Source organism: Dreissena polymorpha, chromosome 6, assembly GCF_020536995.1.
Source record: "Dreissena polymorpha isolate Duluth1 chromosome 6, UMN_Dpol_1.0, whole genome shotgun sequence".
Classification (NCBI taxonomy): Eukaryota; Metazoa; Mollusca; class Bivalvia; order Myida; family Dreissenidae; genus Dreissena; species Dreissena polymorpha.
The window spans coordinates 76,162,547-76,446,107 of record NC_068360.1 but is presented as its reverse complement, the minus strand read 5'-3'; the positions used below and the strand labels follow the sequence as shown (position 1 = coordinate 76,446,107).

At 35.4% G+C, this 283,561-nt stretch overlaps 5 protein-coding genes and 8 long non-coding RNA genes across 22 annotated transcripts; 6 read left to right on the top strand and 7 right to left on the bottom strand.

Annotated features, from left to right (window-relative positions):
* Nucleotides 1–15,192: 15,192 nt before the first annotated feature.
* On the top strand, nucleotides 15,193–71,287 carry LOC127833344 (uncharacterized). 5 transcript variants are annotated; one of them, XM_052358533.1, is made up of 6 exons: nucleotides 15,193–15,328; nucleotides 20,255–20,438; nucleotides 22,677–24,219; nucleotides 25,158–25,188; nucleotides 25,841–25,900; nucleotides 26,154–27,908. In XM_052358533.1, the coding sequence occupies exons 3-6, from the start codon at nucleotides 23,722–23,724 to the stop codon at nucleotides 26,585–26,587; spliced, it is 1,023 nt and encodes a 340-aa protein (XP_052214493.1). In that variant the 5' UTR covers nucleotides 15,193–15,328; nucleotides 20,255–20,438; nucleotides 22,677–23,721; the 3' UTR covers nucleotides 26,588–27,908. The 5 variants fall into 5 exon arrangements, with proteins under 5 accessions (XP_052214493.1, XP_052214494.1, XP_052214492.1 ...); XM_052358534.1 differs by having other exon boundaries at nucleotides 25,841–25,926; XM_052358532.1 differs by lacking the exons at nucleotides 20,255–20,438; nucleotides 22,677–24,219; nucleotides 25,158–25,188; nucleotides 25,841–25,900; nucleotides 26,154–27,908 and adding exons at nucleotides 64,362–65,905; nucleotides 66,907–66,937; nucleotides 68,147–68,206; nucleotides 68,492–71,287 and having other exon boundaries at nucleotides 15,278–15,328.
* LOC127833348 (uncharacterized) lies at nucleotides 38,347–41,635 on the top strand. Its single transcript, XR_008027376.1, has 2 exons — nucleotides 38,347–38,872; nucleotides 40,594–41,635. It is a non-coding gene; the product is annotated as an uncharacterized LOC127833348 (long non-coding RNA).
* LOC127833346 (uncharacterized) lies at nucleotides 42,785–49,066 on the bottom strand. Its single transcript, XR_008027374.1, has 4 exons — nucleotides 48,417–49,066; nucleotides 47,741–47,852; nucleotides 44,995–45,075; nucleotides 42,785–43,436 (listed from the first exon to the last, which is right to left on the bottom strand). It is a non-coding gene; the product is annotated as an uncharacterized LOC127833346 (long non-coding RNA).
* LOC127833347 (uncharacterized) lies at nucleotides 49,241–55,504 on the top strand. Its single transcript, XR_008027375.1, has 4 exons — nucleotides 49,241–49,881; nucleotides 50,459–50,568; nucleotides 53,223–53,303; nucleotides 54,853–55,504. It is a non-coding gene; the product is annotated as an uncharacterized LOC127833347 (long non-coding RNA).
* An 11,327-nt stretch (nucleotides 71,288–82,614) lies between the features above and the next one.
* LOC127835429 (uncharacterized) lies at nucleotides 82,615–87,632 on the bottom strand. The gene is made up of 2 exons (XR_008028519.1): nucleotides 87,594–87,632; nucleotides 82,615–86,852 (listed from the first exon to the last, which is right to left on the bottom strand). It is a non-coding gene; the product is annotated as an uncharacterized LOC127835429 (long non-coding RNA).
* A 5,309-nt stretch (nucleotides 87,633–92,941) lies between these two features.
* LOC127835302 (60S ribosomal protein L35a-like) lies at nucleotides 92,942–102,390 on the top strand. The gene is made up of 5 exons (XM_052361658.1): nucleotides 92,942–93,014; nucleotides 95,188–95,243; nucleotides 97,919–98,071; nucleotides 100,744–100,891; nucleotides 102,317–102,390. Exons 2-5 carry the CDS (start codon nucleotides 95,194–95,196, stop codon nucleotides 102,338–102,340), a joined length of 375 nt encoding a protein of 124 aa, XP_052217618.1. The 5' UTR covers nucleotides 92,942–93,014; nucleotides 95,188–95,193; the 3' UTR covers nucleotides 102,341–102,390.
* Nucleotides 102,391–105,017: 2,627 nt separating this feature from the next.
* LOC127833606 (TSC22 domain family protein 3-like) lies at nucleotides 105,018–229,713 on the bottom strand. 5 transcript variants are annotated; one of them, XM_052358964.1, is made up of 4 exons: nucleotides 212,511–212,639; nucleotides 198,532–199,361; nucleotides 121,821–121,866; nucleotides 105,018–108,040 (listed from the first exon to the last, which is right to left on the bottom strand). In XM_052358964.1, the coding sequence occupies exons 2-4, from the start codon at nucleotides 198,978–198,980 to the stop codon at nucleotides 107,858–107,860; spliced, it is 678 nt and encodes a 225-aa protein (XP_052214924.1). In that variant the 5' UTR covers nucleotides 198,981–199,361; nucleotides 212,511–212,639; the 3' UTR covers nucleotides 105,018–107,857. The 5 variants fall into 5 exon arrangements, 4 of the variants coding, with proteins under 4 accessions (XP_052214924.1, XP_052214923.1, XP_052214922.1 ...); XM_052358963.1 differs by having other exon boundaries at nucleotides 212,419–212,613; XR_008027502.1 differs by lacking the exons at nucleotides 198,532–199,361; nucleotides 212,511–212,639 and adding exons at nucleotides 183,716–184,442; nucleotides 228,107–229,713 and having other exon boundaries at nucleotides 107,941–108,040.
* On the bottom strand, nucleotides 128,861–130,055 carry LOC127833620 (uncharacterized). The gene is made up of 2 exons (XR_008027504.1): nucleotides 129,477–130,055; nucleotides 128,861–129,331 (listed from the first exon to the last, which is right to left on the bottom strand). It is a non-coding gene; the product is annotated as an uncharacterized LOC127833620 (long non-coding RNA).
* LOC127833624 (uncharacterized) lies at nucleotides 141,367–143,744 on the bottom strand. Its single transcript, XR_008027508.1, has 3 exons — nucleotides 143,471–143,744; nucleotides 143,273–143,311; nucleotides 141,367–142,381 (listed from the first exon to the last, which is right to left on the bottom strand). It is a non-coding gene; the product is annotated as an uncharacterized LOC127833624 (long non-coding RNA).
* LOC127833621 (uncharacterized) lies at nucleotides 156,993–157,622 on the bottom strand. Its single transcript, XR_008027505.1, has 2 exons — nucleotides 157,442–157,622; nucleotides 156,993–157,279 (listed from the first exon to the last, which is right to left on the bottom strand). It is a non-coding gene; the product is annotated as an uncharacterized LOC127833621 (long non-coding RNA).
* On the top strand, nucleotides 169,771–171,352 carry LOC127833626 (uncharacterized). The gene is made up of 3 exons (XR_008027509.1): nucleotides 169,771–169,991; nucleotides 170,151–170,189; nucleotides 171,081–171,352. It is a non-coding gene; the product is annotated as an uncharacterized LOC127833626 (long non-coding RNA).
* Nucleotides 229,714–229,877: 164 nt separating the features above from the next.
* LOC127833616 (uncharacterized) lies at nucleotides 229,878–243,980 on the top strand. 2 transcript variants are annotated; one of them, XM_052358977.1, is made up of 3 exons: nucleotides 229,878–230,001; nucleotides 240,883–241,071; nucleotides 242,848–243,980. In XM_052358977.1, the coding sequence occupies exons 2-3, from the start codon at nucleotides 240,890–240,892 to the stop codon at nucleotides 243,392–243,394; spliced, it is 729 nt and encodes a 242-aa protein (XP_052214937.1). In that variant the 5' UTR covers nucleotides 229,878–230,001; nucleotides 240,883–240,889; the 3' UTR covers nucleotides 243,395–243,980. The 2 variants fall into 2 exon arrangements, with proteins under 2 accessions (XP_052214937.1, XP_052214936.1); XM_052358976.1 differs by having other exon boundaries at nucleotides 229,899–230,048.
* A 2,588-nt stretch (nucleotides 243,981–246,568) lies between these two features.
* Nucleotides 246,569–276,754, bottom strand: LOC127833610 (kidney mitochondrial carrier protein 1-like). The gene is made up of 10 exons (XM_052358971.1): nucleotides 276,507–276,754; nucleotides 271,248–271,369; nucleotides 266,004–266,151; nucleotides 264,297–264,391; nucleotides 257,733–257,818; nucleotides 255,999–256,097; nucleotides 255,385–255,509; nucleotides 253,884–253,944; nucleotides 252,894–252,995; nucleotides 246,569–252,327 (listed from the first exon to the last, which is right to left on the bottom strand). Exons 2-10 carry the CDS (start codon nucleotides 271,315–271,317, stop codon nucleotides 252,208–252,210), a joined length of 906 nt encoding a protein of 301 aa, XP_052214931.1. The 5' UTR covers nucleotides 271,318–271,369; nucleotides 276,507–276,754; the 3' UTR covers nucleotides 246,569–252,207.
* Nucleotides 276,755–283,561: the final 6,807 nt, after the last annotated feature.

Here is a 283,561-nt window from a genome sequence, read left to right as displayed (position 1 = left end):
ATTCAAATTACTTTGATGTTCCACACCTCCTCGAGGTTCTTTATAAACATCAGTATAAACTTTATATGAGACAAGATTGTGAATAATCATTTCGGACTTAATAAAACGTTTGACATAATTTAACAGTATAAATATGCTTGATGGTTATTTTGCGATTTACTCTATCGTGCCTTTATGTAGGTTCTTATGAAGAAGTACTGTAATTGTTAAAGGCGTATTTAAATGGGGTTTATCGCTGGATGCATGTAACTGAACGCATAAGGGTGCAACTAAAATAAACCTTGATAATTACAGATTAAAATAATTGTAAAGATAAATGGTTTAAAGCATCTGGCTAACCGTATTGCACGGATTAGTTTAGATCTACTGAAAATGCGCATCAAAAGAATGCAGAGAATGCAAACTAGTGTTTGATATTCAAATGCGCATTAATGTTCTTTTTCATTCAAAAACAGCAACAAATCATTACTTAGTTGCAAGTTAGCACGCTACAACTCGTTTCGGTAACCAAATTCAAACGTTTATTTTAAGATTTTCGGAAAACGGTACTCTCATATATATTGAGTTTATTACGCGTGTATTTAGCGCGGGAAATAATATGCTAATGGATTCGTTTCACGGGCTTTACCGTAACATGATACTGCTTGTAGTATAAAAAGTCACGGAGTTGTAGGTAAGTTACAATGGAAACACACACTCAAACCATTTTAACCTTTCATGCGGATGTCATCGGGTTGCTTTGAGCGTCACAACCGCAAGTGTTAAAGTATAATTACTTAAGTACCGGTATCTCGAATTAGATGATTTACTTTCCCTTGATCTTTAAAGTTATCAAATGTATTATAATACACGATAATTAGAGGTAAGGCAACGCGCTTGTTACAGGAAAACATAAGATAATTAAGTAAATCGGATTGAGATTAATCGTAGTTAATCGGCCTTAAATACCGGTTTCAATTTCTAAAGTGTCGAAAATCCTATCATGAGATTGTTAACCCGGGCTTTTTAATCGCGATTTTTCAGAACGAGCAAGTTTTTGTTATTGACTCAAAATTCACGATCACGTGGGCTAACGTTGTTGAGCCGGTCTTTGGAAAACCGTGGTTTATCCATGTGCGTTTAGTATCGTTCCAGATGAGCCTGTGCAGTATGAAGTCGTATTTGAAATGGACAGCAGATCGTGGCAACGATAATTGCTAAATCGTGTTCAGAATGCGAATGAGCGAAAAGCAGCGCATCATATCTTACTGACTCGAATCGCATCATTGTATTAAAGCGTATTTAGTATAAGGTTCAACCGAATATAGAATAAGATCATAAAATGTGCAGATGTTTATTACCTTTGAATACCCTATCGTCACTTATACTTATGCTTGATTAGGCCCAGCTGGAACTACAAAACCAAATACTTAATAAGATGATTGGCCATGAAACTACATCTTTGGCCACAATTCCTCAACCTCTGGACTAACAATGACAGTTATCAGTTACTGGGAAAAAAATGTTTGCTCTAAGCACTATTTAACCACTAAGAAAAATTAAGCTAGTGCAAGAACAGTGTGATGAGGTTAACCGACCGTTACGAAATGTCTGAAATACACTGGAAAGTTAGAAAAGTTTAAGTAGGTTATCCAACCAACGTGAAATGACTGAAATACAATGGAAAGTTGGAACAGTTCAAGTAGGTTATCCAACCGACGTGAAATGACTAAAACTTTATGAAAAGTTTGAAAAGTGTAAGTAGGTGAACCAACCGACGTGAAATGACTGAAACTCTATAGAAAGTTGGAAAAGTGTAAGTAGGTTAACGGACTGACCTTATATGACTAAAATACTGTGTGAGTTAGAAGAGTGCGAAAAGGATAACCGACCGACGTGAATTGACTGATATACTGTTGAAAAAAAATATGTAAACAAACAAACAAAATTATGTTTAACAAGTGTGCACATCCACTTTTCAAACACACCGACATATTGTATATATTTTTTATCGTTTACCGATTTATTTACAAAAAGTCGCGGGTTAATTGGCCGATCAAGTAGTTTATCTAATCACATAACTTATATGGTGATCAGTTATAAAATAATTTCCATTACCATTCGCCTCGTATCTTTTATTGAACCAGTAACCTCACCATACGGGTCAATGCTGTATGGTAGAGCCATGATCGGAACCAGTTACCTCACAATACGGGCCAACGGTATATGATAGACCCATATTCGGAACCAGTTACCCCACCGTACGGATTAATGGTATATGATATAGCCATGTTCGGAACCAGTAACCTCACCGTATCGCTTAATAGGCTAATCAGTGACGATACTTTCCACATGTAATGAATTGTTGCTGATGATTAGTTTTTTTCAGAAAATTTCGCTTCTAAATCATCATCATGATTTGTTCCATCTGGGACAATAAAATTGTAAATATCTCATTCTCAATTGTGATGCCTTGACACATAATCGTTTTGCGCTATATATTTTAACTGACGATATTGACACAGAATAATGATGAGCACTTTTGTACTGCAAGCTGCATATACTTCAAAATGAAAGTAGGGTGTTTTCCACTGACCTAAGTTCTGATAAATGGCAGACGTTTATTATCGAGCAAGCATTATAATCACTATACACTCTCTGTACTTTCGCAAGTTTTGGCTTTAAGCCACAATAACAAATAATAAGATTACATTAAACAAAATTAACTGTCACCGATTAGAAAATAAGTATAAATGAGCCGCCTCGTTCTGAGATAACATGGCATACAAAATTATACGTGCGTAAAGTGTCGTCCCAGATAAGAATGTGTAATTAACATAGGCTAATCTGGAACGACACTTTCCGCCTAAATGTTTGCTCAGAAAACACTTCGTTTAAATGAAAAAGTATAAAGAGCTGAAAGTGTCCTCCCTGGTTAGTCTGTGCGTACTTCACAGGCTTATCTGGAACGACACTTTACACACATGCATTAAGCCCCGTTTTCCCAGAGCGAGGCTCATATATAATCGTTTATCTTTCAAAACCACTCGAACTTAGTATGTGAGATCAAATACGCGTATCTTTGTAGAACATGATGAGTACTTTAACACCAGAGCTAAGCACCGTCCGCTTTTGACGGAAAAAGTATGGCCACCTTCATTGCGTTACTAGCCATTACAGACTGCACATTACTGCTAACGCCAACAATGTTTTTACTCGATGTTTTTGACTGTCGACAGAATTCGGATCTGCATTGATGGTTTGGCTTTAAAATGTTTAATGTAAAACGTTTTGAGTTTGCCCTTATCTACTGTGTGTACATTTTTGCAAGTTTTGAGTTCCCAGTATTAATTTCATTAAACTTGTATATTTAAATAGTGTATACGTTATTAACCACTGTCTATGAACCCGAAAGGGGGTCATAAATTAGGCGCTTTCTCCGTCTAACTCACATCTAATTTAAGGTTTTGTCGACTTGTCAGCGTTGACAAATGAATTACACCGATAATTGTGTTTTCCGTCCGTCCTTCCTTCCGTATGTTCCGTGGATTGTTTCTGCGCGTAAATGTTTTAAACATTTATTATCAAACGTTATTAAACCTTATATGTCCATATTGTCAGATTGATTCGTTCCCATGCTTTTATTTCAGTTTCGATTTATTTCCCTTAACAATGAAATTGATAAATTACCGAAAACGGGTGATAAAGTTATCAAATGTATGTCAAAATATATAAAGAATTCCCCTTGTTATACCAATTTACTACCTGGCTAAACTGTATCCAATATATCTGCATGTTAAAGCGCACTGTAGATAAAACCTTTCGAGTGAAAATACGCAGTTTATTTCATAACGTACGGCTGAACTGTTTTGTGCAAATTTTCATATGGGTATGTTTTTGGGCTTCCAGAGTCGATGCATGTATATTTAGCCACTTAAAATCTTTGTTTTTCCATCATTGTCACTTTTTACATGTTCGTTTATATAACCAAACTTACAATGCAAAATACCGTTGATATTATATGACCTCGATTCGCAAACTACAGATGTGTGTGTAATACTTGCGAACGTTCGTGCTGAAATAAATTAAAGTGCTGTTTCCTTGTGAACGTTGATGTTGGAATGGTTTAACGTTTACATGGGCTAACATAATTGCATGAATTTGCTAAAAGTAAACTTTTTAACCTAACAGATGACAGTATTTTTAGCAGTTTTTGTCTATGCATTTTAAGCTCTTATGCTTTAATAGCAAATGAAGACACACTTTTGCAAGTAGTTAGACACGCTGGAGTGTTACCAGTGACTTCTGTCTGTGTCGATTGAAAATTCAGCAATAGTGATGTTAAGGATATGTGTTAAAAGTAATAAGTAAAAAGTTTGTTACAAGGAATACTTATAAATTATGTAAGAGTTACACGTTTATATTAAACTGTCAAAGTTCTACATCAGTACTTAAACTCAATTCACCCTCATCTCAGATGATTAAAGTGAAATAACCGCGCAAAACGTCCTTACCTAAACGGACTGGTGGAAACGTGTATCGTTTAATATAGAGAATATCCTTGTATTAGTAAAACTGAAACTGTCATTGACTCTGTTCAAACCATGAAATTGCTTTCAAAACAACATGAAATAAGATCGAAGTTAAAAGCAATTCATTTTTGTGAAACAAATATTTCTTAAAAACTTTTTTGTAAATAATTTTGAATTTTGGCGTGTAGAATATAAGCACCTATTGAGTTACAACCAGCTCTTATAATTTAAACATGAATCATATTAATAAAAAATAAATACCAGTAGTAACAAAATATGCTGATTTGAATTTGTTGTAAGAACTAATTTATATGCGATAAATATGCTTGACTTTCGAGGCTAATAGTTTTTCTACTTTAATTAACAACTAATTAGTTATTATTTAATGTTCAATTCTTTTTCTTCCATTTAGGAGACATATTGCTAGAATTATAAACTATTTTATATTTGATGCTCAATACACCGACTAGTTTTGAAACGTATGACTTGAATAATGAGGACGTCAGCCCGAGATGGTTAAAGCCACGCATAGGAACGACATAGTTTTTAAAAAACCGATTTCTATGATGCAAACATTATTTTCGATTGTATAAACAATGAGAACTATATTTCATCATCCTATGCTCAGTTCGGTGCCTTTTCTTCGCTTAGTTCACGAGGATTTATATTATGTTATGTTCTTTGTCTATATGAAGATCCCCATGTACATTTATGTAATAAACAACATTAATGAAGTATGAAAAGCTTTTATCGCGCGAAGAATTCTGCGTACTTATAACGCGAATTGAAAAGTGGTGCGAATCCAATAATGTGTACACCGAGTTGTCAATAAATAAACAAGAGGGCCTGAAAGGCCCAAAGTCGCTCACCTGAGATAACAAGATATTATCAGGACAAATCTTCTGACCAAGTTTCACGAAGATCGGAAAATAAATGTGGCCTCTAGAGTGTTAACAAGGTTTTACTATAGCCATATAAGGAAAAATGCCCCGCCCCCTGGCAGCCATGTTTTTCAACCAACCGGCATCATTTTTGAACTCATCCAAGATATTATCGGGATGAATCTTCTGACCAAGTTTCGTGAAGATCGGACAGTAAATGTGGCCTCTAGATGGTTAACAAGATTTTACTAAAGCCATATGAGGAAAAATGACCCGCCCCTTGGAAGCCATTTTTTTCAAGCAAACATAATTATTTTCGAACTCATCCAAGATATCATTGAGACCAATCTTCTGACCAAATTTCATGAAGATTGGACAATAAATGTGGCCTCTAGAGTGTTAACAAGGTTTTACAATAGCCATATATAGCATATAAGGAAAAATGCCCTGCCCCTGGTGGCCATGTTTTTATAGCAACCAAAACCATTTTCAAACTCATCCAAGATATCATTGGGACAAATTTTCTGACCAAGTTTCATGATGACCGGAAAATAAATGTGACCTCTAGAGTGTTAACAAGGTTTTACTATAGCCATATAAGGAAAATAGCCCCGCCCCAGTGGTGGCCATGTTTTTCAACCAACCGGCATCATTTTTCAACTCGTCCAAGATATTATTGGGATGAATCTTCTGACCAAGTTATATGAAGATCAGACAATAAATGTGGCCTCTAGAGTGTTAACAAGATTTTACTCTAGCCATATATAGCCATATAAGGAAAAATGCCCCGCCCCTTAGCAGCCATGTTTTTCAAGCAAACGTAACCATTTTCGAACTCATCCAAGATATCATTGAAACCAATCTTCTGACCAAATTTCAGGAAGATTGGACAATAAATTTGGACTCTAAAGAGTGAACAAGGCAAATGTTGACGTCGCACAACGCACGACGGACAACGGACAACGGACGACAGACGACGGACAAAAGGCGATCACAAAAGCTCACCATGAGCAAGTTGTGCTCAGGTGAGCTGAAAAGAAGTTCCTAGCATTGTAAGAAGATCGTCATTCGCACTAAAATAAACATAAATCTTCAACATCCATAATACAAAACGGTATATAATATCAGTACACTATTTCAGACGAAAATTTGGATAAATGATAGCTTGTTATTTAACAGACAGCTGTAACTGTAGTTGTGTGAACACAACAAATAATTTATTTATAGATGACCCGAACTAAATATTCTTCGATTAGACGCACTGTTGTTTTTTTTAAACCTGTGGCATTCCATTTTTCTGGACTCGCGGAACCTTAATGACTTTTGCATGTGCAAAATCGAAGCAAAAGCACATAATTCATTTGCCATGCACTGTCCTGGGTTATCTTTACATTTTGTTTGACAAAAGACATTCGCATGTTGTTTGTAAACATGACCCAAATCATGCAAGGCGCGTGTTATAAACTGAACTCCTTTGTCTTAAGGGGGTTTATCGGCAGTATTTCCCGCGATGTATAGAAATACAGTTGAACTGTCATAGTCCTTCTTTCTTAAATAGGAGTTAATCAACTACCAACAGAGCTTTGTCTTTTTGCCCACACCAAACACTAATATAATCGTTATGTTTGAACGTTTATTTCAATTGTGTACGATGATCCGTCCATCACCTTACGCTATTTATCCAACTATTGGTTCCTTGCCTCAGAGTTACTCAATACCTGAAACCGAGAACCGTATTTATCTTCTGATCGACTTGGAGCTGGACTCGAACTTGGCGATAAACACTTCCCGATGTTCAACGATTTCGACGTTATAACGCAAACAAAAGGACAAATCATCGCTTGATTGCTATTGTGCTCTAATTATAATTTTCATGTTTTGGAGAAAAACGCATGTAAAGGTTTAACCTTTATTTTCTCACTTATTTATGCACGTATGTGGACAAAAATATACCGGAGTGTTTATCAGCAAACGGGGAATATGAATAAAATTAAATATTAACTTTAGTAATTTATATGTTAATGATATTTGCAATTTTATGTATTGAGATAGAGCATTCTGGTAAAAAAAAATCTTTAATGTTGCACTGCTCTATCGGGACATAGAGCATTTTATTGGTTACGGATCTGGACATTTATTCATTGAACGGCATGGAGATGGATCATTACAGTTCTGAAATGAAAATCAGTCACGTGGTGTAAATTCTGGCAATTGATTGGCAAATCTGAGCGTGAATTCTACTTTGCTCTAAGTCCCGGGGATGGTGCAGTACAGCATTCACCCGATTACGTCATATTAAAGATCTCGTTGTCACGAACACAGCGATATAAAAAAAAATCATTGATGAAAAAATGGAGATAGAGCACTATATAGCAATTAAGCGACGAAATCTGTGGTGTAAGTTGATAAACTCGTATTTGTCTATTGTACTAATGCGGATTATGTTCGGTAGCTGGGACATTTCGATGGTTATACTCTTGTAAAAATCGGCAATGAAAGTGATATTATGGGCATTTGTCACTCTTGAATTGAGCTGAAAAGAATTAACAGGTCAAAATAATTTGTTAAATTATGGTTACTGACCAATTATCTGCAACTCATCTTGCTTCCAGCTGTTTATAAAAAATGAATATAATATTCGATACTTTACTTGACTGGCGAGTCCTCTTAGCCGAAATGATCCGTAAAACAAAATTGTGTCTCTGTGTCGTATGAACGAATCTGCACTAAAACTAAATTTAGGTTCACATCGTACATGCATGATCAGTTGTCAAAAGAAAGTTTCAAATTTATTCTTTTTCTTTTTCCGGGATATTGTTTAGTTTGTTGATGCTGCATTAACAAATATAAGTGTATATGAAGTGAAAACACCAAAAATAAACAATTGTTGCGATAGACACATATTAACTGTTAGATGCCCATAATATCACTTGAACGTTCGGTTAGACGAGAGCCGACCTAGCATTTATACGAGTTCGAAAAATGTTTTATTGTAGTTTATGTTGGAAAGTAGCCGTTCGTGGTCATTTTTTCGTCACGAGGCAACCTTTCCCAACCAAATGGTACATAGTTTACAAAAATCGACCGCAATTGAGGCACTTAATGGCTTAAAAATCTTAATGTAGGTGAGTTTCCTGTTTCAATAGATGCCTTCCTTGTTCATATCAGAATTTTTTTAGATCAAACTTATGAAAAATGTTGTTTTATGACATATTCGTGTTAAGTGACTTGGCCACGCGCCAAACACCTGTGGCTGCTACTAATGACAATTTGTACCCTAACACCGGTTGACTCGAAAATGCGTTGTAAAATGTTGGATTGTGATTCGTCAACTTATATTCTGTACAATTGTATAGTGTACACTTGTTAGATGCTGACTTGTAGCAGATTACTAAAACCGATCGTACAATTTAGAAAATATTCAACATGCTTATGTAGTTTTTTCATCAACTTACTTTCAGATGGATCTATTATCTTTTATTTATTATTATCACTACAATCTTAGGTATATGAAGATGTAGACTTTATATATGCACTTTCTTCATTTTCAGATCTGTAGTATAAGAAGTTACATGTTTGTTTTTAAACATTTAAACATTTTGTAGAATCGGAACATACAACATTTTACACTGTACAATTGTACAAAACAGATATTAAAATGTTGCATTTTAAAAACTCTCTGTTAAAGAAATGAGCTGAGTATTCAACACGTGCAACTTTTCTGGTGATGAATAATATTGGCGGTCTTTCCCTTCCATAGCCATAGAGCCTACATAGTAAAATGTGGAATGAACCATATGACCACATGATTTAAATTACCGGTAATAAGTTGTCACTAAAAATATGCACGTGCGCCAGACTTAAACTTGCTGTCGTAATCAAAGCGCGTGTAAGTAAACATAGATGTGCGGTCGAAATATAGAAGAACTTGCAATATTAGGTCGCTTATAAACAGTGTTTTGATTAAAGATAAAAAAAAGTTTCAAAACAATGGACAAGATAACATTATTTATCCTGTCGCATGCCTTTAAATCAGCCCGATAACCAGGTAACCTAATATCCCAAAAGATATTAGGTAAGATGACCACGTGACCTCGAATATCCGTCATTGTCTCTCCGCGCATGCGCACGCCTGTACTATTTTCTATTAATAGAATACACTTGTTTTCAATTTAAAAAAACAACAAAATACATGTAAAGCACTGTTTGTTTAAACATTATTATTTCAACAGCATAATTTTTAAACATTATTATTTCAACAGCATAATTTCGTCTTTGTGTATTGAATTAATAACGATTGACTCGATTTCTGTGTTGTTTAACAAGATGGAAGCTAGCCTAAGCGTTTTGCATGACGTGACGTAACAATGCTTTTGTTCGCGCGTGTTTTTTCCCATATTAAATATTTAAACACAAAATACTCGACGACTAGACATTTAACAAACATTTCAACGAATGTGACAGGATAAATAGAATAATAGGTTGGTGACGTGGATGGAGAATGGTTATCTAGCTCGTCGGAGGATCTTATCCCCTATAACTTCCTCCGACCTCTATGTTTAACATGGATGTTTTAGATTGTGAACAGGTTATCGGACTCAACGCGTAGAAATCTTCGATATCTATTGTGATAATTGATCGGCCTTATTTATATCGAAGAAAAGCATTCAGTGACAACTATTAAGAGTTTAAAACGACTGAAAAGCGTGGCTTTAAATTAAAAAAATAACTTATTAATAAATTATTATATGAAGTTTAAAAAGAATTAAAAAATTCTCAGATTTTTAGATCCAGAAAAAGGAATCTCAGTCGTAACTGACATAAACTTAATTATCATTATAAACAAATAAACGCAGACGTGCACACACACACACACACACACACACACACACACACACACACACACACACACACACACACACACACACACACACACACACACACACACACACACACACACACACACACACACACACACACACACACACACACACACACACACACACACACACACACACACACACACACACACACACACACACACACACACACACACACACTGCACGAACGAACGAAGACTTATTGATTGCAATTGCATGGATATACATGTCTCGCTACGGATATTTACCAAGAACACATTGTGTCATTACAAGTGTGATCCTTATTCAGGGAATAAGATTTTTTAGGGTAATCATGTTATTCAGGTTATAGAATGTGTCATCAAAATACGGTTTACTCAATCGTTTATGATAAACATTATCTGTATGTCAAGTTATGACAGCAACGAAAGATAGAGACATCAATTGGTTAAAAGTGCATGGTAGAAATCGTCCTGTATAATTTCTAAATAACAGCAGTAAACTGTGCATTCTCTTTAATTCTTATCGGTTACGAACTTTTAAAATGTAAAATAGTTCGCAATTGTATAACCTGATTAATTCAAAGATATGTCCGCACAAAACAGAATTAAAAACACTACCCTACATCTTTTAAAAAAAGGTTTGTAATATTCTTTAGAAACTCTTAATTTCAAACAAGAAAACTGTTAAAGTTCAAAAAGCTTAAACTTCGTTCGTTTATTTAATTAATAAAATGTATGCTGTCGTTTTTTCAATGAATCAAATATAACTGTATATTTGCACTTGTTCAGAGCGCGCATCACCTTTAATTGTTACAGTAATATACATCTCGTTTGTTTGAGACCGGTATGTCGTGTCACGTGCACTCGTTTCGAGTGCGGTTTATAAACCAAATACGCATCGAGACACGTTCTTTAATATCTGAGTCTGTTTTTTTAAACCGCGACTCAACAAATACAGATCAGGGTCGGATAGAATTGTTCTGAAGAGTATTTGCATCTTCATTAGATATGTTTTCCTTACGCGCCCAGGCATTTTTCTTTTTTGTAACGCATGCGCAGAGGCGTAGCGAGGGGGGGGGGGCAAGGGGACACTTTGCCCTGGGCGCAAACATAAGGGGGCCGAAGAAGACTCATTGTATTCGTGTTCGCCTTAGAATTTGTAGTGTCAGCCACCAGTTTACTACGATGAAGTGAACGGGTGACCAGACTATAAAGATTCTGACCTGACCAGCGGTCTCGTTCTGGAACTACGACAGCGAGACATCGATGATCACTCTTACTTGGATGGGTATAAGGATTGCTTAAACTGGAATATGCATATGAGAGAGGCTTATCGGCAGTGTCATATTAGCGTATAATTAAGACGCCATAAAGACAGTTAGCATGCTGGCATATCTCCTACTGTATAGGGCCATATCCAATTACCAGATGCTCTTATAAAGCAGACATTTTCTTGAAAATTGCGTTTCTCCAGATCTCAGTATATTTTACATGAAATGTGCAGATTTTGAAACCATATAAATTGTTTTAGAACAATTTAATATCCAATTTATATTAATAAATGATGTTACACGGATGTACACTGAAAACATTGTCACAATGATCATTCAGTAGTTATATACAGTTGTTAGGTAAAGTATGTAATTTTGCCACAGTGTACTTCTAGTAAGTTGTACTTTTTTAACAAAACAATAAATAGATACTACAAATATTTAACATATTATGTTAAAAGTGTTGATTACTTGTATTTAGTTCATCAGAAGTGAAAAAGATTAAATATAATTTCAGTTTAAACAAGAAATGTCTTTTTAAAAAGATATATGGCGTATATTGTGGTTGAAGTTTGTGAAAGGTAAAGAGTTCAATAAATGAAATCAAGGATAGCGAATTACTTTTTCTGTGCAGTTCTTAGCTGCATCACACGCAGTACGGTATGTTGCGCGGAGTTTTCGCGGCTTATTTTACATTTTTACATATTGCTGGTCATAAACCTATAGATAAAAAACAGAAAACGAAAAGAAGAATGGAAGTGAAATTAAAACATATGAGTCAACCGGCCACACGCGAAGCATCCGTACATATGTTAAATATTTATACGCGCGTTCTTCGAACAAACCTGTTTTAGCGGTTTGTTGGGCATTGCTATGTGATTCGATTATTAACAGTATCGAGAATCATCGCGCTCATGCTTTACAAATACATGAGTCAATGTGGTGGAATAATTATTGTTAAATTAATTAAAAATAATATTGATCATGGTATTGATTGTTGAAAACACATAAAGAATGTATCATTGACATACCATAATTATATCGCTGGATATCTTCATTTAACATCTTTCTGGTCTAAAGAAAATTCCAGTTCACCTAGTTCACGGATAGCATCTATATTATATAGCAATTATTTTACTGGCCGCGAACTCAGGTCACATAAGCGTCTTCGAAGGCGCAGCGATGACCTGTAATATAAACTCTGACATTCACTCACACTAACCGCGAATTGACCCTGATACCTCGCGGGTTGAAATTCCATGCATTAAAGTGAGGCCACGCTTCCACTGCTCTTAATACTTTTACATGTTAACATGTTTACAGGAATATGGAAATCAGTACTAAATATGAGAACATATCCTTTAAGTACAAACGCAGTTGCCTTTGAAAATAAAAGGTGCACGAACAAACGGTATTGATGTCAAGATTGAGTGTAAAACTGTTCTACCTATAAAGCCTTTTCACTAGAGATAAAATTGGTTCGTGCTGAACACGCAGTAAAACAGTGTTACAAAGACGCGGACATGTTTCCAATGTTCTGACGGTATGCTCAAATCAGCCTAAGGGATAAATGAAGTGTATTCATTCTGAACTAGCCGCGGGAAATTTTATTTGAATTTTATTGGACGGTTACAAAGGTCAGGTAAGGTGAAAAGCTGGCGTATACAGCTATGCCGAAAAAATGTATAATTAGTTGTTAGAGGAACTGAATTTAGAAAGCAGCTTTTGAAAATCGTTGAAAATGGACATATTTTGCAGAGTGACATGTTATTTGCAAAATGCCATAAAGCATATTTTAAGATTAATTGCCAATTTAAAAACATATTTTCTGTAGGTCAAGCTTTCAATATATCCATTTAAGTGATCGCCTATTTTCCGTCGTGCGACGTTCGTCGTCATCATTTGCCTTGTTTGGTGATAGTGGTATTATTTCATAATGCAAATCGACTTATGTGGTCTTATTTTTCAATGAAACCGAATACTGCACTCCAATGTTTCACAGGGAGAAGGGGCGCACAATTTATACATTGTCCCCGGGCGCCGAATAATGTCGCTACGCCTCTGCGAATGCGCCAGTGGGTTCTAAGGTTCTTAAATCGTATTATTATGTGGAGATTTTGGATGAATGATCATTTATCGTTTAAGAAAATTGTCATTTCTTCAAAGACAAGACCAGCTTGTGTTATCAAAATAATTATCCTGATGATTTTCTTGACGTTTCATATTGTTATATACATTTTAGCCGCGCTATGTGAAAAGTGGGTTAATTGCATGTGCGTAAAGTGTTCGCACAGACTAATCAGGGACGACACTCTACGTCTAAACTTTTTGCTAAGAAAGGACGTTCTGTAAATAAACAATATCACAAAAACGTTACTGATTTTTCGCTAAGGAGATACTTAGTTTAAATCAAAAGTTATATAAAAAGTGTCGTCCCTGATTAGTCTGCCCGTACTGCACATGCTAATCTGGGACGACACTTTACGCACATGCATTAAGCCCCGTTGTCCCAGAGCGAGGCTCATACATAACCGATTACCCTTCAATAACACTTTCACTTAGCAGGTGAAATCAAATACCCGAATCTTTGAATAACATGCGTTATTTGTCAGAGTAACGTCATGTGCTTGTATAGGAAAACGTACTACGGTAGTTTAATTTAGAATCTGTGGATTATTATAAATCTAATAATAGTGCTGAGTCGACAAATAATAGTTGTGAAATAAATCCTCTTTGAAAAACAGCATAAAATACGTGTTAATTATTTGCGTTTCTATTTACGTTTCTATTTATTTACTCTCAACAAAGTCAGATGTTAAATTGTAAAAAATACCCTTTAAAAATTTTGTTTAGAAACAACAACTATCTCCAGGAAAAAATACGGAATTTCCGACCGAAGCGCCTCTTATATACAAAATCGGATAATGCCCTAAGAAGTAAAAAATAAACGGGCGACTGTAGCTGCAAATATGACCTACAACCAATGGCATTCGTCGAATTTGCACCAGAAGCGATAGAAGTAATCTCAGAATGGGCGATCTAATTGTGGTTCATGTTGTTTCAGAACACCTCAGCTTAACACAGTCCACTTTTGACGAAAAAATATTGTCACCTTTCATTGCGTTACCAGCCATTACAGACCGCACATCACTGCTAGCGGCAACATTTTTTTTGTTTAATGTAAAACTGTTTGGGTTTGTCCTTATCTACAGTGTTTACAGTTTTGCAAGTTTTGAGTTCGCAGTATTAATTTCATTAAACTAATATATTTAAACAGTTTATACATTACAAACCACTTTCTATGAACCCGACAGGAGGGGTCATAAATTGGGCGGTGTGTGAGTCTAAGTGACAGGTTATTTAAGGTTTTGTCGATTTGTCAGCGTCGACAAATGAATTGCACCGATAATTATGTCTTCCGTCCGTCCTTCCATCTGTATGTTCCTTGGATTGTTTCTGCGCGTAATTTCAAACATTTATCATCAAATGTTATACAACCTTTTATGTCCATATTCTCAGGTCGATCCGTTCGCATGCATTTATTGCATTTTCAATTTCCCTGAACAATGAAATAGATAAGTTTCCGAAAACGGTAGATGAAGTTATCACAAGCATATCAAAATATACAAAGTATTCCCCTTCTGATACCAATTTACTACCCGGCAAAACTTTATCCAAAATATCTTAAAGCACATTGTCAATAAAACCGTTCGAGTTTAAAATACGAAGTTTATATCATTACATACGGCACAAGTATTATGTGCACATTTTCATATGGATATATTTTTGGCTTCCGGAATCGATGTTTGTATATTTAGCCTCTTGAAATCTTTGTTCTCCCATCGTTTCATTTTACATGTGCGTTTTTATAAGCAATCTGACAATGTAAAATACCGGTGATATTATGCGACCTTTGCAAACTACAGAACAGAACAGAACTTTATTTGTTTTCACAGGTTACAAAACAATGACATTTTGTAATAACATGTGAGCATATGTATAAGATAATTACACAGATATCATACAAACAGTATTATATACGATAAATCATAGTAGATCAATTGGGAAAGTGGTTGTCATGTGAAAATTCTCTAGTAGAGGGTCAGTAACATAATGGTTATTTAAACAATATATTGTCTACAAACAAAAGAAAATTTGGGTTTCGAACCCGTAGGTGTTGGATAATTAATAGTTAAGTACGTATGTGAATTCGTTCTAATTACAAAATAATGTATAGTGATCACCAACAACCACATTTGTTATAATAGTACTTCTACAAAAGTAACACCAACAACAACATTAAATAGTTAACAGTTAGTGGTGGAATATTTATGTGGATACACTCCATATTAAAGAGTAGGATTAATGATTTACAACAACAGCGTTAGTTATAATAATACTTCTAATAATAGTAACAACAACAACAACGATGCTAATAATGATAGTAATACTGATAATGATGATACTAGTAATCATGATGATGATCGAGATGACGACAATGGTGATGACCATGATGATTATGATAGTGGTGATTATAAAGCTATGAAGAGCAAATATTACGATTTCACTTAACATAAGACAGGGAACATAGTTCTACCATTTTTTTTATTATTATTATTTATTTATTTTTAATTATTTTTTTTACGTGACATTTCCTTTATTTAATACATACAAGAACATGCATTCGAGTAGTGAGTTTTAATTTTTGCAATATCCATTTTTTAATGTGATTTTATGGTTGAACGTAGTTAGGTCTTCCTAGTATAAATAGAGTACTCTCCCGTCTAATAAAATGAGGGAGGGTAATCGTCGGGGAACTATTAAGCGATTAAATAGTTCGGTTAGACGTTTATCAGGAATTTCAGTTCATAAAATGTAAACGGTAATAAGCGTACAACCCTCTATGGTGCCCCTGCGTTGTGTGGATTGTCGATAGAAGCGATAACTGGCAAACAGTTGGAATGGTTTAACTATTAAATCGGCTAATAATTGCATTAAATTACAAAAAGTAAACTTTCGTACCTAACCGATCACAGTATTTTGGAGCAGTGTTTGACTATTCATGTTGAACTCTTATGCTTTAATAGTAAACGAATACACACTTTTGAAAGTAGTGAGACACGCTGGAGTGTTACCATTGATTTCTTTCTCTATCGATTAAAAATTCAGAGACATTTATGTAAAGGATTTTTGTTAAAAGTAATAAGTAAAAAGCTTGTTCAAAGGAATAATTATAAATTATGTACGATTTACACGTTTGTATTAATCTTTAAAAGTTCTACTTCAGTATATATAATTCATTTCGATTTGAGTGCTTAGAGATTCGATATCTATTAAACTTAATTCACCCTCATCTTTGATGATTTAAGTGCAATAACCATGATTGTGTCAATTTCGTCGCAAAACGTTTCGTCCTTATCGGAACTACTCGGAAAACTGCATTTCTTCAATTTGTTTAAGAGGTAAACCCACAGCGATCAATCAGAATATTTTGTATACGGTTTCAAGGCCGCATCCGTTGCGTGTATATTATTGGTGTATGCAATTCTATACTAAAATGCCAGATGGGGGTAGGTTTCTCATACTGACTTTCACAAATTCACATACATAGTGTTCACAAGCGGACTTGTTGAAATGTGTTTCGTTGAACAGAGAGGGTATCCTTGTAATAGTAAAACTGAAACTGTCATTTACTCTGTTCAAACCATGAAATAGCGTTCAAAACAGGACGAAATAAGATCGAAGTTAAAAGCAATTTATTTCCAAAATACTTATTTGTAAATAATTTAGAATTTTGGCGTGTAGAATATAAACACATATTGGTTTACAACTATCTCTTATAATTTAGACTAGAATCATATTAATAAAAAATAAATACCAGTAGTAACAAAATATGCTGATTTGAATTTGTTGTAAGAACTAATTTCTATGCGATAAATATGCTTGACTTTCGAGACTTATAGTTTTTCTACTTTAATTAACAAAGAAACTTTTTTCTTCCATTTAGGAGAAATATTGCTAGAATCATAAACTATTTTTATATTTGATGCTCAATACTTAATACCGACTAGTTTTGATTCGTAAGACTTGAATCACGAGGACTTAAGCCCGAGATGTTTAAAGCCACGCATCTGGCTTCCATTCTATACAAAAATGAGAACTATATTTCACCATCCTATGCTCAGTTTGGTGACTTCTCTCCGTTTAGTTCACGACAATTTAAAACGCTTTCTTTGTCTAAATGAAAATTTCCATGTTAATTAATGTAATAAACAACATTTATGAAGTATGAATACCTTTTACTGCGCGGAGAACTCTGCGTTCTTATAACGTCAATTGCATAGTGGTGCAAATGCAAAGAGTCCTTTTTGTGCACACCGCTATGTCAAAAAAATAAGAAAGTAGTTCCTAGCATTGGAAGAATGATCGTTAATCGCACTAAAATAAACATAAATCTTTAACATACAAACCACAAAACGGTACACTATTTTAGAAGAACAAATACGAAATAATAGCTTGTTATTTAACAGACAGCTAAAACTAATGATTAAAACGCGCAAGCCGTGAACATTAAACAACTATTCATTTATAGAACACCCGACCTAAATATTCTACGAATAGACGCACTGTTGTTTTCACAACTTGTGGCACTCCATTATTCAAGTCCCGCTCAATCTTAATGACTTTTTCATGTGCAAAATCGCAGCATAAACACTGTAAGCGTTTGCCATGCAGTGTGCTGGTTCATCTGGTTTATCTTTACCTTCGGTTTGATACAAGACATTCGCAATCTGTTTGTAAACATGACCCAAATCATGCAATGCGTTTCTGATAAACTGAACTCTCCTTAAAGGGGCTAACGACAGTATTTCACGCGATGTATAGAAATGTAGTTCACATTGCATAGATCGCATAAATCGGTACAATAGTACATCAATTCACTGTGACTGGATATGCAAAAAACACAACCATTTTCGATCACCGAAACAACTTTAAATATTGATTTAATAATACATATTGTGATTTAAACGCTAATAAAATCAATGCATATTGTTATGTTTTAAGCTTTATTTGGCACGCTGACTTCGAATGTTACATCAACAGAGTTATTGTAATAGCACGGGCTACTCTGTGACAAATATGCCTTAAACCCCGATTTCTCAGAGCGGGGCTCATATATATAACACCGTATGTTCAATGTGGCGGGAATGTGTTGGTGTCATAGAGAGCAAAATATGGACCTTTATTACAAGACTGCATAATTGAATTACCGATTATTAGAAGTTACTCAAAATATGCACTTTTGTAAGACATTTTTTGTCGTAATCAAAGCGCGTGTTAATAAACATAAAATGCGGTTTGAAAACTGTGCATTTTTAGGTAATTAATCAAACAGTGTTCTGAACTAAGATAAAAAACAGGTCACAAAACAATAGACAAAATAACATTATGTACAACATGGATGTTCTAGAGTGTGAACAGGTTATCGGACGCGTAGAAATCTTCGCTATCTATTGTGATAATTGATCGGCCTGATTTATTTCTAAGAAAAGCAGTCAGTGACAACTATCACGAGTATAAAACACCTGACGACCGTGTCTTTAAGTTGAAATAAAATTAATTAATATATAATTATTAGACGTTCAACACGAAGAATAATTTTTTTCACAAATCATAGAGTTTAAGATCCACGAAAAGGAATTTCAGTCGTAATAATTATTATAATACAAAGTCGCAGACGTACGCACACACACAACAAACGCATGATCGAATATTTATTAATTAAAATTGCATATATATGCATTTCTCGCTACTGATCAATACCAAGCACACATTGTGTCATTACAATTGTATTCGTTGTTCAGGTAATCAGATTATTCAGGTAATAGTCTGTGTTATCAAAATACGGTTTACTCAATCGTTTATGCTCATCAATTGGGTTATGACAACAAAGAACGATACAGACATTGATAGCGCACATATATTGGTTAAAAGTGCATGGTAGAGATTGTCCTGTATAATTTCTAAATGACAACAGCAAACTGTGCATTCACTTTCATTTTTGTCGGTTACGAACTTTTTAAATGTTAAATATTTCGAAATTGTATAACCTGATTAACAATAATATTTCTGCATAAAAAAAATAAAAAACACTACCATCTTAAGAAAAAGTATTCGTAATATTCTTTAGTAAACTCTTTATTTTTAACCAGTAAACTTTTTAAAGTTCAAAAAGCTGAAATTTCGTTCGTTTATTTGAGTTATAAAATGTAAACTGCCGTGAATCAAATGTATACACTACTGTGAATTTGGTACTTGTCTGTAACAGCAAATCTATTTCGTTTAGCTTTGTCTTATTACGTAAACGAGTGCGGTTTATAAACCACATACGCATCGAGACACGTTCTTTAATATCTGGGTCTGTCTTTTGAAACCGCGACTCAACACATACAGATCAGACTCGAATAGCATATGTTCTGAAGAGTATTTGCATAATTCTTCTGCATTTAATGTTTCTCTATGCTCGCAGGCTGATTTTCTTGTTTTTTACGAATGTTCCAGTGGCTCCCATGGTCCTTAATGTGTATTAATATGTGGTGATTGTGTATGCATTGTACGAAATTGGTTACTTGATTGATCAGCGATTGTAAACAAAATTATTCTCCTGGTGATGTTCCTGACTTTTAATTGCTTTTATATATTCTTTCATTTCATTAGTTCCTTTTGCAGGTTTCAAGTGCATCACATTTGTAATTGGTTCACATATTCATACGTATTTCGCATCCGTGGTCTACTCGAAGCACACAGGCTTCCAAACCTCAAAGTTCACAGCTCAAATGTTCGAGACTTCTCTACAACATGACCTAACAATCTGTAATCGCATGAGACCTGAAACCGACGTGCATTGTAGAAGGTAAAGGAAACATGTACTTGAACAATTTTTTGTTGCCCTTATTTTTATTAAAAAAATAGCCACAGATTTTGGTCCTTATGTATATTATTTTATTATATATATATATATAATTTTGTTTCAAGTACCTGTGGTTCACGCCATGCACTTGCGAATATAGTGTCGCCGCTTATTAAGGTCGTTTCCTATATATCGTAAAAAATCTCACGATCTTTCTCGCGTGTTTCAATCAACAAGTATGATTTAACGATCGCCATTTTCGGAATCCTTTAAATTAAATTGTTAAAGCTTAACGACCGAGATTGTTTATAATCGAACTAAACCTTGTTATATACCGATCAAGTTACCATTTCCTGATGGACTAAATATTCATATTGATATATTTAGTATGTACACAGACTACACTAACAAAATATGTAGTGATAAATATTTGCTACAATATGTAGTGATAAATATTTGCTACAACGTTGAATTTCCAATGTTAAAAGACAATTTTCAGTTTTCGATGCGTTTTTGTTTTGTACAAGATCTTTGAATTTTCTTAATCATATCGACCATCTACATGTATAAACAGAAAGTCGAATGCTAAACAATCAATAACAACAACAACAATAACAAAAGTTATTTGAATATAAAATTATTCTGAATATTATGCACCCGTTTTATTAAATCTTCGATTTTCGTTTATCGTTTTTATAGATATTGGAACATTTGGCTATCCGGAAATTTAGTATGTTAAATCATACTCTTAACCTGTTTCATAAGATAGAAGGTAAATCCGACGTATTTCATCCTCTTTGAACCAACCACATTGAAAAAACCGAGGTTCGATTAACGATATTCACCCTTTTCTTTTTCTTTATGAAACCGGATGCAAATCTTACTGTTAATCTCGTTAAGGACCAAAGTTTCCCATGTAGAACCTACTGTTTAAACAAGGTCATAGAATAAACTCGGATCATATCGGATATATGGATACTTAAAGATGTGAATTTGATTTCTGATTGTCTTGTGAATAGATAATACCACATGTAAGTCTCTGGAAACATTCTATATTGGATATCAATTTTTTTTTAAGTAGTATGTAATATATAATGTTCATGTATTTATTAAATTCCACCATAACAACTTAAATGCAACTATAAAAATATCGTACTGATGTAAACGATAAAATTCACACGATATTCATTTTCAAAAAGCGAAACTGATTTTGAAAATAAAGCATATTTAATCATGTCAACGCAATATACCATGATGTTTATATTATTGAAGTGGTACATACTGCAGCAGTATTGGAAGGCTCACTATTCATTTTGATATGTGTCATTTCAAGTTCGTTTCTGTTGATTCTTATATTCTTTATATTTCTATAGTGACCAATGTCATTCAAGAAGGGATAAACAACACCGAGTCAAATGTGACAATTAAACATAAGATATACTTTTCTTTACCTCATGATGTTTACAAAGCATTATTTAATAATCACCACGCATACATCTTAGGCGTCATATTTACAGAAAATAAAATATGTAAAACACTTGAAAGCTGAGATTTAGGCTACTTTAGGTTATCGTAACTGCACTTCGCTTTCAGAAAATGTCTCAAAAGTATCATTTTAAGTCCACGCAATTCACGAGTGAAAAACAAACAAACATACAGGTTATTTAACCACTTAGATACGGATTTTCACGCAATTGGACTCCCATAGAAAGTTATATTTAATTAAAGACCTTTCTTTATAGATTCAAGTTTTAAGGCTTCATATCCAAACCTTGTAACTCGCAGGCTGTTCTGGTTTTATGCTGTTTGCACATAGCCATTTTTACTTTGCTTCCAAGTGGGAAAGGGTTAAGAAAACATTAAGGACACACATATAAATAATGTTACCAGAAATAGTGATGCATCGGTGTATCACGTGTTAAGTAGAAATGGCATTCAATAACTCTGAAAATTATTCTGAAAATGAGATAACCATTTCTTTGAATCTGTCAACTCAACTAATGGCTTTTGAAATGTTTATAACTTTCCTTTTCAAATTATCAAAACGACACGCACTATCACATAGATTTGAGTACTATATCCAGATAAAAATCCGCTTACCATTCTTAAATGAAATATATTGAGATATGAACAAAAAGAACTACCAACACGTTTTTACAACTAGTAATTATATAAAGGCAGCTATAAATGTTTTCAAAATCAATTTTAAAACGTATTTATTTTGTTTAAATTATTTTTCAGATTGGTGTGAGGTTTGATAATATATCGTTAAACACTTACGGTGAACGAATAAAACAGGTTGTTCAGAAAGTGTTCAACAACGGCTTCAATTCGCCTTAATACGCTTGAGTTTTGTCAATACACTCTCTGATTTGTTTGCAATATGAGCTTTATGACGCTTTCTTGAACAAATTCCCATATCTATATAAGTTGACTGAAAACATTTATTACAACTTGTGTCCACCAACTGCAAGGATCGTCACTCCAAGCACGACGCTTAATAATTTATATGTTGGGGTAATACAAGCAAAGGCTTTCAACGCGATCAAACGACCTCGATTTGAAAGCGATGTATCCGAGGCGTCAGGCATGTCGACACAAACACAGCAGACATTCATGTCCGGATCGTCATTTGATAACAACACTGTTTTCAATCTGAGACAAAACAGTGATAACTCCGACACTAACATCACAGCGAAAAATAATTCGGTCATACCAGAAATACCGAGTAATTTTAATTTTAACGTTCGTAAAAGAGAAAGAATTACTGTTACAAAAAGAGGATCCGCTCAAAGAGTATCGTTTAGTATTGACGACGGTGATTTAGACAATGAAGAGATGAACGGGCTTTGCGGACCATGTGGCAACGGTGGTAGAATATATCAATATCAGCACACAAGACCGTTTTCCAGACCGAGGCGTTTCTCTGAGAACAATGAGAATACAATTAATTATACCGGCTACAATTCACCAATGCACCACAGTGTAAGTATGCCATACACACAACATACGATCGACTGCGAGTGTTCATCGTGCTATGAAAGGAAACATAACATTGGTAGAGATCTTCTGCCCAACAATGGTGCAGCACCAACGTACCGAAAGTCACCCAGCGTACGATCATTACCAGATATCCAAACCGGAATTCCCCTTCTATATCCAGTTGAAAACCACAGGCAAATGTCGGAAACTCCGTTGGACTGATTCGTTACTGTGAATGAGACGGGTGGTGAGAAATACATACATCAAGTGTTGAAAATTCCAAGTCAGTACAACCCAAAGAGTCATGATTTTAGAGAACTGGAGACTATATACAGCGGCCAAACGCCGTCCACGACACGAAAATAGACAGTTGCCTCAAAGACCAGGCATTGATCAGACTGTCCAAATCTACAGTGACCCAAGTAATGAAATGGTGAAAAGTAAAAGTTGTCAACCTCTCATAGACTCGCAAGTCTCAAGCAAGCACTCATCTGAATCCAGCAGGTCTGACAAATGCTTTATCTGTAACAAGGTCGCAGTCCTCATTATCCTCAACGTTGTCTTGATCTTAGATAACCTGTCCGCTGTGCCTGTCTACTTAAGTGTTGGAGGTCAAATCGTATCGGAACAGGGGCCAACGGCTATGCTAGTCCAACAACAGCCACCACAAATTAACAAAACTTGCGTCAGCTGCAGCGTCCTTAACGAGTTTTCTGATCACGGGAAGCTTGGAATGGAAAAGGGAACAGACGACCTGTGTTGTCTGAAGGCTGATACCAGTTTGGTGGAATTCATCATCAAGGTAAGTTTCTTTAAAATGGCAGATATATGGATGACTCGGCTCCTGCAGGTACAAAATTGAGAAAAGCGTTTGTACAATCGATTATATATATGAGTATGTGTAATATACACATTATTATTTTATGTGTTCACACGTTATCGGCCAGCGCTTCCAGAAGTAGACGTCTGGGTGTAAATTACGACCCAAAACGGCAACAGTACGTCCATTTTACAAAAAGCGGATTGCTTATTCAACGATAATCAGCTTGTATGATGTTTTCTAATTCACAGCACGAACAAACGTCAAACTAAATCTGTTTATTTACTGTGTTTATTCCGCTCACGAGCTACTGTATGCAACGAAATTGTAAGCAAGTGGCCAATTTTGATTTTTGTTTAAATAATCTTTTTTAAAGATGTCAATGTTCTCTGAGCTACAACGTTTTTTGTTTTTTTAATCAATACGCAGACGCTTTTCATGATGCTAATAATTTGACATACGTGTTAGGAATTATTTTCGCGCGCTTTTATTGAGACAAGGGATCAACATTTGAGCACTATTTATAAGTAGCTTACATCCGTTGGAGCCTCGTTAAGATTAAAATTCGCAAGCGTTTAATGTTACTCTTATATTTTCATTTTGCTAATCTTTACTCAAATTGATCACTCAACTTTCTATTTAAACAGGACGACGATGATAATATTTTTAAATACGCCTATGTGTAACTTGACTTTGGAAATATTTTAATCGTATGTACACATAAAATATGCTAGTGTACAATGTCAAATAACTCTTATCATCATGCAAGTATGTTCTTATCGATACACTATTTTGCTTTTAAACGAACATTTTCAAAAGTGCATGACTTTTCTTTGAAAGCTTTCCCTACAAGTTTGCAAAACAATAAATAATCAAATTAATTTCGTGTTTAATGGACACATATTATTGGTATGTTTTAGATGAGAGTGGCCTCGCCAACTTATACTGAAGGTATAAACCCATGTATTGTATTAGTAAGCTGCTCACCCAACTACGTTGAAAGTCATAAGGCCATTAATTAGTTTTAGTATCAATATTTGCAACAAAACAATTCAGTTCTTGACTATTCTGAGGAACGAAACTATTAGAGGTGTAGAATTTTCGAAGGCTAGATGCGATGCTTGGTCAAACGCATACTTTTTTAAACTTTATTTTAAACAGAGAACATTAGTTAAATTAGTTATATTTGGTTATGTTTAAAATGCATATGCATGCGTTGTTTTGCCTTTTTTTCAAAAAATATTTTGTAAGACTGTTTATAATCGTCTGTCCAGGATACGTGTTGTTGGTGGATTATCGTTTCATACACTTCATCGTATGTTTTCAATTAATGGACTACCTCTTGCAAAAACTTAATAAGACATGCTTTCCAAAAAGAAATTTTGGTTAGACGTTGAAACAATAAAATGTAATGCGTAAGTCAAACTATCAAAGTGAGTACTTCAAGTGTTCATTTAGCATAGCTTGTGTTAACTGGCAGTCTTGATTGGCAAATAATACATTTTTTCTTATTCAAAACTTAAATATACTTACATGAGAGAAATAAATCGGCAAAAATGTTGTTGTGTATGTATGAACAACATAACACTCGTTTTCTTTGTAGCTGAAGATGAGGAGATATATCACGCTCGTCCAATTCTTCAACTCGAGTCAATGGGCTTAGGTATAAACGTGCTCCTTTATGAACACGTATGAACACATTTTAAGCTATTAAACTTGATTTAATTTTTGTTCAAATATCATTTCTGAAAATTTTGCTTAAAAAGATGTTTTGAATGTTCTTTAAAATAATGAACATTTTCATGTAAATGCTTAAGATTTGTTTTCATTTTATCAAGGATGATTTCGAAATCTCGTTCGTACCAGTTAGAAACATTGTCAGAAAGTTTCTTAATACGGTACATTTCTCTATCAAGGTGGAGACAATAACAACAGGACAATAACCTGGAGTCATAACCATGGTCTCATTCGAAGCGGCTTGGCGTTAAAAGACAACCACAAAATTGAGTTTAAAACGACTGGATTCTATTTTATTTCAACGGAACTCGCTTACAAGCCCTATAGTACAGGGATTCTTCAGGTTGGGTTCACTGTCTTTGGCAATCAAAATAAAGATAACTCTAAAGACATATCATTGCGTTCCAAGAGCGAGACGCTGAGGAACCAACTGAATGATAGCAGATACGTCAGCGAGTGCAACTTCGTGGACTTTTTCACGACCGGGAGCCACCTTTATGTCAAACTTCATAACGTGGAAGGACTTCAAAAAGAGGAATCAACAAATACAGATTTATCAAGATCTCATGCTGCTTCCATTTTAAACTTCCAAACGCGAAGATGGCGTAATTAATGTTTTTGCTTATATTCCTTGAACCACATGCCTGTTGTGCCTTGAGTGAGGTGGTGCTACCGGAAATAAAGACAATGTTTTGTTGAAAATGGTCTTACAACATATTGACTGAATTAATATAGCGGAATTCAACACATGGGTAACGCTTCGTAAAACGTGTGTCTCAAACAGATTGAAGATGTATTTCCGAACGATAGTCGACACAAGACTCTGTGTCATTTAGTCGACAAAGAATATGTGCCATATTAGTCGACACAAGACTCTGATCCATTTTAGTCATTACACGACTCTGTGCCATCTATATGATGGGTACGGGTAAACACTTGATCGCCCTTGAACTTTGTGTTAAACATTGGATCGCAAATACGGAACACGTGTGAAAAAATGAAACTAGTAAGTGTTAAAGTGTTTGCAGATTTTATCAGGTGGCCCATGGGTTTCGTTCGACTTTCCGGTCAACATTGAGATTAAGTTGTTCTTATAAAATGGAAGCTTTACTATATACCGTATGTACTTGGCAATGTATTAACTCGTTAAGTGAAAAATATATATATATACTTGATAGTACACTGAATAAGCAGGGTTCTCGCTGGAATAAATATTTTGGGGGTTTTTGTTAAAAATAGTCCCTTCTGAAACGTACAATGCAAGATGTGTTTAAAGGACTCGACGAATGTACACCGATTAGACTTGTAAATTTCGAAAGCATCTAGAAGAAGATGTATCGATGAATAATTACATACCAATATCTACATGAATACATACTAGTCATATGTGTACTTATATCTGGTATATTTCAAAGTTTCAGTTGAAAGGATGGTTTAGTTATGTTGATGTAATGTTGATGTTATGTTGATGTAATGTTGATGTAATGTTGATGTAATGTTGATGCAATGTTGATGTAATGTTTATGAAAGCAATTAATTTTTCATTTTGCTTATGCAAACTGCGATGAGCCAACGTTACGAAATGTTCGTAATAATTTTCTTGCTTACAGTTACTAAAAACGAACGAATAATTTGTACTAATCAATTTATTCATATTTTGTTTTTGTTCTATTTGCTCAAACGTACATGCAAACGTTAACAACTTGAGCGCTTAAACACTCACCATGAGTCCGTTGCAATGTGTGTAAACGTTCCGATCTCGTAAAGAAGTGTCAACTACATGTATGCGATAAATGTGTTTTGTTAGTCAAAAATCAAGTCAAGAAGTCAAGAAGTTAGTGTCGTAAATGGGCTGTTTAAACCTTGTTGAAACACACCTGATAGTCATCATAACTAATATAATAAATTATTTTTTATCTTTACGCAACAATGATGTAGACATTCTTTTTCAACTTTTTTGGTATATATATATATATATATATATATATATATATATATATATATATATATATATATATATATATATATATTGGTATGTATAGCTTAGCGGACCTGTTCAATATACCGTGATAACTGCAGGATGCATGAAATGATGTTCATTTGATTCACGAATGTCACTAGACAGATCTGCACCATATAGACTGGTTATGAAACAAAGGCTCTTAATAAATAGTTTCTTAATGTTTGGCAATTCAATGAACAATACACTACATTAATTGCTAACTCATGTACAATAACATAAAAGTTGTTGCAGCGTATGTTAAAGCCCATCTCTGCCCATATTCCTTTTTTACAAGATATACAATGATACGTTGAATATCAACGACAAGCATAATAGGTTTTGTGGTCGCTCAGCGGTCAGGAGGACCCAGATTGGACCCGACTCATGGCGGGGTTGATGCATTTTCGTTATCATCTTCTTAAGCATATAGTACGGTCTCTATCAAATAAAAAAGACTCGAGGCTGTATCAAGGAATATAGGGCTTTTGAAGCAATCGTGCTAGCATATTGTGAACCTACAACAACACGATTGATTTCATTACATTATTGTATTAATAGTGTCGTTTAGACATACATTCAATAACTAGTTTGTTAATCGAACATCGTGACTCTTGTTGAAATCTTTTCAGTTTGTTTTATTTTGCTATGTTATGTTATTTTTTATTTTCTAATAATTAAGCAAGGTGATTTGGTTGTTTGTTTTTTAGATGATCTCATGTATTGTATCAGGCGGTGTATTTTTGGTGACAATTTTGTATTATCGTGCTTAACAAAGAATAATGATCCCGTTTGTAAATCGCAGATATGTTTATTATTTACACTTATACACTAACATAAATATGTTTTGTTAATCTTTCGAAGTTTTTAATTTTTTGATCAACCTGTACTGTTTTGGCCATGAACACATGCGAAGAAATACTAGACGTTGGAACATATATTTTGCGAAAATATAGCACATTTGTATGAAATGAGTCAAAATTACCTTTAAATTTACAAATACAATTTTACTTTATTCTTTCAATATATATCTATTCACACATATTACTGGTTAAAACATACTCATAAATATGAATTTATTAGTAAGCCTTATGATCAGAAGAAATACCCCCCCCCCCCCTTGAAATAAGATACATTTCATGCCAAAGTTTGCAGTTGTAATACAAGATATCAACTTCAATCAATGTTCCCTGACGTTTATTACGTAGTTTTGCTACTTTTGCTATATTGAACATTGAAAACAGAACCATTTTATTAATACGAACGCTATACACACTATTTTTTATGGAGGGCATATAGCGATCGCACTGTCCGTCTGTCCGTCCGTCTGTCTGTCCGTCTGTCCGTCACACTTTGCGTTTAGGTTTCGAAAAATGCTCATAACTATTATGTCGTCTCAGATGTAACATTCATATTTGGTATGCATTTGTATATAGACAAGGCCTCTCTATACGCACACACATTTTGACTCCTTTGACCTTGGGTGTGCACTCTTTCTTTTTTTTATTTCCCCCAGTCAATATTTGGGAACATATTGTCTTTGCCCTGTCAGTTTGTTGGTTTGTTAATGTGTTGGTTTGTTGGTTTGTTGTTTTGCGTCAAACTTTAACATTGGCAATAACTTTTGCAATATTGAAGATAGCAACTTGATATTTGGCATGCATGTGTATCTCATGAAGTTGCACATTTTGAGTTTGAAAGGTCACTGTCAAGGTCATCCTTCAAGGTCAATAGTCAAATATATGGGGGAGAACATAGTGTTCCACAAACACATCTTGTTAGATACTACTACTTTACTTAAGTTGAAATTTTAATGTGTATTATTTTGCTGGTTTAATTTTATTTGCAAAAGATAACTGTTTATTCGTCTATAGCAAATGTTAAATATAATTTGCTAAGCTAGAATTGGTGCTTGTTAAAAGATATGTATGTTACATAAAACAAAAATAAGTATTGAAGAGTGTTTGTATTTACTTTGGACTCAAGATTGACCTAAATTGAAGACCTTGAAAGATTATATAAAATTTCTATATTTATACTTCTCAAATTGTATACAGCCTTTACCTTCAACCGAAACAAATATTAAAAACACATTGCTGTTCTACCATATCCACAGTGAAAACTAAATATTAAACACGATTATGAATCATATCAGAGTAACTTAACACCGTTCGTTAGACATAATTTTACAGTATAAATATGCTTGCCGGTTTAATGTTTTGCGATTTACTTTGTCATGTCTTTTGCGTGGGTCATTTATGGCAGTCGAGGGGGTATTCTCCTTCCTGGAAAGAAGCACTGTCAAGACTCCACAACTGGCTCGAGTCCAAGCAGGGACCTTAAATATCAAAAACCTTGACTTCATACATATATGTGCATTTGTTTCGTTGATTTTTTACCTACACAGGATTTTTGTCGTTGGTATTGCTGTTGAAAGTAGAGACACTGTACAAGCGAAATTCTACTAAATGTTTACGAATATTTGAGCCGTGCTCTGTGAAAAGGGGTTAGCCTGTCCGGAATGCATACGCTAATCTGGGACGACACTTTCCGCCTTAACTTGATTTATGCTAAGAATGGACTTTCTTGAAACAAAAAATATCATAAAAACGGAAAGTGTCGCCCCTGATTAGCCTTAACTGGGACGACACTTTACGCACATGCATTAAACCCCTTTTTCACAGAGTGCGGCTCATTTAGGTTTTAACGTTTTTTAAATGCAAATCCGTGTTATTTACATCTTGCGATTCTTAAGCGAAGATAAATTAAGATCTACAGAAAATGTGCATGCCGCACAAGCTGCAGAATGCATAACGTTCTCGTGATTGATGTTTAAATACAAGCTGCAGAATGCATAACGTTCTAGTGATTGATGTTTAAATACAAACTGCAGAATGCATAACGTTCTCGTGATTGATGTTTAAATACAAGCTGCAGAATGCATAACGTTCTCGTGATTGATGTTTAAATACGCACAAGCTGCAGAATGCATAGCGTTCTCGTGATTGATGTTGAAATACGCAATAATAGGTTTCTATGTCAGATATGAACTAACCAACGCATTACTTTTTGCAATTGTTGCACGCTTCACCTCGTTTCGGCATTCCGGAGCCAGCCAGAATTATTATATTTAGATTTTTTGAAAATGGTACACTCATATGCACTAAGGTTACTCCGTGTGTATTTCGCGCGGGAAATAGTATGTTAATGCATACGTTTCACGGGCTTTACCGTTACATGATACTGCTTGTAGTATAAAAAGATATGGAGGTGTTCATACAGTACAATGTCAACAAAATAAGAAACTGTTTTATTAAACGGATGTGTCATCGGGTCGTTTTGATTTTCACGACCGACAGTGTCAAATTAAAATAACTACAGTAGCTCGAAATAGAAGATGTACTTATCACATGATCTTAAGTAATAATATCATGCCATTGAAAGCATGAGCACAAACACCAGCACAGATGTAAGACAATACACGTGTTACAGGCAAACATTGTTTAATTAAGTTATCTGATTTCGATTGATCGTAGATTTATAGTAGTAGAATAATGTCAAGATGGACAAATCTTCTTGTAACGATTTCTGTATCGTGAGTTTTATATGATTAAAGGGAGATTATACGATTTTGTCAAATATTTATGAATTTATATAAAATGTGTGAAAAACCGGGTGGGAGGATTGATATGGTGAGACGACGCCCTGCGACCAGGATATTAGCCGAGCTCTGTAAAAAAGGGTTGAATGCATGTGCGTTAATTGTCGTCCCAGATTAGACTGTGCAGTGGGCACAGGCTAATCAGGAACGACACTTTCCGCCTAAACTTGATTTTTACTAAGAAGAGACTTTCGTGAAACGAAAAATATCATACAAGCGTAAAGTGTCGTCGTCCATGATAAGCCTGTACGGACTGTACATGTTTATCTGGGACGACACTTTACGTACATGCATTCAACCCCTTTTTCATTGAGCACAGCCCATTATGTATATCTATTTGTAATTGTACTAAAATTATAAACACCGATTTATTGAAGTTCATGGAGTTTATAATAATTGTGTACTTTGCAACAAAGTAAAGAAAAAATAGATTGTAATTTTCGTTAAATTCAGATTATATATTTTCAAGCAAACCATATACTAAAGAACAAGTATACTAACAATATCAATGAATGTGTGAATATGAAGGTGATATAATTTGTGTTGATGTTATTGTGGTTTTATGCCCACTTTGTCGAAAGTACGAAACTTTCATAATCGATAAATCATATAGGTTTTTATTCATTTTCTTCTAAAAAGAACGTCTGGACTTTAAGTAAGTTTTATTTACCGGGAGGACAAAAGGGCATGGCGCATTACATTCAAAAAGGGCATTTTAACGCGCAGTTTAGGCAAAAAAGGACAAAGCCTTCCGTAAATACCTGGTATTGGGAGAAATAGTTAATCGCATCAGAGGCAGTTGAGACGAAAATATACAAATTTAAACAAGCACATATAATGGTAATTGATGTATTTTAAGTTAAATAATAAACACCTCGATGAAAATCTGAAGTATGTGCAACTTTCAGTCTGATACCATGTCAGTGAAGATCGATCTGATAAATTGCACTGTCGTGATCGTGTACTTTGTTAACCCAGTGTCCTCGATTATTGCCTGTTTTGGCGATGCAGATAATTTTCGCGCACTATTAGATGTCACGATGACTTTGCAAAGTTTCATATCTGTTTATATCTGAACTGATTTTTTAATAACTATTTATCATAGTTCATATAGTAAATTGAAATTAATATGCAACCCCGCAAAGAGAAAAAAGACTGGATATTTAATCAAGAACATTTATATTTAAAGATTTACACTAAGCACCATTCTGCAAGCCGTATAGCACGAACATTTAAGCCTCGTTCTGGGAAAACTGGGCTAAATGCATGCCTAGATTATCATCTCATATTAGCCTGTGATATCCGCGCAGGCTAATAAGTGACGATAATTTCCGCTTTTATAGAATTGTTGCGATTGATTATTTGTCAGAAAATTAACCCATTTATTTCTAGTGGACTCTCACAGCCTTCTAAATTGGTTCACTTTATTTTCAAAATTAGGGATGTCTAGTATATTTATTTCTATATTTAGAATATTTCTTACAGAAATTTTCCTTTAAGCAAACAGCGCAGACCTAGATGAGACGCCGCATCATGCGACGTCTCATCTGGGTCTACGCTGTTTTGCAAAACCTTTTTGTAGACGCTAGGCATAAATGGGTTAAGCTTCTAAATCATCATCATAGTTGGTTTCATGAGAGACCAAACCATTGTAAATAACTAAGACTCAACTGTAATGCCTTGACACAGAATAGTGCTGTGCGCTTTTGAAACTGCGAGCTGCATATACTTCTGAATGAAATTAGGGTGTTTTCCAATGACCTTAGTTCTGATAAATGCAAGACGTTGGTTATCTTGCAAGCATTAAAACTATTATACAATATCCGTACTTTCGCAAGTTTTGGCATGAAACCACAATAACTAATAATAAGATTACTTTGACTAAACTTAACTAAGTCACTGATTAAAAAATAAGTCTTAATACGCCTCGTTCTGAGATAACTTGGCATACAACATTATATATGTGTACAGTTTCGTCCCTGGCATACAACATTATATATGTGTACAGTGTCGTCCCAGATAAGCCTGTGCAGTTTACTCAGACAAATCTCGGACGACACTTACCGATCTCGGACAACACTTACCGCCTAAAATGATTTTTCACTAAGAAGACAATTCGTTTAAATGACAAATTATATAGAGCTGAAAGTGTCGTCACTTTATACACATGCATTAAGCCCAGTTTTCCCTGAGCGAAGCGCATACATAACTGTTTACCCTTTAAAAACACTCGAACTTTGTAGGTGAGATCAAATACCCGTATCTTTGAAGAACATGCGTTATTTGTCAGAATAACGCCAAGTGATTGTATAGGAAAACGTATTACGGTATTTCAATTTAGAATCTGCTATCAAAATGGGGAAATAATATGTTATTATACGTCATAGAATGATGATTTAATGCAGAAAGTATTCGATTCCTGTTATTCTTTTTACGTCATGCGTTTTAATTGAAGCTTCAAAACAAATTACATAATTATTTTAACCCGCATTGTTAATTATACCGTAAGCTATCAATCATAAATACAATATTTGGCAAGAGACATATCAGTTGTAAACCATTTTGCTACCAACCGTTTATTTAAGTACTACATTTACATCCATGATGTCATGCGAAAAAAATGTAATCAAAACTAATAAACATAAAATACATGTTATCCAATCAAAACGTTGTAAATAATATGTTTGAATCAGATTGGTGGTCATAAATTTAAGCGACCATGACCCTGTTTGCGCTTACGACTGATTACAATTGACTGTTAGTAAACAAACAGGGCACGCCACACTTTGATCTTAATCTTTTTTCCCGATCATTAACCTTCATTATGTAACGGATAGTTAAAGCATTTATCACGTGGGTTACCATAAATCTAAGTATAGTGCTGAGTCGACAAAATAATAATTGTGAAATAAATACCCTTTTGAAAAACATCATAAAATACGTGTTAATTGTTTTTGTTCTGTATTTTATCACGTCATATTGACACTTTTGAAAAATTACCCTTTTTAAAAACAATTTAAAAAAATTTGAAAACTACAACTTTCTCCAGTCATACGGAATTTCCGCCACAAGCGTCTCTTCTTTACAAAATCGGACTATGTCCAAGGAAGCAGAAATAAACGGGCGGCTGTAGCTGCAAATGTGACCACCAACCAATGACATTCGTCTAATTAGCACCAAAAGCGATAGAAGTAAAATCAGAATTGGCGATACAATTCGGGTTCACGTTGTTTTTACAACACCTAAGCCGGACACCGTCCGCTTTTGACAAAATGTGTGGCCACCTCCCTTTCGTTACCAGCCATTACAGACTGCACATCACTGCTAACGCCAACAATAGTTTTACTCGATGTTTTTGACTGTCGACAGCATTCGGATTTGCATTGATGGTTTGGCTTTAAAATGTAAAACTGGTTGAGTTTGCCCTTATCTACAGTGTTTACAGATTTGCAAGTTTTGAGTTCGCAGTATTAATTTAATTAAACTTATATATTTAAACAGTTTATACGTTATAAACTACTTTCTATGAAACCGAAAGGGGGGTCATAAATTAGGCGCTTTGTCCGCATAACTCTCTTCTAATTTAAGGTTTTGTCAATTTGTCAGCGTTAACAAACGAATTACACCGATAATTGTGTCTTCCGTCCGTCCTTCCTTCCGTATGTTCCGTGGATTGTTTCTGCGCGTAATTTAAACATGTATCATCAAATGTTATTACACCTTACATGCCCATATTGTCAGGTCGATTCGTTCGCATGCTTTTATTTCATTTTCAATTTCCCTGAACAATGAAATTGATAAGTTTCCGAAAACGGTATATACAGTTATCACATGTATGTCAAAATATGTAAAGAATTCCCCTTCTGATACCAATTTACTACCCGGCTAAACTTTATCCAAAATATCTGCATGTTAAAGCGCACTGTAGATAAAATCTTTCGAGTTAAAATACGCCGTTGTATCATAACGTACGACTTAACTGTTGTGTGCAAATTTTCATTAGGATATATTTGTTTGGCTTCCGGAATCGATGTATGTATATTTAGCCACTTGCAATCTTTGTTTTCCCATCATTTTCACTGTTTACATTTGCGTTTCTATTAGTAAACTTGCAATGTAAAATATCGGTGATATACGATCTCAATTTGCAAACTAGAGTTTTTTGTGCAATAGTTGCGAACGCTAGTGTAGAAATAAAAGTAAGGTGGTGTTATCTTTTAAACATTAATGTTGGAATGGTTTAACTTTAAATTGTTTTTTTTTTCCCATTGCATTTTCTTACAAAAAACACAAACTTTCTAACCTTAACGATCACAGTATTGTGAGCAGTGTTTTGCTACGCATGTATTAAGTTAATGCTTTAAAAGTAAATGAATGTGCTCATAGTTTAACCCATTCATGCCCAGTGGACTCTCCCATCCTTCAAAATTGGATCAATTTATTTCCAAAATTAGGGATGTCTGGTATATTTATTTCTATATTTAGAATATTTCTTACAGAATTTCGTTTAAGCAAACAGTGTAGACCCTGATGAGACGCCGCATTATGCGGCGTCTCATCTGGGTCTACGCTGTTTGCAATGTCCTTTTTTCAGGACGCTAGGCATAAATGGGTTAACAAGCTTGATAGTTGAACATTGATTTCTTTCTTTGTCGATTGAAAACTCAACGATGGTATTTTAAGGATTTATGTTTAATGTAATGAGTAAAAAGCCTGTTTAAATGAATAAATATAAATAAAGATCGCTCAAAAAATTGCGATTGCTATTATTATGCTATTATGATTAACACATGTGTATTACACCGTCAAATTTCTACTACAGTACTTGAATTTCATTTTGATTTGAGTGCTTAACGAACCGATAACTATTATCACAATTCATCCTCATCTTGTATGATTAAAGTGCAATATCCATTATTGTGTCAATTTCGGCGCAAAATGTTTCGTTTTTATAGGAAATACTCTGAAGACGCCGCATTTCTTCAAACGGTTAAGAAATCAAACGACCGCAATAAATCAGAATATTTTGTCTACGGTTTCAAGGCCGCAGCCGTTGTGTGTATATTACTAGTTCGTGTAATTCTATACAAAAATGTCACGTGGGGTTTGCTTTCTCATACACACTTTTACAAACAGATTGTGCGCAAGCGGATTTTTTTTAGGGTGTTTCATTTAACAGAGAGAATGTCCTTGTAGTTGTAAAAATGAACCTGTCATTGACTCAAAATTAATAAATTGTGTTAGAAACATCATAAAATAAGATCGAACTTAAAGGCAGTGCATTTTATGTGAAATAATTATTTTTAAAATATTATATAGCTCTAATTGTAAATTATTTTTAGTATGACGTGTAGAATTCGTGTAGATTTTAAACAACTTTTGCATAACAACTAGTTTTAGTAATTTAAATTAAAATCACAGTGAGATAGATAATAAAAATAAATGAAGATTCGAATTTGAAGTCGCAACTAATTGTGCAATTTCTTTGCGAAAAACATGCTTGACTTTTTGAGACTATAAGTTGTTATACGTTGATTAACAACGCGATTTTGTTTTTTCTTTTACATAAAGCTTGGAGTACGATCCTAGAATAATAAACTAATTTTATATTTGATGCTCAATACTTAATACTGACTAGTTTTGATGCGTTTGACTTCAATCATTAGGACATAAGCCCGAGATGTTTGAAGCCACCCATCGGGGCGACAGAGCTTTTTTTATTGACCGATTTCTATGATGGAAACATTATTTCCGATTGTATAAAAAATGATAACTATATTTCACAATCATGTGCTCAGTTCGGTGACTTCTCTCTGCTTAGTTCACGAGAATGTATGTAATGTTATGGTCATTGCCTATATGAAGATCTCCATGTAAATTTTTGTAGTAAAGAACATTAACGAATTATGAAAACGTTTATTTCGCTGAGAATTCTGGGTACTTACAACGTGAATAACAAAGTTCTGCGAATCCAAAGATCCATTTATGTGTATACCGCGATGTCAAAAAATTAGAAAGAAGTTCCTAGCATTGTTAAAACGATCGTTATTCTCACTAAAATTAACATAAATCTTAAACATACATAGCACAAAACGGTATATAATGTCGTAACACTATTTCAGACGAACATTTGTAATAATCAAAAGCTTGTTATGTAACGGACAACTATAGCTTATAATTAATGCGACACGCGGTGAACATTAGAAACTATTAGAGCCTCGCTCTGTGAAAACTTGTTTAATGCATGTGCGTTAAATGTCGTCCAAGATTATACTGTGAAGTCCGAACAGGCTCATCCGGGACGTCACTTTCTGCTTTTATGATATTTTTCGTTCAAAGAAAGTCTCTTCTTAGCAAAAATCTAGTTTATGCGGCAAGTGTCGTCCCTGATTAGCCTGTGCGGACTGCATAGGCTAATCTCGGACGACAATTTACGCACATGCATTAAACCCCCTTTTCACAAAAACGGCTCATGTATTTATAGAAGACCTGACCTAAATATTCTCCGAATAGGCGCACTGTTTTTTTCACAACGTGTGGCATCTCATGTTTCAAGACCCGCTCAACATGAATGAGTTTTGCATGTGCAAAATCACCACAAAAGCACTGATTTCTATGGAAAGCCAAAGGGGACCCCCGCTAAAATACATATACTTATATAGTAAATATCGGGATTTCCATTTTCCGCGGAACTTTCACTTTCCGTGAAAAACCAAGGCCAGCATAGCCATAAAATACTGCATACAAATCGAAATCTAAAAAGCGCGGAACTTTCATATATTTTCCGTCGGAACAATTATCTTTCAACCCTGTAGAGAATGCGGGCTCAAATAATCGCGCGGAACCTTAATATTATCTACTCTGTACAAATAGTAGTGTATAAAATCGCGCGGACCTAATCCACAAAGCGCGGAACACAAATATCTTCCGCGAAAATTAAGCATTGAATTACTGTACAAATCTCGGGTTGCTATGTAAATTGCGGGTTGCTAATGTAAAATCGCGCGGAAGATTCATTACTCCGCGCGATTTTCAATAGCATTGAATTACTGCACGAAATTCGGGTTGCTATGTGGTTACGCGATAAAATTTGATTGGTTCCGACACCTAGAAAGAACCAATCAAAACTCGCGTCTTATCCAGCATTCATGCAGTCATCATGATGACGGTTGTTTCACATTAACACAAAACCTTTTAAGGGCGAAAGAGTGATCAATTTTGATGACATTAGCGATGAGGTTAGTATTTAACATACATGAATTATGAATTTTAATGCAATTAAAACAGCTCAAAAGTATCGAGTGTTGTTTTCACGGTTTGTCTATATGCAAACGTCTTTGTTAAAACATAAACACCCGCAAAACACGTCGTAATCATATGTCGTCAAATAATGAAATATAGTGTTTGTGTGTAAGAAACATCTTCCCTTAAGCTCAGTTAGAAGAGAGCCAAGTTATTGTTATGGCAGTCGTATGCTCTAGTACAGCACCGTATACATCTTCAATTAAAAAGAAAAAGAACAAGGCTTTACAGGCAATTCATCCCAAAGGCAACTCGTACCTTGGTCAACTCGTACCCATTTTTAGCTCGGCGTTTTCGGAGAAAACCCGAGGTTTTGTCATAGCCAGCTCGTCGTCCGCCGTAGGCGTCGTGCTAAAACCTTAGCATTGGCTCTAAAATCAAAGTGCTCCACCTACAACTTTGAAATTTCATATGTAGATGCACCTTGATGATTTCTACACGCCACACCCATTTTTGGGTCACAAGGTCAAAGTCACTGTGACCTCTAATATAAAACTTTAACATAGGCTCTAAAATCAAAGTGCTTCCACCTACAACTTTGAAACTTCATATGTAGATGCACCTTGATGAGTTCTACATGCCACACCCATTTTTGGGTCATTAGGTCAAAGGCCAAGGTCACTGTGACCTCTACTATAAAACTTTAACATTGGCTCTAAAATAAAGTGCTTCCACCTACAACTTTGAAACTTCCTATGTAGATGCATGTTAATTTGTTCTACACGCCACACCCATTTTGGGGTCACTAGGTCAAGGTCATTGTGACCTCTAAAAAAAAAATCTTACAAGCACCTGTAGCAGAGCGTGGCACCCGTTATGCGGTGCTCTTGTTGTCAACTCGTACCTCATTCAAACTATTCAACTTGTTTCATTTGTCTTATTTTGTCACAATTGTAAAATTCTTGAAAGACCACAAGTGTCAATTTTCATCAACACTTTCGCTGCTTATACATATCTGCAAAAGACAACTTGCGTGAGCAATGCTTAGATAATTTAAGTGGAAACATCAAGAGGAAAATAAAAATTGTCTCTATGAGTTTGACTTATAAGCTAACCATCCTACACCTATTTCTGTATATCGGGCACGGGTTTAGTTTGGGTAGGTACAAGTTGACTAAAAAACAGGTACGAGTTGACCACAGTGGGTAGGTGTTTACCACGGAACAATTTGACCGGCATGCAGAACAAGATTATTGATTATTATATTTAACTGTCACACAAATCTGAAAGATAACACAATGTATTACAAACACAATGACTGTAAAGACATTCTAAACTCTTACAGTTAACATATAACAGGTGTACACATCTGATATACTGACCAAATTAAATAACTCAAGATTCACACCAGATACGACACAGTTTCAAAACTCGACATTTTGTCTGCATGCCACGCCAATTTAGTCCAAAAAATTTGATTTAACCAGTGAATTCTGAGCTATATATCTTAAAGCAGAATGCACATTATGTCTAAAAAGTGTTTTTCGGCTGTTTTTCGGCTAATTTCTGGTATGAACTATCTTCACACAAAGCATCTGGTAAATCTTCAGATAGCAATAGCAGAATGCTAATAATGAGTATAATGTTCTGTATTGTGGAAGAAATACATGTAGTAAAATAATATGATAGTATGAAACATGGTTTTTGTATTTTATAGCTGTAGCAGTGTTCCCAACTTGAACATCATCTTCTGTGTACATATCTGATATCTGAGGCAGAGCCAGCTTGCCCATCTGACCTCTGTTGTGGACAACCGAGTAAGAGCCAGCTTGCATGTCATCTGTTGTGGACATCCGTGTTAGAGCCAGCTTGCACTTCCTCTATTGTGGACATCAGTGTTAGTGCTAGCTTGCATGTCATCTGTTGTGAACATCCGTGTAAGAGCCAGCTTGCACGTCATCTCTTTTGGACATCAGTGTTAGAGCCAGCTTACACATCCTCTGTTGTGGACATCCGTGTAAGTGCTAGCTTGCACGTAATCTGTTGTGGACATCTGTGTTAGAGCCAGCTTGCACGTCATATGTTTAGGACATCAGTCAGAGATAGCTTGCATGTTATTTACTTGTGGACATTAGTCAGAGCCAGCAAGGACAATCTTTGTTGTGGATATCTGTCTTAGAGCTTGCACGTCATCGGTTGTTCACATCCTTGTAATAACCAGCTTGCACATCAACTGATGTGGAAATCTGAGTCAGAGCCAGCTTGCACATCATCCGTTGTGGACATCTCTTTATGATTCTACTCTTTGCTTAGATTGACACTGTGACTTTAGTGTAATATGTTACAACCTTAAGCTATTCCTATTGTTGAATAAAAATATTGTGTCATTAAAATATATTTTGTTGGATAATTTGTATGTTGAGTTGTATTGTTTGGTCATTGCAAAATATCAAGTTATTTTAAGACAAGAAAAAGCTCATCTTTCATCATGTATTTATATTAAAATTCTTGAATGTTAGTGAAGGTACAGTTCATATAATTAAAAGCAATTGTAATATGATTGCTTGTGTTTTATTGCACAGTGAATACCATCTTGTCTTTATGCTGACATATAGAACGGAAAAATAGTAAACTGTCGTTTTTATATGCAATGGGATTGTATATGAAGACTTGTATGTTCAGATGAAAAAATTGCCATAATTTTTCTCTTTATATGTTATTCCTGCTAAATGGTTGATGCAATAAAGTTAAGTCTTTAATGACTTGTGTTTCTTGTAATATTATTTGTAAGCAAATTTGGCTGTAGTATTAGATGCATGCTGAACAAGATACTGTAGATCAACATTATATTGTTTGAGTATGAATAGATAATTCAAGGTGCACAGCCATTAATTTTGCCCTCCACCATCTCCGATTTTGGTTAGACAGTTGCAAGTTACTTGCATTAGTATGAAGTCTTAAAATAACTTAAGTATAATTGCTGTTGTGTTATTATTAACCTTTTCCTGCTCTGAGGAAATTTTAAATTTTCTACATGCAAACATCATAAAACCAGAACAGCCTGCAAGTAACTCACAATCTGTTCAGGTTTTATGCTGTTTGCTGCTCATCAGTATCCATGGGTTGGAAACAAAGCCTTTAAAACTTTAATATAGTAAGAAAGGTCTTAAATTAAATTTATTCTCGAATGTGTCTTAGTGCGTTTTTGAGTGGTACAGGGTTAAATGTCTCATTTTGTTTTTGATTATCTTTGGTTTATTGAACATATATGAGCCTTGCTCTGTGAAAAAGGGGTTTAATGCATGTGCGTTTAGTATCCTCCCTGATTAGCCTGTGCGGTCTGCCCATGCTAATCTGGAGTGCACATGCATTAAACCCCTTTTTCACAGAGCGAGGCTAATATGTATTAGACAGTGCATTCAAATAATACAATTTAAATCTGAATCTTTTATTTAGTTGCAATACTTAAAAGCTTACTATGTTTGCAGTTTAAGTGAAAACACAAACTTTTAATCAAAGAAGCATATAATGTGTATTACTCATTTAATCAACTTCCACTTTATTCCTTACACGTGTTCGACTCTGTGACATTACGTTCTGTCAAAGCTTTTTATTGCAAATTCATTAAACATAAATTGGTAACCTTGGGTATCCAAAAGGAATCCAAATTTTACTAGCCATAGACTTTCCAAAATGCAATTGTTTCTGAGAAGTATTTTTCTCTAGAAGGTGGCAAAACTCCTAAGCAATTCCTTTTTGGGCTAATGGTAGGGCTTATGCGTGTAACATCCATTGACAAATTATTAAATATACATTGAATGGTCATTGTTCACAAAACAGATCATAATATAACATGATGCAGCATTTTGTACTATATCAAATTAAATGTTGCTGAAAACAGTAGAATATTCAAATTATGGACATTTTATTCTGTTAATAATGCTATCTTTCTAACATTACAAATCAATAAAGCATGCTTAACAATAGCAGAACTCTTTTGACTTTTAATTATCTTTTCCAGTCTTTAAATCTTTACAAAATTCATTGTCCCACTAACACCATCCTATAAAACAGGTTATGGCTTCCAATTGTTAATCAACTATAAAGCATGAACAAAGGCACAAATATCGCAGTATCTTTTGCAAATGATACAAATGTCTATGGCCTCGATACGGAACAAAAAGCACGATTTCTTGTCAGGCGGTAAGCTGAATCCTCGAGAACATTCGAAAAATGTCCATTTAATGCGCCACTGGGCCGTTCCTATTTAAATGGGCATCATGCACAGAACTTGGCCATCCAGGTCATATGTCCAAACATTTCAAGTTACTGTCACAGACTGCTTGAAGAACTAAACTGCTGATAAACAAGGACCTATGCTCAGATGTTGAAGCAGGACATGCACTGTGGGTTCCATCAACAGTCCAATCATTCTACATCATTCATGAAATCCATAGGCAATGATCTTCAGCTCATGACGAGATTCTGGAAATCTGATGTACTGCTCCATCATTGCTGACAAGACTCTACATGTTGAAATGACTGTGTAATGTTGAGTCCCTGAAATACAAAAGTAAAATTCATGCTAGAGTTTAGCCATATTAATTATGCTTGATTGCATTGAAAGCTTTATGCTTATTAAGACATTCTAGAGTCCGTTTTCTGGGAGTAATCAGTACTTTGTATATATGAAGATAAAGAGACCGCTAATAAACAGGGTTGAACCCAAAATGTTCCCATCACTAGGTGAACACCATATCCACTACGCCAGCCTGACAAAGTAAATGAAGTGAAGCTTCCAAGTTATGTCTCATTTGATTGTTAACAAGAGCACCGCTCTGCGGGTTCAGACCTCTCATCTATTTTTTTTAAAGTTGAAGGGACCTATCTCAATACTTCAATCACAAAGGAGGGAGTGGGGGGTGGAGAAGGGTGTATAGTGTGGTGGTGTGGTCATTTATTACACTATCTTCCAAAAATGAAAAAATGATAAAAATAAATATTTGTGTTTTTTAGCCATGTTTAAAAAAAATGGGCAGGGGGTATAGTGTGAGGGTGTGGTCATTTATTAGATGATCTTTCAAAATGAAAAAAAAAGTACTTTTTTCTTTTTTTTGGGGGGGGCGTGGGGGATGGTTTGGGTGGAGTCTATTGTGGTATGTCAGATAAAGAGTTGCTTTGTAACGCTTGTAAAGAAGTTATGGAAATTTTAGCAAAATTTAATAATTTCACCTTGAGAGTCATGGTAATTCAAAGGTCAAGGTAAAATTCAACTTGCCAGCTACAGTAACTTATGATAGCATGACAGTATTTGAAGTTTGAAAGCAATAGCCTTGATACTTGAGAAGTAAAGTAGATCAAAACACAAAATTTAACCATATATTCAAAGTTACTAAGTAAGAAAAGGACCATAATTCTGTCAAAATGACAACCAGAGTTATTCAACTTGTCCTGTACTGTCCCCTTATGATAATTTGCGAGTGTTCCCAGTATGAAAGCAATATCTATGATACTTTAGGAGTAAAGTGGACCAAAACACAAAACTTAACCAAATTTTCAATTTTCTAAGAATAAAAAGGGCACATAATACTTTCAAAATGCCAGTCAGAGTTACATAACTTTGTCTGCACAGTCCCTTTATGATAGTAAGTGTTGCAAGTATGAAAGCAATAGCTTTGATACTGTAGGAATAAAGTGGACCTAAACACAAAACTTAACAAAATTTTCAATTTTCTAAGTATAAGAAGGGCACATAATTCTGTCAAAATGCACGCCAGAGTTATCTAACTTTGCCTGCCCAGTCCCCTCATGGTAGTAAGTAAATAAGTTTTATACTTGATACTTTATGAGAAAAGTGGACCTAAACACAAAACTTAACCGGACGCCGACACCGACGCAGACGCCGACGCCAAGATGATGACAATGTCTCTTTTTTTTTCAAAAAAAAAAGATGAGCTTATAAATAAAATGTAACATATTGCAAACTTGATTACACGATTTTTCATAAATACTCTTTCAGCTTTTTATTTATATATGAAGGCTAGGGTCACTTTCTGCGAGCCTTACAAAAAAACTAACTATATTTGCAATTGTCAAGACTCCTTCACATACAATTTACCTTTGCTTATTCCAATATCCTTTTGCCAACCAACATTGTGCGGTCACGTACCATACATGGTTCCACAGTTGTACAGAATTCCTACAAAATAAATGAAGTATACATTTACAATTCAAATTTCTTTTCAAAGAATGTGTAGGTAACTAAATTCCCTATACATTACTTTAATGTCATAAAATAAATTTCAAACAAGGGCTGTTTGTAAAACATGCATGCCCCCCATATTGATTGTCAATTGTTGTGGCAGCCATTGTGTGAATACGTTTTTTGGCACTGTGACCTTGACCTTTGACCTAGTGACCTGAAAGTCAATAGGGGTCATATGCGAGTCATTATCTATGTACCTATGAAGTTTCATGATCCTAGGCATAAGTTCTTGAGTTATCATCCGGAAACCATTTTACTATTTTGGGTCACCGTGACCTTGACCTTCGACTTAGTGACCTCAAAATCAATAGGGGTCATCTGCGAGTCATGATCAATGTACCTATGAAGTTTCATGATCCTAGGCATAAGCGTTCTTGAGTTATCATCGGGAAACCATTTTACTATTTAGGGTCACCGTGACCTTGACCTAGTGACCTGAAAATCAATAGGGGTCATCTTCGAGTCATGATCAATGTACCTATGAAGTTTCATGATCCTAGGCAAAATCGTTCTTGGGTTATCATCCGGAAACCATCTGGTGGACAGACATATGGACATTCGGACCGACATGTGCAAAACAATAAACCTGCTCTTCTTCGGAGGGGGGCATAAATATTTAACAGATATTTAACAAAAATTAACTTGATTCATCAAATTAATCAGTATCGAATAATAGACCAGTTTCACAATATGAACACCGATACTATTTTTAGATATCAATAATTTCACCTGACGCGTTGAATTGCAGAACAAGGCTGAACGTGGAACTGCATTTTCTTTTGCTATGCAAATTGCGTTGAATATCAAGATTATAATGCGCACTTGACACTGGTTACAATTAAGTCAAACATATGAATACAGACAACCATCACATGTCATGCTGTGTTAAGTAAAAAAATTGATAAGTAATTCAAATATAAAAATTATAACACCTAAATAATGATTCAAGGACATAAGTTATGTACTATTAGTGTATATTAATGAATTATATTTAATCTTTATATATAACAATAGACGTGTTCATCAGAAACACAATGCCCACTACTGCGCCGCTTTTAATTATACATATATTTTTTTAACCTTTGACCTTGAAGGACGACCTTGACCTTGAACTTCCACCACTCAAAATGTGCAGCTTCATGAGATACACATGCATGCCAAATATCAAGTTGCTATCTTCAATGTTGCAAAAGTAATGGCCAACGTTAATTTTTTTTCGGACCGATGGACAGACTGACATCCTGACTGACTGACGGACAGTTCAACTGCTATATGCCACCCTTCCAGGGGCATACAATTTCCAGTTACCCATAAGCATCAGAGTAAATGTGGTCTGAAGACTAAACATCGATTATTGCACAAATCGAAGTCATAAATTAGCAGTATACAATACTAAGTATTGTAAGACTACAATTTTCAAAGGTAGGATGTGAACAATTTCATGAATTATAGAACGTGTAAGAGTTGAATCAAGCATCAGACAAAGTCCTATCAAATAGAAGAAAATGACACAAATGTTTAGCATTACATTTTTGAAATATTAAAAATATATAGGTATAAAGCACTTTATAATTATGATAAAACTGGCTAATATGTATACAGTATTTAGTTTCTGACAATCTTTTTGGACAGATGACTTTCAATGTTGACAATATCTTTTATGTTCAGTTAAAGCAACAATTGAGTATTTGGCGTTTAATTATTCCAAGAAACGGCTACGCAATGCTACAACCATGAGACGCCATGGTCACATGGAGGTGTCATTAATTGTGTTAAATGACCAGATGACCAGATATCTACAACATGTGGTTTATGACATCACGTTGTTATTTAGTATTTGTCTGCACAGTTTCTGATCATAAAGAGGTTATGGGTTTGTGCTGAATACAGGGGAATTTAAACGCAAGATCTATCAATAAATAAAATAATTGATTAATCGCCCAAATAATGCGCAAACAAAGAGTGTCAGATAATCCAATAAGTTTAAGACTGTTAATTTACACACACTAAGAATTGAAAGCCATACTTGGAGTGTCAGAGTTTGTGCAAAAAAAAAGAATACAAACAAGAATACAAACAAGTACTTTAATCAAGCAAATGTATTTCATATATTGGCACTTAAAATGGAAAGTATATATTAAGTAATTAATGGCTATTTCTGACGAAGTCAACTTGTGTTGGCAATATCATTAAGTAGATCTAGCTGAATGATCAAAAGCAGAGCGATATTGCGATGCACTATTAGAAATCTCTACACGTTCAGCCTCATTCTGGAATTCTGCAATCATTTGACTACCTGCTATATTGGCTTATTGTGAAAAGGGTCTATTCACTTATAAATACTTTAAAGAAGTAGATTTTCCATCACTCTACAGCTGTTGGGCTTTCTAAAAGGAAGTTTGGGAGTAAAATAAATCTACTCCAAGTTTTTATCACAAAAAACTTCCAACAAGTGGAGAATTAGCCGCATTTAGTGGATGATTTAGAAACATGATTAATTTAAATTAGATCTACATGTAATAGCTATTGAAAAGTTAAGTTATCCAGTTATTCTTGCTGCAATGTGGATAAGAATAATACAAACCAATAGCTGACAAACCTGATATCAGTGATATGTTGACCTTTGAAGTCTAAATTGAGACCTGAAATCTGTCTGTATAGAGAGGCACAATTTGTTTGGCATATCTTCAACCATTACTGGCAACACACACCTACAAAATTTATATATAAATTATATTAAAACATAAATTTATTTATTAATTTATGACGAAATGTTTAAATCTAGGTCAGCTATAACGAAACTAAAAACGGATTAAAAACAATACCTTATTTTAATTAATAGGTTGAAAACAAAAATAAATGTATTAATATATTGACGTTCAACTGAACGAATACAAGACATAGTACATTACATTAAAATAAGTTATTATTTCAGTCGCATTCGGAGAAAACTGGGCTTAGTGCATGTGCGTAAAGTGTAATCCCAGATTAGCGTAAGCCTGTGCAGTCCGCACAGGCTAATCAGGGACGACACTTTCCGCATAAACTTCATTTTTGGTAAGGAGGGACTTCCTTGAAATTAAAAATACCATAAAAGCGGAAAGTGTAATCCCTGATTAGCATGTGCGGACTGCACAGGCTAATCTGCGATGACACTTTACGCACATGCATTAAGCCCAGTTTTCTCAGAACGCGGCTCATTTAATTAACAATTGTCAACATTATGCATATTATCGGATAGTTTTACACAATATTAAAAAAGTACAAATACAAACCTGGTAATACATGTAAATGATCGTATGCAATACAGTTATTGATCCCAATCTGATCTATTTCCGAATTATCTGCGAATCCATCGAGTAGAAACAATAACCATGCAATTCGCTCCGCCATCTTGAAACGTTATACTTACTGAACGCACTGATTGTGTTGCATTTGTTACAAAGTATCTGATTGGTTATTTCTAAGTATCGGATCCAATCAAATTTTTCGGGTAACTAGGGATTCTAACACCTAACAACCCGAGATTTGTACAGTAATTCAATGCTTAATTTTCGCGGACGATATTTGTGTTCCGCGCTTTTTGGATCTGGTATTTACTGGATTTTCTCTCTTTAATAGACTTCTTAAAATAGCATTCTACAATCTCCGCGCGATTTTAAACACTACTATTTGTACAGAGTAGATAAATAACGTTCCGCGCGATTAATTGAGCCCGCTTTTTCTACAGGGTTGAAAAATAATTGCTCCGACGGAAAATATATGAAAGTTCCGCGCTTTTTAGATTTCGATTTGTATGTAGTGTATTATGGCCATGCTGGCATTGGTTTTTCGCGGAAAGTGAAAGTTCCGCGAAAAATGACAATCCCGATATTTACTATATAAGTATATGTATTTTAGCGGGGGTCCCCTTTGGCTTTCCATAGATTTCGTTTGCCGTGCACTGTGCTGGGTTATCTTTACGTTTGATTTGACATAAGACACTCGCATGTTGTTTGTAAATATGACCCAAATTATGTAAGGCGCGTTTGATAAACTTAACTCCTTTGTATTGAAGAAGCTTATCGTCAGTATTTCCCGAGATGTACAGTATGGAAAGCCAAAGGGGACCCCCGCTAAAATACATATACTTATATAGTAAATATCGGGATTGACATTTTTCGCGGAACTTTCACTTTCCGCGAAAAACCAATGCCAGCATGGCCATAAAACACTACATACAAATCGAAATCTAAAAAGCGCGGAACTTTCATATATTTTCCGTCGGAGCAATTATTTTTCAACCCTGTAGAAAAAGCGGGCTCAATTAATCGCGCGGAACGTTATTTATCTACTCTGTACAAATAGTAGTGTTTAAAATCGCGCGGAGATTGTAGAATGCTATTTTAAGAAGTCTATTAAAGAGAGAAAATCCAGTAAATACCAGATCCAAAAAGCGCGGAACACAAATATCGTCCGCGAAAATTAAGCATTGAATTACTGTACAAATCTCGGGTTGTTAGGTGTTAGAATCCCTAGTTACCCGAAAAATTTGATTGGATCCGATACTTAGAAATAACCAATCAGATACTTTGTAACAAATGCAACACAATCAGTGCGTTCAGTAAGTATAACGTTTCAAGATGGCGGAGCGAATTGCATGGTTATTGTTTCTACTCGATGGATTCGCAGATAATTCGGAAATAGATCAGATTGGGATCAATAACTGTATTGCATACGATCATTTACATGTATAACCAGGTTTGTATTTGTACTTTTTTAATATTGTGTAAAACTATCCGATAATATGCATAATGTTGACAATTGTTAATTAAATGAGCCGCGTTCTGAGAAAACTGGGCTTAATGCATGTGCGTAAATTGTCATCGCAGATTAGCCTGTGCAGTCCGCACATGCTAATCAGGGATTACACTTTCCGCTTTTATGGTATTTTTAATTTCAAGGAAGTCCCTCCTTACCGAAAATGAAGTTTATGCGGAAAGTGTCGTCCCTGATTAGCCTGTGCGGACTGCACAGGCTTACGCTAATCTGGGATGACACTTTACGCACATGCACTAAGCCCAGTTTTCTCCGAATGCGACTGAAATAATAACTTAATGTAATGTAATGTACTTGTGTCTTGTATTCGTTATGTTGAACGTCAATATATTAATACATTTATTTTTGTTTTCAACCTTTTAATTAAAATAAGGTATTGTTTTTAATCCGTTTTTAGTTTCGTTATAGCTGACCTAGATTTAAACATTTCGTCATAAATTAATAAATAAAATTATTAATAAATTTATGTTTTAATATAATTTATATATAAATTTTGTAGGTGTGTGTTGCCAGTAATGGTTGAAGATATGCCAAACAAATTGTGCCTCTCTACAGACAGATTTCAGGTCTCAATTTCGACTTCAAAGGTCAACATATCACTGATATCAGGTTTGTCAGCTATTGGTTTGTATTATTCTTATCCACATTGCAGCAAGAATAACTGGATAACTTAACTTTTCAATAGCTATTACATGTAGATCTAATTTAAATTAATCATGTTTCTAAATCATCCACTAAATGCGGCTAATTCTCCACTTGTTGGAAGTTTTTTGTGATAAAAACTTGGAGTAGATTTATTTTACTCCCAAACTTCCTTTAAGAAAGCCCAACAGCTGTAGAGTGATGGAAAATCTACTTCTTTAAAGTATTTATAAGTAATAGACCCTTTTCACAATAAGCCAATATAGCAGGTAGTCAAATGATTGCAGAATTCCAGAATGAGGCTGAACGTGTAGAGATTTCTAATAGTGCATCGCAATATCGCTCTGCTTTTGATCATTCAGCTAGATCTACTTAATGATATTGCCAACACAAGTTGACTTCGTCAGAAATAGCCATTAATTACTTAATATATACTTTCCATTTTAAGTGCCAATATATGAAATACATTTTCTTGATTAAAGTACTTGTTTGTATTCTGTTTGTATTCTTTTTTTTTGCACAAACTCTGACACTCCAAGTATGGCTTTCAATTCTTAGTGTGTGTAAATTGACAGTCTTAAACTTATTGGATTATCTGACACTCTTTGTTTTCGCATTATTTGGGCGATTAATCAATTATTTTATTTATTGATAGATCTTGCGTTTAAATTCCCCTGTATTCAGCACAAACCCATAACCTCTTTATGATCAGATACTGTGCAGACAAATACTAAATAACAACGTGATGTCATAAACCACATTTTGTAGATATCTGGTCATTTAACACAATTAATGACACCTCCATGTGACCATGGCGTCTCATGGTTGTAGCATTTCGTAGCCGTTTCTTGGAATAATTTAACGCCAAATACTCAATTGTTGCTTTTACTGAACATAAAAGATATTGTCAACATTGAAAGTCATCTGTCCAAAAAGATTGTCAGAAACTAAATACTGTATACATATTAGCCAGTTTTATCATAATTATAAAGTGCTTTATACCTATATATTTTAATATTTCAAAAATTTAATGCTAAACATTTGTGTCATTTTCTTCTATTTGATAGGACTTTGTCTGATGCTTGATTCAACTCTTACACGTTCTATAATTCATGAAATTGTACACATCCTACCTTTGAAAATTGTAGTCTTACAATACTTAGTATTGTATACTGCTAATTTATGACTTCGATTTGTGCAATAATCGATGTTTAGTCTTCAGACCACATTTACTCTGATGCTTATGGGTAACTGGAAATTGTATGCCCCTGGAAGGGTGGCATATAGCAGTTGAACTGTCCGTCAGTCAGTCAGGATGTCAGTCTGTCCGTCTGTCTGGAAAAAAAATAACGTTGGCCATTACTTTTGCAACATTGAAGATAGCAACTTGATATTTGGCATGCATGTGTATCTCATGAAGCTGCACATTTTGAGTGGTGGAAGTTCAAGGTCAAGGTCGTCCTTCAAGGTCAAAGGTTAAAAAAATATATGTATAATTAAAAGCGGCGCAGTAGTGGGCATTGTGTTTCTGATGAACACATCTATTGTTATATATAAAGATTAAATATAATTCATTAATATACACTAATAGTACATAACTTATGTCCTTGAATCATTATTTAGGTGTTATAACTTTTATATTTGAATTACTTATCAATTTTTTTACTTAACACAGCATGACATGTGATGGTTGTCTGTATTCATATGTTTGACTTAATTGTAACCAGTGTCAAGTGCGCATTATAATCTTGATATTCAACGCAATTTGCATAGCAAAAGAAAATGCAGTTCCACGTTCAGCCTTGTTCTGCAATTCAACGCGTCAGGTGATATGATTGATATCTAAAAATAGTATCGGTGTTCATATTGTGAAACTGGTCTATTATTCGATACTGATTAATTTGATGAATCAAGTTAATTTTTGTTAAATATCTGTTAAATATTTATGCCCCCCTCCGAAGAAGAGCAGGTTTATTGTTTTGCACATGTCGGTCCGAATGTCCATATGTCTGTCCACCAGATGGTTTCCGGATGATAACCCAAGAACGATTTTGCCTAGGATCATGAAACTTCATAGGTACATTGATCATGACTCGAAGATGACCCCTATTGATTTTCAGGTCACTAGGTCAAGGTCACAGTGACCCTAAATAGTAAAATGGTTTCCCGATGATAACTCAAAAACGCTTATGCCTAGGATCATGAAACTTCATAGGTACATTGATCATGACTCGCAGATGACCCCTATTGATTTTGAGGTCACTAAGTCGAAGGTCAAGGTCACGGTGACCCAAAATAGTAAAATGGTTTCCGGATGATAACTCAAGAACTTATGCCTAGGATCATGAAACTTCATAGGTACATAGATAATGACTCGCAGATGACCCCTATTGACTTTCAGGTCACTAGGTCAAAGGTCAAGGTCACAGTGCCAAAAAACGTATTCACACAATGGCTGCCACAACAATTGACAATCCATATGGGGGGCATGCATGTTTTACAAACAGCCCTTGTTTGAAATTTATTTTATGACATTAAAGTAATGTATAGGGAATTTAGTTACCTACACATTCTTTGAAAAGAAATTTGAATTGTAAATGTATACTTCATTTATTTTGTAGGAATTCTGTACAACTGTGGAACCATGTATGGTATGTGACCGCACAATGTTGGTTGGCAAAAGGATATTGGAATAAGCAAAGGTAAATTGTATGTGAAGGAGTCTTGACAATTGCAAATATAGTTAGTTTTTTTGTAAGGCTCGCAGAAAGTGACCCTAGCCTTCATATATAAATAAAAAGCTGAAAGAGTATTTATGAAAAATCGTGTAATCAAGTTTGCAATATGTTACATTTTATTTATAAGCTCATCTTTTTTTTTTGAAAAAAAAAGAGATATTGTCATCATCTTGGCGTCGGCATCTGCGTCGGTTTCGGCGTCCGGTTAAGTTTTGTGTTTAGGTCCACTTTTCTCATAAAGTATCAAGTATAAAACTTATTTACTTACTACCATGAGGGGACTGGGCAGGCAAAGTTAGATAACTCTGGCGTGCATTTTGACAGAATTATGTGCCCTTCTTATACTTAGAAAATTGAAAATTTGGTTAAGTTTTGTGTTTAGGTCCACTTTATTCCTACAGTATCAAAGCTATTGCTTTCATACTTGCAACACTTTCTATCATAAAGGGACTGTGCAGACAAAGTTATGTAACTCTGACTGGCATTTTGAAAGTATTATGCGCCCTTTTTATTCTTAGAAAATTGAAAATTTTGTTAAGTTTTGTGTTTTGGTCCACTTTACTCCTAAAGTATCATAGATATTGCTTTCATACTGGGAACACTCGCAAATTATCATAAGGGGACAGTACAGGACAAGTTGAATAACTCTGGTTGTCATTTTGACAGAATTATGGTCCTTTTCTTACTTAGTAACTTTGAATATATGGTTAAATTTTGTGTTTTGATCTACTTTACTTCTCAAGTATCAAGGCTATTGCTTTCAAACTTCAAATACTGTCATGCTATCATAAGTTACTGTAGCTGGCAAGTTGAATTTTACCTTGACCTTTGAATGACCATGACTCTCAAGGTGAAATTATTAAATTTTGCTAAAATTTCCATAACTTCTTTACAAGCGTTACAAAGCAACTCTCATCTGACATACCACAATAGACTCCACCCAAACCATCCCCCACGCCCCCCCCAAGAAAAGAAAAAAGTACTTTTTTTTTCATTTTGAAAGATCATCTAATAAATGACCACACCCTCACACTATACCCCCTGCCCATTTTTTTTAAACATGGCTAAAAAACACAAATATTTATTTTTATCATTTTTTCATTTTTGGAAGATAGTGTAATAAATGACCACACTATACACCCTTCTCCACCCCACCTCTCCCTCCTTTGTGATTGAAGTATTGAGATAGGTCCCTTCAACTTTAAAAAAAATAGATGAGAGGTCTGAACCTGCAGGGCGGTGCTCTTGTTAACAATCAAATGAGACATAACTTAGAAGCTTCACTTCATTTACTTTGTCAGGCTGGCGTAGTGGATATGGTGTTCACCTAGTGATGGGAACATTTTGGGTTCAACCCTGTTTATTAGCGGTCTCTTTATCTTCATATATACAAAGTACTGATTACTCCCAGAAAACGGACTCTAGAATGTCTTAATAAGCATAAAGCTTTCAATGCAATCAAGCATAATTAATATGGCTAAACTCTAGCATGAATTTTACTTTTGTATTTCAGGGACTCAACATTACACAGTCATTTCAACATGTAGAGTCTTGTCAGCAATGATGGAGCAGTACTTCAGATTTCCAGAATCTCGTCATGAGCTGAAGATCATTGCCTATGGATTTCATGAATGATGTAGAATGATTGGACTGTTGATGGAACCCACAGTGCATGTCCTGCTTCAACATCTGAGCATAGGTCCTTGTTTATCAGCAGTTTAGTTCTTCAAGCAGTCTGTGACAGTAACTTGAAATGTTTGGACATATGACCTGGATGGCCAAGTTCTGTGCATGATGCCCATTTAAATAGGAACGGCCCAGTGGCGCATTAAATGGACATTTTTCGAATGTTCTCGAGGATTCAGCTTATCGCCTGACAAGAAATCTTGCTTTTTGTTCAGTATCGAGGCCATGGACATTTGTATCATTTGCAAAAGATACTGCGATATTTGTGCCTTTGTTCATGCTTTATAGTTGATTAACAATTGGAAGCCATAACCTGTTTTATAGGATGGTGTTAGTGGGACAATGAATTTTGTAAAGATTTAAAGACTGGAAAAGATAATTAAAAGTCAAAAGAGTTCTGCTATTGTTAAGCATGCTTTATTGATTTGTAATGTTAGAAAGATAGCATTATTAACAGAATAAAATGTCCATAATTTGAATATTCTACTGTTTTCAGCAACATTTAATTTGATATAGTACAAAATGCTGCATCATGTTATATCATGATCTGTTTTGTGAACAATGACCTTTCAATGTATATTTAATAATTTGTCAATGGGTGTTACACGCATAAGCCCTACCATTAGCCCAAAAAGGAATTGCTTAGGAGTTTTGCCACCTTCTAGAGAAAAATACTTCTCAGAAACAATTGCATTTTGGAAAGTCTATGGCTAGTAAAATTTGGATTCCTTTTGGATACCCAAGGTTACCAATTTATGTTTAATAAATTTGCAATAAAAAGCTTTGACAGAACATAATGTCACAGAGTCGAACACGTGTATGGAATAAAGTGGAAGTTGATTAAATGAGTAATACACATTATATGCTTCTTTGATTAAAAGTTTGTGTTTTCACTAAAACTGCAAACATAGTAAGCTTTAAAGTATTGCAACTAAATAAAAGATTCAAATTTAAATTGTATTATTTGAATGCACTGTCTAATACATATGAGCCTCGCTCTGTGAAAAAGGGGTTTAATGCATGTGCACTCCAGATTAGCCTGGGCAGACCGCACAGGCTAATCAGGGAGGATACTAAACGCACATGCATTAAACCCCTTTTTCACAGAGCAAGGCTCATATATGTTCAATAAACCAAAGATAATCAAAAACAAAATGAGACATTTAACCCTGTACCACTCAAAACGCACTAAGACACATTCGAGAATAAATTTAATTTAAGACCTTTCTTACTATATTAAAGTTTTAAAGGCTTTGTTTCCAACCCATGGATACTGATGAGCAGCAAACAGCATAAAACCTGAACAGATTGTGAGTTACTTGCAGGCTGTTCTGGTTTTATGATGTTTGCATGTAGAAAATTTAAAATTTCCTCAGAGCAGGAAAAGGTTAATAATAACACAACAGCAATTATACTTAAGTTATTTTAAGACTTCATACTAATGCAAGTAACTTGCAACTGTCTAACCAAAATCGGAGATGGTGGAGGGCAAAATTAATGGCTGTGCACCTTGAATTATCTATTCATACTCAAACAATATAATGTTGATCTACAGTATCTTGTACAGCATGCATCTAATACTACAGCCAAATTTGCTTACAAATAATATTACAAGAAACACAAGTCATTAAAGACTTAACTTTATTGCATCAACCATTTAGCAGGAATAAAATATAAAGAGAAAAATTATGGCAATTTTTTCATCTGAACATGCAAGTCTTCATATACAATCCCATTGCATATAAAAACGACAGTTTACTATTTTTCCGTTCTATATGTCAGCATAAAGACAAGATGGTATTCACTGTGCAATAAAACACAAGCAATCATATTAAAATTGCTTTTAATTATATGAACTGTACCTTCACTAACATTCAAGAATTTTAATATAAATACATGATGAAAGATGAGCTTTTTCTTGTCTTCAAATAACTTGATACTTTGCAATGACCAAACAATAACAATTCAACATACAAATTATCCAACAAAATATATTTTAATGACACAATATTTTTATTCAACAATAGGAATAGCTTAAGGTTGTAACATATTACACTCAAGTCACAGTGTCAATCTAAGCAAAGAGTAGAATCATAAAGAGATTTCCACAACGGATAATGTGCAATCTGGCTCTGACACAGATTTCCACATCAGTTGATGTGCAAGCTGGTTATTACAAGGATGTGAACAACCGATGACGTGCAAGCTCTAAGACAGATATCCCCAAACAGAGATTGTCCTTGCTGGCTCTGACTAATGTCCACAAGTATATAACATGCAAGCTATCTCTGACTGATGTCCTAAACCATATGACGTGCAAGCTGGCTCTAACACAGATGTCCACAACAGATTACGTGCAAGCTAGCACTAACACGGATGTCCACAACAGAGGATGTGTAAGCTGGCTCTAACACTGATGTCCAAAAGAGATGACGTGCAAGCTGGCTCTTACACGGATGTTCACAACAGATGACATGCAAGCTAGCACTAACACGGATGTCCACAATAGAGGAAGTGCAAGCTGGCTCTAACACGGATGTCCACAACAGATGACATGCCAAGCTGGCTCTTACTCGGTTTGTCCACACAGAGGTCAGATGGGCAAGCTGGCTCTGCCTCAGATATGTACACAGAAGATGATGTTCAAGTTGGGAACACTGCTACAGCTATAAAATACAAAAACCATGTTTCATACTATCATATTATTTTACTACATGTATTTCTTCCACAATACAGAACATTATACTCATTATTAGCATTCTGCTATTGCTATCTGAAGGTTTACCAGATGCTATGTGTATGAAGATAGTTCATACCAGAAATTAGCCGAAAAAACCACTTTTTAGACATAATGTGCATTCTGCTTTAAGATATAATAGCTCAGAATTCACTGGTAAATCAAATTTTTTTGGACAAATTGGCGTGGCATTGCAGACAAAATGTCGAGTTTTGAAACTGTGTCGTATCTGGTTTGAATCTTGAGTTATTTAATTTGGTCAGTATATCAGATGTGTACACCTGTTATATGTTAACTGTAAGAGTTTAGAAGGTCTTGACAGTCATTGTGTTTGTAATACATTGTGTTATCTTTCAGATTTGTGTGACAGTTAAATATAATAATCAATTAATCTTGTTCTGCTGCCGGTCAAATTGTTCGTGGTAAACACCTACCCACATTGTGGTCAACTCGTACCTGTTTTTTTAGGTCAACTTGTACCTACCCAAACTAAACCCGTTACCCGATATACAGAAAAAGGGGTAGGATGGTTAGCTGATAAGTCAAAACTCATAGAGACATTTTTATTTTCCTCTTGATGGTGTCCACTTAAATTATCTAGCATTGCTCACGCAAGTTGTCTGTTGCAGATATGTATAAGCAGCGAAAGTGTTGATGAAATTGACACTTGCGGTTGATGTCTTTCAAGAATTTACAATTGTGACAAAATAAGACAAATGAAACAAGTTGAATAGTTTGAATGAGGTAGGAGTTGACAACAAGAGCACCGCATAAACGGGTGCCACGCTCTGCTACAGGTGCTTGTTCAGATTTTTTTTTAGAGGTCCACAATGACCTTGACCTAGTGACCCCAGATGGGTGTGGCGTGTAGAACACAAATTAACATGCATCTACATATGAATTTCAAAAGTTGTAGGTGGAAGCACTTTATTTTAGAGCCAATGTTAAAGTTGTATAGTAGAGGTCACATGACCTTGGCCTTTGACCTAATGACCCAAAAATGGGTGTGGCATGTAGAACTCATCAAGGTGCATCTACATATGAAGTTTCAAAGTTGTAGGTGGAAGCACTTTGATTTTAGAGCCTATGTTAAAGTTTTATATTAGAGGTCACAGTGACTTTGACCTAGTGACCCAAAAATGGGTGTGGCGTGTAGAATTCATCAAGGTGCATCTACATATGAATTTCAAAGTTGTAGGTGGAGCACTTTGATTTTAGAGCCAATGCTAAGGTTTTAGCACGAGATACGGCGGACGACGAGCTGGCTATGACAAACCTCGGGTTTTCTCCGAAAACGCCGAGCTAAAAATGGGTACGAGTTGACCAAGGTACGAGTTGCCTTTCATGAATTGCCTGTAAGCCTTGTTCTTTTTCTTTTTAATTGAAGATGTATACGGTGCTGCTACTAGAGCAACACTGTTATAACAATAATATACTCTCTTATAACTAGCTTAAGGGAAGATGTTTCTTACACACAAACACTATATCATTATGACGACATATGATTATGACGTGTTTTGCGCACGTTTATGTTTTAACAGAGACGAATTGCATATAGACAAACCGTAAAACAACACTCGATACTTTTGAGCTGTTTTAATTGCATTAAAATTCATAATTCAATGTATGTTAAATACTAACCTCATCGCTAATCTTTGAAAAAATATTCGCAATATTTTTGGTAAACTCTTATTTGAACCAGCAAACTTTTTAAGTTAAAAAAAAACTAAAATTTCGTTCGTTTATTTGATTGATAAAATGTATGCTGTCGTTTTTTCCAATGAATCAAATGTAACTGTATATTGGTACTTCTTCAGAGCGCAAATTACTTTGTTACAGAAGTAACCATAATCACGTTTAACCGCCGGTATGTCATATCACGTGCACGCGTGTCGATTGCGGTTTATAAACCACATACGCATCGAGACACGTTTTTAATATCTGGGTCTGTTATTTTAAACCGCGACTCAACACATACAGATCAGGGTCGGATAGAATATGTTCTGAAGAGCATTTGCATCTTTAGTGAATATGTCTTCCTTATGCGCCCAAGCATTTTTCTTGTTTCTTACGAATGTGACAGTGGCTCCAATGGTCATTAACCCATTCATGCCTAGCGTCCTGAAAAAAGGACATTGCAAACAGCGTAAACCCAGATGAGACGCCGCATGATGCGGCGTCTCATCTGGGTCTACGCTGTTTGCTTAAAGGAATTTCTGTAAGAATTGTTCTAAATATAGAAAAATATATACTAGACATCCCTAATTTTGGAAATAAATTGATCCAACTTAGAAGGATGGGAGAGTCCACTGGGCATAAATGAGTTAATTCGTATTATTCAGTGGAGGCTTTGTATGCATGGTCGTCTATCGTTTAAGAAATCGGTCATTTATTTAAATAAAAGACCAGCTAGTGTTAACAAAATAATTATCCTGATGATGTTCCTGACGTTTCATTATTTGTATATACATCTGAGCCATGCTATGTGAAACGGGGGTTTAATGCATATGCGTACAGTGTCGTCCCAAATTAGCCTATGCAGTCTGCACATGCATATCAGGGACGATACTTTCCGCCTAAACTGGATTTTTGCTAAGAAGAGATTTTCTTTAAACAGAAACTATCGTAAAATCAAAAAGTGTTGTCCCAGAATAGCCTGTGTGGACTGCACAGGCTAATGTGGGACGACACTTTACGCACATGCATTAACCCCCCTTTTCACAGACCACGGCTTATTTATATTCTTTAATTTGCATTAGTACCCCTTGCAGTGTTCAAGTGCGTTGCATTAAAAATGGGCTCCCGTATTCATATGTCTTTCGTATCCTCGGTCTAATCGTCGAAGCACACAAAGTTCCAAAACCTCAAAGTTCACAGTTCAAATGTTCGAGCCTCATCTACAGCATGATCTAGTCAATTTGTAATTGCATGAGACCTAAAACCGATGTGCATTGTAGAAGTTACACGCCATGCCATTGCGAACATCCTATATCGAAAAAAATCTCACGAACATCCCCACATGTTTCAATGTACAAGTATTTATATTAATATAGTTATTGTGTACACAGGCTGCAATAACCAAATTTCTATTAATACATCTTTGCTATGGCTGAATTTCCTATGTTAAAAGACAATATTCATTTTTCGATTCGTTTTTGTTCTGTACAAGAACATTGACTTTTTTTAATCATATCGAACATCTATGAACAGAAAGTCAAATGCTATACAATCAACAACAACAAAAAAAGTATTGCAGAATTTATTCTAAATATTATGCACCCGTTTTATTACATCTTTGCATTTTTGTTTATCGTTTATATAAATATTGGACCATTTGGCTGTCCGGAAATTTAGTATGTAAAATCATACTCCATTTCCGGTTTCATAAGATAGAGGGTAAATCCGACGGATTTAATCCTCTTTGAACCAACCTCATATTGAAAAGACCGAGGTTCGAGAAACGATATTCACCCATTTATTTTTCTTAATGAAACAGGATGTTAAAAGCTTACTGTTCATTTTGTTAAGTATCAAAGTTGTCCAAGTAGGTCCAACTGTTTAAACGAGCTCAACGAATGAACCAATCATATCGGATGAATACGTACGCACAGATGTGTATTTGATGTTTATTTTACTGTGAATAGATAATATCACACGTAAGTCTCTGAAAACATTCTATATTCGCTATCAACTTTTTTTGAGTGTTAAGTAATAATATAATGTTCATGTATTTATTATACAATGACTGCTTAAATGTTACTATGGGAATATCGTTATGTTTTAAATGATAACATTTGCATGACACTCGAATTTTTCAAAAAGCGAAACTGATTTTGTAAAATAAAGCCTATTTTATCATGTTTACGCAATATACCATGATACATACTGCAACAGTATTGGTAGCCTCGATATTCATTTTGATATGTGTAATTTTAAGTTCGTTTCTGTTGATTCTTAGCTTATTTATAATCTTAAGTGACCCATGTCATTCAAGAAGGGATCAACAACACCGAGTCAAATGTGACAATGAAACATGAGATATAATTTTCTTTACCTCATGTTATTTACTAATCATTATTTAATAACCGCAACGCATACATCTTAGGTGTCATCTTTACAGAAAATAAAAATGTAAAACACGTCAAAGCTGTGAGTAAGGCATACTTTAGATTATCGTTACTGCACTTCGCTTTCAGAAAATAAAAATGTCTCACCAGTGTAAGGAATGTCCTTCTCGCACGCTTGCTACACGTATATGACCAGCAGTATTTTCGCAATCTTTTTTCAATAGTTAAAGCTTAAAAAATAAGATAACTGTATCATTTCAAGTCCGTGTTAACCCTTTCAGTGCGGGAACCGAATTTTGATGGCCTTTGCAAACAGTTTGGATCCAGATGAGACGCCACAGAACGTGGCGTCTCATCAGGATCCAAACTGTTTGCTATTCTGATGATATTATTTGAAAAAAAATCGAAGAAAATGATAATTTTAGAAATTAAGCAGACGACATTTTAGCAGACGACAAATTTCCCAGCATGCAAAGGGTTAAGGTTCATGGGGGGGATAAAATTCATTAAAAATTCGCTTTGGTTTTTCTTCATTCAATGTGGTACAATATGGTCAAACTATATATCATTTTAAAGCTAAAGACGGATAGAATAACATAAACACATTTTTGACATTCAATATTTGTGTGCTTTATTCATATTTTGGTTTAAAACCAATACATTTTTACACTAATTTACAAAATCTCAATCTAAAGTTAGGAAGGATATGCACTACCTTAAGTTGAATAAATACAAAGCTATATACATATACAAGGTCAAATTAGCAACATTTCACAGAAAATTATTGTCATAAAACAACAAATGAGTTTTTATTCAACTGCCTATTTTGGATAAATTTCCTAAACAAAGTTCTAAAAATAACTAAAACGTAACTACTTTTTAAAAATCCAGGTATGGTGGATAGTAAGGTCACAATTCTTCTTCAAAGGCTTAACAATTTTGTTATTTACCTCTCAACCAAATTGCAAATTTAAACCATCTAAAATTGAAATAGATTGCAGACGACATATAAAATTGTAAAGAATTATAAAGAAATTGGCAAACCGATTGATTTTATATTTCGATTACTTCTACCCATTTTGAAAGCGTGGCCATCGCTGTGCTCCGTAGGAAAACGTGCAAAACAAATCGGTCGAAACCACGTGCAGTAGTGAGAAAACCGGGTATGTGTATACACATACCTGAGAAAACACAAACATATTTTGACAGTTGGTTCGCAACTAGTAAAACAACTATTAACATTAATCAGCAAGAGATCGCACTCAATAACAGAAATGACCACGTAGAGATATCATCACTTACCCTATTTCAAATATTTTTCAGCTGAAAATTGTCACCCACACGTCTTTTTTAGTTTATTTGTATTGGTTTTTCTGGAGCCGAAGTGCATCTCACAGAATATCCATCTAACTTCCGTTGTTTTCATTTTCGTTATTAAAAACTTTGTTTAAAAGAATTATTTCTCCTTTAGATTGTTAAAGCGATGTGTTATTATATATTATCAATAGAATAGTATACCGTGATGAATTTAACGGAGTTACGTATCGATCTTTCTGTCAGTCTGTAAGCGCACTATTTTATGCGCAATAATATAAGTATGGTGATTCGACAACAATTGTAAACATTGGTGAAATGCTTCTTACATAGTTATTCTTTTGAGTGTTTATGAGGTCTGATCGTGCAGTTTGCAAACATCAACGGAAAGATTACAATCCAATGCATTTGTCATCGTCAACCGTTTGGAATGTCAATTAGGCGATGAGTTAGTTTTTAGCATGTTTCTTTCTATGTTATGAATTTACAAATGGCTGCCCCCATGGTGATGAAATGACATGTGTTCGAGTTTTGATATTTCTAGATATGTAAACTTTTTTACTATTTAAGCGTAACTTGCCCTCGTCAATGTCGATATTATTCACTAGTTATATAATTTTCCGCCGAAATACGTGGAATAAACATGATTCAGATTTTTGAAAATAATGTATATTTTAGTGTTAAAATCGCTTTGTATTTTGATTGATTTTGTGGATGGTATGATACGTTGATGTACAAAATTGGTAGCAGTTTGAAGGAAAAACATCCTTTAAAGCATATATGTATACATTTTCAATGTGGCACTCTTCCTTTAGTCAAATTTGAGTTCAATGCTTGGGGTCCCACATTTTTCAAAATGAAGCCTCTACATGAACCTTAAGTAGAAATGGCATTGAAGAACTGTGCACATTATTCTCCAGATAACCCTCTATTGGAATCTGTCAACCAACTTCAGAGTCTTTTGTATAGTTTGGATCATGCAATGTTTATTTCTGTCCTTTTAAATTATCAAATTGAAAGCACTATCACATAGATTGGTGCACTAAATCCGGATTCATATTTGCTTAAAATGTTCAAATAAAATATTCTAAGATATGAACAAATATAAACAAAAACAACCAACATCCTCTTAAAACTAGCAATTGCATAAAGGCAACGATTAAAGTATTCAAAATCGATATTTTGAAAAGTAGTTATTAAGTTTTTATTATTTTTCAGGTTTGTGTTAAGTTGGATATAATGCCGTAGACACTTGTGGTGATCGAATAAAACAGCTTGTTCTGAAATTGTTTCTAAAACAACGGCTTGAAATCGCCTCAATCAGTCAGAGTTTTGTCAATACACTCTCCGATTTGTCTGAAATATGCGCTAATGACACTTTCTTGATTAAATTCCCCTATCTTTATAAGTTGACCGAAACCCTTTATTACAACGTGTGTCGACCAACTACAAGAACCGTTCCTCAAAGAAGCACGACGTTAAATAATTTATATGTTGGAGTAATAAAAGCAATGGCTTTCAAGTTCAACGCAACGAAACGACATCGAGTTGAAAGCGATGTATCTGCGGCGTCAGGCCTGTCGACACAAACACAGCTGATAGACCTGTCCGGATCGTCACTTGATAACAATAGCGTTTTTGATCTGAGACGTCACAGTGATAACTCTGACAATAACATATCCGCGAAAAATAATTCGGAAATACCGGAAATACCAAGTAATTTTAAATTTGACGATCGTAAACGAGAGATAATGACTGCAACAAAAAGAGGATCCGCTCAAAGAGTGTCGTTTAGTATTGATGACGGGGATATAGACAATGAAGAGATGAACGGGCCTTGCGAAGGACAATGTTGCAACGGTGGTAGAATATATAAATATCAGCACACAAGACCGATGTCCAGACCGAGGCGTTTCTCTGAGAACAATGCGAATACAATTAATTATACCGGCTACAATACACCAATGCACCACAGTGTGAGCATGCCGTGCGAGTGTGCATCTTGCTATGAAAGGAAACATAACATTGTTAGAGATCTTCTGCCCAACAATGGTGCAGAACCAACGTACCGAAAGTCCCACAGCGTGCGATCGTTACCAGATATCCAAAACGGAATCCCCCTAAAATATCCTGTATCAAACCACAGGCAAATGTCCGAAACTCCGTTGGACTGTTTCGTTACTTTGAATGAGACGGGTGGTGAGAAATACATACATAAAGTATTTAAAAATCCAAGTCAGTATAACCCAAAGAGTAAAAATTTTAGAGAAATGGAAACTATCTACAGCGGCGACACTCCGTCTTCAACTTTAGAAAATAGACAGTTGCCTCAAAGGCCAGGTGTTGATCAGTTTGCCCAAAGCTACAGTGACCCAAGTAACGAAATGGTGAAAAGTAAAAGTTCCCAACCACTCATGGAATCACCAGTCTCAAGCAAGCACTCATCTGAATCCAGCAGATCTGATAAATGCTTTATCTGTAACAAGATCGCAGTCCTCGTTATCCTCAACTTTGTCTTGATCTTAGTGATCGTGTCCGCTGTGCCTGTCTACTTAAGTGTTATGGTGAAAGGTCAAACCGTATCGGAACAAGTACCAGCGGCTGTGCCAGTCCAACAACAGCCACACCAAATGAACACAACTTGCGTCAGCTGCAGCGTCCTGGACAAGTTGGATGATCTCAGGAAGCTTGGAATGGAAAAACTAACAGACGACCTGTGTTGTCTGAAGAATGATACCAACCTAGTTGACTTCATAATTAAGGTAAGTTTCGTTAAATTGGCAGATATATGGATGACTCGGCATCTGTAGGTACAGATTTGAGAGAAGCGTGTGTACAATGCAGCTATGTATATTAGTATGGGTAGCATACACAATATTATTTCATGTGTTAATACGTTATTTGCCAGCGCTTATAACAGGGTGTAAATTACTACCGCAAACGGCAATAGTAAGTCCATTTAACTAAAGGTGGATTGTTTTTTCTCAGATAATTCGCATGTACGTTGTTTTCAAATGCACGTCACGAACAAACGTAAAGGTAAATCTGTTCGTTTACTGTGTTAAATTCGCCTATGACCTACTGTATGCCACGAAATTCTTAGCAAGTGCCACTGGGGCACATGTTGCTTTTTGTTAAAATTAACTACGAAACTTATAACCGAATTAAAAGATGTAAATTTTCTCTAAGCTACAACGTTTTGTTTTTAAAATCAATACACATATGCTTTTCACGCCGATGATTTGACATACGTGTGTAGAATAATTTTCGCGCGCTTTTAACGAGACAAAGGATCTACAAAGGATATGAGAACTATTTATAAGTAGCTTGGTTAGAGTCTCGTTAACATTAAAATTCGGAAGCGTGTTTCGGATTACACATTTTATTTTACTCTTATATATTCATTCTGCTCATCTTTACTCAAATGGATCACTCAACTTTCTATTTAAACAGGACGACGATTATGCTACTTTTAAATACGTCTATGTGTTACTTGACTTTGTTAATATTTTAATCGTATGTACACCTAAAATATGCTCGTGTACAATGTCAAAGTCGACATAAAATTTATCATAATGTCATTATGTTCTTATCGTTGCACGATGCTTTTTTTTTTTTCTTTCAAACGAATGTTTTCAAAATTGCGTGACTTTATATTTTTGTATTTAAGCAATGCTTTGAAAGCTTTGTCTACAAGTTTGCAAAAAAATAAATAATCAAATTTATGTCGTGTGTAATGGACACATATTTTGGTCTGTTTTAGATGAGAGTGGCCCCGCCAACTTATGTTAAAGGTATAAACGAATGTATTGTATTAGTAAGCTGCTAGCCCAACTACTTTGAAAGTCATAATGCCATTAATTTGTCTAATTTTTAAGAATACATATTTTCAACTGAAAATCATAGCAAACCAACAATTCAGTGTGTGACTATTCTAAGGAACGAAATTATATGAGGAGTAAAACTTTCGAAGGCTAGAAGCAATGCTTGGTAAAGAACATGCTTTCTTAAACTTCTTTATTTTAAATTAGAGAACATGAATTAAATTAGTTATATTTGGTTGTGTTTGATATACATGTACATGCGTTGTTTTGACTTTTTTTTTCAAAAATCATTTTGTGAGACAGTTTTTAATCGTCTGTCCATGCTACATGTTGTCGATGGAACATCGTATCATACACTTCATCGTATGTTTTCAATTAATGGTCTACTTCTTGTAACAACTTCATCAGACAGGCTTTTCAAAAACAAACTTTGGTTAGACGTTTAAACAATAAATGCTTCAGTTGAACTAAATGAGTACGATAATTTTCCTTAAAGTGAAATTATGGGCATTTTTTACTGTTGAATTGAGCTGAAAATAATTAACAGGTCAAAAGAGTTAGTTAAACTGTGGTAACTGACCAATTATCTGCAACTCATCTTGCTACCAGTTGTTTATAAAACATATATATTATATTCGATATTTTACATGACTGTCCCAGTCCTCTAAGCCAAGCGGAACTGTCTTTTTATTAGGATCGGAGTTAGTGTTCGTGTGTCGTATGAATAGATATCGTTGCAGGAAATTAAAAAGATCCGTAAAACAAAATTGTGTCTTTATGTCGTATGAACGAATCTGCACAAAAACTAAATTTAGATTAACATCGTACATGTATGATATACATGCTGGCGAATTCGACTGTTGATATTCAAATGCATTCTTTTTCTCTTTCCGGGATATCGTTTTAGTATGTTGATGCTGCATTAACAAATATACGTGTATATGAAGTGAAAACACCAAAAATAAACAAATGTTGCGATAGACACCTATAAATATAGCATATACTGTTAGATACGTCTAATGTCATTTTAAGCTTAGCTTATGTTAATTGGCAATCTTGATTGGCGAATAATACATTTAATCTTATATTAAACTTAAATATACTTACATGCGTAAAATAAATCAGCAAAAATGTTGTTGTGTATGTATGAACAACATAACACTCGTTTTTTCTTCGTAGCTGAAGATGACGAGATATATCACGGTCGTCCAATTCTTCAACTCGAGTCAATGGGCTTAGGTAAAAACGTGCTCCTTTATGAACACCTTCTTTAAGATATTTAACTGGGTTTAATTTTTGTTCAAATATCATTGCCGAACACGAGTGTTTTATACCTGTATATGGATTTTTAGTTCCTAAATATAAATATCTAATCTGACTTAAAACGATGTTTTGAGTGTTTTGCTTTAATGTAAATACCAAACATTTGTCTTCATAAGCTCAAGCATGATTTCGAAATCTTGCTCGTATTAGAAAGAAACGTTGTCAGAATTTTTCTTAATACGATACATTTTATCTATCCAGATAACAGGAAAATAACCTGGAATCCTCGTGGTCTCACGCGAAGCGGCTTGGCGTTGAAAGACAACCATAAAATCGAGTTTAAAGCAACTGGATACTATTTTATTTCAACGGAACTCGCTTTTAAGCCCAATAGTAAAGGGATTCTTCAGATAGGCTTTACTGCCTATGACAACAAAGATAAACCGTTGCGTTCGAAAAGCGAGACGCTGAGGAATCAACCCGATGATAACAGATACGTCAGCGAATGCAGCTTCGTTGACTTTTTCTTTTCCGGGAGCCACCTTTATGTAGAACTTGATAACGTGGACGGGCTGCTGAAAGAGGACGGACAAATATTGGTTTTCTTTCTGGGAAACTGATCTCATTTAATTCTGGGAATCGTTTCTAACTATGTTGCACATCTATGAAGTCCAATACTCCATTTTAGTCGTTACACGGCTCTGTGCCATTTGAGCAGAGGCTGCACCACTCATGATTCATATGATGTGTTCGGGTAAACCATTGCGTGACCTTGAACTTGCGTTAAACATTGGATCGCAAATACGGAACACGTGTGAGAAAATGTAACTAGTTTTAGTGTCTGAAGGTTTTAAAACGTGGTCCATAGGTTTCGTTCGACTTAGCGGTCAAGATAGAGTTTATTTTTTTTTATAAAATAGAAGCTTTACTATATACCGTGTGCACTATGATATGTATTAACTTGTTTCGTGAAATATATATATATACTTGATACTACACTGAATAAGCAGGGTTCTCGCTGGATTTAATATTTTGGGGATTTTGTTAAAAAGTAGTCCCTTCTGACATGTACATTGCCAGATGTGTTTAAAGGGCTCGACGAAGTACGCAGATGAGACTTGTAAATTTCGAAAGCATATAGAAGAAGATATATCGATGGAAAATGTTCTTCCAATATCTACATGCATACATATTAATCATATCTGTTCTTATGTTTGGTATATTTCAGTATTTCCGTTGAAAGGATGGTTTAATTACGTTGTTGTAATGCATGAGGAAAACATATTATTTTTTCATTTTGCTTATGCAAACTGCGATTGGCCAACGTCGCAAAATGTCCGTTATAATTTTCTTGCTCACAGTTGCTCAATACGAACGAATAATTTTTACTAATCAATGTATTCATATCTTGTTTTTGTTCTTTTTGCTCAAATGTACATGCAAACGGTAATAACTTTAGCGTTGAAACACTCATCATGAGTCCGTTGCAATGTGTGTAAACGTTCCGATCTCGTAAAGAAGTGTCAAATACATGTATACGATATTTGCTATTAATATGATATATGCTTAAATGTGTTTTGTTTGTCAGAAATTGATTCAAGAAATAAGGGTCGTAAATGGGCTGTTTGGACCTAGTTTAAACACATCTGATATTCATCAGTACTAATATGATAAATTTCTGTATGTCTTTTAAACACAATTGTTGAAGACATTATTTTTTTAAGTCAAAATGGTTGCTTTTACTGAACATTTAAACATTGGCTGCGTGTAGCTACGCTTTACGTATCATGTATGCAGATATTTGTAGCTTTGTGGACCTTTTAGATTTACGTGAACAAGTGCAGGCTGCACAAAATAATGGTCATTTGATTCATGAAAGTCATTAAACAAACCTGCACCATACAGACTGGTATGATACAAAAGCTTATAATAGTTTCTAAATGTTTGACAATCATTTGAACAATACTCTGCATTAAAGGGGCCTTTTCACGTTTTGGTAAATTGACAAATTTAAAAGAAATGTTTCAGATTCGCATATTTTCGTTTTAGTTATGACATTTGTGAGGAAACAGTAATACCTAACATTTATCATGCTCTAAAATAGCCATAATATGCATCTTTTGACGATTTAAAAAGCTGAAAATGATAAAGCGTTGCAACGTAAACGATTGAATAATTTGGAAAGTTCTGTTGTTGTCGTTATATTTTGTGAAGCTACGAGGATTGCTGATTATAAAGTAAAAAAAATCCATCTTTCATTTTTATGAGCCCGGATGGCTGAGTGGCTCAAGTGGTAGACATTTACTCCAAGCCTCCGGGGGTCAGTGGTTCGAGCCCTGTTGAGGGTTACTGTTTTTTTCCTTTTTTAAATTTTATTCTTGATTTTTTACTGCAGCTTTTTAGATCAAATGTTTACATTTATCAATATAAAGCATTTAATGACAAACTTCAAAACATGCCTGTGAAAATGCCCCTTTAATTTCTGCAATATTTCATCGAACATTCGTTGTCATTCAATGTTATCGATTCATGTACAATAATTACACACATGTTGTAGTAGAGTAGTAGAGTATGTTTTAGCCTATCTCTGCTCATATTCCTTTTTGATAAGATATACAATGAAACGTTGAATAACAACGAATTGCATTATGGGTTTTGTGGTCGCCTAGCAATCACGAGGTCCCAGCTTGGACCCCACTCTGGGCGGGGTTGAGGCATTTTCGTGATCATCCAATAAAACATATATTACTGTTTATATCCAATAAAAAAGACCCGATGCTGTCTCAATGAATCTAGGGCGTTTGAAGCAATCGTGCTAGCATCATGTGAGCCTAAAACATCATGCTTGATTCCTTTACATTATTGTTTTAAAAGTGTCGTTAAGACATACATTCAATAACTAGTTTGTTCATCGAACATCGTGAATCTTGTTGAAATCTTTTCTGTTTGCGTTATTTTTTGCTGTGGTATGTTATTTTTGATTTCCTAATAATTAAACAATGCAATTTGGTTGTATATTTCGCTGACCTCGTCTTTTGTATAAAAAATTGCAATTTTCGGGACAGTTTTGTTTTATCTTGCTATACGAAGTATTATGATCGCGTTTGTAACTCGCAGATATGTTTATTATTTACACGTATTTACTAACAAAAATATTTGTTGTAAATCTTTCGAAGTTTTTAATTTTTGATCTTCTGCTTCTTGGCGTTCGCGCAATCCGTCGTAATGCGTGAATGATGCGCAACTTGTGTTGCTCTAAGTGTGTGCTTTATGTATCTCGCTTACAGCCTCACACCTGGATACCAGCGTATGCTGGGAAAAGGGGAGCATATTCAGTCTCCCTCTTCCAGGCATAGCCTCTCATGCATCAAGACCGCTGTGGCCCAGAAATGGGATCCTCCGCGAGGTGTTGGATGGTAACTGGGCACATTGCGGCCCGAGGCTAAACCACAAGGTCTCGGAGGAAACTAGGCCCCTAGATACTAGACTTGCATAACCCCCCGGCGCGGGTACATGCTCTGCAGTTTTGTAAACCTAGTTCCCAGCTATGGGTCAAATAGCTCCACTGCCTTGTGGATGCCTTGGGAGAGGAAAAGGCTAAGGGATGATACCCCGACAGAAAACCGCTGCTGCCTTGCAGTCCGTCGTTGGATCGACAAAGGCTAAAGGAGGGGTAACCTGACAAAAACCTAGAGAGCTAAATCAGAGATGCTGGGCCAAATGGCACTCTCTTAACAAACCACAGCATCATGTAATTTCCGCAATAACTACCCAATCTTAATTTTTGATCAACCTGTACTGTTTTGCCACGAACACATGCAAAGAAATACTACACGTTGGAACATATATTTTCCAAAAAAATAACACATGTGTATGAAATGAGTCAAAATTACCATTACAAATACAAATACACATTAACTTTATTCTTTAAATATATATCTAATCACACATAAAACTGGTTAAAATATACTCATACATATAACTTTATAAGTAAGCAAAATAATCAAAAGAAATACCACACTTATATGAAACATTTCGTGTCAACTTTGGTAGTTGTATTACGTTATATCAACTTATTAATGTTCCCTAACGTTTATTACGTAGTTTTGCTACTTTTGCTATACGGAACAATAAAAACAGAACCTTCTACATGTAATTAATACAAATGCTAGACACTCTATGTTATTTTTTTATAATATGTGCAAATATTAAAACAATACTTAAACCTATTGCTAACGCATATACATTTTAATGCAGTTAATTAGCTTCTATTATGTGGGTGTGTAGTCTTTCTTTTTTACCTGGATCGTGATTTTAATGTGTATATTTTTGCTCGTTTTATTTTATTTGCAAAACATAACTGTTTGTTTATCCATCTGTAACAAATTTTAATTACAATTTGCTAAGCTATCATTGCTTTTAAAAAGACGTATAAATTACATTTATTAATAAGAAATAAGTATTAAATAGTGTGTGTATTTGGACTCAAGATGGACTTAAATTGAAGACCTTGAAAGGTTATATTTAATTTCTATATTGATATTCTCAAATTGTATACAGCCTTTACCTTTAACCGAAAAAAAAATTACTTTGCTGTTCTTCCATATCCACAGTGAAAACTTAATCTTAAACACGATTATGAATCATATCAGAGTAACTTAACACCGTTCGCTTGACATAATTTTTCAGTAATAATATGCTTAACGGTTTAATGCTTTGCGATTTACTTTGTCATGTCTTTTGCGTGAGTCATTTTTTGTAGTCAAGGGGGTATTCTCCCTCCTGGGTAGAAGCACTGTCAAGGCTCCACATCTGGCTCGAGTCCAAGCAGGGACCTTGATTATCAAACACCGTGACTTAATACATTTAAGTGCATTTGTTTCGTTGTTTGCCTACAAATGATATGTGTCGCAAGAGTTGCTGTTAAAAGTAAAATTCTCCAAAATTTTCACGAATACGTGAGCCGTGCTCTTTGAAAAGGGTGTTTAATGCATGTGCGTAAAGTGTCGTCCCAGCTTAGCCTGTGCAGTCAAATCTGGGACGACACTTTTCGCCTTAACTTGATTTTTGCTAAGAAGAGACTTTCCTGAAACAAAAAAATATATATCATAAAAGTGGAAAGTGTCGTCCGTGATTTACCTGTGCGGACTGCACAGACTAATCTGGGACGACACTATACACACATTCATTAAGTCCCGTTTTCACTGAGCGCGGTCTCATTTAAGTTGTAACCTTTTTTTATTTAATGCAAATCCGTGTTATTTTCTACATGATTAAAATATTAAATATGGTTCATAGTAAAACTTGTTACATTAAAAGATGAAAACGTTCATCAAACAACCTAACACTACTATAAGTGTATGTCATTATCGCGCCGTGTTCAACGGCGGCATAGGTATAATAGAACTGTGCTCGGAACCAGGCATTTCTCTGCGCGGCATATGCTCCTGCTTGTGCAACTTGAGACATGAATATGATAGAACTGTTCTCGGAACCAGGCATTTCTCTGCGCGGCGTATGCTCCTGCTTGTGCAACTGGAGGCATGGATCTCATAGAACTGTGCTCGGAACCAGTCATTTCTCTGATCGGAGTATGCTCCTGCTTGTGCAACTGGAGGCATGGAGCTCATAGAACTGTTCTCGGAACCAAGCATTTCTCTGCGCGGAGTATGCTCCTGCTTGTGCAACTGGAGTTTTATAGGTTATAATATGTCATACGAGTGAAGTACACCATACATAAACAACCAATCCGCTTTTGGGCATCGGTGAAAATTATAGATTGCTCGATGAAGCTGAGTTTTCATGCTGGTAAATCCGACTGTATAACGAGTTATCATTTTTAACCAAAGTTCGAATAAGTTTGTGTTGTTTTAGTACATGTTTTCTGGTTATTATTCTTAAATCATTGGGGAAACCTAACAGTCAGTCTACTATGCACAATGAATAACATATTTAAATAATAAAACAAATACTTCAACAAGTCCCTTTAATACAAAACAAAACCTGATTAAAGTTTATCGCTAAAGTACATTTAATTGCATGCTTAGATGTGTAACTTAAATCAACCTACTTAATCGAAGATTAAAACAAACTTATAAATTAAATTGTTTCAAGAATCTGGCGATTCTTAAGCGAAGATAAATTAAGATCTACAGAAATGTGCATGACGCACAAGATGCAGAATGCATAACGTTCTAGTGATTGATGTTTGAATACGCAATAATAAGTATCTGTGTCAGATATGAACTAACCAACGCATTACTTTTTGCAATTGTTGCACGCTTCACCTCGTTTCGGCAACCCGGAGCCAGCCAGAATTATTATATTTAAGATTTTTTGAAAATGGTACACTCATATGCACTAAGGTTACTCCGTGTGTATTTCGCGCGGGAATAGTATGTTAATGCATATGATACGTTTCAAGGGCTTTACCGTAATACTATACTGCCTGTAGTATAAACTGTCATGCAGTTGTAGATATAGTACACTGTCAACAAAAAAGAAGCTGTTTTATTAAACGGATTTGTCATCGAGTTGATTTAATAGTTCCGACCTTCGGTGTCAAATTAGATAAATAAAGTAGCTCGAATTAGAAGATGTACTTTCACATGATCTAAAGTAATCATATCATGTCATTGACACCTTGAGCACAATACAGTAAGATGTAAGGCAATACACTTGTTTCAGGCAAACATTATTTAACTAAGTTATTCGGATTTCGATTGAGCGCAGATTTATAGTAGTAAAATAATGTCGAGATGAAGTCTTTTTATAACTATTTCTGTATCGTGGGTTTAATATGATTAACATCCTGGTAGATACACCTGTATACACTTAGCATGGTTTATCTATGGTTATCAGCCGGGCTTCTTAAACTATTTCCTAAGGGAAGATAGTCAACCTTGTGGCGTTCAGACTCATCGCACGGGTTATTTCACCATACAGCTTTGCTAGCTTTTTTAATCTTGCTAAAACCAACTTCTGTAATTTACCAGAAACAAGGTCAATGATAACCACCTTGATGAACAAGGTCAATGATAACCACATTGATGAACAAGGTCAATGATAACCACCGTGATAAACAAGGTCAATGATAACCACCTTGATGAACAAGGTCAATGATAACCACCGTGATAAACAAGGTCAATGATAACCACCTTGATAAACAAGGTCAATGATAACCACCTTGATAAACAAGGTCAATGATAACCACCTTGATAAACAAGGTCAATGATAACCACCTTGATGAACAAGGTCAATGATAACCACCTTAATGAACAGGGTCAATGATAACCACCTTGATGCGTATCAGAACTTTCACAACCGTACAGATGCATTCAAAGTCTTAAATAAAAACTGTCGATATCTTATCTCAAGCGATCTATTTTGTAAGTACAGGGAATAGTAGTGACATTCAACTGGTGTTATGTCGAAATGTCGTATTGTCATATCGAACAAATGTTGGAGAAAGTTACTTTTGGCAAACAGCGTAGACCCAGATGAGACGCCGCATGATGCGGCGTCTCATCAGGGTCTGCGCTGTTTGCTTATTTGCACAAGTATTTGAGCCGTACTCTGTGAAAAGGGTGTTAAATGCATGTGCGTTAAGTGTCGTCCCAGATTAGCCTGTGCAGTTCGCACAGGCTAATCAGGGACGAAATTTTCCGCCTAAACTTGATGTTTGATAAGAAGAGACTTTCTTGAAACGAAAGATATAAAAGCGGAAAGTGTCGTCCCTGATTAGCTTGTGTGAACTGCACAGGCTAATCTTGTACGATATTTTATGCACATGCATTGAACTCCCTTTTCGCAGAGCATGGCCCATTTATGTTTTACCCCTACACCAACCGGCCGATTATAGGGAAGACACAGTTAATCCCAACATGCTCCATATGATTAAGCGGCACACTTTCCTTTTTTACCATATTTTTTTCTCAAAATGTACTAGTCTTACATAAATAAATCAAAACTCTGATAGCAAGATAGGTTGTTTACAAGAACAAGTACTGATAAATAAAACATTTGTGTTTTTGCTTTTGTTGTTGTTTGTTACTGCTTTAAATACATATGATGACTTTATTAACTTGCTTTACGTGAACCATACTGATACAGATGCTGAAAGTAATTTATCGATATATGTTCAACAACTCTCTGCCATAATTTATTTAGTTCAATTAATTTTACAAGTAAGTTTAAAAGTCGTGCACTATGTATAACCGGACAACGAAACACAGATTCTTTGCCTGACAGGTATGTTGTGGGCGAATGGTAGTAGCTCACCCACGGGGAGGGATGGTCACTCTTTCAGATTATCAATTCAGTTTTTCTTTTGACGGCCTCGACGGCGACGTTCCTCTAGCGTAACGTGGAGCACAATTTTGCACAGAGAGTTGTGCCTTGCGACATGTCCAAGCCAAGCCAGCTTTTGTCGTTTGACGGTCGCCAGGAGGGTTGTTGTTGGCCAACTTGTGCTGGTTTCATGTCCCGGACGTACTCGTTTGTCATGTCCACACATAGTTGTCATACCTTGCTCCATATACAATCTCTGCCATCACAAGAAAATCCTACCAGATTGTGTAGGATTTTTGTTGCTGTTGTTGTTTAAGTTTTATATTATGAAAAGTAGTATTACTCATAGTTATAAGTAAATTTATTATTGTCTATTCTCAAAATACTATTAAATTCTCCTCATCTTTATCAACCATATCACCATCATCCTTTCAACATCATTATTGTTATCATACAAATAATAACCCAAAGACAAATAGGAGTGAGTGCTTGTATTTGACAGGACTTTCGACATATAAATGCAAAAAAAAACAATTCTTCTGACGCGTTTGTTTTCCATGTGCAGCGTAATCGACCTCAATGGCACCGCTCAGTTGATGAGTCTCGAGACGACTGTAAACGGTGTAACATCCTTGTTCAGATGTGAAAATAACTGAAACGATACTATTTAAATGATGTAGGACATGTCATGATGAATACTTAAGTGAAGAAAAAGTGCAAATGTATTCATAGTAATTCGACGGCAAGTATATACCTAAATCAAGAGTTACGGTTTGAATAAACGGATCCCTGCCGATGCCCAAAGTGTACACAGGACGCCCCTTACGCCCATCAATCACGTTAAGTTGCTTAAATATTATAAATTTTGAAATTTGCAACATTAATTTGTTCAAAGAAGCTGCTATTATCAGCAAGATTCATCCACCACCACCAATCAAGAGAAGTGTACATGACTTAACGTACACCCCATACAATAATCGGTAGTAATAAACGATTCATGTAAAACCGCGAGCGGGATACGCAACCCAACTGCTCATTTTTCTTTTCTTTCTTTTTTCTTTTAATGGCAGGGGGATGTACGAGGACCCATGGCTCAAGACCTGTGTCAAGGTGCCTTCATCACCTCCCGAAACCTCTAATTTTAGAGAAATCTACAAATAAGCAGCTATTATTATACTGTAAACATAAAGTATTCTTTAGCAAAAAAAAGGAATTAAAACATCAATTTCATTTCGCAAATTAACATAACAAACAAACATCAAAAGCATCCCGTACACACCACGGACATCAACAAGAAACAAACAAATAACTAAAACCATAAAATCCATAAAATAATACTTAAAAAGAATGTTGATAAATCATAAGTATTCCGAGTATATATATATATATATATATATATATATATATATATATATATATATATATATATATATATATATATATATGCATATAACGAATTTTTTTAACAGCTTTACTAAACCGATGTAATCATCTAACCACTCACACCAAAACGAAAACAAATAAGTTATCGTAAAAATAAGAATACATTTGAAAATTAAACGTTCATAACGTAAGAACACAAACAATGATAACACTGACATTTAAACATACCAAGATCACAATAAATATGCAGGAAGTACTATCTCCAGGAAGTGAGAGTCTCAAATATGAAACACATAACTTAAAAATTCGCATTAAAAACACAATATGAAGTAAAAGATGAAACAAAATAATAAAGAAAATTTAAATGTAAATCGGTAACGGAATCTGTTCGTGTTTAGATCCCATCTCACATGGACTAAAAACCGAACTGAAAATAAACTTAATATCCACTTTATTATTGCAAAATTATAAACGTAAAAATAATGTAACCAATTATTTAGACATACATATGTCCATTATTGGCGGGAGGGCGGGGTTATCACCCCTTCGCTTTCCTTTTCCATTACTTTTGCCTGTCAAATACACCCTCGAATGGAGACTCAATAGATTCGCAAATCATATATACCTCAAAACGAAAAACTCGTGCGCTTTCGCGCTAAAACGTGCACGCATTATTCGCGCTAAACCATTACCATAACCTCTCTTGTAAATAGCATGTATACAACCATACTATACCGTATTTATCAAACCGTGTATAATTTCATTCATTTTCTTTTATATTTTGAAAATAGTTTATAAGTTTAGGTTCATAAGAAAACATAAAATACCTAAATTAAAAAAATAACGATAATACTATTGTACCACGTGGTTTGGCTATCATCACGTGGTTGGTTATGAAGGCATGGATTTGATTAGTATATAAATATATGCTTTACTAAAAATATCTATAAAGGTTATACCCCTGTAATAGCAATGGTTATTTACGGGTCCTTTCTCATGTAACGGTATCATTACAGAGAACGCCCATTTTTTTTGGGGGGGGAGTAACCTGTGCTAAAAATCGTATACAAAATAATATTAACAAAAGGTAGAATAATGTCCATAATGTATATGAAATGTTTAGCTAGTGCGACACCAGAGTATTCTTTAGAAGGGTTTAAGAATTGTTAAAACCCGTTTGCAATAAACCCGCTTTGCAATAAATTTATTGCAAAACGGGTTGGAGCGTCTTATTTCAATTGGATATTTTTATAACAACCAGTTTTCCAATAACCCCGTTTTGCAATAATTTTATTGCAAAACGGGTTGAGTGTGTTATTGCAATCTGTAATTTTTATAACAACCCGTTTTGGAATAAACCTGATTGGAAATAAACGCATCACACATGCATTTATTGATTCACATTGATTGGAAACTATGAAAACAAAGTCCAAACTATGTCGTTTTATGGATCTTCTTTTCCTAAATAAGACATAAGTGTAAGTAGAGACAAAAAACGACATCGAAAGTGATCGAATTCATGATAAATCAGATAAAACAATTCGAAATGTGTATGGAAAATGATTTAAACCATGTTCGTACTGAAGCGAAGAAAATCCAGAAATGCAATAACTTTATTGCAATACGGGTTGCGGTATCCTATTGCAATTTGATATTTTTATAACAACCCACCTTGAAATAATTTTATTGCAATCGGGTTTGAGTGTCTTATGGCAATTTGATTTTTTCTATAAACCCATTTTGCAATAAAATCATTACACCCGTATAAATTAATTCAAAGGGATTGGAAATATTAACGTGAAGTTTCTTATGTCGCATACAATAATATAATAATTATAAAAAACATATAATAAACTGTGAGTTTTTAATAAAAAATAATATGCATGGAAGGTGATGAAATTACGTTATTAAATACGATCATCATCACAATATACAAATTGTTTCACAATTATTTAAAAGCTATAAAGGCGGTTTCAAATGTCGTCTACAAGATAAATCAAAACATAATATTTTTATAAAGTGATTATTACCAATATGGGTAACATAACCTTAGCACTTAATTGATTGAAATCTCTTTCGATACACATTCTGTGTTGTTTTATCGTATTCAATCTCGTAATTTCGTCATCTTCCATGCCCTTTAAATTGTAGTCGTAACTCATAATTTTGTCTATTTTGTTTATGAAATATAACATGATATTTAATACCGAAACATAATATTGAACTGGTAATTACGCTTTATTTTTTACTTCCATTTTAAAGACGGATTGCCAGATTTGCTGTTGTCCTATCGTCCGTCCATCGGATGTGTTCGTGCCGAGTTCCTTTAAACAGTATTACTGCTAGATTGATGAATCTTTACAAACCTTGTAACCAGCATGTACATATGTGCAACGGTATTTTGGTTTAGATGTTTTTGCCGTACCCGCATCTAGGGCAATTTATAGTAATTAAAAAAAAGCTTTTGAATTTTTTGTCGCGCGTAACTCAAAATATATTGTTGCTAGAGTAATAAGGCATTCCAAATATAATAACCTGAATTGATCGCACACATTTCCATATTTTTTTATTCTTATGTGTTTATTGTTTTCGGTTATAATAGAGTTTTTATGCATACGTAAAATTATAGCTTCTTGTGGACGCATGTTCAATATATATTTGTAAATGCAAATCCAATAAGTCTTTACAGAAGTTTGTCATATAATTGACTACTCTATACTGACGATATCGGGATCAATGCAGGTGACAATTTCGTGGAAATGTTTTGTTATAGGCTCATAAAAGCTTTAAACAAACAGACATTATATTTGTGTCACTAATCTTTCTGATACCTAGGTCTTCCGTGTACCCTAAACAACGTCATAAATAATCAGTCAAGAGTTCTAAAGCGTTTGCTTTACGAGTTTCGCGGTTTTACTTTCGGTCCGATAAGAGGCATTTCTACGACAAAAATAAAACCTAAAACACTAACCTACGTCTATTACAAATTCCCCTGATCGAATATCTCAACATTGGGTTCTAAAAGCACACCCATGAAACCACTCAGATACAGAAACTAAGACGGTACACTGATTTTTCCGTTGTTCGATAATTCAAGAGAAATGAGTACTATTGACACATAAGTAACATTAAGCAATAATTACATACGCCCGCTAAAGCTATAACGTATTTAACTACATGTAAATTACTTTTATTGAATCAGATTGCTAGTATGTTTACCCATTTTAACAATATCGGTATTATATTTATATAACAATTAATCAAAAGCATAATTTATCATAATGCCTTTTGACTTTCATTTTGAAAAAAAAACGACATTTGCATGTCACGTTAACGAAAAATGCTATTTCCTACATAGGTCACGGATCATGGACATATGAACCTTGTTCTGGGAATACATGGCATAATGCATGTGCGTAAACTGTCGTTCCCTGAATAGCCTGTGCAATCCGCACAGGCTAATCAGGGACGACACTTTCCGCTTTTGACTTTTTTCGTTTAAATGAAGTCTCTTCTTAGCAAAAATCCAATTTAGGAAGAAAGTGTCGTCCCTGATGAGCCTGTGCGGACTGCACAGGCTAATCTGGGACGACACTGTAGCACATGCCTTAAGCCAAGTGTTCTTAGGACGAGGCTCAATTATGTTTGACTTTCAATTTTAAGAGGATCTTCAATTAAGGTATAGAAGGAGGGGAAGCCAATACCCTATTAATTATATTACATACTATTGCCGTGCAAAGCTTTTGAAATATATAACTTTTGGTAATAATACGGCGGTCATATTTTCTGCGCATTGACATGCGCATTTTTATATTTAGGGCATGCAAACATATAACAAATGTTCACTGTATGTTCAAAACCGTTGCATATTTTCAGAATACAGTGTTTTCACAATGCGTAAGCGGTTGTAACTATTGAATGAACATATCATCGACACTCACTTGTCAATTATTTTTTATATCGTCTTGCCCAGAATGTAGTTTTCCTGGAGAATCTAAATAACTATAGTTCTGTCTCTTTAAACGAACCGCTCTATGAATAGCCACAGGTGGTTAGCGTGTGGCTATGGTATTAATTAGTAAAAACATTATTTTGAATAAAAATAATCAAATTATTACGAAAAATTAACTTCTCTGGAAAAAATCACCACCAAATATATATATATTTGTAACAAGGTATGTGTATAACAAGGTATTTAACTCTAAATGACCCCAACATAGGATGCATCGCTTTGAACAGCCATAACTTCATCAAATGTGCAGAGATTTCCATGAACTCGGTCTTATTTAACGCTGAAATGAATTTCCATTCTGGAAATGTAAATATCTTGTAATATTTTTACAAATGCTTTGTCGCATTTTAAGAAATAACACGATACACGGCTCGCGTGACCTACTCGTTATCGTTCTGACCCGATTCAAGTATGAAATCTTCTGGGAGAAAAGATACACCTTCGCGTCGGACCAATGAAATCACCCGTGTGTTTAAAATGTCGGCCAGTTGAAATGTATGTAAACAAATGTTTTAAAAGGCACTGGACAATTAGTTTTGATGCACAATGTAACGGCAAGAACGGTTAGATTTTTTGTCATACCTTTTATTTAATTATGGTAACGAGGTCCGTGAACTTTGCAGGGAAAATGACCTTTACTCCGTGAAAATGTCAGACGGATTCTGTAAAGCTTTGGACGATAGTGAAGAAGTAATGGTAGTGTGTTTGATCATCTTTATTGGGTTCGGCACATAAATGTTATGGAAAACTTCATTTTGCTAGATGGAGTGGGACTTACTTAAAAGGATACATTACTACCTGACACACATAAATGTTTCGCTCGCAGGCGTTACATAATAGTTCTCTTAAATAGTGATTCAACATAACAATTGCATATTCAAATGAATAGGTTTTGTTGAGTAACATAAAAAATATGTAGTCAATGTGTAAAATCAAACTTTGAAAAATCCTTTTAATGCGAAATATATCAGAAAAGAGTGAACACGAATTGTGTCAATTTTACATTTATACCCACTTGATACGAAACTAAAATTTTTATAATTTAGTTTGATAGTATATTAACATAACCTCCTTTGGGTCCAAATACTCTTGGGGACAACCTATTAACAGAGTATACGCTGTTATTGATAACGCACGGAATACCGTTAGTGCCATCGTGGTTACACATTCAAATCCAGAGGGCGAGAATGCGATAACGCGATAGTACGATGGCGACGATGCGACAATACGATGAAAATAGTGCGACAAAACGCTATAGAAAATCGAAATACACATGTATGAATTAAATTGCTACCGCGTAGATTCTTAAAAATTGTTGTTTTCACAACTTACTCGACATAAAAATTCAATTACTCCCAAATTTGCTTTTAACTGTTCATAAGTAACTACAGTTTAAAGGTGTTTAAAGGATGATGCCCGACATTGTCTTTAATGTACTGTATTAATTACCGTTTTATATTACGTAAATGGTAAAACTGTAATTATTTGTTAAACAATCTGCTGTAAACGCTGACTTTATTGACCGACGTCAAACAAAAAAATAATAGTCGCCGGATAACCCCGCCCTCATAAGCATTCTCAGAACCGCTTGGACGGCAAAAATTACAGTTTGATGGCCAGAAAGTAACCTGAGAACATCACTACAACTAACACCACCACCATCAGCACCTTCTCCTACAATACCACCACCACCGTCAACAATACGACCATAGTCCATAACCATCATCACCACCATCAACAAACTCACTATCACTACCACCATCACCACCACCATCACCACCATAATCTCCATCAACACCATTATCACAACCAACACCACCATCACCACCTCCACGACTTCAATCACAATCACTACCACCACCCAACCATCGGCAATAGAATCAACACCACCATCACCACCACCATTCCAAACACCACCATTATCATCGCCATCGCCATCACCACTAAAATCACAAGCACTACCAGCACCACCACCAACACTATCACAATTTTCACCACCATCACCACCAACCCAACTTCCGTAACCATCATCACCATCACCACCACTACCATCACCACCACCACCATAATCACCAATACCACCACTTCAATGACCATCACCAGTGTATCCCCACCACAGCCACCTTCAACACCATCATCACAACAAGCTCCATCACCACCACCATCACCTCCACAACCACAATCACCAACACCACCCTCACTTTCATCACCATTTCCACCACCATCACCACAAATACCACCATCACAGCCATTTCCATCACCATCACCGCCAACAACGCCATCACCATCACAATTACAACCAACACCTCCATAACAACCATCATTTCCATTATCACCACCGCCGTCATCGCCCATACCACCACCATCATCACCTCCATTCCAATCACCATCACCACCATCACAACCACCATCACCCTAAAACCTCTCATCACCACCTATATCTCCATCAACACCACCATCAACACCAAAATCACTTTCATCACCATCATTACCGCCATCATCACCATCACCACCATCACAACCATCACCACCACTACCACAATTACCACAATCAACACCACCATCGCCATTTCCACAACCAACATCGCCATCATCATCATCTTGCAAATAATTATTTTCCTTGTTAATTTAACAAAATGTATTTTCTTATAAATTGTAAATATACATGGACAAATAAGGCATGTGTGTTTGTATTTAACGGGGTTCTTACACATAAATATAAACATCTTATTCAGTCGCTACAATTTCTTTAATATGCAATGATGTTCAGCCTCCACGGATCGGCTAAATTGAGGAATCTTCATGGCATCCGTAAACGTTGCGCCATACTTCTTCAGCAGTGGAACCGCATCGTGTAAGAGTCCCATCGGACACGAACTGGAAACTGACCTTAAAATAAATTAAACGCTACGTTATTGAAAATCATCAATTAGCGATTTTTTCTCCTTCTCCATATCTTTCCACCACTGAATACACACATTGAAAAGCAGATCAATGTATTTACCTCATATAAATGCAAAAACTAGGAACGCGTGCATTTTACGCGCAAAACCATAACTGTATTCTCTCTACTTAATACATGGTCAATACCAACAATATATTTCCCACTCCCACAGGAAGTGTCAGGATGAACGAAGTTTAAATATTGAAAGTAAATATATTTTCTCGTAAATATAAAACGAGATATATTATATAATCAATCACTTAAGATAAATGCCAACTAAAAGATCATTTGAAAACATGATACTGCATTTGCTGATAATATGCCCATTTAGGGATATAATATATACATATCACAGCTTTATATCGAATCCACTCACCTGAAAAAAGGGTAGGATTTAAAGTTCTCTCAACATTATTTGTTGTCTTTACGTGTTAACATTATTTACATGTTTCTGGCGATGACAATATTACGTCAAGTGTACAGCTAAACAAAACCATACATGAGTAACCAATAAAAGAAGAAAACAAATCAAATAAACACGTATTCGTATATATTGAAAAAAAAAGGATACGTCCATTTGCAACAAAAGATCAGTGTTAACGTTAAACTGCTGCAATAAAAAAAGAGATACAATGACGCAAGACCTTACTGACTGCCTTTAGTAAACAGTGTTGTTGTTGGAAAACAGAACGAAAAAGCTATCGATTAGACTTGATTTTCAGAGCTAAGGCGTGTTAACACTGTAAAAGCTGACTCGGACTCGCTTTCGCACCATCGACCCACGTCAGTGTGTTTACGCTTGCGGGCAAAAAAAGTGTGTCCCTCGCTGTAAACTGAGGAGCCTTGCCCGAGTTTGAGCGTCAACGATGTTAAAACGTCCTAGCTCTATAAAATCAAGTCGAATGGACAGTGTTGTCTTTCTGAAAACCAACGGCTGTAATGCTTACCAAAGGAAGTCTACAACAATCGCACATCACAATTATCTCTTTAAGCATACATGTCTAACGTCATCCTTGACCTTTACAAAATGATATCACTTATCTTTGTATTAACAGCAATGGCAGAGATGACGGTCCATACTTCAGTCTGGTATAGGTGAACTTCAGCGGTTGGCCATGGTGTATCGTGGCCCATGTAAAGTTCCTGCCAGTATCCTAATGCACGGACAGCTGTTGAACAAACACATGTTAGAGATACCAAACGAAGTATATTGGATACAGGCGAAGAACACGTCGCCAATATTGTTTTTTCTAAATGTATTGATTAAAGTTTATAACTTAAGTGTTCCAAATGACCATGTGCTATATTTTTTCCAAATTAGTAGCAGATAAATAACATAAACACGTATTACCATATATAGGTAAATTTGAATACGTCAATTTGCATCAAAAGATCAGAGTTTACGTTATACTGCTGCACTGAAAATAAAGAGATAATATGATGCAAACCCTTACTAACTGCCTTTGGTAAACAGTATTGCTGTTGGAAAACAGGACGAATACGCTATCGATTAGACTTGATTTTCAGAGCTCGATTAGACTTGATTTTCAGAGCTAAGGCGTTTTAATACTGTTTTCGCTGACTCGGACTCGCTTTCGCACCATCGACCCACGTCAGTATGTTTACGCTTGCGGGCAAAAAAGTGTGTCCCTCGCTGTAAACTGAGGAGCCTTGCCCAAGTTTGAGCGCCAACAATGTTAAAATGTCCTAGCTCTATAAATCAAGTCGAATGGGCAGTGTTGTCTGTCTGCATACCAACAGCAGTAATGCTTACGAAAGAAAGTCAACGACAATCTCGCATCACAATTACCTCTTTAAGCATACCTGTCTAACGTAATCTTTGACCTTTACAAATGATATCACTTATCTTTGTATTCACAGCAATGGCAGGGGTGACGATCCACACTTCAGAATGGTATATGTAACCTTCAGCGGTTGGCCATGGTGTATCGGAGCCCATTTAGAGTTCCTGCCCTTATCCAATGCACAGACAGCTGTTGAACAAAAATATGTTAGAGATACCACCCATGACGTATATTGGATACAGGCAAAGATTTTTTCCCCAATATTGTTTTGTCCAAATCTATTGATTAAAGTTTATAAGTGTTCCAACTGACAATGCGCTATATCTATTTCAAACTAGTTGCAGGGCGAAAACCTCCCGTTTACGATAACTGACAGTGTTGAAAGTTCAAAACGATCCGTTTAGGTACACATACACATTGAAGTGCACATGTGAATTGCTTAACCCATTTATGCCCAGTGGACTCTCCCATCCTTCTAAATTGGATCAATTTCTTTCCAAAAGTAGGGATGTCAAGTGTATTTATTTCTATATTTAGAATATTTCATAAAGAAATTCATTTAAGCAAACAGCGCAGACCCAGATGAGACGCCGCACTATGTGGCGTCTCATCTGGGTCTACGCTGTTTGCAATGTCCTTTTTTCATGACGGGCATGAATGGGTTAATACCTTTCTTTTTATGGGGAATACAAAACACATATAAATTTGCATTAAGGTCATGCTTCTTTTCATTAATATCGTCATGTTTTTAATACTTCAAGCGGAAAATTAGTCACCTTAAACTATTTTATTTCAACTAGTTTTACATCTTCATTATGTTTTATTTTCAATTAAATAAAACACATTTTAAAAACACATCGAAATTACAAGCACCGTCTCAATTGCAAAGCACACACCGATACAGCATGCGTAACACAACTTCATATTTACCTTATTATGTGAACTACACATCCATCCAATTCAATATCCCGACAACAAATGGTCTAAACAATCAAGTTTCACACCTTACCATATCACCTGATTACATCTCAGAAAGGTGCAACACGCCATTAAAACAACTCAACAGATGAAGTGATGGTACATATTTAACCCTTTAACACTTAGGAAAGTATTTTGACGCATCTGTAGTCCCATATAAATTTAAATTAAATTAAAGACCTTTCTTACTTAATAAAGCAGCAATCAGAATAAAACCTGAACAAACTGCGAGTTACTCACATTCCTCTTTCAGTGAATATTAACCCATTTATGCCCAGTGGACTCTCCCATCCTTCTAAATTGGATCAATTTATTCCAAAATTAGGGGTGTCAAGTATATTAATTTCTATATTTAGAATATTTCATAAAGAAATTCATTTAAGCAAACAGCGTAGACCCAGATGAGACGCCGCATCATGCGGCATCTCATCTGGGTTTACGCTGTTTGCAATGTCCTTTTTTCAGGACGCTAGGCATGAATGGGTTTATATTATAATTATAAGTAGTAGTAGTAGTAGTAGTAGTAGAAGTAGTAGTAGTAGTGACATCACAATCATGACCAAGCGATAACTTAATAACAAAATAACAATCACCAAGTTGTTTCGGAAAAACAATGGAAGGGGGGCTTATACAAAGTACAAACGATGTTACACTCTGCCTGGCGGTTGTTTTATTATGTACACGCAAAATATCGGATATCAAACCAAAATCTTAATCGCTGAAATACATTTTGTACTAGTAAGTATTGACGCTGAGTAATGCTACAAGACATGTACATGTGTCACCTGTTTTTTTAATAAATCATATGTGATAAAATCTGTGTTGTTCAAAACATGGTATGTAGTAGAACTTAAATGAGCCGTGCTCTGTGAAAAGGTGTTTTATGCATGTGCGTAAAGTGTCGTTCCAGATTAGCCTTTGCAGTCCGCACAGGCTAATCTGGGACGACACTTTCCGCCTTAACTTGATGTTGCTAAGAAGAGAATATTTTCTATAAACGAAAATCATCATAAAAGCGCAAAGTGTCGTCCCATATTAGCCTGTGCAATCCGCACATGCATTAAACCCCCTTTTCACAGAGAGCGTCTCAAATAAAAGGCAACCGGTAGTCGGTGTCGAATATTTCCCTTTCCGTCATGTGTTGTTTACTGAAGCCCGGCATTTGAAAGCAAACGACATAATTAGTTTGACACGATTATACCTAATCCGACCTTGAGCTTTAAATGGAAAAAGATAATTGTCAGGCGATAGTGTTAATTTTGTATACAATGTGTGGCCTAGTAATTACGCTTAAGCGAAATACTAAATTTCAATCGTTATTAGCAGTGACTTCATGCGAATATTATCATTAGCACGATTAAGTTAAAAAATGTGTTATCTTATCAAAACGCTAAAAAAACTATGTTTTAAAAACTGCTGTATATAAATAGATGGTGAAGGACCGCAAAAAGCAGATGTAACCCTTTCACACTCAGAATCAAAGTGAAAATGGCTATGTGAAAACAGCATAAAACCAAAACAGCCTGCGAGTAACTCGCAGTCAGTTTAGGTGTAATGCTGTTTTCTATTCATCAGTATCAAAGGGTTAAAAATGAAGCCTTTAAAACTTGAATTTATTAATAAAGGTATTTAATAAGATTTAACATTCTATGGGACTACAAGTGTGTCAAAATATGTATCCATGTTGTAAAAGGGTTAACCCATTTATGCCTAGTGTTTTTTTCAAAAAGGCCTTGGCAAACAGCGTAGACCCAGAGGAGACGCCGCATGATGAGGCGTCTCATCAGGGTCTGCGCTGATTGCTTTGAGGAATTTCTGTAAGAAATATTCTAAATATATAAATAAATGAACTAGACATCCCTAATTTTGAAGATAAATTGATCCAATTTAGAAGGATGGGAGAGTCCACCAGGCAAGAGACCATGACCCAGTTGTGTGCTCGTGACCAGACTACAATTGTCCAATTGGTAAGCAAACAAAACAAGGCATTCTTTGATCTTAATCTGTCATTACAATTTACAAAGCTATAATTTGTAACTTACAGTTGTAGTAACTATTATTTTGATTATCGTTACTAGAATTATAGCGCTGAGTTGAACGGAATACCTTTCGTAAATAAATCCCCGGGGTAGTACCAATGGTTCTGCTTGCTATTTTTGTTAATTTATGGCTGAGAATAATTGTTTTTCTAAATTGTTTTGATAATGGGTAACTTTTCACAAATTCCCATGTTACGTGATTGACAGTTTATAAATAAACAAAAATAACACGCACTATCTTGTGTTCTGCCGTGGGGAGTTATTTCCGAATAACATTTTGTCGACTTAGCTTTATGTTCTGTGTGCCTATTAATTAACTCCCAATGAAGTAAGTTGGGAAATTGTGAAAAGTTACCCTGTTTTCAAAACAATTTAATTACAACAGTAACAAATAATGAATTGTCGCTGGACGGCGGCTTTTTACTTAGCATTTCGCACGGTGCCAGTTCGGGGGCAGTCAAAATCGGGCGCGGGCAGCTGAAATTTCAACCTTAAATTATTAACACGGCAACCGTTAAAGGCAATGATTTTTTTGTGAAGTGTTATTCGCAAACTCGTCGTGTGGCCGCAGTTTGTTTTAAGCGCTTGTCTTGCGATGATTATTCCTCAAAACCCTATTCAGATTTTAACGGCGATCATATGGGCATGTGCGTTGTTAAAAGCCCGGAAGGAGATGCGTGTTCAGGCAACGTGTTTTGTCGGGTTGTAACCGGTCGACTTGCATAAAAATAGATCCATAAATGATTTTCACTTTCAAAATGCACAATCCAGAGTTGCGACTGCGCAATGCACACAAGTCATCGCATGAGCGCCCTCCGGTGATTGGTCGATAGTCGTCCGATGCTTGTTTCCGATATCAGTCCGCACAAACCATCTGTTGAGCGCTTGAGACTCGGAACAAAATTTAGATAGATTGTGCGTCGTCTGTCAGATTCAAAATCTATCAATTGAATGCATGCATTTACAAACAACATTCTGTAAACAAGCCCCTTAAAAAATTCATAATCATAATTAAATAACCGGAATAAACCATCTACGGTAACACTGGATAACAGTTGATTTATACGACATTACGTTATGTTATACGGGGATACTTTCAACGAGTAAGCAATTTTTGTCCATCCGATGAGCTTTTTGTTTTGAAATTTAGAATATTTGATTTTGTTTATTTCAGATCAAAAAAAGGCCTCACCAGTCTAAAAACATCAATGACGAATGCACAGGCTGCAGCAATATCCAAAAGTGAAGCAGCTGTAGTGTCGGTCATGACGAATGTGTACTTTGCTGCACAACATACTCTCGTATCATCGCTAGTTCCAGACCTGAACAGATTGTGTGTCTTGCAGGTAAAAAATAAATCTTCGAAACGAATTTGATTTAATTGTATTTTTTTTTTAAGTTTGCAAAAATTATTGAGCAAAATATATTTTGTTATCATTAATCATATTTTCAGGTTGCAAATCTGTATTGATATATTTTCAGGGTGCAACCCAGCTCAATGACCTTCGAGTTGACAGCCACACGTCATATGAACACAGCTCCAGTGTATTGGAATTTCAAACTGTATGGCAGACGTTCTGAGGAGTGATCTTCGCCAGAAGATACAGACATCATGCACGTACAGTGTTATGATTGATGAGGGTACAGACATTTTATTGAAGCAAAAATTTATTGACCTATGTAAGACTTTTGGAAACTGATGAGTTTGGAATGGCTTTGTCACATACTTACTTTTTAGGTGTGGCTGAACTTCAAAGGGCAATGCAGAAAGCATTTATGAGAATATAGTTAATTTGCTTGGAAGAAAGGGAATTGACATTTAAAATTTATGTGGGGTGAGCACTGACGGGGCTTCCGTAATGGTTGGGCGAAATTCTGGGGTAGTCACCCGTCTGAAGCGTGCAGTACCAGGTGTGCTGGCAACACACTGCATAGCACATCGGTTGGCATTGAGTTGTGCTGGGGCAGCCGATACCATTCCATATTTGGTGAAATACCAAGAGATTCTGAATTATGTTTATAAATTCTTTCAAATTCTCCAAAAAACATGTCCACTCTTTCGCAAATTCAGATGGTATTAAATGGGGGAACAAAGAAGTTTAAAGAAATGTTTTTATTGGGGGTCGCCATTTTTTTGTTCATTTTCGTTCATATAAGATGTTATATCAAGCAAGCAAATCATATATATATACATGTATTTCTTATTATAAGCTTTAGTAGCCTTCCATTCTAGTACCCCCCCCCCCAAAAAAAAATAATAAATAAAATAATAATCCCTACCTACCGACCCTGTTTTTTTTTCAAGCATACCGGAAACGGACCTTTTTGGGGGCCACTCCAACGATCTATACTGTAAACTTGTGTTTAAAATCGCTCAAAAATTGTATGGTGGGATGTTCATGTCATGTACAACTTGTTTACAGTTTGGAAAAATAACAAAAAATCTAAAGAAATTGCCATAGAGTCAGAAAGAATTCAAGAATTCAAATAAGGAAATCAATATTCCTGTTTAAGATTAAACCAATTGTGTTCATTTACTGATGATCCTCAGTTGAAATCGGCAAATTAATAAAACGTTTTTTAACGCTTTCCATAGAATTTTAAAAATCCTGTATTATCGACATAGCGTTTCAACTAACATTACCATTCCTGCGATGTATATTGGTTTCGCGCTTTTGTTCCGGCTTCGAATCACAGGGCTGGCACAATTTTTTTTTTATATTTTCCCTTGCTTTTATTATTCTTCAAAACAGTTACAAATATTACAATTTTGCTAGTAGATCATCCATTGAATAAAATACATAAAAAATACGAAAATCCGTGAACAAGTCATTTATGACAACCACAGGCGTTGGGCATCAGCTCTCTCTGATACATTTATATATATATATATATATATATACATATATATATATATATATATATATATATATATATATATATATATATATATATATATATATATATATATATATATATATATATATATATATATATATATATATATATATATATATATATATGGACCGTGCTCTGTGAAAATGGGGGTTTAATGCATGTGCGAAAAGTGTCGTCCCTGATAAGCCTGTGCAGTCCGCAGAGGCTAATCGGGGACGACACTTTCCGCCTAAACATGAATTTTGCTAAGAAGAGACTTTCTTGAAACAAAAATAACATAAAAGCGGAAAGTGTCGCCCCTGATACAAATAAGTAGCTGGTGAAAAACTACGATCTATGCGTGATAAATAGACTAATAGTGGCATGTAACCAGCCGTTATCGTTGGGTTAAATACATGTCTTGATACTTCCTTTTCCGGTTACATATTGAAAATAGGTTGGTATCTGCAAAGCCCAACAACAAATCCATCGTAATTTTACCATCTGTTTCTAAATACTTAGCGACAAATTCAATAAACAAATCAAACATACCTTGGTTTTAAGTCGCTAGCAAAATTTTGCACCATCATTGATTGATAAGGCCAAATTCACGACGGTTGTTAGTGACAGTTCTTAAAGTGAAAGTTTGTGAAATGCATTTTAATAAATAACGATCACACTGAATTATAGTTTTTAAATCTACGCGTAGAAATAGAAACAAAGTATTATTCTTTGCCAAAAAAGCATTTGTTTACCTTTGTATTCAGTTTTTATTGCCTTCCCTTAAATTTGTGTCAAAAATTGTGTTATTTGCAAATTCACTGAACAGCTTTCTAAAATATAATACGAATGATTGTCAAAATAACGTAGAAACGAACATACAGGTTGTGAAAATCATGTAGAACAATTGTCCCTGTTGTCAATATAATGTAACTGTATGATTGAATGAATGTCCTGTTTGTTAAATCAACTTAGCAATAAACATGTCAAAATTATCATAGGAACAATTGTTTTGCCCAATTCGGAAAAGTACCGGTACCAATTGGGTAAAAAACTCCAAACCCATTCATTTTGTAAAATCTTCAGATTGGGAATTTAGTGGTTTTTTTATATTGCACAACAGTGTTCTCCGGAAGCACCAGCAGCGGGCAATTTCACCTCAGACCTCTTTCTTTCAAACTAGATGCCGGCTACTTTCCCCATAAATATAAATTGAAATAGTGCAAATATACCCGTCTAATTGCTTAGTCCCTGGCTTCTTTGAAAATATAACTGGCTACTCAATTTTTTCTTGAGAACACTGCACAAATCAATGAGAATATTCATTTACATGACTTTTAACTTGAAAGTTCAATTAGTGTTTTTTTTAAACCTAAATTAACCTGATCAAGTGTAGAAAATAGAACAATATTGCATTATTAAATTATCTGTTGCCTAGTTTTTTTTTAAACCAGTGAAATATATTTAACCAGGTTTTCCGAAGGAAAAAACTGGTTATTAGATTGGCGAATGCGGGCGGGCTGGCTGGCGGGCGGGCGGAACAAGCTTGTCCGGGCCATAACTATGTCGTTCATTGTCAGATTTTAAAATCATTTGGCACATTTGTTCACCATCATTGGACGGTGTGTCGCGCAAAATAATTACGTCGATATCTCCAAGGTCAAGGTCACACTTTGAGTTCAAAGGTCAAAAATGACCATAAATGAGCTTGTCCTGGCCATAACTATGTCATTCATTGTGACATTTTAAAATCATTTGGCACATTTGTTCACCATCATGGGACGGTGTGTTGCACGAAAGAATCACGTCAATATCTCCAATGTCAAGGTCGCCACGACTAAAAATAGATTTTTTTAAAAAACAAACTTACAAAGGGGGTTAATTTTGTTTGTTCATTTCAAAAGTTCAGTTTGAGTTTTCTCCCTTTATCAGATTTTTTTTCACAATGAAAACCTGGTTTTGTGACAATTTTGTCCCTTGTTAATTGATTATTTAAGACTCCTTACTTTCCCCAAAATCCGGCGTTTCGCAAGATTTTTTCCCCTCAAAAAAAGTCCAGGCCCTTTCCCCAAAATCAGATTAAAAAACCCTGCTTTTACTTCTTATGTTAAAGAATTATTGAGTTGGAACCAATATCCGTAATTATGTTGTCTAATGCCTCGAATACTCATTCTTTTAAAGTAACTTCAATTGAATTTTTTTTTATAGATCTTGATCAGTATTATAAAAGAAGCCCTCATAAAATGACATTAAAAAAGTTTTGTTTGCATTTTCTGCAGATTTGACAAATATTTTTCGCAAAGGCAATATATAAAAATGTAAATTTATCAAAGATTTTGTTTTTGCTATTCTTAATACATTGATTCTAACATTTTTAATTGAAGATCTGAGAACCCTGTCTCTTCTATTAAGTCTTGCATTTTAACAGGATCATAAGAAGTACAAATAATTATAAAATACTGCTCGCTTCAATCATAAAAACTGAATCAGGACTTCTGTGTCACCCTTATGTTTACGGACGTTTGATAATAAAGATTTTTGTTCTTTTTTGCTAATATCATGAAAATCTATTAAAAAAAATATACTTCACTAAATGTCTACTAATGTAATTTTTATTCCTCTGCTTGCAGGCTACCATGGCAGAGACCAAGGCACCTACTCCCAATCCACCCAAAAAGTCTGGCAGGTTTGTAGTGGTGAACAGGAATTGCTTTAAGCAAGCCTTGAATTCTTTTCCAGAACCACTCGCCCTACGAGCCAGTAGCCTTCACAATCCCCTCGCCCTTCACTTTAATCTTCTCGCCCTGAATTTGAAAAAAATGCAAGCTCTCTATTAAAAATAATTAATTGTTCTGTTTATTTATAATGAAATATAAGAAGTATTATAATTAACCAGCTATGTATTTTATTATTTTATTGATGTTAACTTTAAAATGAAATTTTATTATTCAGGGAATGACCAATATATTTAACTGTCTTTTTCACTATTAATCGATTAGCTAAGAGCACTGACATTTAAGAAACGAGCACAGCTGGTTTCCAGAATTATTTTTACTGTGCCCCGTGACGTAATTTACATTGTCAAAACGAACGTGCAGTTCCTTTGTGTACTAAACCTTTTTTTGTTTGATCGAAAAATAGTTAGCAATTTGTATCAATGAGACAAGTTCTGGAACTGAAATAATATTTCTCAACCGGAAAAACAGCACTCGCCCGGTTGGTAAAGTATTTAACAAACTTCACTCGCCCGACCGTCAACTACACTTGCAAATTCGAGTGGTCAAGTGGATTTTTCTAGGCCTGGCTATAAGTCCAAAGAGTATAAGTGATTAAATGAGCCTTTCTCTTCTAATGTATGTGCATGAAGTGTCATCCCGGCTAATAGGGGACAACACTTTCCGCCTAAACTGAATTTTTGCAAAGGAGCGACTTTTTGTAAACGAAAAATACCATCAGCAGTACTTCCATAATAGTGTTTTATACAGGAAGGAAAAGGGGTGTGGTGCAAAATTTCAAAAAAGGGAACTTTAGCGCGCGACATCCAAAAAAAGGGCACAAATATATCTGTATAGTGACTTAATAACAAGCTTTGTTACACACAAACATTGTATGTATAGTTTTGAGATTTATTGTTGAATAATTAAACCAACAAAATCCAGAATGTATATTTTATTATGTTTTTTATATTTTCATGAAGTAACAAAAAACAAGATTAAACACCATAAGATATTTATCTTATACAAACTATAGCTTTTCAAAGAAGTCTTAGAATACTGTTAAATGAGTTACCCACTTAAACAATTATTTATATTTAAAATGTTACACACATTGCACAAACAAGTCCTTTATATGCATCTTAAATGGAGATTCACAAACACTAACACTTTGTTGAATAGTCAGAAAGTTCTTCCTGTTTTGTTTTTGCGCTTTAAATTATAGTAATTGATAAATGTCCCATAAGCAATGTTTAATATGATTAATATCATTTTTATACGCAATAACATGTGGGATTGAGGTACCCACCCGGAGTCAGAAAGCGCGTAAGACTTCACCGAATTCCCAATTATAAAGCGCTATTTCGTGTCAAAGGCACGGGTAGGGGGAATGTTTCGGTAATAATTTTGTTAATAACACGGGTAAATACCGGTGAAGTGTTAATTTATTGCTAATACCATCATTACACGTAATAACGTGTTCGATTTCGGTAAGCGCGCAAGGGTTTGAGAGCGTGTTTAATGTACCGATTTACCCGTTATAAATAGCTGATGTTCTCTTTAATCGTATATTTTTTGCATTTGTAGAATAACTAAATGGCATCAACCCCTTTACAAGTGTAATATGGTGTTAAACAAGTCCATAAAATCATCCGGAATATCGCGTAAATCTGTATGCAGTCTATAGGCAAAGAAGCCATTTTGGTGTTAGCTTGTCTAGGTTTTCTTCCCGCTGAGCCACGTGATTAAGTGGGCGGAGCGATCACTGATAAGGCGTCATGTCAATTCATCAACACACATCTACTGTGAGCCTGCGCCAATTGTATTGGATAGGAGGCGGAGCGTTATTTTAATCGACAGCTTTAATATGTCTCTGGTTGCTATTTTCGGCGTATGGCCAATTTTCTGGAAGCACAGTGGATGTCATGGGGTTTTGTAATTGGCGTATGGAAACAATTATCGGGCGTAATATACGGCCTTACGCCGCTTAGTGCAAGCCATGTGAATTAATTTTTATTAACTTAAAACTGTTTTGCATTAAATTGGAATCAAATCAATATTTTACAGATACAACTGATTTTTTTTTTTTAATTTAATTACGCGTAAAAATAAATGTTTTGATATAACTGAATTATGCATGAAATGCACAATTTCCACGTGAATAACATCGAGGTTTTCATCAAGTCTCCTAAGTAACTGTGCACGATTGTATCCGGACCGAATTAGTGTTACAAAGCCACTGAAATTATCGATTGATATTGACACATGGTTATTCACGCATGACGAATTCACAACCGCGCGAATCTTCGCTGATAATAGTCGTCTTAGAAGCTTGGTTAAGAGGCAATTAAGATGTTATGAAGAAGGTCGCACACGGCGGAAAACAGGGCGGCGGCCTTTGAAAAGGGCAACGTGGCGCTGATTTGCTTTGAAAGGGGCAGCGAGACGCTTCAAAAAAGCGGCGTGGCGCTGCGCCACGCTAAAACGGCCTGGATAAAACACTACATAAAATGATGTACCGGCAGCACAAACTCGTTGTGATTAACAATTTAGGAAGCATTTTGTGAGTATTGTATCTTGTAGAAATACTTTCGAATAACTGCGTTCCTTTATGCATGTGTACCACAGACTACTGCTTCTGTTCCAGACTCTACTGCAAGGCTGTGATGACTGGGTACAAGCGCGGTCTACGTAACCAGCACGATCACACTGCACTGCTCCGCATTGATGGGGTCACTGACAAAGACGAGACAGAATTCTACCTTGGCAAGCGATGTGCATACGTCTACAAGGGCAAAAAGTAAGTTGGGCATTTTAAGCTCACCTGAGCAGGAAACACTTTTGTGTATAGATGCCCTTTGGCGTACTGTGTTGTCAACAATTTGCTTTAGACCACATAACCTTAATCACTGGGCAGATTTTATTCAAATTTCACCCTTATAATCTGTGTGTGAACCTCTTTCAACATTGTTTAAAGCCATTGTGTTGCATATTTTGATAATCAAAACAAAAAATATTGTAAGTGGAAATTTAAGAAATCTCATTTAAAACCACAAGTGTGAAAGGTTGAATATTTGTACCACATTATGTTTTTATTATGTTTTTTACAAATCGCCCCCAAGGTGCAAAAAGGTACCATGTGACATTGAAATTAGAAGGCACATTGTACCTTTTTGCACCAATGGGGTGAAATATTGTTCAAGTCATGCCCCTTGGGTCAAAGCTGGCCACACCCCATGGGTCACATAATTAATTTTATTAATAATCCTCTTTTGAAACCACAGGGATCAGGGGTTAAATATTTTCTGTGTAAACTTGTCCAGCGGTCTTCTACAAAGTTGTTCAAATCATTCCACAGAAATCAAAACTGGTCGTGCCCCAGGGTTCAAACGATTTCAAAGCTTTTTTTTGCCCAATTTTATAGCCGAAATTCAGCTTTATTCCCAATCGCAAAAAGTATACTTTCTTCCCAAAATTTGCTAAAAAATCCCAATCGGGAAAAAACCCGACATTGGCAGTTTCAGTTTTAAACAAAGCGTAGTCCGATCTGGTCTTGTATGGGTTTTAGACTATACCTTGATTTGGATAACATCGGCATTATTTGTGTGCACAATATTGTCCGTGTTGTTCAGGGGCTTATTATATTTGCGATGAAATTCAAGCGTTTTGTGATTGGGCTGCATGAAAAACAAATATGTTGAGCAATTCGAAATATGTAACGTGAAAAAGATTCCTTAGCAAAACTCTCGCGTCAAAACGAAAACTGTTGATTTTGTTAAGCAAGCGTCATTAAATAAACAAACATGGTCAAGAAGTACAAGTCTTCCCATTGAAACTATTTCCATTGTTGATGTTAGTAATTTAATAACAAGTGACTCTTTTGCATCGTCATTGTTGATTTTTGAAAATAAAAATGCTGACTGATATTCAACATGTTGAAAGCAGTAGATCTTCAGAAGAAGATGAAGCGCCTCCTAATACAATGGTGACTGATGTGACTGATGACTTTGTGTGAGCTTATTATGTGAAAAACTGTTGATCATGGTGGTGTTAGTGATTAAAGATGCTAAACACTTTCGTGTAGTTTTAAATCCCAATTCATTTCCCAGATTTCTTGAAAATGCCGATAAAATTCACAATTTCAAAGCCATGGGATATCTTCCCAAAAAGCTGAAAAAAAGCCCTGGATTTATATAAACTTTAAAATCCTCTTTGAAACTGCAAGAATGCGGAGTTTTACATTTGGTGTGTAACATGAATTAGTGGACTTAGTTCAAATCATGCCTCTGGGGTAAAAACTGGCCTAATCTAATGGGTTGCATGATTTATACATACCAGAAATTTTTACCATCTGTATAAAATACCAGTAAAAGATGCTAAATTCCTAATCGGCGTCAGAAAATAATAATGAAACAAAGGAAAGTTGCAGCCATTTCATTCCAAAGTTGAACCCTTGGAGAATGAACATATCAAATCAATTGGTTGTGTGTAACCTCGCGCTTGATAGGTTTTAGTTTTATCACACAGCTTATGCAATACAGCCGTTTCTGTTTCAGGTGTATTTTTCCAACACTTTTTTTAAACCTGATAATTCTTTGTACTGAAATTAGTCATAATATTAAATGAACATGAAATATTAAACATGGTCATCAGTCACATGGATGCGTTCCATTGACAGAGTTTGGCTTAAAGTGATATGGGCATTTTCACTGTTGAATTGAGCTGAAAAGAATTAACAGGTCAAAAGAATCAGTTAAAATGTGGTAAATGACCAATTATCAACAACGCATCTTGCTACCAGTTGTTTATAAAAAATATATATTATTTTCGATATTTTACATGACTCGCCCAGTCCTATAAGCCAAAGTGATCCGTAAAACAAAATTATGTCTTTGTGTCATATGAAAGAATCTTCATGAAAACTACATTTATACTCACATCGTACATCGAATCATTTCTGTCGTCAGTTGTCAAAACGAAAGTACGGTTGCTATTCAACTGGATTATTTGTCTCTTTCCGGGATATTGTTTTAGTATGTTGATGCTGCATTAACAAATATAAGTGTATATGAAGTGAAAACACCAAAAATAAACAACGGTTGCGATAGACACCTATAAACTGTTAGATGCCCATAATATCACTTTTAATAGCAAAAAATGCTGAAATGTCTTTCAATTCTATTGAAGTTGACCTACTATTGTCAGTCCACAAAACAGAAAGGTTTATTATGAACTTGTCCTGCAGGATGGAACTTAAACTTGTGCAGGCTGCTGCAGTTGATGATTGCCAATCGGTGAAACCAAGCCCAGCAAAGTTATTGAATGTGTTTGTTCTGTATTAAATTTTGTTCTTTATACCACCTTAAGAACAAAATGTTTATTATGTCGTGCCTGTAAACAATTATTTTAACTGAATTATGCAATACAGTACCAAGTCATTAATAAGACCACAACCCTACCTGTGTGTTACAGCAAGACTGCCTGCCCGGGCCACAAGGAAGCAAGTCGTATCCGAGTGATCTGGGGCCGGATCACACGTTCCCATGGTAACAGCGGCGCTGTCCGAGCAAAGTTCAACACGAACCTTCCAGCCACTGCCATTGGCAAGAGAATCCGTGTGGTAAGCCGCTGAGGCAGTTTAGTTTCCCTTCTATACCCCTGCATTAAAGAGGCATTTGGCAGTCTCTCCTATCAGTCCGTCACTTATTCTTCATGCAATTATGTATTTTTGTTGATTTTGTGGAGCAAACAAACTACCTCCACACTTACAGTCTGTTTTCAACCCCTGCAGTCACTGAATGGGTAAATTTCAATGCCAGATGTGGTATTGTAACATAGATTTAACGAAATACAAAATGCTCGTGTTTTTTTGTGGCACAATATATACCAGTTTTCAAAAGTTAATAAAAGCATTTTTATGTCTCTGAATGGAATGATCAGGGGTATATTGTTTTTGGCCTGTTTGTCATTGTATAAGTGTGTGTCCCAAAACTTTAACCAAAACTTTAACCTAAGTCATTACTTTTGCAATATTGAAGATAGCAATTTGATATTTGGCATGCATGTGTATCTCATGGAGCTGCACATTTTGAGTGGTGAAAGGTCAAGGTCATCCATCAAGGTCAAAAGTAAAAAAATACAATCCAAGGGAAGTTATAAGCTTTAAAAGGGAGATAATTTCTTAACCTGCCAAATGATATATTGAAATTTTATTTCAAAGCGGCGCAATAGGGGGCATTGTATTTCTAACAAACACATCTCTTAATGTTGATTATGTGGAGCAACTTCTTCCACACTATCTGTCTGTTTTCTACCCCTGCATTATATTGCAGTCACTCTGCATAACGAAAAAGTGACGGACTCTTATGTTTGACGCAGCAAACATAAACTACTTCTACACTTCCCTAGCAATTTAATTGAAACTAAAATATGGCATCTCCATAGAGTGTAGGTGTGCATGACACAATTCTCAGTGATCCACACAGTCTCGAGTTATTTGTCAGTAGTGTAAACCTATTTATTTTAGCTCGATTGCATTTAAAGTACTTACATCTTATTTGAAACGCTCTTAGTCCATTTCCTGGGCCAAGAACCACTGCTTGGTATCTTTTGGGGAGATTGTTAGAACGCTCCCACAGTGGGGATCGTACCCGTGACCTTCTGGTAGCTAGGTGACACCATATCCATTACACCACGGCGACACTATTTGCCCTTGAATATTGCTGACAAAGTGGTGCAACGGTGTGAGTTGTGTGTATGATAAAAGCTTTTTTAACACTTTCCCACTCGGAAGCAAAGTGAAAATGGCCATGTGCATACAGCATAAAACCAGAACAGCCTGAGAGTAACTTGCAGTCTGTTCAGGTTTTATGCTGTTTGCACATAGCCATTTTCACTTTACTTCTTTACTTCTAAGAGGTATTTTTATTGAGTCTGAGTCAATTCTTTATTCTTTAGTCGTAGAATAAGTTGTTGAATATTGGCCCTGTATCATAGTGAGACGTAACTCACTTCACACGTTTCATGCCCTATTCCTTTTTTTCAGATGCTGTACCCATCAAGAGTATAGGATGATTTGCTATGTACAAACAAGAAAAAATAAAAAGAAAAATACCACAAGTTTAGTGTTTCCTGTTTTTATGGTTTCATTATTATAATCCACTGTAGTGAGAAAGTGCAGTATTGGTTTAGTCTGGTGAACTGCATTTTATGCCATGTACAGTAAGTCTAGATTTGTAATGCCCCATTAAGTACACGGTCTTCAGAGTTTAGTGTAATTAAATATGAGGTTTTCAATTTGGTTTGGCTGTGGTCATAAAAATTAAGTGTGAAGAGTTGATACATTGCTTGGTGACAGACGTATTAATATTTTTTTATGTACAATAACAAGGCACAAAGTTTGTTATTTAGTAAAAATGGATGGCATTTAAAAAAATATCAATCGTATATAGAACAAGAGTTCAGCGTTCGGAGACATGCATCCCAAATAGGGCTTTGAACTAGTGACCCCAATTTCAATAGAGGTCATCTACTGTCCAAGGGCAATGCACAGGTGAAGTATCAAGCCAATTGGTCGATTCAGAGACGAGTTATTGATCAGAAACAATTTTCACACTTATTGTGACAGTGATCTTGACCTTTGACCCCAATTTCATAAGGGATCATCTACTGTCCAAGGCCAATGCATATGAGAAGTATCAATCCAATCGGAAGATTCATTGACGATTTATTGATCTAACAAGATTTTCCTACTTATTGTGACCTTTGACCTAGTGACCCCAATTTCAATCATACCAAACTGTCAATTTGTTGACAAGTTATTGATCAGTAAAGATTTCCACACTTATTGTGACAGTGACCTATGACCTAGAGACCCCAATTTCAATATGGGTCATCTACTGTCCAAGGCCAATGCACATGTGAAGTATAGTCAGTCAATTCTTGATGTGTTATTAATTAGACATGATTTCACCACTTATTGTGACATTTACATTTACCAAGCGACCCAAATTTCAACGGGGGGTAATCTACTGTCCAACGCCAATGCAATTGTTAAGTATCAAGCCAATCAGTCAATTCTTTGACAAGTTATTGATTAGAAACAAACTGGTTTACAGAAAGACCAACAGACAGACCTACCAACATCCAGCAAAACAATATACCCGCTCTTCTTATTAGGGGGTGGGCATAAAAACATACATTGTGTGCACCCATGTGCATGAAAAACCGATGATCGTCGGAGTATGTATTGGAATTATCATATATACATACTTGTGGTTATTTAACAAATTACAATGTTAATCAATAACTGAATACCATTATGGTCTTTAATATTATTGCTTGTTAAACAACAGCACTTTGTCTATTCAATGTTGTTTTTATCATGGTTGGTATGCTTGAGCCATCATTGATTTAGTTAGGCCTTCAGAAAAAATAAGTTGTCTCCCTTTAATCAGAAAAAATCCTACTCTTTATTTGCATATTTATGTTTTTCAGAATGAACCCAGTGTCTCTTTAAACTTACGATGTGTATTTTGGAAGTCTAAAATACAGTGTTTACAAAAATGCTATAGGAACATTTTAATAACTTTACACTTCATGATATTTTGTTTTTCAAAGAGTCTTTACTTAGCAAGAATCCAGTTTAGGCGGAAAGTGCTTTCCCTGATTAGCCTGTGCGGACTGGACAGGCTAATCTGGGATAAAATTGACACACATGCATCAAACCCCCTTTTCACAGAGCACAGCCCATATATATCATTGCAGATTGGAGTTAAAATATATGCAATTGGATGACAACACACTTGAAATAAAATTTGGTAACAATTTTGCATATATATTAATTCAATTGACTTATTTGAAAAAAATATGATAATTTCATGGGTTGATTGTTGCAATATATTTATTTATGACTTCTTTTTAGTTGCATTTTAAGACTTAAATTTAAATGAACCAATAGTTTCGATTTTTCTAATTTCCTGGTTTGTCCTTGCGAGGAAAACTTTTTGGACACACCCTGTTTCAGATTTAACTGGCCTAAGTTGAAGTTGCTCAAATTGTATTTGTTATTTAAAAAAAAATTCAATGTCATGCAAAAAATGTTTAATACAAAAACAAATGGCCATTGGTAACCATTTGCAGAAACTGACCATACTTCGAGGCGCCAAAAAAGGGATCGTAATGTGTTATCAACAGCTCTGCCCTCAATTTCTTTAACCCTTTTCCACTTAAGAGGCAAAGTGAAAATGGCTACTTGCAAGTCGCATAAACCAGAACATCATGTATTTTTACGCATTTGTTGTCCCTAAGAAAGTTAAATTTAATTAAATTCTTCCTAAATTAAAGTTTTAAAGGCATACTTTCCAACCCTTAGATACTTACTTAGATGAGCAGCAAACAGCATAAAACCTGAACAGCCTGCAAGTTACTTGCAGGCTGTTCTGGTTGTATGCTGTTTGCACATAGTCATTTTTACTTTGCTTGTGTGTGGGAAAGGGTTAAGAAATAGGGGCCAGGTTTCTGTATCACACTGGTTTCATGCTGGTAGGACAAGTTTTGTGTGCGCATCATGAACAGTTCAGTGTGTATATTCCAAGAAATATTGGCAGTATCTGTGAACCTATGGTGCAAAACATTAGATACGATTTCCAAAGACAAAATTATAACCAAATTTCAAGTATAATCGTTTTTAGTTATTCCTGTTGTTGCTAGAACGAGAATGCACACAAAATAAACAAGACAATATATTAATTTGCTTTTTTTATTGCCTTTCTTAATTTCAACAATTAACAATTTGTAGTATTGTTCATATATGACTATATATTGGTATACAATAAATACTTGGCATAGTATATTTCCACTTGATGAGACACAGATCAGAAAGAAAGGAATAGACCAGACAAGAATACAGAAATTCTTATAATACAATATCTGCCACCACATCTTTGGATATGCACTACACTCCATTTTGAAGTTGGTCAATATTCTAGATTGTAATATGGTAAGTTGTCCTCTTTGTAATATGGTTAATAGTCCAGTTTGTAAATGGTCAATTGTCCAGTTTGTAATTTGGTCAATTGTCCAGATGGTAAAATTGTGAATTATCCAGATGGTAAAATGGTCAATTGTCAAGATGGTAAAATGGTCAATTGTCCAGATGGTAAACAGGTCAATTATCCAGATGGTAAATTTGTCAATTGTCCAGATGGTAAAATGGTCAATTGTTCCGATGGTAAAATGGTCAATTGTCAAGTTTGTACGATGGTGATTTACAGTTTGTAATATTCAACTTTCCTGTACTTAATATCATTAATTGTTCATTTTCGGAAACAGTAAGTCAATCTAAACATATATATATAATGGGAAAGTGATAATGGGACAGTACTTTGTTCAGAAGCATCACTATTTGGACATTGGTTATAAAAAAAACATTCAAATTTCACAATCATACTAACTTTTAAAATGAACAATGATTTTAAGTCTGCAAAAAATTGTATTAACATGAATCAAATAAATGAAGCCCAAAATAAAAACAACACTATGTACAGATATATTACAGACCATTTCATTCTTTCTAAACTTTGTACATTCAGACTGTTCATTTCATAATACTGGCGACATACTGACCAAAACTTAGGTCGTGACCACAAATTTTATAATCCAATAACATGTTGAAACTATGTACACAAATGATCGCGTCAGAAAAAAGCTTTGACAATAAAGCCACAGGTATGCCGAAATTTTACAGGTTATGTAATAAGTAGTAGTAAAGTAGAGTGGCATAATGTTATATTTGAAAGATTTTTTTAATTAAAGTGTTAGGACAAAAATGGCAATATTTGTTTACCTTGAAAAATGTGAATGATGTTTAAGGTACAAATATACACTAAATTGGAGGAATACAATTTTAAAGTTCTTTCAACAGTTTATAGCATATATAAACATTCAAACGATACTAGCACATCACCCAACAAATACAGAATTAGGTAGACAATTTTCAGTTAGAATGTTTTACATTACGTCAATGATATCACAATAAATTTCATCACAAAAGTTCCAAATTCAATGGCATGAGCTTTCAAAGCAATATTTCTAACATTCAAAATCAATGAACATTGAAATATGAACAATCTAGCTCAACTGTACTGTCAAAATCCTTAACTGTACTATCAAAATCCTTTGCTAATGCACTAACAAAGTCGCAACTCAAAGATTGAGTCTTAATATATCTAGTACTAGTACTATACAGCCAGTTCTGCAAGAATGACTCTGGATTTATTCAACAGAAATCAGCAAACAAAATACAACTGGCGATTACATTAAGTAAGAAAAAAAAAAATCTAAATTTAATAAATTGTAATCTAAAATTTCCTTGTTAAGCAACTTTATTTGTTATAATAATATCTTTACTTTTTAATTAAGTAAGGGTTATGTCACTGCATCATCCTGTTCACGACTTATTTATCCATGTTCTCTTATACAAATTGTAACAATTTCAACCACTGGAACGGAACTCAACTTTTTGTAACAAATTGCAAAATTGCATTCACATCACATTATATATACAATGAATTAAATATGTTCATTGTATTAAAATATTAATTTACGATGTCAATAAAATGCCCGATGAAAAAGAACTCCTAGGATAAGTGCATACAATTAAATGCGATTAATAATGATATCATGATGTAAAATGCACTTGCTACAAGTCAACAATACATTTTAAAGAAAACAATAATACAACCTATAGCATTTTGTATTATGCTACATCCCTTCATATATTTGGATGAAATGAATCAATGATGGACCATTATGTTTCCTAAGCGTCCTTTATAGCAGTTACCAAGTTCATAATAGTTTCATTTCAGTTTGAATTAGTTTCTGAATTGCTTACTTCCCAGTTATCTTATAAACACAAGCATGTTAAGATAATTCTTGAAATATAAATTTTAACAGGTCTGCATTAACAATATGCATATGAAACTCTTTCAATGTTATTTGAACTAAATGCAATTGAAGGGAATATTTTCTGAGTTCCAACGCCCCGTGTCTTGCTCTTTCTTCTTCTGTTTCATGCTTTTTAAGGATCAGTTTGTCCAACAGATCATTCACGAGCTGTTTTGGTGCAATGTCCCTCTCATTTCAAGAAAGACAACTCTGTCAAAATGCCCCAAGAGTGACACCAGACTGTTCTGATAGTTGTCTCCCCTACTATTCAATATCCTTTCTCATTTTTCCTCCTCTCAATCGCCATCATTTTTACCCACAGCCGACTCGCAACGACACTTTCCATGGGGTCACGTCACATCCTCATTCGATTAACCTTCCATTAATCGATTAACCTTCCATTCATTGATTTACCTTCCATTAATTGATTAACCTTCCATTTATCAATCAACCTTCCATAAATAGAATCAACCTTCCATTCATCGATCGATCAACATGCCATGTCAATAACAGCTTCAGCCTCCGTACATGGACCGGCCTGCGCATCATTGTTTTTAAGACGTTTTTCTCAGGGATAATAAAAACAATGACTGAAAATGGATAAGATTAAACTGATTATTTCACTTGTATGATCATCCCCTCATGATGATGATGACGGCGGTGGTTGCGCGAGCTTCGCGAGGGTTTCTGGACTGGCAGCCGCGCGCAGAATACCGTTCTCATGCTCGAGCTGGTTGTTGCGCTCGATGAGTTCCGCTATCTGTTCCTTTAGTACTTCAACCTCCTCCCTCACTGCAAACATCAGGTGGGACTTCACGAGGTCCTGGAAAAGAGAAACAATGGGGGAAATTAGTTAGGTTTTACAATATTTATGTAAACTAGATTGCATCTAAATCCTAAGGCCTATTAAAACACTCTTGAGTCTGTTTCCTGGATTAAACCATAACTTGGTGTCTTTGGGAGAGATCTAATGGACTAAACACGGGAGAATTGATAATCATGGCAACACATTGATAGGAGAAAGTGCATGGATGGGGTGCCTATAGACAGGCCAATAGAAACAAGGAGGTATTGATTACCATGGCAACACGTGAATATGATATTGATGATGACCAATCCCTTGAATCCTGGTTAGAACAGGTTTAACCAGGATTTTATTGTATTCATACTTTTCAATTTAACACTGTATTGATACCTCACTATTATCTCAATATCAGCTCAAATAAAAGCTTTTCAATCTCAGCACATACAATTTGCTTTAATGCCTCAAACACCTTAACCCTTACTTGCTATTGAAGGCCCAAACTCAATTTGGTAATGAAACAACATGATGTGCAATTTACCTGAATGAATGCAGACATTTCTGGCATAGTAACATGAAGTCAATAGCTGACATCATTCTGCTGTCATGTACATTAAATGCTATTTCAATACAAGGTTGTACACTTTGAAATGTTCCGACCAATAATACTTGATCCAGTCTTCACTGGTTTTCAGCCAAAACAAAACAATTCTTTTGGAATCTTAAAATTCATTGCCCCTACATGTAAATAAAATGCTGTCAGTATAAGGTTGTATCATTTGTAATGTTCAGACCCATAATGGTACTTCATCCAGTTGATTCCAGTTTACACCAGTTTATACTGGTCTATACAGATTTTCAGTCACAAGAAGGCGATTCTTTTGGATGCTTCATAATTCATAGCCTTTGGTGAGATTCTATACAAATTGCTTGCAAGCATGAACAACAAGTGTATAAGAGTTATTATGATCACACTAAAAATATTGCATCAGCAAGTTGCTGAGGCCACCAAGTCTATCATATCAGCCCATACATGACTCATTGGTTATACCAAGAACGCCATGGAGTGGGTGGTAAACAGCACACAATCAAGTGTTGAATACTTTTGCTTTCACTTTCCATTTCTTTAGATGTGAGTCATTCATTTTACAATTCTTGAAAGAGGTTGAAAAGCTAAATTTACGTTACACAGGCATTATTTTCCGTAAAATTAGCAAACCAATAATTGACTTACAAAAAAGTTTTGGTTTCTTTTTTAGTCCTTTTGCTTTTTTGTTTGTTAAATTGTTCAATTCATGACAAAATGATAATGTCCGAATTTTAACATATGACAAAAATTCCTTTTACAATGTCTCTTAGTGGAAAACCAGTTAAGACTGAAAGTGTTGTCCCTTATTAGCCTGTGAAAACTGCACAGGCTAATCAGAGAGGACGCTATTCACAAGCATTAAGACTAGTTTTCCCAGACCTACCGATCAAGTTCAATGGGTGTGATTTAAGAACCACCTTAGGGATGTCAACATTCCTTACCTAAGATCAAGCAATGACAATAAATATTTGACATAATTTGTAAAATTATTTTCAATCAAAATCTCATGAAATCGGCTGATTGAAGAAGTCACACACCTGACTACATACCAGATATCTATCTTCCATCAGTTTCTTTTCCAGTCGGTCCATTAACAACTGGTCCCAACCAGTCCCACGGAACGACTCAAACGAAACGCAAGCCATTTTGTTCATTATCTCTGACTTTATTTCACGCTTTAATTAGTTCAACTAAGATTTTTTGCTTCTCAAAAGCACTTTAAACTGTACTTCACAGTAATAATGTTTTGAGTCAGCAATCCAGAACTGTTAACTAATAGTATTATTTTTTATTTATTTGCTGTCCTTTTCCTTTCAGTTACAATACAGAATTAAGCTTTTATAATGTGCTCACTTAACAATGTCCACAAAACAATAATACACAGTCACTGTTGACAACTTATTCACAATTCAAACTTCAGCACAACAATTTCCTTTCAGTGTAAGAACCTCTCTTAACCACTGACAGTACAACACTGAACTTAAGTTTCCTCATGCAGCCTTTTATAGCCAGATATATTTGGTTCAATCCGGACACACTACACTCTCTCATGCTACAATCCACTACTACAACCAATGCTCATTGGACCAATAACATTTCAATACAGTTTGTTTACAACGCCTTGCCCGGGCTGTGCTCTCGATAAACAGACACACAGCAGTAGACCTGCTTTAAAACATGGGCTAATATTTCTTAAAGCTGTTGCTATCATAGGTGAGTGTCCTATTATTAGAACAGCTATAGGTACAGGCTAGATTTGTCACTGTTTACATGCTGATCTCTTTAAGAGTTCATTAGACAGCTGATCGTCAGCTGATAAGAAGGCAAGTTGACAGTTGTGGTCAACAAGGGTGAAAAGGTCAAACATTGAAAAGGACATTCTTGTTCTTCTAACTCACGTGTCTCAATTCATGACAGCTTAAAGTAACAAAGCTGAAATAAGAATATTTTAGTTTCTGCTTTTAGTTCACTTGTTTACAAAAGAATGTAACTAATAACCACCAGGGGAAATTAAACTTTGTTTTTCAGTCTTTAAACTACCCTTTAACACGATGGATGGTGTGAGGAAACAAAGAAGCATGCAGAATAAGGTGCAAATACTTAGAAGTCTGATCTAAATTATAAAACATAATTATGTATGTATTGCAAGAGTGGACACTGGACACTAGTGCAAAGTTTAACTTGGCCTCCATACTGCCACCCTCTGGCAATTACAACCTAACTTCAGCTGTTTGTAACTAAGAATTAATGGTTTGTTGATGTTGGGCGTAGTTTTATCATTATCCAATCGTTTTTCTTGGTATTCAGTTTTACTTAATATAGTGCTGCAACAATATACCGGTATATCGGTATATATCGCAATACGCAATCCGCATATTGTATTGCGATACGATTTTCATCAAACCGGTACAAAAATTTTACAAAAATTTATTCACATTTCGTCCAGACAAGCCATCCGAAATTATGATAACAAGGTAAACAAAACAAAGCAGTGTAAATATTTTTTTTTTGTAAAAATAGCATTCTGAAAAGTATATTATACGGAGTAGCGGTGTTACATCGGAGCATTCGTTCGATGCTTATGAACATATTATCGTTGAATTAATTGCGCACAGCTGTAAATGTTTCGTTCGATTCTGAATTGAGCATTATTAAATTTGTAATCCAAATTTCGGAAATACGCTTCAAAATGTTAATGCTAATGCGACAATAAAAAATTATAGCGTCAAATAAAAAGCGCTTTATCCTTTGTCTCAATAAAAAGCACGCGAAAATTATACAGACATGTAGGACGTCGCATGGAAAGTGTGGGTGTATTTTGTGTTGTATAAAAATGGGAACATCATGTCAGGTGAATTACGTGTGTTCAGTGGAAAAAAACGCCCGGGTTGGATATTATTTCATCACATCTTTAAATAGTAACAAATGCCAAAACGTATTTGATACTTAAGAAAAGTTGCGAATGTTTGTGTTTCTTGTTATTCTTGAGCACATTTACCGGTATATAGTCATATTTACCAAAATTTGCTTTAAAACTGGAATATACGGGATTATCGGGTAATTGGCAAGTTATAATTTTGGTACAAGTTAGCAATATATTGCGATATATTGCAATACGGGTTTTTGAACTGACAATATATTGCAATACGGTTTTTGGCGTATTGTTGCAGCACTAACTTAATAGCCTTACATCAGGCCATGTATTGTTTGAACATAGTTAATTGGAATTTGATGAGTAATTACTGTGGTGTTCAATCAAATGCAAGCAATGCCCCTGGTAGGTGTTTGTGGTTAACCACAACATGGAGTGTTTGATTGCAATCAGCTGATATTGAATAAATCCTCAGGCATTCTTAGATTAGAAAGTCCAATGTTTAAAATATTTACTCTTGAAAACACCCACCCACGCAATTGCATCTTGTGTGATCGTAAACGCATATCATGAAACGTTGGTTTTAAATTATCATCATGAAAGTGTTAAATGTTTGAACTTTCGAATAAAGTGTACAACTCTTTTGGGGTCTTCAAATTTCGTTGATGCATTTATAGTTAAATTGATAAATATGTTATTATGACTTGCTTCTAATATAATAGTTTTATAGGCTTATACTATATTTGACCTTTAATTAATAATAAATTATAATAATATGTTGTTTTCAAGTTAGTTAGGTAACAGTGTAAGAGAATTGGCATGTGTCACAAGCACTAGTTTTGATCTTTTTTGTTTGTTTGAAAGTGACTGTGATGTGTGTTATATTGAAAAAAGTGAAATCTCACAACATAAATGACATGCATTTTTTAAGGTCTGTTTGTTCACACTTTGTATGATTAGTGTGTTGAGTATACCTCATTTAAATTAATTAAATCAATAATAAGTCTATTTTTCACAGTTTGTATGATAAGTGTGTTTTTATACCTCTCTTAAATCAATCATTAGTCTGTTTGTTCACAGTTTGTGTGATAGATTTGTTTAGTATACCTCTCTTAGATTATTTATATCAATAATACATGTGTTTATTGACAGTTTGTAGGATAAGTGTCAAAAGATCAATCTGTTATTATAATACAAGCCATATGTGTTGATTATGCCTATCTTAGATTATTGAGTTTGTTGTTTATAGCTTTGTATGGCAACATGGACAGAGTTTCTGACCCGTAGATTGTGACTGCCCAAGTCTGAGGAGAGCTGATCAAGCAACACATTCCAGAGTGAATCAGCCAGTGTACAAATTCTTGCAAATTCAAACAGATTGAGATTTTTTTTCAGCATTGATGAACCCTTACATTTGCATAATTGCAGCATTAATTATCCCCACGCTTTTCAGAGAAAAAGTGGGTACATTGTGGTTATCTGCATGGCCTCATTACCAAGCTTTGGGCATCACCCACATACGCCACACCCACCCAAAATTTCCTTTTACTATAACTTCTTTATTTCTACACCGATTCACTTCTAATTGATACTGAATTTTCTTATGACAATACGGTCAATCTCAACTATGCATGGCCCCATTACCAACCCTGGGGCGGCCCTGTGTCTAACATGCGACTGGGGACACACGACTCGGTCTTTGCCGCGCCATTTCTAGTTTAAATTGTTCCTAAAGCCCTACCCCTACCCTTATTTGTCTGCATGTTAAGTGTTGCATGTTCATAAAATTTAACAGAATTAACTAGCAGAATAGAAGGGTGTAATTGGATTGGTGTCTCAGCCTTACAACTATACATCTAAACTGTAGGGTAGGGTATAGATCAGGGTAATCTTCACCTTCACAATAGCCATTTCCAGTATGCAATTATAGTAACAGGTGTTTATTAGTCCTACTTAATACATAACTGAATTTCTACAAAGGCAGAATTACTTTTGCTTCTCCTTTAATGCACTTTTAATACCATGTCACCTATCCAGTTTGCCACATCTTAATTTAAGGACACTTAGAACCTAAATCTTTGAGACCATGTTTTTGAACCTAAATCTTGAACCCCCTGTTTTTGGACATGCACAAACATCATGGATGTGAACTTTGATTAATGGATACCCAAACAGAGAACAAACATTATAATTGAATAATTGACCCCTGAGAACTCAACAGTAGGTGATGTACACGTGACCCAATCCAAGAGGTATTCTCAGGCCAAGATTTGTTACGGTAAAGAGTTTGAGATAGGGGCCTGAGCAAAGAGACTGGTAAACATTCAGTCCAGGGTCAACATTCAGTCAACTGAGGTAAGAGTTACAAAGTCCTGAGGGTAAACAACCCCATTAGTCAGTTAGTAAGAGTTGCCAGGTAAGCAAAAACAGTGAAGATAATGGCCACAGGGAGACAAATACCATAGTGAGACATGAAAGGCAGTGGTTGTGACATAATCACAGGGCAATGACTCCAATGTGGCCTTCAGAGTTAACCAATTACCACTTAGGTATTTTGCCGAATTTGTAGTCCCTTAGAAAGTTACATTTAATTATATAGAGGATATTTGTTGGATTCGGTGGATTATCGATTTTAATTTGCGAGTGATCATAGAAAATACTATTTTCACGAGTGGCGCAGCCACGAGTGAAAAAATACATTTTCTATGATCACGAGTGAATTAAAATCGATATTCCACCGAATCCAACAATTTTTTTATTTATTTTATGCTCTTTTTCACTGTTTATATACATTGTTTAATAAGAGTTTAACTAAAGAATTTTGCTGGGATAATGACGTCATTTCTTCAAAACAATGACGTCATTTCACAGTAAACAGTGAAAATTATCGATAATTTTCACTGATAATTTTCATTGTTTGAAACGGTGAAATTATCAGTTTTAATTCACTGATATTTCTCTATAAACCACCGGAAAGCATAAAATTAATACCTTTCTTACTACTTTACTACGTTTTAAAGGCTTCATTTGCAACCCTTAGTTACTGATGAGCAGCAAACATTATACAAGAGTACTTCGTGACAGGTGAGCTAAAAACCTGAACAGACTGCGAGTTACTCGTAAAAGCTGTTCTGGTTTTATGCTGTTTGCACATAGCCATTTTCAGTTGCCTCTGAGTGGGAAAGGGTAGATAGTCAAGATGTGAAAGGTTGTGGCTGTGACATAATCAGAGGTCAATGACTTCAATGTCATGGCCTTCAGAGTTAACTTATCAGTGCGGGAACCGAATTTTGAAGGCCTTTGCAAACAGTTTGGATCCAGATGAGACGCCACAAAACGTCTCATCAGGATCCAAACTGTTTGCTATTCTGATAGTATTATTTGAAAAAAAATGAAGAAAATGCTAATTTTAGAAATTCAGCAGACGACATTTTAGCAAACAACAAATTTCCCAGCATGCAAAGGGTTAAGTGTCGTCCCGATTAGCCTGTGCAGACTTCACATGCATTATAGCCCAGTTTTCCCAACATGTGACACAATTTATCTTGTTGCAAGACATGCATTTGCTCTCAAACAAAACAAAACAATTAATTGTTTAAAACAAGAATTTTAATCAGACTGTATTTTTAGTTTTGCGAGTAAGTGTGATTAAATTACATGGGAAAATATTTTTTTAGCTCTTATCATTAAACAAATTGAAACAAGATACTTTTTTGGTAAAGTTAACTTTTCTAGCAGCAATTGTCTTTCATAAAGTTCATCATGTACAATGATAAAACATTAATGTATTACATAGCAGCCATTTTCCAATATACTGATCTTATATAGCTAACAAAAGTATGGCAGTTCAATGAACTCAATATTTTATAAAAACATCATTATATAGCTAACAAAAGTATGGCAGTTCAATGAACTCAATATTTTATAAAAACATCAATGATACTTTTTTTACATGGCTACTGTGCCCTACTTCAAACCAGTTTCAACCTGATATTTACAATTGATCAACCATGAGCCACAAAATGCATGCTTTCTTGATTGTAAAAGGACTATAACATCCATACTAAAATACTACGTACATTACATCATAAACAATGCATCAAGACCTGACTTGGGGATTATCTGCAACAACACGATTTGGACGATCCATCGATTGAGAGCAAAAGGTGCTATGAACCATATCTGTACACATGAATATATCCCTTTGCATCATTGAATGGAAAAATTGCATTATTGATTCCATTGTTCCCACCATCTCCAACTTTGGAAGCAGGATTTTACCGGAATACGCTGGCTGTAAACCACGCCCAAGTTAAGTCACAAAAGTAAAACGGATGTGCTAATATATTTACAAGAGATTATTCCCTTGACAAAAACATTTCACAAACATCAAAAGGCATTAAGCATTTAAGTTTATTTCCAACATGCACAGTAAGGCATGCAATTGGGATTAATTTTCTCCCTTATTTGTTACTGACATCGACATAGTTGAGTTTGAACTGTTTTAATTGATTTTATTTTTTTCAAAGAGAATTAGAAACAAATCATTCAATGGTTTATCAAGTCAGCAGTGATGCTTAACCCTTTCCCACTCAGAAGCAAAGTGAAAATGGCTATGTGCAAACAGCATAAAACCAGAACAGCCTGCGAGTAACTCCTGCTCATCAGTATCAAAGGGTAGGAAATAAAGCCTTTAAAACAATGAATTTAGCAAATGTCTTCATTAAACCTGATTTATGCCTAGTGGACTCTCCCATCCTTCTAAATTGGATCAATTTATTTCCAAAATTAGGGATGTCTAGTATATTTATTCCTATATTTAGAATATTTCTCACATAGATTCCTTTACGAAAACAACGCAGACCCTTATGAGACACCGCATCAAGACCTTTTTTCTAGATGCTTGGCATAAATCGGTTAAATTTAACTTTCTAAGGGACTCAAAATACCAAAATACGTATCTAAGTGGTTACAAAAAGGGTTAAAAAGGAATTCATTGCATTAATGACCCCTGGATTATGTTACACATATTTCTCTATGTGTTAAATGTAAGAATGAAGGCAGATCCTTATAAGAAATAGTTGTGTCTAAAAACATTCAGGAACCTGCAAAATCAATAGAGACTTTACTGACAATTAATTTTTTCCAACAAGATTATGTTTAAAGGCAATCAGCAGTTCAACACCAGGAAAATCAACCAACCATGTCAACCAATTAATGTTCAGCATGCAGACTATTTGACAGCATTTGACCTTTAGACCCAAAGAGACAAGCTAAGACACACCTTTTCTGAATATAGTTTGGACGTCATTAATTTGAGGTGAAAGACCTAATTAAGACAGGTGTGCAGAAGTGTAATTATGCTGTAATAAATGTCATCAGCGTTATAAACATATATCAATAACTACCTAGGAATATGGGGAAAATTAACGCTTTGCATGCTGGTAAATTTGTCATCTGCTAAAATGTCGTCTGCTGAATTTCTAAAATTAGCCATTTCTTCGATTTTTTTCAAAGAATACTATCAGAATAGCAAACAGTTTGGATCCTGATGAGACGCCACGTTTTGTGGCGTCTCATCTGGATCCAAACTGTTTGCAAAGGCCTTCAAAATTTGGTTCCAGCGCTTAAAGGGTTAACTTGTTGTTTATCTGTATATGAGCCTCAGTCTGGGAAAACAGGGCTTAATGCATGTGCATAATGTGTCATCCCAGATGAGCCTGTGAAGTCCGTACAGGCTATTCTAAGACAACACCGCTTTGCAGACTGGATTTTGGTTTAGAAGAGACTTCTTTTAAAAAAAATTTTCCATAAAAGCAAAATGTGTTGTACCTGATTAGCCAGTGCAGACTGCACAGGGAAATATTGGAAATCACTTTACTGAGGGTGCAGAATCAACTGGGTTTTCAGGAATTTACACACAGCTGGGCAGAATGTAAACACACTGTAAAGAACTTTAGTTTTGAAAATATCTCCAGTTGTTGAAACACATTGGAAAATTTCTAATAATTAATAGACAGTTTTTCTTGCAGTTTGTGCTGATTATCTTAAGGTATTAGAATCAATCCTTGTATACGTCTGAAATCGGTGACAAAATTTGACGTTGCATGAAGCATAACCGTGCAGTAGACATGGACTTTTTAAACAAAAACACAGGCTTATTAAATAAAGTCATTATGATGAATTTCAAATAAAGCAGCATAAAAATCAGTTTTTTTATGCACTAGTTGAGATTCTTAAGAAAAATTGTTTTAAAAAGTTATTTGAAAACATTAGAGATGTGTTTGTCAGTAACACAATGCCCCCTACTGCGCTGCTTTGAAGCCATATCTTTGACCTTGAAGGATGACCTTGACCTTTCACCACTCAAAATGTGCAGGTCCATAAGATACACGTGCATGCTAAATATCAAGTTGCTATCTTCAATATTGCAAAAGTTATGGGCAATGTTAAAGTTTTCGGACGGACGAATGGACTGACTGACGGACAGACTGACTGACGGACAGACTGACTGACAAACAGACAGACGGACGGAATGACGGACAATTCATAGACTATATCCCAACCTTCGGGGGCATAAAAAAGTTATGGCGAATGTTAAAGTTTTCGGACAGACAGACGCCATATATTTGACCTTGAAGGATGACCTTGACCTTCATCTTTTACCCCTCAAAATGTTCAGCTCCATGAGATACACATGCATGCCAAATATCAAGTTGCTAATTCTTAAATATTGAAAAAGTTATGGCCAATGTTAAAGTTTTCGGATGGACGGACAGACACCATATATTTGACATTTGACCTTGACCTTCACCTTTCACCACTCAAACTGTGCAGCTCCATGAGATTCACATGCATGCCAAATATCAAAATGCTATGTTCAATATTGAAAAAGTTATGGCCATTAAAGTTTTGGGACGTAGGGACGGACAGACAGACGGACTGACTGACTGACTGACAGACAGTTCAACTGCTATATGCCACCCTACCAGGGGACATAAAAAGCACCACCGGTGTGTTTACATCCATTAACGTTTAATTGGGAACGCCACAAAGTCACGTAATCCTGCACCCTGTTTACGCACATGCATTAAAACATGTTTCCACAAGTGGGGCAGATATGCAGAATTATTGCTTACAAACCAACATCAATCAAATTGTTTGTAACTTGTTTACTTGATCACACTTGAGAGATCTAACCACACACCCCCACCCCCACCTTTAAAACCCTCTTGAATTGTCTGACCCCAATTTCTGAACCATAACAAACTGAAATTATAAAATGTTTGCCTATTTATGGTCATATTCATGCACATCTAAAATTAAATGAATAGCGTTCTATGAAATGAACTGAACCACAACAGACGCCATATAAAATCCAACACATGACTCATTAAACTGCTGTCTTGAAAATTCAAATTATTCATTGTTTGAAATGAGGAAGTAGGAAATATAAATCACTTTAAAGCAATATTTTGCAGTCAAGTTGCCTCAATAAGACATATCACCACACAATTGGTCCTTAGTAACAAAGCGACCAACACTTTTCAAGAAGTTTAATTCCTGGAACCAATCTAGAGTCAGGCTTCAAAAGCAATTTAAAGTAACACATTTATGCTAAAATTTTGAATGTAGTATATAATGATCCACGCTCTTACAAAACTGGGCTTTATGCTTGCCATAAGACTTAAATTTTGTTTATAACAGACTTCCTTGAACAAAAAAATCCAAAAAAGTTTAATGTTTCGTCACTCAAAAATTAGCCTGTGTGGACTGAACAGGCTATTCTGAGACAATATTTGACACACATGCATCAGGCCAGGTTTTGCCAAATAATAGGTCATACTTATTATTTGCAATTGCCTCATACATAGGCAGTCCCCACAGGCTAATCAGGGATGACACTTTCTGCCTAAACTGCATTTGTACAAAGAAGAGACCTTCTTTAATAAACAAGAATATCCGTGAAACTGATGGATGCTCCCCGATGATGCGCTTTGTCAATCTATGTGTTAATAACCACCTAAAACAATCTATTATTAGCCTCAGTGACCTTGACCCCAGTGACTTAACCTCATAAAAAGGTAGAGGTTTATGCAAGGTACCTCACATGCCAAATATGAAAGAGATCGGTAAAGAATTGAAGGTGCTATGAGAAACTGTAACAAAAGTGTGACGGAAGGAACTACAAACTGGCAACTATATGCTCCACCAAAAATATTTCGGGGAGCATAAAAATATCATAAAAGCGGAAAGCTTCGTCCCTGATTAGCCTGTGCTGACCCCCTTTTCACAGAGCATGGCCCATTTGTTTGTATTGACCTTTTGTTCAAATGTATCTTTATCGAAGAATAACCCTTCTTAAAAAGTCACAAGGAACCCTACCAGTGTAATAGTCTTGTTTTCCATCTTCAATAGTTTGTATAAGTAGTAGCAAAAGGTCAAGCACCACCATAAATTCAATTTCAACAAAAGTATGAGGTAATATTATAAAACTCATCAGCAGTTACGAAAGGAAACAAATTTACAATAACATCATAATAGTGAAGTACTTAATCCAGGTGTTTGTTCTTAAGTGTTAAGTGGTTGTGGAGGTCAAATAGGTAGTTGAACTTCTGAACCTTTGATACCGTTAATAAATATCACGTTTCTGTCCACCATCTTACTTACTAGCTGTAATTAATAATCTTAAAAATTTCAGACTCAGCATTTTATATTTATTTTGGGTTTAACCCTTTGCATGCTGGGGAATTTGTCATCTGCTTAAATGTTGTCTGCTGAATTTCTAAAATTAGCATTTTCTTCGATTTTTTTCAAAGAACACTATCAGAATAGCAAACAGTTTGGATCCTGATGAGACACCACGTTCTGTGGCGTGTCATCTGGATCCAAACTGTTTGCAAAGGCCTTCAAAATTTGGTTCCAGCACTGAAAGAGTTAATTCAGGGCTAAGTGACACTTGTCTAGCCTCTATTAGCTGTAAACCTGTTTTAATCTCCCCACCCCCATATTATTTGTATCACTGGTTTCAAGGCAATGACCCTCAGCTTATATTATTGTGTGTAATATAGAGTTTCATGTAACCTCATGCATTATACTGAGCATCCTTGCAGGATGTTACTCGCAGGCTGTTCTGGTTTTATGCTATTTGCAAATAGCCATTTTCGTTGCTTCTGAGAGGGAAATGGTTTAACTCTTTCAGTGCTGGAACCAAATTTTGAAGGCCTTTGCAAACAGTTTGGATCCAGATGAGATGCCACAGAACGTGGCGTCTCATCAGAATCCAAACTGTTTGCTATTCTGATAGTATTGTTTGATTTTTTTTGAAGAAAATGTTTATTTTAGAAATTCAGCAGATGACATTTTAGCAGACAACAAATTTCCCAGCATGCAAAGGGTTTAATACATGTGCGTTAAGTATCAACCCAGATTAGCAGTCCCCACAGGCTAATAACCTATGACATTTCACATTTATGTCTTTTTCTTTGAAGTCGCCCGAGTCTGTTGAAAACAAAAATATAGTTTAGACAAAAGATGTTGTCCCTGATAAGCCTATGCAGACTGCATCAGCTTATGCAGGGCCCTTGCTACACTTTGGGGGATTGGGGCCGGGGCCCTTAGAGGGGGGAATTTCGCTTCGTTTTGGAAGAAAAGGGGAATTTTAGAAGATCTTTTCACCAACCATTAAACACTTAAAATCGCTACATTTGAATGTAATTAACATAAATATAGGTTTAGTAGCACAATACCAGCTTGCATCATCGGTATAAAAGTAACAAAAAATAAAAATAAAAAAAATTGAAGGGGGGGGGGGGGGATTTTTAACTGAGATAGGGGAAAAAAGTATACTTTTTATGGGGGAAGATATCGGCGGTAAAAAGTGCAATCAAGGGCCCTGTTATCTGGGACAACCCTTTAATACTCACATGCAATTAACCTAGTTTTCCAGGAACACGTGTCAAATATGACTAATTTGCGTATAATAATCTGGCAGATGTATGGCTGTGTGAAGAATTTTACATGAACACTGACTTGGTCACAGTGAATTATTAATGTCATACATGGGTAGTGTATATCGATCTTATTTGCTTGCTTATCCCTTCCCTCTCAGAAGCAAAGTGAAAATTGCTTTTGCAACCAGCATTATAACAACCAGAACAGCCTGCAGTAGACTGTTCAAGTTTTATGCTGTTTGCTACTCATCATTAACTTAGGGTTGGAAATGAAGCCTTCAAAATGTAATATACTAAGAAAGGGACTTAAATTGCATGATTCGTTAATAAGGAGGGGTAAAGGGTAAATAAGATACCGGGGGGGGGGGTAGCCTAAGTCCAACTTACCATAGCCTGCTCAATCTTGTTGTCAATGGCGACTGTGCTCGAGCCACTGAAAGTACACAAAATAATAAGCTTTGAGAATGTGAGAAATTTGTTTGTTACCACAGGAAAAATGTTATAAATTCCCATTGTGTTCCTTTGCTTAAAATCATGCAGTCACCTTACTATTACTTTTGGCTTATAGTCTTTGATACCTAATAATGAATTTTTTAGAATATGGACCCGAACAAAGAGTTCAAGCTATTGGTGAGGTAGTTTAAATAATGGTTTGACATCCCCAAAGACAATGTTTATTCCTAATGATATCAATGATGTATGACAAGGCAACAATAAACGCCTGTTGTGATGTTGTTACTGGGATGTTGATGTGATGTTTATTTGGTGCTGATATGATCTTATCGTTTTAACATTGTTGTTGTAATGTTGTTGTTGTCCTCTTGTTGTTGTCATGTTTTTTACACAGTATTTACCTCTTCAGAGACAGTGCCAATGGCGGGTAGTAAGTGTACACGTAATCCATCGCTAAATTATAGATAACAAGTAGAGGGACAAAAATGTCCCAGAATAAATGCCACTAATGACAATAGAACACTGTTTATTGCATATGGCATACGTTTTGAAATAAAGTTACAAAAAGCCCAATTTTCCACAATGGCGGTAAAACACTCTCAATATAAAATATTGTAAAAGCCACACAAGTCAGGTAATCCTGTTCATGGAACAGTTAAACTTAGCACAAAATATGTTCTACTATCTCGTACTATGGTCTTCTTTGATTATTTTAGAACAATATCCAATACACTTGTTATGTCCAATAACATGCACAGTATAAGGCTAACGTTACCACTATTAACAGAATCCACACAAATAGACTTCCATTATATTTCTGTCATCTAGAAACGTCAAGGGCGATATTAGATTGAATGACAACACAAAAACATGCAGACTGTTGCAACTGTATAATTATTTTGCATTATCCAATACAAGACCTTTTTACAGCCAGGCAATTAGTCAGGTTTCATAGAAAAATTCAATATTGTCTACAGATCGAAGATGGACTTTCGCAAAAACATTGCAATTGACTGCAACACTAAGCAGAGTTAATTGAAAGACTACACCAGGTTTTCTAAATTATAAAAAATATTCATAGAACTGCTTTTTTCCAAAGGTCATGTAACTCTTCATATAAGTAAGACAAATGTTTTTTGTTCATTTACTCAATATCAGGTCTATAATTATTAATTTTACTTTATATCATGTTATTAAATATTGGTTTTATAAATGAAAAACTCAGTATTTATTTTTCAGAATGACTCGGCATTTGTTAACCCTTTGCATGCTGGGAAATTTGTCGTCTGCTAAAATGTCGTCTGCTGAATTTCTAAAATTAGCATTTTCTTCGATTTTTTTCAAAGAATACTATCAGAATAGCAAACAGTTTGGATCCTGATGAGACACCACGTTTTGTGGCGTCTCATCTGGATCCAAACTGTTTGCAAAGGCCTTCAAAATTCGGTTCCCGCACTGAAAGGGTTAAATTTTACTCAGTCTAGTTGATCACTCAAAGCAAAAGAACAGTTTTGTATCACCCAGCATTCACAGTCTGTCACAATTCAAGCAAAGCAGTCATGCGTTCTTTTGACAATGTCAAATTGATAATGTTTTCATAGAATTCCATTGGCATAGAACTATTTTGCAGTATCATCATTTTAAACACAAATCTATGTAAAGTATTTTTTGCAAAGTCAACAACCATCTTTCAGCAATTCTTTACCCTCCTCATGCTATCAATTAATTATCACAGGTTCCCATGCAGAGAACATACAATCCACCAAACTTATCCAGTACAGACAAAAACTCAACAATAATGGTGGCATTCACCTCTGGGAACCCAGGAATAATTATGCTACATTGTTCACATCAGCATATTCTGGTCTGAATACCCGCCTTCCAATCAACAAAGAGCTGTTTTAACTGGTAAAAAAGCTTTCCCCATCCACCAATTACCTAATGCAGAAAAGAAATAATCAATAATATTATAAACTTCTGCCTCGCTAACTCGTTTTGAAAAACAGAGAACTTTCAACCGGAATAATCCAGATACGTCCTTTGACGCTTTTCTGCAATTCCGAACTAAACCAGCAGATGTAACAATTTTATAAAATAATTATGCTACATTGTTCACATCAGCATATTCTGGTCTGAATACCCGCCTTCCAATCAACAAAGAGCTGTTTTAACTGGTAAAAAAGCTTTCCCCATCCACCAATTACCTAATGCAGAAAAGAAATAATCAATAATATTATAAACTTCTGCCTCGTTAACTCGTTTTGAAAAACGGAGAACTTTCAACCGGAATAATCCAGATACGTCCTTTGACGCTTTTCTGCAATTCCGAACTAAACCAGCAGATGTAACAATTTTATAAAATAATCTACTGGGAATTCTGGTGTAGACCAATCAATCATTAAAAAATAATTAATTCTATGCTTTATAAAATATGTACATTTTATTTTGCTTCATTGGAGATGGCAAAAAGAAGTCTACTTATTAATTTATGATCATATCAAAGAAACATCAGAACAAAATTATGCATTCCATTGATCAGAGTTTTCTCTTAGCCAGCAATTTTAGGTTTCAATGTTGTTACTTCAGCAGCATAATGCAGAACTTCAGTGAAATAATTAGCACTTTTGCTATGTTATAAAATCAATTATCACATGTGCTCATGCAAGAAAAATACCACGCCCAAACCAACCAATATGGCAACAAATTATCATAAATTTTATCGCTTAACACTGGAAATTATTCATATTCACATATTCACGCCTTAAAGCACCCCTTCCAATCAACAAAAAGAATAAACCTAAATTTCAACTCCACTGTGCCAAACTTCAGTGTCTAATTGTGCCACATAAAGCCACTCCACCCATTCAAACCCCATTTAATGGAAATAAATTCTCATTTCCTGAACCAGTCTCAGACTTACTCTGCTCAGGAGATCATGCAGGTTAAAGACTTCGGCACAGCAGATCATGTCAATCAATACCAATAGATAACATCAAAAACATCTGTGGAAAAACATCCCGAAATAACCCCAAATATATTTTTACGATTTCCAGACACTGAGCGGAAAAAACAGAAATAGAAGAATCTTCCCAAAGGAAAACATCATTGATGCAGTATGTGGTAAGATATAAGAGTTTATCAATCCATCGGAAATTATGAGTACATCCGCTTAGACTCTTTGAAGTCTTTAAATAAAATCTTCACATGGTCGAGAAAGCATCAGTTAACTTTTAAATAGGTCACTTTTATAATGACAACATAACTTGAAGATATGAGCCTTACCTCTGGGAAAATGAGACTTAATGCATGTGGGTAGAGTGTCCTCCAAGATTAGCCTGTGAAATCCACACAGGCTAATCTTGTACAACACTTTCCATCACCTTAACTGGAATTTTGCTTAAAAGAGACTTCTTTGAAACCAAAACAGATGTGTTTGTGAAACACAATGTCCCCCTATATGACGTTTGACCTTGTAGGATGACCTTGACCTTGACCCTTTACCACTCAAAATGTGCAGCTCCATGAGATACACATGCATTTCAAATATAAAATTGCTAGCTTCAATATTGCAGAAGTGACATTACATGAGCAATTTTGACCCATATATTTGACCTTGAAGGATGACCTTGACCTTTCACCACTCAAAATGTGCAGCTCCATGAGATACACATGCATGCCGGATATCAAGTTGCTATCTTCAATATTGCAAAAGTATTCATAAAATTAGCGATTTGGGCCACATATGTTTGACCTCTGACCTTGAAGGATGACCTTGACCTTTCACCACTCAAATTGTGCAGCTCCATGAGATACACATGCATGCCAAATATCAAGTTGCTATCTTGAATATTGAAATACTGCAAAAGTGTACATTAAATGAGCCATTTTGACCCATATATTTGACCTTTGACCTTGAAGGATGACCTTGACCTTGACCTTTCACCACTCAAAATGTGCAGCTCCATGAGATACATATGCATGCCAAATATCAAGTTCCTATCTTTAATATTGCAAAAGTTATTGCAAATGTTAAAGTTGGTGCAAACCAACCAACCAACAGACCAACAGACAGGGCAAAAACAACATGTCCCCCACTACTATAGTGGGGGACATAAAAACCATAAAAGCCAAGTCATGTCCCTGATAAGCCTGTGCAACTGCACAGGCTAATCTAGGACAGGGCTTTACACTCATGCAGTAAGCCCCTTTTTGCGGCTCAATGAATATACTTTGCTTTGAAAAATTATAAACATAAAATTATTGCAGATACATACCTTGATTGCCAGATTCGGAAGCCAGATTTCTTATTATTACACAGGACATATTACAAAAATGTTCTAAAATATATAAAGCCTGCACAAACACAAAAAGACAGGGGCAAACACAAAAGACAGAGGCAAAGATTTCTGAAATACCTTGACCTCAATCTGCGCCGTAATGTTGGTGAATTCATGCACTTCATTACCATTAGAGCACTTCTGTTTGGTAAAGTCATTGTTATTCCACATACAACTTTCCCTTCACAATGATACGAACAAAAATAAAAGTTACTTTTTCTTAATATATATCATAGCTTTCAAACAGACTATTGTACAAAACAATCCAGTTGTATTCACAAAGCCTCAGGTAAGAAGTAAATATTATCTAAAGGAAACCTGCTATGCTACATAACATTATGTATCAAGTTTTGTTAGTTCTGAATAAGAAACTTGGATTCAAAACGATTCAACTTACATTTAAAAAAAGGTTGATTTAGTACAAGGTTGCACTAATTTCGTTTCTGAAATCTCGACGCTGATGTTGTGAGGCATCCACAGTAATAAACTACCTTGTCATATTGCCATGACATGATTCAACATGGTTGAAGACAACTAAATTGTTGTAAACAAAACTCAGTACATGTTTAAACAAAACTCAGTACATGTTGTAAACAAAACTCAGAACATGTTGTAAACAAAACTCAGTACATGTTTAAACAAAACTCAGAACATGTTGTAAACAAAACTCAGTACATGTTGTAAACAAAACTCAGTACATGTTGTAAACAAAACTCAGTACATGTTTAAATCTTCTCCTTACTCATGTCAGTGATTTTTTTTGCCAAAAATGACCGCTGCTTCCCAATCGCAAAAATCTATGTTTTTTCCCAAAACTCTGACAGAAATTTCTCTTATTATTCCAATTAGATTATAATGTTATACAGCAATAATGTCGAAGAACAAATGCCAACCGAGCGTGTCGAGTTGTGGCTGAATGACAACTGAGTTAAGTATTGGTTAGCGAATCTAGCCCAATTTAAACAATTTTACGTTGCTATCCACAAATCCACTAATCTCTTTTTGCGGAGGATACAGGGGATAATCCATGCATCTTAATTGAGCATGCCTGTTTTTACGTTATCGTCCAAGATGGCAGCTACAAAAAGAAATTTCGATCAACAGAGAAAATAACAAATAACAAGACTATTGCCGAGCAAAATGTGTCCCCTACCGGCTCCACCATCGTCAGAATTTTTTTTAATATATATTTGTTGCCATAGCAACCAGAATTCTTGACGTAGGAACAAAATGAAAAGACGTGCATAATCTCCATATTGCCATCTGACCATGTTTCAAGTTTCATGAAAAAATATGAAGAAGTTTTAAAGTTATCGCAGGATCCAGAAAAGTTTGACAGATAGACGCACAGAGCGCAAACCATAAAATACAATTAACTACGGATATCATATGGTTATTAAGGAATAATTTAATGCTTTTGTCAATTGATGATTAAGACTAGGTATGGTTTAATGTGTGTCAAGAGAATCTATTGGAAAACATGGAGTTCCGTCTACTTGCAAAGTGAAAGCATTTAAGACGAGTATCGTCTGAAAATGGAAAGAAACAAACAAATCAGATGCATATGAATTTGTTTTTACTGTATTAAGCTTAATACACTGAAGAGGCTATGTTTAAATGGTGTTTTTAAGAATCCATAGATTATTGCAAGTTGAATATGCATTGTCTTCATTGTAAAAAGAAATTAAAGCATTGCTTTCTTATTTAAAAATGCTGTCAAACAAGCACTTAAAAACAATTTTAATTCTGTCACTTATTGTCATATATAATATTATAATGCTTCATTTTTCCAAATTTCATGGTTAATCACGCTATTGTCCCAATTTCATGGTTTATCATGCTAATTTTCCCAATCCAAAAGGCACAGGCTGTAACATATATAAACAAGAGCACCTCATAACGGGTGCCACGCTCGGCTATGGGTGCAGTTTTGAATAAATTAAAGCTTGTAAGATTTTATTTTTTTTGTCACAGTGACCTTGACCTTTGACCTAGTGACCCCAAAATTGGTGTGGCGTGTAGAACTCATCAAGGTGCATCTACATATGAAGTTTCAAAGTTGAAGGTGGAAGCAATTTGATTTTAGAGCCAATGTTTTAACCTTAACCACATGTTATTAGGTTTAAGCACGACGCGGACGGCGGAGGTTAGACGGCGGATGACACGACGAGCTGGCTATGACAATACCTCGGGTTTTTTCTGAAAACGCCAAGCTAAAAATAAAAAAAAATCATTGCATGTCATTTTGATTGAAGCTATTGTAGGGTCCCCTATGAAGGTCATTTGGATTGAATGGACAAAACATCTGAGACAAAATTTGAACTTGTTGCATTTTAAGAATGGGCAAACCACAACATTCTAATAACATAAGCAATAAATCAAATGGAACAAGAGTTCCGCGGTCGGAGATGACCGCATTGAAGCCGGATTTTTGATTTAAATGACAGGAAAGTACCTTTCGTGTTTTTGTCAATGCAATACTTAAATTACTGAAATATTGTTCAAAGGTCAAAATGAAATGTAAGTACTTTTCAAGGCATGAGCAAACCTTGTGTTATGTTTTCAATGCATGCATATACATGAACAACAATAACATTTAAGGTCACAAATATGAACTTGAATTGACAATTAGGAAAGTTTGATCTCAATTTTTTTATTAGCAAATTAGTAACATATTGTTTGAAGTTTCCATCAATTTCATTATCAAATGTAAGAAAATAAACTTAGATGAAATAATACTATTTATTGTTTTGCTTTCACATACCTACACAGAAATCCAGACAGCCTTATGATCACTCCAAAAGGTTTCTATCACACCAGTTCTAGCAGATAGATTGGACACATAAATATGAGTTTAAGGTTTTCAAGGTCAAGTTTGAAGACTCTATGTCCAAGCATACCAAAGTTATAACAATTTTAACATTTTAACATTTAAGGTCACAGTGACCTTGACCTTCAAATGAATGACATTGAAATGACCAGTGGTCATCTTCTAGTACTGGCCAATCTTTATTTCAAGTTTGAAGACTCTAGGTACAAGCATACCAAAGTTATAACATGAAATAAGAACTTTAACATTTTTACATTCAAGGTCACAGTGACCTTGACCTTCAAATGAATGACCTTAAAATGTCCAGTGGTTACTTACTAGTTCTGGCCAACCTTCATGTCAAGTTTCAAGACTCTAGGTCCAAGCATACCAAAGTTATAACAACTTTAACATTTTTACATTCAAGGTCACAGTGACCTTGACCTTCAAATGAATGCCCTTGAAATGTCCAGTGGTTACTTACTAGTTCTGGCCAACCTTCATGTCAAGTTTCAAGACTCTAGGTCCAAGCATACCAAAGTTATAACAACTTTAACATTTTTATATTGAAGGTCACAGTGACCTTCACCTTCAAATGAATGACCTTGAAATGACCAGTGGTCATCTGTTAATCCTGGCCAACCTTCATGTCAAGTTTGAAGACTCTAGGTCCAAGCATACCAAAGTTATACCATGAAATAAGAACTTTAACATTTTTACATTCAAGGTCACAGTGACCTTGACCTTCAAATGAATGACCTTGAAATGACCAGTGGTTACTAACTAGTTATGGCCAACCTTCATGTCAAGTTTCAAGACTCTAGGTCCAAGCATACCAAAGTTATAACAACTTTAACATTTTTTATATTGAAGGTCACAGTGACCTTGACCTTCAAATGAATGACCTTGAAATGACCAGTGGTCATCTGTTAATCCTGGCCAACCTTCATGTCAAGTTTGAAGACTCTAGGTCCAAGCATACCAAAGTTATACCATGAAATAAGAACTTTAACATTTTCGAGCACGCCGCCACCCCGCCCGCCCGCCCGCCCCCCCGCCCGCCCGACAACATCAATCTATAAGCCGAGATTTTTTCGAAAAAAATCCGGCTAATAAAAGTAATCCCTTAAAAATACATAAGACTTAATACAAACAATAAAACATTTATATACCTCAATATAATTTCATGCCGTCTCAAAAATCATAAGCTCTCGACATCCTAATTCTTCACTAATCCCTGACCCATTGCCGCCCCAAAAAAGCAAGCATGTTTTACAAATCCAGTTTTGATAATCAAAATCTTGTATGTAATGGAAAAAACAAGTATTTTCCTGACATGGTGGAAAAAAGCTATCAGCCTATTGCCCAAAGATTAACCACAACATAAGTAGTAGATTTGCTTCATTATTGCTCAATAATGGTAGTACTGTACTGTAAGATTGATAAAAGGGCAAGTGGAACTCATGAGATGCTTTTATTTACACAGGGGTTAACAGTGTCAATATAATAACAATAGCCAGATAAATGCCATTCAATGACAAACTTACAAATAAGGGAAGTAATCAATACTTAATTTGGACCAGATGGATGTGATATTATTATGCACATGAAGATGACAACAGATGATATTAGGCAAATTATGTGATCACCTTTTAAAAGAGCTCTATGGTGGTGACAAAGGGCTTTTTTTCCTTCATTAGGAAGAGCTTATATAGGCCCTTTCCGCCAAGAGAAAGGCCCCTTTCCCAAAGAGAATTTCTTTAAAATGATGTAATTTTCCCCAAATTACAAGCTAACCTTGGGAATTTTTTCCCCTTTCTCAGTTTTAACAATAATTTATACCCCCAAAATGGGTGGCCAGGTCATTTCCCCAAATCAAAAAAAAAAGCTCTATGACAAGAGAGATGGTGTCATGCTCCTTTAACTACTATAATACCTAAAGTTGATTTTGTACAACATGACCATGACCTTGCATCATAAATTTTTTTAGGGCTAGACATTCTCAAAATAGGCAATGGCTGATTTGTCTGGCTACATAATATGCCTTATAAACAATTTTTCCGTCATACCAACTTAAAGAATATTATTTCAATATTATAACATTTTTGCAATTTACGTTTATAAAAGGTGATATTTTTTTATCAACAATGGGGAATTATATCTAAAAATTACCAATAAAAGGTTTCAAATAAATAAATAATTAAAATTAACAAGACTATTGCCAAGCAATATGTGTACCCTACCGGCTCCACCATTGTCAGATTTTTTTTTTAATTTGTTGCCATAGAAATCAGAATTTTTGACGTAGGAAGAAAATTAAATAACGTGCATAATGTCCATATTTCCATCTATCCATGTTTCAAGTTAAATTAAAAAATATGAAGAACTTTTAAAGTTGTCCCAGGATCCAGAAAAGTGTGCAGGATCCACCATTTTCAGCAGTATATCTAGTCTATTTGTTGCCATAGCAACCAGAATTCTGGATGTAGGAACAAAATGAAATGACATGCATAATCTCCATATTGCCATCTGTCCATTTTTCAAGTTTCATGACAAAAATATGAAGAACTTTTAAAGTTATTGCAGGATCCAGAAAAGTGTGACAGACTGACGGACACACAGAGAGCAAACCATAAGTCCCCTTCGGTGAAACCGGTAGGGGACAAAAAGTATTTAATTAGTATTGAAACAAGAGGGCCTGAAAGGCCCAAAGTCGCTCACCTGAGATAACAAGATATTATTGACCAAGTTTCATGAAGATCGGACAATAAATGTGGCCTCTAGAGTGTTAACAAGGTTTTACTATAGCCATATAAGGAAAAATGCCCCGCCCCCTGGCGACCATGTTTTTCAACCAGCCGACATCATTTTCGAACTCGTCCAAGATATCATTGGGATGAATCTTCTGACCAAGTTTCATGACGATCGGACAATAAATGTGGCCTCTAAAGTGTAAACAAGATTTTGTTAGAGCCATATAAGGAAAAATGCCCCTCCCCTTGGCAGCCATGTATTTCAAGCAAACGTAACCATTTTCGAACTCATCCAAGATATCATTAAAACCAATCTTCTGACCAAATTTCATGGAGATTGGACAATAAATGTGGCCTCTAAAGAGTGAACAAGGCAAATGTTGACGTTGCACAATGGACAACGGACGACAGAAAAAAGGCGATCACATAAGCTCACCATGAGCACGTTGTGCTCAGGTGAGCTAAAAAAATAAACAACACCAATTTCCCAAATTTTGGAATTTAAACAAACAACAACACAATTTTTTCCTTCTTCATAAGGCCAGGGCCAAACAATTCCAAAAATGGTGAAAAATAACCTATGGTTTACATAAATTATTGTCTTGTCTGTAGATGACTTACCAGTTGTTGAGCTCATTAATAAGATATGCTATGTTGCCATTCACATCCAGTTGCATGCAGTTCTCATTCAAGCCACACATTGTGCTACACTTTGTGCTACACTTTGTGCTACACTTTGTCAGTGACTGCTTCTTATCCCTGTCACAAATCAACGTTAACATCCCCAGCAACACATCCATCTTGGATCTGCTGGTCGACATACAGGCAGAGTAATTTTTAATATCACAGAAATAGATTGGGTCAGTCTTAAAGTTGTTCTTGCAGATTTCTTAAACAAACTTATCCAGCTACGAGTAAAGCTACATATTTGATTTCCATCTATTACTGGGCCACACACTTATCTGTCTATGAGCAAAGAATTTTTTTTAATTCCCAACTATCCAACTACTACAGGCACACAATATTCAATAACGTTATAGCCCATAAAAATTCAGAGTCTGGTTACGACTGGGTACGGCCGGATTGTAAAGGCTACACGTTTGTTTTTCATAAATACACAATCGTTCAAAAGCTACTGAAGTAAGCAATTCAGTGACCCAACTTCTTTGAAAGAAAACGTTCAACATCACGTCATATCAACATTTAATACACAACACTTTGAACCGATTTCTCCGAGGTCCATGTCCCAAATAAACAACACAATAAAACATACTGAACATTAGAAGTTTATCGGAGCATAATCTCACCACCTTCAAGCTTTAACAAGCATTTTGCACAAACTACATGCATGACAGTCATGCAGTCGTTTGATTCACTCAGTTGAACTATTAATTAACTTCCCCAAGTGGAAACCAATGCACCGAGCCACTTAACTGCTGCTTTGTAAATAATTGATTGTCTTGCACTTGTAGCATAACTACATTATTCAAGTGACACCAGTAAGCACAATAGTAAAATGCACAGTCACATTCTCTGTAAATCAAGCTATTAGTTTTTCAAACAAGTATACCACCACAAAGGAGTATTTTCCCAACAGAAGCAGCCTTAACTCTACAATCCCGGTCTTTGATCCATGCTTATTCTACTGCCAGTGTTTAATTCAGCATGGACTGTAAACACTCAGTGAACTGTGAACTGTAAACACCCTGCTGTAAACGCTTAGATCAATATTTTTCACCTAACTCATGTACTTTAACTAACAAGTGTATGTGTACGTTAAATAGTCCAGTCGCCTGCCTGTGTCCTTCACCCCCAATATTATTGGATATTACAGCATCCGCTACACCACTGAACATACACACACCTCATGTATGATTTACTATATCTCTATATCCTAGTTAAACCACTACCAATACAGTCAGCGACCTGTCAATAAACTATGAAAAACTCAACAACTATTCACGTTTGATAGCTTCATAAAATTAGGCCATTAACTCTTTGCATGCTGGGAAATTTGTTGTCTGCTAAAATGTTGTCTGCTGAATTTCTACAATAAGCATTTTCTTCGATTTTTTTCCAAAGAATACTATCAGAATAGCAAACAATTTGGATCCTGTGGCATCTCATCTGGATCCAAACTTTTTGCAAAGGCCTTTAAAATTAGGTTCCAGCACTGAAAGAGTTAACCAATACAGTCAGTTACCTGTCAATAAACTATGAAGAACTCAACAACTGTTAATGTCTGACAGCTTCATAAAATTAGGCAGTTAAAAGGTAACCGGTTCCCACTAACATTTGAGTCAGTTGGGTTTATGGAAACAAACAACTTTTTCTTGCACCTTTAGTGGTAACATAACATGTTTACAATAATGCAAATCAAACTAATTAAAAATCTTATGTGCAGCTGAAAATGATTGGTTATTCACAGACATGGATTCATGCAGGTTTTTTTTCCCTTCTTTAACAAGGGTGTCATAAAGGCCCCTTCACCAATAAGAAAAAGGCCCCTTCCCTACAGAAAATGTCTTTAAAATGAAGCAATTTTTTACACAAATTTCCTGCTTACTTTGGGAAATATTTCCCCCTTTCTTGACTGTCTTGATTTTTTTTCCCACCCAAATGGAAGGCCAGGCCCTTTTCCCAAATCAAGAAACAAAATCCTGAATTATGTATGGGTGAGACCAGGGTTCTATATCATGTAAACAATCTATTCAGTAGAGACATAACAAGCCTAAATTTAGGTCTAAGGTCGGGGGGGGGGGTCAATGAAAGTTCAATGACCTTTACAGACCATAAACAAGTCCTCACAGTGCATCATAATTCTCAGGGTATTGTCAAGTAAACTAATGTTGTTTGAATAATTATCATAATTTTTGGATGTTCTACTTTTATGCCAATTTACACACAGAATGTTCAATTACAACAACAACTTTAGGACGAAGGGAGAGTTTAATGGTTTGAAGGCATTTGTATATGGTACAAGTTTTATGATTTTGGAAATACATATAACAACAACAGCAAAGTCAGCAACAATGAATTTTTTTTATTGCTTTTTGCCAGTGCACATGATTGAAAAAAACACAACATTTAAGTTGTGAAACCTGATTTCTTTACTTTGAATATGGAGTACCAGTTTTCTTGTGTGTTACAACCCTCAGGCATTCATAAATTGTTAAAAGATCAAATATGCAGACTGCACAGGCTAATCTGAGACGACACCATACTCACATGCATTAAACCCCATTTTTCCAGAGCAATACTCAGTGTTGTTCAATTTCTTTGAGCCTGTACTCAATGCTGAGAAATGGAACAATGTGTCTAACCCTTTACATGCTGGGAAATTTGTCGTCTGCTTAAATGTTGTCTGCTGAATTTCTAAAATAAGCATTTTCTTACATTTTTTTCAAAGAATACTATCAGAATAGCAAACAGTTTGAATCCTGATGAGACGCCACGTTCTGTGGCGTCTCATCAGGATCCAAACTGTTTGCACAGGCCTTCAAAATTCGGTTCCAGCACTGAAAGAGCTTATCTAGGAGCAATACCTCCAGCATGAACCAGTAGCAATTACCTTGGCATACCTTGATGCCTTGACCTCAACCAAGGGGTCAGGCTGAAAACAGCTGACTGCATGGGGAGCATTTCATGATATAAACTCTCAGAGACAAACAGGAAAACAAGAAAGGTCATTCACCTTCAAACCCCTAAAGTGGGGAGCATTTTATGACATAAACTTTCATTTAAAAACAGTCAAACAGGAAAGGTCATTCAACTTCAAACCGTTAATAACACACATGTTTTTGGCAAACAAATTATTGAAGGCTGATAGTTAATCCCAGGACTATGCTGTTTATACAAGACTAGATGGTATACCCTAGACCAGTTTTCACTGAGCACTTAACCCTTTACGACTTACCAACGGCTCCATTTCCATACTGATGAGCAGCGAACAGCATAAAACCTGAACAGACTGTTCACTCGAGTTACTCGCAGGCTGTTCTGGTATTTTGCTGTTTGCACATAGCCATTTTCATTTTGCTTCTGAGTGGGAAACTATTAAGGAGTCAAAGCCAGATGATCCTCTGATAATTTTAATTGAAATATGACATACATGACAATACATTGTTTCATTCTTAATCATGTAAAACACCTATACAGCAAAGTAAACATTAACAAAATGGACCAGCTGCAAACTACAAACATTTCATTATTTCCAATGCCTCAAGAGTGTGTAGAAACCCATGTACTTTACCTGCTTTTCATGAAGATCAGAATAACCATGATTAGATTATTTGCCACCTGAAGATTTGAACAGCTGATCTAACATGTAAACAAATATCACATAGGCCTCAATAAGGTACAAGTATCAAGCTTCTCTGTACATTCCCTATAATGGACACGGACTGGTCAAAACTGGCCAAGACTGGACACAGGATTAATCCACAGTGACCGCCTCTTGAGACCGGTCAGTTGTAAAAGGTCACCAATAGTGGTAAGTTTGGACATGTGAGTGGTCTGTAGCATGTACAGTCCGCACATGTTTGGGGCAGCTGTGGCCTTGGGGGTTATAACTAGAGCTGCTGTAGGAAATGGTATTATAAATCAAGAAAAACTGCTGAGCTGAGATAACCTGTCCACTATTATAAGAGACCATTGAATGAATTTTTAGTTGAATACAAGCTTTAGACCAGACAGATATCATAATTATAGCAAATTAAGCTGCTGAGCTATGGGGTTCACTATCCACCCCCGGCGAAATGTTGTTCATGATTTCATGAACATTTCAAGCCAATCAAGAACTGTTCATGAACGGTTCTGAAAAAGTTCCTGAGCTTGGTTCATGAACTTTTGGACATGAACTGTTCTTAAGACATGTTCATGAACTGTTTATGAATTATTGTTGAACATTTCAAAGTTCATGAACAGTTCTTCATCTAACCATAAATACTTAGTGATGAACATTTCATGCACAAGTATTTCTAATGACTTTTCTGAGACAGACTTTAAGGATCCATCATGAAAAATTCATGAATTCCTTTGTGTTGGATGTTTCATACATATTTTTGAAAGTAATATTGAAATGTCTAGCATACAAATCTTGTAGATTTGTGAAACCTGTGAAGTTAGTATGAAAATGCATAGTACTTTCACCACTGTAAGTTAGAGTTCTTGACCTGTTCTAGAGAATTTTAAGAACATTTGTACAAGAACTGTTCAAGAACTACCTTCAGGAACACTTCAATAACTTTTTAAGGACCTTTCCTGTTCTTGAATTATTCTTAAACTATTCTTGAACACTTTAAGAACTTTTTTGAACAACATGTTTCCTTCTGATGTTCTTAAATAGGTCTACACAATGTTTTTGAACGTATGATGGACTTTTTAAGAATCCAATATGTTCTTAAAAGGATCTGTCATTGTTCTTGGGAGACTTAAAAGACAAGTTTAAGAACGTTTTAAGGACATCTTATTTCAAGAACAGTTTAAGATGATATCAAGAACTCAATGTACATTGCATTGCTGTTTTTACAAAGAAAGAATATTGTGTGCACAGGAAGTTGAAACGGAAGGCACATGGTTTATGTTATATTTGAAAATGTAAGTCTTTAATAAATTACCGGCTGAACTGATCAGCCATTGGTTCCATTTCAAGTTCTTTGGCACTGTAAGTGTAACCATTTCAGGGAAACCATTGATTAGTAAATGATTCTTGAACTGAAAATGAGACTATTCATAATCAATACATGAATTATTCATGAACATATAGTGCAAAGTTGTATTATGAAATTTAAAGAGTATTATTAAACCACTTGTATCTCAGTTATTAGTGTTATATTTAAATTATTGTTATATGTTGCTATCAATATGTTAAGTGCTAATACAAGACTTGTTTCTTCTTACCCTGACCTGTTTGTTGAGCTTTAGTAACACTTATGATAACCTTTGCAAAATTGACAAATTCTTGTTCATGAATAGTTCATGAACACTTCATGCCACCTCAGTTCATGAACTCTTGAAGAAATATGGTTCATGAACTATTCACTTACAGTTCGTGAACAGAAAATGAGCCATTGAAAAATAGAAGGGAAATGTTCATGAACTGTTCGTGAACAGCAAAACCCTGAAGAATTTTTCAAGAATTGTGTTGTTCATGAACTGTTCAAGAACACTTCATGCCATTGATGTTCATGAATAGTTCATGAACATTTCATGCCATAATGGTTCAAGAATAGTTCATGAACACTTCATGCCACACGGGTTCAAGAATAGTTCATGAACACTTCATGCAATAAGGGTTCAAGAATAGTTCATGAACACTTCATGCAATTAGGTTTCAAGAATATTTCATGAACACTTCATGCCATTAGTGTTCATGAACAGTTCATGAACTAAAATTTCTAGAAATTTTCACAGACATGGCTCATTTTCTGTTCAAGAACTATTCGTGAACAGTTCATGAACTCAGTTCACGAACAGTTCATGAACTGTTCACGAAAAATTCGTAAACTGCAGAACAACATTTCGCAGGGGAAGAAAAAGGTAGACAACTAAACAAAATATTATTTTTGGTTCAGAGGACTCAAAGGAAGTGTTTAACCTGGTTTTATGCTGTTTGCACATAGCCATTTTTTTTTTGCCTCTGAGTGGGAAAGGGTTAACTCTCTCAGTGCGGGAACCAAATTTTGAAGGCCTTTGCAAACAGTTTGGATCCAGATGAGACGCCACAGAACGTGGCGTCTCATCAGGATCCAAACTGTTTGCTATTCTGATAGTATTCTTTGAACAAAATCAAAGAGAATGCTTATTTTAGAAATTCAGCAGACCACATTTTAGCAGACGACAAATTTCCCAGCATGCAAAGGGTTAATATCATGCTCAGAGCTCTGACATTCACTATCAAAGAATAGCATAGAAAACTGAACAAAAGATTTGGCTGAGGGAAGTTTAATGTTAAAACTTGCCATCAGCAAGGTCATTATACTAATATTGTTGTGAACTCCTAAAGCCCTTTCCCCTTTCAAAAATGTCTGACCCACCAAAACCTGTAGGACTGAAGTAAAACTTTGTATATTACTCATATCTATAATTGCCCTTCATAAATATTACAGGTTGCTCTGGATGATGGACAAACCATTGAAGAACACAAAAATACCCTCTGTTAAACTGGTGTTCGGGTCAATCTTGTAATGTCCAATTATTACAACACAAGAATTACATTTTTTCATAAATTGTACGCAGTAGAGCAAGAAATTACTTATTGATATGGAAAATAATGACCATCTCTAGCCCTTTCACTGCGGGAACCGAATTTTGAAGGCCTTTGCAAACAGTTTAGATCAAGATGAGACACCACAGATTACGTGGCCTCTCATCAGGATCCAAACTGTTTGCTATTCTGATAATATTCTTTGAAAAAAAATCGCAAAAAATGCTAATTTAAAAAAATTCAGCAGACGACATTTTAGCAGACGACAAATTTCCCAGCATGCAAAGGGTTAGGCTATTGAGTATTTCCCAGAGTAGAAACTTCCTAACAAATGTGGCATCCCCTCTCATGGTAATTTCTTTTCTCAAGATCAGATATTTCAGGATTTCACTCACCTAGCAATAATTTTTAATTATTTACAACGTTGCTTTTCATGTCTCTACTGTACCGAATTCATCAGCAAATGAGACCATGTACACAAACAGCTGACAATTCAACTTGCGCAGTTGAGTCGTGTTCTGAGAAAACTGGGCATAATGCATGTGCATAAAGTGTCGTCCCAGATTAGACTGTGCAGTCCGCACAGGCTAATCAGGGACGACACTTTCTGCCTATATTGGATTTTTGCTAAGAAGAGACTTCATTTAAATGAAAAATGTCAAAAGAGCGGAAAGTGTCATCCCTGATAAGCCTGTGCAGACTGCACAGGCTAATCTGGGACGACACTTTACGCACATGCATTATGCCCAGTTTTCTCAGAACGGGACTCAGTAAAACAAATCATTCAAGAAAGGTCAAAGAAGTTTGCAACATTATCATGATGCTCTTAATGACCTGTGTCATGCAGAAATGGGCCCTAAGCCATGTGCGGGCACCTTAGCTCCAGGCCAGCCTGCGCATACGCACTGTCTGGGCAGCAGCAATGCAGTCCACTCAAGAGACCAAGAACCCTTTACTGACTTTAAAGCACAGTGTAGCTCCTGCGCTGGGCCACATTTTGCACAAGAACATTTTTTGCGTGACTCAAAATTAACCCAGTGGACTCTCCCGTCCTTCAGAATTGGATCAATTTATTTCCAAAATAAGGGATGTCTAGTAAATTTTATTTCTATACTTAGAATATTTCTTAGAGAAATTCCTTTAAGCAAACAGCGCAGACCCAGATGAGACGCCGCATCATGCAGCATCTCATCTGGGTTTACGCTGTTTGCCAAGGCATTTTTTCTAGACGCTAGGCATCAATGGGTTAATGGTAGTTAATTTATGGATGCAATGAAGAGGAGAAATATATCAATGATTCATTCTGCGCTATATAGTATACATTAATCACCACTATCATTATTATGGAATATTTAACTGTTATGATGTTCATATTTTAATAAAAGCTACAAACTTTATGTCCTGTTATGTCAATCATAAAATCATATAAATTTTGGACCAATAAAATTGCCTGCATAATATTACATGTACCACATTATTTTTTTACATTAATAGTGAATAACACTTCTGTGAAAACACACACGTGAGGGACATAAAGGCACACTTCTGCATTTCCTGATCAATAATTTCCTAATCAGATTTGAAAATGTCAATTAAATCTGGAAAAATCAGGTAGCAAAATACTTCTTTGATTATAATAACCAGAGCTTTATGCTCACTCAGTTAAGTAGAGCATGAAGTACAGTAGAGCACAGAAAATCAATATGCATGACAGAGGAAAACACATGAAACACAGGCAAAACTTGTCTACATCCAATGCAACTTCAGTCAGTTTCATGGAAAAATCCATCAATTAACAAATTCCTAGAAGACCATCAAAATTTTATTGAAATTGATTATCATCACAGTTCAGTGCTGCACATGCTTCAACTTAATTAAATTGCTTCACACTTGAAAAGACAACTTAATCTATGGTAATATTGTCGATGCATTACAATACATATAAATATATGCCCAATTAGGTTGAAAACTTGCTAAAGTGGGGGGAGAATGACTCAGAAGTTCTTTACAGAGACACCTCCTGTTATGTTTACCAAACATCAAGTGGATGATCCTTCAACTAATTGCTTTCTTATTTAGCCCACTTGATTTGGAAAACACATCAAAAGAGAACCTCCCAAATGTATCCCATGTGACTCACATGAGATTTAAGTGGTGTTCCTGTTAACGCCCCATTGGAATCTATAAACATATGATGCATATGTGCAGCATTCTGAGAAAATGGGGCTTAATGCATGCACGTACAATTGTGTACATTAAAGATAAGCGTGTACAATCAGCAAAGGCTAATCCAGTCCTACTCGGTTACTCCTTTCTCCATAGATTCAATAAGATCAGGGCTAATCTATTTAACTGTGTAGGGGTCATTATCAAAGTGGTGTGAAGCGCTGATCACTGTTGAAAGTGATAACAAGAGGGGATTTATTGGCCATATCTAATTACAAGATACTGGTGTAGAATGCTGAGACTTCAGAGGGTTTTAAACATTGCTCACACACTAAATGAATAATTTGATTGTAGAAAAATACAGGAGCATGCATTTTAATAGGTATCAAAGAGTTAATTAATATTAAATAACTAAAGCACATTTTAATAAAGAGCATCGTGCTTGTATTTGAATGATGGATTAAAATAAAATAAAAAACAGATCAAAACTTGTACATAGTTTATTATTGAATTTACAACATGTTAATTAAACTATGTTATGTAAAGTATATGAATATGCGAATAGTATGTAATGATCTCAGAGCATAATTATAATTATGTTATATAAAATTATAATGCAGATATTTTTTATTACACATAATTATCAAATTATTCAGAAGTAAGCAATTGAATATTCCTTATTTTTTCAATGTACATCTATTAATGTTCATATAAACAAGTTGAAATAGCATTAATAGTATGCCACATAAACTCTATAGAATTCTTGTCAATTTATAATAATAGAATGATAAGTTGCTGTATACATTTATATTTAGTACTGTCATGATTGTAACCCAAACTTTTCTTGCAAGGACATTTCATGGAAAAAAAACATTAATTTATACACCAAATACCAAATTCACCTTTGTAATTCACATAATAAATGTTCACATAATATACATAACGGGTAACCATGTTACTAATCAGTAAGTTAAAAAAACAATTTTTTTAATAAACAACTTTACAGGACTATCAGCATGAGTATCCAGCATGATATTTGCTAGTGGAGTGTTGAACTTAAATTATATAATTAAATGAATTAATTAGATGTAGTATCCTGTGGTTGATAAATATTAAATACCAAAATGTCCCAACTTAAAGTCTTATCAACATGAATTTTGCATTGATCTACTTCAAACATATTATCCATCTGTGCACTGGTTCATTAAACATCATGTTTCTTTCTGAAAAACAAGAACAATACTTTATTGTTTGAAATTCTTCTCTGTAAAATAACAGCATGCTTGTATTTGTGTACACTTATTTTTTAATATGTAACCACTTACACAAATTGTACATCTATTCAGATTCAAGACATAAATTCCAACACTATGTAGGCTAGATACATAAAGTCAGTCGAAAGGTTTCGCCGTTATACGGTACCTGATCATTTAGATTTTAATAATGATTAATACTAACGATAACTAACATTATGTATAAACTTATCGATATCATGTGTTCGAACCCTTACAACTTCCTACACAATCAAAATAAAACATTATGTATTTCAGAATTAAAGTAAAATGTTATTATGCAGCATAAGGCTTCAAAATTTGAAAGCAACATTTTTGCTATTGTAGGCATATATGACGGTATCTCCTTCTCTCATAAATGCATTTCAAAGAAACATATTTTCCTCCAGCTTTCTTCAGTAAACTCATTTTTGCAAAATGAATTTAATGTTGTAATGCCACATTCCTCAATTTTAAGTTCCGACAAAAGAACTTTAGATAGAAAATCAGCATTAACTAAATGTTTGTATATCTCTTTTGTAGATGTAATGGGGGTTTCCTCTGACTCTTTAACTAATATCCCCTTAATTTCTTCGTAACCTGTCTACACACTTCATGTGTGTCGCGATATGACATACAGTATCGCACTATATGCTCTCCAGTTTAAATAAAGGTTTTCCTTCAACACTTTTTACACTGTGATCTGTTCCTTTTAACCAACTGAAAATGTTGCCACTTTTAATTGCTGGTTCATCTCCACACTTATTGTTTTTTAGAAATGCTTTGAACTCATCAAAGATAATATATTCTGAATCAGTTTCGTCAAAAACTATTCTAAGTTACCTCAGTGATGGAATATGAAAAGTCATTTTGGTTCTCAATCTGAAAAAGTAAAGAAAACTATCTTTTAAAATCATAATAACTTCTTTAAGTTTTAATTTCAATCATTTCATATTACATGTGCGGTGCTTGTTACATGTCAAATGTAAAATCTAACAAAGGTGAACATAAAATTATTTTACTAACAAATTTCAAGCTTACCTGTTTTATAAATATAAAATATCAAAATAAATGTTGTATTGGCTATGAATATTTGGCACAACTGATAATTACACTGGTCGATAACTCTCTGAAACATGTTGCAGCATATTCAGATTTGGCCAGATATAACACCTGGGTTCATTTATTATCGCCAAGCAGGCTGTTGTCAGCCTGACAGGGGAGTGTGCTTTATGACCACAGAACAGTTAACACTAATTAGTTCTGCTGATAAGCCGAGGCTAAAATCTAGCCGTCCTGGGAGTAACTGAGTAGGACTGAATCAGGGACAAAAATGTTTGCCATATACAACAACTGGAGTAGCACAAGTGAAATAGGTCCTTGAACTTGCTGTTGCAGAGTTCAGTGTGTATAGTTTAACAATATTAAGCCAGCAAATATCCACTTGTGATGTGATAGCATGACTACACTATAGTATATGGTGCAGTGTACAGTGCCACACTCATGACTACACTATAGTATATGGTGCAGTGTACAGTGCCACACTCATGACTACACTATAGTATATGGTGCAGTGTACAGTGCCACACTCATGACTACACTATAGTATATGGTGCAGTGTACAGTGCCACACTCATGACTACACTATAGTATATGGTGCAGTGTACAGTGCCACACTCATGACTACACTATAGTATATGGTGCAGTGTATAGTGCCACACTCATGACTACACTATAGTATATGGAGCAGTGTACAGTGCCACACTCATGACTACACTATAGTATATGGAGCAGTGTACAGTGCCACACTCATGACTACACTATAGTATATGGAGCAGTGTACAGTGCCACACTCATGACTACACTATAGTATATGGTGCAGTGTATAGTGCCACACTCATGACTACACTATAGTATATGGAGCAGTGTACAGTGCCACACTCATGACTACACTATAGTATATGGAGCAGTGTACAGTGCCACACTCATGACTACACTATAGTATATGGTGCAGTGTACAGTGCCACACTCATGACTACACTATAGTATATGGTGCAGTGTACAGTGCCACACTCATGACTACACTATAGTATATGGTGCAGTGTACAGTGCCACACTCATGACTACACTATAGTATATGGTGCAGTGTACAGTGCCACACTCATGACTACACTATAGTATATGGTGCAGTGTACAGTGCCACACTCATGACTACACTATAGTATATGGTACAGTGTACAGTGCCACACTCATGACTACACTATAGTATATGGTGCAGTGTATAGTGCCACACTCATGACTACACTATAGTATATGGTGCAGTGTACAGTGCCACACTCATGACTACACTATAGTATATGGTGCAGTGTACAGTGCCACACTCATGACTACACTATAGTATATGGAGCAGTGTACAGTGCCACACTCATGACTACACTATAGTATATGGAGCAGTGTACAGTGCCACACTCATGACTACACTATAGTATATGGAGCAGTGTATAGTGCCACACTCATGACTACACTATAGTATATGGTGCAGTGTACAGTGCCACACTCATGACTACACTATAGTATATGGAGCAGTGTACAGTGCCACACTCATGACTACACTATAGTATATGGTGCAGTGTACAGTGCCACACTCATGACTACACTATAGTATATGGTGCAGTGTATAGTGCCACACTCATGACTACACTATAGTATATGGTGCAGTGTATAGTGCCACACTCATGACTACACTATAGTATATGGTGCAGTGTATAGTGCCACACTCATGACTACACTATAGTATATGGAGCAGTGTACAGTGCCACACTCATGACTACACTATAGTATATGGTGCAGTGTACAGTGCCACACTCATGACTACACTATAGTATATGGTGCAGTGTACAGTGCCACACTCATGACTACACTATAGTATATGGTGCAGTGTACAGTGCCACACTCATGACTACACTATAGTATATGGTACAGTGTACAGTGCCACACTCATGACTACACTATAGTATATGGTGCAGTGTACAGTGCCACACTCATGACTACACTATAGTATATGGTACAGTGTACAGTGCCACACTCATGACTACACTATAGTATATGGTGCAGTGTATAGTGCCACACTCATGACTACACTATAGTATATGGTGCAGTGTACAGTGCCACACTCATGACTACACTATAGTATATGGTGCAGTGTACAGTGCCACACTCATGACTACACTATAGTATATGGAGCAGTGTACAGTGCCACACTCATGACTACACTATAGTATATGGAGCAGTGTACAGTGCCACACTCATGACTACACTATAGTATATGGAGCAGTGTATAGTGCCACACTCATGACTACACTATAGTATATGGTGCAGTGTACAGTGCCACACTCATGACTACACTATAGTATATGGAGCAGTGTACAGTGCCACACTCATGACTACACTATAGTATATGGTGCAGTGTACAGTGCCACACTCATGACTACACTATAGTATATGGTGCAGTGTATAGTGCCACACTCATGACTACACTATAGTATATGGTGCAGTGTATAGTGCCACACTCATGACTACACTATAGTATATGGTGCAGTGTATAGTGCCACACTCATGACTACACTATAGTATATGGTGCAGTGTACAGTGCCACACTCATGACTACACTATAGTATATGGTGCAGTGTACAGTGCCACACTCATGACTACACTATAGTATATGGAGCAGTGTACAGTGCCACACTCATGACTACACTATAGTATATGGTGCAGTGTACAGTGCCACACTCATGACTACACTATAGTATATGGTGCAGTGTATAGTGCCACACTCATGACTACACTATAGTATATGGAGCAGTGTACAGTGCCACACTCATGACTACACTATAGTATATGGAGCAGTGTACAGTGCCACACTCATGACTACACTATAGTATATGGTGCAGTGTACAGTGCCACACTCATGACTACACTATAGTATATGGTGCAGTGTACAGTGCCACACTCATGACTACACTATAGTATATGGTGCAGTGTACAGTGCCACACTCATGACTACACTATAGTATATGGTACAGTGTACAGTGCCACACTCATGACTACACTATAGTATATGGTGCAGTGTACAGTGCCACACTCATGACTACACTATAGTATATGGTACAGTGTACAGTGCCACACTCATGACTACACTATAGTATATGGTGCAGTGTATAGTGCCACACTCATGACTACACTATAGTATATGGTGCAGTGTACAGTGCCACACTCATGACTACACTATAGTATATGGTGCAGTGTACAGTGCCACACTCATGACTACACTATAGTATATGGAGCAGTGTACAGTGCCACACTCATGACTACACTATAGTATATGGAGCAGTGTACAGTGCCACACTCATGACTACACTATAGTATATGGAGCAGTGTATAGTGCCACACTCATGACTACACTATAGTATATGGTGCAGTGTACAGTGCCACACTCATGACTACACTATAGTATATGGAGCAGTGTACAGTGCCACACTCATGACTACACTATAGTATATGGTGCAGTGTACAGTGCCACACTCATGACTACACTATAGTATATGGTGCAGTGTATAGTGCCACACTCATGACTACACTATAGTATATGGTGCAGTGTATAGTGCCACACTCATGACTACACTATAGTATATGGTGCAGTGTATAGTGCCACACTCATGACTACACTATAGTATATGGTGCAGTGTACAGTGCCACACTCATGACTACACTATAGTATATGGTGCAGTGTACAGTGCCACACTCATGACTACACTATAGTATATGGAGCAGTGTACAGTGCCACACTCATGACTACACTATAGTATATGGTGCAGTGTACAGTGCCACACTCATGACTACACTATAGTATATGGTGCAGTGTATAGTGCCACACTCATGACTACACTATAGTATATGGAGCAGTGTACAGTGCCACACTCATGACTACACTATAGTATATGGTACAGTGTACAGTGCCACACTCATGACTACACTATAGTATATGGTGCAGTGTACAGTGCCACACTCATGACTACACTATAGTATATGGTGCAGTGTATAGTGCCACACTCATGACTACACTATAGTATATGGAGCAGTGTATAGTGCCACACTCATGACTACACTATAGTATATGGCGCAGTGTACAGTGCCACACTCATGACTACACTATAGTATATGGAGCAGTGTACAGTGCCACACTCATGACTACACTATAGTATATGGTGCAGTGTATAGTGCCACACTCATGACTACACTATAGTATATGGAGCAGTGTACAGTGCCACACTCATGACTACACTATAGTATATGGAGCAGTGTACAGTGCCACACTCATGACTACACTATAGTATATGGCGCAGTGTACAGTGCCACACTCATGACTACACTATAGTATATGGAGCAGTGTACAGTGCCACACTCATGACTACACTATAGTATATGGCGCAGTGTACAGTGCCACACTCATGACTACACTATAGTATATGGCGCAGTGTATAGTGCCACACTCATGACTACACTATAGTATATGGTGCAGTGTACAGTGCCACACTCATGACTACACTATAGTATATGGCGCAGTGTATAGTGCCACACTCATGACTACACTATAGTATATGGCGCAGTGTACAGTGCCACACTCATGACTACACTATAGTATATGGAGCAGTGTATAGTGCCACACTCATGACTACACTATAGTATATGGTGCAGTGTACAGTGCCACACTCATGACTACACTATAGTATATGGAGCAGTGTATAGTGCCACACTCATGACTACACTATAGTATATGGCGCAGTGTACAGTGCCACACTCATGACTACACTATAGTATATGGCGCAGTGTATAGTGCCACACTCATGACTACACTATAGTATATGGCGCAGTGTATAGTGCCACACTCATGACTACACTATAGTATATGGTGCAGTGTACAGTGCCACACTCATGACTACACTATAGTATATGGTGCAGTGTACAGTGCCACACTCATGACTACACTATAGTATATGGAGCAGTGTATAGTGCCACACTCATGACTACACTATAGTATATGGTGCAGTGTACAGTGCCACACTCATGACTACACTATAGTATATGGAGCAGTGTATAGTGCCACACTCATGACTACACTATAGTATATGGTGCAGTGTACAGTGCCACACTCATGACTACACTATAGTATATGGCGCAGTGTATAGTGCCACACTCATGACTACACTATAGTATATGGTGCAGTGTACAGTGCCACACTCATGACTACACTATAGTATATGGAGCAGTGTATAGTGCCACACTCATGACTACACTATAGTATATGGAGCAGTGTATAGTGCCACACTCATGACTACACTATAGTATATGGTGCAGTGTATAGTGCCACACTCATGACTACACTATAGTATATGGCGCAGTGTATAGTGCCACACTCATGACTACACTATAGTATATGGCGCAGTGTATAGTGCCACACTCATGACTACACTATAGTATATGGCGCAGTGTATAGTGCCACACTCATGACTACACTATAGTATATGGAGCAGTGTACAGTGCCACACTCATGACTACACTATAGTATATGGCGCAGTGTATAGTGCCACACTCATGACTACACTATAGTATATGGTGCAGTGTATAGTGCCACACTCATGACTACACTATAGTATATGGCGCAGTGTATAGTGCCACACTCATGACTACACTATAGTATATGGCGCAGTGTATAGTGCCACACTCATGACACCTATGTCCTGTACCTGGGACACTAGTACACCTAACTGGTATTTGAGGAAGAGTGCAGCCCTGATCAGCGCAAACAAATGTGACACAGTTGCTACTCAATGTATCTTCAAATGTATGGCATTGCTATATTATCATTTTGCAAATCGCTAGCCTAGTTGTGAGTCCAATTGTAACGCAGGCCTGCTATCGGTCACAATCACGGTCCCAATCACGTTGCATACATGTGCCTCTCTCTTGGGAAAACAAAGTTTAACACATGTGTGAGTAAAGTGTCATCCTAGATTTGCCTTTGCAGTCCACTTTTCTAATCTAGGAACAACAGTTACTGCCTGAAGTGGAATTTTGCCACGAAGAAAGGGCTTCCTTAAAAAAAAAGTACAATGAAAGGGAAAAGTGTCATCCCTAATTAGCCTGTGCACAGCGAAATCTGGGACAACACTTTAACCCTTCACCCCTTAGATACGTATTTTGACTAATTTGTAGTCCCTTAGAAAGTTACATTTAATTAATAAAAACCTTTCTTACCAGATTCAAGTTTTTAAGGCTTCATCTCCAACCCTTATATACTGATGAGCAGCAAACAGTATAAAACCTGAACAGACTGCGAGTAACTCGCAGGCTGTTCTGGTTTTATGCTGTTTGCACCTAGCCATTTCACTTTGCATCTGAGTGGGAGAGGGGAAATCACATGCCTTGATGCCTTTCACACAGCAATGCTCATTAAACCTTTGCATGCTGGGAAATGTGTCGTCTGCTAAAATGTTGTCTGCTGAATTTTTAAAATTAGCATTTTCTGCGATTTTTTTCAAAGAATACTATCAGAATATCAAACAGTTTGGCGTCTAATCTGTGGGGTCTAATCTGGATTCAAACTGTTTGCAAAGGCCTTCAAAATTCGGTAATCCAGCACTGAAAGGGTTATATCAGTTCACAGTGAAATACGCTCAACAAGCACAGCAAACCTTTTCATAACAAAAATATATTGCCCCTGAAAAATAAGTCAAACAACTGTTACTTTTTTTCTCCTCAACTATATGCACTAATGATCTTTTCAGTTCCATATTCAAGCAAAGCCAACCATTTCATAACAACAAAATAATGCTACTTATAAATAATAGAAAACAACTATTTCTTTATTGCGTAACTATTCAACTTCATGCGCTAATGAACACATACATTAAACCCAGCTGCATCTAGAGCAATGTAAAGGCCGATTGTTAATGCACAAGTTGACATGCACTAGTTATGTCACCACCTGGAGAACTGTGTGCATGCCCCCAGCATTATTATGCCTTGCTCTGTACATAGCATCGTGCCAGGTTTAACAGGGACTACACTTTCGTTTTTTTGAATTTTATGGTTAAAACTTGTGCTCTTGCACTTAGCTACAATCCAGTTTGAGCTGAAACTGTTGTCCCAGATCAGCCTCTGCAATCTGCACAGGCTAATCTGAGACGACACTTAATTGTGCACATGCATTAACCCTTTGCATGCTGGGAAATTTGTCGTCTGCTGAATTTCTAAAATTAGCATTTTCTTCCAATTTTTTTCCAAAGAATACTATCAGAATAGCAAACAGTTTGGATCCAGATGAGACGCCACGTTATGTGGCGTCTCATCTGGATCCAAACTGTTTGCAAAGGCCTTCAAAATTGGGTTCCCGCACTGAAAGGGTTAACAGGATAATCTAGGACGACATTTTACGAACATGCATTAAATCCTGTTTTCCCAGAGCGAAACTCAATTAGTTTACAAGATACAACCTATTCCTATGCAGCCATGTTTTGTAACAAGTGATTCATCTGTTATGTAAAATGTAAACTCATGCAGTACAGGTTATGATTTTAACTTACATTTTCACCTTCCAAATCACCCCTTGGCAGTAATGTCGGAAACCAAAGGTGAACAATTTTTTAAAAATGCCATCCAGGTTTATTTAAGATTTACTTTATGTAATGTGTACCTAAGTAATAAGAAGTTCTTAATTTTACCCCCCCCCCCCCACCCCCTCCACAATCTGTCACTTCATAATGTTATGATAAAGTTTGTTTTGGTTGCCAGGTCAGGGTTTAGTGAAGTACACTGGCACATGTCCTATAACTGTAACACGCTTTGTAAACAAAGAAGTCGTGATATTGACATTTCAGCTATTTTATGATATTTTTAACTTTCTTCAGATGTTCCCTTCACACAGCTGAAGTTTATTTGTTCAAGTAACATTCAACCTTTAAAATAAACTATTTGTATAAGTTTGTCACACCACAAATAGATATGTACCACACATAATAATAGACCTTACCATAACTGTCATACGATTCTTAACAATAGTTATTTAAACAGAATATGGGACTTGGTTAATTCTCAGTACTTTCAATTTTATTGCACAGTACAACTAAAAACAAAAGAAATCCTTTTTTACATAAAGGAAGATAATTATATACACTGATAAAGAAGTTTAAACTTACGCTCCTGTGTCAATAATATCTAAACAAGAAACCGTCGGGGACGGGTGATGCTTCCCAAAGTTTTTTTTGTCACAATATTGCACTATATATTCAGATAAAAGGAAACGTCTTGAGGGGCATAACTTTGGACAAAATAATACGATGGATGGTTTAGCAACTAAAAAATTTCAAAGGGCCATAACTCTCTCAATAAATCATCTAACCAGAACCCACTTGGTAGTGAAGCTTCCCATAAAGTTTCATTGAATTCCGGTCATCAGTTGCTGAGAAATAGCCCGGACAATGCACTATATGTACAGTTAATGGACAATTTCAAAGGGCCATAACTCTGTGAAAAATCATCCGACCAGAACCCGCTGATAATATGCACATCTCCTCTTGGTAGTGAAGCTTCCCATAAAGTTTCATTGAATTTCGGTCATTAGTTGCTGAGAAATAGCCCGGACAAAAATTGTGCACGGACGGATGGACGGACAGACGAAGTGGCGACTATATGCTCCCCCCAAAAAAAAATTTGGGGGGGCATAATAAACCATCAATATCAAAAAGTCAAAAATGCTTGAATATATTACAAGATCACATTTGCAATTATGTCAGTACCTAATTATTTGCTTCTGGTGTATTTGTGTTACATGAGAAAATTGAAAAAAAAACTATTCATAAACCTAACAAATTAAACCAATAATACTGAAACTTAACAAAAGAAAGCAAAATAGAGGATACAAAACACAAATTTTCCGTGATTTGAAAATCAAAATCTTTAAAATTGATTTATGGCTGTCAAAACCAGGAAACTAAATGTTCTGTATTTGTGTAAATTGATCGTCCAGTAGGAAATCATGAAGAATGATCACCAAAAGTGCTTGATCATTATACAATACAACTTACAGAACATGACCTACTTTTGAATCACAAAAGACGACTAAAATCATGATCGTGACTAGGTATTATATTTAAAAGGCTTTCATATTTGAAAATATCTTTTGTTTCAATCGTATGATCATTATTATTCATACTTGCTGATTCATAAGCATGACTTAATTGGACCAAGTCTTGTGCTGTTATCTAGCAGTAAAATCTTTAAAACCATTACAACATTTTTTAAATTAATAATAACAGGCATTAATCAATACCCATAAACATGATATCCCTATAATATAGCCAACATTATTATGACTCAATGCATGTTGGCATTTGAAAACCAGCTGATGTGATCAGGTGTGGACAGAATGCTGGGCAGTTTGTTGTTATAAAAATGCAATGTAATATTCATTATTGCCTTCACCAATAAAGACTATACGATATTAAACTATGACATAAAATTAATGAAAATTGTGAATATTTTGATAAATTGTAGGCCATTAGTTCGAATCTAGGTTACTATGTCAAATCTTTAAAATGCCTTGTTACCACTCTGTATGCCACATCTATGACATGATCTTAATGAAGATTTTGAAAATGTTCAGATTATTCATCTTTACTAGATGGACTGTGCTCTGTTAGAAGGGGGTTTAATGCACGTGATTAAAGTGTTGTCCCAGATTAGCCGGTGCGAACTCCACTTTCCGCCTTAGTTGAATTTTTTCTAAGAATTTCTTTTTACGAAAAAACCCATAAAAGTGGAAGGTGTTGTTCCTGATTAGCCTGTGCAGACTGTACAGGCTTATCTGGGATGACACTTTACACACATGCATTAAACCCCCTTTTCACAGAGCGCAGCCCAAATAATAATTATTGTAGGTGATAAATCTTCACATATAATCAGGCAAAACTGTTTCAATGACAAAGACACACACTATTACAGAAGCTTCTCCTGTAGGGTGGGGCAGTACTCAGTGTCAAAGTGGTTGCCAACTTTCCCAGGAATATTTGACAGGCGTTAACATAGTTAACATATCTAGTTGTGCCTACATAAAAGGAACTGTACCTTACAACAGTCGGTACATTTTTTACTGTCACATCTGTTTCCTCTGTTTTTTTTTGTTTAGTGGTTTTTCTTGGCACATAGGAAAGCATTGTGTTCTGCAAATGTCTCGTCATAAGTGCAAAAAAAAAGAAGCAATCGTAACAACATAATGAGACAAAGATATCAACTCAGTGTATTTGTGTCTGGAAACATGTGGTTATGAGATTTTTAGTTTGCTACATTTACAGTTTCTTGGTATTTTATGTTCCATTTTACAATTTCTTTATCTTAAACTTCAATTTAATTCACTAAAATGAATCTTCTGACCAAGTTTCATGAAGATAGAACAATAAATGTGGCCTCTAGAGTGTTAACAAGAGTTTACTATAGCCATATATAGCCATATAAGGAAAAATGCCCTGCCCCTTGGCAGCCATGTTTTTCAAGCAAAGGTTACCATTTCTGAACTCATCCAAGATAATCATTGGGACAAATCTTCTGAGCAAGTTTCATGAAGATCGGAAAATAAACGTGGCCTCTAGAGTGTTAACAAGGTTTTACAATAGCCATAAAAGGAAAAATGCCCCGCACCCTGGTGGCCATGTTTTTCAACCAACCAGCATCATTTTTGAACTCGTCCAAGATATTATTGGGATGAATCTTCTTACCAAGTTTCATGAAGATCAGACAATAAATGTGGCCTCTAGAGTGTTAACAAGATTTTACTATAGCCATATATAGCCATATAAGGAAAAATGCCCCGCCCCTTGGCAGCCATGTTTTTCAAGCAAACGTTACCATTTTCAAACTCATCCAAGATACCATTGAGACCAATCTTCTGACCAAATTTCATCAAGATTGGACGATAAATGTGGCCTCTAGAGAGTTAACAAAGCAAATGTTGATGCCGCACAACGCACGACGGATAAAAGGCAATCACAAAAGCTCACCATGAGCATGTTGTGCTCAGGTCAGCTAAAAACTTGGGAACACAATTTTTCCAAATTGTGTTAAGACTATTTTATCACCAAAATGGAAGGCCGGGCCCTTTTCCAAAATCGAGAAAGAATTTCCCTGCTTGCATTATAAAAATGTTCACATTAAATACTTACAACTACCTTGTAGCTTTCTTAACAGTTTCACATACACAAGTATCAACCATTATTCTCAATCAATACAATCTGAATTGCACTAAGAAAAGAAGCTTACATCACATGCAACCCAACATTGCACAATTAGAACTTTCTACAGAACATAACCCAGTAAGTAACGCAACCAGGCATGAAAAGCAGAACAAAAACTCAATGCACTTATCTGATCTAGTTGAGTGTAACCCAGTGCAGGTGTCTATTGAAATGCATGCTTTTCCTGTTAACAAGAGCTAAAAATAGTTATACCACCTGTTACCAATGTTCATTTACCAATAGAGCAAAAGTATAATTACATAATTGGTTTCTTGTATGGTTGTGCAACCCAGGGCTTAATGCGTATACGTAAATTGATGTCCCAGATTAAATCATGCAGTCCCCACATGCTTGTCTTGACTGACACTTTATCTAAACTGAATTGTCACTTAGAAGAAACTTCCTTTTAACCAGAAATACCATAAAAGCCGAAAGGGTCATCCCTAATTAGCCCGTGCTGTTTGCATTAAGCCCAGTTTTGCAGAACAAGGCTCAATCATTCTGAGATGTTTTAGTCAAAAAAAATAGTGTCCTCTGTACAAAGCTGGAAGATAACTGCATATGGTTCTATTATTTTTCAACAGGAAACTATTAACTTCTGTTTATCGACACCCAGAACAAACAAACAATTGGACTACAAATTAATATTGACTGGTATGTTCTGCATTATTGACTGGCATGTTCTGCATTGATACATGATGGCATTAGATTATTCTGCAATATCAAATATTCAGAATTTTCATTAATTTTATGTCATAGTTTAATGTCGTATAGTCTTTATTGGTGAAGGCAATAATGAACATTACATTGCATTTTTATAACAACAAACTGCCCAGCATTCTGGTCCACACCTGATCACATCAGCTGGTTTTCATTTAAATCAAATGCAAACATGCAACGTGTCATAATAATGTTGGCTATATTATAGGGATATCATGTTTATGGGTATTGGTTAATGTCTGTTATTATTAATTTAAAAAAATGTTGTAACAGTTTTAAAGATTTTGTTGCTAGATAACAGCACAAAACTTGGTCCAATTAGATCATGCTTATGAATCAGCAAGTATGAATAATAATGATCATACGATTGAAACAAAAGATATTTTCAAATTTAAAAGCCTTTAAAATATAATACCTAGTCAATATTTTACAACTGTTTTTTGTCTACATCAAACGTTTAGCAACAGTTCCTTTTAGCTGCAATTAGAAACAAACAAGAATAAATAGCTTTATCTAATATGACCAAATCCAGGTCATTGAAATATTGAAAACGGCAGCATCTGATTTTGTGCATGTGTCGTTAAATTTTAATGCCATATTAAAACATGATTTATTAGTGTCATTTGACTCAGTCAACAACAACTTTATGATGAAGGCTTTGCATCACAAAGCATTGAAAATAAAATGCAACAGCTCAGACCAAAACTCAGTTATATCACTAATTTACGCCTTAGACTTAGGGCGGTAAAGAACTGACAAATTTTCTCAGATGCCAAACAAATGTTATAAAACATTTAGCATATTTAACTTGGAAATAATAACCTGAGAAAACCAAAGCATGACAAGAGATTTATAACTGCCCCCAAAAGAGGATTGCACATTAATGTAACGCATGAGATGAAACTAGTTGAATCGGTACAGAAATAGCAACAACAACATCAAAACAACAGATGCAGAAAACAGGCGTGGCAACAATTAATTATGCATACAGCAGTAACAACAAAGCTGATGGCACAGTGTCAAACTTGGTGTCTAAAAGAAAAAAAAAACAGAGACAATATTATGTCTTGAAACATGAATAATTGGCAGAAAAAAGTATAAAAAATGGCGCACCAAAAAGACGAGCAAAGGTACTTTTGTTGTCAGCAAACATTGTTATTTATTCTGTAATAATTATGATTCCAAGATGTCTGAATGATGATCATAGTGATGAACTTTCCATCAGAATTCGGGGACTTAAAACACGCTCAATTTGGCTACAATTCAATAAGAGTTTTATAAATAAAACTAGTTAACCTGTGGATCAAAGAAACACATTAAGATTGTTGTCTGAGATTATTTTGTGGGAAAGAAACCTATAGCCTCTTTTTATTTGGATGATTTGAAGTTACGTGCTTAAACACTCGTTATAAAAATCATCAACAAACAAGGGACAAAATTGTCACAAAACCAGGTTTTCATTGTGAAAAAAAAATCTGATAAAGGGAGAAAACTCAAACTGAACTTTTGAAATGACCAAAAAAAATTAACCCCCTTTGTAATTTTTTTTTTTTTTTTAAATCTATTTTTAGTCGTGGCGACCTTGACATTGGAGATATTGACGTGATTCTTTCGTGGGACACACCGTCCCATGATGGTGAACAAATGTGCCAAATGATTTTAAAATCTCACAATGAATGACATAGTTATGGCCAGGACAAGCTCATTTATGGCCATTTTTGACCTTTGAACTCAAAGTGTGACCTTGACCTTGGAGATATCGACGTAATTATTTCGCGCGACACACCTTCCAATGATGGTGAACAAATGTGCCAAATGATTTTAAAATCTGACGATGAACGACATAGTTATGGCTCGGACAAGCTCATTTATGGCCATTTTTGACCTTTGAACTCAAAGTGTGACCTTGACCTTGGAGATATCGACGTAATTATTTCGCGCGACACACCGTCCAATGATGGTGAACAAATGTGCCAAATGATTTTAAAATCTGACAATGAACGACATAGTTATGGCCCGGACAAGCTTATTCCGCCAGCCCGCCAGCCAGCCAGCCCGCCAGCCAGCCAGCCCGCCCGCATTCGCCAATCTAATAACCAGTTTTTTCCTTCGGAAAACCTGGTTAAAAACAACAAATTATAACATACATGTGGAGATACTTTATTACCAATGACACATTGAAAACTTCATTGTTATTGTATTTATGTTAATTATTCCCAATAAACTTATCTTTGAATTTTAATGAGACAAAAGTTAAAAACCCCTGTTAATTTGTCATTCTTGAAAAGTGGAGACTTCAATATTTACACAAAATTGATTACCAAACAGTTTCCTCAACATGAAAAGCGTTTGATCAATAACAGGACCATCATTTACAGAAGTTGTTTGAAATGGAATCCTTAAAACGCCCACTTTGGGAACAATAAAAAGTAATAATGCAACATTTTAGATTGTCCTTATTGCTTCTTTCCAGCATGGACATTTATGAATCTGCACTAGCATGTAGACAGAAAACACAACCTCCCTCTATTACATTCTCATAATAACAAAAATATAACAATCAAAATCACCAATATAATCATCATCAGCCTCATCAGTAGCAGCTACACTCCCACCACCACCATCATCAAACAATTATAGGTCCCTATTAAAAATGTAACCTTTACAATAATTTATGAAAGCACCGTATTATGTACAACAGCAGTGTTCTGCCGTGAATCTGTGCTGTTGGGGACAGGGACCCTTTAGGGTTAAAAAAGTGGGGACACAGACATATATTTGTAGCAGAATTAAATTTTCAGAAACTAATTACCTTTAACTTGCACTCTTTATTTTAATTTGCTTGATTTCTTATTACAGCCAGTCCACAGGATGTAACATTTAAACAACTTTTTAACTGTCAAACAATTGTTAACATATTTACAAAACTTTGAACAGATTTATGGTCATTGAACTTAGCATTGCGTGTCAAAGTACTTGTTCTATAATTAGAATTACGGATAGTAAAGGCGTTTTTATGCCCCCGGATTGAATGATCGGGGGTATATTGTCTTTGTCCTGTCTGTCTGTCATTCTGTCATTGTGTCATTCTGTCACCAAAACTTTAACCTTACATTAAAGTTTTGCAATAAGTTTTGAAATATTGAACATAGCAACTTGATATTTGGCATGCATGTGTATCTCATGGAGCTGCACATTTGAGTGGTGAAAGGTCAAGGTCATCCTTCAAGGTCAAAGGTAAAAAAAAGCGGCGTATTAGGGGGCATTGTGTTTCTGACAAACAATCTTGTTCTTTTTGTGCTTTATGCACAAACTGCATGTAATTTTGTTGTTGTCAAACAGTGACCAAGACAATTATCGAAGACAATTTGCTTGGATTGTACGTTTAGGGGCAGACTTTTTGTCGTCATTGCTAAACGATGTTGGGACTTGGAAAAATTCTGTTGGGGTGCTGTTATTGTTATCGTCATATTTTGCTAATTTTACTTGCCGGAGGAAAAAAACTAAAATGGATTTTGTTTTGTTCGGCCGGTCACTTTGCGCCATTTTGATAGGTGTGAAAATTTCCTTGATATCAGCTGATTGGTTCTGAAAATCTCAACTTACCATTGCAAGAAAGTGTTATTAAAGTAAATTAACCATTGGCTACACAATGATGTCACGTCCAATAAAATAATTCGTTCTAGTTACACATTCACTCGATTACTTTACCGACTTACAAATTGAATCGATAAGTTTTTATTCCTAATTCCTGTGCCCCCGCAGACCAATATACAGAAAACGGGTGGGGACAATTATTTTATTTTTGCGCCAATGACGCAAGGGCGACCACTGCAGAACACTGCACCAGATCAAATTATTAAATACAAAGTGCAATTGCTAATTCAAACTTACAAACAGTGCAATTTAGAACATTTTTAAATCTTCTGAAAGTAAAGTGCACACCTGCTTGCATTGCTTGATGAATTTTGATGAAGTATGTCTTTGCCTCTTTCAGTGCTGGAACCGAATTTTGAAGGTCTTTGCAAACAGTTTGGATCCAGATGAGACGCAACAGAACGTGTCGTCTCATTTGGATCCAAACTGTTTGCTATTCTGATATTCTTTGAAAAAAATCGAAGAAAATAATAATTTTAGAAAAACAGCAGACATCATTTTAGCAGACGACAAATGTCCCAGCATGCAAAGGGTTAATAGGACAGGTTTTTTCAGTGCACTCAAAGTAATACATTAGTTACAGTGAGAAGATTTAAATAAACTTCCATTGAAACTACTGAACTGAAATCAAAATTACGTCAAAGATCTTCTTGAAATGCAAATCCATTTGATTACATTTCTTTAAAATGTAAATTTATCTTTTCAAAAATATCTTTTTCAAATGCAAATCAATCAACTTGCTTCAGCTTGGTAACTTTAAAGACATGTTTGTATTTTTAGACATAAAAGCCTTTAAGCTTTTGCACTATTAAATTTTGCAAGGTGCCTGATGAATCAGTGGAAACAACTCTGTTTTCTTCAAATATTTTTCAAGTGAATCATAGTTACTTCCCTTTGTCAATACATACAAGGCACATTTTACCTAACATGAAGTTACTGGCATACATAAGGACAACTTGAAACACTTCAGCAATAACTGTGCAGAAATAAATATAATTATCTGGTTCAACATAGTTTGATAGCTTGTGGAGATTGACATGTGTTTCTTCTGTGGTGTAGTGGATTAGGTGTCCGCCTAACGATTGGGAGTTCGTGGGTTCACTCCCTACTCGGGGAGCGTTCTCATTATCTCCTCTATATACAACAAGTACTGGTTCTTCCCAGGAAATGGACTCGACAGTGTCCATATCTGCCTATAATCGGCCTTCCTGTAATAGTCAGCAATTGACTGTAGGAAGTACGAAGTAGAAGAAGTAAAAACAAAATGTCAAAAAGAATAATGAAAATATGGAATACACATGAAGTTCAATTTCTTACAAGCTATGGCTACATGATGATTTTCATGATTAATTACACACAAGTTTTATCTTTTAAGCAAGTCTGTGCAACTTTTCTTCAATCACAACTAAAATAACACTGTACAAAAATACACAGTCTGGCAGGTAGTTCTGGCTACCATAACTTTAAATGTCGCTTTTTATGATTTTTGACAGGCGCGACTTTAAAGTTATGGACCAACCCCATTAGGTAAGTCAGCCAGAAATTCCTGAAAAGTTGACAGTTAACAAAGACCGGTCCAAAACAGCTTTAAAATGCAGTTATTGGCCCAAATCAACCACTTGATCTGAAAAGATTGACATTTTTCACATTTAACTGATACAGTCAATCTTGTATTTAGAGACCACTAAAGGGAGTAACCAAAAGTGGTCTCTTAATAAATGGTCTTTAAATAAAAAAAGGCCATTTGGGATGAATGCGGACCTTTGATTTTAAATCCAGATATAGGATTATCTCCTTTTGACACAGCGATTTCAGCTTTTGCAATCAAATGAATCTAAATATAAACAAGAGCACCGCCTTGCGGGTGCAGACCGCTCATCTATTTTCTTTTTAAAGGTGAAGGGACTCTCATTTTCAATCACAAAGGAGGGAGGGGTGGAGTGAAGAGGGGTGTATAGTGTGGGGTTGTGGACAATTATTACATTATCTTCCAAAAAAGGGGGGGGGGGGTGATGGGGGGGTAGGATTTTTTTGGTTCAATGGTTGGACGGTATTTCAAACATAACCGTTTAAAAAAAAAAATTTGGGGGGGGGGGGGTGGGTGGGGTATAGTGTGAGGGTGTGGTGGTAATTTGTGAGATGATGTTAAAAAAAAAAAAAAAATCAAAAACAAATTCAAAAAAAAAAATTGGGGGGGGGGGTGGGGGGGTGGGGGTATAGTGTGAGGGTGTGGTGGTCATTTGTGAGATGATGTTAAAAAAAAAATAAAAAAATAGGGGGGGGGGAGGGGGGGGAGGGGGAGGGGGGGAGGGCACGGAGGATGGTTTGGGTGGAGTCTATTGTGGTATGTCAGGTAAGAGTAGTTTCGTCAAAGTATCAATCAAATGTAATCATAAATAAAGAAGTTATGGCAATTTTAGCAAAATTTAATAATTTGACCTTGAGAGTCAAGGTCATTCAAAGGTCAAGGTAAAATTCAACTTGCCAGGTACAGTAACCTCATGAAAGTATTTGAAGTTTGAAAGCAATAGCCTTGATACTTACGAAGTAAAGTGGATCGAAACACAAAATTTAACAATATATTCAAAGTTACTAAGTCAAAAAAGGGCCATAATTCCGTAACAATGACAACCAGAGTTATGCAACTTGTCCTTTTACTGTACCCTTATGATAGTTTGTGAGTGTTTCAAGTATGAAAGCAATATCTATGATACTTTAGGGGTAAAGTGGACCAAAACATAAATCTTAACCAAATTTTCAATTTTGTAAGTATAAAGGGCCCATAATTCCGTCCAAATGCCAGTCAGAGTTACATAACTTTGCCTGCACGGTCCCCTTATGATAGTTAATAATTGTTGCAAGTATGAAAGCAATAGCTTTGATACTGTGGGAATAAAGTGGACCTAAACACAAAACTTAATCAAATTTTCAATTTTCTAAGTATAAAAAGGGCACATAATTCTGTCAAAATGCCAGTCAGAGTTACAATTCTTTGCCTGCACAGTACCCTTATGATAGTTAGTAAGTGTTGCAAGTATGAAAGCAATAGCTTTGAGACTTCAGAATAAAATGGACCTAAACACAAAACTTAACCAAAATTGTCAATTTTCTAAGTATAAAAAGGGCACATAATTCTGTCAAAATGCACGCCAGAGTTATATAACTTTGCCTGCCCAGTCCCCTCATGATAGTAAGTAAGTGTACCAAGTTTGAATGCAATAGCATTGATACTTACTGAGAAAAGTGGACCTAAACGCAAAACTTAACCAAAATTTTCAATTTTCTAAGTATAAAAAGGGCACATAATTCTGTCAAAATGCACGCCAGAGTTATCTAACTTTGCCTGCCCAGTCCCCTCATGATAGTCAGTAAGTGTACCAAGTTTGAATGCAATAGCATTGATAGTTTCTGAGAAAAGTGGACCTAAATGCAAAACTTAACCGGACGCCAACGCCGACGCCAACGCCAAGGTGATGACAATAGCTCATATTTTTTTTTCAAAAAATAGATGAGCTAATAAAATGAATAAAACACTTTTTTTACTTAAAATAAGTTGTATTTGTTCTCTCTAATTCTAAATACAATTAAATGGTTTGCACGGAGAATGGGTTTTTCCGACTCCAAACTCATTCGCGATTAAATTTACATGCATTTTTACTCTTCGACACTTCTAATACATGAATTTTCTCATTTAAAGTTAATACTTTCTGTTTTGACATTTTAATTTCTGCATGTAAGCTTATATATATCTGACTTGATTATGGTACATAGGGAAATAAATAAAACACCTTGATTGAAAACTAAATAAACACGCCTGATTTGAAAATTTGCTAACAAAAACTAATAAGCATAATAACAATTACATTTTTTAATGAACAGATTTTGCTACATGCAGGGGTTTTCATCTAATTTTGGGGAAGGGCCTGGCCTTTTTTAAGGGGGGGAAAAAAGTTGCGCGAAACGTCGAATTTTAGGGAAAAAAATCGTGCGAAAAGCCAAATTTTTGGGAAAATAAGGAAAGTCTAAAATAATCAATTTAACATATTTTACTGTTTTTAAAACAAATTCAAGGCAACTGATAATTTAATTATGCAATAGTTTTATATTTTCTACAGTGGATCAGGTTAATATGTATTTAAAGGTAAAAAAAAATAAAATAAAAAATTTTGAGGGGAAAATGAAACTTAGGGGAAAATTTACCAGCTGAGGAGAGAAAAAAATCCGAGGGGAAAGGGCCGATTTTACCCGGGTCCCAAAGAAGGAAAAAAAAACCTGACATGTTACCGATTAAAAGTTTATTTTTTACACCTCTCGAGAACACTGTGAAAATGTTTGGCGCGTCGGTGCATTGTTTCTGCAATAAAATCGGCGTTCAAAGTTGTCACTTAACGTCCCAGATAGTAAACCCTTTAACCCATAGACTGTTGGCAATACCTCACTGTATTATTCGACACCGAAAATTGATACGAAGTCAGCATAAACACAGGTCAGAACCGGTCATCCAGACAAAGGAAAATGGCTGGTGTGAAATCAAAACAAAGATTTAATCGTTCATGTTATCGGCTTAGATAAACAATCAACACTGATTTGTCCCTGAACGGTCAACAAATTTACCACTTTTACCTTAAAGCGGTTGCTTAATTCAAGACTTGGGCATCAAAATACACTAAAATCAGCGGTCGCTGGTCGCTTAAGACAAAAGTCGCTTAATACAATATGAAAATATAGTTTAAACGCTCGGGTGGGATTTAAAGTGGTCGCATAAGACAAAAGTCGCTTAATTCAAGTGGTCGCAAGCACAAGACACTATCTGTAACATTTTAAATTTATCTTTTCTGCTCTATCATATTGAGAAAAAGAGGGATGCGACATCTTTTAAATGAGAATCTCCCGAGATTTCACAGTCATATGACATTATTTCTATTTTTAGTAACATACCATGTGCGAAAGTGTTTTCACATTCCTAATGACATTTCCCGGTATTTTAAATTATTCATGCTTGTTTTTTAAACAAATTGTAGTGTAAATACAAACACAAAGTAAAAAATATTTAAAATTACCTGATTCACTTTGAAATCAGTCTTTTAATCCACCAGACATAAGTTGTTAATCACAAATAATAGATTTCAGAAAACGAAAATAATCTTTACAATTTCAGCAAAAAATGTCAAGGTCGATCCGAAAGTATCCAAATGAAAACTTGTCACGTGACAAAGCGACAATGGCGTCAAAATTGTGAATTTCAGGCTGGTTAGAGTTATTTTCATCTATTGTAAGATGCATTTGAAACATTTGAACATTAAAATATGCCCTGATGCAGTAATTTATATTGATTTACCAATATATGTAGAAATGTATCCAAGAAAATGAAATGTCTTTGATTTATAGCTTGACATAAATATGTTACGACTCTGATTGAATTTCAATATGGGGTTCGCTGCAGCGTACAGGTCTGTCAATACTATATAAACTGTTGCTGAAGTTTCTTTAGCTATCTGGCAAGCAACAAACTGTGATAAGGGAAACAACTCCTGTCCAAATCATTCTTGATACACCAAAAGTTCCTTCCCTTTAAATAAACCAAAAAACATGAAAATAATTTAGGAACTCTTAAATGAAATTTCTAAACCTACAATAGTTTGCAAATAGAATCCATGATTGTGTTATTGATATTCAGGTGTAGTTTTGCATGAAATTTCAAGTTCTATCCTGATTAGATGGTGATAAAAGTCTGTAAAAAGTCAAGACATGTGATCGGCTAAAGCCGGTAATTGGGCTTTAATACTTTAATGTTTTTATGACAGTGAACATAACTGCAAAATATCTACAAAGGACACTTGATGTGTACATCAATAAAAGAACATCAACAAAAAGCTTGAGACCCCATACAGAAACCACTTGCAACAATAATACACACACTTGGACTATGCTCTGTGAAAAGGGGGGGTTAATGAATGTGCGTAAAGTGTCGTCCCAGATAAGCATGTGCAGTCCACACAGGCTAATCAGGGACGACACTTTCCCCTTTAATGGTATTACTTGTTTACAGAAAATCTCTTCTTTGCAAAAATCCAGTTTAGGCGGAAATTGTTGTCCCTGATTAGCCTGTGCAGACTGCACAGGATAATCTTCGACTACACTTTACGCACCTACATTAAACCCTATTTTTACAGAGCGGGATCATTTATAGTCACGGTGAACATTCCTGCATGGTACTGAACTCAAGGTTCCTCAAGCTTCCTGCTCATACCTCAGTGTTTCTTTTTGTAAAAAATTGGGTAGTAGTTGGCCCCTTTTCCAATGGCAAAAGAATAAATTGAAGGTTTCAAAAAGTGAAAGTATTTTATTTTTTTTAGATTTCAACATTTTGTTCATCTCCTTTCCAGCCATATAATTTCAACCTTAGTAAAAATAATACTGAAAACACTTTTATTGTCAAATTTGAAGCATTTTTATAGCAAAACAGCAACAACACTAATTATTCAATTTTGGTCATAAAACCCACAAATTTTCCCAATTCAAAAGGACCTAGCCCCATTCCCAAAACAGGTTTTTTTTCCCACTTTTTGGGAAGATAGCCCATGGCTTTGGAATTGGGAATTTTATCTGCATTTTCTTGAAATTGGAAAATTAATTCATTAGCCTTTTTTTCCACACGAAAAGTCCACTACCCTAATTAGGGAAATACTAAATTTGATATAACACTTTATAATCATTAAAATTAAAAGAACAAAATCATAAAATACTTTGTTATATGTAATTGAATTAAAATTGAGATAAAATACGCATAAGACACTTCTTTCTAAAAAAAAAAAAATTTTTTTTTTTTTTTTTGAAATTGGGAATTATTTGCCACATACTTGGGAAAAAAGTATACTTTTTGGGATTGGGAACATAGCCGAATTTCGGCTATAAAATCGGGCCAAAAAAACCCTGCAAAATGCTGAAAAAAACCCACTGCTTTCAAACTTCAAGTTACTTATAACACCTGTACTGAGCGCGTATTCATGATAAATGTTGTGCATCATTTTTCTATTCTCCCCTGTTTATAATAGTTTGTAACTTTAATCCCTTACAAAAATATTTAATAGCATTTATATCTCCTATAATAAACAGTTATAATGTTACATTGAAATCACAAGAATGAAGTTCATGTTTCTTCATGGAGATAATGATGTTTATTTAGACTCCAACTTACACTCATTACCTCTTAAATACGTATTTTGACACATTTGTAGTCCCTCCGAAAGTTAAATTTAATTTTAGACCTTTCTTACTAGATTCGAGTTTTAAAGGCTTCATTTCCAAGCCTTAGGTACTGATGAGCAGCAAACAGCATAAAATTTGAACAGACTGCGGGTTACTTGCAGGCTGTTCTGGTTTTATGCTGGTTGTAAAAGCCATTATATTTTTGATCTTATGGAGGAAAGGGTTAATGCATACATGCCATAATTTTTCAGACCAATTCCGGGACATTGAGTTAAATTGTCCGGGACTTTGCCGATTTTTCCGGGACATGTATAAAATGTAGCGATATTTATAGACATATGCATTTTTGGTACTTTTTTGTGTGTGCAAAAGTTCGAAAGCCTATCCGAAATACACTTGATCTATTAACGTCAAATTAAACATTACTACTTCCGTTACTAGATACAAGCCATGTGTTTTCAGTGTAAGCGTTCTAAACATAGATGGTGACGTCACTGCGTTATTGTTATTAAGACCGGTGTGTAACGCGTAGTTGTTGATACGCCTTTATTCATTAATAACATTTATATAATAAAATTAACGTTAAGTTTACTGGGGGTTTAGAACAAGAAATTAATAAACCTAGTGAGGATGACGTTTTTATATGCTTACTTCTTTGTCGGTTAAACGTGCGAACATAAACTGCTTTTAATTTTTTACTCAGCGATGTTCGACTTCAGATGTGTGAACAACTATCCTTTGCCCTTACGCAGCGGGAAATAATGACGTAGTACTTAGATAAAAGTCAATTAACAACCACATTTAACAATGCCGCCTTTTCGGTTTGACCGCGAACGTGAGACAATCGATATGATAACTGGACACCTGTTAATTGATCGATTTTGACACGTAGCGTAGTCTGCCTATTCGGGTAGGCATTGTCATGGAGACGCTGCAGATATACACAGATTCGAGGTGCAGTTAAGCCTAAGAAAAGGTACATGTATATATGGATTTTGTAAATTCCGGGACATTTGACAGATTTCCGGGACAGCAGGACAAGTTCTTCATTTCCGGGACTGTCCCGGACAATCCGGGACGTATGGCATGTATGGTTAATGAGTCAAATTTTAGAGGAGACATCATTTTTTGAGCCAGTAAACTCCTGTTGATGTCAAGTTGAAACTGAAAACACAAATTATGAAAGCAAGAACTTGAGTATTAATATGCTGTATCTGAACTTAAGATGATTAATGATGCATTAAACTTATTCTCTTCAATGTCTAACCATATGAGGCACAATAGTTTCCCTGACACTTTACCTTATACTTTTATTTTAACCCTTTCTCACTTAGAGGCAAAGTGAACATGGCTATGTGCAAACAGCATAAAACCAGAACAGCCTGCGAGTAACTGAGTGACTTAAACTAAATTTAACTTGCTGAGGTAATTAAAATGCGTCAAAATACGTATCTAAGTGGTAAAGGATTAAACATTTTTATTTCTGATATAATTATTTTAAATAGAAACATTCAAATTAAGAGTATAAGTCTTCTTTATATACCATGCTGGTTTACAATACTTAACATAACGAGTTACACAATTTCATATTTATCATACATGCCATACGTCCCGGATTGTCCGGGACAGTCCCGGAAATGAAGAACTTGTCCCGCTGTCCCGGAAATCTGTCAAATGTCCCGGAATTTACAAAATCCATATATACATGTACCTTATCTTAGGCTTAACAGCACCTCGAATCTGTGTATATCTGCAGCGTCTCCATGGCAATGCCTACCCGAATAGGCAGACTACGCTACCTGTCAAAATCGATCAATTAACAGGGGTCCTGTTATCATTTCGATTGTCTCGCGTTCGCGGTCAAACCGAAAAGGCGGCATTGTTTAATGTGGTTGTTAAATGACTTTAATCTACTACGTCATTATTTCCCGCTGCGTAAGGGCAAAGGATAGTTGTTCACACATCTAAATTCAACATCGCTGAGTGAATAAAGGCGTATCAACAACTACGCGTTACACACCGGTCTTAACAATAGCACAGTGACGTCACCATCTATGTTTAGAACGCTTACTCTGAAAACACGTGGCTTGTATCTAGTAACGAAAGTAGTAATGTTTAATTTGACGTTAATAGATCAAGTGTATTTCGGGTAGGCTTTCGAACTATTGCAATTAACGATGCGAAACAAAAAAAAAACCTACCAAAAATGCATATGTCTATAAATATCGCTACATTTTATACATGTCCCGGAAAATCGGCAAAAGTCCCGGACAATTTAACTCAATGTCCCGGAATAGGTCGGAAATATTATGGCATGTATGTATTTATCAATGTTCTAAGCAGCTACATCCAGATCTTCAAACTCACCTTAATCTGTACGCCGGAACAGACATCCGTCTGTATAAAGAACGATTTGGCGCATTTTTAGAGGTGTATACAGTTAAATTCTGCTCATAATTGGGTGGCATAGGATTCAAACTCATCGCTTGAAACGCGTTGTTTGCTTGCACAATCCGAACTTCATGCAGGGAATATCTACGACCTTTGATGGCAGCATTTCCCCCACTGGTGTCTATTGGATTGATACGATAAATTGGTGCAACAATTTTTGGTTGGCTAATTGGCCCAAGTTCAGAACTCACTGACATTTCATGCGCATTTCCAAAGAAAGATCGCGGTTCTGTTTTAACCACTCTCTTTGTATTTTTCTCTACATCCATTTCTGGCTTTACAGGGTTGTGCCAGGTAACGTTTCTCTTTGTAATATTTTCTGTTCTATTTTCTGGTTTAACAATAAATTCGCCAGAAGTATTTTCTCTTGACTTCAGGTTTTTATTTTCACTAGGGCTGCTCATTCTTAAATATTATCAAAGGTAACACACTCAAGATGAATTTGATAATCAAACATAGTATAATAATTGATGTCTGTCATAGCTTAGCTACATAAGCAATCACTTCAAAAAAGTGTTTTAACCACAAAAACAGTTTTCAAAAACACACATACAATTAGTTGTGAATATTTTAGCCACATTTGCACTTAGTTTTGAGCACTGTTTAAGCCAAATTTGCAATCAGTTCTAAGAACGGTTAAAGCCACATTTGCAATCAGTTCTTAGTATGGTTTAAGCCAAATTTGCAATCAGTTCTTAGCATGGTTAAAGCCACATTTGCAATCAGTTCTTAGCATGGTATACGCCATATTTGCAATCAGTTCTGGTTTAAGCCACATTTGCAATCAGTTCTTAGCATGGTATAAGCCATATTTGCAAACAGTTCTCAGCTAAGTTTTTGTCAACATTTGCAACCAGTTCCCAGCATAGTTTAAGTCAACATTTACAACCAGTTCTCAGCATACAGTCCTACTCAGTTACTCCCAGGACGGCTAGATTTTAGCCTCGGCTTATCAGCAGAACTAATTAGTGTTAACTGTTCTGTGGTCATAAAGCACACTCCCCTGTCAGGCTGACAACAGCCTGCTTGGCGATAATAAATGAACCCAGGTGTTATATCTGGCCAAATCTGAATATGCTGCAACATGTTTCAGAGAGTTATCGACCAGTGTAATTATCAGTTGTGCCAAATATTCATAGCCAATACAACATTTATTTTGATATTTTATATTTATAAAACAGGTAAGCTTGAAATTTGTTAGTAAAATAATTTTATGTTCACCTTTGTTAGATTTTACATTTGACATGTAACAAGCACCGCACATGTAATATGAAATGATTGAAATTAAAACTTAAAGAAGTTATTATGATTTTAAAAGATAGTTTTCTTTACTTTTTCAGATTGAGAACCAAAATGACTTTTCATATTCCATCACTGAGGTAACTTAGAATAGTTTTTGACGAAACTGATTCAGAATATATTATCTTTGATGAGTTCAAAGCATTTCTAAAAAACAATAAGTGTGGAGATGAACCAGCAATTAAAAGTGGCAACATTTTCAGTTGGTTAAAAGGAACAGATCACAGTGTAAAAAGTGTTGAAGGAAAACCTTTATTTAAACTGGAGAGCATATAGTGCGATACTGTATGTCATATCGCGACACACATGAAGTGTGTAGACAGGTTACGAAGAAATTAAGGGGATATTAGTTAAAGAGTCAGAGGAAACCCCCATTACATCTACAAAAGAGATATACAAACATTTAGTTAATGCTGATTTTCTATCTAAAGTTCTTTTGTCGGAACTTAAAATTGAGGAATGTGGCATTACAACATTAAATTCATTTTGCAAAAATGAGTTTACTGAAGAAAGCTGGAGGAAAATATGTTTCTTTGAAATGCATTTATGAGAGAAGGAGATACCGTCATATATGCCTACAATAGCAAAAATGTTGCTTTCAAATTTTGAAGCCTTATGCTGCATAATAACATTTTACTTTAATTCTGAAATACATAATGTTTTATTTTGATTGTGTAGGAAGTTGTAAGGGTTCGAACACATGATATCGATAAGTTTATACATAATGTTAGTTATCGTTAGTATTAATCATTATTAAAATCTAAATGATCAGGTACCGTATAACGGCGAAACCTTTCGACTGACTTTATGTATCTAGCCTACATAGTGTTGGAATTTATGTCTTGAATCTGAATAGATGTACAATTTGTGTAAGTGGTTACATATTAAAAAATAAGTGTACACAAATACAAGCATGCTGTTATTTTACAGAGAAGAATTTCAAACAATAAAGTATTGTTCTTGTTTTTCAGAAAGAAACATGATGTTTAATGAACCAGTGCACAGATGGATAATATGTTTGAAGTAGATCAATGCAAAATTCATGTTGATAAGACTTTAAGTTGGGACATTTTGGTATTTAATATTTATCAACCACAGGATACTACATCTAATTAATTCATTTAATTATATAATTTAAGTTCAACACTCCACTAGCAAATATCATGCTGGATACTCATGCTGATAGTCCTGTAAAGTTGTTTATTAAAAAAATTGTTTTTTTAACTTACTGATTAGTAACATGGTTACCTGTTATGTATATTATGTGAACATTTATTATGTGAATTACAAAGGTGAATTTGGTATTTGGTGTATAAATTAATGTTTTTTTTCCATGAAATGTCCTTGCAAGAAAAGTTTGGGTTACAATCATGACAGTACTAAATATAAATGTATACAGCAACTTATCATTCTATTATTATAAATTGACAAGAATTCTATAGAGTTTATGTGGCATACTATTAATGCTATTTCAACTTGTTTATATGAACATTAATAGATGTACATTGAAAAAATAAGGAATATTCAATTGCTTACTTCTGAATAATTTGATAATTATGTGTAATAAAAAATATCTGCATTATAATTTTATATAACATAATTATAATTATGCTCTGAGATCATTACATACTATTCGCATATTCATATACTTTACATAACATAGTTTAATTAACATGTTGTAAATTCAATAATAAACTATGTACAAGTTTTGATCTGTTTTTTATTTTATTTTAATCCATCATTCAAATACAAGCACGATGCTCTTTATTAAAATGTGCTTTAGTTATTTAATATTAATTAACTCTTTGATACCTATTAAAATGCATGCTCCTGTATTTTTCTACAATCAAATTATTCATTTAGTGTGTGAGCAATGTTTAAAACCCTCTGAAGTCTCAGCATTCTACACCAGTATCTTGTAATTAGATATGGCCAATAAATCCCCTCTTGTTATCACTTTCAACAGTGATCAGCGCTTCACACCACTTTGATAATGACCCCTACACAGTTAAATAGATTAGCCCTGATCTTATTGAATCTATGGAGAAAGGAGTAACCGAGTAGGACTGCATAGTTTAAGTCAACATTTACAACCAGTTCTCAGCATAGTTTTAGTCACATTTGCTCAAACAATCCAGCTGATTAATTCTTTTTAGTCGCACCACTTAGAGCCACACTAACAATCACTTTGTCATCCAAAAATTTCAGACCAAAATGTAATTCAAATCAAGGGTCATACTAGGTTTGTCAGTCAACAGCTGCCCCAAATAGGTCAAATCCATTTACGTAGAGGCGTACCAGGTATACACAGCAACACAGACAGACTGGTGGTCCATCTTCAAACATCCACACCTAATTAAAATGACCTAAATCTTCATCACTGTAAATACACAATTTCAACATCAAGCCTTTGTTGTGAATGTGCTAATGTAGTAAATAAACATGTAATAAAACGACACATGCTTACTTCCAGAAATACTGTGATTCAAGGCTATATACTTAATGACGGTTCATATGTTTAAAAAAATTCATTCGAGTCTTTTATTCATATTTATGATGACATATTAAGGAAAGAAAGTCATACAATGAGACTGCTGTCAATTTTTTCAAAACATCAAGCCAGGTTTGTAATAAAATACCACAAAACTTTCATACTTTCAACAAATCAGAAAATCATTTCTTGCTTAAATGTTTTAAAAATCAGCAGTCATTATGCAAAGACAATTAGTTCAAAAATTAAAATTAATTTAACCCATTTATGCCTAGCGTCCGAGTAGAAAAAAGGCCTTTGCAAACAGCGTAGACCCAGATGAGACACCGCATGATGCGGTTTCTCATCAGGGTCTGCGCTGTTTGCTTAAAGGAATTTCTGTAAGGAACATTCTAAACATAGAAATAAATATACAGGGCATCCTTAATTTTGGAAATAAATTGATCCAATTTAGAAGGATGGGAGAGTCCACCTAAGCATAAATGAGTTAATTAAACCATATTTTACCATAAATCCTTAATTCATGTGATTTACGAACGCAAGCACATGTTTAGTACGATTGCAGCCAACATTCACTTGATATTAAAATCATTTGAGTCGCGTTCTGAGAAAACTGGGCATCATGCATGTGTGTAAAGTGTCGTCCCAGATTAGCCTAAGCAGTCCGCACAGACTGCTGTGACACACTTTAAGCCTAAATTGGATTTTTGCTAAGAAGAGACTTCATTTAAACAAAAAACGTTATAAAAGCGGAAAGTGTAGTCCCTGATTAGCCTGTGCGGACTGCACAAGCTAATCTGGGACGACACTTTACGCACATGCATTTTGCCCAATTTTCACAGAACAAGACACATTTTAACACTGTGTTTATAAGTTAGACACATTTCTAATTTCCAAGCAATTATTGTATTTAAAATCCAACATGCATCCAGACATTTCTGTTCTGACCCAGTGTGGTTTTGGCCTGCCCTACACTGAACATATTTGAAATAACTGCCAAGTTTCATAACAATAATAAAGCATCTGTTTTAAAGAACACAATAATTACAAACATCAATAGGCCAAGCATTCTTTTGTTTACAAAACAGAACCAAAAAATACACAAGCTAAATACAGACAACTTCAGCTTATTTTTTTATTCAAAGGAACTTTTTGCATTACAATTACAATAATTGACATAATGTTGCCTTAGAACAAAACCAGGACAGAGAAAAAAGCACTGGATGACATTGAAATTGAAGAATCTAATTTTGTCCGATATATTTAAGAATTATTTTCTAGATCCAAATAAAAATATTTGTCAGTTGAAAAACCAACACATAAAACAAACCAGATAGGCAAGATTGAAGAAATTTCTGTTAAATCTATCAAGGAAAAACAGTAAAACATTGAATATTCATGGAAATATTATTCTGTAAATCCAAATATACACAAAATGAATGCTTCAAGTACGCAGAGACAGATAATATTTTCTCCCGTGTTTGATAGCATTTAATCCAATACAATCGCTTTCAATCTAAGGGTAACGTAAAGCAAAATCCTTGATGGTAATTCCTACTCCCATCTGTATCCAAGTCAAGTCACAAAATAATTTGTCATTGCAACAAAACTTCAATAAAACGGTCATCAAGACAATTTACTTCAGCAACAACAATAACAACACAGACATCATTAAATTCCTCTGTGATTGCAAATCTGCATGTTCCACCTCCCAGGGTGCAGTTTTAAATATCTAAAATGCACAGGGATGTTACTGATTTTTTTGTCTGCACATAAATATCATGCATGCTGCAATAAATGTCATTTGGATAAAACAATAAAACAAGTTTCCATCTGCATGTTACCAGCCGAGATCTAAAGGTCATTGCAAACTAACCAACCATTGTAAACATATCAGGTTATAATACACCTATATCCCTGGGGGACAGAATTGGTCAGCAACATTTCCAGTTTTAACTACTACTAAAATGAGCTGAATCATTAAGAAATTACACTTGAACAATAAATGACCTATAGCTTACTAAAGCCTTGGCATGTAATATTCCAACGGTACCTTGGCGAAATGTTGTTCATGATTTCATGAACACTTCAAGCCAATCAGGAATTGTTCATGAACCGTTCTCAAAAAGTTCCTGATCTTGGTTCATGAACTTTTGGACATGAACTGTTCTTAAGACACGTTCATGAACAGTTTATGAATTTTTGTTGAACACTTCAAAGTTCATGAACAGTTCTTCATCTAACCATTAGTGCTGCAACAATATACCGGTATATCGGTATATATCGCAATACGCAATCCGCATATTGTATTGCGATACGATTTTCATCATACCGGTACGAAAATTTTACAAAAATTCATTCACATTTCGTCCAGAAAAGCCATCCGATATAATGATAACAAGGTAAACAAAACAAAGCAGTGTAAATATTTTTTTTCGTAAAAATAGCATTCTGAAAGTTTATTATACGGAGTAGCGTTGTTACATCGGAGCATTCGTTCGATGCTTTTGAACAGATTATCGTTAAATTAATTGCGCACAGCTGTAAATGTTTCGTTCGATTCTGAATTGAGCATTATTTAATTTGTAATCCGAATACACTGTAACTCCAATATAAAGCGCTCCGTTATAACGCTGAATCCAATATAACGCGGAAGGTGCTTGGATCCCATTTTTTCTCCAACCTTCCATTTGATTTCTGATTCAAATCCGTATTATGCAACTTCATGTATTTTCAGACAATTCAAAGATGGCGGCAATCACAGTCATGTTGATTGCTTTATTCAACTGTCCGTTGAACCGATTATAATCGCCTCGAGGTTAAACAACACCGACAGCTAATTGGTGTTAATCTGTTGTGTAATGTCAATAAAGGTGTGAAAAACTCGCGTGTCAGTGTTTATTACATGTATTCCTCATCAGAGCGGTTCAGTGCGATAATTTCCATAAGTTAAGTGCAAGCGGGATAGTTATACAATTCAAGTAATTCAAAACGATTGAAACATTCTTACTTTGATATGGTTGCAGTTTGACTATGTTAAATGAGCGGCTGTGAAATATACTGCCTACTGTATAAAACAACTTTTTCTGTCATTTCATTATCATTCTAGTATTATGTCATTTAATCTTTCAGTTCGTGTATAAGAAATTAAATAATGCAGACGATTTATTTACATGCGAACGCAGTGTACCGGCAATTGTTATCAGAGTTTCACTTTCATTTTCGCGCGGTATCAGAAAGTCCCCGGGAAACACGTTTTTTGTATGCGTATGACGCAATAAAACATTTTTTGTACATGAGTCGTATTGCATTCAATCTAAATTTAAAGTCGCTCGTCCAATGAAATATCTGCACCATTATGCACTGTACTCTTAACACTTCTGAAAATGGCATATAGATCTATGCGTACGGTTGTGTTTACGAATTTCTTAAACATATATCGTCATTAATGTTCAACATTATTATTTTTAAGTGATGTTGCAATTTTATTGGATTATCGGATAAATGTGCACATAAGAAAAGCGGTATGTATACTGTTATCGATACGATTCGGTTTATATGCATGTATTTGCGTCAACACAGCATGGCAATATAGATGACCTATATTATAGGCTATTCTATACCTGTTTTTTTATAGCGCCCTGCAGTTAATGAGCTAAAAACCTATAACGCGGATCCGTTATAACGCTGTTTCGCGGCTTGGACCCCATTGACCGCGCTATATTGGAGTTACAGTGTAACAATAAAAAATTCTAGCGTCAAATAAAAAGTGCTTTATCCTTTGTCTCAATAAAAATCGCGCGAAAATTATACAGACATGTAGAACGTCGCATGGAAAGTATGGGTGTATTTTGTGTTGTATAAAAACGGGAACATCACGTCAGGTGAATTCTGGTGTTCAGTGGAAAAAAAGCCCGGTTGGACGTTATTTCATCACATCTTTAAATAGTAACGAATGCCAAAATTAATGTATTTGATACTTGAAAAAATTTGCGAATGTTTATGTTTCTTGTTATTCTTGAGCACATCTATAGTAAATATATACCAGAATTTGCTTTAAAACTGGAATATACGGGATTATTGGGTAATTGGCAAGTTATAATTTTGGTACAAGTTAGCAATATATTGCGATATATTGCAATACGGGTTTTTGAACTGACAATATATTGCAATACGGTTTTTGGCGTATTGTTGCAGCACTACTAACCATAAATACTTAGTAATGAACATTTCATGAACAATTATTTCTGATGACTTTTCTGAGACAGACTTTGAGGATCCATCATGAATAATTCATGAATTCCTTTGTGCTAGATGTTTCATAAATATTTTTGAAAGTAATATTGAAATGTCTAGCATACTAATCTTGTAGATTTGTGAAACCTGTGAATATGCATAGTATTTTAACCGCTGTAAGTAAGAGTTCTTGACCTGTTGTAGAGAATTTTAAGAACATTTGTACAAGAACTGTTCAAGAACTGCCTTCAGGAACAGTTCAATAACTTTTTAAGGACCTTTCCTGTTCTTGAATTATTCTTAAACTATTCTTGAACACTTGAAGAACTTTTTTGAACAACATGTTTCCTTCTGATGTTCTTAAACAGGTCTACACAATGTTTATGAACATATGATGGACTTTATAAGAATCCAATATGTTCTTAAAAGGATCTGTCATTGTTCTTGGGAGACTTAAAAGACAAGTTTAAGAACGTTTTAAGGACATCTTATTCAAGAACAGTTTAAGATGATATCAAGAACTCAAACATGTACATTGCATTGCTGTTTTTACAAAGGAAGAATATTGTGTGCACAGGAAGTTGAAACGGAAGGCACATGGTTTATGTTATATTTGAAAATGTAAGTCTTTAAGAAATTACCGGCTGAACTGATCAGCCATTGGTTCCATTTCAAGTTCTTTGGCACTGTAAGTGTAACCATTTCAGGGAAACCATTGATTAGTAAATGATTCTTGAACTGAAAATGAGACTATTCATAATCTTTTCAATACATGAATTATTCATGAACATATAGTGCAAAGTTGTATTATGAAATTTAAAGAGTATTATTAAACCACTTGTATCTCAGTTATTAGTGTTATATTTAAATTATTGTTATATGTTGCTATCAATATGTTAAGTGCTAATACAAGACATGTTTCTTCTTACCCTGACCTGTTTGTTGAGCTTTGGTAACACTTATGATAACCTTTGCATAAATTGACAAATTCTTGTTCATGAATAGTTCATGAACACTTCATGCCACCTGAGTTCATGAACTATTGAAGAACTATGGTTCATGAACTATTCACTGACAGTCCGTGAACAGATAATGAGCCATTGAAAAATAGAAGAAAAATGTTCATGAACTGTTCATGAACAGCAAAACCCTGAATAAATTTTCAAGAATTGTGTTGTTCATGAACTGTTCAAGAACATTTCATGCCATTGGTGTTCATGAATAGTTCATGAACATTTCATGCCATAATGGTTCAAGAATATTTCATGAACACTTTATGCCATAAGGGTTCAAGAATAGTTCATGAACACTTCATGCCATTAGGTTTCAAGAATATTTCATGAACACTGCATGCCATTAGTGTTCATGAATAGTTCATGAAATTAAATTTCAAGAACATTTCACAGACATGGCTCATTTTCTGTTCACTGACTATTCGTGAACAATTCATGAACTCAGTTCATGAACAGTTCACAAATTATTCGTGAACTGCAGAAAACATTTCGCAGGGGTAATAGCGCTTTAAAATCTTTAAACTCAATCCATCCATATCCAATTGCTTGAATTTGCATTTTACAATTAAACTTGTTGCAATCTCCAATGTTTTTCTTAACAAGAGCTGTCTCCATAGGATGACATATGCCCCCGATAAATGCTTTGATAGAAGTTATGAGCATTTTTCAAAACCTAAACGCATCTTTAAACCTAAACGCGGACCCTTATAGTTCAAGGTCAAAGGGGTCAAAATTTATGTGCGTATGGAAAGGCCTTGTCCATATTCACATGCTTACCAAATATGAATGTTACATCTGAAGCGACATAGAAGTTATGAGCATTTTTCGAAACCTAAACGCAAAGTGTGACAGACAGACAGACAGACAGACAGACAGACAGACAGACAGACAGACAGACAGACAGACAGACAGACAGAGGGACAGTGCAATCACTATATGCCCTCCTTCAGGGGCATAAAAATGAATGCCACACAAAGCCCTGCTCTTTAATTTCAATGTCTATGGAGTACATTCCCAGACATAATCACTATTCCAATATTCACTATTTTCCTATACAATGATTACACTTTTCGGAAGGAACCCCTATTATCATGGCAAAATATACATTTTGTATCTACAAATGAAGAATTTATTCCAATATCTGCTTAAACAAACATCACAAAATGAGTGTTTCCTACATCCATATTCTTTCAACCTCTGTCAGACAGTTTTATTGCAAAACCAACTGTGGAGCCTCACATGTAAAAGGATGGCAACAACTTTCTGTCCACTGGTCATAATTCTCATCTCCCATCCATGACCCAAAGGTACCTTTAAAATTGCCATGAAAGTATGAATTAAATGAGCTTTGGGAAAAACTAGGCTTAATGCTTTTCAGGGACGACACTTCCATTTGGGCCGTGCTCTGTGAGAAGAGGGTTTAAATGAAGTGTGTAAAGTGTAGTCCCAGATTAGCCTGCACAGGCAGTCCACACAGGCAGTCCACACAGGCAGTCCACACAGGCAGTCCACACAGGCAGTCTGCACAGGCAGTCCGCACAGGCAGTCCGCACAGGCTAATCGGGGATGACACTTTTCACCTATAATGGATTTTTGAAAAGAAGAGATTTTCTGTAAACAAAAAATACCATAAAAGCAGAAAGTGTTGTCCCTGATAAGCCTGTGTGGACTGCACAGGCTTATCTGGGGCGACACTTGACGCACATGCATGAAAACCCTTTATCACAGAGCATGGGACGTTTTTATTTTATTTTTTTGTTTTAAGGAAATCTCTTTTTAAGGAATCCAGTTTGACGGAAAGGTTAATCCCTGATTAGCACAGGCTAATCTGGGACGACACTTTATGCACATGCATTTAACTCCAATTTTACAGAGCATTGTTTTAAACCCCTAATTACACCATGTCCATCATCACTTATTAGAAACAACTCACATTTGGCAAATGGGGTAAAAACCTTAAACAAATATAAATAAACACACATAAGTGTTAATGTTGTGCTACTAATGTATATGATAATTGCTAAACCTTATTACTGCTGATTTAATTTCTATAATTGAGGCTTAAATTGGTGGTCGATTTCAAAAGGCTGCATTTCATTTATGAGAAGATATTAGTGTTATCTGAACATATATATTGTATTAACTTCTAAAAATTGTAACCATTAACCAGTAATGTTTAGTATATTTGTTGACTTCCTTGTAAATTGTAAACAATGTAACAGTAAAAATCAAATTTGTATCTAGTTACAAATATTTGTTTTAGAGCATATTATTTATTGCCAGTGCAACGAAAAACTTTTATTCCAGCAGATTGTTACTTCTTCCCATTTTCTTATTCTTGAATGTTGTTAAGAGGCCATTCAAGTGTGCAGAAGCATAGTGAAATAGCACAAGGCAATTAATTAAGACATCATCAATAAACAATGTCAAGAAGGCTTAGACGGCCCCTGACTGTCCATTTCAATGTTCAACTTTGTACAACTTGTAATTGGGGCAACTATTTACAGAGACTCCACCTTTGTCCAGCCATTCTCCACATCTGATATTAATAATCTGTCAATTTATGGCACAAAATTAATAACAAAACATAATAGAAAATGGAATTCTCCTCCTTGTAATTAAAGGGCGAAGTTGTCGCCCATGTCGCACTCACCACGGCTGAGCTCTTAATTACATTGTCGTAGTACTTAAATACTTAAATACTGAAATGTGCAAGTACAAAAACATGTCTTGAAATATATTGAAACAAATTAATACAGAGTAAATTAATAGCTGTTAAAAATTACATTATTTGTAAACAAAGTATAAACAGAAGTGTTTGAAGATGTCATAATAACCGTTCTTGATCTGATTGCTTCCATCAAGTTTACTCTTAACACCCCACAATCTTATATGGCCCTACACTATTCACAAACTTGTTGGTCAATATTACCTAGCTAGTGATCCAGTTTTGAACTGGGCAGTAATATAATTGCGAAAACTGTTCTGACTAAGTTTTATGAAGATTAGTCAATAAATGTGCCATCTAGATAAGGCATATGTTGTTGACAGAAGACACAGTCATATTGACAAAACAGGATTTCAAACGCTCACCATTAGCAAGTCGTACCGAGGAGAGCAAAATACAGACAGGTGTTGAAACAGTAGTTTTTTGTAGACAGGTTTTGCATTTTTAGCATGCAGTTAAAGTCTTCAATAGCAAAATATCCCAGTAGTATCTACATAATATATATATTATTACAATACCGTTCAGTGACAATTTGCCTATGCATGAACAGATGAATACTTTAAAACACACATCAAAGAAATGCTTGCACCGTGGTATTGTGCAACTAATATTAAACATGAATTAAACTTTTGGCAAGAGTTTGTTTCTTTATCTAATGTTTTTTACGTTCATTTGCTTTTAAGCAGTTTTGGAAGGTAAAAACTAATTGTCTAATCATCCTAAAATGTGTGGTTCGTTTTGCTTTGCATTCTTTGGGCCTTGGTTTCTCAAACATCACAAGGAGAGAATCCAAGGTTACAGTGATTTTTTCTTATTTGCTTATTTTGATTCATAGCAGTTATGAATAAAGACACAAGTTTTTTTTTAATGCTATGGATATGTTACAGAAGACTTGGAATTAACATCTGGATGGCTAATGGCACAAAACTTCAAAGGAAAAGCTGCCCCCTCCCCTCCCCTAAAAATCTTTCCCAAATCCAAAATTAAAGGTTTTATTCTTCCAGAAGAGGCATACAGATTATAATTGAATCTAAATTAAACATTTTTATAAAAATATACCTTAAAAAGAAAACGTTACAAACAATAATTTCAGAAAGTTAAGTATTTGTTTGTAAATAACTTGTATAATCCTATTGGTCTAAGGCAACTTTGAAACTTTTATCTATGGCTAAATATAAAGTGGGTCCAGACTTTAAACGAGCCTCATAATGAAAATTAGGGGTTTTAATGCGTAAAGTGTTGTGTCAGATTAGCCTGCGCATTCCATACAAATTAATCTGGGAAGACAATTTCTGCTTTTATTGTATTATACTCAAGGGGGGTCCCAGTTGAGGCTGAAAGTGTAATCCCTGATTAGCCTTTTAGCCTGTGCAAAGTGCACAGGCTAATCTGGATGCACGATTTACCAACATGCATTAAGCCAAGTTTTCCAACAACGTGGCTGAAATTAATTCCAGACCAACTAGTACAGTTGCTTGGTTAACCCTTTCAGTGGGGGAACCGAATTTTGAAGGCCTTTGCAAACAGTTTAGATCCAGATGAGACGCCACAGAACGTGGTGTCTCATCTGGATCCAAACTGTTTGCTCTTCTGATAGTATTTTTTGAAAAAAAATCGAAGAAATGCTAATTGTAGAAATTCAGCAGACGACATTTTAGCAGACGATAAATTTCCCAGCATGCAAAGGGTTAAGGAGAAATGTTCCACTTTGTTGATGTTAATTGCACACAACAGTAGATAAAGCAATTATGTGTTTATTTCCATATGGGAATTTGGATACAAGTCATATGTCAGATTTGTTTTGTCTGAGGACCCAATATTCTCCTGCTCTAAATACAAGCTTTACAAAACTGCTATAGTACAAAGACTTGTACTTTAACTTGGTCAACAATAAGATCAAAGTCATTTCCTTGCACTTGTTTTACTGCACAAGAGATAAATACAAGCTGTGTTTGTTTGTATGTTATAAGCAAGGTTAACGCTTTGCATGCTGGGAAATTTTTCGTCTGCTAAAATGTCGTCTGCAGAATTTCTAAAATAAGCATTTTCTTCTATTTTTTTCAAAGAATACTATCAGAATAGCAAACAGTTTGGATCCAGATGAGACGCCACGTTCTGTGGCGTCTCATCTGGATCTAAACTGTTCGCAAAGGCCTTCAAAATTCGGTTCCCGCACTGAAAGGGTTAACTCCAGATTCATCAGTGATCCCATCCCCTCCCCCCACCTAAGAAAATTCATACCACTGATGACAAACAACAATTTTTAAGTTTTAATGGACAAACATGGGACACCACACACACCTTCAATGTCCTAAAATATATTGGCCATGCTCTGTGAAAAGGGGGTTAAATGCAATTGTGTGTAAAGTGCTGTCCCAGATAAGCCTGTGCAGTCTGCACAGGCAAATCAGGGACAACACTTTTCGCCTAAACTGCATTTTTGCTAAGAAGCAACTTTCTTTAAAAGAAAAATATCATAAAAGCGGAAAGTGTAGTCCCTGATTAGCCTGTGCAAACTGCACAGGCTAAACTGGGACAACACTTAACGCACATGCATTAAACCCCTTTTTGTACAGAGCATGGCCCATAATCATAACAAGGGACTCGAATCACCAATCAGGGGCCAGCAATAAACAGTCCACTAATGCCTAACCTGTACATTGACATCTGTCACCTAGATCAAAGGTAAGGTGCAAAACAGTTGCATCTGTTTGAAATTTGTATTCTGGATACGGCAATTTTATAGTCATAACTAATATTGTATGCAAATTAAGGCAACTTAATTGATCTATAATTCTTGTGTTGGTTAACTATTTATGCACTCAGATTCTGACACTCTGTCGATTCTTGTTGAATGCAATAGGTTTTAATAATTCAAATTTCTATATTGATTTAAAAGTAATTATACAATTTTAATTACATATATAATTTTATGAATGTTTTTGACTTGTTTTTTCACAACATTGAAATCTTTTGAGAAACATACATTCAAAAGAAAATGTTCAAAAATTAAATTCCATTTTTATTTCATATCAATTATGATCAATATGAACACAAAAACTCCCTATGCAAAACAACGGCTTTCAGATAATTATCTAAAATGTAAAAAACATTAAGTTACTAACAAAAATTACTTACATTGCTGTAATCCTGTTATGGGATAATCGTCTACAAGAGAGGTAATCCTGATTTGGAAAGGATGGAAAACTATACACAGTTCTCCCCCTTTGACCCCTGTCTGCCATTTGCACTGTTCGTGGCAAGGGTTTCGGAATGTCAAGACTACTCCCACTTGTAATAGTCCTCTTTACATCAGTATTACTAGTGTTATTATTACTTGTTAAAAGATTGTTCCCATCAGAGTTCAATTTTATGCTAACAACAGGTTTCGCACTAGAATTCATCGTCAAAGTTTGATTTTCCGACATTGCCACGTCACTGACTGGAAAACAGGTTTTCTCCGTTGATGGATCTTTTTCCATGGTAAGTACACATACAAATCAGGCAATAGGATCGATAAGCTGATTATTTGGCATGCATGTCAATACATCCACTGAAATGTTTCTGGTAATAAGTCTAACCTTACACCTTTCTGTTAATAAGTCTAACCTTACACCTTTCTGTTAATAAGTCTAACCTAACCCTTTTGCTCATTGAGCTAATCCATTCCCCTGCTTTCCATTCTGCCTGCTTGCAGAAAGTGGACCGATGGTTAAGGAATGTCACTCCCAATCAACATCCAAATGTTTTTCTGTACAGCAACTTTTATCCAGAGTGTTGTCGTTTTCTTTCATATTTTTATAGTGTACTGGTTTTTAGATAAAAACTTTATTTCGAATCTTCACCCATACAAGATATCAGATCTCTGTAAACAGACAGATATTTCAAGCGAATAACGAGTCTGATCCGCATATATTAACATGGTCAAATGGGTTTTACTCCATAAAACAGACTGGAAAAGTAAGATATAGTGTCATACAACTTGGTACAGGTTTATGTGTGAACTAACGTTTTAACAGAGGTCAAACATCAGTTAATGTTAAAGAAAAAACAATATTTCTGTGATGAATGAGCCTTGGACTTTTTGGTTTCAAGTTACCTGAACTATTTGCACATAATCCTTGATATCAGTATACTACTGTTGAATTTGTTTATCTCTTGTTAACAGTGTAGTACCTAATATCGTCCCATTGGTGCAAAAAGATAACGTGTGCCTACTTATTTCAATGTCACATGGTACCTGTTTGCACTCATGGGGCAAGATAGACTATATTTGCGCCTCGGTCTGGGAAAATGGGGCTTAAATGCATTTGAGTAGTGTTGTCCCAGTCTGCCCAGGCTAATCAGGGACAACACTTTATGACGAGATTGGACTTTCGTTGAAAAAACAACGTCCTTTAAACAGAAAATTTCAAAAAGGCAGAAGGTGTCATCCCTGATAAGCCTGTGCGGACTGCACAAGCTAATCTGGGGCGACACTTTACAAACATGCATCTAACCCAGTTTTCCCATATATATATATATATATATATATATATATATATATATATATATATATATATATACATATTATTATTATTTCAAAATGGTATCATAGTGGCTTATAAAATTTTATTTTGCATTGTACTAACAACCATAATTGTAAGTTGGAAAAGATTTTTAGTTGGTTATTGAATATAATATTTAGAGTTGACTTAAAAAGTAAGAAAAGCATCTTTCATGTTAATGTCCCTATTTAACAGTTGATACTTCTTTTTGAAATCAATTTTTAAATTTATTAATTACAAATTATTCTGATGTCTGGACATGAAGTTTAAAACTGGATTAAGTTAAAACCTAATTTAAAATAAAAATGCGTTGAATAACCAATTCCATGTAACCTAGACTCTACCATTTAAAATTACTAAAAATTTTTTTTTTTTTGTATTTATAAATTGGCATGAAAACAATTTATTGGTTAAACTGTGATAATTTTTAAAAACATTTGTTTTTATTTGTATATTTTCAAAACAATCATTCTGCAATATGATTCTTATTTACCAAACCTTAAATAAATCACATTTATCAAATAAAACTATAAGATCCTCACTAAGACATCATCTTTCAATTTACTAAAGATTATTATTTTTTTTTTTATAAACATCATATAATTTTAGACACTTCCTATAAATATCATGATTGTAAACTAAAGTCTACAGAACAAAATTATAACAATAAACAATAAACATACCTGTTATGTTAACCAATGCTTTAATGCTTTCCGGTGGTTTATAGAGAAATATCAGTGAATTAAAACTGATAATTTCACTGTTTCAAACAGTGAAAATTATCGGTGAGAATTATCGATAATTTTCATTGTTTACTGTGAAATGACGTCATTTTTTTGACGAAATGACGTCATTATCCCAGCAAAATTCGTTAGTTAAACTCTTGAACAATGTATATAAACTGTGAAAAATGCATTAAATAAAAAGAACATTTGTTGGATTCGGTGGATTATCGACTTTAATTCACTCGTGATCATAGAAAACATATATTTTCACTCGTGGCTGCGCCACTCGTGAAAATATTATTTTCTATGATCACTCGTGAATTAAAATCGATAATCCACCGGATCCAACAAATATCCTCTATTTAATCCAATAACAAAGCTGTTTTAAACTTCAGCTTTAAAAGTTTAAATTACATTGAAGTGTTTGTACATTATGCAAAACAGGATGGCCAAGTTGGCCCTTGATGGCTCACCTGTGTAATGATGCGTGGCCAGTTTCCAAATCAGGGCCTGATTTGAACAATCTTTGTAAAGAACCACAATGTAAGACACCAGAGTCGCGCTCTGAGAAAACTGCAGGGCACAATGTTTGTGCGTAAAGTGTCGTCCCAGATTAGCCTGTGCAATCCGCACAGGCGCATCAGGGTCGACACTTTCCGCCTAAATTGGATTTTTTCTTAGAAGAAACTTCATTCAATAGAAAAATTTCATAAAAGCAATCAGTGTCGTCCCTGATTAGCCTGTGCAGATTGCACAGGCTTATCTGGGACGACACTTTACACACATGCATTATGCTCAGTTTTCTCAGAACACGACACCAAATAGTAAACCAGTCTTTCACTTGCAGATACAGATATTTGAAAAGTCTATTTTTTGCTTTCCCGTGGTATATAGAGAAATATCAGAAAATTAAAACTGATTACTCGGTACTCGCTGTTCAAACTGTGAAAATCAACAGTGAAAATGATCAATAATTTTCACGGTTATACTATGAAATGACATTGTTTTCATGACGTTAAAATGTCATTTTTTTCAGCAAAAATACAAAAATAATAATTTGCAAGCATTAAAATAACAATAAAATTTGGTTGAAAATCCATTTTAATTCACTCATGATTATAGAAAAAAAATTCTATAATCACTCCTCATGAATTAAAATTTATATTCCACCAAATCCAACAAATATCCTCTATATAAATCAAGTTGCTACTGAGGCATGGCCAGTTGAGACCCCACTATACTATGTTCCAAACCAAATATATAACACCCTATACTTGCGGTTTAAGTAAATTAAGAACAACAAAAAAATAGTTTATTTACAAAACACTATAACTCCAATATTACACGTTACATTGACCGTCCAAGCCACAAACTATATATGTCAACAAATAGCAATGAAATAAAACAATTCTAGATAAAGTTGTCAAAATTCACAGTCAAAGCTTTCCCTGATCCCACCTATATTATTGATAAACACATGCTATTTGTCCACACATGTGTACATCAAACTAATTAGATTATCACATTGTTACTGTCAAATGCCCCTGTATGGGTAAGCCTCTAATTAACTATAATGGAGTAATAAATAAATCAGCACGATTGGCACCGCCATTATAAATTGAAGTTTAAGAAAAACATTGAGACAGAAATAGAAGGTCGGAGAATACCATCGAACAAACAGAAATTTCACCCCAGACCCTTGAGGTTTCATGCAACAATTTTTTAAGTTATTTATAATAGACTATATATCAGTCTATAATATTAGATCAGGTGATCCCTTGAGCTTGGCAAGTTTTACCCAAGGGGCATATGTTTTAAAGTAAAACAAACTTAGTAAAGGACCACATAACAAATATTTAACCCCTTACCATTGCAGTTTAAAAGAAGAAGTGTGTTTAAGTTATTTACAACATGGTAAAGGTACCGGTACCAGTACTTTTCCATATTGGGAAAAAAAATCGCTATGAGGCCAGAGGGCCCAGCACCTTAATAGCTCATTTTCAGCACTTAATGTTCAGGTGGGCTTATACAATTTTCATAGAAATGATTAAATATGTGTGGTTTTCATGCGAACAGGTTTCATAAGTGCCCAACCAAGCATTGTTAACTTGATATCAATGTGATATTTACATAAAAATGTACACACCATGTGGGTAATTTCCTTTCCGGATTAGAATTTTACGCGGAATTATTGAGTTTTGAAGTACACTTAAAACTTATTAAACGGCACGAAATATGCACCAGAACCTAATGAAAGCCCAGCTGAATGGTAACTTCCTGTGGTTTTAATAGGCAATATAGAGGATATTTGTTGGATATTATCATTAATTTTAACTGTTAATTTTCACTGTTTGAAACAGTGAATTATCAGTTTTAATTCACTGATACTTCCCTATAAAATACCAGAATGCATAAAATAAGTTACATTAAAAGAGAAAAAGAGTTCCTATTAAGTAAAACTGCATGATGATAATAAAGACACACATCCCAGCACCATATTATTCATTACACAAAAAACAAAATAATTTTGAAGGATACAGATCATTTATTTACAAGGCTAATAGTACTCCATTTTGGCAGCCAACTTTAGCTGTTTTCCTCCCTGCCCAAAAGTATGCACTCCCCTGGCTTAAATCCAACATGTATGAGAACTCAATGTCTGATAATGTTAATTATTTCCGTGGTATCTGAGTCACATGTTCCTTATTTATAAATCACACCAAACCATATTTAAAATGCAACTTCAAATTTAACTGGAACTAGTCATAAGATCTTTCATAACACATGGCCCTCTCTCTTCAGATACTGATATTAACTTTATAATCCAGTTTGAAACATGACACTGAATTATGCACACACTCATGTTTGTATCCCTTTAACATCCCAGATTTGAGTTACAAAGACATTTGTGTCATATGATTAGCATGCATATTTCCAGGTTACTCAAGTGTAACTTATGGTAACAAACTATTTGGTTGTATTGGATTGACCATATTATTTAATCCCTTTAATTCGTTATGCTATTTGTTTGTTTAGTTGGGTTATTCCCAGTTGAAAAGTTGTTAAACCCCTCATACCATTGCGGTCAGTTGACCAACTCAAACACGACCTGAGATAACTTTACCAGTGCCAAGTGTACATAGCTATGCCAGTACCTGACAACTACCCTGAATCAGATTAACTCTTTCAGCGCTGGAACGGAATTTTGAAGGCCTTTGCAAACATTTTGGATGCAGACGAGACGCCACAAAACGTGGCGTCTCATCAGGATCCAAACTGTTTGCTTTTCTGATAGTATTCTTTTAAAAATATCGAAGAAAATGCTTATTTTAGAAATTCTGCAGACGAAATTTTAGCAGACAAAAAATTTCCCAGCATGCAAAGGGTTACAAGGAATGACCCAAGGAAAAATTTCATGTCACCAATGGCAATGCCCTTACAAGTTATGTAGCTTCAGATCCAACCCACCTTCCTCAGATTTTTAGGCCAATGCTATTAAATTAACACCCAATTGGTGCAAAAAGGTACCATGTGACAGCGGAATTAGAAGGGACCATGGTATCTTTTTCCACCCATGGGGGATTTGCTTTGCTGAAACCTCTATTGATAACTAATCAGGTTCTGGAAATTGTTTGGATAATAACTTTGATGGTGATGTCTAAGTGACCATGATAATGACAATTATTATGATGCCAGTGATTATGAAATATATTAATGGAGATGACAATGATGATGATGATGTCAGTGATAGTGATGATAAAGGAGATGACTGATATGATAAAAAGGATGAGCAAAGAGTGAAATATGTTAAGATTACGACAATATTCCATCTTTTGCATCAAGTCAACAAAGGGTGTAGTCTGTAATGTATTTGTTCTGCATGATTGTGTTTTAAACCCCTCCATTTCACTGTTTCTTACATTAAACAAGAAATGTGAGATATTATTGCAAACAAAATTAGGCATCAAATTTTTAAAGCCAAAACAATAAATCCATGAACAGTGAATTCCAAAATCCATACACAAATTCCATTTTGCACAGCCATTTTATCCCAAAATTCCTGTAAACTTTCTTGAACCGATTATTCGATTAAGTTAGCAACAACATGTGGAAAACCAATATCAATCGAGCTTTTTCACACTTTGCTGCTGTACAAGCAAATATTTCACACAAACGAATCTAATTACAGACGTATTTTATAAGAAGCACTTTCCCACGAGTAACATATCATCATGTGCCTGTTGCAATGTTTATCAGGAAGAAAAATATATAACTACAAAACGAAAACAAAGTGCTTATGTTGTTTAACCCTTTACCACTTAGATACGGATATCAAGGCATTTGTAGTCCCATAGAAAGTTAAATTTAATTAAATACTTTTATTACTAGATTCAAGTTTTAAAGGCTCCGTTTCCAACCTTCAGATACTGATGAGAAGCAAACTGGTTTTATGCTGTTTGCACATAGCCATTTTCACTTTGCCTCTGAGAGGGAAAGGGTCAATGTAAGATTGTGCTCTCCATAAGTTTCATCAACTAAGATAGGGCAGAATGTTTGTCTGACCAAAAAAAAACTGCATTAATATGCATATATTCTCCATATCTGGCCGCCATACTTTTATCCTTTCCCACTCACAAGCAAAGTTTGATGTTAAATGCTGTTTGATGCTTATCAGTATCTTAAGTCTCACTATTGCCGGTAGAGCCCTGGTCCATCCCGCTTTGCTAATGCCGGTCGACCAGCGAGAACCGGGATGATTCGTATAAAAAAATCAATTAACGCAGTCATACTATTTCCTGGTGCCTCCCGGTTGAAGCCGGTCAACAAACCGGCAGAGTTCCAGTCAACCCTGGACTAGCTACGGTTTATCCATGTGAAGCCCCGGTGAAAGCCGGCAGCGTCCCGGCAAAGCCTTGGTATACCGGGGCTATACCAGCATCAGACCCCGGCAGAGCTACGGCTATGCCCGGTTTAACCCTGGTCGTCACCAGTAATGCCTTGTCAGAGCCCCGGTAGATGCCGGTGTCGTCTCTGCTGAGCGCCTGTTTACCGATGTACTGTAGCTATACCGGTTCATCCCAGTAGAGCCCCGTTCATCCCGGTAGATCCCGGATCACGCACCGGGGCTTCACCGGCATCATAGTGAGACTGGGCCTTTAGGGTTGGAAATGAAGCCTTTAAAACTTAAATTAAGTAAGAAAGGTATTTAATTTCTTTGGGACTACAAAGGTGTCAAAATAAGTATCTAAGTGGCCAGGGTTATTATCAACCTAGCCTAAGGACTTTTTGAGTTATAACTGAATCCAAATTCCGATTGACTGGACAGAAAGATGGACTGGTTGGGACTACACTTGACTTTATGCACATGCATTAAACCCCCTTTTGACAGAGCACATCTGCCCATATGGTTTATTATTTATAAAAGAAGAAGAATCTGACACAAATGTGAGGAGGAAGAGTGATGCAAAAACAGCAAGAATGGTGATGATGAGAATGACTAGATACTGAAAATGGTGATAGTAATTTTGATGATTATGTTGAGATTAGTGACGATTATACGTTGAATTTATTTATACACTTCAACACCGTTATTTCGAAGTCGTCGGGACCGTTAAGAAAACTTCGGATTAACGATAATTCGAAATAAACATTTGAAAGAAGACTACTTTGATTCTGTAAAAAATGAAACGTTGTGGAATTCACATGGTTCGGTTACACGATTACTGAAAAGCGTAAACTAATCAGATAGAAATAGATTTCCACTTGTAACAAACGGAGGAATACAACGATTTTTTTTCTTGTTTTTATTTTTGTCTTATTACAAAACATATAAAATATAATGAATAGCACAAATTATCAGGCATACATACATATTAATACATTTTCGGAAATGAATTAACTTTTTTTTAACTAGTACGCGATGTCTCTCTGAACACCGGCGTTCGCGCAGACGACACAGGTGTAATTATCGGCATTTGACGAGGCACGACAAAGGTGTGAAATTACGCTCAGTATTTTGCAGTTTTGACTTCGGATTAAGGATTGATAATAAGGTGCGAATTATAGTGTTGGGACCGTCTGAATCACTTCGAATTAACGATTTCTTCGGTTTAACGAAGTTCGGATTAACAATGAAATTTTACATTAAACAAAGAAGAACCAAAATCGGGACCCGAAAAATACTTCGAAATAACGGTGACTTCGGATTATCGGTGTTCGAAATAACGGTGTTAAAGTGTATCTAGTTGTAAAAAAAAAATCAGTATTTTTTGTTGTGTTTTGTTTTTTTGTTTTGTTGATCTGTTTTGAGAAAAAGAGCATTAACCAAACACGTTTTGTTACATTAAAACAATAAATACTGATATCTATATTATACATGTATTTACATTTAATTACCTAACTTACACAAATGCAACAACTGATTTTTACAATATTTTAAGAGTTAATACTTCAAAGCTGTTTAAATCACCTACCATAATTTTTATTACCATATTAATTTGATTGTTAATCACACAAGCTTTTAATAAGTTGTTTTATAGACTTGAATAGACATTGAAGCTGCTTGATAACAGTAATGACTGCTGAAGGTGAAAATTAACCCTTTGCATGCTGGGAAATTTGTCGTCTGCTTAAATGTCGTCTGCTGAATTTCTAAAATTAGCATTTTCTTCGATTTTTTTTCAAAGAATACTATCAGAATAGCAAACAGTTTGGATCCTGATGAGACGCCACGTTCTGTGGCGTCTCATCTGGATCCAAACTGTTTGCAAAAACCTTTAAAATTCGGTTCCCGCACTGAAAGGGTTAATGTTCAATATGGCACAAGGTATTCATAGAATCTACTTGACATGCTTTTATGTTTATTTTGTTATAATAAAATGCATTAAAAGCTTTTAGTTAAATGTTTGAGAACATTTAACAAACAAAACATGACATTAAAAAAAAAAGTTTGTGATAAGAAAGGTTCATATCAATAAATATCCATTATAACATTTAGACATGATGTTCTATTTTATACAATAAAATCAACTTTTCCCATATGATGCAGTTAAATGGTAATTTTGTATACACATATCATCATGTTTTAAATGGATCCGAAAGCAAACAAACCTGATCCCAAACCGAAATTGTTATATAAAAAAATCCCAATCAAAACGAAAAATTCTTTTTTAGAAAGAAGCGTAAATGATTATTTTATCTCATTTTATTTCATATACATCAAACAAAGTATTTAGCTTTAACTTTTCGCATAAATTGCATTCTTTCCAAAATGGCCAGTAAAAGGCCAGATGTGTCAATATTTGTTGATAAACAAAATCCCAATTTGGTCCATTTTGTCAACAAATATAATACCAAATTTACCATTTTATCAGTTTTAAAAATCCCAATTTGACCACTCCTTTCCAAAAATGATTAGAAAAACCCTGCCACGTTTATACGAATACCATTACATGTCCATTAATAAAGACATCACAACTCCAACAAATTCTTGTACATCCAACTTAACTTGTCCTTACATTCATCTCTGTATTTTAATCACAAACACAACATTTTTCTCACAAACGTAAATTCTGTTGCCAACTGTTAGGTTCCATGTTTCATTCAAACATGTTCTATTTATTGTGTGCAACCAATTTCATACAGAAAACCTCAGGAAAAGATAAAAGTCTAGTGTTGGTTTACACTTGAAATTATTTCATTAGAGTTTATTTTACACCGGAGGCTAAGGTAAAATGTACATCCCACTTAAGGTAAAAGCAAGAAACTATTCAATCCGTGCAATTGTGCAATTTTAAGAAATCTTTCTACTTTCATATGATGAAATCTTAGCTGTCCTTTGAAATGTTTAATTCAGAAGTTAAAACGACAATCTGATCCATGTACAGGGTTGTCATTATGATTGTAAACAAAGAATTATTTTGGAAAATTAACCGATTCGGCTGGGGGTCAAGGGGGCCGCCTAGGCCCCCTTGTAGGTCCAGGGCAAGGCCCTGGAAGGGAGGTCAGGTGGGCGAAGCCCCCCGACCGAAAACAAATTCTAGACATTTTAGGGACAAAATACTGCTATTCTCAGAGCATAAAAAGTTAAAATGAGGTCTAAAAAGAATAGAAAAATTTAAGATTTTAACATTTTTAGTATACTGTACAATGTAAAAACATATATTGAAAGATCTTTGCATGTTCCAATTCTATCCATTACCCGATAATCCAGTATTATTACGATTTCTTTTTTGCAAAACCAAATTACGCCCTATTTTGACGATGAATGTCGTCCTGCATTTAACGCAAGTGCATATACAAATTGAATTGTGGGATTGGGGAATTCCCATTGAACATGCGTGAATCACGTGACGCGATTTGAGAGCATTGAGAACCGTTTATATTTAGTAATTACGACAAGTCTGAACCACTCAATCTAAACTGTTACATGTACAGTACCTCCTTTCAGAAAAGTTTGCGAAAGTGAAAGTGAATTTCTGAGAATAAAAACATGCCTTTCTTTAAATTTTACCGAGTACTTTTCATTCCAAATCGTGATATAACTTGTCAGGTCTTTCATGCATGTAGACCTATTTGCATGCATAGTTTGGCAATCTCAAAACACGTTATTTACCTACTTATTACATTATGTGTTATGACCATTTGTGTATCAAAATGCATTATTTAATTGAAGTATTTTCAAATGCGTATAATTAAATGTGTTATCCGAAATCATTTTCAGATTTCATTATTCATGGAAAATTAAGAAAATTCTAGCAACAGAGACACATTTCTCATGTTTTTCATGTACAGATGAAAATCATGCCAAAGTTAGACTTCATGTATAACATCACGTCATTCTTCCTCCGGGAAAGCGTGTACTTTAATATTTAGATGCTGAATATCAACTTCATAGCGCAGAGGTCGCTAATATCTTTTATTTTGGTAGAAAAAAGAGCATTTTTTAATATGTGAAAACCTTTTCTCTAACTAAAAAAACTAGTTTATTACGCTCTACAGTGCAACATTCGTTGAGATATGGTCAGTAATAATCTGTGAAATGTACAGCTATTTGATACAATTTCACGTGGGGTCGGCGTGTATTCGGCTGCCTGAGCGCTGATTGGTTGACGTGCTTACCAAGAAGAATTTGATTGACAGCTGGAAAAATCAATATTGGCCACTCGCTGAGAAATTCGTTGAAAACAGTAGCTCTTAGGCGGAGTTAATGGACTGACTGAATGACCAGGCGTCACTCTACTATAGTACGGTTATTCCTCGTCAATTATGGTCGTTTTGCATGATCAAAAATTCTGATCGCAATTTTCAAGATTCGGGAAAAAACAACCAATTTTCTGGCGATTTTAACAGATGAATTCGATCGGCAATCGGTTAATAATGACAACCCTGCATGTATATGTAACATAACACAAAAAAGTTGATACCATGGCAAACACTAATTTCTCATATAAAATCCCAACATCATAATAGCTGTCTACCACCACAGTTACTTGATATGCATAATATCAGTAAGCCTGGGAAGACACATGAGCTGCGCACTTTGAAAACGGGGCTTATTGCTGCACATTAAGTGTTGTCCCAGTTTGCCATTGCAGTCTATACAGGTTTATCAAGGTCAACACTTTAGTATTATATCGAATGTTCATTTAACCCATTTATGCCCAGTGGAGTCTCCCATCCTTCTAAATTGGATCAATTTATTTCCAAAATTAGGGATGTCTAGTATATTTATTTCTTTATTTAGAATATTACTTACTGAAATTCCTTTAAGCAAAGAGCGCAGACCCTGATGAGACGCCGCATCATGCGGCGTCTCATCTGGGTCTACGCTGTTTGCAAAGTCCTTTTTTCAGGACGCTAGGCATAAATGGGTTAAATGTGGTCTCTTCAAAACTAAAATCCTGTCTAGTCAAAAGGTACAGTCACTGTTAGCACACTTCACAGGCTAATCAGGAATGACACTTTACACATATGCATTAAACCCTGTTTTCCTAAAGCGTGGCTCAAGTTTAAATTCCCATTTCCCAGTGACTTCCCAACTATGTAATCTCAAAATGGGTACGGGTTACACACAATCATACTCCAACAGAGCCTAAATGGTATAAAACCATTCACCTGTCAAATGTCTCAAATTGTTTCCAATAAAATCACAACAAACAACGGGAGAACAATTAAACTTTGATACTATGTCTATGATTGTAAACAATGGTTCACGATCTCATAAGAATACATGTATGCAACAAAACCCATGTATCTAATGCCCATGGAAAATTTACTAATAAAACAGAACAAGGTTAATTAAAGTTCATTCCAAAACAGTGGTTCACTTGACCTTAATCTGTCTATCAAAAAATTACTATTGAAAAAGTCAATACTATCTAATTACGCATTCAAATCAGGTGTAAATAATACAAAGTATGGAAAAACACCAAGGGAGAAAACTCATCAAAGAAGAGAAACCAGTTGTTTTCTAAAGATTAGATTATCTCCCTTTGTTCACAAGTTGCAACCTTACAGATACAATTTGGCAATGTTCTGACAAAATAATTCCTTCTGATGAAAACTGGACAATATTTGTACACTGACAGATGAATATCAATAGTAAACCAGAGATGTGTTTGTCTGAAACACATTGCCCCATACTGTGCCGCTTTGAAGCCATATATTTGACCTTTGACCTTAAAGGATAGCCTTGACCTTGACCTTTCATCACTCAAAATGTGCAGCTCCATGAGATACACATGCATGCCAAATATCAAGTTGCTATCTTAAATATTGCAAAAGTTATTGCAAAAGTTAAACTAAGGTTAAAGTTAAAATGTGAAAGACACATACAATGACAGACTGACAGGCCAAAAACAATAAACTCCTGATCATTTGATCCTGGGGCATCAAAATGATTTCAATTCAATTGAAAATGATTTCAATTCAATTGAAAATGATATCAATGCTATCTTAACTAACAAAATACCAATTCAACCTGGAACTGCCACTGTCATGTCTGAATTGCAGGCCTCACTTTGTAAGAGAATATTTAACCCGTTTAAGCCTGGTGGACTCTCCCATCCTTCTAAACAATGGATCAATTTTTATCCCATCATCAGACGTGCATTGTCGAAATAAACCACTGTGGAATAAATTTTCCTCTATTTCAGCAGTGCTGAAATATAGCTGTTACGCGCGGCGAAGAATGTTCATATTACTCGGAATCAACTATAAAGAAATCATTTTTAGTAAAATCGAATCAGATTCAACAAAACAAACAATTTGATACCAAGATGTAATATATTTTTAACACATAATGCAACTCAAAAAGCAAATAAACATTATTTACAAATATTAAGTGCGCGTACTCGTGACGTCATTATTAACACGTCATACGACACAATGCATGTTGTTTCACGCTAAAGATGCAGTGTCTTTTTTTCATTATTTCTTAAAAATTGGGGACGTAGAGGTATGATAAACAGAAAAACAGGTTAGTTACTGATCTTTTTGTAATGTATGAGGCTCGACACGATTTAAATAATGAAACAATGTTTGCTTAAAATGTCTTTGGGATTTTCCGTCTAGTTCGATTTTCCTATTCTATTTTTAAAGAAATAATTTACGACTAAGAAAACTGATGGGATAAATTGAATACTAGGTCGGTGCCGAATAAAGCAAAGTTTATCTTGCTCGGCACGAAAATCTGAACCACTCGCCAAGGCTCGTGGTTCAGATTTTCTAAGCCTCGCAAAATAAACTTTGCTTTATTCGGCACCGACCTAGTATTCTCTATATTTCCAAAATTAGGGATGGCTAGCATATTTATTTCTATATTCAGAAATTCCTTTGAGCAAAAAGCGCAAATCCAGATGAGACGCCGCATGATGGGTCTAAGCTGTTTGCCAAGGCCTTTTTTCTAGATGCTATGCATAAATGGGTTAAACATTGACATGTGGTTTCGATATTACAACACTCTTACACAAGGTGACTTTTAGCATATAAACATCATAGTAAATAATATATTGTTCAGGCGGCGTAACTTTCAATTATCTGGAACACCCACTAGCTACCACAATCATACCTGTATGAATAAACGTGCAATATAATTATGAAATTCAGCTCATTCGTATTGATGAAACTGCAGTTATCAGAGGTGGTCATATATGTATATAATTTGCTTTCTGGGATAACTGGGATTAATGCATGTGCAAAATATGTCCTCCCAGATTACCCTGTGCAGTACAAGGACTAATCAATAAAGACAATTTCTGCCTAGACTGGAGTTCAGACAAGCAGAAACTAAACTTTCTTTAAACAAACAATTCCATAAGATCATTAACCTTTTCAGTGCGGGAACTGAATTTTGAAGGCCTTTGCAAACAGTTTGGATCCAGATGATACGCCACAGAACGTGGCGTCTCATCACGATCCAAATTGTTTGCTATTCTGATAATATTCTTCGAAAAAATTGAAGAAAATGCTAATTTTAGAAATTAAGCAGACAACATTTTAGCAGACGACAAATTTCCCAGCATGCAAAGGGTTAATGTCTTCCATGAAAAGCATGTGAGGACAGCGCAGGCTAATCTGGGACACCTCTTTTCCCACATGCATTAAGCCCTGTTTTCCCAGAGTGCATCTAATATAAATCAAGCAACAAAGCCTAAAAACATAAATGGTTCACAAAATTTACCTTTTCTTTACCGGGGTGATGGAGCATCGGCGACACGCTTTCTTACTTTTCCCGTTCTCGGACACAGAAAAATCTGGCATGCAGACGCAGGGCATAAATGTCATCCCCATGGCAGCCATGTTTGGGTACGAGAAATACTGGTCGTTCTCCACCGTTATGGGGCTTACCGAGTACTGACGGAACGGCCCAGTTGGAGACGACATCTCCAAGGCAATTGACTGAGGAATCATCCGCCGAAAGCTTGGTGGACTGAAGTGCCTAGCTTGTGCAGAGTTCATGGACGTATTAGCCGCAGTTTCCATGTCCATTGGTACAGGACTTGGGCAGAAATTAGCATAACGACTAGAAACTAGGTCAATCGTTAACGGGCGCTCATTTTGAGAATCACGCGCCCCTTGCTTTTTCCCACCTGCATACGGCAAAGTGTTATAGTATTGTGCATCCGACATTTTTGTTTGTTTGTTTATAACAATCTCTTTCAAACATGTAAGTCACTTAAGAGACTTATGAATAATCCTAAAGATCTCATAGGCAAACAAACATACAGAAAAACTTCCGTGGATTAATTCCTGCGCAGCACTTAAAATATAATCACATCACATAGGTCCTGTTGTTCGTGGTTAACTCCTGATCTATTAGTTTTTATATTGCTTTTAAAGCATTCAAACTCCATTATCCAGTAAAGTATAATTTAGTCCACATCCAAACTATTTCTACATCATCGATTTCGCTTGTTTGTTAAATTCACTCCCACTACACCATTCCGGATTGTTTAAATTGAAATTCACTTAGGTTAACAGTAAATATATCTGACATTCTTGTATATCCTCCTACAAGAGCATTTTCATTAACTCTTTCAGTGCGGGAACCAAATTTTGAAGGCCTTTGCACACAGTTTGGATCCAGATGAGACGCCACAGAACGTGGCGTCTCATCAGGATCCAAACTGTTTGCTATTCTGATAGTATTCTTAGAAAAAAAATCTAAGAAAATGCTAATTTTAGAAATTCAGCAGACGACATTTTAGCAGACGACAAATTTCCCAGCATGCAAAGGGTTAAGAAGTGTTTCTAAATCAAATGAGCCGTGCTCTGTGAAAAGAGGGTTCAATGCATGTGCGTCAAGTATTTCCCAGATTAGCCTCTGCAGTCTGCACAGGCTAATCAGGGACAACACTTTCTGCATAAACTGGATTTTTTTTAAGAAGAAACTTTCTTTAAATAAAATATATCATAAAAGCAGAAAGTGTCTTCCCTGATTTGCCTGTACAAATCCGCACTGGGAAGACACCTTACGCACATGCATTAAACCCCCTTTTCACAGAGCATGGCCCAAATCTTAATTCCACTCCTAGTCTTATCCAACTCTACTATCTTATACATACACACTGTTTACAATATATGCTGCGATACCTATACCCTATTAATAGCTAATCTAAATTAGGTCATACATATCATACATTCTTAATACTTCAAACTAAATTTCCGAGATCCATATCTTTGTAATGCAATCCAGATGATGACATTTTTAAAACAGCCTTATCAACAATAATGTTTTCTGCCTTTTTCATTCCATAATCACACCACGGCAGGTAAACATTATTACACAAACTGTCTTACAACCTACATACAAAAAGTCAAACCAGAATATTTAATGAAGAACAATTATAATTCACCAAAAGATTTCTTCATTAACATATTTTTAAGCATTTTAACACAGCTACTGCATGAAACATTCTCAAGACACTTAATCCATGTATATTTTTTGCCTTGTGCGTGAAGGAAAATAATACATCCCATCAACTTGTTTGTAGCTGTCTTCTGTCAAAACAAAACGAAAAACCACTAATTAATGTGTGTCTGGCAAACATGCTTCATAAATTATTCTTAATGCTATTCACAGTATTTGTTTATCATATAAAGTCTTGTCATGATTTATGTTGTTTGATAAACTGAAAACAATCATGGACGAATTCAGTGAAACCACTTACATACCACATGTAAATTAAACAAAAGCTGTAACCATCGGATGATATATTCCCCCAAAAAATGCTTTTTCCAAACCTAAACGCAGATTTTGAAACCTAAACCCGGACCCTAAGTTCAAGGTGAAGGTCAAAGAGGTCAAAATGTGTGTGCATATGGAAAGGCTTGTCCTTATACACATGCATACCAAACATAAAGGCTGAATCTGAAGCAACATAGAAGTTATGAGCATTTTTTGAAACCTAAACGCAAAGTGTGATGGCCAGACAGAAAGACGGACAGAAAGACGGACGAACATGCGATCACTATATGCCCACTTTCGGGGGGCATAAAAATAAACAGCTATGTATTCAGCATGCTACACATCAGCGACTGGCCAGAAAATCCAGGACTATCAAATGTCCTCACCAACAACCAAACAAAACAACTAACTTACAACAACCAAAAATGAACTCAACAACCACACGAGCAACTGACAACAACCAAACAGTACTCTTAAAACACCCATCCACACAAGAAAAAAACATACTTTAAAAACACCCAACTAACACGCCAACAACAACCAAACAGTGCTCTACAACTTACCAACCAAAAAACAAACAACAACCAAATTGTAATTACAACTATCCAATCAAAAACAACCAAACCGTACTGTACAACTACCAAACCAACAAACAACAACAAAACAGAACTATATAACAACTCAACTAACCAACCAACCAACTAATCAACCATCCAACCAACCAACTAATCAACCAACTAACAACAACAGAACAGCATTATACAACCACTAAACCACCCAACCAAACAACTAATCAACCAACCAACTAACAACAACAAAACACAATTGTGTAACCACTCAACCATCCAACCAACTAACCAACCAACTTACCAGCAAGCCAATTAACAAACCAACAACAACAAAACAGGACTGTGTAACCACTCAACCACCCAACCAACCAACATCTGCCAGACTACCTCTCTAAACAACTAACCAACCAGCCAATTAACAAACGAACAACAATGAAACAGCACTGTGTAACCACTCAACCAACTAATCAACCAACCAACCAACTAACAACAACAAAACAGAACTGTGTAACCACTCAACCTTCCAACTTACTAACCAACCAACTAACCAGCAAGCCAATTAACCAACTAACAACAACAAAACAGGACTGTGGTACCACTCAACCACCCAACCACCCAACCAACCAACCAACTAACCAACTTATAAACCAACTAACCAACCAACCAATGAACCAACTAAAAACAACAAAACAGGACTGTGTAACCATTCAACCAACCAACCAACTAACCAACTTACAAACCAACTAACCAACCACCCAACCAACAACAACAGAACATCATTATGCAACCACTCAACCACCCACCCAAACAACTAATCAACCAACCAATCAACAAACTAACTAACCAACCAATGAACCATTGCTTACAACAACAAAACAGGACTGTGTAACCACTTAACCACCTAGCCAACTAATCAACCAACCAACCAACTAACAACAACAAAACAGGACTGTGTAACCACCCAACCAACCAACATTTGAGACTAAATCTCTAAACATATTTTTCTGACATTTCCATTACTTGCTAAAATGAACATCATAACAAGACACAGACAGCAATCATAATACATTAATTATAACGTCACAGATATTAACACAACAGAAATACCATGGATACCTTTACACAACACCTACGCCAGAAGAAGCACTTTTGGCATTAAACACAAAATATAACCATTTACCACTTCGATACACATTTTGACGCATTTGTAGTCCTTAAAAAAAATGTGTGTAAGTCCCTTAGAAAGTTTAATTTAATTAAAGACCTTTCTTACTAGATTCCTGCTTAAAAGGCTTCATTTCCAACCCTAAGATTCTGATGAGCAGCAAACAGCACAAAATCTTAACAGAATGCGAATTACTCCCAGGCTGTTCTAGACATTTCACTTTGCTTCTGAGTGGGAAAGGGACAATGTATTTGCCAATTTACACAATTAAGAGGTCGCTGTGATTATGCATATGGTGTTTGCCAAGCGAATGTGAGGTTACAGGTCATCTTCACTGGAGCAGCATTCTCCATATTGTCTCTACAGACACCAAGTGCTGTTTCTTCCCAGAAATTAGACTAAAGAGTGTTTAAATAAGCATTACCCTTTGGCAGGGATCATATTTTCCCGCAACACCAATCGGTCCGGATATAAATGGGGAAAAGTATCCGAAAATGTATATCCGAAATCATGACAAATTACGTTAAAATATACCATTGATTTTGCCATTCATGAAAGTAGTATAATACATGTACAAGTAAAATTCCCGTAGGCATTTTTTTAAAAACGGAACGAGTTTTCTCAACTGGTTTTATCATTTGGTATTTCATTGTCGTTTCGTGTGCTGTTTTATCAGACTTTTTTCATCGTTGTCAATATTATTCATCTGTGTAAGTCTATACCGATGTTTTAAATTGTTGTCGACTCGATAATAGCTTACAAACATGCACTGAACCAAACAAGCCTGTGCGTAGGTTGGTTACTGACAACAACAAACAAAATAATTTAGAAATAATTTGTTGTCAAATAACCGACGGCCGATAGTTTAGATGTGTAGGGATTTAATCACGAGAGCGAAGCATTTGAAACCACGCATCTAATTTTCCGGTCGTGAGTTATTCAACAACAAAGTATAAAGTACACGAATTATTTCGATTCTAACACGCTTTTACTAATGATTTATTCAATATTTATTATTATTCTTGTGTACTATTTTATGTGAAGTTCCGCCCATAAAAATAACTTTCAGCTGTTCTGTCGATCAGATCCACGACTTTCATTCAATAATTATATTACCGGATTATTACGCTGGTGGAAATTGTATCGGCATGTTTTGTTTAGTTACAGCGCGTGCATTCAGACGCGTATTTTCGGATGCGTCTTTAATCCGCTGTTCACAAGTTTTTGATTCTTGGTCTGAAGTGCAATAAACCGGTCCTGACCGGTTTTAGAGACTGCAGCAAATGGTTTATCACACCTAATCGAGATAAGAATGTCATAAGGGTGTGTTAGCATGTACACTGTGTAATCGATTTCATGACATGGGAATTTTAATAGCAATCAGAATCGGACCGACTGTTTGGGATTTTCAATCGGTCTTTCATGACCCCAATCGGTCTAGGACCGACAAAACCGAAAAAAATATGATCCCTGCCCTTTGGATTTAATCAAGTTGTTAATATGACACAATATGGTTTAAACTAATGAGAAAACAATTGACAAGAAATATGGGATTATCAAACTACCAAGCAAAAAACAAACTGGCATGATGTGGCAGTATTTTTAGGGTTCAAATTTGGCCCCATTGCCCAATGGAAAAAAGTATATTTTTTCCTAAGTGGGACCTACAAATTCCCAAGTTGACCCTTTGCATGCTGGGAAATTTGTAGTCTGCTAAAATGTCGTCTGCTGAATTTGTAAAATTAGCATTTTCTTAGATTTTTTTCAAAGAATACTATAAGAAAAGCAAACAGTTTGGATCCCGTTCTGTGGCGTCTCATCTGGATCCAAACTGTTTGCAAAGGCCTTTAAAATTCGGTTCCAGCGCTTAAAGGGTTAATATGAAATTATTTGTTTTAAATCTGAATGTTTAGTTCCCAACCAGCCCCATACGGTGAACCTTAGTTAATATAATATTGTAAACACTTTTATTCTCACTTTTAAGCATTAGTTTGCAGACAACAACAACACTAATTTCCCAATATTAGTCAAAACTCTGTGATTTTTCCAAATCGAAAGGGACCCGGACAAATTCCCCCAAAAGGTGAAAAAAAAACCTGTTTGATCTAACCTATATTGGTTTCTACGTAACACATGAATAATTATATTTAAGGACACAATATTATAAGCCTTAAAGGTAAAGTGCTGGAAGAACAAACACATACTAACAACCTTCACCCCTCCTGAAAACAGTTTAATTTTTCTACAGCATGAATAAACACCAGCTCTAATTTACCACTCCATCAAAATAATACACACATTATTTGGCATCATAATGTATCCCCAAGATTTGTTTCCTGAAGTAGGTTAATTAGGCACTCCAATAAAATGTCAACCATTACTGACATCCCAGAGTACAACATTCATAACATATCCCATACTGCTGCAAGGGAAAAAAAACAAAAAGCATTAACAAAGACATTCCACCCTGAACTGAGGCTTCTACAGATATCCAAACATGCGTTGATTTGTTTTTGTAGGATTTTTTGCCCCTTTTGAACAGTATCTCAGACTAGCAGCTCACACTTTGTGATAAGCAGCATGATTAATAAATAAGCCGTGCTCTATCAAAAGGGCTTTAACCCTTTGCATGCTGGGAAATTTGTCGTCTGCTAAAATGTCGTCTGCTTAATATCCAAAATTAGCATTTTCTTCGATTTTTTTCAAAGAATACTATCAGAATAGCAAACAGTTTGGATCCTGATGAGACGCCACGTTCTGTGGCGTCTCATCTGGATCCAAACTGTTTGCAAAGGCCTTCAAAATTCGGTTCCCACACTGAAAGGGTTAAATGCATGTGCGTAATGTGTCGTCCCATATAAGCTTGCGCAGTCCGCACAGGCTAATCCAGGACGACACTTTGCGCCTTAACTGTATTTTTGCTATGAAAAGACTCTTAAAAACAAAAAAAATCATAAAAGCGGAAAGTGTCATCCCTGATTAGCCTGCGCAAACTGCACAGGCTTATCTGGGACAAGACTTAATGCAGGTGCATTTAACCCCTTTTTCAAACAGCACAGCTCCAATACTAAGACAACAAAATTCTAATGAACTGACAACTGCCCTGTTTGTATCTGAGAAAAATGCATCCTTAACCCATTTATGCCTAGTGGACTCTCCCATCCTTCTAAATTGGATCAATTTATTTCCAAAATTAGGGATGTCTAGTATATTTATTTCTATATTTAGAATATTTCTTCCAGAAATTCTTTTAAGCAAATCATGCGGCGTCTCATCTGGGTCTACGCTGTTTGCGAAGGCCTTTTTTCTAGACGCTAGGCATAAATGGGTTAAACACAAATAGTATTATTTCACCAACACACAAATATTCACATATTACTCATGTCAGAGACAATTGAATTGCCAGAAAGTCAATATAATATTCTTAACACCAATGCCACTGGAAGTGACCTATTTAAACATAGGCTATTCAAAAATCATTTAAAAAAAAATTGTGACGCAAATTTTCCCAAATAAAATATATTGGCCGTACTCTTTGAAAAAGGGGGTTTATTAATGCATGTGCATAAAGTGTTGTCCCAGATTAGCCTGTGCAGTCTGCACAGGCTAATCAAGGATTACACTTTCCGCTTGTATGATATTTTTAGTAAAGAAAGTCTCTTCTTGGCAAAAATCAAGTTTTGGCGGAAAGTGTCGTTCCGTACGGTTCCTGATTAGCCTGTGCGAACTGCACAGGCTAAGGCTTATCTGGGATGATACTTTACGCACATGCAATAAAACCCCTTTTCACAGAGCAATTGGCCCATATGGAATCATTAGTGACAAGATACTGACAAAATTGGAATAGCATGCCATAAATGACATAGTAAATTGATCTTTATTTAGTCTTTAACGTTTGCATTGATTTTATTAAATGTTTTTTTTTCTGTGGGATATTTTCACAATTGTATTTGCTTGATTTTATCTCAAAATGGGACATATGAAATACTGCAAGTAAATACTAATTCCAACTTTGCTTATGGTATTCATAATTTTCTTAATGTTACCCTATTTTTATCACCAAACAAATGCTTACATTCCTTATATAATGTATATTTGATAGCAGAGAATCAAAGAAACAAACTGCAACATAAAAATGTTCATTATTACACATTTATTTTCCATCATTCTATTAACCATTTCCCACTCAGAAGCAAAGTGAAAATGATTATGTACAAACAGCATAAAACCAGAACAGCATGCAAGAAACTCGCTGTCTGTTCAGGTTTAAATTTGTTTGCTGCTCATTAGTATTTAAGGTTTGGAGATGAAGCCTTAAAAACTTGAATCTAGTAAGAAAGGTCTTAAATGAAATATAACTTTCTAATGTACTACAAAATTAATGCATGAAAATCTGTACCTATTTGGGAAAGGGTTAAATAAAACCTTTCTCAACCACAGCAATCACAACTAATCCAGTGGCTGTCATTCAGTGTCAATGTCAACGTGCAGAGACCAGTAAGGTCAATACTCTTTAATTTATCGGTCATCCTGGCCTTATCCAATTGTTACTTGGACTATGTCATGCGAGTTCAAAATGTACATGTTACAATTGGTTTACTGACCGTTATTATATGACTGAATTACTGTTATTGAAATAGAAAATGTGAAAACCCCAACAAAACAAACAATTGAATAAAGTATGTATACTGCTAGCAGTACAAGACAGTTTTCAACCAGCAAATTTATCTCACCTTGTCCCTCCCCCAACCCCACCCCTGCCCCTCTTCCCACCCTTCCACTAAGCTACTATCCCACCCCACCCCTTCACTTTACTGTTACTGTCCCTTTGACTTCATAACTTAAATTATTTTATTAGTTAATAGTACATGTCAGTTTGTTTTTCACCATCACATAAATAAACATGCTCAAGTACTCTGAAACTGACTTCATTGTCCAACAAATAAGATACCTGAATTTTAATAGCATATGTTTTAGGACAGTGAACTATTTTTAAACCGTTATCAACAAATCCAGTTAGGACTGGTTTCACTGTCATATATTAAAAGCATTTTTTTTCCATCTTTTAGAGTACCCATAAAAGGTTCTTTTCAAAATGAAGGAAAACTAAACAAGAAATATCTTTAAAAAAGATATACGGCGTAAATAGTTTAATGAATGAGATCAAGGATAGCGAATGTCTTTTTCTGTGCAGTTCTTAGCTGCATCACACGCAGTACAGGATGTTACGGGGAGTTTTCGCGGCTTATTTTACATTATAACATATTGCTGGTCATAAACCTATAGATACAAAACAGAAAACCAAAAGAAGAATGGAAGTGAAATTTAAACATATGAGTCAACCGGCCACACGAGAAGTATCCGTATTTATAGGCGCGTTCTTCGAACAAACCTGTTTTAGTGGTTTGTCGGGCATTGCTATTTGATTCGATTATTAACAGTATCAATTATCATAGTGCTAATGCTTAAAGTGATATTATGGGCATTTTGCACTGTTGAATTGAGCTGAAAAGAATTAACAGGTCAAAATAGTTAGTTAAAATGTGGTTACTGATTAATTATCTGCAACTCACCTTGCTACCAGTTGTTTATAAAAATATATTTTATATTCGATATTCTTACGTGACCCACCCAGTCCTGTAAGCTGAAATGATCCGTAAAACAATTTCGTGTCTTTGTGTCGTATGAACAAATCTGCACTAAAACTAAATTTAGGTTCAACTCGTAAACGCATGATCAGTGGTCAAACGAAAGTACGGTTGATATTCAAATGCATTATTTTTCTCTTTCTGGTATATTGTTTTAGTATGATGATGATGCATTAATTAATATTAGTGTATATGAAGTAGAAACATCAAAAATAATCAACGGTTGCGATAGACACCTATAAACTGTTACATGCTCATAATATCACTTTAGTACATTAAGCAATATGGACGAATAATTATTGTTAAATTTATCAACAATAATATTTATCATTGTATTGTTGAAAACACATTAAGAATCTATTATTTACATACCATAATTATATTGCTGAATATTTTCATTTAACATATTTCTGGTCTAAAGAAAATTCCAGGTCACCTAGTTCACGGATAGCGTCTTTATTATATAACGATTATTTTACTGGCCGCCAACTCCGGTGATGACCTGTATATAAACTCTGAATGTCCGCGAATTGACCCGATATACCTCGCGGGTTGAAATGCAATGCTTTAAAGTGAGGCCTCGCTTCCATTGCTCTTTATACTTTTACATGTTAACATGTTGACAGGAATAAGGAAGTAAGTACTAAATATGAGAACATAGCCTTTTAAGTATAAACGCTCTTGCGCTGGTAATACTCTGAAAATAAAAGGTGTACGCACAAACTGTATTGATGTAGAGAATTGAGTGTAAAACTGTTCTATCTATTAAGCCTTTTCATTCGAGATAAAATTGTTTCATACAGTAAAACAGTGTTACAAAGACGCGGATATGTTTCCAATGTTCTGGTGGTATACTCAAATCAGCCAATGGAATAAATGAAGTGTATTCATTCGTACCTAGCCGCGGGAAATTTTATTGGACACTTACAAAGGTCAGGCTAAGGTGAAAAGCTGGCTTATGCAGCTTACGCCGAAAAATTCCCAATTAAAATCTGAAAAATTCCTAAAAGAAAGAAAAATTGCATCAATTTTGTTGATATAAACAAAAAGCATTATCTGCAAGTGAACAAATCAAATGTGCACTTCTATTGAACTTTTCAAGCCAAAATGCATGTAAATGAATATTTTAATTGGTTTGTGTGACTAAGTACCAAGTAATTACACCGATCTATAATACCCAATTTGAACATTTCACGACACCAATTTTTGCAATTTCATGGGCTTCTTTTTCCCAATCCCAAACTTTGCAGCGCTTATTGTTTCCTATTGGCGTGGTACCGGTAAAAACTGCGCGAAAATTATGCAGACATGTAGATTATGCAGACAGAACGTCACATGGAAAGTGTACATGTATTTTGTGTTGTATAAAAACATGAACATCACGTCAGGCGATGTACGCGTGTTCAACTGAAAAAAAAACGCCCCGATTGGACGTTATTTCATCACATCTTTAAATAGAAACAAATGCCAAATTTTATTTTACACTTAAGAAAAATGACGAATGCTTGTATTTCTTGAAATTCATGAGAACTTTTATCGTAAATATTTACCAGAATTTGCAGTTTTAAAACTGGAATATACAGGATTATCGGGTAATGAGTATTTACTGTTACCTTTGTTATTATCACTATCTGTGCACATGGATTTTAAATTTGAATACTGGTGTGTTGCTCTCAGTATAGATTTCTATATATAGCGACTGGAAAAATACTAAGTATGCAGTAATAGATACATTAAATAAATTATGATTTTAAATATTATTATAATTGTTCTTTTAAAATTTATTGACTAACTTATCATTTTAAAAAGATTTCTATTTTATGATGCGCACCGACTCGGTGTCTTATCGCAGTTTGCCTCGGCTGACAGATGCGAAGCATCGCGGCGAAATATGATATGCTGCCGCATACTGATCTCGAAATATGTTTGTTCTGTGTTGGCTGTACTGTACATGTAGCTTTTTGTATGGAATTTCCTGACTGTTGTGAATAATACTCTTTTAAGGCACAGCCGTTAATCGATCACGCGCGCAACATCTTTTTTGAGATGCATTAATGGCATGAATTACAATGGCAGAATAATTATATATATATATATAACTGTGAACAATCAGATCATAATACTTGCCAGTCATGTTTCTGAGAATTAAAATATACTAAACTTATAACTGTGACTTAACACCAAACTAAACAGGTCCAAATTTGTCCTTGTGACAATAGTTTACTGTCACACAAATGTACATGCTACATTACTTAGAAACTGAATTTTGTCACGGTTCAGCAAATAAGATACCTGAATTTTAATAAAAAATGTTTCAGGTTTGTGAACTATTTTTAAACTGTAATACAGTAGAATTGCAATAACTCGAGCTGGCGATTTCTCGAAAACTGGCGATTACTCGAGCATTAAAGAAAGTCCCTAGCATTTTCCTTTTATGTCTTTATAAAAATACCCGCAATAACTCAAACATGCGATTTTCGATAACTCGAGGTCGTGTGCCGGTCCCTGAAAGGCATTTCACACCTAATTAACTGGCAGTTTTTTGAAGACGCTTTCTCGTCTGGTCGGTGCTAAAAATATTCGAGTTGTGAAAACAGCTCAATCAAGCAGACAAAAGACGCTCGATTAGGTGTGAAGTTAGTTGCAGTTTGAGAAACACTGCAAATTGTCATCCTTTGAGAAGCAGATCAAAGCTACACAGTTTTAATGATAATTAAATAATTACCAGCTATCGATAATTATCGCGAAACGTCTTCCGCCATCAGTTCTGGGAAGCTGATGGGTTGCGACGATCTTCAATCCTTGACTTTGCGCAACACAAGTCTGACTAATGTACATAAAATGCAAAGTGTGTAGTGATTATGTTGTTTTTAGTGTGTGTGTGTTTTTCATGCGCATGTACATACCTTGTGTGCTTTTTTGAATAATTATGCTACATGTACAGTGAATATTGATGAGATATTTTTGATAATATTTATGTTTTGTGTGTATGTTGAAATAATTAAATGAATTTACGATCATCTTAATTGTTTTGTTTATTATACTGTAACCTTAAGCGATTTTTACAAAGCCTTTTCTTTCTCTAGCACCGTCTTAAATGTAAATAAAGCGTTTGCGGTCAGAATATAGCATTATTAACCAAGACAGTGAAAACAAATAATACCATGGATTACTCGAAACCTGTGATTACTCGAGCATCGATGTCGGTCCCGTGATTCCTCGAGTTATCGCAGTTTTACTGTAAACAAATCCATTAAGGACTGGTTTAAAGATCATATATTTATAATAACAAAAAAAACATAAATAATGTTTGACCTTCTTGACCTAGGGTTATACATGATACACATGAGTGTACACTTCAATGAATTTATGAGAACATCTCATCTTACAGGAAAGTCTAATGTACACAGCTTTCTGTATGGTCCAGACACAATGCCAATATATGTATCCCGGAAAAAAGCAACTTTTTGGAAAAACCCACTAATCTGCTGGTACAAATAAACATGACCCATTTATAATCCTTTCAAAATCACACATCGTATCAACCGTTATTATTTAAAGTAAGCTATCATTGGTTGATTTAATGGACCAGCATTGTTTGTACCGGGGTGATTAGTGGGTTTTTCTAAACGCATGCATTTCCGGGATCAGTCTATAGAAACTATTGAGAAATAATGTCTATCTAACATGTTACCATAATTTCCAGTCATTTTGGCATAATTGCCAGGATAATTTATATCCAGGCTTAACCCTTTCCCCCATTAGAAGCAAAGTTAAAATGGCTTTTGCAACCAGGATAAAACCATAACAGCCTGCGAGTAACTCACAGTCTGTTCAGCTTTTATGCTGTTTGCTCCTCATCAGTAAGGGTTGGAAATGAAGCCTTTAAATCGTATATGTAGTAACAAAGGTCTTTAATTAAATTCAACTTTCTATGGGACTACAAATGCATCAAAATACATATCTAAGTGGTACATGGTTTAATACTACCAACTTCTAGCATAAACTCTCCATTGACATTATAGTATTATACACTGTTTCAATTCCATGACTGTCATTTTAAATTTAATAACCATCACTAACAGACTGAAATGTTTACTTACATCTTCTTTAACATTTACTTTTTACTTTCAATGTTTGATAATTTACCTCGAAATTTAGATTGTTTTGGAATTAAATACATACAAAATATATATTATAAATATTTGCAATTGCTAAAGAAGATAATCTAGACACTATCCACTTGCTTTACTACGATTATAACTGATTTAGACATGGTCAAACATTTTTAAGAGAATGTTATTTCAAGGCTACTGAATTCTATGATAGTCGAACATCTCAATTTCATCGCTAACCACAAGCTTGTAATAAACTTCATCAATGCTAGAACAGTATATCTATCATAAAATCTATGAACCCTACTGTAATCAATAATGGAATTTAATCAACACTTCCAGTATTCTATTATTAGTATTAAACAAATGTGAAGATCACTCACACAATTATAATTATTGATGCCTAACACAGCTGCACTATTAAATCAATTTTTTTTTCACACAAATCCCTTATTAATAAAAAAACAACACACACACTATAATCCACAAGGGGATTTAAAACCACTGTGCACATTTCAACCATTTCAAGCAGTAAGTATATAATACAGGTTAATTAATAGACACAACTGTTACATGTGCTGTAGACTTGAACACTGTAGTAAACATGTCACCCATTGATAAATACCAGACTTGTAGTACACCTTGAACAGCGCAGCGTAAAACAGCCTGTGGTGACCTTGTTTATCTCCGAGCAAAGACAAGTCAGGCCACAATCGTGCTACTGAATGTAGAAAAAGTGCATTTTACCAATAACACATGTAATCCCTTGTATGTACTTAAGTATACCATAACCTATTTATGTAAACAGGTCATTTAGATAAATGTCAGCTGCATTACTTGAAGGCTTAAATGCTTGTCTTGGAATTATAATGTAACTGATTTGTTGACATATTGAAACTTAAACACTTCAGCCTTTCCTCAACCTTGTGAGAGGAATTCAACCTTTCAAGACAGCAGTATGAGCAAGTTTAATGCACCACGAAACAAATCCATTCCTCTCTGGAATCATCTGTCAACCACTGTTACTTCCTGGGCATTGTCATAATCACAGCAAGACGCTCATAATTCCTCAGTCACCTGATGCCGCGAGAAAAAAGCATTTCATTCTGTTGTCCCAAGGGCTTCAGAGAGTTTGTTATTGACTTACCACAAAATAATCCAGCACAAAATCTTTAAACCAGAAATATCCTGTTTTTCGGAGAAGTACATTTTATCTTCCAAGAGAAATAACAGATTGCTGTTTCTGTTGTTTTTTTCTGGTTCAAGCATTTTTCAATATTCAGGAGTAGCCTGGATGACCTTTATTAGCTTGCCAAGTATTGATTACGTCATCACAAACGGTGACAAATCAATACATCACATAGTATACAATAATGTAATATTGGTTTAGTCTTTTGTATCTTTAATCTATTGATGAGAACATGCCATTAGCATTTCCCAGCAGCAGTAAATCCACCTGTATGCTGTTTTTTACACCTTTGTAAACTGACATTCTTTGTGAAGTTTTTAGAGAAAGAAAAAAAATGTTTATTAAAAGAGTACATATTTTCAGTATTTTAAATTACTGGTTGAGTATTAACATGATAATGCAAAAACTTAAGAGATATGGAGAGTTTCTATGTTTACCTTCACTTCACAAGTGCATTATGCAGACGGAAACGCCAACATTTGGCTAAGAAAATTAGTTTGGACTTTTTCGGCGGATGGCAACTTAAATAATTGGCACTAAAATCAGCTTTCTCTTATATTTTATGCCTTTCTCTTATCTGATAAGCATGCAAGGGTAGTATGAAATTCCTCTGTTTTAAGATTTGTGTGCAAATAAAGAATACATCACAGCCATAATAAAGCATTTCTGGCAAATACTTTCAACACTGCTCGACATTATCATTCACTCTTATAATCATATCATTTATCATTGACAGCAACTTTTCCGAGAAATGCTTAACTTATCATATATAAGGGCACATTCCAAAACCTTTGATTCATTCCAATGTTACAAGCAATGCCATCCTACTTACTGCTATGCCATCAATACCTTGCACACCTGCCTGAGATTGAACACCCAACAGCTCACTCCCTTCTATCACATGTCACATAACTTTAGATCTCAGATAGTTTCACCCCCAACCACACACCCCAATGCCATCCCTTCTCTACTGCTATCATACAAGTGAATGTAACAGAAACTGAATACCATAATTAAGCCAACCTGTGTATGAATTCCTCAACAAACAAATTTAGACAACAATATTTTACATTTTTAGATAACCTTACACAACCTTGACCCCCATCCCCCCTCCTCACTAATTCTACCTGATTACCTGACTTTTGCACAACCACTTCCTATCCTAAAACAGTTCTCACACAGACCCAAAAACATAGCTGGAACCGGATTAGCTTTTAGGCAACCTCTGGGGAAACAAGGTTTAATGCATGAGGGCAAAGTGTTGTTCCAGGTTAGTCTGTGCAGTCAGCACAGGCAAATAAGGGACGACACTTTCCTTCTTAACTGGATTTTTAAAGACTTCCTTAAAACGGAAAATACAATAAAAGCAAAAATTGTTGTCCCTGATTAGCCTGTGTTGGCTGCAAAGGCTAATCTGGGAGGACACTTTTCACAAATTCATTAAGCCCAGTTTTCTCAGAGTGCGGCTCATGTGTTTACAGCTAATACATGTATGGACAATAGCTATCCTCATGTGTTTACAGCTAATACATGTATGGACAATAGCTATCCTCATGTGTTTACAGCTAATACATGTATGGACAATAGCTATCCTCATGTGTTTACAGCTAATACATGTATGGACAATAGCTATCCTCATGTGTTTACAGCTAATACATGTATGGACAATAGCTATCCTCATGTGTTTACAGCTAATACATGTATGGACAATAGCTATCCTCATTTCTATTCATAAACATGTCAATAGCTTATTGTTTTCAATATAAATAATATTATTTTTCAACAAGAACATATAAATAGGTGACAAATCCACTGATATGTCCTCCAATTACATATTCACACCAATAATTCCATCAACATCCCACAAGATAACAAGTCAAATTTCCTCCCAGTGAACAACAACACTAGTCCACAGGCAATAAGCAATTCTCTGTGAATTCCCTAACCAGCTATCAGGCCATAATGTCAATCAAGATCGCACAATTATCAATCAACACAAGGTCTAGTGTTTCAAAGTTGTTCCCTTGCCAACTGATGATCTGATCTTACTTTACTGTTATGGCAAACAAGACAATCTAAGAGACAATATAGGGCAACACATATAGAAGGAACAAAAAGTAGCGGCACAGATATCAATTTTTGTCTCAATTTGGGATCTGACCTGAAGTGAAACTCAAAAATTATTTATGACCCAAATCAATATTGTCAGTGGCAGAATTAAAGCAATTATATATTATCTTGAAAATTATTCACAAAACTCTCTTGGGAATAAAAGTTGTAGTTTGTATGTATGGATGTTTAGTAATGTCCAACAACTATTCAGTCAAACAAAAAGAATCATTGGTAAATGACAGAGTTAAGACTGCTACTCACACATTCTTTGTGAAAGCTTTTTGTCTTAACCCATTTATGCCTAGTGGACTCTCCCATCCTTCTAAATTGTATCAATTTATTTTCAAAATTAGGGATGTAAAGTATATTTATTTCTATATTTAGAATTTTTTTTACAGAAATTCCTTTAAACAAACAGCGCATGATGCAGCGTCTGATCTGGGTCTATGCTGTTTGCCTGCAAGGTCTTTATTTTCTAGATGCTAGGCATAAATGGGTTAACATGCCTTCCTCCAATTTGTAGTCCAGCACTGGTAATTGAGCTAGCCAATCCTGCTATATTCATAGAAAGAGTGCCATTGTCAAAGAGTCAATTGGTTTCTCCTGTTTCACCTTTGAGGTAAAAATTGTGACCTTGAGCTTTGACCTTGTGACGGGTTTATGTGTGTGCAGCTCCATCACAATATGCTTAAACTTTGGCCAAGTTTAGGACTTTGAACTCTGACTGAGCAAGGGGATTGGTTCTTAATATGCAACACTCCATCTCATGTTTATCACTTTTGCTGAGTATTTTAAAACCTTCTTTAGGGGACAAACAAATTCTCAGGAAAAAGTGTGTTCAGCCTGTAACCACCTCTACTGAATTTGTGTGCCCATAATAATTTTATTGTCATTTTTGCAAACATGCATATGAAATGAAAACATTTGCAAAAACCACACATAATATGTATTTTCCTTTAATAACTAATAATTATCAAAAATTTGCTTTACAAAAGTTTGGCGTTATGGCGAAACTCTACAGATGCCCCAATCAACATCATCATCTGAAAATACCTCAGTCAATGTGACAACTGACAGTTTCAGTAAATTTCATGGAATGGTGTTGGGTAATAGAATCCAAAGCCATTTCATTACTGCAGCAATCAAAGGGCAGGACAATTCTCCACAACAACAATGTTAATGTGAAAAGCCTCATTCCAATCTAACAATAACATAAAGGAACAACAAGCAATAACACTTCCATACATACTGAGAGAAGTTTGCTTGTCCCACAATATCGCCCTTGCCATTCAGGCAGTATTGATCATACTTTACTTCCTAGATAGTGCCTACAAGCTATGGATTTATGTCCAACAAACTTTGAAGACTTATTGTCTGATAAAGTTAAAAGCAATTCTTGCTCATTCACTAACCCTTACAGCGCTGGAACCGAATTTTAAAGGCCTTTGCAAACAGTTTGGATCTAGATAAGACGCCACAAAACGTGGCGTCTCATCAGGATCCAAACTGTTTGCTATTCTGATAGTATTCTTTGAAAAAAATCGAATGCCAATTTTAGAAATTCAGCAGACGACATTTTAGCAGATGAAAAATTTCCCAGCATGCAAAGAGTTAAAAAAAAATTGAGTTTCACTCTGGTAAAATGTGGCTTAACGCATGTGCAGCCTGCACAGGCTAATCTGAGAAAACCCTTTACCCACATGCATAGAGCATATTTTACCCTGAGCACGCCTGTAAAATATGTTGGCATCCATAATAATGTAGTAATGTACATCAGACCTACAATCTGATCTTGTTTGATTCCTTGAAAAAAAAAGACATGCCTCAAGGTTTTGACACACTTTGACAAGCAGGTCATGTCTTCCCTAGACAGTGTCCATTATACCTCCTACACAATCACTGATGATTTGTAAAGTCACAAGACCTTGCCAAGTTTATAGAGGTGCACTTTTTAAGTTAAAAACTATCCATGTCAGATTCATCAGTATTACTATTTCAAAATAATAGTCACACAAAATTTCGTCAAAAAAGGGCAATTTCATAAGGAGCATTATGTAGAAGATTTTTACTGTTCTGAAGGTCACCAGTTATTATTACTTGTACAATTTCTTCATATCTTAACAAACACAATAATGGGGTCTTATTCAGAGCTATCCAAGGGAGGGATCCAGTGTTTAGTAATCTCTGTAAGAGTAGTTTCCCTTCAATCAACAATCAACAATGTTTTGGTTGGTGAGTAATAGTTTTATATTCTTTCTATTCTGCTATTAAAATTTATCATATAAGTGAAGCCTGATGAAAAAAGCAAAAATCTGAAAAATGCAATAATTACAGGGGGGGGGGGGGGTTCAAGCCATTTTGGGAAAAAAGGAGTCTGGTCAAAATGGGATTTTTTCAATCGATAAAATGGCAAATTTGAGAAATTGTTATCAACCACTTGGGATTTTTTTTTATCAACAAATATTGACACATCAGTTCTTTTCCTGGCAATTATGGGAAAAAATTATATAAATTATAGTCCTATAATTTGTCAAATGTTTAAGAAATAACAATGAGATATAATAAGAATTAATATATATATAATTTGATATTGGGATTTTTCTGTTTGGGATTGGGTCTGTTTGCTTTGGGATCGGGTTCGTTTAAGGCCTTTTCTACATAGCAGAAAAAACAAACAGAATTAACTTAGGTAATATTAATTCCTCCTTGTGTAAATATATCAAATAAAAAACTAATTTGTTTTAAATTGTTTTCATATGGTGTCATTTAATTTACATAACATCAAGATCATTCAAAATGACAGAATGCCAATCAATTACACGATAAGAACACCTCATATTTCATCAAGATAAAGCAAACAAATAGACTAGGCCAGATCGATTTTGTGAAGAAAACACTGTAACTTACAATACTGAATACAATATAGTCCAATAGTGACCTATATTCATAAACTGGCTATGAAGTAACTTACTACTATTATGACCTTTAACTGCAGATCAGATATAGATTAATAGACAAGGTCAGCGATTTGGAATTTAACCCTTTGCATGCTGGGAAATTTGTCGTCTGCTAAAATGTCTTCTGCTGAATTTCTAAAATTAGCATTTTCTTCGATTTTTTTCAAAGAATACTATCAGAATAGCAAACAGTTTGGATCCTGATGAGGCGCCACGTTCTGTGGCGTCTCATCTGGATCCAAACTGTTTGCAAAGGCCTTCAAAATTCTGTTCCCGCACGGAGAGAGTTAAAGCTCTGAAATGAACTACAGTCGAAACCCCGATGGCTTGAACTCGCCAGGACCGACAACAACAGTTTGAGCCATCTGGAATTCGAGCCATCCGATTTCTAATATACTTTTGTTAAGTTAACTAACATAAGTTAGCAATACAATTGCACCTCCAGTTGAAGAGTATTCATACTGCCTAAACTCTGTACTACTTCGTACTACTTACTGCTTTTGAATTAATAAGAACCAAATATATACTTTATTTTTTCATTAACCAATATGTTAAAACAGTTACACCTATAGTAAATTATATCAGCAGGTCTTAATGTAGCACAAATACGGGTACATGGAACAGCGACTTAGAAACTAAACATGCATTCCTAATTCTTCTTCAATTTCCGCTTTTTGCCACTTTCTACTGCCAAAATGGCTTCATATGTTTCTCTGTTACTTTTTACGTTGAACTTTCTCTTTGTCCCTTTACTTCCTACAACTCACCCGTTCTGTATTGCTGATCTAGATATCCACCCAGATTGGGTACCGGGGCCTTCTCTAGCATGCTAAGCAAGAAGCGATTTAGCAATTTCAGCCATAATAATCATGAGTCTTCAAACAACGCCAGATTTTATTCAGAATGTCATCTTTTACTCAAACCAATTAACAATTGAGTCGAAGGCATGTTTGCAACCTGTGTGACATAAATTATTGTGTAGCTTTAATCAAAAGGGCCTAATCAATTAACAGTTTTATGCGACCCATAGCGAGTTCGAGCCAACCGAACAATAAAACTTGTGAAAACTGTGGCACTGGGACTGTGAAAACAGTTCGAGCTATCCGATGATTCGTCGTCCAAGTGAGTTCGAGCCATCCCACAAAACTTTTTATGAATATATAGCAATAAAAGATCTGTGCTTTGAGGAGAGTTAGAGCCAGCCGGAAAAAGCTTGTGCCATCTGGTTTCGACTGTATGGTGGACGAACCAGTTATCGAACACCTAAGAAATTACGTTCAATTACCTTAAAATTGCAACACTTAAAATGACAAAAACATTTTGTTTTAACTAATGACTAACAGTTCAATCATTGAATGATTTATCTGTAAAGTTTTCCAGCAAACTACCTTCAAGAATTCATAACAATGATTCCCTGATTATTGTCACCTCTAGCAGACAAAACAAAATGGCGGCCGATGTAAACATGACCTATTACCCGACACTTCATAAATACTACTCCAGTATATACAAAGTCACATGACTATCACGTGACCCGGACTCGGCGAACAAATCTGCGTCTGCTGAAATAAAAATTGCAAACGGAAATATGATTTTTGGTGTGTAAATGCACGTTTTGATAAATGCATTAAAAAAGTAATAGCAAAAAACACACAAAACGGTGTAAATAACAATAAATGCATTCCTTTAACCTGTTTTTGGCGCATTTGTTTCAAGCTAAGTAGGCAAGTAGGTCATGGACTTCATGTGTGACCATTTGTTTATCAATGTGACGTCATGCGCACTTTTGCGCATGTGCATACAGAACCAAAACAAAACGTCCGATATTAGGTGCTGTTCGATAACAGGTACTTACACGATACATGTTGCAACTTATTTAAAACCTTTTTTTTTTTTGGAGGGGGGGAAGGGGCAACCTTCCATTTTCTCCAATCTTCCATTTTTGTAGAGCGTTTTCTTGAAATTCAAATACATGTATGGCAGCGTTTATGGAGCTGATTGAATTATTGCTCATTTATAATTGATTAGAGACTAACAATTGCTGGGGCATCTGACAGTTTAGTGTGATTATCTATTGTTTGAGGCAAATAAAGGTTTATTGTTAACAGAAATTATCTTTCATTCTCGCCCAGTTATCAATAGGGTTGCATTTATATGCACATATTGGCAAATTAAAACACAACATGGAAAAAATAAGCTTAGAACTTTTTTAATTTTTAGTGTTTTGGGGGGAAGCCTTCTTCCATTGGGAATTTTTAGGTCCCATTTGGGAAAAATATATCCTTTTTTTAATTTGGTATGGGGCCGAATACTGGACCTGATTTTTTACGAAAAAACACACCGGATTAGTATTGTGTTATCTCATACAACTTTACAACTTGGCATCAATTTTTCTGCTAATTGACAAACAAAATCCATCCTATGTGAATTGGCTTTCAAGGCATGAAAAGAAATGTTTAAAGCATGAGCTCAGACGCTTTGTTGGCTGCCTTTAAAGTCATTAATCTGTTACATTCCCATTAGCAAATTTAGTACCCTTTTTCCTAAATCCAATTCGAATATTCCTAATGGATGATTTGAATGTCCCTCAGATGTTTGGAGATAGAACTATTAAGAATACAAATGAAATGTCTCAAGTTTTAATATCCATATACCTTACAATTGGATGGGTAGAGGTCATATTCCCAAAAAGGTGAGAAAAAACCCTGCAGAGTGCAATGTAAAGATGTGGTATATTGCTACATGACAATTGAAAGTAAACCAAGACTCAACAGTTTCAATAAAAAGGAATTCACATTTTCAGTTGAAAAGAAATAACAATCATAGTAAATAATAACAAGATACAGGACTATTTATCACCCAAAACATTATAAAAGGGAATATCCGTCACTCCATTGAAGCAGTTTAACCCTTTAAGTGCGGGAACCAAATTTTGAAGGCCTTTGCAAACAGTTTGGATCCAGATGAGACGCCACAGAACGTGGCGTCTCATCAGGATCCAAACTGTTTGCTATTCTGATAGTATTCTTTGAAAAAAAATCGAAGAAAATGCTAATTTTAAAAATTCTGCAGATGACATTTTAGCAGACTACAAATTTACAATCGTCTGCTGAATTTCTAAAATTAGCATTTTCTTTGATTTTTTTTCAAAGAATACTATCAGAATAGCTAACAGTTTGGATCCAGATGAGAAGCCACGTTCTGTGGCGTCTCATCTGGATCCAAACTGTTTGCAAAGGCCTTCAAAATTCGATTCCTGCACTGAAAGAGTTAAGGCACTCCAGGTTAGATTCACAGGCTGGTCTGAAGCTAGTCATGTGGATGCATACGGCATAAGATCCATTTTCCCATAATACTGTTCATATAAAAAAAACAAAAGTGCTGTTGTCATGTAGTTATACACAATTTAGCAAGGAAAAATCAAAAGAATGTCATTATGCAGCTGGGGGATATATAAGCCCCCCCATAAAACACTAGGTATAGAAACATACAAACATGTAGGAATAAAGTGACAACAATTGCAGGGCGATATAACAGCAGACTGCTTATGTCACAATCCCCCAGGTCATTACCCCTGATAATCACATCATTCAGATGTCTACAATATTGTGTCTGGATGCTACAAGAGTGTGTCTAGACTACCATAGTTGTTCCAATAAACAGAGATATGCTTTTATTGTCGGGTAATCATACCATAGGTTGGACCAACTCAAAAAGAAAACGAGAGCGCAGATGGCGTTGAAAGTCTATTTGCAAGATACAGGGACGTTTCTGCTGAAGTAAATGTTAAAGGATTAGTTGTCTGAATTAAAATGTATAAGGCTATCAAAAAGATTTTTTTATAAAGAACAAGACTATTGCCAAGCAATAAAAGTCCCATATCTCGCATGAAGCAGTATTATAATTGTCTCCCTTTGTTTTCAAGGGACGTAATTCTTTTAAGTTTGCCTTGAAGATGGTAATTTTATAAAAAATAAAAATAATGGAATCCCAATATTTCTAGTCAATCGCTTTTGCCAATAACAGAATTGTTTTATGAATGAAATTTGTTTAGTTTCTAAGAACGTTTTTTCACGTAAAACGGTCTTAGAAAAATTCACTGAAATTGGTGTAAACAATGTTCTTGGAAGAAAATGTTAGAAAAAAGTTTCTAAATGAAAAATTGTAAGAATTAGGAATTACTATATTAAATATCTTTTTCATCTACCCAAAATCAGGGAACAGGCTTGGAAAAGGACAACCGTTTCCCATGTGATTTTGAAATGCGGTATTAAAAAAGTCTATTTGCGTTGCAAATAGACTAAAAACTGAATTTGAAAAGCCTATGTTTTTACCATGATATTTCCATTGATATTTTGGACAAATTGTATTCCAAATAATAACATCAATTACAAATTCTTATCATCTCACAACTTTTACCGCTACGCTTAAAAGGTATAGTACGGCACTGCACAGTGCATCCATGTTTTTTGCTGCAGCAGTATGTGCATATTACAGAGGATCATTACTTTTAGCAAATCAAGTGACTCATGTGTGTGGAATCCACAATTGAACGGATCTTCACATTAAAGGAGAACATTAAAAACAAATCATCATCCAACACCTTCTGTTCTAATTTTTTTTTTGCACTATTAGTGGTTTAATGTTATAGAATATTGAGTAAATTCTGTATACATCATGTACTTTTCCACAACCATCATCATATTCAGGGCTCGAATTTAACTTTTTTTTCTACTTGCAAAACATTGCGAGCAGCTTTAACACCAACTCGCAAAATCAATAACATTCTCGCAAATTTTGCTGGAAACATAATTTAATTTCGTTTTTTTATTCAACAGTTAACTTTGCTTTATCTTTTGTATTGTTATTTCCATTTCCATCTTCGACGCCATGTCTGTTCAAGTTCAATGAACACGTGTGAATTAATCGACTGTTTAACGTACTTTGTACCAATACCATCCTCGTATCTGTACTATAAGTATACTAGTCTATATACAAGGTGCGCGCTTCCGCATACGGGTATTAGAGCGTTCTATGACCTATGGTATAGCGTTCAGGAAGTCGAACACATTTAGCAATATTACGTTTTTTTTACTATTTCTTTACTCGTAAAAAATTACTAGTGGCTTAAAACTTAACTCGCAATCGGTATTTTTCACTCGCATTTTGCGAGTGTGCGAGTGTTAATTTCGAGCCCTGATATTGTGTATCTAAAGGTTTGCGGTAACAACCATTTCAAAATGCTATTTCAGTTAACAGTCCATTTCCCCCGCGTTGGTGCAAATAGGTACCATGTGACATTGAAATATGAAGGCACATGGTACCTTTTTGCACCAAAGGGTTTAATTTATTTTCTATAATTAAGCAGGCTCTTATAATTCTTCTGATTATAATTTCAAACAATACCACAATGCAGCCAACTTTGGCTAGCCAAAATCTGTTATCTGCACAGCCTTAAAAACATGAATTGAAACCTCCACCGGTCTGGTCTGTCCGGTCTGTCCGCTGCCAAAAACAACCCAACACCTATCAAGTACACCATTTACCATGTTTAATATCAAACGGTGTACATTATCTTGTACAAGTCCATATTTGCACAATAGCCATATTTAAATGAACACCTCCCACTGATGTGGATTTATCACTGAATTTTGTGTACCCTTTACATGAACGCCTCTCATCCAACCTGGGAAATATACTGTTTGAAGTGTTTAAATCTTATTATTAATGGATCTTATCTAGCTTATCTGATGCAAACAAAATAAACCTAACAAAATAAGCCTTTTTGTTCATGTCACCATTCGTTTTCACACGCAAAAATACATACTGAAATAGACATAAACATAAAGTTAGACATACAGAGTTAAACTATTCTGCTTCCAAGTCTTAAGTCGTTTGCATTTTTTTTTAGATTTGATGTTCCAAACTCAAAACTTTGTTTGCACCATTACGTTAACTGTTTTTTTCACAGATTGCTACCACTGTGACAAGCAATGCAGACAATAACAGGAGATGTGTTTGTCAGAAACACATGCCCCCTACTGCCCCACTTTGAAATAAAAAATAGTTTTTTTATTATATCCCTTTAAATAGTATTACTTCCCTTGTTAAAGTGATCTGTACCTGCCAAATGATATAAAATAGTAATTATCTCCCTTTAAAGCTTGTTACTTCCCTTTGATTTGTTTTTTTTACCTTTGACCTTGAAGGGCTTCAAAACAGGCAGCACAAACAGGATTTATTTATGTTGATTTCACTTTCAGAAAATATGACACTGCACACCCATTTAAAAAAATATTTATCAACTCTGGCCATTAGAAAGTAAACAATTGGGTCAAGTACCTACTTGATATATATGCTTGCCAGTATCGGAGTATGGTTACTCCGAAGAAACTAGGTCTCAGAATGAGAACCTAGGTTCTCATGAAAACCTACAGGCTTTTTCCGCTCCATTTTGGGAAAACGCCACACTGGAATTTTGGGAATTTCGCGTCGTGAAAACCCCAATTTGGGAAAAAAGATAATCGCAAAATTGGCTCAATTGGGAAAAATTATCGCATGTAAATAGTATTTCTTATATTTCAAAGAAGCCGTTAACTGGTAAAAAACGACTTTTAAAATTTTACAAAATATTATGAACATGAGTGATAAGTGCAGGTTTTTTAATCTGAATTTGGGGAAAAGGCCTGGCCTTTTTTGAGTTGTAAAAAATCGGATTTTGAGGAAAATAAGGAAAGTCTTAAATAATCATTAACATATTTTACAGTTTTTAAAACAAATTCAAGGCAACAGATAATTTAATTATGCAAGACTTTTTTCTATTTTCTACACCGGATCAGGTTAACTTATATATTTTAAGGTAAAAAAAAAAAAAAAAAATTTTTTTTTTTTTTTTTTGGAATTGGGATTTTTTTTTTCAATTGGGAAAAAAACAACCAGATTTGCATTGGGAATGGGGCCGAATTTCGGACCCGTGGCATAGGGCGGAAAAAGCCTGACCTAGGTTCTCATTTGAAAACTTGGGTTCTAGTGAGAACCTAGGTTCTCATTCTGAGAACCTAGGTTCTCATGAGAAACCTAGTTACATGGGAACCGCATTGCGGCAAGAAACTAGGTTTCTCGTGAGAGAGACTGTTTTTCAGTTACAGTTACTCTCTGAGATAAGAACTGTACAGTCAAAACCTTATAGCAGATATTTTTGACCAAAACAAACACTGGTTAGTCACACATGTTATAAGACTATTCATTCTTAAAAAAAAAAAATAATAATAATTTTTTATATAATTTCGGTTTGGGATCAGGTCCGTTTGCTTTGGGAGTGCATCCGTTTTCCGGAGGCGCAGACAGTGCTGAAAAACCCCTGGTTGGTGAAGACTGCAATTCTGTATGTACAGTCAATTCAAACAGGATTACAAAATGCAGCACAGATTGTGTACCATTGTGCAAAAAACTGTTAAGTGCCTCTTTATGCAACACCAGTATTGTTCCTGATAAACATTCACAATAAATTGTATCAAACTGTTCACTGATAAAGAGCTCCAGTGGCTCTTCTTGAAGTATTGAAATATATCCTATTTTTCCACATAAACTATGCTTGTGTTAGCTTTGTCTGAGTTTGGTTTTCAACACTATAACGTAATCCAAAATCCAGCTATATTCAGCTTTGAACGCACCCAATAAATGCACATGCAGTCTATATAATGTTACTTAATATTTTTGCTCACATATTCTCAAACAAGAGCTGAAACTATTTCCTTAACAGTGGAGACAAACATAGCATTACAAACCAACAGAAACACAAAGGGAAATGTTTATAGTCAGGGTTCGACATTAACTTTTTTTACAGCCAGACCATCGGACCAGCTCCTCTTAAAATGTACTAGCCCGAATATGATGTCTACTAGACCATAAATGACATAACAAATAAACACAATTGTGTCGTGTAACTGTTTAATCAATTATTTATCAGTAAATAATAAGTGAACACAAGAAAGTCATTTTGATGCAAAGAGTAAAAAATAAAATAAAACTATTTAACAACATAAATTGTTTGTTATAATTTCACTGTTTATCCCCAGTTAAATAAATGATGTCTGTACAGCAGGTGACATTTATTCAAGGTCATCAAATTCTGGCCTCCTTGACCGCTGTGCTCCATGCAACCACAGCTCTAAGGCCCTTTTTCCAGCATAATCTGTGTCAGTTTTACCGTCGGATTCTTCTTTATTAACTTATTTGTCGGATGAAAATCCAATCTTGAACAAAGCCATTCTTTAATTTAACATTCTCTCGTCTGCTACGCCAAAATGTTTACATTGATGATACCGATTGTCAATAGAAGTCGTAAAAACATGATGTAAAGTTCTTAGACACTTCAGAAAATCATTAATATTCATGACAACTTGACCAATGGAAACAAGCAATTTCTGCGGGAAGCTCTCCTTCGCGTCTAAAAATAGCGATGAATCATGTGAATTCTCCACGTTTATTTATATACGCTAGTTTTGTTCTGATGTAAATAACGGATACGAGAGTTATTTTACACATTAAGAGAAAAAGGTTTTCGGTTAGGTATAGTTATATGAATCAGTATAGATTTGTTATGTACGACCAGTCGGACAAGCTAGCCCACAGTTTTACTAGCCCGACCACCGATCTTACTAGACAATGTCTGTCGGACGTGCCTTAGTGTCGAACCCTGATAGTGAAGCAAAATAAAATATATGAATATCAATAAAGCTTAGCAATACATGTACTGTAAATGTATAGAAATTCGTTAGTATGAAATTTCGTGGTTTAACAGCGCCCTCACACTACTTTGGGGGAAGGGGTCCGCAGCCCTTAGGAGGGGGAATTTTCGCGGCGTTTCCCTTTTTGGGGAATTTTTTTATTTACTCTTTCATTATTACATTTGTACATGTTTGCACTTAATATTCATTGCATTTTTCATAATTTATTATTTAATTTAGTATGTTTGAAAAGATTAAATTGAAATAGAATTGAGATATAATAATAATGAGACACATCTTTCCAAAAAAAAAAATAATAATAATTTTTTTTTAATTTTTTAAGGGGGAATTTTTCCCCCCAAAAAGGAAAAAAGTATACTTTTCAGGTGGGGGACTTCCGCCAAATTTCGGAGGCAGATTTAATAGATTGAGGGCCCTGTTTAATAAAAAACAACCAGGGTTTTTTTTTGCCCGATTTTATAGCCGAAATTCGGCTATGTTCCCAATCCAAAAAAGTATACATTTTTCCCAAAATGTGGCAAAAAATTCCCAATTTCCCAAAAAAAAAATTTTTTTTTTTTTTTAGAAAGAAGTGTCTTATGCGTATTTTATCTCAATTTTAATTCAATTACATATAACAAAGTATTATATGATTGCGTTCTTTTAATTTGAATGATTATAAAGAGTTATATCAAATTTAGTATTTCCCTAATCAGTGGACTTTTGTTTGGAATAAAAAGGCTAATGAATTTTATTTTCCCCAATTTCCCATGAAAATGCCAATAAAATTCCCAATTCCAAAGCCATGGGCAATCTTCCCAAAAAGTGGGAAAAAAACCCTGACAACTATTTCGTTGACACATAATTTCGTGGATTTCAAATTTTCTGGGTAGACTGACCATCATAATAATTAAAATTTTATTAAAACAACCAGAGTAATAACGAAGCATAATCTGCTAATCTGTGTTGACAGCAAGACAGGATGTTAATTTGAACTGAAGCATGAAAGTGTTGCCGATAAGTGTCGATAAGAGCGATAAAGCGGCGCAAATTGCCATCTACACTACAAAAAACTGTTACCTACCCTTGGCCTTTGTCTTCTGCGGTTGGGGTCAGATCAGCAATAGTGGCAGCCAGAGCAGGTGACAATGTGTCGGCATTTTGTAACACATTTAAATTCTTGTCAAGCGCGCAAAAATCAGCACCAGAGCTTTTCTTGTCTGTCGACAGCCCAAAAATCGGATCCTTCAATGCATTGAGATTTTCTCTAGCAGAATGCTGGCTTGCGTTAATCTCAGACGGCAGTGTCTCATTGTGACCACTTATTGAAACTTTTGGATTCTGTATTTGATGGCTGTAAGCCTGTATTGTAGATGACCCTTGGCCCACATTTTGAATCTGGTTTATGTGTGTCTGGCCCTGTTCTGATTGCATTTGAGACAATGACTGTGCAGGATTGTACACTGACTGCATGGATATCGAGCTGCCTGTAGCAGACATGTGTGGCATATACATGCCAGAACAAGAAGCATCTATAGGGGTTTGGTTAATAACTTGACTACTTATTTGAACTGGATGTCCACTAGACACATGATGCATGTTTTCATTCATTGATGCTACATAGCTAATACTTTGGTTAGAGTGTGATTGGGATATTGACGAGGCAGGAAAACCAGCAGACACATCATTGTTGAACGTCTTCGTAGGAATCTGACTCTGCTGATTATTCACCATTCCCGATTGGTGGACAGCAGTGACTGGAGCTGGGTGGATGGGCTGAAATGAGTCCTGCCCCGCTATAACACCCTCGTGCATCTGATAATGTATTGTACCTGTAGCACCAGCAAGCAATGGATTCTTAGACGGATCATCAAGGCCGTGAACATAATGTATGGAACTTCCGGCACTGGAGCTACCAGAATTTCCTTCATCATTAAATTTAGGTTCACTGGCTCCATAATTAACATTTGTTGATTGTTGAGGGTCCATGTAATCATGACAGGTCCAACGACCACGTTTAAAATGTTCATTTGTTACAATTTTAACCACTCTAAATCTAGACTGATTGTCTTTACCTTCCCTTGCTTGGTTTGTGGATGGAATATCATCAACAGCGGACGGAGTTTCCTGCCCTCCATAGTCAGTGTCATGCGAAGATTCCAAAACTGATGAATCATTTTCTGTTACCTCTGTATGAGTTTCATCTAAATCATCATTGCTGTCAATATCAATAGTCATTTCTTGGGGTCGTTTGACACTAGTGATCTTGAACGCCCCTTTTTTCCTTGGTGCACCTTCTGTCACTGCCATTGGACTATTTGAACCAGCTCTCTGGTCAAGGTCATCACGATTTAGTGTACTTTTAAGCTCCTGAAATGCTGAAGTCACTGCAATATTCACGTTAGTTGGTCTGTCTGCCATTTCTGACATGTACTCACTTTTCACATTAATTCGATAACTAACACAATTTCTTCCATACACAAAACTCTAGCGCTAAAATTCCAATAATCAATGATTAGTTCCATAATGCGGATATCTAATTTTGATGTGTTTTATGATGAAACATGACAATGTTTTGTTAAATATTAATATAATTGTCGAGGGCAAGACTAAGATTTCCTGTCAAAAAGTAATGGCGGACATTGAGAAAAGTCGGTCGACGACGTCATGGCGAGGTTAAGAACCACTAAATATTTCCGAGATACAAGAGCATCTCAAATGTTCTGTAAATTTAGATCAAGTAAGATGAATATTTTATCTAGTTTATACATGTACTGTTAGAAAATTTGAGAAAAGAATGCGAAAATGAAGATACTGGTCTACATGGAAAATCCAGACTTTAGTTTTGACGTTAGCCATTACCTTTTCCACATTAAACTTCTTTGGGTTCCAAATCAATTACAAATCAAGCTTCTCGAGAACTATGATGACATTTTGTCCGGTTGCACATGAGTTTTGTCTATGTCGTTGAATCTTTAGGTAAATTATTGATGTCTTCCAAGAAAAGCTGTTAAAGATAACTTTAGGTGAATCTGATTTACCATGTTTCATCTTATTCGGAATAATTGTTCTGTACTCATGCAATATCAACATCTTTATATTTACCCCACCCAGTACAATTCAGTGTCAAGGTTAGTTAAGTTAGTGACCAGTAAATAATCTGGAAATGATTATACATGCAATAGGTCACTTACATAGGGAAAAAACTGACCTGCGTTTATGCATTATATTCATTTTGTTTTTTGGCAAGATTTAGCCAATATTTGCTCAGTTTATCCTGCAACAACCCGTATTCGACCACTTTCTATTTTAGACCAGCCCTGGTAAATTATTCATTCATAAGAAAAACAAGAGAGTTTCTGGAAGTGGCGCGCAGGTTTTGTTCACAAGTGTCTGTAAAATGTCATTCAGGTTTAAATGACGTAAAATGGAGATCAGACCTGGTTTTTCCGCCCTATGCCACAGGCCCGAATATCTGCCCCATTCCCAATGCAATTTGGTTGATTTTTTCCCAATGGAAAAAAACATTCCCAATTCCAACTTCCAACTATTGCATGCAAAATGGTTTTTTTTCGGCCGCTTAAAATGCGCAAAATAACATTACCTTAATCTGCAAACTAAACATTGGGGAAAATCTGCTTGTTTTGAGCCCAGCTTTGTTTCGATCAATACTGCGCCCACTGTGCAGGTTATCATTAATCATCAAAATGGCGTCTCACAACAGCAAATATTACGTTGCCAAAATAAGAGAAAAGATTTAAAAAAAATCCGTCCCTTTTCAACAAGCAAAAAGAAAACCAACAAACATCGGGTAATTATAGTATAAGAATACTCAGAAATATTTCGAATAATAAACAAAGATCTTTATAAATGATTTCCATAATTCAACAACAAGATGCGACATAAGATTATTTTTTTTGATATCTGAAATTGAATATAGATTGATTCTTGGGGGATTATGCCACATATGCTTCTCTTGTAACTTTGTGGTTAAGAAATTTTGAATACTGACACTTTGTTTGATTATATTTTATTAGCTCATCTATTTTTTGAAAAAAAAAATGAGATTTTGTCATCACCTTGGCGTTGGCGTTCGGTTAAGTTTTGCGTTTAGGTCCACTTTTCTCATCAAGTATCAATGCTATTGTATTCAAACTTGGTACACTTACTTACTATCATGAGGGGACTGGGCAGGCAAAGTTACATAACTCTGGCGTGCATTTTGACAGAATTATGTGCCCTTTTTATACTTAGAAAATTGAAAATTTTGGTTAAGTTTTGTGTTTAGGTCCATTTTATTCCTTAAGTATCAAAGCTATTGCTTTCATACTTGCAACACTTATTAACTATCATAAGGGGACTGTGCAGACAAAGTTATGTAACTCTGACTGGCATTTTGACAGAATTATGTGCCCTTTTTATACTTAGAAAATTGAAAATTTGGTTAAGTTTTGTGTTTTGGTCCACTTTACCCCTAAAGTATCATAGATATTGCTTTCATACTTGGAACACTCGCAAACTATCATAAGGGGACAGTAAAGGACAAGTTGCATAACTCTGGTTGTCATTTTTACGGAATTATGGCCCTTTTTTGACTAAGTAACTTTGAATATATGGTTACATTTTGTGTTTAGATCCACTTTACTTCTAAAGTATCAAGGCTTTTTCTTTCAAACTTCAAATACTTTCATGCTATCATGAGGGTACAGTACCTGGCAAGTTGAATTTTACCTTGACCTTTGAATGACCTTGACTCTCAAGGTCAAATTAATTTTTTTTTCTAAAATTGCCATAACTTCTTTATTTATGATTAGATTCGATTGATACTTTGACAAAACAACTCTTACCTGACATACCACAATAGACTCCACCCAAACCATCCCCACGCCCCCTCCCCCCCCCCCCCCCCAATTTTTTTTTTAAAAGATCATCTAATAAATGACGACCATACCCTTACACTATACCCCCCCCCCCCCCCAATCCCCCCCTCCAAAAAAATATTTTTTTTTAAACATGGTTAAAAGACACAAATATTTATTTTTGCTATTTTTTTTTCGAAATACCGTCCAACCATCCCACCCAAGAATCCTCCCTCCCCCCCCCAAAAAAAATAATTTTTTTTTTGCATTTTTGGAAGATAATGTAATAAATAACCACACCCCCACACTATACACCCCTCTCCACTCCACCCCTCCCTCCTTTGGGATTGAAATTGAGATAGGTCCCTTCACCTTTAAAAAGAAAAATGGATGAGCGGTCTGCACCCGCAAGGCGGTGCTCTTGTTAACATTGGCATGGTAATGTATCACAAATGTTCATAATATTTTGAAAAAAAAAAATATGGTTACAAAATAGTCGTTATTTACCAGTTAATGGCTTCTTAGAAATATATGAAACACTATTTACATGTCATTATTTTTCCCAATTGAGCCAGTTTTACGATAATTTTTTTTCCCACAATGGGATTTTTCACGACACAAAATTCCAGTATGGCGTTTTCCCTAAATGGAGCAGAAAAGGCCTGCAGACAGGTAAATTGTTTCACTTTAAGGGGTGTTGCTGCAGTTTTTTTTTTTTTTTTCCATCTAATAGATTTTGTCCAAAATTTATATTTAAGTTAAATATACAAATACTATATGAAAAATGAAATAAAAACATAGGGTCATCGGCCTTGTTTTGATTTTATTCACCATTAACAATTTAACATGTACTTTTTCAATAAAACTGAAAAATCTCAAATTGCATAAAAATAATTAATAACCAATGAAATTGGCAACATATAGATATTATGTAAGCTAAGAAACATCATCATATACTATTAAATTAAACCACACACTACCAATAAAATGGAGTACACAAGTTAAGGTAGCGCACCTCTAATGGGCACATATCCAAATATAATTTAATTAATTATTTTCCTAATCAGCATCACTTCACAGAACTACATGCAAATTTGTAGGTAGGCTTTCCATGCTTTTTAAAAAAATATACCGATTTTTTCAAACCCACCCTCACGCTCGGCTTTTGTCCAGTTTATTTTCACCCCTGGGGTATATAAAAGTTCCATAATTTATTCAGATTTCCAAATATGGGCATGCAGTTGGTGTGTACAGATGCAGTAAAGGTGTTTAAAGTTTAAACAAGATGAAATAAGTATTCTTTTACAGACATTTATTTTTTACAATTTTTTATCTATGGAATAGCGCCATGAAACGTAAGTGATTTCAGCCAAGTAAAAATTGGGTCGGTTAAAAACAAAGTGACATAAAATTCAAAATAGTATCATTTAAGTTATATTTTAAACTATTTTTTTATAGAAACACTATATACAGCAAAAATACCAAGAAATAGACAGATTTACCGTTTACTTTTTGAAATAAAAATAAAAATGCAACATGCATCATTCGTATTTTCAGCAGTAAATAACCCAATTTAGCCATAACGTTGTTTTAATTTTAAAAATTGTAGGATGTTCTTACGATTTTCAACATATTTGACAATAAACATAGCTTATATGCTATATTAAATCAAATTACTTTAGAAAAGAAATAAAACGCGTCGCAAAAAGTATGCGATGTCTGCAGGATTCGAACCTGCGCGGGAAGATCCCAAAAGATTTCTAGTTCATCGCCTTAACCACTCGGCCACAACAACTTCACATCAGTGCCACCTTAAATTAAATATCCATAAGTAAGCAGGTAAAAAGGCTTGTTTATCTTTGAAGAAATCGCGAAATCATATTTTTCAGATGATAATTGTATCAAAGTCAATATTTATAGTGAAAATAATGTATTCTAAATGAATTATGTAAACACATATCAAAATTCAAAGTTTGAAAAAAATAAAATACATCTCTCGGAAATAACCGATCATTTAAGATCGGCAATGATCGTAAAATAAATCTTGGGAAATCATTAGAGGTGCGCTACCTTAATTTGAAGATTTATTTTTTTATTTTATGTCACCCAAATAAACGTCCTTTTTATGCGCCCGTTTTAAAAAAGGGACGTATTATAGTTTAACCCTTGGCGGGCGGGCGGCGTCCACAGCAGTGTCCGCTCTCTAATTCAAATAGTTTTCATCCGATCTTCACCAAACTTGGTCAGAAGTTGTGTCAAGACAATATCTAGATCAAGTTCGAATATGGGTCATGCTGGGTCAAAAACTAGGTCACGGGGTCACTTAGTGCATTTCAAGGATTAAGCATGGTGTACGCTCTCTAATTGAAGTAGTTTTCACCCGATCTTCACCAAATTTGGTCAGAAGTTGTGTCTAGATGATATGTAGGTCAAGTTCAAATATGGGTCATGCCGGGTCAAAAACTAGGTCACGAGGTCACTTAGTGCATTTCAAGCATTTAGCATGGTGTCTGCTCTCTAATTGAATAAGTATAGATATTTTTAAACCAATAGATTTTTATTAACGCACCGCACCAAAACTGCAAAGTTTTCTATTTATATCAATGGTACAGCCCAGTAAAATCGGGCTGTCCATTTTATGGCCGTTTTCGACCTTTTTATCCAGAGTTTTATGTTAAGCAGTGTGCTCGGGCAATGGTTTATTAACCGAAGTCCCGAGGATAAACAACCCCATTAGTCAGTCTCTAATTGAAGTAGTTCTTATCTGATCTTCACCTAATTTGGTCAGAAGTTGTGTCTAGATGGTTACTTAGTGCATTTCAAGCATTTAGCATGGTGTCCGCTCTATAATTGAAGTAGTTTTCATCTGATCTTCACCTAATTTGGTCAGAAGTTGTGTCTAGATAATATGTAGGTCAAGTTCAAATATGGGTCATGCAGGGTCAAAAACGAGGTCATGAGGTCACTTAGTGCATTTCAAGCATTTAGCATGGTGTCCGCTCTCTTATTTAAGTAGTTTTCATCCGATCTTCACCTAATGTGGTCAGAAGTTGTGTCTTGATGATATGTAGGTCAAGTTCAAATATGGGTCATGCCGGGTCAAAAACGAGGTCAGGATGTCACTTAGTGCATTTCAAGCATTTAGCATGGTGTCCGCTCTCTAATTGAAGTAGTTTTTATCTGATCTTCACCGAATTTAGTCAGATGTTACGTCTAAATGATATCTAGGTCCAGTTCAAATATGGGTCATGCCGTGTCAATAACTAGGTCTCGAGGTCACTTAGTGCATTTCAAGAATTGAGCATGGTGTCCAAAACCTTCGAACGGGCGTATCTTGTGACAGTTTGGCAATCTTGTTTTACTATTGTTACCACATAAATGGAATTTTTTTTTCTGTGTAACTGCTCAGATATGTTAATCTACGTCTTGTCATCATAAAATACAAATAAAAAAAGGGGGTCACCGGCTTTTTAACAGATATTTTTTGTTTTAATATCTACGTCAAATTTCATAAAATGCAGCAATTGGACAAAACCCAAGTACCGGTTCATAGATTGTTAGAAATATGCATAAACATTAGAAATTGTTTACAATCTTTTCTGGGATCACTACAAGACATTGATAAAATACAATATTTAATCACAAACATAAGACCATACAATATCAAACTAGACCTTAATCATTCAAAACTTACATGTACTTGTTCACATATTTCGGCATGTTTTGAAGTTTGTGATTAAATGCTTGAAATTGATAAATGTAAACAACAGGACTAAAGAGCTCCTGTATAAAACAAGAATGAAATTAAAGAAAGAAAACAAGTTTTAAAAAAGTGAACCCCACCTGGGATGGAACCACTGACAATTGTATTATGAACCAACTTGGTCATTTCTGATGATACTGATAACAAAAATATTGAGTTGTGATATTAGCATCATCGTTGTTGCTATAAATATATCCTAAGTTAAATGAACTGCCGCAACACCCTTAATATGAAAATGCTGCACTTTACGTAGGTTTTACTACCCGGTAATCCTTTACTACCCCTAGCTTCAAGAACGGTTTCACGCGCTTTAAACTTTACCGATTATTTCTTTCTCATAACGAAGGTGTTTTACAAATATCTTCAGGGCCACCTAAATTGTCGTTTGGTAGACTTAGTTTACTGTGCATCAGAAAACCATTTTATAACAAGTAATTGGATTGTAATTGATTATATATTCATTCTATTGTTCATATTAAAACAAAACATAATTGGTATATTTTCAGAAAACTGATCCCGTTCATGGCCCCTATAGGTCATCCTATGACCTTGATGATTTACAAAGGGCCTTTATGGCTGTAAAAGACCATCAAATGTCCATAAGAAAAGCAGCTTTGTACTTCAATGTCCCTAAAAGAACCCTTATTGACAGATTGCATGGGATAATCAGTATTGACACTGTAAAACCAGGCCCTGCCCCACTATTTACCCTTGATCAGGAGTCTTTACTGGCAAATCACATCCAAACTATGGGTGAAGTAGGCTTTGGGTTCACCAGACAAGAGACTATTAACCTTACAAGTGACTATGCATTCACCTTAGGCCGGAGACCAAGAGATAAACCTCTAACTGATCGTTGGCTGTATAAGTTATTGGACCGGTGGCCAGCACTAAATGTGAAGAAACCTAGAAGTCTTGATATAGCCCGGGCAAGATGTGCTACAAGAGATGCTGTTGATAGATATTTCGAAAAATTACATGAAATTCTTGTCAAGTATGATCTCTTGTCAAAACCCCATCGGTTGTACAATATTGATGAGAAGGAGCTCAGTCTAGAACACAAACCACCAAAAATGGTCTCATCAAAGCATGGCACAACTCCTGCTGTGACAGGTAGCAGTGGTACAAATGTAACTGTCATTGGTTGTGTAAATGGGGTAGGTCAGCAAGTACCTGCTTACTTTGTTTTTCCAGGTCAGAGAATGCAGCAGTCTGTTAAATTGTGTGACACCTGGTACAAATGGAACTGTTTCCCCAACAGGATGGTCTAATACAGGGGTGTTCTCTGATTATTTGAAGGAGCATGTCTTACAATACTGACCCCCAAGATCACAAGATGAACCAGTCCTGATACTTTATGATGGCCACAGTAGTCACATTTCACTGGACCTAATACATTTGGCTAAACAGGAACATATTATCCTTGTTGTATTACCCCCTTATTGCGGCCATCTTTTACAACCCCTAGATGTCAGCTGCTTTGGACACTTTGAGGTTGCTTGAAATGCAGCTCTACACAGCAACTTAAGACCATCTGGGGGTCGTACACTATCCAGATACGATGTTTCCAGTTTAGCACGTAAAGTGTAAAGCTCAACACTCACAGCTACCAACATTCTAGCTGCCTTCCGTAAGAGTGGTGTTTACCCATTCAACAAAAATGTGATATCTGATCACCAAGTGGCCCCATCAACCTGTTTCCATATTACAGCTGCAGGTGATGCGCGTAGTAAAGGGTCTGAACCGTGTGAAAATAATGAAAAGGAGAACAGTTTTTACAGGAGCGTGGGGGCAAGATTTTACAAAATGTAGACACAGCAAAAAAACCAAAGAAACACACTAAGCAAAGTTGTAGTTGGACAAGCTGTTACTGAAACTGAAGTCCTTAACAAAATTCAGACACAAACAGAAACTAGAAATGGCGCGGCAGAGCGACGCGTATCCCCACGCCGCATGTTTGACCCAGGGGCGCCCCATGGTTGGTAATGGGGCCATGCATAATTGAGATTGACTGTATTGTCATATTGTCATTATAGAAGTTCAGTATCAATTAGAAGTTAATCGGTGTAGAAAGGAAGAAATTATAGTAAAAGGCAATTTTGGGTGGGTGTGTTCTATGTGGGTGGGGTGCCCCAGGGTTGGTAATGGGGCCATGCATAGTTGAGATTGACCGTTTTGTCATCAGAGAGGTTCAGTATCAATTTAAGTAAATCGGTGTATAAATGAAGAAGAATGTAAAATAACCTAAAAAAATGAGTGAAAATCTCTGACCCGGCCCCACCCCAACCCGCATAATTTTTTACCCAGGGGTCAGATCAAAATTCCAAATAGTGCAGGGTCGCACATATGCTTATAGCTATCATGTGTGTAAGTTTCAAGGTTCTAGTGCTAATAGTGAAGGAGGAGATAGTTGCCAGGACAGACTGACAACCGGACAGACGGCGGAGATAACCACAATATCCCTACGCTTTTCAAAAAGCGTGGGGATAACAAAGTAACAAATGTTCAAACGATGCAAATAAAGAAAATATCAATCCCAAACTAATGGTATCTGGTTGTGCCAAAAACCTAAGGTTATAAGAACAGTGACTGAAACTAGTGAAAGTGCTACATGTAGTTCTGACGAAGATGTAACAGACTTTGATAAAGGCATTGTGTGCAAAAAGTTTGGCCCTGGCAGACCTAAGTAAGAGGCCATACATTGTTTTAGTGAAATTGAGACAGTGTGACAAGTGTTCTGGGCTGGGTCCGCCTGTCCTGCACAACTATCAGAGTTTATATCAGAAGGGGAGACATCTTCTTGTGCCCCCAGTGCTTAACAAATTAACATGAATATAAAATTAAACAAGTATTGTTAATATGTTCAAAATATGTTCAAAATAAAACAGTTTAATGCAGTTTAAATTACTTAAGATTATAGTAACTGTTCTTTAAAGCACTTTAAAACTATTTTATTTGTGTACTAACTTTTGGTGTGCAGTATAGTTGGAAAAAATGGAATTATCTGAAAGTGGTCGAAAACAGGTTTGATGAAAATAAAAATGGCGATATTGGCTTGATAAAAGAAGTGTGAAATAAAAGACACATTTTATTACTATATGTTTTTGGTCTGAAAAAAAAAAATTTTTATACTTTGTTTTGCGTATCAAGTTCATTGTCATTAAAGTTACATATGTATCTCTTCGTGGATGTAAGCGGCTTTCTAAAAATGTCTTAAGCGATCGAAAACGGGTTGTACCAGGATATAGAGCACCATGAAGTATTCCCTCGGTTGTGGGTTCAAGTCCCTTTTACTGGAACTCCTTATTGGGGGCTGTGGTTGTTTGTTTCACTCATATTTTGACTTTTTTGGGGTTGACTGTCGTCAACCAGTTTACAAAATTATTTGTTTTTTTAAAAACAGCAAAGGCTAAAATACACTACACTATCAAATTTGTCTGCACAACCATGCACATACATAGATTTTGCATCCCAGGGATCAATTTTAGAATCAATTCACATTAGAGAAAAATAGTTACAGGTTGCAATATGATGACCATGGGTTTTTGGAATGCAAGTGGTCAGCATTAGCTTGTATATATTGTATCCCATTTCTTAGCCTCACTCCTCGCATCAAATCATTTAACACCTATCGGTACTTTATCAAATCATATTGTGACATATATGTGTGTTCAATCAGAGTATCAAAAGCTTGCCCAAACTTTTCCTTCTTTTTCCCAAGTTTTTGCATCAACCATGTTTCACAGTTTTGCGTAAGGCCGTTTCTGCAAGTAGGGGTCTAAGTTTCTTTGTATTTGAAGTTTTATTGCAACATGCATTTATAGCGTTGGCATGCTTTATATGTTTGCCATCAATCTTGTGAAAGAAAACCAAAAATATTAATGTCAACACATGACAAACAACAAAAAAACACTTAATTATGAACTCAATTAATCTGTTTTTACAGTGATAATGGCTTATCTATGGTTTATACTCTTAAGTTGTGACCTTAAAGGGGCCTTTTCACAGATTTTGGCATATTTTAAAGTTTGACATTAAATGCTTTATATTGATAAATGTAAACATTGGATCTTAAAAGCTCCAGTAAAAAATCAAGAATAAAATAAAAATTAAAATTTAAAAAGAAGCCGGTACCAGGGCTCAAACCAGTGACCCCCGGAGTCCTGGAGTTAGTCTGAAGTAAAAACGCATTAGCCCTCTCCGCTATTCCGCTGGGTATACACAGTTTAAGTATTTTATACCTTATATAAGCAATCTTCGTAGTTTTGTTAATTTAAACGACAACAACAGAACTCTCCAAATAATTCAATTGTTTCACGTTGCAACGCTTTATAATTTTTAGGTTTTCAAATCGTCAAAAGATACATATAATGGCTATATAGGACTATGGTAAATGTTCAGTAATACTGTTTCCTCACAAATATCATAACTAAAACGAAAATTTGTGAATCTGAAACAATTTTTTTCAATTTTGTCAATTTACCAAACCGTGAAAAGATCCCTTTAATTTCCCATGACTCACACAAAGAAGTGTAATGTATTGCACATCTCCATTGTTTTTACCGTTAGTACGTAATGTCCATATGTACAGGCATATGTAAATATGCCATTGTATGCGGAAGATAAAACATGTTTGTTGCATCAATCTGGGCCCTACATGTGATCTAATTTTATGGCAAAACCCTGGCCCCGTGTTCAAAAAGCTTTTTTTGCAATCGACAATCGATTTTGCTTGTCATTGAAAATGGATTTCCATTGTAGTTGATAGGCAAAAATGAAAATCGATGTCAGTTAAACTCGATTTTTATGCCTCCGAAGGAGGGCATACATTTTTTGTATAGTGATTGGACTGTCCGTCCGTCTGTCCATCTTTCAGTCACACTTTGCGTTTAGGTTTCGAAAAATGCTCATAACTTCTATGTCCCTTGAGATGTAACCTTCATATTTGGTATGCATGTGTATATGGACATGGCCTTTCCATACGCACACAAATTTTGACCCCTGTGACCTTGAACTAAGGGTCTGCGTTTAGATTTCAAAATCTGCGTTTAGGTTTCGAAAAGCGTTTATAGGGGGCATATGTCATCCTTTGGTGACAGCTCTTGTTGATTGCAAAATCATTTTGTGAACATGGGGCCTGGCTTTCTGCTAGATTTTGTCAAATGAATTGCTGGACAGCCTGTAATCACTTTACTTTATTAATTCATTTATATTTTTATATTTATGTTCCAAACACAGTCTCAACATGAAAAACGAAGACGATTTTTCCAAGCCCCCTAAAGGCAACTTTGTTGATGGGTTTGGACGGGGAACAATTGTTCACGCCGGGAAGAATGAGATCCCACCTGGAGCCATACTGATGACAGACAGAGATGTGATTGACTACCAAAACACAAGAATCCAGGCTTGGGAACCACAGTCTGATGTGTAAGTATACTGTGAAACCATTATTATTATTATGTTCATTAATTGCAGGGCTCCTCTGGAGCATTGAAGCAATTTGACTATTCGACGATTCTTGGGCGTGGGTAGAACCAGTGCTTGGTGTCTTTGGGGGAGATTAAAAGAACGCTCTCGCAGTGGGGATGGAACCAGTGACCTCCCGATTGCTAGGCGGGCATTAATATTCGTCTATTTTGTCTGTGGATCCAGTGACGAATTTAAGATCCTAACAAAAAATTATGTCCAATGTTTAAACAAAATTAAAACTGAATTACAATAGGCATGAGACATAAAAATTCTATGTAATCCATGCATACATACTTAGTTTGTTTTGTAGTCAAGATAAATCCGGTTTTGACACAAAGGGTTGCACTTTTCAGTGTACTTAACTAACACTTGGACTTGCTGTAAAATGCGGATGCAGTTGACTTCGTTTAGGTAGAATAGTAATGATTAGTGATTGTTAACAACTTTTTTTCCCATTGTGTGTATTGTGTTTTTCAAGGTTGTTGACTTATTGGCGACTGGCTTTGTTGTTTCAAACACTTGTTAACTGTTATTCAGTCCCGCTGAACCGCCAATCATAACAATTAATTTTTCAATTGCATACAATAATAAGGGCCCATAACTATCACATGATAACATTAAAAGACTTCTTAATTGGCATGTGACAAACAGAACTCCCAAGTGTCCTCCCTTTTCCCCACCACAATTTTTCGCAACCCCCAAACTGCGCTTTATCGCGGGCATGCATAACAAACAAATCGGTTATTGACTGACACATTTTGTTTTTCCAAATCAGCAATTGGCAAATATAAGTGCTGACGAAATAGTCATTTTTTTTTAAATGACAAAATTTCATGCAGACGAAAATAAATGGTTTCACAGTACCTGCAGTTATTGTTGTCTTGATTGGGAATATGGTGTAGCCTTCAACTAAACATTTATCAACAAAACTTTACTAAGAGGAAGAAAGAACTTAGCGCCATCCCAATCTTAAAGTATATATTTTACCCAAATGGCTACCTAAAATGCCCAATTGAGCGTTTGAAGAAAAAAGAAAAGATTTTAAAAATAATGTTTAACATTAAGGTCAGTTCCCTATCCAACTCTATAAGCTGAACCATACCTGAACATTAACAAACTTTTTCGGGGAAAAAAAACTTGATTTAGGAGAATGGTTTAGCCTTCAGTTTGGTGTAATAATTAATCAACAATATTGAGTAAGGGGAGAAAACTAAACATTTTGAAGAAAAATTCACCAACGTAAAGATATGGAAGTTGTATGCCCTCTTACAGTTCAATTTAATTGTGAAGGGTCGTTTACATTACACTGTAAACCCTGTTGGCGTGTGTACATCCCAATAAGTGATCTGAATGATTTCTTTCATCAGTGAATATTATAATACAAAAATATAAATGTACACAAGCAAGTTCTTAAGGGTGAGATATTGCAATAATAAACAAGTGTATATATGCTAGTCATGTATTTGAGCTGGATTGCATCAAATGCCTAAGGCTTATTGAAACACTCGAGTCTGTTTCCTGGGTAGAACCAGTACTTGGTGTCTTTGGTAAAGATCTAAAGAACGCTCCCACAGTGAGGATCAAACCAGTGACCTCCAAGTCAGTAGGCTGACATCACATCCACTTCGCCGACCTTAAAATTTGCTTATTAGCTCATATTAGAATAAACTTCTCAAGGCTGAGCTATTGTGGTAATGAGACTCATAATCCAGTCAGGGTATTAATATGTTTCAGATGGTGGCACAGCCAAGGAAAATTCCTCACCCTCCTAGCATCCAACATCACGGGCTGTCTCATCACGCAGTATTTCCGTAAAAAATTTCGGCTCCAATCATATGGCGTCATCTTTACTTTCGCTCCTACAGTTGCGTTTCCTGCATTAGCCTCAATATTTTTAAGCGAGCATATGCGCAGAAGTATTTTAACTGTCCCCGAATGTGTGTCATGTTATGAAATTCGCGCAGGAATTCTACAGACATTAAGCTCAAGTTTCTATTCAGCGCTTGTTGCACCGTGGCCGTGTGTGTACTACGCGAGGAAATATCATACGTACCTCGCCCCTGAAAACACTTTCAAGCCCACAGTGATGTATGGGCTGAGGCCGTCTGTGAAGTCGTTCAATATTTTCCTGTTGTTAGTGATCGCAAACTTTGGTGTGGGGTGGTATGTGACTCACAAACAGGCGGAGGAAATCGATACCATCACGGAAAAAGAGGTTCATAGGGCAGCCATTACTGTGTTAGATAGCATGATATATAATGATCATGAAAAAGAAAAATAATAGGCAGCGCTTCATTAATTTATAGTTAATTTCCAATTTTGTACCCAGATCAATGGCAAAACAATTTATACGATATTTTTATATAACACAGTATGCTTATTGTAGTTAAAAATAATAAGGGGCTTTATACAGAAACCTATTTTTATATTATTTCCAACATTGTATGAAGGTGACTTTTTCCATCCATGACTTCATGTTTTAATATTCACATGCTTACACATTTGAGCCACAGTCTGGGAAAACAGGGCTTAATGTGCAAAAAGTGTCATCCCAGATTAGCTTTACTGGATTATTGTTTAGAAGAGATTTCTTTTAATGAAAATTTCATGATAGAAAAACTCATCCCCTATTAGCCTGTGTGGACTGCACAGGCTTATCTGAGATGTCACTACCCACATGCATAAAGCCCCATTTGACCAGAGCCCAGATCATTTCTATAGGCAATATCAAGCATTTGAAGCATAACCTGTAACAAAACACAGATTTACATGTTTGCCTCCCCTGTTGTACAATACTGACATTTACTCCATGTGAATGAATAATAGAAATGATAAATGAAATATCTTTAATAAAATTGTTAAAGATGGACTAGTATTGTTTCCCTTTATAATTAAGGACTTTAATTATTTAAAGGTCTTAATTACTTTCATAAGGAACTCTGTGGATAAAGATATCAGCTCAGGAATGGTCTTAATAGAAGAAATATGTCTTAGCAAGAGCTGTGTTTGTGAAACACAATGCCCCCTTTTGCGCTTTGAAGCCGCACAGCAGCTATTTTAGAGAAAAAAAAATACCTTTGACCTTGAAGGATGACCTTGACCTTTCACCACTCAAAATGTGCAGTGCATGAGATACACATGCATGCCAAATATCAAGTTGCTATCTTCAATATTGCAAAAGTTATGACCAAGGTTAAAGTTTTGGGACACATACAATGACAGACAGACAGGCCAAAAACAATATCATTCGATCCCGGGGCATAAAAATACATATGAGATCTTTTCGCCGAGACTCAAGTTTTAAAGGCTTCATTTCCAACGCTAAAGTACTGATGAGCAGCAAACAGCATAAAACCTGAAAAGCCTGTGAATTACTCGCCAGCTGCTCTGGTATTATTCTGGTGGCACATAGCGACATACAATGTAGCCATTTTCACATTGCTTTTGGGCGCAAAAGGTTTGACTGTATTTAACTGATGCATTTAAACTACTAGTTATTCTCCAAAAAAAATCCTTAACTAGCAAAAAACTATATTCTTTAGTGCACAATATACTGTTTTGTTTTGTTTTAGAAAATTGTGTAAAAGTATGTAAAACAAGATGCTTCATTCAATAAATTGTGATGCAGGGCTCGAATTTAAGTCGAAGGTTAACTTTGCTTTATCTTTCGTATTGTTATTTCCATCCATGGGCAAAAAGTTATTTTACGCTTTGACACCGTGTCTACTCAAGTTTAATGTCTTGTATAATGAACACATGTAAATAGTCGACCGTTTCACGTTCTTTGTACCAATACATTCGGATATCTGTACTAAAAGTATACCAGTCTACTTACAAGGTGCGTGCTTCTGCATACAGGTATTCGAATGTTCTATAAAATGACCCATGTATTAGCGTTCACGACATCAAGCGAATTTAGCAATATTACTCATTTTTTTAACTATTTCTTTACTCGCAAAAAAATACTAGTGGCTTAAAACTTAACTCGCAATCGGTATTTTTCATTTGCATTTTGCAAGTGTGCAAGTGTTAATTTCGAGCCCTGTGGTGCCTTCTTAGGATGGCTTCTCAGGTCTTAGTCCAAAATTACAATAACGTCAAGGTCAACAGGAGTTGTGGAGAAGCGAGTCGGTGAAGTCTTAATGGATTAATCAAAGTTTATTAGTAAGTTCTACAGATGTTAGCCAATTTGGGTTAACCAAGTCTTTTGCCCTTCAAAATAAGTCTACACTAAAATGTATGAAAATGTCAAGGTCAAAATGATGTAGGAAAACAGGAGTGTGTTTACAGGGCTCGAAATTAACACTCCCACACTCGCAAAATGCGAGTAAAAAATACTGATTGCGAGTTAAGTTTTAAGCCACTAGTATTTTTTTACGAGTAAATAAATAGTGAAAAGAAGTGAGTAGGTATAATGCTGCTCGACGTCATGATCGCTAAATCTTAGGTCAATTTATAGAACGCCCAAGTACCCTTATGCGTAAGCGCGCACCTTGTATGTAGACTGGTATATACAGATACGCGGATGGTATTGGTACAAAGGAAGTGAAACAGTCGACTATTCACACATGTTAATTGAAGCGAAAAATAACTTGTCACTTTATTCCCACAGACGGAAATATCACAAAATATACATAATACAAAAGATAAAGCAAAGTTAACCTTTAAGTTAGAAAAAACGGATTTTAAATCCTTCTACGAAAACATTGAATTAGTGGGAAAAATAACTAAGACTAAAACTTGTAGATGAAGATGGTCAATCAACCTGATGTGGGCCCTTATGGTCCAAGAAACTGATATCTTTGTATGGTTGCAGAAATAAAATGTGTATACATGTTAAGTACTTTTATTTTGTTTAAATAGTACTAAACTAATGTCCAAGGTTTTTTATGTTTCCATCAAAATTTGCGAGAATGTTTTTGATTTTGCGAGTTGGTATTAAAGCTGCTCGCAATTTTTTGCAAGTAGAAAAAAAAGTTAAATTCGAGCCCTGAGTTTATGAGTTCAAAGATATTATTAATTCAAGTATCAAAGCTTTTTAGCAAGCAGTATTGATGTTAGATGTAACACATCATTTTTTGGTAAACCAAGTTTTAAGACCTTCTGAATAAGTTCAAAAGTGAGCTAAGATCAGAGGGATGTCAGGTGATATGGGTGTGTTCAAAATATCCATGTAAAAATCATGCCTTTTTTTGGCATGTGATAATAATGTCATTTTGAATTTTAATAAGAATTTGAAGCCTCTGTATCAGTCCAAAATTCAAAAGTAGGCCATCCATTTAAAAAGCATTTCTGATGTAAAACTAAACATCATGTCATTCAGGGTTAATGTCATATAGACTGAAAATTAAAAAACAAAAAGGTCAAAAGCTATATGCCTTTTGGCATCGTTATATTGGAGAGGGGCTGGGGGGCATAACAAACTTGTATAGAAGTCAAGTATAAACGCACTACATTTCTGCTCATAATTTATTTTCTTTGAGCAAAGGAAATAAAAAGCAAAATTTGTCTTCTTGCTTGTAAAATACACAATGTCCATTGCTCATTGTAACATTATCATAATCTGGAAACATTTATGCCCTATGTGACATTCAACAGCTTGCAAACATTTACCTGGCACTGATATTTAGGCACATATATATGAACCGCACTCTGTGAAAAGGGGGTTTAATGCATGTGCGTAAAGTCCCAGTTAGCCTGTGCAGTCTGGGACCACACTTTCAGATTTAATGATATTATTGTTTGCTTCAAGAAAGTCTCTTCTTGGCAAAAATCAAGTTTAGGCGAAAAGTGTTGTCCCTGATCAGCCTTCACAGGCTAATTTGGTACGACACTTTACGCATATGCATTACACCCCCTTTTCATAAGCACGGCTCATATATTTATGTACTTAAACAAGGGATACATTTACAATTTCTAACTGGATTTGGTTAAACAGATATATTTAAGATCTTACTGCCATGACGGCATTAATCATGGAAAACGTGCTAAAACAAAACAGAAAATGACTATTGGACACAATCCAAGCTTGATAACTACTAAGCATTGTTCTAGGAAAACTGAGCATAATGCATGTGCAGTTCGCACAGGCTAATCCAGGACGACACTTTCCGCCTAAATTGGATTTTTGCTAAGAAGAGACTTCATTTTAATGAAAAATGCCATAAAAACAGAAAGTGTCATCCCTTATTACCCTGTTTTCTCTGATTGCGACTCGTATATACTTAGCATTAATCTGTGAAAACTGGGCTTCATGCATGTGCTTCAAGTGTTGTCCCAGATTAGCCTGTGCAGTCTGCATAGACTTATTAGGGTCTAGATTCTTGCAGCTTAAACTGGATTTTCAGCTACAAGAGACTTAACAAACAAATAAACAAGGGCTGTTTGTAAAACATGCATGCCCCCCATATGGGCTCCAAGTTGTAGTGACAGCAATTTTGTAAATATGTTTTTTGTCACTGTGACCTTGACCTTTGACCTAGTGACCTGAAAATCAATAGGGGTCATCTGGGAGTCATGATCAATGTACCTATGAAGTTTCATGATCCTAGCCATAAGCTTTCCTGAGTTATTATCAGGAAACCATTTTATTATTTCGGGTCACTTTGACCTAGTGACCTGAAAATCTATAGGGCTCATCTGCCAGTCATGATCAATGTACCTATCAAGTTTCATGATCCTAGGCATAAGCGTTTTTGAGTTATCATCCGGAAACCATTTTACTATTTCGGGTCACAGTGACTTTGACCTAGTGACCTGAAAATCAATAGGGGTCATCTGCTAGTCATGATCAATCTACCTATCAAGTTTCATGATCCTAGGCATAAGTGTTCTTGAATCATCATCCGGAAACCATTTTACTATTTGGAGTCACCGTGACCTTGACCTTTGACCTAGTGACCTGAAAATCAATAGGGGTCATCTGCTAGTCATGATCAATCTACCTATCAAGTTTCATGATCCTAGACATAAGCGTTCTTGAATTATCATCCGGAAACCATTTTACTATTTCGGGTCACAGTGACCTTGACCTTTGACCTAGTGACCTCAAAATCAATAGGGGTCATCTGTGAGTCATGATCAATGTACCTATGAAGTTTCATGATCCTAGGCCTAAGCGTTCTTGAGTTATCGTCTGACAACCACCTGGTGGACGGACCGACCGACAGACCGACCGACAGACGGACATGAGCAAAGCAATATACCCCCTCTTCTTCGAAGGGGGGCATAATAAATGCGGAAAGTGTAGTGCCTGATTAGCCTGTGTTGACTGCACAGGCTTATCTGGGACGACATGTTACCAAAATGCATTTACCAGAGTTTTCCTAGAAAAAGGCAATATTAAAGAGTTCAAAAGTAGCAGGTCTATGTTTGCAAACTATTCCAAATAAATAGTAACAATACAACAATTACACAAGGAAATCAAACTGCCATAGCCGGACAAAACACTTGTTAGTGGCATGTACATGTAATAATTTTACAGACAGAAATATGAACCTAAAATAACTTAATAAATTTGTATATGAAACATGTAAAAGTAAAACATGCAAGCTATTTGTTAAACTGCCTTTTACCTTCATTAAGAAAATACAGATTTTCTGTGCAGGTATAATGCTATTATACCAAATAAATCTTTCAATAAATATAACAAATATTTTTAAGAGTTAATACCTTTTTCAGAATCATTACATACCGTCATTATTGAACAAAAAAGAATATGAAAGCTGAATTAAACAAATGTATCATTATTTGTTAATTCAGCAAACAAAAGCTCCCTTAAATTATAATTAATGCAAACAAAAATAATTGACCAAATATGGCAGTTTCAGCTCATATTTAACAAGTTATTAAAATTACCCACATAAATGTTCATAAAACGTTTATTTACAGTTATAAATCCCAAAATCTCTGCAAACCTTCATACAAAAGTTTACTACAACATGGAGATACCTCCACTAAAAGGGTGGAAACAACATCGTGCCAATCAACAAACGTAGCATACACTCAGATTTAAAAATTATTATTTTCGAAATTGAAGTTATGGCACAAATCTCCCCTCAAAACAATTTAAACTACAGTAAATTAACATAAAAAAGTTAACAATAAAAACAATACTTATGCGAAGGTTATGACTTAACACAAGTCTATTATTCAGCTGCTATTGGTATGTTACCCATATACCTATTGGAATCAAAATTCAAAAACAGTTAACCTTATTCTCTTCAAGTGTTTTCTGTTTTTTTTATCAAACAAGTAGCCACACAAGAGGCGTACACTATTCTAGAGGTATTTCCATTAATAACAGCATAGTTTGACTTATTCTAACAGGTACGTAAACTTTTAAAAAAAAATAGAAAAAAAAAAATCGTTTAAAAAATCCGTCACGATCTACCGTTGACATGTACATGTTCATTTATGTAGGCCACGGAATGTTTTGGAATATGGAAGAACAAGCACATTTATAAAATGTTATTAACATATCTGTATTCCTGAACAATCGGTGCCAAACTTATATATATATTAAAATCATATCAAAAGCAATACAAACACAGTCACTATATAATTTTTACAATTATTTAAACAGAAATTATAAAATAAACACTACTTTCTCTATTGATCAACATGATTGAAATTGGCAGCAGCAAATACGCATCTGTAGTTAGTAGTTACAAAGATTGTTAAAGTATGACAAATCAGACTTGATATTATTTTTAACATTTTCAATGAAAATAATTGATCACTTTCATTGCATTTTTCACTGTTTAAAACAGTGAATTACCAATTTAAAATCACTGACATTACCCTATTAACCTTCAGGAATGCATGGAAAAAAATCTCATATTCAAGTTTGTTGTGAATCAACAATAAAATGTATTGCACATATAATAAAAAATAACAAATACACAGCACTGGTGTTTTACAGAATTAAAACACAATGTGCTGCGTATTTTTTAAATGGCAATATCCAAAACATTAAAACATTTTTTAATTCAGGTAATTTAGCTACAGAAAAAAGGAACAATGGCAGAAATAAATTGTATGATTTCAAAACATTTGCAAGATTCAAGAGATGTGTCGAAATTGTGTTTAATGGACATCATTACAATAAAAATACAACATTAAGTTGAAGCAATAATAATGCTGTGCTTATTGCTATTATTCATCGTCGGTTTATGATTATAGATAAAAATTCCTGTGGGTTTTAAAAGAAGCCATGTATGTTATTGTACATTCTGTGTATATCACGCATTTTCCAAATAAGACAGTTTGAATGACTTCCATATGTATCAATAAATTTCAGTCAAAAAACAAATGTCCTTATTAGAACAATGGCTAAATGTCAATGCACATGTATTGAAGAACATTCAAAATGGATGTTATTGAGTTTAGGTTAAAACAAAATCGATATGTAAGACATTAAACTCAACAAAAAGGGTGAAAAAACTTCATCTATTGATAGGTTCATAATTTGTCTGAGGTTTATACTGGTAATTTTAAAAGTCCATCACAATTGTCTTCATCACAGATGCCTTATCCCGTCGAAAATCTAATTTCTTAGATCTCTTCTCTCAATCACCGTCACACCTTGTGTAACCTATCTTCTAGACCACCAATGTGTAGCAGCATTCCCTTATTAATTCGATACAAGCAAGACTTTAGATCTTCCTTTCTTGTTTCCATAACAACAGTCTGTCTGATCTAGGCAGATTAGCAGCGCCGAAAAACATAAAAGATGTCGGGAAATCTTGCTTGTTGAATACCTTGACATTTCATTCTCCCAAAATTCCCTGTCCTACTTAGTTGTCTCTTTAATTTTACTGTTGTATTTATTTGACTTATGATTGAATATTCAAATATTTCATCATATTTCTTAATTCTCTAAATAGAATATGATACCATGAGTCAAGAACTAGATTTTAAGGATTAGCCTGCGCAAAGACTAAAGAACTAGATGTCAAGGATTAGCCTGCGCAAAGACTCAAGAACTTGATGTCAAGGATTAGCCTGCGCGAAGACTTAAGAACTTGATGCCAAGGATTAGCCTGTGCAAAGACTAAAGAACTTGATGTCAAGGATTAGCCTGCGCAAAGACTTAAGAACTTTATGTCAAGGATTAGCCTGCACAAAGACTCAAGAACTTGATGTCAAGGATTAGCCTGCGCAAAGATTTAAGAACTTGATTTCAAGGATTAGCCTGCGCAAAGACTCAAGAACTAGATTTTAAGGATTAGCCTGCGCAAAGACTTAAGAACTTGATGTCAAGGATTAGCCTGCGCAAAGACTCAAGAACTTGATGTCAAGGATTAGCCTGCACAAAGACTAAAGAACTTGATGTCAAGGATTAGCCTGCGCAAAGACTCAAGAACTTGATGTCAAGGATTAGCCTGCGCAGAGACTCAAGAACTTGATGTCAAGGATTAGCCTGCGCAAAGACTCAAGAACTTGATGTCAAGGATTAGCCTGCGCAAAGACTTAAGTACTTGATGTCAAGGATTAGCCTGCGCAAAGACTTAAGAACTTGATTTCAAGGATTAGCCTGCACAAAGACTCAAGAACTTGATGTCAAGGATTAGCCTGCGCAAAGACTTAAGAACTTGATTTCAAGGATTAGCCTGCACAAAGACTCAAGAACTTGATGTCAAGGATTAGCCTGCGCAAAGATTTAAGAACTTGATGTCAAGGATTAGCCTGCGCAAAGACTTAAGAACTTGATGTCAAGGATTAGCCTGCGCAAAGACTTAAGAACTTGATGTCAAGGATTAGCCTGTGCAAAGACTAAAGAACTTGATGTCAAGGATTAGCCTGCGCAAAGACTTAAGAACTAGATGTCAAGGATTAGCCTGCGCAAAGACTAAAGAACTTGATGTCAAGGATTAGCCTGCGTAAAGACTCAATAACTAGATGTCAAGGATTAGCCTGCGCAAAGACTAAAGAACTTGATGTCAAGGATTAGCCTGCGCAAAGACTAAAGAACTTGATGTCAAGGATTAGCCTGTGCAAAGACTGAAGAACTAGATGTCAAGGACTAGCCTGCACAAAGACTAATTTAGAGAGCCACGGGAAATGTTAGATAAGCTGACTTTGGTGAGAAATTTATGTCAGTTTCTTGAGCTGTTCATATGTCATGAAGAAAATAATGTTCCATGGACCTAAACGTAGCCAGTTGGGTGTAAAACCCTTGTACAGCGCCATGACTCCCTCTGTACGCACGGTCTGCAAATTGAGGTTAAATATAAATTGAAATTTTGTATGAATAAAGAAAAATATGAATTCTTAAAAATATAGCTTATAGCTTTGTCAGAAACACAATGCCCCCTACTGCGCCGGTTTGATACATGTTTTTTTTTACCTTTGACCTTGAAGGATACCTTGACCTTTCACCACTCAAAATGTGCGGCTCCATGAGATACACATGCATGCCAAATATCAAGTTGCTATGTGAAGGGACATAGAACTTATGAGCATTATTCGAAACCTAAACGCGAAACCTAACCAAAGTGTGACGGACAGACGGACGGACAGTCCGATCACTATATGCCCTCCTTCGGGGGCATAAAAATATTGTGTTCCAACAATTAATGAAACATATTTATCAAAGTATTTTAATACTGAGCACCAAAAAAACAGTGGTTATTTGGGTCAAATTTAGCCCATTTTCCAGTCTTAAAAAAGGTATAATTTTGACAAACTTCCTGACTTTCCAATTGAAGGTTTGCACAAAAAAACTGTAAAAACTTAAAATCTATAAAAAATATCAACCACGAACACATTTCACATACCGTCATGAGACAGTCGAAGGATGAGGTATATATGGCAGACACAGCTACACCATTGGCCAACACCACAGAGGACTTGAGATTCCGTTGGTTCATCATGCGAGTCTGAAAAACAGCATATTTTCTGTAAACTCATTTATATACTTCAGAATGGAATTTCGTAGTTTTAAAAAAAGAGACTTTTTGTGTAGGTAGGTAAAGTCTTGGATTCTGTATTCAGAAAAAAATACGAAATTGTTTGTGATTGTTTAATGTTTTTGTGTTTAATTTGTAGACCCACAAAATAAACAATGAAAGTTTAATCTACAATCAATAATACTTATTTTACTGTATTTTTAACACCTTGTGGTCTCAAAGAGGGTCAAAATGATGTAAAATTATTTTATTTTAAATTTAAAATAAACATAAAAGAAAAAGGACTTCTGTTATATTAATGTCCTTTCTTGTTTCTTTTTTTTTTGGTAATATTTTCAAGATATTAAATTAAATACATAAGCTTAGTAAATTGAATTAAAAATATTAACATGTGGGAGGTCTTATGTGACCTGTCTGATGTAATAACCTGTAAGAGTTAAAAACGTAAAAAAAAATAAATAAAGGGACTAATTGGATGGGAAAACATTCTACACCACCAAAAGTTTTGTATGGGATTCTGCTGATTTTGGAAAAGGACTAAGAAATAGAGCCCACAAACTGTGTCACAGAAAGTTTGTGGACAATTTTACTGCCTGCAAAATTGGACATCATTATAAACACGTGAAAAGTCATACCACATGTTCATTACAGCTAAAAATGCAGCATCGTTGCAATTACATTTTATTAAATGTTTAAAACGATCATGAACAGAAATAAAAGCTCATCATAAATAAATAGACCCCATATCTGAACATTTTGGTGAGAATTCTGTGAAAAATGAAAGCTGAGACAAAGGGCAATAACCCTTAAGTGCCTTTACATATATGGGAACAAGGCATAGTAAACTACATGTGTTACCTTGATGACATCCACAGGTGTGGAAGCTATTGCCCCAGCTAGCCCTGCTATAAAACTGGAGCTAAAAGGAACAAAGTCAAATAATCAGTGATTGCTTCTAGCTACATGTACTTTTTGTCTGTTACCAGTTCATGTGTACAGAGGGAAATAAGGTTTTGTTTTCTGTCAAATTTGAAAATAATACAAATAAATAAAGTCTTACACAACTTTGTCATGCATTTTTAAACTGGAACTTATTCTACTATGTGGTAAAAAACAGGACAATTATTGTCACATGCATTAAAAAAAAATTGTTTGGTGGGTGGGGGTATATTTTCTGCTTATTTTATCAGATATTAGGTTTTAATTATCTTAACATAAGAAACATGCAAACATAAATTGGATTGGAAAGGTACCTTGTTAAGTGCTTTACATACGGGGAAACAAACACTCAAAATTACAATGATGAGAACAAATCAACAGTTGGGAAAAAATCAAAGTTGGGCAAGGCTTTCTGACATGTAGTCCAAACACTCACTACTAATCTACCTATGAGGGCCTAATCTGCTGGCTTTAATATGAGCTGACTTCTGGGAAGAAAACAGGGCTTTATGAATGTGCCTAACAGGGCTTTATGAATGTGCCTAGAGTGTCATCAAACAGGGCTTTATGAATGTGCCTAAAGTATCATCAAACAGGGCTTTATGAATGTACCTAAAGTGTCGTCCAAACAGGGCTTTATGAATGTACCAAAAGTGTCATCCAAACAGGGCTTTATGAATGTACCTAAAGTGTCATCCAAACAGGGCTTTATGAATGTACCTAAAGTGTCATCCAAACAGGGCTTTATGAATGTGCCTAAAGTGTCATCCAAACAGGGCTTTATGAATGTGCTTAAAGTGTCATCCAAACAGGGCTTTATGAATGTACCTAAAGTGTCATCCAAGATTAGACTGTGCAGTCCACACAGGCTACCAGAAATAAGTGTTGGAACTTTCCGCTTTAATGGAAATTTCTGTTTATACTAAGTCTTTTCTTAATGAAAATCTTGTTAAGGCGGAAATCGTCAACCCTGATTAGCTTATTCAAACTGCACAGGCTAATCTGGGATAACACTTTACAAACCAGTACATGAGCATGTATTAAGACCAGTTTTCACAGAATGCCACTCATATATAAGACATGCCTTTTTTATCAGCTTCAGTGTTTTTTCTCCACTTTGAGAAATGGGCCGAATCCTTTTGAATTGGGAAAAAAATCTAGTCCTTTTGATTACAACGATGGAATCAGTGTTGCTTTTATAGGATAAAAGTGTTTTCAATATTATATTTACTAAGGTTAAATTTAAAGAGCTGGATGTGAGATGAACTAAAAGATTTATATATTATTGTTTTTGGAAACCTTTGATGGGACTTTTTAGGTCCCATTTGGGAAATAAATATCACTTTATCAAGCAATGAGTCCATATAACAGCCTGACATTTGAAAAACAAACAAACACAGAGCTAGATGATTCTACTCACACAAAGTGGTTCTGTGTGTTGTCTCCCATGATGCCACTGTGGAGGAGGTACTTCTTGATGACGTCGTAGGTTGGCAGTTCTACACCAGCTACAATAGCAGCACGCTGAGCGGTAGGTCCTACACCCTGAAATCCGACAAATACAGAGACTACTAAGGCTACACACTGGGCTGTAGGTACTACCCCCTGAAAACACAAAAATACAGAAATTTCTATGGCTGCTCACTATTGATTTTCAATAATAATAGACATGTTAGACTCTTTTTTATGCAAATTTACCTGTTAACTACCGACTAAAATATCACGTTTCCCTACTTTCATTTTAAGAAGAGTTATCACCAAAGAAACCCTTGACAAAATGTAAGGCTCATTCTGATTGGTCAGAAATACAATATTACAATAATAATTTGAATTTTAACCAATCAGAACAAGAGTAACAGTCCATGTGAAATCTCCAAAAGGGAGGGAACTGTTTTACATGTGTTTTAGCAGACTGTTCATGGAATAATTGTTCAATAAAATTTCTAATTGATTTGTGTGAAATTGTGGGCAGATTTATGGGAAACAAAGGCAAATATTGGTGGTAATTTTGACCCCAAAATGCACCCTACATACCCTCCACAGTCCTTTGATTCCCTCCTCTCGGAAGATGTCCTTGAAGGCTCTCAACATCTTCTCATCTCCCTTGAGGGAGCATCGGGCCTGCATACGCACCTGAAGATAGACACGTTGAAGAGTACATGAACATCACGCATGTTGTGGGAAACCAGGGAAAGACTGGGTTAATACACGTGAATTAAGTGTTGCAGGTTGATAAGGCTGATCCAAGATGGCAAGTTGTATGAGAAGTGTATTTCTTGTTGTATATTGTGCAAGATGATTTCTGTGAAACTTGACATGCTAACATTGGATGTCACATTTGCACATATACAAAACATGGTTTCAAAAAATGTCAGTGGGGCAATACAAACTTTTGATATTTATTCCTCAAATACAATTACTGTGACCTTTGTCTGGTAAGGCAACTGCAGCAGAAAGTCAAGCCAACTTGTCAAGAACATGAATCCATGTATAGCTCAATGTCATGTTGCGATCACACACCAACTGCATGACAAACCTTACAGTCCTTATATATTGATTATTAATAACCAAAATTCCTTGCGCTAATTAATTACCAGACAGATGCACACCATTATCATTGACCTAAGTTTAATTGTTATCAGATATAAACGGACCTTTTAATTTTAAAGCTTATAACTAAAACGTTGAGTAATTAAGTTTCGAATATATATTGTAAATGACCAAGTTATAATTTATGTAATAAGCAAAACACAACCTGAATAAGATAACTTTAAACCCATGAGATTTTTCAATGTCCGGCTGCTTCATTACTGAATACAATAGCTTTTGTTAAATTGCACCCACATTCTGCATACAAGGGTACTTTAAAATCCGGCATACTGCCAAATGGAACTTGAAATACTTCAAAGGAATGTTAAATCCTTGTTGTGATTGAGAACAATAAATTCTCAACTACTATTGGATAGTAAATTCGACCTACATGCACATTTTAATAATCTGACTTGAAAAGAGTCCAACGATTGGCTGTCACTGAGTATAGTCTGTTTCAAGCTGTCACTGAGTATTTGACGAAAATAGACAGATATGAAACTACAGTAACTGTTGAACATAACCAATACAAACTTGTTATGTTATTGTAAATACATGTACAACTTTTAATAAGACATAATTCAACACAATTTTACATGACATATTCATGCACATTCTAGACAGAGGAAGGCCAGTGGGGGTTTCATTTCACATCCTCATATTGGTAACACTTCCCTGTGTTGCAAACCCTGGGGCATTCTGGTGTAACAGCTCAACAAACAAGTCTGTAGACATTAAAATATGTTTACTACAGTTAAATTTTGTTTTCTGGTTGTCCAAATTTACCATTGAAATTTCATCATCATCATGATCATCAACAGCAGCAGCAGCATTTATAATCATGATTTATTGTCAGCATCAACACCAACAATGTCTGCATTCTAAGCATGAAGCACAATGTTCATTACTATCAATAGATGCTCAATAATATACGTCCATGTTTATTTTGTGATCATATGTAATGCCCATTTAATATATAACTATAGTGGGCTCAATGTGTGCATTAATTTTTTTGGAACCAAATACCCTTTTTACTTTAGAGTAAATATAAAGAAATCAGCCGCACCTGACATGCGTGTTATTCAACTTTATTTCAGCTGATATTAAAATTGTACCTTTAATAATCCAAAACATTATTTTATTTAAATCTAGTTGTATATAAATGGTTTCCATAGTTACCTTGAGAACGTCTGTTGGATTTGCGATGGAGCTGGAAATGATGCCCGCAACCATGCCGCAGAACACGTTAACCGGTAGTGACTCCTCTGAAATACGTGCGTAAAGTATCGTGCAAGATAAGCCTCTGCAGTCTGGATTTTTTCAAATGAAACAAGGGCTGTTGGTAAAACATGCATGCCCCCCATATGGGCTGTCAGTTGTAGTGGCAGTCATTGTGTGAATACGTTTTTTGGCACTGTGATCTTGACCTTTAACCTAGTGACCTGAAAATCAATTGGGGTCATCTGCCAGTCATGATCAATGTACCTATGAAGTTTCATGATCCTAGGCTAAGCGTTCTTGGGTTATCATCCGGAAACCATTTTTCTAAGTTGAGTCACCGTGACCTTGACCTTTGACCTAGTGACCTGAAAGTCAATAGGGGTCATCTGCGAGTCATAATCAATGTACCTATGAAGTTTCATGATCCTAGGCGTAAGCGTTCTTGAGTTATCATCCGGAAACCATTTTTCTAAGTTGAGTCACTGTGACCTTGACCTTTGACATAGTGACCTGAAATCAAAAGGGGTCATCTGCGAGTCATGATCAATGTACCTATAAGTTTCATAATCCTAGGTATAAGTGTTCTTAAGTTACCATCCAGAAACCATTTTACTATTTCGGGTCACCATGACCTTGACCTTTGACCTAGTGACCTGAAAATCAAGAGGGGTCATCTGCGAGTCATGATCAATGTACCTATGAAGTTTCATGATCCTAGGCATAAGCATTCTTGAGTTACAGTATCATCCGGAAACCATTTTACTATTTCGGGTAACGGTGACCTTGACCTTTGACCTAGTGACCTGAAAATCAATAGGGGTCATCTGCGAGTCATGATCAATGTACCTATGAAGTTTCATGATCCCAGGCATAAGCGTTCTTGAGTTATCATCCGGAAACCATCTGGTGGATGGACGGACATACGGATGGACAGACATGTGCAAAACAATATTTCCCCTCTTCTTCGAAGAGGGGCATTAAAATGGATAAAATTTCAAATTTAAAACTTATTTCTTTAATTTTATATATAACATATTACAAATAATATACTTTGTGTTACATTTCAAGCAAGACTCAACTTTGGGGGAATCTTTATGTCATTCAATACGCATGCAGATGACAGATGATATTCCTTATTGCAAGAATTGCATCAGCTTTATCAACAAACTATATGATTGTGACCCAGTTCATGTATGATAAGTGCAAACTGTTTACAATCAAGCTGGAAAACTAGAGTTTAAACAGAGTGCAATTGATTAAACAGAACATTTCGAATACAACCGTAACAGATATGTGTCAAAATTTGGGTATAATTTAAAAAATACTGTAAACTGTAATCTGTAAATTTATTATTTTTTAGTGACTCTTTATTTTTTGACATATAGGTTTTTGTTGAAAATTAATGACCCTTAAGTTTTTTGGACAACTCGATATTTGTTGTAAAAGGGCAATTGCATTGATTAACACCATAAGAGATAATAGTATTGATCATCTAAACGCTTTATTTACGTTTCCGACTTTACGTATTGTCCGCATTTAAGTACTTATACATGTGCACATACAATAACATGTAATATCTACATGTAGTATATGATTTTCTTTTGTACATGTACATTTAAAACGCATGAATGACCCTTGCAGACAGGTCTTTTCAGTGGCTGCGCTGCATTGTGGTTATCACGGTAGTTCCCGTTAACGATAGCATGCAATCGCTACGATTTCGGATGTTCGCCGAACACCGCGATCAGTATTGTGTCCGTCCCCTGCGAAATGTCACCCATGGGTAAAAGTAAACATCGCGGACAGGCGTTTTTGTTTAATTACATGTACACGGTGCCTGTACTGTCTAAAGGAAATGGACAATCGTTTCACCCATCAACTTTAAGTGAAAATTGCATACAAATAATTTATCCTATACACTATAGTGTGGTTTTTTACTATTATTCGTTTAAACACCTTTATTTTCAAATATTTTTTTATCTAAATTTTTGGACACACCCTTATGAGAAAATTTAACAATTTAAGTCGCATTCTGAGAAAACTGGGCTTAATGCATGTGCCTAAAGTGTCGTCCCAGATTAGCCTGTGCAGTCTGCACAGGCCAATCAGGGAAGACACTTCCGCTTTTAAGACATTTTTCGCTAAAATGAAGTCTCTTCTTAGCAAAAATCCAATTTAGGCGAAAAGTATAGTCACTGATTATCCTGTGGAGCTGCACACGCTAATCTGGTAATCTGGGACGACACTTTACGCACATGCATTATGTCCAGTTTTCTCAGAATGCGACTCATTTGATCATGCTGGTCATGATTCAAAGATTTCTATTCAGCATGTATTTGCACTGACTGTTAAAGTAAACAAATGGTCACATTTGGCATTTTTGTAAAAATTAGGATTATGTAAAATTATGTGAATTATACAGCCTTTAAATTGAGAAGTTAAATGTTTTCAAATACTTTGAGTTTACGCTGGGCAGTTAGACTGGTATTTACATGTCATTTATTAAATATGCTTGATTCAAACTAAAATAAACACTCAAAAAAGTTTTAATTTTCAATAATAATGTTTTTCTTCTAAAATAGACAAAAAAGTTTTAAACACTTTTGGGATTGGGTCTGTTCTACAGCTTATTTTCAAGACAAGGGACAAAATTGTCACAAAACCAGGTTTTCATTGTGAAAAAAAATCTGATAAAGGGAGAAAACTCAAACTGAACTTTTGAAATGAACAAACAAAATTAACCCCCTTTGTAAGTTTGTTTTTTTTTTAAATCTATTTTTAGTCATGGCGACCTTGACATTGGAGATATTGAGGTGATTCTTTCGTGCGACACACCGTCCCATGATGGTGAACAAATGTGCCAAATGATTTTAAAATCTCACAATGAATGACATAGTTATGGCCAGGACAAGCTCATTTATGGCCATTTTTGACCTTTGAACTCAAAGTGTGACCTTGACCTTGGAGATATTGACGTAATTATTTCGCGCGACACACCGTCCAATGATGGTGAACAAATGTGCCAAATGATTTTAAAATCTGACAATGAACGACATAGTTATGGCCCGGACAAGCTTGTTCTGCCCGCCCGCCAGCCAGCCCCCAGCCCGCCCGCATTCGCCAATCTAATAACCAGTTTTTTCCTTCGGAAAACCTGGTTAAAAAGCAAAACCTTCAATTTCATATTTGGTAAACATCTTTAATGCCTATTTGTATGTTTGCCAAAAACTACCTGAGTATACAATTGAAAATGTGCCCATGTTTATGATCATACAACCTTGATCAACATTTCAAATACAGGATATTATGAGTAGTACATACATAAGTTATTTATTATTAACATTCTTTAAAGAATAAGAAAGTCTGTAGGGATTTTTCAAATAACAGTTTTTGTATTATGCACTTATCAGTTGAAATTTAAACCACAAGTTGGATTAACACTGATTTCAAATTGTAGATTTTAAAAATTTAATATTCTGACTATGTAAATTATTATTTTTCGTTGTATATTCAAAATGATCTTATAAGATTGAAAAAAAAAAACATACAAAAATATTTTAGAAAGATAAACTTACATTAGAGTGAAATGTATATAAGTGGACAAACATCATGAGAATTTAATCCGATTCCATTTTTGTTCAAAGTTTTGTAATGTGTCATTACTGAGGGCTATTTCTTTCTCAATCTGGACTTTAAGTTTAAGACTATGGATAAAACAATTAAAATTTGGTACTTGTTTTTTGAACTTCATGTTAAAGATGAACAATTTCATCATTATAAGAATAAAATTCACAATATTATTACAATCTTTTGATTTCAATGAGTAAATTCCGAAACTTACATTTAAGAAAGATAGTTTAACGTTTAGTTGCTGTTGTTCAAGAAAAGATGTTAATTGATTCCAAATAGGCTGGATGTGTTTGCACTCCCAAAACAGGTGTTCTATAGTTTCGATGTTTTCACTGCAGAAGTCACACAGATTTGAGTTAGATAATTTGCATTTAAAGAGATATTTATTTGTAGCTATAATTCTATGGATGTATTTATATTGAAAATTTCTCAGAGTGCTTTCAATAGTTGCTTTATATGGCATGGTAAATATGTGTTTCCAATTAAGTTCATGTACTCCGAAAAGGACTTGCCATTTATTTTGGGTTTTTGGGTTTTCTGTAGGGTTTTTAATTTGTAGTGTGTAAAATATTTTATTTGTTTTGTTTTTTCTTCCAAGTATATTTTCTACGAATGTTGTTTGCTTTCTTCCGACTTTATACAACTCATCTTTTTTCATAACAATTCTTCTATTATTTTTTTCTTTTCTCTTTAAAAAAAATACATATTAGCATATCTTGTATAACATGTCTGAACTTTATTGCTTTGTACAATCACAATGTTGTATATATTCATGTATACATTGTATGTATTATATTGAATAAAAAAAAAAAATATTATTTTTTAGCAGCTCAAATAACATTTCACTTGCAATGGGCTGTTTGGTTTATATTTTGTGTAAAGACTGTTTGTGATTATTCGGGTGTATTATAACATCCTCGACGTCAAGTGCTCGTGCAGGTTGCTTTTTTTTTCCTTTTGAAGCAATGGTTTTGCTCATGATTCAATTACATGTATAAACATTTCTATTTAGCTTTCATCTAGTGCATCCCAGTTAAGCAACACAAAGCGATAAGAAGTTAACCAGTTTGGGTGTTCAATTTGCATTCCTAAATGTAAAAAAGATTTCTGTAATAATCTAGTGTTTTATACAGGAAGGAAAAAGGGCGTGGTGCAAAATTGCAAAAAAGGGCACTTTAGCGCGCAACATCCATAAAAAGGGCACAAATATATCTGTATAGTGACTTAATAACAAGCTTTGTTACACACAAACATTGTATGTATAGTTTTGAGATTTATTGTTGAATAATTAAACCAACAAAATCCAGAATGTATATTTTATTATGTGTTTTATACTTTCATGTAGTAACAAAAAACAAGATTAAACACCATAGGATATATATCATATACAAACTATAGCTTTTCAAAGAAGTCTTAGAATACTGTTAAACGAGTTACCCTCTTAAACAATTATTTATATTTAAAACGTTACACACATTGCACAAACAAGTCCTTTATATGCATCTTAAATGGAGATTCACAAACACTAACACTTTGTTGAATAGTCAGAAAGTTCTGCGTAATGACATTGTTTTCATGACCACGTGTTGTATTGTGTTTATTTTATTTCGCAAAAAGTGTAACTAGGAACGTCGCCGTACTGTCTTTTGTTCATTGTCAATTAATTCAATACACGTTAATTGGTCTCCGATATAAACTTGTTTTGCTTACAAAGCAATTTGCATCAATTTCTAATTTACGTTTCGTCGAAAGTGGAATGCCAAAATCGGAAAGCGTACGTTGCGACATTCTAAACACGAATGATAAGTGGTACAAGTTCAATATTTTTGTAAGATTCATATCTGTGTTTGCCAATTAACATATTTTGACAAGTTACAAACGGGTCATAATGTTCTTAATTGAACCAATGGTGCAGGCCTACTACTGTTACAACAATTAACAACCGTGCGAATCTTCGCTGATAATAGTTGGCTTAGAAGCTTGGTTAAGAGGCAATTAAGATTTTATCAATACGATCGCGCACGGCGGAAAACAGGGCGGCGGCCTTTGAAAAGGGCAGCGTGGCGCTGATTTGCTTTGAAAGGGGCAGCGAGGCGCTTCAAAAAACCGGCGTGGCGCCGCGCTACGCTCAAACGGCCTGGATAAAACACTAAATAATCTATATTTTACTTGCAATAGAAGAACGTCAATGATGTTGATTAGAATGTTAAAATTTCTGGAGATCATGATAATCAATTTATTGGACATCTTTTCCAAAGATTAACTTAAAAAGCAAACATTTTCCTTGCTCAATAATTTGGGCAAATCAGGCCAGTTTTGGCTTATAACTTTGCTTAGCTTGAAAGCCTGTGCTTATTTCACAGACTGTATTTCAAATTCATGTTCATATTTAACTAATAACTTAAAGCTATTCGGCCAGTTTTTATCTTTAGTTTTATGTGTCTAGGTTTTGTAACTAGCCCAAGTGACATTTTGCCATACAAAACATAAACACCCACAAACCCGCGATTGCACAATAATAAAATGGCAGCTGTTTTGAATTCCGATTTGCAAGTTTTCTTTATCACGAAACTTTATGCTCCATTTCTGAATTAGAAAATCAAGTGTTCACTATAAATGACTGAGAATAATTCATGGTAAACATAATTATGGGCTGTGCTCTATGAAAAAGGGGTTTAAGTGCCATCCCAGATTAGCCTGTGCGGTCCTCATAGGCTAATAAATCTAAACTTTATTTTCGCAAAGAAGAGAAACAAAAAAAGCGGAAAATGTTGTCCTTGATCAGCCTGTGTGGACTGCACAGGCTGATCTGAGACGACACATTACGCAAATGCATTAAACCTCTTTTTCACAGAGCACAGCTCATATACATGCACAGTCAAAAGAACCTACCTTTTTCATTATCAGCGAATACACGTTTCATGTATTGGTAGACTCCAATCTTCACGGTCCCATAACTGGCCTGCCGCAAAAGTGCTGGTGCAATTCTGGAACATACAGGCATCATGTGAGACACAGACTTTGATACAGACTTGACCACTCAGATACACATATGTAGTTCAGTGTGTTTTTTATCATTCAAATTCAGGCCGGAAAATGGCCCCATTCACAAAGGAGTATATTTTTTTCAAATGGGTCCTAAACATTCCATGTTAAAGGTTTACCCCCAAAACTATTTTTTAATCTCAACATTAAGCTCATCTCACATAAAGCTCTTTAAGCTGAATCTTAGCTAGTATAATATTGAATACACTTTTATTACCAGTTTTGAAGCATTTTTTCAAAATCAAAACAATAAGAACACGTGTTTCCCAATTCGAATCAAACGCCATAATTTTTCCCAATCCAATGGGACCCTGCCCCATTCCCAAAATGGTGAAAAAAACACACTGTAGTCCCTTAAAAAAACCTCTTTAAACAGATACATGTTTTAAAGCTTCATATCCAACCCTTAGATACTGCAGAGCAACAAACATATGCATGGTTGCATATACCGGTAGCCATTTTCACTTCAATTTAGAGGGGAAAGAAGTGAGAGGTAATTATAATCTACTAAAAATAGTAAAGACTATACATGTATTATTACAGTAAATAATAAACCACTGTAAAATCATTAACATTCTTCGTCATACAATTTCCTGTTGTTGTTTTTTTCCCAAAAAATTTTTTTTGTGGACACGTACATTGATAGATGGTCATTTTCCGGTATGTTTGTGTTAAATATGAGGATCGGTAAACCCACAAAATAACAAGATGCGTTTGTGAAACACAATGTCCCCCTATATGATGTTTGACCTTGAAGGATGACCTTGACCTTGACCCTTCACCACTCAAAATGTGCAGCTCCATGAGATACACATGCATTTCAAATATAAAATTGCTAGCTTCAATATTGCAGAAGTGACATTACATGAGCAATTTTGACCCATATATTTGACCTTGACCTTTCACCACTCAAAATGTGCAGCTCCATGAGATACACATGCAAGCCAAATATCAAGTTGCTATCTTCAATATTGCAAAAGTATTCATAAAATAAGCGATTTGGGCCACATATATTTGACCTCTGACCTTGAAGGATGACCTTGATCTTTCACCACTCAAATTGTGCAGCTCCATGAGATACACATGCATGCCAAATACCAAGTTGTTATCTTCAATATTTCAAAAGTATTCATAAAATAAGTGATTTGGGCCACATATATTTGACCTTTGACCTTGAAGGATGACCTTGACCTTTCACCACTCAAAATGTGCGACTCCATGAGATACACATGCATGCCAAATATCAAGTTGCTATCTTCAATATTGCAAAAGTATTCATAAAATGAGCGATTTTGGCCACATATATTTGACCTCTGACCTTGAAGGATGACCTTGACCTTTTACCACTCAAAATGTGCAGCTCCATGAAATACACATGCATGCCAAATATCAAGTTGCTATATTCAATATTGCAAAAGTTATGACCAATGTTAAACTTTTCAGAGGGACGGACAGACTGACTGACGGACAGACAGACGGACGGACAGTTCAAAAAGAATATGCCACCCTTCAGGGGCATAAAAATATTACACATGTTGGATCAAGATTGCATACCCTGAGTATAAAGCCGGTAGTCCTTCCTCGCGAAATATTCGCAACAAGGCATGTATCATGCCATTGTATTTGAGTTGCGTGAGTCGGGCATCTATTTTCTGCCCCTGTATCTGAAGCCTTGTCTTTGTTGTGTCAATCGGAAAGGTTCCTGAAAAACAGTTGTCATTTATAAATAGGGGTAAGCGCGGGTAGTATTTTAGGTGCACTGAGGGTAGAAAAGTTCATTTAGTAGCTTGTAATTTCAAATCAATTTATGGTGGGTCATTGAAATGTCATGTTATACTGAACTGGTAATTCTACCATGACTATCATACAACATTTAGCCAAATTATAATAATATTAACTCAACAATTTCATGTACATGTATTGTCCAATACTGTGTTATAAATTAACAATTGTATTTAATTAGTACATTTTTTTTTTTTTTTTTTTATTCAATATAATACATACAATGTATACATGAATATATACAACATAGTGATTGTACAAAGCAATAAAGTTCAGACATGTTATACAAGATATGCTAATATGTATTTTTTTTAAAGAGAAAAGAAAAAAATAATAGAAGAATTGTTATGATAAATGATGAGTTGTATAAAGTCGGAAGAAAGCATACTGGATTTGTGTGTTTCGTTGTATATTCAAAAAGATCTTATAAGATTGAAAAAAAAAAAAAAAAAAAACATACAAAAATATTTTAGAAAGATAAACTTACATTAGTGTGAAAAGTATATAAGTGGACAAACATCATGAGAATTTAATCCGATTCCATTTTTGTTCAAAGTTTTGTAATGTGTCATTACTGAGGGCTATTTCTTTCTCAATCTGGACTTTAAGTTTGAGACTATAGATAAAACAATTAAAATTTGGTACTTGTTTTTTGAACTTCATGTTAAAGATGAACAATTTCATCATTATAAGAATAAAATTCACAATATTATTACAATCTTTTGATTTCAATGAGTAAATTCCGAAACTTACATTTAAGAAAGATAGTTTAACGTTTAGTTGCTGTTGTTCAAGAAAAGATGTTAATTGATTCCAAATAGGCTGGATGTGTTTGCACTCCCAAAACAGGTGTTCTATAGTTTCGATGTTTTCACTGCAGAAGTCACACAGATTTGAATTAGTTAATTTGCATTTAAAGAGATATTTATTTGTAGCTATAATTCTATGAATGTATTTATATTGAAAATTTCTCAGAGTGCTTTCAATAGTTGCTTTATATGGCATGGTAAATATGTGTTTCCAATTAAGTTCATGTACTCCGAAAAGGACTTGCCATTTATTTTGGGTTTTTGAGTTTTCTGTAGGGTTTTTAATTTGTAGTGTGTAAAATATTTTATTTGTTTTGTTTTTTCTTCCAAGTATATTTTCTACGAATGTTGTTTGAGTACATGGTGTATTATATGTATTGATTTTAGATTTAATATGTATGGGTATGCTTTTGATTAATGTGTAGTACTTCAAAAAATTATTTGAAGGTATTCCGTATATGTAGCATATATCATTAAAAGAGTAGAAATCCTTAATTCTGTAGTCATATAATTGGTCGACATATTTAATGCTTCGTTCAAACCAATCTTTATAGAAAAACGTCTTATTGTTTGAAGTTATGTCTTTATTGTTCCATAGAATAGTTTTGCTGCTTGTTTGGGTTTCTAGGTTATGAGTGACATCACTCCATGCTGATAGAACATCAGACAGAAAAATGTTTTCGTTTGCAATTTCATGTAAGATAGTATTGCTGATGTTACATTCAAAGAGTAAGGAGTCACCATATTTTTTTAGAATTTTCTGATGGAATAATTTCCATTTACTTGTATTGGCATTATCTAGGTATCTTTTAACCCAGCTGCATTTGATTGCATTCAAGAATGAGTCAATGTTCGTTAATTGGATACCTCCATTTTCTACAGATTGAATTAACTGAGTTCGTTTTATTTTATCAGGCTTACCGTCCCATATGAAATTAAATATTGCTGATTTTATATCGTTAATAATATCATTTGGTGGATTTGGGAGGACTGTTAATACATAAATTAATTTAGGAAGTGCAAACGTTTTCAATACTGTGTTTTTTCCGATAAGTGTAAGTTTACGGTGATGCCATGATTTTAAGCAGTTTTTAAAATTCTGTAATTTAGGTAGTATGTTTTTAAGAACTGTATCTTTTTCATTATTTGTGAAAGTAATTCCTAACGTTGTGGCTTCATCGGATGTCCAATTAAATTTCATTTCTTTTTTATATTGGACATTATTTTGTTTTAATTTACCTACTCGTAGCACAGTACATTTACTTTTGTTTAGTTTCAGACCCGATGTCATTCCGTAAAGGGTTAGCGATTCTATTAGGTTATGGAAAGAATCGTAAGTGTCGTTTAAAAAATAAGTTGCATCGTCAGCAAATAGGGACTGTTTGATTTCTTCGTCAGGTTCTAGTGATATGCCTTTTATGTGTTTATTTGATTGGATGTGATGTGATAGATACTCGATGCAGATAATAAATAGCGATGATGAGAGTGGACATCCTTGTCGAACCCCTCGTTCGATGTTAAAACTGTTTGAAAAGAAGCCATTGTTAATGATTAAACTGTTAATATCGGTATAAAATAGTTTGACCCATTGAATGAGACTTTCACCAAAGTTCATATTTTCTAAGCAAGAGAACATAAATGAATGATCAAGCGAATCGAATGCCTTTTCGAGGTCTGCAAAGAAAATTAGACCAGGATTATTTGAATTGTTGAAATAGTTTATGCATTCTTGGATAAGACGAACGTTTTCACCAATGTAACGTCCTTTTATGAAACCAGATTGAGATCTTGAAATGATTGCTGGTAATATTTTTTTTATTCTGTTTGCTATACTTTTAGTTGCAATTTTATAATCATTGTTTAGTAAACTAATCGGGCGCCAGTTTGATAAGGATTCTAAGTTTTTTCCAGGTTTTGGAATAAGTGATATAATACCTTGTTTTTGTAGCGTAGTTAAGTTTTCGTTGTTAAATGAATAGTTTAGTGAATTAATTAGATGTGTTTTTATATCATTCCAGAATATTTTATAAAATTCGATTGTGATGCCATCAGATCCTGGGCTTTTGTTATTTTGCATATCTTTTAGGGCTAATCCACATTCATATTCATTAAGCAATCCGTCGCACAGTTGTTTTTCCTCTTCGTTTAAAGCGTGATGTGTATTTTTAAAAAGGGTGTTATTTTCAACATTTTTTCGTTTATAGAGGGTTTCGAAAAATAAACGTTGTTCTTCTAGTATTTGAGTCATGTTTGTTATATCTTTGCCATTGACTACTAATTTGTGTACAGTTTTTTGTTCACTTCTACGTTTTTCAATGTTTGCGAAGTATTTTGTATTTTTTTCATTGTGTTCAACATGCTGTGCACGCGCTCTTAGTATTATTCCATTGAGACGTGTATGATAGATTCCATCTAATATTTGTTTTTTTAATGTTATTTCATTTTCAATGTCGGTGGTATCATTTGTGTTTGTTTGATGCAATTGTTTTTCAAGTGTTTCAATGGTTTTGATGGTTTCAGTTTCAAGTTTGTGTGTTTCTTTTTGTTTAAATGATGTGTATCTAATTGTTGTGTTACGTATATTTCCTTTAATTACTTCCCATAAGGTGTTTGGGTTTGCATCTTTATTATTTTGAACTGTATTTAATATTTCCTGTTTTATTTGTGTTTGATATTGTGTATCCAATAAGATGCTGTTGTTAATTTTAAAGTATCCTGGGCCTCTTTCAGGTTGTATATTATGCAGTTTAAGTTCAACTAGAGAGTGATCAAGTCATAAATCCTGGTTTTATGTTACATGTGTCAATAATGTTGCAAAGAGATTCAGATATTAAAAAATAGTCAAGTCTACAAAATATTGTTGGTTTTGTGTTTGAGTGCCAGGTGAATTTGCTTTCGTTTGGGTATACTGTACGCCAGATATCTATCATATTGTAGTTTTCAATTATGTTATTTAAAATATTTCTATTTTTAGAATGAGTATAAAGGTTTCCATTCTTTTTATCTAATAATGGGTTCAGGACAGTATTGAAATCACCACCGATTATAATATTTTTATCTTGGTTATTAATTATAAAAGATTGTAATGTTTCGTAAAATGTGGAATCATCTATGTTAGGACCGTAAACGTTAATTAATGTTAGTTGTGTTTCATGTATTTTGATATCTATACTTGCTAGTCTGCCAATTATTATTTCGTTAAAATTATCAACTGTGATCCCTATGTTACTTTTTATCAGAAAGGCAATGCCTTGTTTATTTGTATATTGTCCACTGAGGTAGATGTCCCCGTCCCATTCATCTTTTAAGGTTTGTGTTAAAGTATGTGTCAAGTGACTTTCTTGTAGTAGGCATATATTATATTTTTTTTCGTCTAACCATTTGAAGATTTTAATGCGTTTGTCTTTATTGATTAGCCCTTTTACATTCAGAGTGCATAATTTAATCATTTAAAGAAAGGGAGGGTGTGTAAATATTATTGTGTGGATTTGTCCAGTAAGTTTCTATTTTAAAACATGTCCAGTAGGTACAAAAACATAGTATCGGTATTCGATCATAATATAGAATATGGTAAATTTTCAGTGGCATATAAATTATTGTCCAATACTGTGTTATAAATTAACAATTGTATTTAATTAGTACATATCTAAAATTGTAGTGTTTCATAAAAGGAGTCACAAACCTTTAAAGCCTCAATAGCTTAGCTGTGCGGTAAACTAATACTTATTGTATAGATAATTATAGCCTTGTTCTGCGATAATGGAGCTTAATACACAGGCTAATCCGGGACAACACTTTACACTCATGCATTAACTCTTTCCCTCTCAGAAGAAAAGTGAAAATGGCTATATGCAAACAGCAAAAAAACAGAACAGCCTGTGAGTACCTTGCAGTCTGTTCAGGTTTTATGCCGTTCGCTGCTCATCAGTATCTAAGGTTTTGTGATGAAGCCTTTAAAACTTGAATCTAGTATGAAAGGTCTTTAATTGAATTTAACCTTTACTTATTGTTTTAATATTGTTAAAATTTCAGACGGACTCTGATTTCGAAATTCAAGTGCCCCGGTGAGGGACCGTTAAATGGCCTGTGGAAAGCACTGCAAGTACGTCGAAATACGTAACTAAGTGATAAAGGTTTAAACCCTGTTTCCCAGAGTGATCGAGGCTTAATTATCATTAAAATTTGACAAATGTAGAGGATTCCTTACCAGTTTCAGCGACAACTGAGGCCATTCCACCAAACACGAATGGTTCCCAGGACAGATGTTTACGCCCCATCACGAAGAGTAACACTGCCTAACAGGGGCAGTCCTTGGATATGTTGAAATTACTGAAAAGACAACAGTGGTTTATTTTCACCATTTTGGGAATGCGGCCTGATCCCTTTGGATTGGGAAAAAAGCATGGTGTTTTGACTAAAAATTGGGTAATTAGTGCTGTTGTTGTTTAAAAAAATGTTTCAAAATTGATAACAAAAGTTAATATTACACTTACTAAGGTTCAACTTATGATGTAATAACTGGTAATTTTTTGGTCCCCTTTAGGATAAAATATATACTTTTTTTAATTGGGCATTGGGCCAAATACGCAGGCCCTGAATTTGAAAGAATTGTGTTTTACAAGATGAAGAGACTTGATAGTTTGATTTCTATGACACCAACATACATGATGACTAAACAAGAGATGTGTTCGTCAGAAACACAATGCCCCTACTGCTCCGCTTAGAAATAATTTTAAATTTTTATTTTATTTTTTTGACCTTTGACCTTGAAGGATGACCTTGACCTTGAACTTCCACCACTCAAAATGTGCAGCTTCATGAGATACAAGTGCATGCCAAATATCAAGTTGCTATCTTCAATATTGCAAAAGTTATGGCCAACGTTGAAGCTTTTTTTTTCGGACGGACGGACAGACTGACAAACTGACTGACTGACAGTTCAACTGCTATATGCCACCCTACCAGGGCATACAAAAATAATCACTTTCAGACTTGCCATTAGTTACGCATGAGTTTTATTGAAATGCACTCAGCACACATCATCTATAAATGTTAATTTATTATATATTTTAATTGATCTGCTCATGCCAGCAGTGCACTGTTATTGCTGCATTGATCATAGAGCCAGCAATGCACTGTTATTGCTGCATTGATCATAGAGCCAGCAGTGCACTGTTATTGCTGCATTGATCATAGAGCCAGCAGTGCACTGTTATTGCTGCATTGATCATAGAGGAACAGCAGTGCACTGTTATTGCTGCATTGATCATAGAGGAACAGCAGTGCACTGTTATTGCTGCATTGATCATAGAGGAACAGCAGTGCACTGTTATTGCTGCATTGATCATAGAGGAACAGCAGTGCACTGTTATTGCTGCATTGATCATAGAGCCAGCAATGCACTGTTATTGCTGCATTGATCATAGAGCCAGCAGTGCACTGTTATTGCTGCATTGATCATAGAGGAGCAGTGCACTGTTATTGCTGCATTGATGATCATAGAGGAACAGCAGTGCACTGTTATTGCTGCATTGATCATAGAGCCAGCAGTGCACTGTTATTGCTGCATTGATCATAGAGCCAGCAGTGCACTGTTATTGCTGCATTGATCATAGAGCCAGCAATGCACTGTTATTGCTGCATTGATCATAGAGCCAGCAGTGCACTGTTATTGCTGCATTGATCATAGAGCCAGCAGTGCACTGTTATTGCTGCATTGATCATAGAGGAACAGCAGTGCACTGTTATTGCTGCATTGATCATAGAGGAACAGCAGTGCACTGTTATTGCTGCATTGATCATAGAGCCAGCAGTGCACTGTTATTGCTGCATTGATCATAGAGGAGCAGTGCACTGTTATTGCTGCATTGATCATAGAGGAAAACGTGCAGAGCAGTTCAACTTGCGATCACCGCTGCAAATGCTATTCTGCCTTAGCCAATTATTCATTTTATATCAATTATAATGCATGATCGTAATCAAACCATGCTTCCATTCTTCTAAGCCTATTTTGACAATCTTGATAATGCTTTATCACTAGTACAAATGTCTTATGATATTAATCTTAGATGATACAATTTTGAGCAATATGCATGTTCAATAAGAAACAATAGTTTCCTTTGCCCTTACCTTGCATAATAGTAATACACTGGTACAATGGGGTCTGGTAAGTAAATATGTGTATGAGCTGCTGAGACTGAGACTCTGCAGGTTAGTATTACTGTTGTTATTTATATTACTGTTACTGTTTGGTTGGAATACAGCCAGATCATGCCTGCTTGCTTAAGCTTATTGCTCCAATGACAACTATCAGTTCATCATAAGTGTTCATACACTCTGTTATACTTGTTTATACATATAAAGCATACAGCATAAGCTTGGTTATACTTGTTAATACGTATAATAAAATGGAGCAAACAAACCTATAGCCTACCAGAAGCCAGGGCCCTTGCTACACTTTGGGGTATTGGGGCTGGGACCCTTAAAGGAAGGAATTTCGCATCGTTTTGGGCAAAAAGGGGAATTTAGACGATCTTCTCACCGACCATTCAACACTTAAAATTGCTATATTTTAATTTTATTTACATAAATATACATTTAATCAAAGGTTAATAGAATGATACCAGCTGGCAACAGAGGCATAAAAATAAAAAAATAAACAAGGTCTGTTTGTAAAACATGCATGCCCCCATATGGGCTGTCAGTTGTAGTGGCAGCCATTGTGTGAATACGTTTTTTGGCACTGTGACCTTGACCTTTGACCTAGTGACCTGAAAATCAATAGGGGTCATCTGCGAGTCATGATCAATGTCTCTATGAAGTTTCATGATCCTAAGCATAAGCGTTCTTGAGTTATCATACGGAAACTATTTTACTATTTCGGGTCACCGTGACCTTGAACTTTGGCCTAGTGACCTGAAAATCAATAGGGGTCATCTGCAAGTCATGATCAATGTACCTATCAAGTTTCATGATCCTAGGCATAAGCGTTCTTGAGTTATCATCCGGAAACCATTTTACTATTTCAGGTCACCGTGACCTTGGCCTTTGACCTAGTGACCTCAAAATCAATAGGAGTCATCTGCAAGTCATGATCAATGTACCTATGAAGTTTCATGATCCTAGGCCTAAGCGTTCTTGAGTTATCATCCGGAAACCATCTGGTGGATGGACATACGGACCGACATGAGCAAAACAATATACCCCCTCTTCTTCAAGGGAGGCATAAAAAGGGAGCACTTTTAAGCTGAAATAGGGGGAAAAAGTATACTATTTTTATACTATGGGGCCGAATTTCAGCTGCAAAAACGGCCAAACGAGGACCCTGGAAGCTTAAATAACTCGAGATTTGTCACAAACGCATACCCTTACATGCTGCATTGAAACAGAATATTTTGCATGCTGTCTTCACAAAACAAGAGAAGCTAATTTATGGCGATTTTTAAGAATTATTATACCATTATCATTTATGGCCATTTTGACCTTTGAACTCATGAATTCTTTCCAATGACACTCCGTCCAATGACTGTGAACAAAACTGATGTACAGAGTCATTTTAAAATCTCACCATGAAGGACATAGTTATGGCCCGGACAAGATCATTTATGGCCATTTTTGACCTATGAACTCAAAGTGTGACCATGTACTTGGAGATATCGACATAATTCTTTCGCGTGACACACCGTCAAATCATAGTGAACAAATGTGCCAGTAATTTATAAATCTCACAATGAAAGACATAGATGGTCAGGACAAGCTCATTTATGGCCATTTTTTACCTTTGAACTCAAAGTGTTACATGTACCTTGATATTGGATATATCGACGTAATTCTTTCACTCAACACACCGTCCAATGATGGTGAACAAATGTGCCAAATGATTTTAATGTCTCACAATAAATAAAAAAGTTATGGCCCGGACAAGCATTCGAACTTTGAAATCCAAGTGTGACCTTGACCTTAGAGATATCGACATACTTTTTTCACGCGACACACAGTCCCATGATGGTGAACAAATGTACCAAGTCATTTTAAAATCTAACGATAAATGGCATAGTTATGGTCCGGACAAAGTGTAATCAGATCCGCTCTCGTACATTGTATACCTCGATTTGGAAAATGTCTGCATTATTTGTGTGCCCGATATTCTCTGTGTTGTTCAGGCCCTCATTATATGTGCAATAAAATTCAAGGGTTTTGTGATTCGGCAGAATGAAAAACAAATACACGCATGTCCCACAATTTGAAATATTACGTGAAAAAGATTCCTAAGCAAAAACCTGGCAAAACGAAAACTGATGATTTTCTTTTAAGCAGGTGTCATTAAATAAACAAACATCTTCAACAAGAACAAGTCCTCCCATCAAAACTCCTTCCATTGTTAATGATAGTACCGGTAATTTAATTTAATTTATTTTTTAGTTTAAACCTATTTATTTTAGCTCGATTGCATAGAAAGTAATTCCTACTTATTTGAAATGCTCTCGAGTCCGTTTCCTGGGCCTAGAACCAGTACTTGGTGTCTATATGGGAGATCGAAAAAACACTCCCACAGCAGGGATCGAACCCGTGACCTCCCGGTCGCTAAGCGGACACCATATCCATTACACCACAGCGACCTTTAATTTATTTTTTCAATATACAAAGGGCCATAACTCCGTTATTAACTGATGGTGTACAATGCCATTTGGCGTGCATCATCCTCTTATTTATATATATATACTCATACCAAGTTTCAATGAAATCCGCCAAAGCACTTTCAAGATATGGCTCCGGACACAAAAGTGCTGGACGGACGGAAAGACGGACGGACGGATGGATGAACAACGCCAAAACAATATCCATCTGCCTATGGCGGGGGATGATAAGTTTGTGACTGAAGACTTTGTGTGAGCTTATTATGTGGAAAACTGTTGATCATGATGGTGTTTGTGGTGTTTGTGATTTCCAGCTGTTTATTTTTTTATGAAAGATAATGAAATTTGGTGTAGTCTTGTGCTCGCATGCACAGGGAGCAGGGATTTAACACAAGTCGGAGTTCAAGTCTCCTTGGTGAAAGGTGTGTGTTACATCCAATCCACTATCCTAACAGCAATTTAGGAAAAATCCCATCTATCTGATATTTCAGTATTTGCTCCTTTAAATTCCACTGTTATCTTATCTTCAGTTTTCTTAAGTAATCTAATTAATTGAATCGTTAGATCATTAATGAAAAAATAGGTCATGTACAAATACATAAGAAACAGCTAATGCTAACCTGGTTTCATTCATTTCCAATCAAGACGTTACAAAATACAAATCCGGTAATTGTGCGGGATTTAGTTTATACATATCACATGTTTTCGCGAAAACACAAGAAACAATACGGAAATTAAATATTTTCAGCACATAGTTCCGACATAACATTACATGACATTAACGATTTTAACCTTTATGAACGTTAGAGAACATAAAACAGTATACGTACATTCAATGTAGTGGTTAAACCACGAAAAATGTGTTAATCCTTCCACGTAAACGAAAGTCGCTACGTGATAAAAGCCAAAGATGTTAAGGATTCATTGAGAGACGACACCTAGCGGTGACCTATGCGGCCAAGTGCATCGTCTATAGACTGTATCTTGTTTGTATTCTACCAGATATAGTCGGATTCATTTGAAGCCTTTAAATCTAAAGCCATGTTTTGTTTAAAAGGCTTTAAAATGCGAGATCATGTCTTACATATTTAGTATACACTTGATATCTTTCACCAAGCTTAGATTACCAGGGACCTATACAAACAATATGTTTGTAACCCTTATTCTCATAGTATTTGCCCTCCTCATAGTATCGTGAATTTAACGAAAACCCCTCAAGAAGTGCTGCAAAATTAATGTTTATTATTTAGTTTTTAGAAGTTGCAATTTATTTGATGGCTATCGATGACTAACGACGATCATTCTCGTGATTTCCGGTGTTAATTGGAAAGTATATCATGTTTATTCCAGGGTGATGCTATGATTTTTAAATAACGTAACACATAATTTAGTCAGTGTGTTTATGTTTAATATGACGCTTATTGTCGAATAAAATGTGAAACTACTTTAAAGGGGCCTTTTCACAGATTTTGTCATGTTTTGAAGTTTGTCATTTAATGCTTTATATCGATCAATGTAAACATTGGATCTAAAAAGCTTCAGTAAAAAAATAACAAGAATAAAAATTAAAAAAACGAAAAAAAAGTTACCCTCAGCGGGACTCGGACTTCTGACCCCTGAAGTCCTGGAGTATAAAAGTCTGCTCATTAGACCACTCGGCCATCCTTCTTTGTACAATGAAAGAGGTATTTTATACTTCATATAAGCGATCATCGTAGTTTCGCAAAATATTAAGACAACAACAGAAATCTCCGAATTATTCAATCGTTTCGCGTTGCAACGCTTTATAATTTTCAGGTTTTTAAATCGTCAAAAGATGCATATATAGGCAATTTTAGAGCATGGTAAATGTTCAGTATTACGGTTTCCTGACAAATATCATAACTAAAACGAAAATTTGCGAATATGAAACAACTTTTTTCAATTTTGTCAATTTACCAAACCTAGGCCCCTTTAACAACATCATGAGCAAGAGTTTCGTTTTCCATTAAGAAGATACTATATTAAGAACAATTTAAGCACGTGCGCTCAATTGGTCATTGTCGGCTCGGGTACTAACTACATGTACTCCGGGTACTCTTAAGTACAGTATACTTACATGTACCCCGAGTACGGGTATGCTCGATTAACCTCTTTCATGTGACATTACTAAAACATGCTGTATTTCATTCCTTTATAAATCGATCTTTTTTTAAATGATATTTGTTTTGTCTTTTATTGAAATGCATATGCTGTTATTGTACAACTACGGTTTGTTGTAGGAGAACAATCAACACCTAGGATAAGGCTCGAGAAAGGAATAGTAACAGGCTGCACTTTTTCAGTCGTGTTATTCGTGATGGGAATGAACTTAATTATCAATGCCGCAAAGAGGAAAACCAGAGGACTAAAGACAGCCTCGGGGATATACCTTCCATCCAATAGAGGTTTTATGGATGACCTCACCGTAACTACAACGACATACGTGCAAGCTCGTTGGGATCTTGGAGCATTAGATGAGACAGTGACTTGGGCAAGAATGAAGTTCAAACCAAAGAAATCGAGAAGCTTGGTAATCAAGAAGGGAAAGGTTACTCAAAGGTTCAACCTCCAGGTACAGAGCGAAGACATACCATCCATAGTAGACAATCATATCAAATGCCTATGAAAATGGTACGATGCCAGCCATAATGATACAAGCAGCATAAACCGCACCAAGAACCAACTCCAAGAAGGTCTAAAGCAGATAGACCAGACATCACTTCCTGGGAAATTCAAGGCATGGTTATACCAACATTGATTGTTATTAAGGCTCATGTGGCCTCTAATGCTGTATGAGATAGCAGTTTCTACTGTGGAAGGCTTTGAAAGAACCATCAACAGATACCTCCGTAGATGGCTAGGGGTCCCACCAAGTTTCACCAGCATCGGACTGTATGGGAGGACCAATCAGCTCCAACTCCCAATAACATCAGTTGTTGAGGAGTACAAAGTTGCTAAGGCCAGGATGGTGGTGACACTGAAAGAATCTTCTGATGACCTGATCAGGATGGCAGGCATAGAGACTAGAACCGGAAGGAAGTGGTCGGCAAGCCAGGCGGTGTCCCAAGCTGAAAGTATACTGAGACACAAAGACATCGTCGGAAATACTACGGAGGTAGACAAGGGCTTGATATGATAAAACCACAGCAATGGAGCACGGCAGATAAAAGAGAGAGGAGTCAGATGGTGCAGAAGGAAATCAGGGCGAGCGCAGAGGAGAGCAGAAGAGCCCGATCAGTTGAAATGGGAGGACAATGTGCCTGGAACAAATAGACAACAACAGAGAGGAAGTTGACATGGGCAGACATCTGGCAGTATGAGCCGCAAAGACTAAAGTTCCTGTTAAGGTCAGTTTACGACCTGCTGCCATCCCCAACCAACCTTCACAGTTGGGATCTAGTGGAAGACCTAAGATGCAGTCTTTTCAACAAGCCAGGAACCATGGAACACATCCTGTCATCATGTCAGGAATCGCTGACTCAGGGCCGCTACAGATGGAGACACGATGCTGTCCTTAGGGAGTTAGCAGATGTACTTGAGCGCGAGAGAAGGAAGAAAATAACAGCAAAGAATACAGCATCTTCAAAGATCAACTTTGTCAAGGCAGGGTAAACAAGCACAAAGCAAGCTCCTAGAAACGCGTCGATCTTAGATGAATCAGACCAATGGGAGATGAAAGTCGACTTAGGGAAGAAGCTTGTCTTCCCCGAGATCGTCCAAACTACACCGAGGCCTGACATAGTGATATGGTCCACCAAACACAAAAAGCTGGTGACTATTGAACTCATCGTCCCATGGGAATCAAGGTGCGACATGGCATATGAGCGGAAGAAAGCCAAATACACTGATCTCTTAGACCAGTGCAGTTCCCGCGGTTGGAAAACATGGCTGTTCCCGATCGAACTTGGCGCCAGAGGCTTTCCCGCACAATCACTGTGGAGGATTCTAAGTGCCCTAGGAATCAGAGGAGGAGAGAGAAAGAGAGCTGTTGGGAGACTGGGTCAAGCAGCAGAGCGAGCGTCTAGTTGGCTATGGATTAAGAGGGAGGAGAAGAGCTGGCAGCTAACCACTGACCCGTAGTGCCTGATCAGCACTGCGGTTCCACCGCCCGGAGAGTGTCCTGGGATTAAAGGATGAAACACTTGTTGATGGGCGGCTCCCAGCTGATGAGTCAGTGGCTTCATGCAGCACAGGCTGTATTCAACACATTATGTTTATGACGATGAGCTGTATATATGCTTAAGTCAAAATAAGCTAATCTGTTCTGTTCAGTTTTATCGTTAAAAAAGCAAACAAAAAACTACCAATAAACGTGTTTATTGATGGATGATGTTTGACAATGCACAACATACAATTAACGATTTAAAAGCATACCGTTTACTGTAAATCATTGAATTAAAGATGCATAGATGAAATGCGGGCCTGTTTGGTCCTCAGTCTAAATATCATGGTGAATTATTGGTCAGTGTTGGCTCAGTTTTGCTTTAAAGTACCTCGGTACTTTTAACTACGCTACGATGAACGCCGGCTTCGGAAAATACGCTGAAAGTCATCCGGCCATACTCTAGGACACGTTATAGTATACATGTATGCTATCCTCTGTCTCTGCACTAAGAGAATTGCAATGACCACAGCGGGGGTGTCAAAACATTGGGATATAAATTCACTACTATAATACCCGAGATTAGGCAAAGGTGGGTAAACTTGTCCGTTTAGCACAGTGGTTGGTACACGCGCTTCACACATAGCGACCAGTGTTCAAGCCCATTTTCCTAGAAGTATGTGGTTTTGGGTTGATCGCCACTATAACGGACAGGTGTGGTTTTATCTGAGTCCTCCGGCTATTCTCCACAGCACAAGATCTCTCCAAAATTAAATGCCAGTCATTTAAAAATAAATAGCTGAAAACTGCAGTTATCTTCAATATTCGTGCCATTTTTCGTGAGTCTTGTTATAAAGGTAGGAGCGCTGGGACACTCCGTGTCCACACATAATGTAGCCTCAGACGCGAAAGGACTGAATACACTGGGAAATACACACATCAGGGTCCGCTACACCATGTCCCAATACAGATGGGTATACTAACACAGAATTGACCAAATTTTCGGTAAGGCAGCTGCAGCCTGCACGTCCCGACCGGGGCGAGAGTCTACCGCAAAGAAACGTCTTGAAGGCGTATCTGAAGTAGCCGGGACAACTTCTAACTGTCGGCGGGTGGGTCTGAAGAGGGCCTGTTTGTGGAAACCTCTGTGTGTTGCTCTGCTTATCAAGCGAGTACCGTCATCCTCTCTCGCTGACTTTGCTGACTCACTAAACTTGGAAGAATCGTCGAGTGCATTCGTAATGGAGCGCGGGAGGATAGTATTTTCAATACACCGTCGGATGCGGGACAGGAGCAGCAGGTCAAGGGAGGTGGCACATTTAAGAAGATTATTGACATTTCATAGTAAGGCGGTACTCAGTGCGCTCAATGTGCTGGGTCAACCGTTCTGGCGTTTGTTCGTTCTTTTCGACGGCTTGTGACGTCTAGAAGTACCATTAAGGCGGGACAGCGCGCTAGGAGCGGAAAGGAGGCGTGTTTGTGAATTGCCAACACTATCTTGGCGGTGCAATCTTGATCTATCGGCAATTACCGGTCAATTACCGGTATCTTGAGTTTTCTTCAAGTGCACTTTAAGGTCTCTTTGGCCACCGTGCACTGGTCTTTTTGGATTTAAATTAAAGCTTTGGCGAATACCGGGGAAGCCGGGGTAAATTTTACCTTGGTTGGATCGGAATAAAAAAATTCCCTGTAAGGTCACGGCAGCTGGTCCGCGCACAAATGCACTTTATGAAGAGGCTGATGGACGGAATTTACAGTTCGAAATAAACACATGTGGGTTAAAATATCCTGATATCGGAGTGGTATACACATATTTATTAACATTGTTCTTAGTGATGAATGTTTATGTTGCTTGTTTTTAATAATCTTCAGAACTTTGAAAAAATTGACGAAAGTCGCATGCAAAGTGTAGAAAGAATTGCGCACGTAAGCTTTTAGTTGATATACAAGTCAATATTATTGGAAAGATATAGATTCAGATATTCAGATACTGAAACCTGTGAAAAGGGATTTTTTTATATACATGGACTGTTGCAGAGCTTTTATACAAACTTGAATCCTTTGAATACTAATCATTTAATAAATACTTTTCAAACGACGATCTTAATTGTGGAAAGATTATACATGTACAGTAGAAGATGCCGATTTGTGCAATTATATTTTGCGTCTATAATTGTACATAATAGTATTACTTTATACAAATATTAATACACCAGCTTTTCTGCGTTTTTTGTGTGGGGAATTTAACTGTGAAAAGAGAAATCTTGGGTATTTAATAAACTCACTTTTGAACATAAAATATTAATACTCGGTTTAGCATAACAAGTTGTTTGTTTCCTCTAACATCCCCAAAAATAAATAGGGTTAGAATATCGGCCGAAATTTATTTCGTTATTTTATGTATACACATGTTATTTCTACCTAATTTTAGGCTTTTCGATAAAAGTTATTTTCCAAATCTTAAGGATGTTATTCTGTGTAGTAAGTGAAATTAATTTCACACAAATCGATCTTTTCTAGCGAAAACGCACACAAACTCAGCTTGTAACGCATACAGTTTATCCCATCATCAGACGTGCATTGTCGAAATAAACCACTGTGGAATAAACTTTCCTCTATTTCAGCAGTGCTGAAATATAGCTGTCACGCGCGGCGAAGAATGGTCATATTACTCGGAATCAGCTATAAAGTAATCATTTTTAGTAAAATCGAATCAGATTCAACAAAACAAACAATTTGATACCACGATGTAATATATTTTTGACACATAATGCAACTGAAAAAGCAAAAAACAGTGTTCACAAATATTAAGTGCGCGTACTCGTGACGTCATTATTAACACGTCATACGACACAATGCATGATTTTTCACGCTAAAGCTGCAGTTGTTTAGTGTTTTTTTCCCATTATTTCTTAAAAATCGGGGACGTAGAGGTATGATAAGCAGAAAAACAGGTTAGTTACTGATATTTTTGTAATGTATTAGGCTCGGCACGATTAAAATAACGAAACAATGTTTGCTTAAAATAACTTTGGGATTTTCCGTGTAGTTCGATTTTCCTATTCTATTTTTAAAGAAATAATTTACGACTAAGAAAATTGATGGGATAAATCGAATACTAGGTCAGTGCCGAATAAAGCAACGTCTATTTTGCTCGGCACGAAAATCTGAACCACTCGCCAAGGCTCATGTCAGATTTTCTAAGCCTCGCAAAATAAACTTTGCTTTATTCGGCACCGACCTAGTATTCTCTATGTATCGTTGGAACGTAAATTAGGATTGGTAAAGTCAGTGGATAAAAAGCGCACCTTTTTACGCATTTTATGGTTTATCTTCTGGGTGGTTGGCATCTAACATAGAGGCGTGTGTAATTTTTAAAGGTTTCATAACCTTTCAACATGCGGAGGTCTGAAATTCCTCTTATTTTGAAAGCTGTAATTAAAATATTTAGAAGTTTTGAAATTGCGCGACGCTTTACCAAAACATCACAATTGAAATAAAACAAAGCAGACTATAATTACCCGATTTTGGACTATACAAACAATGTTTTGAAAACATGATGAAATATGTCGTTTAATGTTTTTGTTTTTTAAATAACTTGACCGGTTTCAATTACAAGAGACTTTTTCACAGATTTTAGCATGTATTGAAGTTTGTCATTAAATGCTTTATATTGATTAATGTAAACATTGGATCTAAAAAACACCAGTAACAAGAATAAAATTAAAGACAAAAAATCATAACTCTTAACTGGGCTCGAAC

Excerpts from the sequence above, each read along its gene's own strand:
- LOC127833610 (XM_052358971.1), bottom strand. The coding sequence starts at position 271,317 with ATGGGGCGTAAACATCTGTCCTGGGAACCATTCGTGTTTGGTGGAATG. Across the intron at positions 255,510-255,998 it reads GAATCAAAGGACTGTGGAGG|GGTGTAGGACCTACCGCTCA; the intron begins GTATGTAGGGTG and ends GTCGGATTTCAG. Across the intron at positions 252,996-253,883 it reads CACCTGTGGATGTCATCAAG|ACTCGCATGATGAACCAACG; the intron begins GTAACACATGTA and ends GCTGTTTTTCAG.
- LOC127835302 (XM_052361658.1), top strand. The coding sequence starts at position 95,194 with ATGGCAGAGACCAAGGCACCTACTCCCAATCCACCCAAAAAGTCTGGC. Across the intron at positions 95,244-97,918 it reads CCACCCAAAAAGTCTGGCAG|ACTCTACTGCAAGGCTGTGA; the intron begins GTTTGTAGTGGT and ends CTTCTGTTCCAG. Across the intron at positions 100,892-102,316 it reads TTGGCAAGAGAATCCGTGTG|ATGCTGTACCCATCAAGAGT; the intron begins GTAAGCCGCTGA and ends CCTTTTTTTCAG.
- LOC127833606 (XM_052358962.1), bottom strand. The coding sequence starts at position 229,452 with ATGTCAGAAATGGCAGACAGACCAACTAACGTGAATATTGCAGTGACT. Across the intron at positions 121,867-228,106 it reads GCAGAAGACAAAGGCCAAGG|TGGCTCGAGCACAGTCGCCA; the intron begins GTAGGTAACAGT and ends GTGTACTTTCAG. Across the intron at positions 108,041-121,820 it reads ACAAGATTGAGCAGGCTATG|GACCTCGTGAAGTCCCACCT; the intron begins GTAAGTTGGACT and ends TCTCTTTTCCAG.
- LOC127833344 (XM_052358532.1), top strand. The coding sequence starts at position 64,655 with ATGGCTTTCAAGTTCAACGCAACGAAACGACATCGAGTTGAAAGCGAT. Across the intron at positions 66,938-68,146 it reads CCCGCCAACTTATGTTAAAG|CTGAAGATGACGAGATATAT; the intron begins GTATAAACGAAT and ends TTTTCTTCGTAG. Across the intron at positions 68,207-68,491 it reads ACTCGAGTCAATGGGCTTAG|ATAACAGGAAAATAACCTGG; the intron begins GTAAAAACGTGC and ends TTATCTATCCAG.
- LOC127833616 (XM_052358977.1), top strand. The coding sequence starts at position 240,890 with ATGAAAAACGAAGACGATTTTTCCAAGCCCCCTAAAGGCAACTTTGTT. Across the intron at positions 241,072-242,847 it reads TGGGAACCACAGTCTGATGT|ATGGTGGCACAGCCAAGGAA; the intron begins GTAAGTATACTG and ends AATATGTTTCAG.